At 60.7% G+C, this 247,470-nt stretch overlaps 3 protein-coding genes across 4 annotated transcripts; 2 read left to right on the top strand and 1 right to left on the bottom strand.

Moving 5' to 3' along the window:
• The first annotated feature begins 13,049 nt into the window (after positions 1-13,049).
• CFAP46 (cilia and flagella associated protein 46) lies at positions 13,050-68,614 on the top strand. The gene is made up of 59 exons (XM_053668593.1): positions 13,050-13,110; positions 13,373-13,497; positions 13,655-13,786; positions 14,289-14,353; positions 17,927-18,091; positions 18,415-18,538; positions 18,930-19,024; positions 19,467-19,577; positions 21,426-21,525; positions 22,429-22,527; positions 23,450-23,640; positions 25,685-25,913; positions 25,996-26,116; positions 27,042-27,165; positions 27,726-27,856; positions 28,469-28,596; positions 28,801-28,934; positions 29,995-30,207; positions 31,296-31,461; positions 32,190-32,339; positions 32,596-32,703; positions 33,152-33,318; positions 36,386-36,517; positions 36,820-36,982; positions 38,502-38,586; positions 39,555-39,693; positions 39,994-40,177; positions 41,625-41,784; positions 42,685-42,890; positions 43,607-43,782; positions 44,469-44,667; positions 46,291-46,439; positions 46,924-47,022; positions 47,661-47,793; positions 48,561-48,707; positions 50,207-50,407; positions 50,489-50,595; positions 51,385-51,561; positions 51,969-52,110; positions 56,426-56,608; positions 57,237-57,425; positions 58,096-58,236; positions 58,324-58,503; positions 58,632-58,802; positions 59,280-59,377; positions 59,706-59,782; positions 60,515-60,645; positions 60,897-61,018; positions 61,537-61,619; positions 62,723-62,884; positions 65,014-65,084; positions 65,173-65,233; positions 65,307-65,342; positions 65,535-65,637; positions 66,156-66,268; positions 67,081-67,162; positions 67,596-67,732; positions 67,806-67,886; positions 68,348-68,614. The coding sequence occupies exons 1-59, from the start codon at positions 13,062-13,064 to the stop codon at positions 68,467-68,469; spliced, it is 7,869 nt and encodes a 2,622-aa protein (XP_053524568.1). The 5' UTR covers positions 13,050-13,061; the 3' UTR covers positions 68,470-68,614.
• Positions 68,615-81,240: 12,626 nt separating this feature from the next.
• Positions 81,241-82,359, top strand: NKX6-2 (NK6 homeobox 2). The gene is made up of 3 exons (XM_037159075.2): positions 81,241-81,646; positions 81,724-81,896; positions 82,105-82,359. Exons 1-3 carry the CDS (start codon positions 81,241-81,243, stop codon positions 82,357-82,359), a joined length of 834 nt encoding a protein of 277 aa, XP_037014970.2.
• Positions 82,360-83,818: 1,459 nt separating this feature from the next.
• INPP5A (inositol polyphosphate-5-phosphatase A) lies at positions 83,819-229,684 on the bottom strand. Of its 2 annotated transcripts, none has more exons than XM_037159100.2 (16): positions 229,357-229,684; positions 188,436-188,477; positions 173,471-173,571; positions 170,092-170,179; positions 139,477-139,540; positions 128,963-129,066; positions 124,038-124,090; positions 122,412-122,531; positions 113,876-113,960; positions 103,572-103,667; positions 103,377-103,451; positions 97,463-97,536; positions 87,792-87,903; positions 85,961-86,029; positions 85,271-85,307; positions 83,819-85,132 (listed from the first exon to the last, which is right to left on the bottom strand). In XM_037159100.2, exons 1-16 carry the CDS (start codon positions 229,429-229,431, stop codon positions 85,083-85,085), a joined length of 1,245 nt encoding a protein of 414 aa, XP_037014995.2. In that variant the 5' UTR covers positions 229,432-229,684; the 3' UTR covers positions 83,819-85,082. The 2 variants fall into 2 exon arrangements, with proteins under 2 accessions (XP_037014995.2, XP_037014996.2); XM_037159101.2 differs by having other exon boundaries at positions 85,221-85,307; positions 229,357-229,683.
• Between the last annotated feature and the right edge of the window lie 17,786 nt (positions 229,685-247,470).

Here is a 247,470-nt window from a genome sequence, read left to right as displayed (position 1 = left end):
CAGGGGCAGTTCAGTGGAGTCTGTGGGGCCTCGCTGCCCCGTCTCCCGGGGCCCCAGCCACGCAGGCCCTCGAGGGTCTGTGGCAGCCCCCACCCCCACCACTGTCCCTACACATCCAGTTCACTAGCTCTGTCCTTCTGGGACTAAGGCCAAGTCAAGACAGAACGCCCTCATGCATCCATGACTCACGGCCGCCGGTGGGTGGGGTGCCCTAATCCGCCCATCAGGACAGTGCTGAGTCAGTCCTGTGGGGCCGACAGGTGCTGAGGGTCCAGGGCGAGTGAGGGCCGAGAGCTGGAACCACCCACACGGACGATGGGCCCACCTCCAGGGCCTGCACCCAACAGCCCCCTGCCCACACTGCCCCTCGGGCATCGCCAGCTCCCCTTCCCGCTGCCCCCCCCCACCCCCTGCAGCCGGTCTCTCAGGAGGCTGAGCCGCTGCCCTGCAGGGGTCAGAGTTCAGGGGTAGGAAAGCCCGGCTCCGACCTTTGGCCCATTCGCCTGCCACAGGACAGGCACTAACCACAGGTGACCTGGGAACACGCCGCTGCCTGCCAACTGCAGCCGTGGCTGCCAAACAGCTGTCGGCAAATGTTGCCAGCACGGTCCCAGCATCAGGGAACAGGAAGCAGAGGCACCACAGACAATGGGACAAATGTGACATGTGACGGAGGACGGCGTGAGGACAGTCCTGTGAGGTCACGCAGGCAGCAGGCAGAACGGACGGTCAGGTTTGCGTGTGAAGGGAGCGATTAGGGGACTTCGGGGCAATTTGTTGGTGGTGCATAAGCATGTAATAAACTGAAAGTGCCACACGGGGGCGCTGTGGGTCCCTGCTGTCCTCTGTGCCGGGCCCCAGGGAGTCCAGCCTGGAGCTCTGGGTGGGTCAGGGGTGCGCCTACCACCCACGGCAGACGGTGGGGGCGGCCCCAGAGCAGAGCACCCACTGGGCTGGCTCTGCCTGTGAAGGGGGTGCTGTGTGGCCCACGGGGGCCGGCAGAGGCTGACCAGGGGGTGCCTGGTCGGGCCCCTCAGCCAGCAGGAAAGCACTGCTGAGCAGAGACCCCGAGAGGCTGGCGGCTGCAAGCCAGGGGGACCCACGGGAGGGGTACATGTGCGATGGGGTTCGGGCGAGAACGGTGCTCCCGGACGGGGCACCCCTGGAGGGAGGTGCCTGGAGGGGAGCTCCTGGGGGTGCCTGGCTCTGCCCGGGGCTCTGGTCAGGCCCCCTGAATCAATGTCCAAAAGAGAAATGACATCTGTGCTTCTGACACATGAGGCCAGCGGGCCTTCGTGGGGACTGTGTGCTCTGGGCCGCACCCGCAGCCCTGACCGGCTCGCCCAGGAGCAGCGTGGCAGCGTCCTTCCTCATGAGGGCTTCCTGTGCCAAAGCCGCTTCCGTTTGCTGATGCCGTTTCTCGCCGAGAAATCCAGAAGAGAAAGAAGTCGGTGGTGAGCGTCTGACACGCACACAGGGCTGTGGCCACAGGCCTCCTGCTCGGTGCGGTGCCGGGGGTGTGCAGCAGCCACCGGGCCCAGCGGCCGGAGGCGGGGCCAGCGGATTTGCACCAGCTTTGGGGACCCTCACTCTTTCGCTGGCCCGGGAGGTCCCGGCACAGCCTCGTGTTCCCACCAACGACAATTTCGATCAGTGCACATTTGTGTTCAGCTGCTCACAGAGCTTCTGAAGCCGTCTCCCTGCTGTGCACGCGGTCAGCGTCCACAGGTCCAGGACCACTGGGCAGGGGCCAGGCTGTGGCCCCCCTGTGCCAGGACGGAGGGTCATGGAGCTGCCCAGGCGCATCTGGGAGCCCTGGGCATCGCTCTCCTGACCACACGGACACGGCGGGTCATGCGTCTGCCGGGAGCCCAGTGAGCGGTCAGTGAGGGTGCGGGCGGTGGGCCCAGGGCTGACCTCCCAGCGCTTCCTGAGGTCAGGTGGGTGGACGCTCCCCCTTCAGGATTTCACTCTCTGACATCCTGCTGCACATTTTCTCTTAAGGTCCATGTCACGCTACCTCAGTGACACGAATGCTGACAATTCCACTGAGATTCCTGCTCCAGGGACACAGCAGCCTCACCACACTCCTGGCTTTGGGCCACTGGTGTGCGCGGATGCCTCGGAGGAGGCGAGGGACAAGGTCCACTGTGGCGGGAGGGAGCCACTAAGCTCAAGCTGAAGAGCCCACCCTCAGGGTGACCCTGAGGGTCTGCACCCCATCCTCTGCCATCCAGCACCTCTGTCCCAGGGCCCTTGTCACTGTGGGAACCTGGGAGGGCCGCAGGGACCCGCAGTCCCACCTGCCCAGGACCCCACAGCACTCGGCACACCTGGGACTCTGGCTGCCAGGCCACCACCCACCACCTCTCTGGCTCCTCCCCACGCCCCCCGAGACGGCTCCTGTGGACCAGAGCTCCCTCAGGGACACTCGGTCTAAGGGTCGGTGTGGAAACTGGGGTGACCATAGCCTTGGCTGAGAGGGGCTCCACCTAGCGCTGCAGGCCCAGGCCCCCCAATATCACCGACTCCACAGAGCCCTGTCCTATGGTGGGCCCGGTCTGTGGGGACTGGGGGACCCACACTTCTGGTCACTGTGACAGGCGGGGGCCCCGGGGCCCCTGTCCCGCCCCCACAATGTCTGGGTTCAATGTTTCCGGCATAATTCACTTGGTCGTGTCTCCACAACTCGTTTGGAATCTGAACCTGAGGAGTTCAAATTTTTCTTGGGTAAAGAAAATGCTCCTTCTTAGTTCAATTTTGGAATTTTTCTCCCAACTTTCCCAATTTTGGGGTTGGCTGTACAGATTAAATCCTGCAATGTAACATCTCTTTAAACTAAATATAACTCTAAAGGGAAAGTTTATTATAAAAGATTTTCCTAAAATACTCTGAAACTGCATTTACTTGAGACTAAGTTGATTAAAAATTTATTAGCTTTTATTTGAAACTCATATTTTATCTCTTAGCTGGGGTGAAAGAGTCTCCCTCCTCATCTACATGTATTTTAAACATTAATGTATTTCTTCAAATAATGTTTTCTCTACAAAACAAAAAGTTTAGTCCTTTAAAAATTTATGTCCTAACGAACTTTAAAATGCTCCTTCAACCTCAGGGCTCCTTGGAGGGACATGTTAGTTTCCTTCCCATGGAGCGGCTGCCGCAACGGCCACAGGAACGGCTGCTCCGTGGCTCCCACACGGGTCCTGGCATTTGAGTGGAGAAAACACCCTGGGCTGGGCAGGCCAGGGCAGGGGTCCCCAGGGCTCGCCACGGCCTCGCCTCCCCACCCCGGTGCCACCCACAGCCTGGGATTCGCTGCGGACCATTCCCTCCACTCTTCCTTGGCCGTCTCGCTCCGAGGTGTTTTTCTGGAACAGAAGAGGCTTCACTGGTTCCGTGACATGTGATGCTCCTTGTTGAGATCCCAGCTACACAGACAACCACCAGGGAAGCAAAAATCTTTTCCCAAATCCAGCCGCTCAGCACTCCTGCCTCTTTGCACAGCTCCAGCTGGAGAGGAAGTCACTTCCGAGAACTGGCATAATACACACGTGGCATTTTAACAAAGGTACGCAATTAATGTTACTGGAAATCTACCTGAGAAGAGTCAGAGGAACCGTGATGGGGCCATCAAGAACGGCTTCCCTCCCGTGAGGCGCCGCCTCCACCCCTGACAGCAGCCCCGGTGGCTCCACAGGACCCCAGAGCCACATGACCTCAGTGGCCGCAGGTGCACTTGGCATCGGAGGCTTTGAAAGCTCTGCAGACTGAGGCCGGCCTGGCCTGAGGGTCCCTCCAAGCATGTGCTCGGGAGGAAACCGGTGCTGTGCTGGGAGCAGAGCGCCACAGGGTGGGAACTGCTGCCCTCCCTGTCCGCCTGTAGGGGTGCGAGGACTCGGCTGCCTGACCTCTGGGCAAACCTGGGGTCCAGCTGCCTGTCCCTGAGCCCTGGGGCTGTTGGAGGTGAGGAGGTGAGGGGCAGCCAGGAAGGATGGTGCCAAGAGGGAGGATCAAGTCTGAGGCCCCCAGGCCACCAGGAGCCCCCATTCCCCATCGGTCAGGCTGACAGGGTGCTGTGACCACGGGCCTCCTGCTCCCTGCAGTGCCGCTGGTGTGCCTCGTGGTCCTCTGGCGGACCTGTCCCCTCCGGCCTCCGAGAGCCAGGGCAGGTCAGAGGAGCCAGCAGGGGCCCCGGGTGGGGATGGGGCCCCTTAATCTCACCCGGCTGTTCGGGACAGGCTGCACCAGGCCGGCCTCCCTCCTCCCTTGCCCACCCGCTTACAGCCCTAGGATCAGACCTCAAAGGCCCCCCGACAGCTGACCGGCCTGCAGACCGGTGCTCAAAGGCGGCCCTGGGCCAGCTTCCTGGGAGAGGGCCCAGCGCGGCCCGCGGATGCGTCTGCAGCTCTGAGCGCCTTCAAATGGCCGAAGAACCACTGGGCTTTTCATCCGTGTGCCAAAAATAAAACGGCGTGGACTTCGTACAGCGCGATCCACAAAGAGAAGGCGCCCTGCGGGGCTTCGCCGGACAGCACGCCCGAGGCTGCTGTGAGAAAGGGCGGATTTTTAACGAGCTCAGGGTTGCAGAGACTGGAGGGCTCGCCGCGCCGGCTCTCGGGTCCCCGGGTCCCCGCGCTGCCCCAACGCGGCCCCCACCCTGGGCTCCCAGCGGAAACCACGGCTGTCGCCCTCTGGCGGCCTTTTGGAGCATCGCCGGACCTGCCTGCGCCAGAGCCGGGGCTGCGGGCGTGGGGGTGGGGGTGGGGGGCTGCTCTCGGTGCCCAGCCCTCCCAGACGCCCAAGGGCCGGGGTGGGACACCGGGCTGACCCGGGGCAGCAGGAAGCTCGCGGTTCTGCAGCAAGGCGGGGAGGTGGAAAACCAGAACGGCGGGAGTCCCTCGCCTCCGCCCCCTCGTGCCCCTCCGGGCGCAGGCCTCTGCTCTCGGGACGCGGGGATCTCGGGCGCAGGCCCGTGGCCAGGGGTCGGCCCGGTTTGCAGCCGCCGGGTCAGAGGCAGGGGGAGGCCGGTGTGGCCGCGGGAACAGGCCTCGGGGGCTCGGGCGGTGGCCCGTGTTTTGTCGGAAGATAAGAGGCAAACCCGGACTGCTCGTTCCTCCGCACTTTCTGGAGCTTTTCTTAGGAAGCTAATAACTCACCGGGGCCCTGGGTCACCGGGTGGGGGAGGGGGCTCGCGTGCAGTGGGTCCGCGGGGGCGGGGCCCAGCCCGGACCCCTGCCCTGCTCCGCTGGAAAGGCAGCAACTGGGCGGCTTCCACCTGTCAGTTGCTTGTTCAGAAACACGTGTGTTTTGTTGTTTAAAAGACTATTTATTTTTAGAGAGAGGGTAAGGGAAGGAGAAGGGAGGGAGAAAGAGGGGGAGAGAAACATCAGTGTGTGGTTGCCTTTTGCATGCCCCCTACTGAGGACCTGGCCCGCAACCGCGACACAAGCGGTGACTGGGAATCGAACTGCTGACTTTTCAGTCCACAGGCCAGCGCTCAACCACTGAGCCTCACAGCCAGAACTCCCCTCCGAGGACACGCAGGTTCATTTCCTTTCATGGCCCTCGATAACCTTCCGAAGACTTCCTGTGGTCAGTGGCAGAGCGCTCGGTGTCCTCGTGCCCAGGAAGTGGGAAGACCCCTCCGGTGTGCAGGGCGTCTCCGACCCAGCGCGGGGGGCACCTTCCGGCCCTGCGCGGCCTGCTGTTGCTCCCGAAGGGGACACCCGAGTGCTGCGGTGCAGGGTGAAGGAGGTTCCAGCCTGTGACGAACACAGGTCACACCAGGAGGGGGCGCCCTTTGTGACACCTGAAACCAGACCAGCACTCGGCACGGCTTGAGCACTGCCGGTGACCCAGGCCGTTGGGCAAGAACTTTGGGCCGGCCGCCCCCTGTCCCTCCCGCAGCGGTGGGGGCCTCACCTGGGGGCCCTCTGGAGACAGCCCGGTCCCCCAGGGCCCCAGCAGGAGGAGCCAGGTGTCCGGGCGCCGGCAGGCGCCTCCTTCGCAGCCTGCACTTGACAAAGGAAAGTGCCCAGGGAGGTTTCCAGGTCACCGAGGGGGCGGTCGGGCCGTTTCAACTGCATCGCAGAAACTTTTTATAGAAGGACAGAGGTGGATTCTTCTCTTCTTGCTCCACGGTTCCTGCCACCCAAGGTCATCAGGTCTGTCTTCAAAAATCTGAGAAAAAGGCTCCGTATTATTCGGTGAATCACACATTTATACCTTTCTGAGCCGCGTTCTTTTCGGAAGCCGGCGGGTGGGGTGTCTGTGATCTGCGCTCCGAGCTTTCATCACGGGAAAGGCCGCCGCGCCGTCCTCCGGGCACCGGGAGCGGAGCTGGCCGTGAGCTCCGCCAAGCACCCGGCACACGCTGCCCCCCCGGGAAAGGCCGCCTGTGGGGCCGGGGCCCACCCGGGACCCTTCCCGGACGGGGAGGGGCAGCCGGAGGGGTGTCTGGCACAGCACCCCAGATTCGCGCGCCCCAGTCGCAGGGTGAGATCAGGGTTTGGGGCCCCTGCGGTGGACGTGTTCTCGGCTGACCATCAGCAGTGACCTGTATGGTGAGTCGTTTCATGTGTCATACCCTGCGGGTGCCGCGACACTCCACCCCAAAGGCCCGAACCCCGGCGACCGGCCTGCCCAAGGGAGGTGGGGAGCAGAGGGCGCACGGCGGAGGCTCCGCTTTCCTGCTGGGCCGCGACTGGGCGCTGCGGCTCCGCTGCAGGGCGAGGGCGCCCTCCGCTGGCCGCCCGTGGTGCCTGCACCCGGGGCCCCCAGACCGCCTCTCGGCACCGACCGGCCTCACTGCCTCCCCCCAACGACCTTGTCAGATTTCTGGTGTTTCCCTGGGTGATACCGTGATTTGTAATAAGAAATACATTTGTGGTCTTTTAGGCTAACAAGGCGACTTTGGAAAGCCCCTGGGGATGGGGCTTGTGTCGGGACCCCCCTGACATGGGGGTTGGGACGTGCAGTTCCCCACCCCCAGGCCCCCAGGGAGGGAGGGGGCTGGAGGTTGAATCGGTCACCATGGCCAAGGAGTTCATCCATCTTGCCTGTGGAACGAAGCCTCCACAAAACCCGAAGGGGACGGGGCTGGCAGAGGTGGTGAGCTCGTGGAGGTCTGGGGGGTGGCACTCCGGACAGGACGTGGAAGCCCCGCCCCTTCCCTAGACCCTCCCTTCAACCCACTGGCCTGGGTGTCCTGTGGTGACCTGGTGATCTAGTGAGGTGATCATCCCTCTGAGTTCTGTGATCCGCTCCTAGTGGAACCCGAGGAGGGCATCACAGGGCCAGGTGACAGACAGCTTGGACTTGTGACTGGAGTCTGAGGTGGGTCAGGGGGCGGTCTTGGGGGGGGACTGAGCCCTGACCCTGTGGGGCCTGACCCCGCCTCCAGGTGGAGCTGAGTAGGACGGCAGGGCAGGCGGCTGGTGCTGGAGACTTGCTTGTGGCAGGGCCCCCAACACACACGTCAGACCCTTGTGCTGTGTCCCTTTTACTAAAGTCTCGGATGGAGCTTGAGTGGAGATGCAGCTGCTCTACCTCCTCCGGGCAGGGGTTCCGTGGGGGACAGTGGATTGGTGCCCCTCAAAAGGAAGGTTCACACCCCAGCTCCTGGTCCCTGTGGGGGCAACTTTATTTGGAAATGAGGTCTCTGCAGGTGTAAGGGTCTTGGGATGAGGTCACCCCAGATTCGGGGGCCGTCCCCCCAGTCGCTGGAGTCCTGATGAGACAGAGAAGGGGGAGGCTTGGAATGGACACACAGGGCAGAGATGGGCAGGGACTGGGGCGATGTGGCCACCAGGAGCAGGAAGAGCCAGGAAGGAGCCAGCCCCTCACCCCCGACGCCCTGGAGGGGCTCTGACCTGCAGCTGGGGCTTCTGCCTCCAGGACTGAGAGGCATTAGGAAACCAATGCCTGGGGTCCCCAGTCCCGTCACCTCTTCCACCGAGGATGTGGCTTTGGGGACGCTGCCAGCAGCAGTCTGGGGGGAGCCTCGCCCTGCGGGGGTGTCGGCTCCCTGGGAGTCACAGCCAGGCTGCTGCCCCCCCGGAGGACGGGGACACTGACACAGGGAAGGTGCCAGGTGAGGCCGGGGGCGGTGGACGGGCAGAGGCAGAGGAGGGACCCGGGGACGAGCCGAGGTGTAGCTCTGCTGGGAAGAGGAGAGGAGACCCCGGAAGGGATCGGGCTCAGGGGCCGCTCAGGAGAGTTACTGGGGCACAACGGACGGACGTTCGCAGGACAAACGCGGGAGCTCCTCCGGGTTTCTCCCTTGGTCAGTCTGCATTCGTCAACATCTTTACCTGGTTGCCACTGGGGGCGGGAGGTTATTTCAGTTTTAATCTCAGTAACTCAGACGAGGGCTGTTACTCTTGTCCCCATTTCCCCCCTTGGGGGGAAGATCGGGAGCTTCTTGCCGAAAGAAAAATTAAGTGGCAAGCTGAATAAATAATGAAACAGCAAACGACTACTGCTTAATTTTTCATGGTGCCCTGCACGCGTCCGCAGGTGAGAGGGGGCTCCTTGCGCCGTGCTAGCCAACAAGGCCACCAGGGGGCGCGCGGTGGTGGGCGGCGTCTTCCCGACCACTGGGGCGTCGTTTGAAACAGGGGAGGCTGCAGTTCATCTCCTGTCCCTGTTCATTGAAGGGAGACGTGCGCGCCCAGGACGACACCTCCCAAGACTTGGGGTCTGGGCTCCGCCCCCGGAAGACGCTGGTCAGTTCAGCTGCCATCTGTTTCGATTGCCACTTCCAGGACGGTGGCATGGGCGTCCCTCCCAGAGGAGACCCGGGCACATGCAGAGGTTTGTCACACGCACTCACACACATGCTCACACCCCTACATGCATGCTGTCACACATGCTCACGCTTACACTCACACAGCGTACGCTCACATTCGCACACTCACACTCACAGGGTGGAGGGAGGCCCCCCACACCAGCACAGGCCGCTCTCTCCCCGGGGCTCCCAGGGCACAGAAATGCCGGCACTCCACCTGCCTCCTGCACCCTCTGCCCCCGGTCCGGCCCCTGCCTGTGGGAGCAGCGGCCCGCCGACCTCAGTCGGAACCACCCCCCATTCAGGACACCTGCTGGCCTCGTGAGTGGTGGCAGCTCCCTCCTGCTACCACAGCATCACGACCCCAGGTCCCCTCGCCCCTGTCCACCCAGTCGGCTTGGTGGCTGCAGACAGGTGTCCTGGCCTGCTGCCACCCACAGACCCGGAGGCCTGAGCGAGCCAATCTGGACTCACGCACACCCTCCTTTCCAAAGGACAGCCCCCGGTACCTCGTGCCTGGGCCCAGGGCCTCGGGGCTGACGTGTAGTGGTGGCTTCAGCTCGGCTGCAGGAGAGCCCCCGTCCTGGCAGCGTGAGGTGGGGGCACATTCTCTCTGAAGGACTCTGGGAGCCAAGTCTGGGAGCAAGGCTGGTGGCCTGTCCTGGCTGAGTGTGTGCATGGCCCAGTCCTCAGAGGCCCCGTTCTGCCCCCTCCCCTGCTTTCCTGCTCGGCTGCCCTGTCGGGTGGGGTGTATGGCCATCCCCCCAGGCAGACCCGGGCACTGAGGCCCCTGGGCACTGGGCTGGCGCAGCCCCAAGGTCAGCACCTGCTGCCAGAGGGGGCTCGGCTTTGTTGTGGGCCTGCCCCAGCTGCAGGCTGAGACCAGGGTCCGACTCCAGTTTACCGGGAAGCTGTCTCGGGGAGCACTGTGGGGTAGAAGGACGGGAGACAGGAGGGGACGCAGGGGCTGCCTGGAGCTCTGTGCTGTTGGGACCCAGGCCAGGTGGAGAGCTGGGGGCAGAGCCCCCGTCCCGGCCCCCAGCAGCCTCCTCGAGGGGCAGTGGGGGCAGCCACGCAGCCTGGTGAGCAGAGAGGGGGTTCGAGCGGCCCAGAAGGTCATGGGGAGCCTCAGGCCCCAGAGGCGGGGAGGCCGGATGCTGAGAGTGGTTGCACATCCAAAACGCTCCCTCCCTCGTGGAAGCGGCAGCTCCCTCTCCAGGTGTTGCGTGGCCTCCAGGGCTGAGGGGACGCTCGGGCTGGAGCCGGTGCTACTCAGTAATGGGGCTCCGCGCACTGAGCCTTGCAGGACCCCAGGCCCAGCCTCTGAAAAGCAGAGTGCCACCAGGGCCACCAGGGTCCCTGCTCCAAGCTGGCCAGCTGTGCAGTGGGACCGAAGGGCCAGGCTGCTGGTCGGACGCACCTGACTTGTTTAGGCAGCGACACTCTCACGGCCCCAGGGCTGCTCCCCGCTCACTTTCCAGGTCCAGACCCTTGTGAACGGTCACCGAATGGCACACAAGTGGCCGCCTCTTCTGGGACTGCGCCCCCCGCCCCAGTCTCTGTGGGGGACTGGCTCCAGCCCCTGAGGACACCCAAATCCAGAGGCTCAAGTATTCGGTGCTGGCTTTGCATGTGGCCTGAGCACACCCTCCCGCCTACGAAGAATCACGTGCAATCTCGAGATGACCCCTAATGCAGTGTGAATAGTTGTTACACTGTGTTGTTTAGGGATCAACTCCGGAATTTTTAAAAAAATGTATTTTCACTCCTCAGTTGAATTCGTGATCATGGAACCCTCAGATCTGGAGGCAGGTGGCGCTGCAGAGCCTCACCACGGAGGAGCTCACTGGGCACAGAGACAGCATCACCGCTCTCAGGCTCAGGCTGGCTGACCCCGGTTACGGGGACCAGGCTGGATCTGGGGGCTCAGGGCTCTGGCCCAGGGCATTGGCTGGGTTGACTGTCTAGTCCCTTCTCAACCCCCATGGCCTCCTGGTGCAGGTCGGCGCTGCAGCCTGGACGCCCCAGGACGCCCACCCCTGGCACAGCTGCCCCACCTCATCCACCATCCAGGGCAGAGGCTCCAGAACAGCCCGGGCGTCACAGCATTGCCCCAAAAAGAACAGGGCCCAGGGGTCCTGGAGGGTGGATGAGGCCCCTGGGCAGGGCTCTGGAGACCAGGAGCCCGGGGGGTGCCCTGTCCCCACATTGGGGCTCACCGGCAGGACTTACACCCTGCAGGGCCTTGTGGGTGTGCAGGGCACCCACCGAAGGCCGAGCGCAGCCAGGAAATCAGGGAACAGAAGGCGCCCACCCCTCTGGGACTGGGTGGGTTGCCCCAGGACCGAGAGCACCTGGAGGGCAGGCCAGCACTGAGCAGAGCGGAGTCGGCACTTGGGTGCCAGGCCGGCAGGGTCCCGGCCGACAGCCCAGTTTGGTTGCCAACTTGGACGGGCCGACTGTGACAGTTTCTATTTCTAGCCAATCTGTGCAGCCCATCAGAGCCGGCTGCTCTCGGGTTTAACAGCCAGCTGCCTGCGGAGTCGCTGCTGAGAGACTAACAGGAAGTGCGTTTGCTGGTGGCGGGAGGGCAGTGGCCTGCTGAACAGGTGGCTAAAAATACCAGTTGGTGCCTCAGGGGGGCAGAGCAGCAGGTTATCAGGAGGCTGCTTCCTCCCCAAACGCACGGAAGGGCAGTCTCTGCAGACCAGCCTACCTCTCCATAGTCAGGGCCCTCCGTGTCAGAGCCCCGCCAGCAGAGGCAGAGGTCTGGGCACCGAATTACCCTAAAGCCGCCCCCCTGGGGCACCACCCGCGAGCACTGCCACACAGCCTGGGCTCCCCACTCAGCAGTGGGTCTGCCACAGCCCCCCCGACCTGGGCAGGTCCCTGACTTACCACGGACGGACAAACTCAGGCTCGGTGGTTCCTGGCCTGTATCTGCTCAGCGAGGAGCTAATGATGGAGCAGCCCGAACCTTGGGCTTCACCACAGCCTGCACCCGCCCCCACCTGCTGCGACCCATGGGCCCCATGCCCTGCCTGTGGGATGGAGGGAGTCAGCCTGGCCTCCTGGGCCAGCAGCAAGTGACCAGCCCTGGCCTTAAGCCCTTGCTGCGGGCGCCTGCTCTGTTCTGTGCCCTGCAGCCAGCGGGCCCAGCCGGGCCCCAGCCCTGCTGGCCAGGCCTCCCTTCCTCTCTGTCCCTTTGTCTTTCGCTTCTCACAGCTCACAACGCATTTCTCTGTACACGTCTGCTCCTGAGCCATCCCGGGGAGGGTGCATCGGGGCTGGCCACAGGCTCTCAAAATCGCATCAGTGTCCTGCATGCAAGGTCAGTGCATCCCCTGAGAGGTCAGTCTCGCCTCAGTCCCCCGCCCACAGTTCCTGGATCCCACCTTGACGTCCTGCCTGACCAGGGCCCCAGGAGCTTCTTCTGGGGGACCCCAGCAGGGCAGAGTGCAGGTGGGAGGAGCACTGAGCCTGTGCGCAGGCGGACTCTGGGCTCCAGGGAGTGTGCACCGTGTTCCTCCCCAGGGGTTTCCAGGGGCTCCTCCTCCACGCGGCTCCAGGCTGTTCTCCCCCCAAAAGCACGTGACTGCCCGTCTCCCCCACCCCGCCCACTTCTCCCCCCAAATCAGAGTCAAACCTTTGTTTCTTCCCACACGGACAGATGACGGGTGCCGGCTAGAGCATCGGGCCGCGGTTCCCTTATTGGGAGATTGTCACCCTGATCGCAGCGGCGCCCAGTCCCGGAGGCGCGCTCCGCCAGCGGGGTGTCTCCCGCAGGTCTGCGGGGTGGCAGCGGAGGTCAGCCCTCGGCCCCCAGCCAGCCAGCGTTTTTAGGGGTTGCCATCAGTCTTTCTTTTACAGTCTCTGAGCTTTGTGTCATGCGTACCCATTCCCAGACCAACAATTTTTCCGGTTACCTGCCTTTTCTTGGAATTTCTTGGTCTCCTTTGGTCCTTTCTTGGTCTGTTTAACCTGTTGATTCCTGTAGAGCTATCCCGGTGTAAGAGTGAGGCCGATGCCAGGTCAGCGCTTCGTTCCCTCACCCGTCAGAGCCGCCGGCTGTCCCCTGCTAAGGCTGTGGGGAACCCGGCCACCTTCGCGGATTTGCAGGAACCACCGGGGCTGGGCGGGCTACGGGGACTTCGCTTTCGGACTAGTGTGGCTTCGCTGCCGATCCGTAGTGCCAGTCCGCGTCCTCTGTCGCTAGGCAACCGCCGCGGAGCCGGTGAGACGAGCGGCTAAGCGGCTCCGTTGCTGCACCATGGACCCGGTCATCACGCAGGAGCTGACCCGCGCCGAGAGCCAGCAGGGTGCGCAGGCCCGGGGCGCCGAGACCAAGCCCGACCCCCAGCCTGTTGGGCTGGGGCGGCGGCCGGAGGCGGGCGGCTGCCCTTCCCTCCCCCGGGGCGGGGGGCTTGGCGGGAGCGTGAGTCGCCAGACGCGACCCCGTGGTGCGGCAGCGGGAGGGCGCAGCCCTGGGGCCGCTAGCCTGACCCGGGCTCCTGTGGGACGGTCTGCACGGTCCCCCGCTGCTCGGTGTTCACCGGCCATCCTCACCCGCTGTCCCGACAGATGTCGCCGCCCTAAAGAGGGCTTACGAGCTGATCAAGTCCGCTAACCTGGCCAAGTCCGAGTTCGACCCCAGCGAGAGCTTCAGCCCTGACCTGTTCGTTCTGTGCGCGGAGCAGGCCCTGAAGGTCGTGGCCCCAGGGCCCCTGGGCTGGGGGTCTGCCGGAAGCAGCAGGGGCGGGGGCGGGGAGGTGCCCCGAGAGACACTGCCGGGCCCCCCCCCCCTCCTCCGCACGTCCCCAGGGCACCGTGTGTTTACAGCGACCTGGCGGTGGTCTCCCGCAGATGGGGCAGCCGGAGGTGAGCGAGGACTGCATCCAGATGTACTTCAAGGTGAAGGGGCCCGTCACCCAGTTCCTGGGCCGAGCGCACCTGTGCAGGGCCCAGTTGTGTGCCCCCAAGTCCACGGACAATCTGGTGAGAGTGGGGCCCCTGAGCCACCTCCTGTGGTTTTGTCCCACTTCCTGTGGACCCCAGGCTTCCCCTTGCACCTACCCACCCAAGGGAAGGCGTCTGGCCACCTGTGCTTACCCCTGAGGCTGCCTCCATGCTCCTCAAAATTCCAATGGTCCATATTTTGTCCTCCTTCCAAAACTGTGTCTGGCTGCATAAATCTTAGATTTTTATCGAGAGTTCTGTTTCCTGTTGGTTTCCTACCTGAGTCCTCGAGTCCTACTTGCAGCCCCTTGGACTTTTGACCTGTGCCTCCTGGCGTCACGGCCGTGGCCTCACCAGCCGCCCCTGGGCCAGAGGGGAGCGTGCAGGGTGGAAGCCAGGGCTGCCTCTCGTCCGGCTCCTGCTGCGCACAGGGCTGCCGGGACGGCTCTGGCGGGCCCGGTGCTCACGGCGTAACCAGGAGCCACGACTGCTGACTGCTGCGTCAGCGGCAGCCTGGGTTTCCTCGTGCTTTATGTTTCAGGAGGAGTTTGAAAACTGTGTGACTCAGTACATGAAGGCCATCAGCTTCGCCAGAGGAGAACCCAGGTGGGCCTGTGTGGGAAGGTTGGGCCGGAGCCCACTGCCCGGTTCTCCGCTCGGACCATGGGGGTCGCTCCTGCTCTGTTTCTAATGCGCTTCAGTGTCACTCGCATCTCTAAGGTAGAGCTGGGCCGCAGAGACCGTCCCCATTGTTGTGCCCTCTGCTCTGACCAGTGGTTTCTGGGACCTGCAGGTGACCTTTGCCAGCTTTCTCCTTGGGCCTCTTGTCATCGGTTCCCTGGCCTCTTGGGGGCTCAGCGTCTCGGTTTCCTTCCTGTGCTGCCCCCACTGGCCGGTCCTTCACCTGGACCGAGGCCTCCTGTTTGTGGAGGTGATGGGGCTGAGACTCCAGCACAGTTTTCTGCCCAATTGACATTTGTTTCATCAAAACAAACATTCCTGGGACTTCCACCAAGATGGAGGCATAGGTGGAAGCACCTTGCTTCCGTGCACAACCAAATCTAAGAACAACTATTTTTAACAACAATAAACACAACCAAACCACACAGAAAATTGACAATACGGAGTCCAAAAAAAACCCCGAAATCCTCAGCTAAACTGGTAAGAGGGGCGAAGCCAGCAGCAGAGTGGGTTGACCCAAAAAGATCCCTGACCTGGTGGTGCGCAAGCAGCCGAAGGTGTGAATCGCGGGCTAGCTACGGGAGCACACAGGGAAGAGGTGCGCGGGCTGTCTGCGGTAGGTCGCGCATCTGCGTGCAGATAAACCAGTGAAGAGGCGAGCGTTGAGACCGCAGGGCGTGGGGCAGCAGGCTCGCACAATTCCAATCGGATAAACAGGCCCGGGCGAGTGGTGGGACTGGACGGACAGGGCTAGCGGAGAGGACCGCCATTGCTCCCTCTCTGACCCTGCCCCCACGCACAGCATCACAAACCAGCGACCTGGGTGGCCCCGCCCTGGTAAACAACTAAGGCTTAGCTCCTCTTACTTACCAGCGGGAACAGACCAAAAATGGCTCAAGAACAACTCAGAGCCCCAGAGCCAATAAATCTAAGTGATGAAGAAATAGCCAAACTTTCAGATGCACAGTTCAAAACACTGGTGATCAGGATGCTCACAGAACTGGTTGATTTTAGTCACAAATTAGAGAAACATATGAAGGCCAAACTAATTGAAATGAATGGTAATGGAAAGGAGACTGGGACTCAAATCAAGGGAGTAGACCAGAAGGAAGGGAAAAATGACCAAACAGAAAAGAATGAAGAAACAAGAATTCAAAAAAAATGAGGAGAGGCTTAGGAACCTCCAGGACATCTTTAAATGCCCCAACATCCAAATTATAGGGGTACCAGAAGGGGAAGAGGAACACCCACGAGTGGAAAACTTATTTGAACAAATAATAAAGGAGAATTTTCCCAATCTGGCAAAGGAAATAGACTTCCAGGAAATCCAGGAAGCTCAGAGAGTCCCAAAGAAGTTGGACCCAAGAAGGAATACACCAAGGCACATCATCATTATATTAGCCAAGATTAAAATGAAGGAGAGAATCCTAGAAGCAGCAAGAGCTAAGGGGACAGTCACCTACAAAGGAGTTCCCATCAGACTGTCAGCGGATTTCTCAAAACAGACCTTACAGGCAAGAAGGGGCTGGAAAGAGGTATTCCAAGTCATGAAAACCAAAGACCTATAATCAAGATTGCTCTATCCAGCAAAGTTTTCATTTAGAATGGAAGGACAGATAAAGTGCTTCTCAGAAAAGACCAAATTGAAGGAGTTCATCATCACCAAGCCCTTATTATATGAAATGTTAAATGGACTTACCTAAGAAAAAGAAGATTAAAAAGTTGAACAGTGAAAGGACAGCAAACTCACAGTTATCAACAACCACACCTAAAACAAAAGCAAATTAAGAGGACAGCTGGATCAGGAGTGAACCATAGAAATGAAGATCAGGTGGAGGATTAGCAACAGGGGAGTGGGAGAAGGAGAAGGGAGGAGAAGGTACAGAAAATAAGTAGCATAGACAGTAGATAGAAAATAGGGGGGAGGGTAAGAATAGTGGGGGAAATACAGAATCTAAAGAATTTGAGACACGTGTTCATGAACTAAAGGGGGAAATGGTGGGGGAGGGGTATGTAGGGTGGAGGGGAATGGAGGGGGGAATAGAACAAATGTAATGGCATAATCAATAAAAAAGTTAAAAAAAAACATTCCTGAAACGGTTAAGCCCACACACAGCCTCTTTAGACAGGATGCTGCAGTTAGAGGCGATTTCAGCGTAAACCCTGGGTTCGCTCGCACGCCATCCCACTGGCTGCCATTCGTGGCCTTCTTCAGCTGGCCCTGTACCGGGTCCAGGGGTGCAGCCCCTGGCCCTCCCTCAGCGGGGTCCTGCCGACAGGGAACCATGCCCAGCAGCCATGAAGCGGGGGCTGTGGGTGTCGTCATGGGGGGTCCTGGTCACTGCTGCACACCAGGGTGTGGGGGCACCTGCACAATGCCGGGTGGGGGGCCAGGAGCCTTGGGCGCTGTCAGGACCACCTTTAAAACAGACCCGGGTACAGCCAGGTGGAGGAGGAGCGAGCCTCTTGGTGAACCTGCAAAGGGACCAGCAGCCCTGTCTTACTCCTGTGCCCTGGGCCCTTCCCCTCCCTGGGTGACGGCGGTGGGCATTGCTCATCCATCTGAGGTCGGCAGAGAAGGCCGCCAGGCCCCCAGGCCCCTGCAAGGCAGAGCCCGCCCGAGGGGCCTGCAGCTGGAGAGTGAATCCACCCCTGGGATTCCGACCTGGCCTCCCTGCAGCCACAGGAAGAAGCCTGGCTTCCTAGGGGTGCCCTGACCTCCGCCACTTTGCATTTCCTGTTTTAAAATTTTTGAAAATTGTTACTCTATTACAGTTGTCCCAATCCCCCCCCCCCCCCCCCGTTGTTCTTCTTGGCCCAGCTCACCCCTGCTCCCACAGTCAATCCCCACACCGTTGTCCACGCCCATTGGTCAATCATGCATGTTCTTTGACTAGTCCCTTCCCCTTCTTTCCCCCAGTACCCACTTCCCTGTCCCCTCTGGTCGCAGTCAGTCCGTTCCCTGTGTCCTCGCCTCTGCTTCTGTTTTGTGCATTTCCTGTGCAAACACAGAGTCTGCTCCTGAAGGGTCTGCTCTCCCTCCTCCACCTGCCCAAGCCTCTTTCCACACTGCCCATCTGGGTGAGTCCTGCTCACTTTTCAGGTCTTGGCAGGATTCCACCTCCTCCAGGAAGCCTTTTTTGGTTCCCCCTGCTTTCGGCTCTTCTTGTCTATCCCTTGGGAGCCAAAAGAGGCCTTGCTCTGTGGTGTGTTTTCACGGGCAGCCGGTCACTGTGTGGAGCAAATGAATGAGAGAGGAGACCTCTGGTCTGGCACCGAGAGTCCATGGCTGGGTGTCCGTCGCTGGGGCTCAGCAGGAGGCACGGCCCTGTGCGAGCAGCCACCCCTGGGAGGCCCGTGCTCCTCTGCTTGCGCAGTGTGGGCCCTGCGTCTCAGAGGGGCTGCTGCCCTCTGGCGTGGACGAGGCCTCCCTGGGGAGGGCGGGGGCCAGGCTGTGCTGCTGGCCTCGTGGCAGATGCCTGCTCCCTGGTGCCGCAGGTACTACTTCCTGGTCTACAACGCGTCCGTCCTCTACTGGCAGATGGCCAGGCCCTTCCTCAAGCCCGGGTATCACCACCACCTGATCCCCAGCCTCTCCCAAATCGTGAGCGCGTTGACGCAGACCCAGGATGAGGACCAGGACTGGCAGGTGGAGCTGATGATGTGAGTGGAGGTGGCCTGCCTGCCCCTGTGCTGCCTGGTCCCCCCCCACCCCGTGCCCTCCCCAAGGGGGCAGTCACCCACAGAACAGGCACAGCCAGAGGATGGTTTTGGGCGAGTTGTCAGCAGGTGGAACGTGACCTTCCCAAGTGCCCCCAGTGACCATGAGCAGTGCCTCCTCGTGTCCCTGCTGAGCCCACCCGTGCGCCTGGGGTCAGGGGTCTGTGGACCAGGAGACCAGGAGAAGTGCAGCTGCTTCTGAGACACTCAGACACGGGAAGGGGCACCGCCCACCAGGGCGTCCGTCTCCGCTTTGTGCTGCCCAGGGAGCTTCTGGAGTGCTACCTGCAGGCTGGGAGAAGGGAGGAGGCCGCCGCGTTCTGTGCCACCGCCGTGCCCTTCATAAAGACTCACGCGCCGCACCGGTACCGGCAGGTGTTCGCTGTGATGGTAGGTCCGGCGGGAACCCTGGGGACCGGGAAGTGGCTTTGCTCTCTGTCGTTCGGAAAACTGTAGAACAGCAGCTGCAGGCTCACCTGCCGAGAGTCTAAGCTGCAGCTGCAGTCGCAGACGGTGCGACTGCACCGACTCAGAAACAGTGGGGCGTTGGTAAAGAGGAAGCTGTTACCGCAACAGCCTGTACGGAGACCCGTGACGATTCGTCACGTTCCGTGTACAGGAAAGCGAGCCAACACTAAGCAGGGTTAGGGAAAAGCGTCTCGTCAACCACAGAACTGACGTCGGGGAAGGAGCGCTAGCAGAGCGGTCGCTGCGCACGGGTCTGGACACCGCCCAGTCGTCCCTTCAGACCCGAGCCGCTGTCCTGCCCCCCTCGCCACAGGTGCGGCACGGCCTGGTGGGCGAGCTGCAGCTGAAGGAGGAGAGAAAGTCTTCCATCAGCCTGTCCGTCACCTTCTACATCAACCTGCTCCAAGGGCGAGTGCCTGCGGGGAGCGCGGGCTCCCCGGCGCCCCACTCTGTCCACAAGGGGTGGGGCTGCAGGACCCCCAGCGCCAGGCTCCTGCCCCAGGCGGGGTGTGAGAGTTGGCAGGGAAATGGAGGGAAACTAGAGGAGCTTGTGGGTGGAGCCCCGCTGGAGTGGGCGGGAGGGAGGTTGGGAGGAGACCTGCCCAGGTGTGCAAGGGGGCCTGGGTCCTGGGCAGCCAGGGGGCAGGGCCAGGCACCCCGCCCGGTGGGTCCTGGAAGCCCGGCCCAGGCACGGGGGAGCCGCCCAGGGGAGCCGAGGAGCAGGAGGGTTAGGCTGGCTCGTTCTGGGCCTCTGTCCAGTGGGAAACAGCTTCATGAGCGTAGAGTTTTTAAGGATGATTTGAAGGACACTGACAGCAGTTTGCTTATTTCGTGTTTGCATTAATTCTAGAAAACTGGATAAAAATGATTTACCTGAAGATGCCAACAAAATTCTGAAGGGGGCCTACAAACAACTGGGCCATTACAACCAGCAGCGCTTCCCTTCGATCGTGGAGGAGAAGTGAGTATCTGCATTCGCCCAGCTTCACAGCTGCGTGGGGGCCGGGGGGCTGCACGGGGGGGGGTCTGTGTGGGACAGCAGGAAGCTGGTCAGTCCGGAAGAAAGGGAAAAGCCGGGAAAGCACCAGGACTCCCCCTGCATGCCATGTGGAAGCTCAGGGTTTCCTCCAGCCCCTCCCATCCCAAGGTGGGGCCGGGAGGGGAGCCCCGTGGACACACAGCTTCTGAAAACCACAGTCAGCTCTGGCAGAAGCAGCTTATTTTTCGGACTGTAAGATGCACCCCCCCCAATTTGGGAGGAATAATGGTTGTTAATGCTGCCATGGGGTTCTGTGTACATTTACATCGATGAAATGTTGTATTATTTATGTTATTAAATATTTTACCACTCTTTTTTTTGCTTTTTTTCTCCTCTAAAAAAGGTGTGTTTTATGGTCTGAAAAATGCAGGACTTCCAAGTTCCCACAGGATCTCCCACCTGTGGGCCACCTGCGCCGCATCCGCGGGTGGAGGACAAACTCGCCCCCCCCCCCCCCCCCCCCCGCCACAGCTCAGTTCTGTCCTGGTGTCTGACCCCCGAGCTCAGAGTGAGGGGAGACCCTGGTTGACTTCCTGGGGGCAGGAGGTGAAGCCAGAGGCCGCCACCTGAGTGTCCCCTCTCACGGGGGTCACCCCTGCTTCCCAGCCCCGCGCCGGTCCCTTCTCCAGTGTTTACCTGCAGGAGCAGGCGGGGCACTGACGCGTGGTCACTGGCTGCTGTGACCGCTGTGCTCTCTGCCTGGCGTCTCTGGCCGTCTGGGGTGCGGCACTCGGCCCGCCAGGGCCTCTGGGCGTCCACTCTGGCACCGGGCCTCTCGGCTCCCGGTGATGGTCGGTTCCTCCGCACTCCTAACGTGTGGAGCTGTTTGGCCCTTTGCCTGTAGCAACGGTTCTGGATATTTTTGTAGATTGTCATTTGATCATTAATTTGGGGTGTCGTGGGCTGAACTGTGTTTTCCCAAAAGATGGGGTCGGGTCCCAGCGCTCACTGCCCCTGTGGAAATGGCTCCTTTGCGGGTGTGACTGAGGGCAGGGGAGGCCAGACCGCTGTGGGCCGGGCCCTGGTCCGGGGACTTCTGCTTTCACAGGAGGGACACAGGGACTCACCCCGGGAAGGAGGCCACACGAGGAGAGAGGGGCGCGAGGGGCGCTGGCCACACCTGGAGCTGAGGCCCCTGTTTCCTCCCTGCAGCTTCGGGGGGGCGGGCCCTGCGACCCCTGGACCTCAGCCTCCTGGCCTGTAGAACCGAGAGGTTAACTACTCGTGGTTTCAGGCCGCCCAGCTCATGGGAGCAGCTCTGGAAGCCCGGTGGGGCCACGTTGTCTGCCACCGTGGGGCAGGGCGGCACCGCCCGAGTGGCTTCGACCCTCGGTGTCGGTGGCCTGGCCGGGTCTGTGGGCTCGAGGGGGCAGGTGCAGCTCCAGGCTGCAGTGGCTCTGGCCCAGCAGGCCTTGCCACGTGACAGCTCGCTCATCCCAGCCAGTGCAGGGATGGTGGCCAGCGCAGGCGAGGCCACAGTGTTCTGTTCTGTCCTAAAAAAGTTTTCTGATTGATTTGAGAGAGAGACGAAGGGAGAGAGACAGACATCGGCTCGCTGTCCTCTGTGCACTCGCTGATGCACGTGCACTGACCAGGGATTGAACCCACAGCCTCGGCTGCTGGGTCGGTGCTCTAACGTGCTGAGCCACCCAGCCAGGGCTCCCCATTCTGTTCCCACTTCCTGTCAGGGCAAGTGCGCGTCTGGCCACGCCCACGCTGGCGTTTCCCAGGGCCCCTGCCCACACGGCGCTACTTTGCTTTTGTTTTCAGAATCCATTTGCTCTTTGAACTGGCTCATCTTTCTCTGACCTTGAAATGTGAGGACGTCTCCTCCAGCTGCCTCTCGGACTTGAAGAGCATGGACAGCAAAGTGAGTGCCCAGGACCGTGGGTGCCTGGCAGCTGCCCGCTGCAGTCGGACGTGAAGGGGAGGGACGGGAGGAGCGTGGAACCCCCGGGAGGCATGTCTTCTCCACGTGCCTCTTCCAGGCCCACGCTCCTCCCTTCTCCCGTGGTCAGAGCACCCGCCCCACCCTGTCCCCGGGCGTTTAAACCCTGTTGTTTACTGCGCTCGACCTTGAGGGCTGCAGCGAACACAGCTCTTGTGGGATGTGGGGTTTTCCCCCAAGTTCACGGAGATGACGGCACAGCGCTCGGCAGTTCTCACTCAGATTTGTGAGCACTTGTCACAGCGCCACCCTCCACAGGCAGCTCGAGTTCCCGGGGGCGGGGGGCGGGCGTCAGGGCCGCGTGCCGTCCGTCCGTGTGGAGGGTGTGGACCCCCTGGTACCGTCTCTGAGGGCGGCTTCAGCCCCTTGGAGTGAGGAGCCCTGCCCTTTGAGTGAGGATGGGGAGAAGATGGACATACAAGCCCGATGCCAAGAGGCTGTTTCGAACCTCCTCTCTGAGTGACGCCTGTGCCCAGAGGACAGGAGACCTGTGAATCCTCGGGACACCCGGCGGCCTGAGACAAGGCAGACGGTCCGAGCTGAAGGCTCGCTGACGGACCCACACGGACCTCAGAAGAGTCCTGAGAAATCCACCGTCCGTGACGCGAGCCGTATTTTCCTCTTCGTTAAGGAGATAAAAACGTCTTTTCGGTTTTCTCAGACCTGCATGCTTTGGAAACGTGTTGGGTTTTTAAATACATTTTTCTGCCGTGACTGGTATTTGCTGGGTTTCTGCCTGCAGTGCTGGGTCGTCATTTAAAATGGTCTTTGGCTGTAGCGACGTGCACAGTGGCTCCGAGATAGTCTCCGTGTCTGGTTCCGCAGGACCCTGGGAACCTCATTGAGATCGAGTGCCTGGAGTGCGAGTTAGAGGCGCTGCGGCTGGAGAGTAAAATGAAAACCTACACTCGAGCGGCTGTGGAGGTAAAGCCTGAGCAGGACTCAGACGCCGGCCGCGTGCGGCGCCCTGTGGGCTGGGAGAGCCGGGCCTGGGCCGTGACTTCTGGGCCGGGGCTTGGCGGGCTCCCTGCTGGCTCCCGTGTGCCGGGCGTGAGCGCGGCCTCCCTGGCCGGACGGGCAGGGTCCCGGGCGGCACCCCAGCCATGAGTCTCCACAGCTCTGCTCACGGTCTCCTGTGGCTCCCGGGGCCTCTGGGCCTGGTGGCTGGGGGGCTGGGCAGGGACTGTCTCCCACCGGGCCCTCCTGAGGTCCGTGTGGAGCTGCCGCCCCACCTGTCACACACAGGGACAACACGTGCCCTTGGGGAAGGTCATCGCGTCCCCATCCTGACCCCTGCCCAGGAAGGCAAAGGTCGCCCCTCCCTAGCGTGGGGCCATCAGCCTCTCTGGGCCTAGAAACTGGAGGGCTCCAGGGATGTGGCACTGTCACTGTGAGGGGTGGGGGCTTGGCTGTTTGGCTCCTGAGCTTTGAAGATGTGCCCGGGCAGCCAGGGGGCACGGGGTCCGGATCCCATGTGGGCCTGGCGCCTCTGGCTCAGGAGCAGCGTGAGTGGGGCCCTGAGGGCCCCGGGGAAGGGTGGAGTGGGGAGGCCTGTCCCCCAGGTCCTAAAATGCCACAGCCAGTCCTGTGTGCCGGGCAGGCTGTGGTCTTTGGGTAACACAGGCAAAGGGCGGGAGCCTCAGTAAACGTATGAGACCAGGAGGCCCACAGACCGGAGGGAGGCCCAGGAATGTGGGCGGAAGCGTCTCTGAGGCCAGCAGCGCTTCTGGGGCCGGGCACTCTGCCCAGGGGTGCGGCCTGCGGGCGTCCGGGGCTCCCGCTCCACCGCCAGCAGGCAACTGCACTCGCCTCCCACGCTCCTACCCGGCCACCGCCTCCCGAGCAGGCCCAGCGGAACGTGATACAGAGACTGGACGTCGCGCTGCAGCGAGCCACCGGCCTGGCCGACCCTGCAGTGCTGCACGTGGTGTGCACCACCCAGTGGAACCTGTGTCTCCCGCTCCTGCAGCACAACCTGCGGCACCACCTGCGGAAGCCGCTGACCAGGATGGCGGAAATCCTGGAGAAGGTGGACAGGTGGCTCGGGCATCTGTGTCCTGGGCTGTCTGCTCAGGGAGGGACGCGTGGGCGGGGAGAGCAGAAGCCTTCGCACCAGGGATGGGGTGAGATCCGCTGGTTCCCCCGAAAGTGCCTGGAGCAGGACGGCGAGCTGCCTTCGGTGGGGGCGAGACCGTCAGTTTGCCCTGCCCAGGGCCAGGCTGCCCTCACCGCCTGCTCACGCCGACCGAGGGCCAGCCTCGGCCCGTGAGTCCTCAGGGACACGCAAATGACCAGAATCAGCTCAGACCTCGAAAGCCGGTGCCAGGACAGCATCCTCTGTGCCCCACGAGCCCCAAAGGAGGAACCTGCTATGGTCCAGTGTGGCCCGGGGTTGGCTGTGAGCCAGCGTGCACTCACCTGGGGTCTGGAACACTCACCGGTCAGGGTGGGCGCGGGGATGCCCAGGCAGCATGACGCCCAGGACCACGTGCCTCTGCCCTGGGGTCGCGTCATTCACAACATGGGTTGAAGGCCAGTCCCGGGCCGAGCCCCGTAGTGCAGGGGGGTTTGTGTCTGTACCTGCACCTCTGTCTGCAGCTGTGTCTGCACCTGCATCTGCACCTGCCTCTGCACCGCACCTGCGTCAGCAACTCCACTCTCTCCACACCTGTACGCACTGACAGCTACACTCACACTTAGGTACACCTACACCTACAGTCTGCTCCTGCGTCCAGAGCTTGTCACATGTCAGTAGGCCAGCTGAGCTCAGTGCTAAGAAGACCCTCGTAGCAGGAGGTGGGGGGGGACCCCGGGGGATGCAGCCTGTGGTGGGTGGTCCCCGTCAGCCTCTGAGCTACTGCGAGACATCAGAGACCAGACAGTTTGGGCGCCGGGTGCGGGGCGCCTGTCCCAGACTCAGGGCTGTGCGACCTCCCGAGGGAGGGGTGGGTCTCCGAGAGCCGGGACAGAGGAGGGGCTCAGGTGTCCAGCGATGGCTCTGTTCCCACTGGGAACAGCCAACGGGCAAAGGTGAGAGGCCACAGAGCAGAGGGGCAGGAGCTGAGTGTCTCTGGGCCGGAAGGAGGGAGCTGGGGAGGGCGAGTGTGGGCTGAGGGTGTCGGCCCCGAGCCCCTCCCTAACATCCGGGCTGGAGAGGCTGGAGCTGCCCTGTGGGAGGCAGCCGGCTGTGCAGCGGGGGCCCTGCAGGGAGAGCCTGGGGGCCGCTCGGGCTTCCAGGAGGGAGGAAGCCGAGGAGAAGCAGGCAGGGCCTCGGCGGGAGGACGTGGGTCCCTGCTGACTGAGCAGGGGCTCCGTCAGGAGGGGTCCGGGGCTGGGGGCCAACCGGACCTGTCGGAGCATTTGTCCGAGAGCAGGGACAGGGTGGGGACAGCCCAGGAAGCACCATGCTGCCGGGGCCCTAGGCAGCGGTGCCCACGACGGTGTCTCTGGGTGTCTGTTTTGTCCCCGGCACGGGGTGCTGCGGGACGACCCCTGCAGACAGGGTGACAGCCCTGTGGGGGGAGCAGGTGTGTGGGCTCCACTTTCAGAGAGAAATGAGCGAGAGGGAGGCTGGGAAACGGGCACTGGGGCCAGAGAACGGCAGCCATGGAGGGCCGCCCGCGAGGGTGGCTGCCAGCAGCAGGGCGCCAGGATTTGGGCCCAGGCTGCAGGGAGGGGTCTTGGGGGGAGCTACATGGGGAAGCTGCAGCCGAGGCCACAGAGGAAGGAGCAAACACCAGGGAGACAGGCCCTCGGTGCAGTGGTCGTGGGGGCCGGGGGTGGGGGCGGAGACAGCGGGGAGCTGCAGGAGAGCGTTGCGGTACGGGCAGGGGGTGGGGTGACGGCACCAGCAGTCGGCGGGGAGGGCCCTGGCGATGCGCGCACCCTCGCGGCAGCTCTCCCGGCAGGGACCCCGGGTTTTCCGCACTGCTGCTTCTCGGTCGGTGGGGCTGTGGGGACCCCTGCCCTGTCCCCTGTGTGAGTCCTCAAGGCGGGGCCGTGTGGGGGGCCAGGGCCACTGAGGGTCTCCAGGGCAGCCCGGAAGCGCTGCCCCCTGACGCTTGCCGTGCCCCGCCCCCAGCCTCGCGGTCTTGCTCCGCTGCCAAGTGCACATGGAGCTGGCCCACATCGAGGAGGACGAGGACCGGCTGGAGCCCGCCATGGAGCACCTGGTGAAGGCCATGCGGCTGGACAGCCAGGGCCTGTACCAGGAGAGGCTGCGGATGGCCTTCAACCGGCTGCGTCTCTGCTCCACACTGTACCAGAACCCCGAGCATGCCGAGGACAAGGCCACCATGGCCATTGAGCAGGTGCCGCCTTGGAGGCCCGGGAGTCCCCGGCGCCTCTTCAGAGCCTGCGAATACTGGGCCCACACCCCCCTTCCTCCCACAGGCCAAGAAAGCCATGGCCAAAGACAGTGTCCGGAAGAAGCGGGCCCTCCTGGTGAACGCGGGCCTGGCACTGGCCCCCGACGCCTTCCAGATTGTGCTGGACAGTGAGAATGAGGCCAAGGGTGGGTGCTGCCTCCTTCCCCAGCATCGAGTCCCCTGCAGCTGTGGGGTGGAGCCCCGGCCTGCCCTTGGTGGGGACCGTGCTGGGCCCCTGGGAAGGTCAGACCCCAGCTGCCCTTGACCTCTGCCCAGCATACTTATCCTGTGGTCTGTGGCCCTGGAAGCTGGCTCTCTGCCCATTGTCCTGGCAGCTACCTTGAGGTGTCCTGAGGGCAGCTGGCACACGGGCTCCCAGCTCGGTCTGGGGGCCGGGGTCCTTTGTGTCTGAGGCTGAGGGGCCCCTCCCCCTGGTGGGGGAGGCGAAGGACGGGATGGGGTCACATCCAACAGTGGGAGGGACGGCTCTGGGGTGTGACGCCTCGCGCTGCCTGCGTGTCCCCTGCCGCTGCAGCTGCCCTAGGCAGCCACAGTGGGACATGCCTGGGTGCCCCTCGCAGGGTGTGCTGCTGGGAGCCCAGGGAGGTGGCGGCAGAGCCTGCCAGGTGGGGCGTCACCAGGTCTGGTGGCAGCACGGCCCAGGCCCACGGCATCCCCAGGGCCGCTGGAGCACTCAGAGTTCGCTCTTCTGTGCCGGGGAAGCAGCTCCAACACCAGCTGATCAATGTCCAGCCTCTCCAAGGGGCAGCAGAGGCTGCCTTGAGGGCCAGCGAACCGAGGGGCTTTGGTGGGTGGAGATGGGGCGGTGCCACCATGGGACTGAGTGGCGGGTGGCCAGGCTGACCCTGCACTACGCCGTGCCCGGGGGCCTGGCAGTGTCCCACCCACAGCCACAGCCCCTCTCCGCCCGGGCTCTGGGTGGCCGTGGCCTGGTGGTGGGGGGGCTGCACCCGATGACACCGGCCACCCCTGGACGAAGGGAGGTGCGGTCCCTCCGCATCGCAGGCCTGTCGCATGACCTTGGCCTCGTTTGCTTCCCTTTGCCCTCAGTCTCCACCGGGAAGAGCAGGAGCCGGTTTGCTCCGCTTTTCGCCAGGGCCCGGCACCACACCGTCAGCGTGGAGAAAGCCACCGGGCATTTGCGGCGTTTGGGGAGCGAGAATGAAAAGGAGAGGTGAGCAGGCACCTGGAGAGGCCCCCAGGTCCACACCTGCGTGGGGGGGGCCAGACAGTGACCTCCTCCAGCAGCGAAACTGCCCCCGCCCTGGCCCCCCCGTGGGGTCCTGGAGGCCGGCAGCGGGGGGCGCACGGCTCGGGGTAGGGACCTGGAAGGCAGCCCCCCCCACTGCCCCTGCAACCGGAGGCCCTGCCTGGGGGTGGGGGGCTGGGTGGGGTCAGGACAGTGGCTGGAGCTGCTTGTTGTGGACTCGGGGAGCCCTGTCCCAGGGCAAGGATGTGGTTGGGTGCTTCTCGGTTGTCACAGTGACGGGGACCAGAGAACCGCCCCTGTCCTCTCACCCCGACCCTGGGGGCAGCCTCCTCCTGTGAGGGCTGCCCTGCTGCGGCCAGGCCCTGGCGGCCAGTGAGCGTTGGTCATCTCGCAGCTGCTGTTCGAGACCCTGAGCAGCAGACCCGCCGGGGCCTGTTCCTCATGGGCCGCCGTTCGAGTGGGTCCTGGCTCTGCTGGCCGAGTCCAAGTTCACGGGCTCCCTGGTCTGGGTCTTTGGGGAGCAGAGTGCAGATCTGGGCCGAGCTCGCCAAAGTCGCCCGGAAGCAGGGCGTGTGGGACGTGTGCCGGGCGGCCTGCCGCTTCTGCCTCCTGTACGACAGCGTGAAGGGGAAGAGGCTGTCTCGGCTGAGGAGAGGTCAGTGCAGTGGCCGCCGGGCGCTGGGGGGCTGCCGTCCGGTCCGGGAGGGTGGGGGGCTGTCCGTGTGGGTCTGGCGGGCCTTCGAGGACACGGCGTTTCACAGATGCCGGCAGCCGACTGCCGAGGCTGCTCTCGGTGGCCGACGGTGACCACAGGGGCACCCCTGGCCAGCACCCCCCGCATCTGGCACCCTGCGCCGCCGTCTTGTTTGGCCTTCCCAGGCCCCTGGGGATCGCCAGGGGGCTGAGAAGAGGGAAGGGACCTGTTTTGAGTGAGAGCACTGAGGAGCCTGCGGGCAGAGGGCAGAGGGCAGAGGGCAGAGGCCGAGGTGCAGGCGTGGCTCTCAGGAGGGGGCAGGGGCTGGCTGCGCAGGTCAGCACCCGGTCTGGGGACAGGCCAGGGTGCAGGCCCCCAGGGGAGCCCTGACCTGTGAGCAGCAGGGACGCAGGGGCTTGCGAGAGGCACGCACAGGCCCCAGATCACACCGTTAGGAATGTCCGGTGGGACGGGACCCCGGCTGCCCTGGGGCTGGGGCAGGGCTCTGGCAGGTGGGGGGCTGCAGCCCTGCCCCGCAGTCTGTGCCCCGGTCTGAAGCGCCGCCGTCCCCAGGGAGGAGGAGGCGGGGCGGAGACAGCCTGGGCCACGACTCCAGGGCCCAGTCCCTGGCCACGCTGCGGAGGCCGGGGTCGCCCACCCTGCTGCAGAAGTTCGCGGAGGTGGGCTTCATCAACGCCGAGGTGCGTCCGGGTACAGGTGGGCTCGCGGGCATGGGTCCCCTCGAGCTGCCCTCAGTCCTCCGTGGTGGCCGCGGGCGCCCGGGAGGTTTTCTGGGGGGAAAGGAGAAGTCAAAATGCGATGTGTGCCGACAGAAAATTTCCTCAGAAGTAGTTTCTGAACTGTGCCTTGGCTGGCCCCCGTGACCTCCGGGCCGGCCTTGGCAGGCCACCGTCCACTTGCTGCGGTCAGAAGGCGTGGAGCTCAACAACTGCCCCACCCCCCCTGAGGACCTGAGCCAGCACGCGGCCGGCTACATGTTGGAGTCCCCCCAGGACAACTCCGAGTGGGTCACGTACAGGTAGGCGGTCGGCCTGGCCGGCTCTACGTGTCCGTGGGGCGCGGGCTGCTGGGCGGGGCTGGTGTGTCACGTGAGGCTTGTTCACCCCGACCGCCCTGGTCACCGGGAAACGAGAGGTGCTAGGGGCCCTGTCGGCAGTGGGAAGGCAGGAAGGGGCAGCTCTTCAGTTCGCTCAGGTGAGTGGTGGACACGCCGGGACGGCTCCCTGGGCGGGTGGTGAGGCGTCTCCTCGGATTGTCCAGGAGACCAGCCCACGTGCGGTGCCCGGAGCCCGACACCGTGGGGCGGGCACTGTGTCCAGTGTGAGGGTCCGAGTCCTTCCTTGATCTGACACTCAGCACTTTGGAGAGTGAGGGACTGAATGTCCGCATTGTCCCGTCCCGGGGGCTGAGCACACTGGTGCTGTTCTGCCCACCCGACAGACTGGGGCCCACTTTTCCTCGTGTCCCTTTCTCTCGGTCAGCGGACTCTCCCAAGCCCAGGCCCTGGGGTGCCGCCTCGCCGTGCAGGGTGTAGCGTGGGGGCGCCCCCCGCCAGGGGCTGGGGGAGGAGAGCGGGCGCCCGTTCCGAATAAACAGTTTGCCGTGGTGCTGGGAGGGCGCCCGTCCCTGGTGGCCCCGTGTGACCCCTGGCCTGGCCGCGTACGGCCCTCGAGGGGCTTGAGTTTGTGAAATGAAGCAGAGGAAGACGTGCTGGAGAGACCGCGTGGAGCCGCCGCGCCGGGGCGCTGCCGGGCACTTTGCAGGAACGCTCTTCTGCGCCCCGTCCCCGGGCAGACAGCTGTCACTCATGTCGGGGCAGAGTGGGACCTGGTGGCCCTCAGCGGAGTGACCTGTGTGGGTGGGGTGGCCCAGAGGGGACAGGCAGCCAGGCTGGCCTTTGGTCAGGGCTGTGTCCTCAGACCCGGAGGCCTGGGAGGTTTGCTGACCAGGGACAGAGCGAGAGGGTCTCATTGTCACGTGTGGCAGAGGGGCGTGCCCTGGGCAGACCTCAGGCTTGCACGGGTGCCTTGGGCTGGGAGAGGCCTGGAGTGCAGGGAGAGCCGGCTGTGCCCCTGCAGGACCTGGGTGGAGAGCCTGTCCCAGCAGGCCATGGGCAGCTGGCTGCGCTCGGCGGAGATCGGGCAGGAGATGCGGGAGGCCTGGGTCGTGCAGAACGCGGTCGTCTACGTCCTGAACCACAACCACCACCTCATCACAGCTGGGCGGCAGAAGGAGCTGGTGGACACCTTGTACCGCCTCCTGAGCATCGTCCAGGCCACCGGCCACAACGGGTGGGTCCTGGCGCAGGGGCTGTGGGATCGGGCTGGGTCGAAGGATGTCACCCTTCTGTGGTGTCACCCTTCCAGGGAGGGGCGGGCTGCCGACAGCTGGTGCCTGGAGGGGACGGGCCGAGGACAAGCCTGGGGGACACGCGGAGGGTGCTGTCTTGATCCCAGGGTCCCTTTACTAGCTGTGCACCCTGAGCCAGGCACCCACCCTCCCTGAGGCGGTGCGTGGGAGCAGACAGAGTGGAGGCGGCGGGGCTTGTGGATCCCTGAGTCACTGAGGGAGACGGGGGACGGGGGCGACCCCCTCGCTGGGGTGTGGGGCAGGCGCCAAAAGTCGGTCCCCATGCTTTCTTGTCCAGTGGGACCTGGTGAGGGGCCAGTGCCCCCACCACTAACACTGGAAATTCGGCAGCTTCAACTTGGTCACAGTTTTATCTAAGCGAGATGGAACTTCAAAACTCTCCTAGTGTTTTCTCTGTTTTGGCTTTTAGTCTGGGGACTAACATCTAAATATTTGCACTGGGTATGCCAAAGCAGAAGTTCGAGAATGATTCGGAATGTAGCAACGTATGACGGGGTAGTTTTTAAAGTCGGGGGTAGTGGAGAGGGCGCTGTCCCCTCTGCCGTCGGCGCCTGGAGGGGCCGCGGGGACCTGGGCCCTGCTCGCAGCTGCCGTCCTGCCGGATTCTGCTGCAGACAGCGGTCAGCCGAGTCCCTGAGTCTCAGCATCTGGGGGGCGCTGGTGACCATTGTAAACACCCTGACCTTGCTGGCGAAAAACACGAGCTTCTGGTACAAGTGCCTTCGTCTGGTAACGGACGGAAATTCTCAGGCCACGGCCCAGGGCCTGCTGGACGCACTGGCCAAGTGAGCAGGTGGGCCTTCCTGTCCAGCCCACGTGGCTTCACCCTCTCAGTGTGAAGCCCCCTGGGACGGGGACCGAGCGTCACCTCAGCAGGCTCATCACGGCCAGTGTCCTCCCCCGACGCCTGGGAATGGTGCCCGAAGCCGGTGCTGAGGGCCGGGCGGCGACCCTTCCACTGGGTCCCGGAGGACCCCCGGGCCTCACCCGCCGACGCCCTGTGTTCCAGCGACCCTGTCATGCTGGTGACACTCTGCAACACTCTGGCTCGCGGCCTCATCATCAGCTGGATCCCAACGCAGACGCCTGAGAAATCGAAGAAGCCCGTGCGGTCCAACGCATTCCACAGCCCCCTGGACTCCGAAGCCGCCTCCGAAGTCAGAACCGCGGTGGAGGTACGGCCCGGTGGCCTGCGCGGGCGGCTTCTCCGCACAGTCGTGCTCGCAGTGCAGGGATGGCAGCGGCGGGGGTGAGACGGGCCGCTGGTCCAGCCGCCGGGAGTGGACGCTGGTGGTAGGGGGACGTGCATCCTTCTGAGAGCCAGGGTGGGGTGTCGGGGAGCGAGCGTCCACAGGGCGAGGGGGGGCAGCGCCACGCCGGCTCCCGGACCCGTTCTCACGCCGATGGTGTGCGCCGTGGGGGCTGTGAGCCCACGGGAGTAGCTTCCCAGGGGATGTGGACGTCACTGTGGCCTTCTGTGACCAGGGGGCAGATCCACGGTCTTGGCAGGGCCTGGGGAGCGTTTGGTGACCCACCGCCCGAGTGTAGTTCGGAAGAGGCTCAGTGAACGTGGAAGAAAGCAAGTCCCTTGATGGCTGGGGGGGGGCCGGCCAGGACCTGCAGCCAACCTGCGTGTGAGGAGGGCGGGCAGCGCCCTAGGAGAGGAAGCACGGGGGTGGGGGGCGTCCTGCCACCGCCCGGGTCTGGCGTGTGCAGGGCTGAGGGTGCGGGAGGGCGGGCCGCACGCCTCCCTCTCGGCCATCGCTGCACCCAGGACCGGCCCAGGCTGGCGCGTGGCTCAGCCGCCGCTGTGTCTGGGCGGGAGCCTGGCCACTCGTGGTCAGTGACTCGGGCCTCTCCATTCAGAAGTTTGGTTTTCAGGACAAGCACACCTCCGTTCCAGGTCTGTGAGTTTGCCCTGAACCTGACCAGCGGGGCGGTGCCTGAGGACACGGTGCCCACGGAGGCCCGGCAGCAGCTCATCGCCACCTGGGTGAAGGCCAAGCAGCTGCTGCAGCAGCAGATCGGGCCCCGGCTGGGCGTGGACGAGCAGGTGCGACCGGCGGGTCTCGGCTCCGGCCATCCCCGCCCCGCTGGCGCCCGCCCTCCGCCGGCAGCCAGGTCAGCCCAGTCGTCTGGCTGCTGTGCCCGCTGCGGCTCCGTGGCACGAGGTCCCCAGGAGACAGAGTTTTACACCGAGAGCCCCTGCTACCGGCACCGCACACGCCTTTTACAGGAGTCAAGTCCCCATGTCCCAGCCCCGCCAAGGCCCTGGGGCTCATGGATACTCTCTGCTCCCCGCCCCCCAGAGCACCAACGAGGACATCAGCTCTGTGACCAAAGTCCTGGTCGCTCTGGAGATGTACTCCTGCAACGGGCTGGGCCTCATGGACTTCACGGTGCCGCCCCTGGCCCAGGTGGGTGCTCGTCCTGCTTTGCACCCTGGGGGCAGAACCCTGCAGCCTGAGGCCGCTTGGTCCAGCCCGGCTGTGCAGAGGCAGGTCAGGGCGGAGGGTGCAGCCTCCTCACTGCACCGGCCATCCCCTCGCTGTGGTTCCGTACAGCAGCTCCCCCCCCTCAGTGGCCTTGCTCAGGGCATGATGTCCCTGGGGGCACGGAGGCAGTGTGGGCCTGGGCACCCGTCACCCAGCAGCTGACCCTGAGCTGGAGCCTGGGCCTAGGTTTGCGACTGGTGACGTGGTCACTCAGCCTTCCTGGCTAACCCCGGGGAGGGCCTTTCCCAGCCAGGTCTGTCTGGGGTGACGTAACTCCCAGGCCCATGGCCACCAGCGGACAGCGCCTGTGCTGCGGGCCAGGGGAGGGGGCTGGACACCTGCACTGAGTGTCCGCCTCCGCCCTGCGCAGCTGGTGAAGATGGCCTCGGCGTGCAGCTGGGCGGAGCCCCTGGTGGAGCTGCAGACCCTGGCCCGCCTGAGCCACTTCGCCTACGTGGCCCACGACCACGAGACCACCATGGCGTGCTCGAAGAAGGCCGTGCAGATGGGCGTCCAGTGCCTGAGGCAGTTCAGCCCGTGAGTCGGCTCCCTGGCTCCTGACCTCTGCGTCCGGTGACATGGCCGCCGCCCCGTCTCCCCCAAGATCAGGAGGGCCTTGGAGAACGCTTGTGGTCACGCATTTGCGTGCAGGGCACACACCGTGACTGGGGGGCCCGTGCAGAGGTTACGGGGAGGGAGCACCAGCTCCTGGGCAGGCCCCCACTCAGTCTGTGCATCCCCAGCAGCCCCGTCCAGGTGCCGGGCAGCCTCTGCCGCGGGCTCCGTCAGCCGGGCCACGATGCCCCTGGGCCCCCGGAGAGCCGGGCTCAGCAGGGTCCTGAGGCTGCTGGAACCTCAGGAGCAGCGAGTGTTGCCCTCCCCAACAGCTGCGCTAACCCTGATTCTGAGAAGGCGGCAAGTGCCCTACATACATTAGAACGTAATTAAAGGGAGGTTTGATTACGTCCTCTCCCGCCTGCTCTTGGCCTGAGGGCTGCAGAGGCTGCCGCTGCCCCAGGTTCCGGGACGGCCCAGGGGGGCCTCGGGTCCTTTGTTTTTCTGACAGTTTGCTCAGGCTCACAGGCTCCGTCCAGCTGATCGGTAAACTGTGCCCACTCTTTCCTCTGTTTTCAAAAGCCGGGCCTTTAAAAACCTGTTGCGAATATAAATATTTCTGCGGTAGACATTGTTTTCCTTGAGGTTCTCTTCAGCTAACTTCCTGAACCTATTTTCTTTTTTAAAAGATTTTGTTTATTTACTTTTAGAAAGAGAGGGAGGCAGGGAGAAGGAGGGAGAGAAACATCCATGTGTGGCTGCCTCTCTCGCTCCCCCTACTGGGGACCTGGCCTGCAACCCAGGCATGTGCCCTGACTGGGAATCGAACCAGCGGCCCTTTGGTTCACAGGACAGCACTCGATCCCCTGAGCCACACCGGCCAGGGCCTGAACCTATTTCCTGGAAGTCCACCTCAGCGACTCATGTGGCCGGGGCCTCGGACGTGCTTGGGGCACAGGCAGGTGCCCTCGAGGGGCTGTTCACACATCATCTCATTTATTCCTCCGAACGGCTGTCTCCACACGGCAGCCGGGAAACTGAGGCAGCGGCCGAGTCACCCAGCTGGTGGGTGGCTGAGCCAGGGTGGGAGCCAGCCCATGTCAGGAGAAACCTGTCTGGCAGACCCTGACGCGACACAGTGTCCTCGAGACTGCGGCCCCGAATGCAGAGCGGCTTGTGTTAAAGGACAAATCATCGTGTGGGTGGGAGTTTCAACAACGAAGCGAAAACCCTAATAAAGGGCTGAGTGGGGATTCCAGGACCAAAAAGTTTGACGTCTCCGTCATGGAAATGACTCTGAGTGGATGCATGAGGAGCAGACAGCCAGGGCGCTGGGGGACAGCAGGGGGACGGGCTGGAGAGGGGGGCAGACGCGCGCGGACGCGGAGATGCAGCAGCTGAGATGTTTTCCAGCTGGATCCAGAGCAACCTGAGACCCAGCATTTTCAAGGAAGGGGCGGCAGGAGCAACTCCGAGAAAACCCGGCCGGTCTCCCTTGTAGCGGGATGGCCGAGGCCACACCTGGAGGGGGGCGGGAGAGGGACCAGGACACATTCCACGCAGGATGACAGCGGCAGGGTTTCGGACCTGCCCACGGCGACAAGAGGAACCTCGTCAGTCTAGACCCTCTGCCCACTGAGCAAGGCCTGCAAAAACCACAGCAAAATCAAGACGTCTTCCGATTCGCTGGTGCTGAGAGGATCCCACTTTAACAGACCGCAGGATGGGGGACACCGAGGGAGGTGACGCTGGCACGCCAGGCTCTGGCCGAGAGGAGAGCGTAACCCGGCTTGCCCGTTGCACGCCTGTGCTGAGGAGGGCGTCAGCCTGTTCGCAACAAGAACCATGCGCTCTCGCCAGAGCAAACACAGAGGGAGGCGTGTGACGCCAAGGGTGGGGAGGAGACGCGGGGAAGCCCGTCCTTGGTTCTCTTGTGGCCTGAGGGTCGAAGTGAACCGAGCGGGGGCAGCCAGCCGGTGATCCCTGCCTCGGCCCCTCGGGCAACGCTAGGAAGACTGCGGCAAGAAGGCGCACTCCATCTGCAGGCCAGGAGGTTGGACGGGACCCTGGAAAGTGCCTCAGGAGGGAGACCAGGGGCTCGCCGGGAGGCAGGAAGGCGAGGGGCGGAGCCTCGTGGATCCCTGTGTCAAGGTGGAGGTCAAAATGCAGTGTGTCCCGCGGGACACGAAACCAGGACCTGGCAGACGCTGCAGCCTTTTTCATTTTCAGGAGACTCTTTCGATACAAAGACTCAAGCAGAAGGCCAAAGGCGGGAGCGGTCGTCCCTGCAAACACTCCGCCGGTGTGGCGCTGGCCCCCGCACGGAGGTGTCCGGTCGGGGACACGGCCTCTCATGGGGACAGAGGGTGGAGTCAGCAAGAACACAAACATCCCGACCGTCTGCCCCTTGACAGCGGCGTGGTCAGGGATCAGGAAGCGCAAGCCAAGCACTTGTGCAGCTGGAGCTGTGGGCTCCGGCTCCTCTCTCAGGAAGCCACCACCTACGGGTGGGGACTATCTGCTCTCCTCTCCTCGGCGCCGGTGGGGGACGGCCCAGCACTGGGCCCGGGCGGGTGCCCGGTTCCCCGGGGGCCTGTGCTGCTGGACGAGTCCGTCTCGGAGGATGTCGGGAGACGCTGGGGGCGCTCGCCCTGCCCTACCCTTCGTCTCCCCCGAAAGGAGTCTTAGGCTCCAAGGGACCCACGACACTTGCAACCAGGGGCACAGAGGCCCCTCGCCCTAGGCTGCACCCCCACACCCGTCTGCCTGCAAGGCCCCTTTTCTCTGAGTGCCCAGCGAGCCAGAGCGGCCTGCCTGGGCTCTCTGCTGTTGCTGCTTCTGCCTTGGGCCTTCCTTTGTCCACTGTCCTCTGCTTTAATAGCTGTCCTCTCAACAAAAGTAAAATAAAGTAAAAGATGCCAGATGCTGCTGCCTGGTGGTTCTGCGGGGGGCTTTCAGGAGGCCTCTCCGGGCGCCCTGGGCTCGCTCACCTTTCTGCACAACAGCCCCGGCCCACCCGGGCTGTGCGCTGAGGGTGCTCTGCCCGCAGGGTCCAGCAGCAGCTGGCCGCAGAAGCGCTGAGTGCGGCCGCCTGCGTCCAGGGCCGGAGCATCGTGGAGAACCTGAAGGGGCGGAAGCAGCTGCGCCTGGTGGCTGCCAAGGCCTTCACGGAGAGTGTGAGGTCAGTCTGTGTGGCGTGTGTCTGGGGCCCTGTTGTGTGTGGGGACTCGGTGGCCCCAGTGCCCCAGAACGCAGAGCCTGCCTCGTGGTAGGGCCTGTCTCGGAGGCCGGCCCCTCCGGGGCCCGTGATGAGGGTGGGGCCCTGGCGGGTGTCCCTGGTGCAGGGCCCACTGCAGGGACGACCAGGAGCACGTCCCGTGGAGCACGGCCCTGCTGGGCCCGGTCCTCACCCGCCCTCTGAGGGCCCAGGAGGCGAGGCTGCCCCAGTGTCTGCAGCGTGGAGGTCGGGTGGGCCCTTTCCAGGTTTGGGGGCATCGCGCAGAGCAGCTCCCTGGTGATGCTGGCCGCCCGGCACTACTGGAACAGCCAGCTCCCGCTGCTGTCCTCCGCGGCCAGCAGGAAGAAGGCCAAGAGCGCCATTCAGAGGATCGTCGCCATCATCAACCAGGTGGAGGCCAAAAAGCAGGTGCGGCAGGGCTGGCTTCCTGGGCCCCACGGACAGACTGACCCCTGGGAACCGTGCAGATGGGGGTGGGGCCGGGACCGGGGGCCAGCAGGGCGGGGCGGCTCCTGGCTGAGCTCGGTGCTCTGACCTCCCCTCCCCCACCCTTCTCTTCTGCCCCCCCCCCCCAAGAGAGCCCTGCCCCTGCTTTGAAGCTCCCGAAGGAGAGCAGGGGGAAGGTAGGGGGGCAGGACTGTGGGATCAGCTCAGGGAAATGCACAGAAGCTGCTGAGCGAGGCCCCCACTGGGCTGGGCTGCTCTCACCTAGCTGACACCCTCCCCGCCCCACCCTGTCCCCAACCCTCACCCTCACTCACTGAGCACAGTGCCCCCAAGTCCCCTCCCCGTCGGAGCCTGGGTCCGCATCGCCCTCCTCCCCAGGGCTGGAGGATGGCGTTCCAGGATGCGCAGACCCCATGGGACCTGCTGTGGGGGCCTCGGGGCCCCTGCCCGGGGATGGAGCCGCTGGGCTCCGAGGTCAACCTCGGCGGGGACCCGCGGCCGTCCCCACTGCGCTTCCCCTTGTCCGTTCCCAGCAGCGGTGCCAGGGCCGCCCTTTTCCGCCTCCCGCCAGCACCTGCTTTTCCATCTCTGAGGCCGGAGCCGATCCAGAGGCTGGAAGTGGGGACTGGCTGGGGTTTCATTTTCCGTTTATTCAAAGACCAACGTGGTCGAGCGCCTTCCAAGGGCTCGCGTCTGCGTGGTCTCCCGCTCGTGAGCGACAGCGGCGGCGGGACCGGTGCCCGGTCGCCCTCACTGCCTCCGTGCAGGCGCGTCAGAGGGTTGCCGAGATTCTGTTTCTTGCCAGGTCAGCTCAGGCGACCTCTGTGTGTTGGGGATTTTTCCATTTCTCTAAGCCATCGAATTTGTTGGCGCACGGTTGGTGGTGGGCTCCTCTCAGGACCCTGTTTGCCTCCCTGGCCCGGGCAGGAAAGTTCCCACCTTCTTTCTGGCTTTTGTTGTCTGGTCTTTTCTTTTCCTCCTGGTCATCTAGCTAAAAATGTGTCCGTTTTGTTTATCTTTTTCAAAGAGCCAGCTTTTGGTTTCACTGATTTTCTCCGTATTTTTCCCTCTCTTCTCTACCTTCATTGTGCCCTTCGTTCTGCTGTCTGGGGTTGGTTCCTGCTTCTCCTCGTTCCCGCAGGTGGTAGGAGGTGGTGGAGCCGCCCCCAGGGGAAGCCCCCCTCCCCGGGCACGGCCTTCGCTGCATCCCTGCGCTTCTCCTGCTGTGCTTGACCTTGGGGATGCAAAGTGGTGGACGTCCCTCGGTGCTGCTGCCACCTAGGACGCTGTGGACAGGGGGTGGCCCGGCCCTGTGCTCTCGCGGCGCTGACCGCCACTGGATGGCCTTTTCTCACGGGGGGAATGGGACTCAGTGTGTCGGAGATGTTACGGCGATTGGACTCGGAGCCAAGTGCAACACAGATGGTGGGAGAAAGCACGGCAGTGTTCAGGGCCGTGTCTCGCCTTCTCTCTGCTGCAGGACGTGGGGAGCGTGCTGCTCCTGCACCAGTGGCCGACGGCGGACTTCCAGGGCGGAGGTGCCTCGGAAGGCTCTTTCCCCCCAGGTGTGCAGACAGGGAGCAGAGTGACGTGTGTGGGGTGGGGGTGGGGCTCTGTGCTTGCAGCCCTTGCCAGCCTGTGCCAGCCCAGAGCCATCGCGGCAGAAAGCCCAGGGACAGCCGCTCAGCCTCCAGGGTGTGGTGGGCACTGTGAGTGCCTTTCGGGGGCCTGGTGAGGACTTGGTTCCTGTGCACAGGGAACCAAGGCCCGAGGGTCCCCTTGTCCATTTGGGTCCTCCCCAGCCTCCCGACTGCCCTAAAACTGGCCTCCAGGTTTTTCTGGTGGTGAGTCATATTCTTCTTCCGTAAGAAGGTAGAGACACGCTGGTAAAAAATCCTGATCTTAGAACAATTTTAGAATTCATGTTTAAAGTACAAAAATGATTATCTACTAGAAATTCACCATGCTGTTGATGTAAGAGCTCTGTGTGTGTGCTCGGGGTGTGAGCGCTGGGGTCGGAGCCACGGTCCCCGCAGGACGGCAGTCTCATTTAGAGACCAAACCCGATTCAGAGGGAGCAGCACCCGACCAGATGCAGGCAGACACCGGGTGAGCCCTGAACGCCAGTGGCTCCCTCAGCGGCGCAGCTGCAGAGAGAGGGGCAGGCGGCCTCGAGCGTCTGGCCACGCAGGAGCTGCGGTGGACAGCCAGCCCCGTGGGCCCTGTGGGACAGAGCTGCAGACCACCCACGCGGCTCCGTGTGCTGGAAAACAATCACGCAGGTTAAACGGTGTCGTAGTTTTAACACTCAGATTCCAGGGGAAAAGCAGAAAGTGGAGTAGAGCTTAGCGGAGCTTATGTGGGAAGGTTAATAACCTGGACACTCACGAGACCCAGGTGACACAGTTCAGAGCCACGAAAGTGAGAATGGCGGGAAAACGCCCCTCTGACCCGGCGGTGAGGCGTGGCCAGAGCCCGCCCTGGGCTCGTGTGTCTGGGGGCCCCACCCCCACCCCAAGCCCTGTCCCCGCAGGGGCCGAGGACGACCTGTCTCTGCGCGCCGCGCTCTACGGCGTGCTGTTCCACTGCCACGCGGACCAGGGCGACTGGGAGGGCGGCCTGAAGGTGCTGGAGGAGGCCGTGCAGGTGCTGCCGCGGACGGCACACCGCCTGTGAGTGCGCCGAGCCCCTGGGGCCGCCCCCGCCCCCGCGTCTTTTCTGGTGATGTCCCCGTGAAGGATCCCACACACGTGGCCTGGGGGGTTACAGCACAACACAAACATCAGTTAAGAAATAAGATGTGAAATTCGGCCACAGCACAAAGTCCCACGTAAGTCAGGTTCCAACAAGTCCAGGTTTTGTTGTGTCTTTGTAAGTAGGAAAATGGACAAATACTTCAGTTCTGGGCGAATCACACAAATTTGAATTTTGTCATCAGCTCGAGAAGTAAGTTGCCTTTTGCTTTTCTGTAGCTTGATTTTCAAGCATATGGTCCTTGTGAAGGCCAAGCTTGGCCTGAACTTCACGATGGAGATGCAGAAGTTCAAGGACGAGAGTGAAGACTACTTGGCCCACATGTGGCACCGCCTGGCCTTGAACTCGAAGAACGTCTATGGAGAGCTGACCTGCTACCAGAACGCAATCCAAGCCTTGCAGGTGCGCCCCAGCCGCCCCAGAGGTGACCGCGCAGGGTCAAGCGTTGCTTCACTCCCTGGTCGAGGGCAGCGGACGGTGCTCTTCTCAGCTGGAGGGGCGGGCATGTGCGTGTCGGAGCCTGCGCCCGGGCCCTGCAGGGGTGGGCGGGGGTGCCGAGGCCCCGGGGGCATGGAAGACGAGGGATGCCCTGCCGCCTCTGGGTTCAGGGATCTGAGGATGATGTCCCCCCAGGAAGCTGACAGAGGTGCCTCTGGGTGCACTTGGGGGAGGGAGGCGGGGCTGCAGGGCAAGGGTGGGTGCCCTGAGTGACGCAAGAGCAGGTGGGACTTGCCTCAGGACAAAGAAGGTGGCCCAAAGACAGGCCGTTTGCGGGTGTCCGGAAGGTTCTCTGCTCAGCAGAGCGAGCGCGCCTCCGGGATCAGATGCCAAGTGCGGAGCCGGGGCCCCCACTGGCGGTCAGGACACTGTGTGTCCCGCAGGGCCTCTGCCGTTTATGTGTGGTTCACGCCTCGGGCTCGGTTCAGAGGCCAGAGTCCAAGTCCTCCCATGGGGATGGCCTTGCTGGGTTCTCCGGGACCAGGCGGTGTGGATCAGCCTCCACCAGAGAGAGCTGCGGGGTCCCCGCTGGAGGAGGCAGCCATCGGGGTTGTCTGCAGAGGCCCTCAGTCCCTGCAGACCCCCAGTCTCTGTCTTCTGGGGTCCTTCCCTCTCACAGGCACAGCACGTGCCATAGTGAAGCCTCAGGGTTGAACAGCCGACCACCAGCACCCTTGGCCCCGCCCCAGCTGCAGGCCCCGCCCACCCACCCTGCCCCAGCTGCGGGCCCCGCCCCTCCCAGCTGCAGGCCCCGCCCCAGCTGCCCCCTCTCTGCCTTCCATCTCCCCAGCTTCAGCCCAGCATTTCCTAGTCACGCCCCTGCCCCTCCTCCCCACCCCACTCTCGTGAGCTATGGGGTGAAGTCTGGGGTGGGACCAGGGAAGGGCTGGCCACTCCATCCCGGGACGGCTGGGCTGGACCAGGCCTGTCCTGGCCCTGTGGCTGCTCGCCACACAGAGCCTCTGGGCAGGGCCTTGCAGGCCCACTTGTCCCTGTGCTGGGGACCAGAGCAGAGAGGGTGACGACAGACAGAGCCGATGGAGGGCAGTGAGGCCTTGTGGGGCCTGGGAGGGCAGGGCCGGGCTGGCAGGCCTGCCCAGGGAGCAGGAGGCCTGCAGAGGCTGTGCCCAGCACCAGTCTTGCTGCAGCCGGCCGGGTGGCAGGTGGCCGGTGGTGGCGACGTGCGGAGGAGTCACGACAAGCCCGGTGAAGGGGGCTCCCTGGGGCGAGTGCAGGCGAGAGCGTGCGCTCTGGGAAGTGAAGCAGTGGACCCGCCGGGCGCTGCCGACCTCGGGGCGCTGGGCAGGACGCGCCGCAGCAGCCTCTCCCCCTCCTGCTGTTCCGTCCCAAGAAGCCTGAGAGTGAGTGGCAGAAGGTGGACTACATCATGGAGTTCGGCGAGTGGCTGTATTACCGGCAGTTCTCCATCGAAGACGTGGCCTTCCACCTGAACTGGGCCATCGACATCGTGCTGGCGTTGACGCCTGCCAGGGAGGCCCCGGAGCCGGCAGGTGAGCCGTGGCTGGGAGGGGTTCTGGGCACAGTGCCCCTCAGCGGCCTGCCCTGGTTCGGGGAGTGGTCTCAGTGGCGGGAAGTGGCTCTCACAGGCACGGACGCTGTGTGCAGGCCGCAGAAGGGCTTGGTTTGGGCTTAGGCGGGGCCTGGTTGAGCGGGTGCTGGTTGTGGGGGGCCTGGGTGGCCCCACTGTTGCCATGGTTTGGGGGACTTTAAAGACCACAGGTGCTTAGCTCGGCTGGTCAGGGGAGGCAGAGGTCCTGACCAGCCTGTTGGAGGAAACCAGCCAGGCTTCTGTGGGCTGGGGGTGGAGGGGGTCTCTACATCCGCCAGGAGGCCACTGGGCAGAAGGAGGGGGAACAGGTGGCTCTGGCCTGGTCAGCCGCCCTCTCCCTGCCTCTGGCCTGGAGCCCCTACCAGCAGCGGGGCTCAGGGCCGTCCTAGGACCCCAGGGCCTTGGGCAGGTGACGAGTGGGTACTGGGCCCCACAAGCCACCTGCAAACGGGCAGGTGTGAGGGCCAGTGATCCAGATGCACAGATGCTGCTCCCTGCCGAGTGGCCGAGAAGATGTGTGGCCACTGCGGGGCTCCTGTCCTGGGTCCTGACTCCAGTAAGAGGCAGGGACAGCCCCCCCAGGGTCCTTGCTGTGGCCGCAGACAGGCCGTGTGATGGGGCCCCAGCCCGGCTCCAGCATGGAGGCCGCCTCGACCAGGCCTGTGGGTGTGGGCGCCCCAGGAGGGGTACCCCCTGTCTGCGTGCACTGGAGCCGTGGGATGCGCCCCCCTTAGACGCATGTCCAGCCCCCATCTGGGCAACATGGGGAGGGGGTCCCCTCGCCCCCATCCCCAACAGTGGCCCCAGAGCCACAGACACCAGAGCTCCCCCCCCCCTGCAGGGGAGCTCTCCCCCACGCAGGCCGACCCGGAGCGGCCGGGGTCTGCCGACATGGGGACGGTCTCCTTGGAGAAGCTGTGCAGCGTGAGGCAGCTGGAGGCTCTGGCCCGAGCACACGTCCTGCTGGCCCTGACCGCGTCCCCCAGCGCCGCCAGCTACCAGGACTACTGCCTCCTGGCCTGCGCGGCCTTCCGGCGCATCTGGCAGGTGGGGCTGGGCGGGGCTCCAACCTCCCGGGTCCAGACTGTGGCTCCCTTCAGTCGCTTCCCAAGACCCTCTAGAGACGCGAGACTCGCGTGGCGTCTGCAGGGCAGCCGTGCATCCCTGTCCGAGCTGCCCTGTCAGCGCTGCTGCCTCCGGGCGACCCCTCCTCTCTGAGACCCTCCTGCCAGGGTCTCCCTCAGTCCTGTGTGCAGTGTGGACAGTAGTGGAAGCCAGTGTCCTTCTGCCCACCAGCAGCCCTGCTTCTGGGCTTCCAGAATATTCTCCCCCCATCCCCTGTCTGGCTCCCTCTGCCCCTTCCCACCACCTCCTCACAGCCCCTTCCTGGCAGCCCCTGGTGGCCTGTTGTTCCGGGCACCTCCGGGGCAGTGGCCCCAGGCCCCCCAGCAGCAGGAAGAGTGGGAAGGACCCACCAGGACTCTGGAAGGCCCTTCAGGACACTTCCTCCCTGTAAAGCCCTCCTTGAGGGTCACCCTCACCCTGTGTCCCTGCCGGGCCCCAGTCTGAGTGTCCCACCCCTGGGACGCTGCTGCCACTGTGGCCTGGTGGGCTCTCGGGTGTGGCCACAGCAGATGAATGGACACAGGGTTGCTGCTCGGAGCTGTAGGGTCGCTGGCCCGCCCCTGGGCTCCAAGTGTCTGGGAGGATGGTGGGGACTTGCATCTGTTCCTGACACTGCAGGCATTCATTTCCTGTCCCAGGTTTCTCTAACGACGGCAGGAAAATCCATTTCAGAAAGTAAACTTCCAGCAGCAGCTAGTTCCCAATTGTTGTTGCCTAAAAAAGAGAAGGAGAAGGTCAAGGACAAGGACAAGGAGAAGGTCAAGGACAAGGAAAAGGTCAAGGACAAGGACAGGGAGAAGGGCAAAGACCTGAAGCAGGTAATGCATCCTTCCCAGAGGTGCAGGCGGGACAGTGGAGGGGGAGGGCCCAGACGGGCCACAGGGTGCGGCCCCCACCCAGCACCCCGAGGCCTGGGGCCTGATGGACTTGCCTGTGACTCAGTTTCCTCTTCTGTAAAACGGGGGGTGTGATTTCTCCTCCCTCCTGCTCTCCCTCTCACACCCGGTGCTGGGGAGTGAGGGCGGATGGGGAGATGCCCGGAGGTTGTCAAATGCCAGAGCAAGTCACAGGTCAAAGGCCCTGGAAGGTACTCCGCAGGCACATCTGGGTCCTGGGGATGTGGGGGCAGGAGGGGCAGCCCCAGCCTCGCCACCACGAGGGGACAGCCGCACACCGACCTCTCACTGAGCTCCAGCAAGTCCTCCACACCGCGCTCCTGCGGCAGTCTGCCTGCGGTCCCGGCTGCGCAGCCCCGGGAGCTGGGCTTTCGCCTGCGCTCAGACGCCTGGAGCGCGCTGCTCCGGGCTGTGCGGGTGGCCAGAGGCCCTCCGGGACTCCGGTGCAGGGGCAGAAAGCACAGTGTGCGGGACATCTCCCGGCAGCTCCGTCCCAGCAAGTTCCGGATGTGGCGTCGGGTGTGGCTCTGGGACAGCAGGCTCAGGGCCTGGGGCGCAGGGGTCACAGGCGCAGCCTCCCCGGGGCCTCGACCTCCAGTTCCAGCTCGCTGCCTGCTCCCTCCAACCCCAAACTCTGCGCTCCCGCCCCACAGCCCCAAACCCTGGTCCTCAGCAGAGAGCCGGGGGAAATCCCAGCGAGCGTGGAGGCCTGGGCTTCCTACTTCTGCCCAGAAGAGGTGACAGCCGTGTTCAAACAGGACAGGAGCGACTTCACCGTCAATGCCTCCAGCATCCAGAGGCCGGTGAGTCAGCTGAGGGTGCCCACTGGCCCCGGCGTGGGCGGCAGGCCGCCAGCCGCGCTCCCCGAGTCCTGGCTGCTCCGCGGCAGCTGCGTTTGGTCCCCCGGGCAGTGCCCTCTCTACTGCCTTTGGGGAGGACTCGTCCTCGGGGTTTGCGGGAATTTCCGGGTCGGCCTTCTGGGCCTGGATCCCATTCACCCGGGAAGGTTCCAGATCCCGGTGCCGTTGGTGGAATAGTTAGAGCTGCTCACCGTTTCTGTTCTCGGACCGGTCCCGGCTGCTTGTGTTTTTCTCGGGCGTTTCCATCTAATACAAATTTTAAAAATTTTGGCACAATGTTCTTAACGCCCTCGTGAATTTTCAGTGTGCGTGTGGGGTCTGCAGAGACGCCTGCCTTTCCTGAGCAGCCCCCGCAGGAGCCCCCAGCCGTTAGTCCCTCCAGGCCACCCCGCCCGAGGGCAGCCAGACACGCAGCTCTGCGGCCTCCCCCCAGACAGAGCCAGAAGCACCCCCAGCCTCTCAAGCCTCTTTCATGGGCCACGGCCAGAGGCAGGTGCGCCCCAGCAGGGGTCCCTCCCAGGTCCGGCCCAGGTCCCTCCCCCTGCCTCATCTACTCTTCCGTGCTTTTCAGCAGATTTTTAAAACAGTTCATCCAACTTTTCTAATTTTCCACTGAAGAGTAATTTTTTTTAAAAAGTCAAGACTGTTGTAAGAAATACTAGTTGCATGTGTCCACAAATAAATTCTACTTTAATTTTTATTTTATTTTTTAAATATTTATTTATTTATCTTTAGAGGGGAAGGGAAGGAGAGAGGGAAACATCAATGTATGGTTGCCTCTAGTGCGTCCCTTGCTGGGAACTGGCCTACAGGGAACTGGCTTGCAACCCAGGCATGTGCCCTGACTGGGAATTGAACCACGATCCTCTGGTTCGCAGACCTGCGCTCAATCCACTGAGCTACACCAGCCAGGGCTTAATTTTTATTTTTAAAAATTATTTTATTGTTGCTCAATTACAGTTGTCTGCATTTTCCTCCCACCACTGCCCCCCACCCCAGCCAAACCCACCTCCCTCCCTTGCTTCCACCCCTCCCCTTGGTTTTACCCCTGTGTCCTTTATAGTTGTCCCTGAATTTATTTTTATTTTTTAAAGATTTTATTATTTATATTTAGACAGAGAGAAAAGGAGGGAAAGAGAGGGAGAGAAACATCAATGTGTGGTTGCTTCTCACGTGTCCCCTACTGGGGACTTGGCCTGCAACCCAGGCATGTGCCCTGACTGGGAATTGAACCGTCGACCCTTTGGTTCACAGGCCTGCACTCAATCCACTGAGCCACACCAGCCAGGGCAAATTCTGCTTTTAACAGACTGGTAGTTTTTAGTGGAAAAATAAAACAAAAGCATTCTGTTGCATAAATTTGTAAATGGATTGTGTCTTCCAAGAATCTGTGACTGGGCCGGAGCCCTGGGGGTGAGTGGTGACTGCCCAAGACAGAGGGGCCGTCACTCACTCGGTCCCAGATGCGGGGGGGCGGGTGGGGGGACAGAGCTCTCTGGGGAAGGCCCCCCCGCCGGGGGCTGGTGGCCCACCGCCCCACCCTCCTGCTCACCCTGTGCTGTGCAGACCTACACGCTGTACTACCTGGACCAGCTGGTGGCGGCCCTGCGGAAGCTGTCCCTGCCCGAGCTCGCGGTGCCGGTGCTGCAGCTGGGCGCCCTGATTTCCGCCTGCGTGGTGGACAGCGGGACCCTCAGAGACCTCTACCACCTCCGGTTGGTGCGCCGTCCTTACCCCCGGGAAGACCCGTTCCTGGGGGGCTCGTGTGGCTCTTCTTTGGGCTTCGAACCCTTGCGTGGTGACGGGCGGCTGCCCTGTGACTCCGTGGGGGGTCACGTCACCAAGGTGCGTACAGGAATGCAGCCTCGCCTGCCAGCTGTGCTTCGATGAGTTTTTTTTAAAAAATCATTTTTCACAAGAATTAAATGGTGGGGATGGTGGCCAGGGCGTGGCCCTGGGAGTTGAGGATCGTCAGCTCCATGAATGGACGTGACTGGCTTTTTCCGCCTGAAATTTGGTGGAGCTGCCTGGTGTTTTTTCCCAGTGATGTCGCTTAGCTGGAAAGGTCATGGAAAAGGTCACCCAGTCACACCTTTATTTGCTCACCATCATTTACCCAGCGCCCTGGGTGCAGTGCGGCCTGATGGCCTGGGGGGCCCCGAGTGACAGTCTGTGCCCCTTGTCACCCCTCTTCCGCAGGCTCGCCCTGGTCTGTTCTGATCTGAAGTTGAGAGACGCCGCTGCTTTCCACGAGGACCTGGTGGGCCAGGCGTACATCACGGAGGGGGAGCAGGCCAGGTGTGCGCGGCGCCGGGGCGGGCTTCCTGCTGCCGGAGCCGGTGGGACTAGGTGCAGCGGTCGGTCGGGGCTCAGAGCGAAGGAAGAGCCGTGTGGCTCTGCTCTGGGCCGCGTCCCCTCCCAGCCCCCGGCCCCCTTGCTCAGCACACCGGGCAGTGGGATGTTGGGAGGGTCCTGGGATCCAGTGCTCAGGGAGCCAGGGGCTGGGGGGGCTGTGCTGGGGGTGCAGTTCATCGTTTTACTGACCCGCCTGTGAGTGGCATGTCCCGGGTGGGGGCTGTGCTGGGCAGGGCTCTCCAAGGACTGAGAACTTCGAGCAGCAACCTGGCAGGCGGCTGAGGGGAGGCGGCCTGAGGGGGAGCCTGGGGCTGGCTCCGTGGGTGGACCTGCGTCTGGACCAGCCCAGCCCAGGTGGGAGTGGCAGGTGCGCAGGGGGGGTGTGGCCTGCAGTCCTGGGGGGCGGGGGAGAGCATGAGAGAGCCTGAGGCATGGACGTGGAGACCCCCCACGTCCTGGGGTCTTTCTAATCTTTGCAAACACATGAGTGTATAGAGGCCTCTCATCGTTATTTTACTTTCCAGGTATTTCTTGGCCACTGTATTTCTTCTTTAGCATGTTGCTTATTTTAATAACATTAGCTACAGGAAAGAAATTGCCCTGAGAAAGGAGAAAAGCAGGGAGCCGCTGCAAGAAGAAAGTTTGGGGGCCCTGGACGAGCCCTGGAGCACCGGGCTGCCCTCGGAAACAAGGCCGCTCACAGCGCAGGACCAGGTGCCACGCTCTGCAGAGCCCCAGCTTCCCGCCCGGCGGGTGGGGACAGGGCTGCGGCCACCACCGGGGGCCCAGGACTTGTCTCCACTATGCACACCAAAAACCCTCCTCGGTGTCCTGGGAACCTTGGGAGCAGATCACGTGTGTCCCCTCGTGGGCTCCGGAAGTCCCCGGGGAAGGCGAGGCTGGGGACCACCCCAGAAGGGAGCAGCAGGGCCCGAACAGCGGTTCGGAGAAGACAGGCTGGCTGGTGCCGAGAGGGGCGGGGCCCCACAGCCAGAGTGCACCGTCCATCTGGCCACTGCCCCTCGCTCCCCTGAACTTGGCGGGCACCCCTTCTGGGGGCTCCCCGGAGTGGAAGCACCCTCCCTGGCCACTGCGCTCCAATGTCAGCACCTGTCCGTGTGGGGGGGCCCACTCGCATCCCATTTTGGGCCCCTAGTCAGCACTCGGAGACCGGAGGCACAGGGCCAGCCTGGCCCTGGCAGGACAGCTCCGGGTGTGACCGGCACCCAGGGCCGAGGGGGTTTCTCGTGGTCTGGCTGACTCGCAGGAGCTCAGCGACTTGTCCCACGCCAGCCAGAGTGCTGCCTGTTCGGGGGACAGCTGCGGAGCACAGGTGGGAGGGAGGAGGGTGGCCCAGACCGGCTCCAGCGCAGCTGGTGGCCGCCTGGTCGGGTGAGGAGAGACAGGTGCCCAGGAGGAAAGTGGGGTGTGGGCATCGGCACAGACGCACCCTCACAGGCGGCGCGGCTCGCACGCTGCAGATTTTGTGGATGAACGCAGAGACCGGGAGAGGCCTGGACGGCACGTCCCTTCCACAGCTGTGGACCCTCAAGGCCGAAGTTCTGCTGGAGATGGACCTGTGGCAGCCGGCGCGGCTGCTCCTGTCCGAGGCCCGCCGGGCCTTCCAGGTAGGACGCCGCCGGCCGTGCTGCCCGGGGACGGGCCCGTCTGTCCTGGGCCGAGTCTGGAACCTCCCAGGTCCAGGACCCGTGCTCGACTCTCCTGCGGAGACGCTGTGTTCCCTGTGGGGGGCCCGCCTGCTTTGTCCCCTGCCTTGGACTCACCCACCAACTCTGCCCGCGGCCCTTCCCACAGCTGCCGTGGGCTGCTTCCCCCGGGACAGGCCCCTGCTCTGTTTCCTCAGTGGGGTGGGGGCCACGAGGTCCTGGAGACACCCCAGGCAGGTGATGCGCCAGGCCCCCACCCCAGTGAACTGGCCCTCACTGCCCTGGGTTGTCCTTGTGGGTGTCCATGGCCTCTCTGGGGTCTCGCTCCCTCCCCATCTGGGCTGCTCCCCCTCCTGGGCTCCGGCCCCACGACAGTGGCTGCCCCGGGGCAGGGAGTGGGACCCACGAGTGCGTCCCTCCGCCAGCATCAGCTGCTCTCCATGCTGCCGATGGGTGGCCTGTCCCCGTCCAGTGTTCAGAAGTGAGGTGTTCTGAAGCCCCCCAGATGGAGCAAAGCCCCTGATAAGGGTGCAGAACCTCAGCGGGGCCACGAAAGCCCCGGGAGGTTCACATCTCTATCTCTGGCAGCGGGGACGCTGTGCGCAGGTGTCTCCCCGCTGCTCTGTCTCAGCCTCCTCCCCTCGGCCACCCCACGTGTGGGAGTCTGGGGCACGCAGACCGCAGACCGGTGGCTGATTGGCTGGCCCCCTGCGGGGACTGGCCCTGCCTCCCCCCACTCCTGAGAGGTGCACCTGTCCCCATAACACATCCCCGCAGAGGCCGCCGTCGCCTGTCCGTCAGAGGCACTGACTGCTCTCTGCTCAGGGGTCCAGCCCCGCGCCCACCTTCGCTCTCCCCACCCTGGCCACCGTCTGCCTCACCCACACCCAGGCTCCCTTGTGCTGGTCCCTGGGGGCCCTGGCTCTTGGCTGAGAGGCACGAGCTCCCCGGGCCTCCCTGCTTCACCCTCTGCAGGCTGCCCTCCTCGGGCCCAGCCAGCCTGGACTTGTGCCGGCCTCACAGCCCTGCGGCCTCCTGCCCGGCTTAGCTCTCGGCCGGCAAGGCCCACCCAAGGCCCCTCTGAGCAGTTTGCGTAGCAAACGGAAGATGGGGTGGCCCTGGAACAGCACCTGGACTGGGGCTCCCGGCCTGGGGCTGTGGCCTCAGGGGCTGTGTCCTGGGAGGACAGAGGGTGCTGGGGCCTCTGCCAAACGCAGGGCTTCCCAGGGCTCTGAGCACCGTCCAGGACCCTGCAAGCAGCTTTTAACACACACAGGCCCCACGTCCACCCCACGCCCGAGGGCCAGTGCAGAGGTGCCCTCAGGGCTTGGAGGAGCCGGGCAGGTGGGCTCGGTGGGGAGGGGCCTGCTGCCTGCAGCTGCCGCCCGCCTGTCTGTCCCGCGCACTCGCCCCCACCCCCATCCTGTCTCCACATACGTCTGTCTGTCTGTCTCTCTCAGGAGCTGGATGATTGTTGTGCAGAAGCCAAGTGCCTGCACCTTCTGGCGCAGTTGGCCAACAAGGAGAGAAACTACGGCCAAGCCAAGAAGATGGCTCTGCACGCCCAGCGCCTGGGCGGCGGCGAGGAGTTCTGGTACCGCTCCACCCTGACCCTGGCTGACGCGCTCCTGTCCACGGAAGAGAAGGGCCGCGAAGTGGCGGTGAGGGGAGGCCGGGCGCCGGGCTCGGCGGGTGGCCCCCGGCTGGGGTCCGGGGCTCACACTGGCCTGCGCTGCCCCCAGGTCTGCCAGCTCTTCCAGGGGCTCATCGAGACGTTCAGGGAGCTGCAGAAGGAAAGACCTAACCGGGCACCCATCCTGGAGTTCATGAACATGGACCTGGAAGCCAGGTAGTCTTCTAAGAGAGACCGTCAAAGCCGTGCCTTCTCTCCCCCACCCGCTCATGCCGAATTTCAGCCTGTGAAGTTCAGAGGGTCTCCCCGCAGGGGCCTGCACAGCCACACCTTCCCTGGTGCCCCGCCCGTGCCTTCGACCTCTGAGGGGCAGAGCATCTGTCATGGCTACTTGGGGAGGCAGCTTCCGGCAGTGGGAGGGGCGTCCTTTTGGGCCCTGGGCCCCTGGGGACAGCGTGTGTTCCTTTCCAGCGGGCGGCGGGACTTCTCAGAGGAGCGGAGAGGGCGGGCTGCAGGGACACTGAGGGGCCAGAGTGCACACCTGAGGACAGGCGGGCGTCTGTCCTCAGGTGGGCACACGGGGTTTAAAAGGCTGGTGGCCTGGTCCGGTTCCTAATCTCCCACCGGGCACGGCTGGTGTCCCTCCTAGGTTGAGGGCCAGGTGCCACCAGGCCAGGGGACGCCTGTCCACTGCGCAGCCCAGCGGGGCCACGTGCTCGGCTGTCTCCCCCACCCCTGCTGTGACTGGTTTTGGAGCTGCGCCTCTGTCCACACGTCTGTCCACGGCAGACAGTGCCAGGGCTCCTCCACCTGCCTGGGCCGGGGGCGGAGGTTCTGGGGACAGAACACTGGGTAGCAGCCCTCTCCCTCCCAGGGCTGCGAGCGCTTCAGGGTCTCGGCTCCTTTCCGAGCCACTTCCTGTGGTCCATGCTCCAGAAATCAGTCCCTCCGGGTCTGGCCCTGTGTTCCGCAGGGGGACCTAGAGCGGAGCCCCTCCCCCTGCAGGTGCCTGCGCCTCCGGGTCCAGGCCGCCCGGGGGTCGGCCGGCAGGGAGCCCTCGGAGCTCCCGTCTCTGCTGTGCGAGCTGGACGACCGCTTGTTGGAGGTCGAGGAGAAGTGTGCCAGCTGCGGCTACAGAGAGAGCTGCGTGGATGTGATGTTGGAGCGGGCGCAGATAAAGAGGCGAGTGGCCTGGGCGGGTGCCCTCCGGGGCTTCTGGAGACCTGACTGCGCGCTCCGCGACTCCCGCTGTCCTCGCTGAGCCCCGGAACTCGGGCCCGTCGCCTGTCCTGGAAGGCCATCCACACGGCCACGTTCCTCCGTCATGCTGTCATCGGCCCCAACCCCGGGGGACACCAGCACTGGGCATCCCCTTGATGTCAGCTCGGCACAGGTGTCCCTGTGGCTGCCCTGCCCCCTCCGTGTCCCCACTGCTTGGTCTCTGCAAACCGAGAGGCATCTCGCCGCCCCCAGCAGCCACCCCGGACACAGCGCTCCTGCCACCCAGTGTTCGTGTGTGGGCCACACACACGTCCGGCCACATCTCACACGTGCAGACACGTGTCACATATCTCCTCTGTCTCCTGCAGGCTGTGGGCCCAGAGCGAGCCGGACGAGGAGCAGCGGGCGGCACGCCAGCTGGAGGCCTACAGCCTGGCCCAGGAGGCCGTGGCGGACGCGGAGCAGCTGCTGCACGGGGCCCGGAGCCTCCTGCCCCTGTCCGAGGTGGGGGTGGGCCTGAGGTGGGGGTGGGCCCGAGGCGCAGCCCCAAGGGGTTGACCGAGGTGTGCGCCCCCCGCAGCCGGACAGCCCTGAACTGGCCACACTCCCTGCAGCCGCTGGGGGCCGTGGGGCCGTGGGGACCCAGGGAGGCTGGCCACTGCCTGAGTGGGGGGGTGCAGCTGGGGATCTGGGGAGAGCGGGCGGCAGGACTTCTCAGACAGAGGAGCGGAGAGGGTGGGCTGCAGGGACACTGAGGGGCCGGAGTGCCCACCTGAGGACAGGCGGGCGTCTGTGGGAGGACGGCCCTGAGGCCCAGCAGGCGTCGCTGCAGGGGGCCCAGCAGAAGCAGTGCCAGCCGGAACAGCCGTGCACTCCAGGAAGGCAGACACGGGGTGGGGGGGGGCGCCAGTGCTGCGGGCCCACCCGGAAAGTCCTCTGAGGAAGATCTGAAGGGACGGACTGACTGTTCCTAGACCACTGCCCCCAAACCACTGTCCCCGACCAAAGCTCGGAAGCTCAGAGGGACACAGGAGCCTTGGTACCCGACAGAACAGGGTGTGTAATGCCCGGAAGCCAATCAAAAGTTTCCAGTCTTTACAGTTTCTGTCTGTAGGAGTTTGCTGGTCTTGGAGTTTAAAAGGCAGGGAAATGTCACCCAGCATAAGGAGGGTGATCTGTCCATCAAAACCAATCCAGCACTAAAGGGCAACTCAGGGATGTTCAAACAGTTGTTACGACTGTTTTCTATCTGTTCAGGCAACAGCGTGGGGGGGGGCTGTTTTTAAAGACCCACGTCCAGCTTCTGGAGACAAAACTGCAGTGTCTGAGCTGGACACGTGACGGCTGGGTCAGCAGCAGATTAGAGGTCACAGAAGAAAAGATCAGAAATAGTAAAGATGGCGGTAGAAACACTCAAAAATTAAACAGGAAAGAGAATAATTTTTAAATGTACAGAACCTGAGCAAGCCGTGGGGCCAAAGTAAGTGCATAGTTGCTCAGGTGGGAAGTACAATAATGAACAAATGACTGTCCGAGAATGAACTCTGCCTTGGGGGAGGGGGGTGTCTCAGCTGTGAGCCCACCTCTCCCCACCCTGGGTCAGCGAGGGAGGGTCCTGACCGCCGAGCTGCCGGGAGTAAGTCAGCGGAAGGCGGGGCTCCGGAGGCTCCCGAGGGACCTGGAACCCAGCAGCCCCGTCCCTGAAAGAAGCTGAGTTTGGAGCTGCAGGTCTTTCCTCAAAGAAAGGGCCCCGTCCCGATGGCTTTGCTGGTGGGCCTGCTGCTCGGAGAAAGAGGGAGGCTGCCAGGCCGGTCGGGGGGACCCGAACGCCGCACGCAGCTCTCGGCACCCGGCTGTGCCACGGGCCCCGCGGGCAGACGCAGACTCCGAACCGTGGCGCGTCAGCAGACGGAGTCTAATAGCTCGTGTGACGTGTAGGGCAGCCGTGTCGGGTCACCCCCGGAAGAGTTTGACATTCAAATGGCGCTCCGTTTGGTTCCCCACATTTAAACAAATTTATACGTCATCTCAGCCGGTCAGAAAAAGCAGTCGATAAACTGCAACACCTACTCCTGGTTTTAAAAAGACTTAGCAAACTATTTTTAAGTATATTTTGTGGATTATGCTATTACAGTTTTCCCGATATTTTCTCTCCCCCGCCCTGCACCCCACCTCCCACCAGCAGTCCCCCCCCAGCTCAGGTCCATGGGTCGTGCATGTAAGTTCTTTGGCTTCTCCACTTCCCATACTATTTTTAACCCCCTGTCTATTTTGTGCCTTCCAATTATGCTTCTTATTCCCCATGCCTTTTCCCCCTCCCCACTGATAACCCTCCATATGATCACAGTTCTGTGATTCTGTTCCTGTTCTAGTGGTTTGCTTAGTTTTTGTTTTTGCTTTTGTTTAAGTCCAGTTGTTGATAGTTGTGAGTTTGTTGTCATTTTACTCTTCATAGTTCTTGATCTTCTGTCCCTTAAATAGTCCCTTTAACATGTCACATAATAAGGGCTGACTCTTAGCAAACTATGACCAGAAGGAAACTTCCTTGCTCCAATCAAAGGCGTCCGAGACAAGACCGGCGTTGACGCCGCCCGGCCCAGCGGTGGGCGGGGGTGCTCCCTGGGCCCGGGCCTCGGCAGGGCGAGTCCTCCTCGCACCGCCTGTACTCAGCAGTGCGGCAGCGTGCACTCCGGCCAACTCAGCCAGGCTGGAGAGGAAGTCAAAGGACCCAGTTTGGAAAGGAAGATGCGGCAACCTCTTCTCTAGCAGATAACGTGGCCTCGAATGTGGACGATCCGCCCTGGTTGCGGTGGCTCAGTGGGCTGAGCGCCAGCCTGCGAGGCAAGGGGTTGCCGGTTCAATTCCCAGGCAGGGTGCACGGTTGCGGGCTGGGGCCTCAGCGGGGGCAGGCAGGAGGTGGTCCGTTGATGTCTCTCTCCCACTCTTCCTCCCTCCTCCTCCCTCTGAAAGTAGATAAACTCAGAAAAAGAAAGAACATCCTGCGCCTTCTACAAAAGAGCGCGCTGAAGCTACTGGTACTAACAAGGGACCTTAGTAAGCTCACAGGTGTTAACTTTATGCACCTGTGCACCACGAACGACCAGACATTGAGTATTTAAAAACAATATCACTTATGGCAGCATAAAAATGAGACCTGACAAAAGCGTGAAAACTTGTACCCTGAGAACCACAAAATAACTGTGCTTATCATGTGGTTTTTAGAGGGGGGGGAGGGAGGAGGAGAGGGAGCGGAACACGAGCGTGCGAGAGACCTGGACGGGCTGCCTCTTTATGTGCCCCCACCTGGGACTGAACCCGGAGCCCAGGCATGTGCCCTGACCAGGATTCAAACCGGCGAGCTTTTACTTTGCGGGATGACCCCCAGCCCACTGAGCCACACTGGTCAGGGCACACAGGACGTTGCTGAGAAAAACTAAAGAGACCTGAGTAAACAGAAGGCTGTGTCAAGTTCACGGGTCACATGGCTTGATAGTATCAAGATGTCACTCCTCCCTTAATTGCCCGAGATCCTTCCCAAAATGACCGTCGCCTTTTCCCCAGAAGCCCGCACGGCCACTGTGGAACGTGCGTGGAATTGCTGGCACCTGACAGTGGCCAACGCAACTTTGAGAAGGGAAGACCAGGCCCAACACTACCCAATTTTAGGATTTATTATAAAACCAGGGACCGCAAGGGTGTGATTCTGGCGTAAAATCAGACACACAGACCAATGGGACTCAGCAGAGCCCCCAGAGCCAGACCCCCACAGAGCCAGAAAGCACCTTTGACAAAGACGTGAGGCCGGTCAGCGAGGAAAGCCTGGTCTCGAACCGGCGGCGCTGGGGCAGCTGGGTGTCGGACACCTAACCCGGAGCTCGCGCCCCACACCACCTGAGCCGTGGACTTGAAGTGAATCGTGGATGTACAGGTAAAACTACTAAACTTCTGGGGGAAAACACCTCTGCAACTTTAGGTTCAGCAAAGATTAACCCACGGCACCGACAGCAAATCGGGGAAGAATAAATCGATGCACTGGGCTTCTGCTCTTTGAAACAGGACTAGGAAGATGAAGACAAGTCGCAGACGGGGAGGAACCATTTGCAAATCGTGTCTCCGACAGAGGTCTCACATACACAAATCGTGAAAACCTCGCAAGAAACAGCTGAATAAAAAATGGGCATGTTTGAACTTTCTCTAAAAAAAAGCAAACAAAAACGTGGATGGTAAACAATTGTGTGAAAAGACAACAGGCTTGTTGGTGAATCAGAGAAACGCAAATTCTAAGTGTGACAGAACCTCCACTTCCTGCGTGGATGGAGGACCGGGAAGCCACGCGGCCTGCACAGCAGTGGCTGGGAAATGCGCTGCTTCTCCGAAAACCAAGTGGCCCGCTGCACCGCCAGCCACCCCTGCCCCGGAATTTGCCCCCAAGAGGGGAACACATGCATCCCCACGCAGACGTCCAGTCGTAACGAGTGGACCGGAGCCGGGTGGACGCGCAGCCTGGCCCGTCTGCTTGGCGGTTGGAGGAACACGCAGCCCTGTGACAGCTGAGCCAGACGGACTGGACGCAGGGGGTCCGCGTCACGTGCGCCCATTTCCAGAACCTCCTGGAAGCGCAGACTCAAGGAGGCCCTTCCGGAGATGGTGGGAGGGAGAGTGAGGGCATGGCTGCCGTTTTCTGTGGGGCTGTGGCTGCAAGGTGTCCCCTACAAGAGACACAGTGAGGTGTCAGGGGCGCCCCATCCAAGCGATTCCGAGGGGCTCGGAGCCTCGGCAGAAGCTCCTGGGGTTCTGACCGAGTCCCCACATGTGCCCGGCGCAGGGTGTGAACACGCCTCTGATGCGGAAGCTGGCTCGCCTCAAGCTGACCCTGGTAGAGGTGGCCCTGGACACGCTGCAGCTGGCGCGGGAGCAACCGCTGGAGCGGCAGCTGGGGCAGGGCTCCCTGGACAAGCTGCTGGCCGACTTCCTGCACAGCTCCACTGACTACACCTCCACAGGCCTGGTAACCGCCCCTGCGTGGCCTGGGCACGGCTGGGGGGGCTCTGCCGGGGGGGGGCGGCACTTGGGGGGCCAGGTTCACATGCATGCCCCCCGAGATCTCTGCCCCTGGAACCCCCACTGCCCCCCACTGAAGCTGACTGGCTGATGAAACCAGGTCCCGTCGGGACGGCTGCTGAGCCCTCTCAGCTCTCCCTTCGGTCTCGCGACTGCTCTGACGACCATGTCCACGTGTGAAAGAGCCCACGATGCGAATTGCATTTTGTTTAAAAAATAAGTTGAGTTTGCAGAACGCTCGTTCCAAAGGACACATTCTGCCATTTTAGACATTTTTAGTGCCCTGCATCAGGAATCAAGTTGACCGGACAGAACTGTGGATCAGACAGCCCTGACTCCGGGCTGTGGCTCAGGCACATCACTGAGCCCTTGGCTGAGGTCGTGCAAGCAAACGTCAGTGGCCCTCCCGTAGCCTAAACCCTGGAGACTGCTCCCAAGCTGGAGGGGCGCGTCTCAGGAGGGCCTCCTGTCCCCATTCCCAGGGTCTTGAGGGGTGGATGGGGGCACTAGAGGAAGAGGCAGGGCCTGCTGCGTCTTGGGGGCAGGGCGAGCCCCTGACGCTGTTTGCATTGCAGCAGTGGCCCACCCTGCGGCGCACCCTGGCCCACGTGGTGCTGGCCCAGCTGGGGAGCCTGCAGCCGCTGAGTGCTGGCTGCGTGGAGATCCGTGCGCGGCTGCTGGGCCTAGCGGGGAAGGCCCTGCACCTGCTGGCCCTGCGGACGGACCCGGTGCCCCCCACCTCCTACTGGCAGGAGGGCCTCCTGGTAGGTGCCCTGGCTGCTCACCAAGCCGCTGCCTGTGTTTCGGCAACGACGACAAAGCCTTCCTCCCGCACCTGGTCTCAGAACCAGCCTGCAAGTTGGCCTCAGTCTGTCCCCAGTTAGGGAGAATGGTGTGGCCGCAGCAGGGGAGAAAGGGCAAGAAGTAGTCTTGCCAGGTCTCTGGGGACAGAGGCCAGATGCAGAGAGGGGACTGCTGCAGGTCCAGGTGGATGGAGGCCCCTGCTGTGGCACCAACATGGCCCTCCCGAGAGGGGCTGTCCGGGAAACGTGTGCTCAATCCCAGGTGGCCGGGCCCAGCTCTTTCCCAGCCCTGCTTCCTCTTGCCCCTCCCTGCCATGACTCCACAGACCAGGGCTCCCGCCTCAGCCCCTAGTCCCCAGAGTAGGCGGGCGCATGGCTCACTGGCTTAGGCTGCCCAACACTGCAGAGCGCTGGTGGGGGTGGGGGTGTTGAGTCTGCAGGGCTGAAGTGAGCACAGCGCTCCGCGGAGGGACGCCTTAGCTCGAGCCGTACCCCCAGCTACTCCCCTCCGGCTGCACTTGCAGGCCACGTCCTCCTGCTACAGGCTCCTGCACAGACGCCCGACCCGCAGGCAATGCTGGGCGGGGCGCTCTTCGCCCCAAGTGCCGCTGACAGGAGGTGTGTCCCCTAGGTGGGCAAAGAGTCGAGCAGCCTCAGGTGTGTGCAGATCTTCCGGGAGAATGGGGACGGGCGGCGGCAGCGCGGCAGCAGCCACCGGGCCCTCAGGAAGGCCCCAGGAGAGCAGGAGCGCCGGCAAGGCTCCGATCTGAAGGTACCGCTGCGCCCTTCCGCCCCGCCAACCGTGCGCGCCCGCTCCGCCCTGGAGCCAGCCTGAGCCCGCGCTTGCGCCCGCCCGCAGAGGAGGAAGGCGCTGGCCCGACGGTACCTGGCCCAGGCGTCGGAGGTGCTGCTGCAGAGCCTGCAGGTCGCCCTGGGCAACGGGCTCCTGGATGTGGCGTCAGACGCCAGCCTGCAGACAGTGGAGTGTGTTGGCGTGCTGGACCCAGAGGCCGCCTGCCAGTTCCTGGCGCTGTCCCAGGTGCGGCTCCGTACTCGGGCGTCCGCGGAGGGGGGCGCCCTCGAAGAAGGAGGAGCATCCTCCAGGGCCCCCGTGAGCCCCAGCCCCACTCAACCATGCCCCGGGGACCCCTCTCGCACCTGTTCCAGAGCTGCTCCGCCTCGGAGACGATGCGGAGCGTGCTACTCGCTGCCATGGCCGACACCGGCAGCTCGCAGCCCGCGGCCCTGCTGCAGCTCCAGCGCAGGCTGAAGCTCCAGGAGCACACCTCCGCCCGCCTGCTCGCCGGCGTGGAGCAGCGGCTGGCCGCCGTATCCAAGGTGAGCGGCTGGGGAGCCCTCCAAACTCGCCCAGCGCCGCAACCTCGCAGCTCGTCTGATGAGAGAGCAGAAGCCGTGCATCCGAGCAGTCGGCTCACGCGCGTCGGCGGGCACGCAGGGAGGGCGGTGGCGGGGCGCCCTGAGTTCCTCAGATCGGTCCGTGCCCTGGGCTGTGGGGTCGACCCCCAGCCTCTGGAGGCCACGCGCCTAGGGAGAGGGGCAGGCCGGTGTGTGCGCACAAGGCTGTGCGTGGAGGCGGAGCCGCGGGCGGCAGGCAGTGCGGCTGTCGGTCCTGAGCAGGTGCGCGCCGGGCCGCAAACTCCCCGCCCCGGGACTCTGCGTGCTCTGCTGCCCCCATGTGGCGGCCTCGAGTTCTGCAGGCTGCACCCTGAGGCCCCAGCGGCCGGCCCGCGCCTGTTCAATCCCTGCGACCCGCCCCTCACCCTCCGAGCCCACGGATCCCCGTTTGTCATCCAGGCTTGGCAGAATCTCCAGGTCACGGAACAACACTTTAACCTGTTGAGTGAGGTTCCTCCCGCTTTTCGGATCCTCTTTCTGCACCACTCCCCTGACAGGTGAGTCCTGCCCGTCAGTGCGCCTGCTCCCCCCACAGCAGGCCGGCGGCGGCCAAGTGCCTCCTCCTGTCCGTGGGGCCCGGGGCGTCTGCCCGGAAGGTCGCCAGACCTGTGGGGCAGGCCCGTCAGCTTGTCCGCAGAGGAGGCAGCTGGTGGGGACCCCCGGACATTTAGCTGTGCTGGGTGGTGTGCGCACAGACCTGGTTTAACTACAGCTTGACCTGGCCACAGCGCGGTGGGGTGGGGGCTCCTGTTGGGGGTGTACGTGGGTCACAGCATCTGTATCTTTGGGGCCACCCTGGGGCCCCACCCTGCACCCCATCCGCAGGACCCAGCTGTACGGCGCTTCCTACGAGATACCCAGGCCCATCCCCGGGGCCAAAGGGAAGGCGTTCCAAGTGGGGGGTGAGTTCCTGCAGCAGGTCTTCCTGGATGCAGGGCACGCCCCTGACCTAGAGACACAAGTCCACCCCCGAAGTCTGGTTTGGGACGGCTCAGAGCAGGCCAGCCCCAGCACCCAGCATGGTGGCAGCCAGTCTGAGCTCCAGCCACAGCCACGCTGGCCCACGGTCACCACGGCTCCTCGAGAGCCGTCACACTGGTGGCGGGACCCGCTGTCCTTCTTCAGTGGACACCCCGCTTCCCCCTCGTGCCCAGGCCCCTAATTCTGCCTGCGCCTTGCTCAGCACCTGCCGGAGGCTCCGGGACCCCAGAACTACTGTCTCCTCAGGACCTTCAGCTGTTTGCACCTGAAACTCATCCCCAGGGACCTTGGGTTCTGTCCTCGGCCAGGACCGGAGCCTTGGGGCAGCCCCCCGCCCCTGGTCCCAGAGGACTGGCCCCTTGCAGCGTCTGCAGCCTCGGCCCATTTCAAATGCCGAGTTTCTGTTTTCTCTTCTTTTCCCAGCCATCCAGGACCCCTGCCCTCCCGGCCCACCCTCCCGCCTGATGGGGCTGGTCCCCCCACCCTGGGCCTGGCCAGGCTCCCAGGCTGTCCGCAGGGTTGGCCTCCCGGGGGGCAAGCCTGGTGGGGAAGCCCTGTGCCCGCAGTCTGCTAGTGAATCCCGAGGCTTCACGCACCAGGGTATGTCCGTGAGGCCATCAACCAGGAGACAGTGGTGTTGTCCGACTCTACAGGCTTCTACAAGGCAGCCCGAGTGGCCGTGAGCCCTGACACCTTCTCTGGCCTGCTGGCCAGCGCCCAGCAGTTCTGGGAGCAGACCCAGGCGGAAGTGGGCCGTGAGGCCATGGCCCTTAAACCCGGCCTGGTGAGGCTTCAGGCCCGCAGCCCTGCTGTCGGGAAGGCAGGGCGGGGAAAGCCGGGTGAGGGGCGCCGGCCCACAGGACCCCAGGCCCTGCTGGACTCCCAGGCCGGCCTCCCTGCTAGACCAGGCAGGCGGGTGTGCTGCCCAGCTGGGCCCTGGACACCGGCTGTTTCCAGGAGGAGCCTTTCCCTGCGGGGTCTCCACATGGTGGGGTCCCTGGCACCCTCTGATCGCGGGCTGTCTGGGTTGGACAGGAAGCAGGCGGTGTGCACCCCGAGATGCAGGGGAGCCTTCTCCCAAGACTCGGCGACGTGCTGGCGGCCACCGAGGAGTACCTGCGCCCGCTGCTCCCACTGCTCCGAGGCTCCGAGGCCAGGTCCCTGTGCTGGGCTGTTTCTCCCGTTTAGGGGCCAGAGCTCTGCACGCCCCAGGGAGCCCAGTGACGGGTGGGGGAGGGAGGGAGGCCCTGGCCCGAGCGGGAGTGCACACAGCCTGTTGGTGCGCATGCACCTGCGAACGCCAGCCTGCGTCTGCCATTGGGAAGTCCTGCTTCTGCCTACAGTCTTTCTGAACCCCCACCTCTCAGGCCCCTCTGGTAGTCTGTGGGGGTGGAGGGCAGCAGGGGGAAAGGCTGGCCCTTTGATGTATTTCTGGGAGCCAAGCAGGCAGAGGGGTTGGGCCTGGGACTTCCTGGACTGGCCCGTTGGTCAGTGAGGGACCTGAGCCCGTTGGCTGGCGCCGTGCCAGAGGCTGGTCTCCGAATGGGAGCAGAGAGGCAGGTCTGCAGCGCTCACTGTGCTAATGGGCAACGGTCCAAAGCGATGGGCTTGAGGTTGCTGGTTTGTGTGATGTTTGTGTATTTTTAATATCTGCTTGTGTGCCTTTGACATTCAGAATACAGATTCCCGTGGCCACTATGGATCTGGGGAAACCAAAGGGCAAAGACAAGGATCGGAAGCTGTCCCTGTCGCCCCAGGGTGAGTGACCGCTACGGGGAGGCAGCTGGGCCGGAGCCATGAGAGCGCCCTGGTCCCTGATGGAGCAGGAGCTGAGCTGGGACTCGCCCGGACCCCTGACCCCTGATTGCCGAGGGGCACCAGGAACAGGCTCTGGGGACTGCGGGCCGAGCTTCTCTGGGGTGCCGAGTGCCACTGGTGCCTGGGAAGGTCCCAGAAGGGGGTGTCCCCGCCACTTCCAGTCACAGCCCGCATGCAGAGGTCAGCTCCTGGACAGCCCAGTGACTGGTGGCCGTCACAGACGGGAAGCGGCATGAGGCGTGGGCTAATCCCTCCTGGGGCCTGACTTCACAAACGGCTCTTTTTAAAGGCTTTTCAATTATCCGCTGTTCTCCCTGGCAAAAGCTTGGTGAGTGGAGGGAAACGCCCAGTCGCTCTGTCAGAGAACTTTGGCTCCTGAAAGTGCTGGGCAGTGCCCTCCTCGACTGAGTGCTCAGAGCCGAGGCCCTGGGTGCCCACAGGGGCCCGTGCACCAGGCAGAGGGTGGTGGCCCAAGAAGACAAGTCACGCTTCCCACGCCTGTGCGGAGGCCAGGGTGTGACTTCCCGAGGTCACCTTTGTATGGAGGTTCTGCCCTGAAAGGTCCTGGGACCCAGATGGGCGCAGCTGTGCTCGGGGCCCGGAGGGCTGAGGTCGCCTGGTCCATGCTGTGCAGTGTGTGCTGGGAGGAGCGGGTGTCCCCTAACGGGAAGCAGGGGTCCCCGCTGGGCCCTCCGAGGACACCTGGTCACCTGGAGAAGCCCTTCCTCTGAAAGATCCTCTCAGGGCCGTCCCCAGGGCCTGTGACCCCTCCGAGGCCCCTGGGGAGGAGGGGCTTGTGCAGGGAAGGCGGCTCCCAGGTCAGACGGAGCCGAGTCACTCCAGGGCCTGCCTCAGGGAGGGGCCGCCCACGCCGGGGCTGCCTCAGAGCCACCCAGGACCCCGGTCCCGGGACGGGGCCTGTTGACACCTCCACACCAGGGTCTTGGGCACGTCCTGGGGCCAGACAGCCGATGGCGGCCGGGTGGGCCGTGCCGCAGCGGGTATCCGGCCCTGGCCCGCAGCTGCCGCTCCCCCGCCCGCAGCCCTGCCCGAGGCCGCCGACACCGTGGTCCTCCTGGTGGACAGGCCCCTCCTGGAGCTGCCCCTGGAGGGCCTGTCGGCCTTCAGGGAAGGCTCGGTCTCCGCCCTGTCGCGGGACTTCTCCCTCCAGATGCTGTGCAACCGTCTGCGCCGGGACGAGGCAGGTGAGAGGCTGACTGCGCGTCGTGGGATGGGACTGCCTGTGTCTGTGGTACGAGACCGGGGCCCGAGGTCGAAAGCAGTGACGAGGAAGGTGCAGGCGGAGGGGGGTGTGTGTCCAGGGCTCCGCCGGGAATGTTCTGGCCTCACAAACCTGTGTGGCCAGGCCCGGGTGGCCCCCCAGCTGGGGCTGGGTGTGCGGGCGAGCGGCCCGTGGGGGTTGGGTCCACGCCGGGCATGGCGCCCACACGAACACTGCACCTGGTACGTGCTGAGTCAAAGTGAATTTACCCTTCCGCCCAAAACGGAAAAACCCAGGCAAGATACGTGAAATAGTAGTTTTCAGGGGTTGAGGACCAGGCGGCGGGGACCACGGTCCCTGGGGGAGGGGCCAGGCAAAGCCTCACGATCCCCCCGGCGAGGGCCTGCGGGCCCACAGGGGCAAGGTCTGCAGGGGGTTCCTGCATCTTCAGCTGGGAGCTGGGCAGTACAGGGTGTGAGGAACCCCCCACAGCCAAGGACAGAGCCGTCCAGGGCAGTGGACGCAGGCCCGGTTGCACATTCAGGGTTCCAGCGGGAGGGGGAGCGTTAGAACCCACGAGTCTCAGGTGCGGCGGCTGGAGGCACATCCCGTAATAGAGAGACTGGGCTGCAGGCGACCTGCCTGTCCCCGGGTGGCTGAGCCTTGTCCCAAAGAACACTCGGAGCACACACGGGAATGACAGCCTCAGCTCCCAACAGGGAGAAATTCAAAACAGCCGACAGTCCACGCACAGCGACCAGCACAAGAAAAAGTGGAGAACCGTGACCCCCGAGTGGCCCCAGCGAGCAGCCCGGGTGGGGCAGCGGCCAGTTCCCCACTTTCGGTGAAGCTCACCCCACGGACCCGGGAGACGAAAGGGACCCAAACATGAGAAAGAGAGAGAACTGCCCTGGGGACCGGGCAGGCGGTCGGGGACACGTTGGCGGAATGAAGACTTCCTCAGAGACGGGACCGTCCGCCCGGAGGCCCGGCTGCGAGGCTGTTCCTCAGGCAGAAAAACTGGCGCGAGGGAACCACGAGGGAGGGCAGGCAGACGTTCACAACGGTCCTTTCTAGAAATCTCCTTAGAAGACTCGCAGTTTGGGGCAAAAAAAATAGCAGTGTGTTGTGGGGTTTACGGTGCGTGGACGGAACCGGCCGGCGGCGTGATCGGTCGGGGGGGGGGGCGCGGGGTCGGGAGTCACCGGGCTGCGCGCCCTGGTGCCGCACCCTGAGGGCGGGGACTGAGACCTCCAAGGAGGAACAGACGCCGCAGCAGGTGACGCGAGTCGAGTCGTGGAAAGGACTCGTCAATCCAACAAAGGCGGGAACAGAGGGCGAGGGGACAAAGGTCGGACGGACAGACGCAGAGGGAGCGGCAGCTTCCAACCAAGTTCCGTCGGCCGGGGGACCCCCAGTCGCGGGCAGAGACCCGCTGTGTGGGCGCCGTACGGAGACCCGTTTAAACCAGGGGACAGTGATGGGGTTTGGTCACGGGCGGAAAAGACAGGCCACACATCCGGTCCCCTGCAGGGCTGCCTCTGTGCGTGTCCCCAGCAAAGGGTCTCCCCCTTGAAACATCCATGTTGGAAAAGGACTCGGCTGGCAGCGCTGTCAGCAAGCGTCGATTAGGGAGTTAGAGCAGAGTGTCCCAGAGCACTCGGGGACGGGCTACCGTAAGTGCCTGAGCCCTCACAGAAGAGACACGGAGGCAAAAGTGGCTGAAAGAACAGTTGGGATGAGGTGGCGAACCGCACCTCAGTGCCTCCAACGCGAGGGACAGACGGCAGCTCGTGGGGCCCTGCAGCCGGGGACAGCGAGGGGCCGCCCAGCGCAGGGCAGGCAGGTCGCTGGACGGGCCCGGGGCCCAGGCCCCACCCGGCTGGGAGCCTTGACATGTGAGATGCTCCTGTCGTTTGGACGTCAGAGAACTGAGAGCGAACGGCCCTCCCCATCCTGGCTCCTCGCTGAGGTGCAGCCCACGGGAGGTCAGAGCAACCCTCTCAGACGGCGCGGCGAGCGGCGGGTGCCCCTCTGCGGACAGCTGCCACGGCGCCCTGTGCCGGCCCTCTTCCTCCACGGTGGCACCTCTTCTTTCTTTGTCTCCAACAGACAGCACAGGGACAAAGGACGCGAAAGGCAAAGAGTTCAAGAAGCGAGGCCCTGCGAAGAGGGGCCAGAAGGTGGGTGGGCGAGGCCCCAGCAGCCGAGGGCCGAGGGCCTGGGACCACGGGAGGCGGGCCCCCGACCGTTCGTCGTCTGCCGCCGCAGGGCACCGCGCCCCGGGCCATCCCCTCCAGCTGCATCACCGTGGACTCAGACAATTTCAAGTGTATCCTTTGTGGGCCCCGCCCGCCGCCCCCGACCCAGGCCGGACGTGCTGGTTCTCCTTAACCCCGGCCCAGTCACCGTGGACCCCCACGAGGAGGCCCAGGGCCCAGGTGAGTGGGCCAGCTCGGGCGCCGACTCCTGCAGGAAGTCCCGTGACGGTGGGGCCTCCCAGGGCGCGGGCGCCGCCCACCCCCACCGGCCTCTCTGCGCTCCCGGTGTCCGGCTCCGTGGCCCATCAGTCTCCCCGAGGCGGGGGGAGACCCCGCCACCACACGTGCGTCCTCATTCCGTTCCCCTTGCAGAGACGCTGACTCCTGTCTCCGTGACCCGGGAGATTCTGGAGAAGTTCAAAGACACCTTCACCGCACGCTGGTCGGGGCACCTGGGCAAAAAGCCCTTCCCCAGGTGCGCCTGGGCCCGGGGGGCCACGCGTGGCAGGGACGGCGGGTGTCCCCCGCGAGGGGGCTGCTGCCCTCAGTCTCCTCCGGCCTCCCTCCCCACCTGCCCCTCCCGCCTGAACCCCCGTTCTGCCTGGTGACCCCGGCCTGTGTCCCCCACACACCGGCCTCCGAGGTGCCCGGGTCAGGGTGTCCTCGTCCTCGTCCGCCATTCACAGAGGAGGCCCCGGGCGCCCGGGCCGGCACTGCCCAGGGTCCTGCGGCCAGACCAGCGGGCCTGCCCTGTGCTGCCCTTGGGGCCTGGGCCTGCCGGGGTCGGGTGTCCGTTTAGCACGTCCCAGAGACAGAGCCTAGCGGGCAGGGTCCCTTCCAGGGAGAGCGGACGGGGGCAGGGACCACGTAGGGGTGTTCTCTCTGAGGGCGTGTCCTGAGCGTGCGTCACCCTGAGGACATCAGGGCCCACTCGGTCCTCCACCTGTCCTCCCGCACCTGCCTGCCCCGCCCACCGAGCCCCCTCCCTACCAGCCAGGCCCAGTGGGAGCAGGCCCTGGGCAGCTGTGCGGGCTTCTTCTTCTACGGGATGGAGCGCTTCCTGTCGCACCTGTCGGTGGAGCGGCTGGCTGCCATGAACCTACACGGTGAGCGGGGCCTCTCGGTGGCCGGCAACCTTGTGGTCATCAGAGCAGGGATCTCCCTCAGGAGTCGGCCGCCAGACGCGGGTGCGGCAGGGCCAAGGGACAGCCTCTCACCCCCCGCCACCTCCCAGATGCCCCGGTGCAGACTCCAGGCCCCGTGGACCAGCCAGGGCTGCGGTTGGGGCGTCCCCCACTCGGCCGGCAGAGGCCAGGGAGGCGGGGTTGTGTACACAGGGTGATGGCCACCACCCCTCCCCACTGGTCCCTTCATCCGAATTTCTGGGCATAGAGGAGGCCCTGCCCCCACCAGGACACCATGCAGGTGGCTGGCAGCATCTGCGGGGGCCCCAAGGGTGCCCTCCTCTGTGAAGTGGGACGGCCAGCAAAGCCCAGGAACGGTGCCAGGTCATAGGCGCCGCGGGGCAGCGGCGCGGCCGGGTTTCCGCTGTGCCCCCCAAGGCCCCTCTGCGGACAGCTGGCGGGGGTGCCAAAGTCCAGCTGGCCAAGCCCCCGTGGGGAGTGGGGTGCCCTGCACGCCCACGATGACTTGCATCCTGGGCACTGGCCCCTGTGTCCGTGGTCGCTGGGGGCCAAGGAGACGCCCAGGCTGCTGTGGCGTGCTGGGAGCAAGACTCCTCACGGGGCGGCCATGCTGTGGCCCCGTTGCACGGGGCAGCTGTCCGGGGTGTGGGGCTCAGGGCAGGACGGATGTCCCCGAGTGCCTGTGCAGCTGGCGGGTCCCAGGAAAGGGTCTGCAGATAAAGCCCGAGCTGCAGACAGACTGGGCTGCGTCTCTGGCCCACTGTGTCCCACAGACTGCCAGCTGATGGTCCTGCTGGACCTGAGCCGGTCCCATGAGAGCCTGCGGCGGACCATGGAGTCCTCGGAGCACAAGAGGTGCCCAGCAGCCCACGCTGGGCTGTGGGGGCGGGGGGTAGGAGCGATGGGCGGGCCCCCTGGGCAGTGGCGGCAGAGCCCCTGCTGACAGTGGGCAGGGCCCGAGGAGGGGCTGGGCCTCCACGACCTGCCCCCACCCACCCTGCAGCCCGCACATCCCCCCCGTGGCCTCGCCGCCCAGGGCATGACCGGGAGTGGGGCCGGCAGCAGGGTGGGGGCAGGGCACGCACCCCCCGGGCCTCGGTGGGTGGCTCTGACGGTGGAGCAGGGACCCCCTTGTGGTGGGGAGGGCCCTGAAGTGCCCTTGCTGGGGAAGCTCCTGACGTCCAGGGCGATGATTTAAGGGCTCTCAGTCCAGCCGCCGTCCCAGCCCCGGTGCCACCTGGGCTGAGCGCGGCGTGGGCTCTGTCCCACGGAGCCCCGTCCCCGGCAGCGCCCGGGAAACGTCCGTGGAAGCGCCCATCGAGGCCGCCGTCCTGCTGAGCCTGGCGGGGGTCCGAAGCGTCCTGGCCAACCAGTGGTGGACGCCCCTGCAGGACAACGCGCTGCGGGCCCGAATCCTGTGGGAGAGTGAGTGACACCCTGGGGCCCCCTGACGCCCACTGGGGGTCCCTGCCCATCTGAGGTGGAGCTTCCCCCCCAGATCTGCTGACTGTCGGTAAGCCGGTTGGGAAAGCGGTCCGTCTCCTCCAGACGATGGAAGCGGAGGAAGTGGTCGGCTACGGTAAGGAGAGGCCGTCCCCGTCCCTGTGCAGGAGGACGAGCCGCAGGGGGAGGGGCGGTGAGTGAATGAGTGAGTGAACCTGTGGGGGAACGTGAGCGAACCGGCTGCACCAGGTTCCCGGGTCCTGGGGACCAAAACAGCGGACGGGGGGACGCGGGAACCTCCGGCTTTGCTGGGGAAGAGCAGCCAGCAGGTGGCAGTTCTGGGGCAGAGGAGGGCACCTGCGCCCCACTGTGGTGCAGTGTGGGCACTGTCACATGAAGGGACCAGAATGGGGTGGCAGCTGGCTGGCAACGGGAGGAGGCCCTGAGCTCACGGAAGCCCCCGGCTTCCGCGTCCCCAGCTGTGAGGGACCACAGCAGCGTCCACCCGGGGGCACCCTCCTCCTGCCCACCCAGGCAGGCAGCCGTGGCTGGGGCCCCAGCCGTGCAGCCGGCTGAGCCTGCCGTCCCCTCCCTCAGATGAGGCTCTGCAGACCTCCAAGGACAGGGTGCCGCCCCGCCGAGCGCCGGGTGGCCCCGACTGGCTGTCCGTCAGCCTCAACCTGGTGCTGTACGGGCTGCCGCACCAGGCCATCGTGTGACCCTGGCTGTTCGCCCCTGGGGCGCCCTTCTCCGGGGGCCTCCCGCTGAGCGGGCTGCCCCCGCCTCCCCCCATCACCGTAGACCCTCTCGGGGGGGCTGCCTGCTCTGCAGCCCCCCTGCACGTGGGACCATCAGGGAAGGGGCCAGGCGGACGGGTGGTGTGAGGGCCACACCAGGGGCGGACCCCTGCTGCCTGGACCTCGGGTGCACCTTCCCCCTGGGCCGGCTGAGGGGTGGTCTCTACCTCCCACAAGCCCCTGGAGGGGGTGAGCTGAGTCCCAGACGGGAAGCCCTGCTGGGCTCCTTTGCGTCCTGTGTGAGCCCTTCAATAAACGATGTGTCCCAGCCTCTGACCTCTGCGTGTGGTTTCTGGGGCCAAGATGCTCAGGAGGCGTGGCCTGGGCACAGCTCTGGGGCCTGGGAGCCGTGACACTGGCGCCTGCTCCCACCTCCCAGCTCAGGGGCAGGGCCGGGCCGTGAGGGACGATTCCCAGCCTCCCCCAGGGCCCCCCACTGGGTGGGTGGGGGCTTGGCTCACACTTGGGCCAAGGAGGGGACAGGCCAGCCACGAGATGTAAGTGCTGCTGCTTTCGCCGGTGGCGGGAGGCTGGCTGTAGTGCTGGTCCCTGAGGGCTGGTAGGGTGTCCTGGTGGGGCTGTGTCTTCAGATGGGGCTGGAGATGAGAAGCCCAGGGTGGCAGAACCCGGGGGGGGGGCATGCACGGCAGGTGACATGGGCGCCTGGCTCCGTGGCTTTGTCCACCTGCCTTCCCCAGCTTCGGGAGGAGGTGATGGGTGGAATGGTGACTAGAGGAAGGCCAGGCCCATGTCCACCCTCCACCCCCCTGCTGGCCCTTGACCTTGGCACATTGGTCCCACGCTGGGGACCCGCTCTCCGCGGGGCCTGGCAGGACTCGATGGGGTGCCCACTCTCTCCAAACGTCTCCGGTCTGGACTGGCCGCCCTGGGTCTCCAGCCCTGTGGCAGGTCCCATGGGCCCTGAAAGGGCGTGTGCAGGGGAGGAGCTGGGGGTGTGGGCTGGGCCGAGCGGGAGGAGCCAGCAAGTGGGAGGGGGCGGGGCCTCATAGCCCCTGAATCAGGGACGCAAGATTGACGTCACTGGGGGCCCCGCTGAGGCCACCTGTCCTGCCTGCTGACTGCTGTCCTGTTCTCTACGGTGGGGTTGTCACCAATGACTGAGTGCCAAGCACTTGGGGGGACGCCATGTCCCTGCCTGCCTCACCGGGAGACACCTTGGCCTCTTAGCACCTGGCAGCCACCCAAGGGCCAGATGATGCCAAGCCAAGGGGCCGCTGGCACCTCCCGCCTGTGGGCTGGGGGACCTGGGAGCTGAGTGGATGGGTGGCGGCACCAGGACCAGGGACCCCCCGCCCCGGCCCGGCACGCTCTGCCGAACGAGAGACAGCTGCCGAACCTGCTCAGGTAGCTGAACCGGAAACCGCCGGTGTGGACATCAAAGAAGGCCCCTGGGCATGTGGCTGGGGCGAGGCCGGCTGGGAGCCCCCTGGAGGCTGCAGTGGGCATGCGACCAGGCTGGGGCACGTCGGGCATGGACCCCGGGGGAGTGCACACCTGTGTTCACACAATCGCCTGCATGAGTGTGCGTGGCAGCTTCATCCTGTCACAGCAAAAACCAGAGACCACCCGCACGAGTCACATCCCCCTGTCCTGGACGAGGGGACCAGTGCTGACCCCTGCGGACTCGAGGGCGCCATGCCCGGTGGAGAGGCAGTGTGGCCGGCCGAGTGCCGTGTGGCCCACGGCTCCCATGTGCGCCGAGGGCCAGCCCGCAGACGCCGTGGGCAGAGGGCAGGGGCTGAGAACAGGAGCGAGGGAGCCTTGGGGTGACCGGCCAGTTCTGAGTGCTGGCTGCGGCAGCAACACGGGTCTCTAAGGAGATCACACAGCAGGGAGCTGCCTGCACACACATGCCCACACACACGCGCACACTGCCTGTACCCCGGGGGGCCAACGGGGCACACTGTGTGGCCGCTGGGCCCGTGTGCCGCCGGCTGTCCCCCGGAGGCCGCCCCGGCTCCCTGCACTGCTTGCATGTTCCTCTGAGTCTGTGATCAACTCGGTTAAAAGCTTTTAAAGCTCATCTTTGATAACATCGAAAAGCAGAGATGCCCGTTACTGTTGGATTCTTTTTTTCCTTTTTCCAAACACATACTCTTCCCATTTTTTTTTTTTTTAAGTTAACTAATGACCAGGAATAAATCTAGAGCAGAGCGGCGCTGGAAATGCGTGCGGGCTTCCCGGGCGCGGTGCTGGCAGGCGCCCAGACCTGGGGGAAGAGCTTCGGGAGATATTTCACCGGCGCTCTCGGCTCCTGCCCCGCGCCTGCTCGCTCGCACATGAGTCCCGGTGGCGCTAAAATAACTTTCTGAATTATGTCCCAGCAACATAACAAATCACATTATCAATTAACTCCTACAACAGAAGTGGCTTTCTGTAATAGATCCAAGCGTGGAAAATTACGTGGGTGAAATTTATGTAACCCTAAAAACTAAGGAGAAGAAAGATCACTTCGGATTTATTGGTCCTAACAGGGACGGCTTTGGTTCGCACGGCGGGGGCCCTCGGAGGCAGGGAGACGCTGTCTTCGCGTAGGGACTCATCCCAGGAAGGACAGAGGCTGGTGTGGGAGGGAGGACTGTCCCTCTGGTCCCCACTGAGCTCTGTGACCTTGAGCTTCATCCCCTCTGACCCGGGACTGCCCCTTGCTGGGGCCTGACCTCACCCACTCCTGGACCCTCAGGCCCAGGCCCAGGAGACGTCCTGTTCACGGGGGTGCAGCCCGACCTGTGAGGTCTTGCTCGCCAATCACCTTTGTAAAAGTTTGACTTGTTTTCTTAATTGTCTTGAAAACAGTGATTTCCGTATTTGAAAAATAAAGAGTGTTTTTAACAATATGTTTCATTTGTAGAAAATCTGGAAAATAACGGGCTGGTGTGGCTCACTAGACTGAACACTGGCTCGCCAGTGGGAAGGTCGCGGTTGATTCCGAGTCAGGGCTCAGGCCTGGGTTGGGGCTGTGTCTCTGGTTGGGGCGCATGAGAGGCAACCCCACAGTGATGCTTCTCTCCCTCCCTTCCCCTCTCTCTAAAAATAAAGAAATAACATCTTTAAGGAAAAAAAAAGTTGGGAAAACAAAGCCCTTTCGGCCAACGGCAACAGTTGGCGTTGGACCGGTCTCTCCTCCTCCCGCCTTCCGACGCGCGAGCTCCACCGGCGTCTGAACAAGTCCCGGTGTCTCCACTTACCTCGCTAGAAATTTCCCATTTCAGGACTTTGAAGCCAGAAGCCTCGTGTGAAGGATCCCTCTGCCCCAGCAGGCGGCCCGCACACACCGAGCCCCCCCACCCCCGCACACGGGCTGTGGGAGCTGCGGGGGCCCCCCTGCCTGGCAAGCCGACTGATGTCCCTGATCACCTGCATGGCCACCCCCGCCGCCTGTCCACCTGGGCCTGGGCACCTGGGCCTCCCTTGTGTCCTGGCTTACTTCACAGTCACAGCTTAAACAGGCTCCAGATTGATTTGGATTCAGAAATTAGGTGGGTTAATAAACTAAACCGTTCACATCCCCTTGTATATAAATTTCTATTAAGTTCCCTTATCTAACACTGGTCTCTAATAGTTTAACTTCTGCATTAAATAATTAAATCTCTATTTTCAGTTGCTGTGAGCAATTGTTTTCCTTAATGATCTTTCTGGAGGAGCCAGTAATTTTATATCTTGTAAAAGTGATTTACTGGCATCATTATCCCATATCCCTGAAATATGGCCGGGCGGCTCAGCAAAAGGCCGTCTGCATTCGATTAATGCTCCTCGAGTTGGACTCGGAGGGGCTCCGCACGCCCGGCCGGCCTCTCATTTTATCGTGACGATGATGAAGATGGAAACCACCTGCTTAATTGTCCCATTTCCAACAGGGAAATCAATTTGCAACACGTCTCCACCCTTAGAAAAAGGACAAGATGGGGAGGCGGCGAGAGGCTCCCGGGAGGGGCAGGCGGCGTTGCGAAGCGGGGTGCGCACAGCCCCCGGCTCCGCCCACACGCCCCGTCCTTTCCCTGCCCGCTGGTCAGCCCGCCCCCTCCAAGCACAGGGCAGCCCTGGGGTCCTAAGGGGCCTCTGGTGGCTCCTGCATCGAGGGTTTGGGGGGGCGACCCGCAGGGACCAGCCCACTCAGGCTCTTGCTCCCCCTGTGGCAGGTCCCCAAGGTCGGCCTGGCTCACTGGACTCACAGGGACATCAGCCGTTTAGCTAATTCGACTGGGAAAGTGAGGGGTCCTGGGGGGTCTTCACTCAGCCCCTCACTTTCGTCAGGGCAACTCAGGACGCGCCCTGCCTGCCACTCCGTCACGCGGTGGGCATCGTGGGCCAGGGCGATCTAAGTGTTTAACGTTTTGTCACAGCTCATTGAGACCAGAGGGAGGTAACAGATTGACACTGACCTGTTGGTCATTGGCCTGGAGGGAGCTGATGGGCCAAATCGCAGGGGGCTCTTCCCTCTTCCCCTTACGGATGTTAATTCTGTGTGACAGGAGGCGAGAGGGGGCGATAAGATAATGCGGTGGGGGCAGCTGTCCTCTGCTGGGCACCCAGGGATCGGGGTGTCCTCCCCAGACTTCCGGGCACCCCCTGAGACCGGGCTGGGGTCTGGGGGCATTGGAAGGATCCAGGACCATTCTGCCTGTGACCTCACCCAGGAAACACCCCCTTTGAAATGAAGGTCAGGGCCCCCCGAAGGTGAGCTGTGCTGAACCCCCCATCCCCTGAGCTGGCTGCGTGCCCTGAGGTGGCGGCTGGGGGCGTCCCGAGTGCATTCCTGTGGCATCTTCGTCGGCTCCTGGGCCGGGTGTCCCGGTGGCCACATGCATCCCCTGCCTGTGTGCTTCTTATTCGTGACCTGCCCCGTTCTTCCCTTTCCGTCACTAATTCTAGTTCTCTGTGTAACAGGAACACGGGCTTTTTCTGCCACAGGCATCGAAAGCTTGCTCCCGCCTTCCAGGCCCTGCCAGCTCTCATTCACAGTGGGCTCCCTCACCGTGAGACTCGTTCAGGCTTTTTCCTGGCAGCCACGTGACTGTTTTTGCGTCTCGTGCTGGAGCTGGGAGGCCCCACCCGCCCCGCTCGGAGCTGCCGCCGCAGGCATTCCCCTTCTGCGGTCGGTTTAGACGGAGCCCCCGCAGAAGTCCTTCTGTGCCCACAGTCGGGTGGGAGGGACCAGGTGTGTGGATGGGGTGGGGGTTGCCGAGGACTCTGCTGGACAGGCCCCAGCCAGCCAGGGGTCTGCTGGTCTGGGGAGCCCTTCCAGGAGGGCTGCTGTGGCTGCGTGGACCCGGGCTCTGCAGGGGCTCCAGGCAGAGGCTGGGGACATGGGACACGGGACACTAGAGACTGGGCAGAGCCCCATGCAGGCAGAGCGAGGCCCCCCGTGCGAGGTGACCGGGCAGGGGGTCAGGTCCGCATTTCCCAGGGATACGCTCAGAATCCCTCGAGTGAGAGACCCCCAGGTACAGGCTGAGTGAAGGGCTGGCTGGGGCGGGCGGCCGAGTGCGAGGCAGTGTCTGTCACCTGTGTCCTCGCCCCCGAGGGAGTGCTCCGGACCCTCTGTGACGGGGTGGGCCTGGATGCCCCGTAGACAGAAGCTGCCGCACCCTGCGGTGATGTGGGAGTCCGGGCCTCAGGGATGGAGTGCCGCTGATGGGGGCAGGTGGGAACGTCGGGGTCTCTGGTCCTGGCACCAGCCTCCCGACCGGGAAGGGGTCCAAGCAGGGTTTGCTGATGAGCCACAGGTTCGGGATTGGACGTTGTGGTTCCAACCTGGCCTCTGTGGCAGGACCTGGACGCTCTGGGTGGGAGCCCAGCACGCTCCTTGCAGCCAGGCCAAGTGCGTCGTGGTGCGGGGCAATGGGCAGCTGAGAAGGTGAGACCGCCCCCATGCCCACCCGCAGAGGCAGGGCCCTGGGGGTCGGTCACCTGCTGCCCCCACCCCCACTCCTCTGGGGCAGACACAGGTGGACCTGAGCTCTGGCCGTGGGCACGGGGGCCTGGGGCACCCGTCTTTCAGCCCCGCCCCCTGCAGTCCTGTCCCAGCAGCTGGAGCTCGCTGCCTCCACAGCCAGAGCCAATGGCCCGTCCGCAGCTTCCTGGGAAGTGGGGGCCTGTGCCCCTCCATCCCCCTTCCTTCAAGGACCTCCCTCCAGGGTCCTGTCCCCCCATCTTCTCCCCCTCAGCCTCCTGTGGTCAGTCAAGCCCCGCTGCAAGCTCGGAGCACCCCCCCCATGACCCTGCAAGCTCAGAACGCACCTGTGGGCCCAGACCCTGCAGGGTGGGGACCCCAGTCCTGTGGGGGCTGGGAGAGGGGGCTGCGACCGCCCAGGGTGAGATCTGGAGCCAGGCCCGTGCCCATCCCCATCCTCCGGGTGGGACCTCCCCCGGGAGGACCTGGAATCTGGTGCCGGACAGTGGGGAGTGCGGTCTGGAGCAGGTGGGATGTCCTGGCGCCCCCTCCCCACCTCTGGAGTGCCTCCCCACGTGCTGTGGCCCTGAGTCTTGTCCGTCTGACTTCAGAGACTTCTGTGTTTTCGAGAAGCCTCACGGGGAGGGGGAGGGGGTGCCCAGGGTAGGGCGCGCCACCCCAGTGAGCACTGGGCATTCTCTGCGGGCCCCACGGGCAGGTCAGAATCGCCTCACATCCTCCCGACCTCTGCTTTCCTGGGACGTGGGCCCCTCCCCAGTCAACTCAACAAAGGACTCAGCTGTCACACTCAGTCACCAATGTGCACGGTGGCCTCACTCCTCCTCCCACTGCCCCAACCCCAGGGAAGCCCCCTCCCGACCAGGCCTGGGAACAGGGGCACCTCTAAGTCAGCAAGCTCGGGCCAGGCACTGGGCGGGTGGCCCCTTCCCGCGCCGTATGGCTGGCTGGGTGCCTAGGCGTCGTTAGGGAGGGGCACCCAGGATCCGGGGAGGCCGCCCACCCGGTGGCACAGCTGGACCTTCAGCCGCTGGGAGGCCTCCGCACAGGACAGAGACCGGCCTGGGTGGTGGCCAGGAGTCCTTCCGGAAGCGCCCACGTGGCCAGTGCCGCTCCGGTCCACCCGCAGCAGCGCAGGGCCGGCGCCCTAACACAAATCTCTTACTGGGCGTCCATTAGCATACTTGGCAGGCGGTCAGGCGCCCCCCAGAGAGCAGCCCCTCAAGAGAGCTCGTTACCGCCACCGCGCACCTGGTGCCTGCCAGGCCCCGGGGAGTTAGCTCCCAGCGGTGATTTACGGCGCCTCCCTTTGTCCTTCCCTGAAGGAGACGAGCTTCTCCGGACCTCAGACCAGGCTTCTGAGGAGAGAGCCCCCCCTGGGATGGTTGCCCCGAGGGCCTTGGCCTTGGTGGTGCCCAATGCCTCCTCCCGAGAGGCCCCCCTGATTTAGGTAACTGCCAGGTTCCCCTTGCCTGGCCATGTTTACTCAGGGTGGGGGCGACTTCAGCAGGAACCATGTCAGATGGGGGCGCTGTCCCTGCTTGCTGGGTGTATAGGGCTGAGCCTTGTCCAGCCTGGCGTGGGTGTGGCCGCTGGTGGGCACAGGTCTCCTCTGAGTGGAGGGCAGGCAGGCCTGGAGCAGGGTGGGGGTGGGGCCGCAGCCTGGCCGACCAGGCGGGAGGAGCCCTGCCCCAGCTCGGAGCTGCCTCTGCCGAGGAGTCCCTCCCTCCAGCATTCCTTTGTTCACTCGTTCCGGCTCCTCCCAGCCTGGGCCCCGCAGGCGTTGCAGAGGGAGGTGGCAGCCCGGGCGGCAGAGCTAGGCGCCCTCGGGAGGGAAAGTGGGTGTGGGGCAGCCAGGTGCGCCCAGGAGGGTGGACACCCCACCCTTTCCCAGGCACCGACCAGCAGCCCAGGAAGGCGACTGAGGTGCGTTCCCCCAACGTGTGCAGCATCTCACAGCAGCCACCCTGGCCTTGGGCACAGCTGTCCCCAACCAGAGAATGACCTGGTGACTTGCTGGTGGCTGGAGAGATGCGAGGGGCCTGTGGGTACCCTTCAAAGCCACCTGGTCTGGGAGCCAGCGTGCAGGCACCCGAGAGGAAGGGCCTCTGGCCACCTCTGTCAGGCCTGTGTGTCACTCTGTGTCAGCCGGCTCCCTGAGAGGAGAGGTGCTGCCGGCCAAGGGGACTCAGGTGGGGGACAAGAACTCTGTCCACTTTTCTGTGGATGTGCATTTATGAAAATAAACGCCTTTAAAAGGAATAAAGGAGCTGGAGAGTGGAGGGTCCGGCAAAGTGGGAGGTGTCTGCTGTCCAGGGGGTCAGTGGGGGAGGGGCTGGGGGGAGGGGCCGGGGCAAGGGGCCCCCCAGCCTTGGAGGGGTGGCTGGTGGGCTCCAGAGCGCCCCCTCTGCGCCGTCTTTTCCCTTAGCGCACCTTCGGGCCTCCCAGGGCCTGGACCAAATTTTCCTGGGGAAGGTGCCTGGCTCACAAGGTCCCTTTTGGGACTCAGGGCATCTGGAGGTCCCTCAGCACAGCCTGCTCCCTGGGGGGGGCACAGACCCCCTGCGCCCACCCTGATGCCAGGCCCCGAAAGCCCCGTGAACCAGGGCGGGGGTGCGTGTTCGTTCCCTCCCTCGCAGCACCCATTCAGTCCCCCGAGGCACGGAGCCGGGCGGGCATGCCCTGGGACAGTCGGCAGGGGCCCTGGCAGGGCGGCGGTGGGGGCTAGGTTTCGGGGACCCCTGGCAGGCGGAGAGCGAGGTCCAGGAAGAAGGTGCATCCAGGGGCCTGGGGCAGGCTGGGGTGGTGGTGGGGGGAGGCTTGGCCGCGTCCCCGCCCCGGGGCCTCAGCAGGATGCACCCTGGTCGTCAGGGGCAATAGACGGAGATGGAGCTCCGAGGCAGTCAGGAGAGGGGGCAGTGCCTGGGCCCCCTCTGCCCAACTATGCCGGCCCCTCCCACCCCAGGGGTCCCGGCTCACTGCCTTTCACACAGTGCCCCTCCCTCCTCGGCAAGGCTGGGGGCTGCGGCTTATTGGCAGGCGCACTCAGGCGCTGGGCGGGGCGTGAGGCGCCGGTGCCAGCCGCCTTTCCTGCAGCCTCCGCTCCGGGCCGGGAGCGATCTGCCCCAGGCGCCACCCTCAGCCAGCCCCAAACCAGCTTTTCGCCTTGGTTCTCTGAGACCCTAGGGCAGCAGGCACAGTCCACCCCGCTCCACCCGGGTCTGGGCCACAGGATTACACGGAGTCACCTCAGTGGCCAACCGACCCCTGAATCCAACCCAGAGAACGGCTCACACTCGGGTGGGGGAAGCCCGGGCCCTGGGCGGGGAGGGCTGCCCTGAGGCCTCAGCCCAGGGAGGGGGCGGCTGGGAGTCATAGAGACGAATCTCCACTCCCCTCCCGCCACGTAAGACCTTTGGGGACTCGGTGGCTTCCCGACGGTCAACCCACGCTCCTTTCCCAGGGACCTCCGCCTGTCCTGACCTCCCGCCTCCAGGCCCCACACTGACTCTCCCAGGGCTTGGACACCTGCTGCCCTGGCCGGTCCTCCCCAGGAACATGGTCCCCGACCCCCTCCACCCTGTAAGAGTCACGGTTCCGGCCCGTCCTGCGAGCGCCGGAGCGAGTTCCATCTTCCCTGTTCCCGCGCGGTGAGCGGAGGCTGGAGCTGGCTGCACACTCACGTGGCTCCCCCAGGGGTGCACGGCACCGCATGGCACCTAGTAGGTGCCCAATAAATAAACATTGAACGAATTAAGTCTCTGACAAACAGCAGTTGTCTCCATTTCCAGACGGAGCTGTTTGCGACGAAATGCGCCGCCGGCCCTCCTCGTTTGCCGGACCTTTACGCCAAGACCAGGAGAGGGCATTCTCGGACCTCTCCGCAGCTCAGGGGAGCCCCGCCCGCGGCAGAGCGAGCCTGGAGGCGCGCCTTCCCGCACCCGGCCGCCGGACTATCCCCGGAGGAGGGGGCGGCGCCTGGGGCGCAGGAGGAGGAGTGAGGTGGGAGCCGGGGTGGTGGGGCTGGGCGCGCGGGCAGCGAAGCGGCCAGATACGGCGGGCGGGGAAGACGAAGTTAATAAGCCTTTACGTCCGGATCGGGGCCCGGAAGCGGGTGCCCTGGGCGTCGGCATTCGGGAGTGTGGGGCAGGTGTGGGCGCGGGCTCGGGCACCCGGGCGTGCAGAGAAGGACAGGGCGCGCACCAAGACACCTAGGGCCGGAAGGGCGTGGAAAAGAGACTTCCCTCACCCCAGCACTCCGGGCGCCCCACCTCGCCCAGAGCCTCCCAAACCGTACCCCGGCACCCCCATCCCGCACGTCTGGCACAGGTTCCCTGTTGAGCCACGCACGCCGTGGCCAGTGGGGAAGGCAGTCCCACTCGCCACTCCAAGAGTTCCAGGCGCAACCAGGGAGAGTCCGGCCACGCAGATAGGCCTGGGGCCGTTGGGGCGCAGGGCAGCGAGTCAGGGTCTCTCTCCTCAGCGGTAAAAAGGGGCTGGGAGGCTCCCGCGCCGGGGTGCGAGGAGCCAAAGCGCGGCGCCCGGAGTTAGGCGTCACTCCTATCGTCCGGGATCGCTGCAACACTTCGGGAAGGTTGCCGCCTCTGTCATCCCGTCCAGGCGCGCTCCTCCTGGCCTGCCCCAAAGAGCGAGCCCGGGTGGGCTGGGTCGCGCGGAGGAGGGGTCCGGCCCCCGGACCCGCCTCTCTGGCCTATCGGACCCGTCCCTGAGCCTTTCCATCTCGACCTCACTGGAGCGCGAAACCAGCCACCCTTGTCGTCGCCTCCCGGGAGCCCAGAGGGGCCTAAACTCTGCGGGGAGGGTCCTCCCTGCGGCCGGGGTCCGGGGGCGCACACACGCTGTTGTTTCCTCCGAGAAAGTGGGGCGCGAGGGAGGTCGGGGCGGGTCTCAGGGCCTGGTGGGCCCCGCGCCGTTCGCAGCGCGAGAACCCGGGAACGGTGCTCTGGGTGTCCGGGGCTTGGCTCCGCTGGCGCCGGTCCTTCGCGGGGGCAGCCAGGCCCGGATCCCCAAGTGCGGCGCTGGATGAGGAGGCCAGGAGAGAGACCCCTTCACCCCTGCGCGGGGCTGCACGCACCCGAAGCCCGGCCGGCAGTTGCGCGCACGTGAGGTGGGGGCCACCATCCCACGCCCGCTCAGCACGCGGCCAGCGACTTTCCGAGCCCCGGTCCGGTGTAGGGACTCAGGCCCCACCGCCAACTGAACACAACACAACGAAAATGGACCCCCGAGGGTCGAGGTGCGAGCGGACGCTAGGTCCTTGCGCAGAGCCGCGGGGGTCGCCTTCGTGCGCGCCACCGAGATCGGGGAGGGAACAGGAAAGTCCTTGCGGACGGACCGCACCGCTCCGAGGGCCCGCCTGGCACGGCCCCTCCCTGCCGCCGCGAAAGGGCTGTCGGTTCTCGGACGTCCGGGTCACAGCTTCAAACGGGCAGCGGACAATATTAATATCCTCCACTTATTAATTAATACGTGACACCACCCAAAAGGACGAAAACGCCACCGCCCAGCATTTATTTACTCAGCGCCTCTCCACCGGCGCTCGGAACCCACTGCGGTCTCATTTGAACCTACACCAGCTCCGGGGAGGGGGCTTTTTGTGCCCAGAGGACACCGTGGGCCCCACCTGCCTAAAGGCCGCGACTCTGCGCTGCACTTCGGGCGAATTCACGGGGGAGGCCCTGGATGCAGCCCACAGGCCGTGGGCTTCACGGTGCTGAGGCTGCGAGGCTCCCCGTTCCCCTGGCTCACGCCGCGCGCACGGGGGAACGGCCCTGGGCTCGCCCGCGGGGCCCGGGAGGAAGCTCTGTACTCAGGTTGCCTCCCCCAAACCGGGCTGCAGCTCAGGCCCGAAACGCCCGCTGGAGATGCCGGGACCGTCCCAGCGCTCCGACCTGGCAGAGGACTGGCCTACGGGCTGGGAACGGACGGAGAGCCGCCCGGCAGCGTGTGCGCACGTGGCCCCGGGACTGGCCTCGCCACAGCGCCAGCCGTTTGCCAGCGCAGACAGAGCAGATTCGCGAGGGCCACGTCTGGCCACTCGGGCCCGGTACTCTAAGCTCCGGTTTCCTCCATCGCCCGTTTGCGTCCCCGGAAATGTTGGCTGCTCTCCCCTGACTTGAGAGGGGATGCCCGGGGAACCGCGGGGCGGGGCGCAGGCCGTGTCACCGACGGCTCCTGTTCTCCGGGGGCGCTTCGCCTAATGGGGCGCATGGGAACTGAGAAGTGGATCCTCAAATCTGCATTCTTTCGGGCGATAAAATATGCTCTCGTATTTTTTCCTGATTTCCCATTAAAACCTGTGCCTAACTAAACTCCCATCCAACCGGATTTATTTCGTCCCGGGGGAGATAAATCGGGCAAATTTACAGCCCGGAAGGCACCTGCCGCGCTAATGGGCCCTTCATAGAGTGCGCGGCCGGCGGGGGCGCGCGGCGGGCGGGGCGCTGGCCAATGGCCGGGCCGCGGGCGCCCGCAGCCAATCAGCACGCGCGCCGCGCTGGGGTCCCGCGGTTATCAGCGCCTCCGGCCCGCGCGGCGCCGCTCCGACCAGCCCCGGAGCCACCGCCCGTGCCCGTGGTCCCCCGCCGCCGCTTGCCCCGACCCGAGCCCCGAGCCCCGAGCCCGCCCTCCGGGGCCGTCGGCGCCCATCCGCGCCCCGCGCTCCGTGAAGCGGCGCCCGCCTGGGCCACGCGCGAACTTCCCGGGCCGGATGGGCTCCCGGGCCGGCGGCGGCGGCGCCCATGGACGCTAACCGCCCGGGCGCGTTCGTGCTGAGCAGCGCGCCGCTGGCCGCGCTGCACAACATGGCCGAGATGAAGACGCCGCTGTTCCCGTACGCTCTGCAGGGCCCAGCCGGCTTCAAGGCGCCCGCGCTGGGCGGCCTGGGCACGCAGCTGCCGCTCGGCACCCCGCACGGCATCAGCGACATCCTGGGACGGCCCGTGGGCGCGGCGGGCGGCGGCCTCCTGGGAGGCCTGCCCCGTCTCAACGGGCTCGCCTCGTCGGCCGGCGTCTACTTCGGGCCCGCGGCCGCCGTGGCGCGCGGCTACCCCAAGCCTCTTGCCGAGCTGCCCGGGCGCGCTCCCATCTTCTGGCCCGGCGTGGTGCAGGGCTCGCCCTGGAGGGACCCGCGCCTGGCCGGCCCGGGTGAGTGTCGCGCGCGGGATTCGACGCGGGGCGCGGGGTGGGGGGCGGCGGCCGCTCTTACTCGCTCTCCTGTGCAGCCCAGGCCGGCGGGGTCCTGGACAAGGACGGCAAGAAGAAGCACTCGCGGCCGACCTTCTCCGGCCAGCAGATCTTCGCACTGGAGAAGACTTTCGAGCAGACCAAGTACCTGGCGGGCCCGGAGCGCGCGCGCCTCGCCTACTCCCTGGGCATGACCGAGAGCCAAGTCAAGGTGAGGATGCGCGGCCTCGCGCAGGTCCGGCGGCACCGGGTAGACCCTCCCGCCCGCGTCCTGCGAACGGTCGGCGAGCGGCCGGCAGCCTCGGCTCAGCCCGGGAGGCGCCGCTGCCCTGCGGACCGGGTGGGGGCCGAGGTGCTGGCCGCAGGCAGCGGGCCAGGCAACTTGGGAAGCGCCGCCTGATACCCTCCTGCGCCCACAGGTGTGGTTCCAAAACCGCCGGACCAAGTGGCGCAAGCGACACGCGGCGGAGATGGCGTCGGCCAAGAAGAAGCAGGACTCGGACACCGAGAAGCTGAAGGTGGGTGCGTCGGACGCGGAGGACGACGACGAGTACAACCGACCCCTGGACCCCAACTCGGACGACGAGAAGATCACGCGGCTGCTCAAGAAGCACAAACCCTCGAACTTGGCGCTGGTCAGCCCTTGCGGCGCTGGCGCGGGGGACGCCTTGTGAGGCCGGAGGGCCAGGGTGGGGCGTGGCCGGCGCCCCCCAGCCGGAGTTGTAAATATATTTTTACAGAATAAGTTATAAAGCGGCCGGCTCGGGCTCGGCGGAATCACTTTGTATCATCAATAAATTATTTAACACGTCCCGTCGGAGCCGCGGCTCCCGGCTGCACCGCGTGTTTCTTCCCGTCCCCTCTCCGGGCCGCCAGGGTCCTGCGAGGGTCGTGCGCGGCGGAGCCAGTCTGGTCCCCGCGCCCCCGAGCGGAGGTTGAGGCCGATCGGGCGGCCGGAGCTGGGGGACACACAAGGACCGGCGCTGGAGAGGGCAGCCCCGGCCCCGCGAACCCTCGGCGAGAAGGAGCGGCGCGGGCCTACGCGGGAAGAGCGCGAGGAGCTGGATGGAGCGGGGCGCGTGGCGCCGGCAGGTGAGACTCGGGCGGTGGGGAAGCCACCCCCTCCCGGGGCTGTGGGCTCGCGCCGCGCCGGCTCAGACGAGTGAAGTCTGGGGCGGACTGAAACAGGTTTGGGGGGCCGGCCCCGCTCCTTCCAGGCCCCGGGTCCGGCGGGCGCGGTCAGCTCGCTCGATTGTATAAAGTGCCCTCGCTCCGTTGCTGGATATTTACAAGTTCGCGCGGAGCGCACAACGGGTGGAGTAAGTGGGGTTTAAATTCCTCGGCGTCCGTGGCCCCTCAGCTCACGCTGGAGAAAGCGCCATTCAATCCAAACTGGGGCCGAGAAGCGAAACCCGAGGCTGCCCTCGGAGACCCGGCAGCCCCGTCAGCGGCCTGGGGCCTCCTGCGCCGGGAGCCGTGTGAGCTCTGCCCGGCCGGCGCCGCGCGCTCGGTGCATCAGCGGACCGGCAACCCGCCCTCGCCCGAGACGTCCCCGCTTGGGCCGACCATCCCCGCGGTCGGAGGGCGGGTCCCAGTACCGCCAGCTCGATTCTGTCGGGTTAGCAGACCAGCATCTGCTGGGCTCTGTGGCCACGGCTCTTTTTGTTGCATCCCAATGAGCACAAGCTATTAATTCTAAAAATTAAGTATAAATGATTGTAGTACTCCATGGTTTATTTTGGATGCCAAAGAGAAACCTAAACAGCTGAAGTGTTTGTTGCCACCAACAGCAGAACCACCGTTTCTAAGGAACGAGTGGTGGGTTTTGTTTCTCTTTGAGCAGCACAGAAATTTATTCCTGCAAGTGAGTGTCCCCTCAGCTCAAGTGAAGATCGAGGGGTTTTCCAGTCCTGGGTTTGAGGGCAACCCTGCATTTACGTGACCTCATTAAAAATGCCCAGGGGGACCCAGCCCCTCACTGCCACAGTGAAAAGACCCGAGGCTGTGTTTCCGCTCTCAACTCACAGCATCTCCGGTGAGACGGCATCTCGGCGTCTGGTGGCGGGACTCCAGCGGCAGAGGAGGGCGCTTCGAAGGGGGCGCGCGCAGAAGGGAGACAGAGCCAGGCAGAGCTGTGTTCACCATGATCAATTTTATTGCTTAGGAACCGGGGCGGTCATTTCTAAAGGCCTCCACAGTGACCAGCTTCTGAAACCCTGCTGGACGGAACTGCCGCGAGGCCGAGGACCGCACAGGGACCGCAGCCCCGCCCCCGCCCGCTGCCCCGAGCAGACCGGGCAGGCGCCAGCACCGCTCCGCTGGTAGTGACTGACCTACACGCAGGCGCCTGCCCGCGGCCGCCGCCGGCCGGGGGCCTTAGTGTTCTGTAGCAGAGGTGCGGGCGCGCTGCTCCCCCGAGGGCCCCCGAGGCTCGCGGGGCTGGCGCGGCGCTGGGGGAGGGTGGGCCGCCCTGTCCCACAAGGGGCGTTTGGGGCCAAGCCCGGGACAGCTCTGTTCTCTTCACGGTTTTAGATGCAGTTCATGTTAAAAGCGGTTTCTACTGGAAGCGGACTAGGCTATTTTCATTCCCCCATGACATTATTGTTTCATGTGTAATACTTGGCACCATAGAGCAGTAACAAAAGACAGACAAAATGGTTTACAAAATTCTTAAAAGGAATACACCGAGCCGGCTACAGACTTCACATTCGGGTCTCACTGTCACAGAAGAAGGCCGGGGAGCAGCGGCTGTGAGTGAAGCCGGCGTGCGCGCCCACCACTGGCGGTTCGGCCAGGCCACCCGCCTGCGCCGCAGGTGCGCTCGCGCTCCCAGCGCCAACCCCCAGGCTCCGACTCTCCTCGTGGCTGACGGGTGCTCTGGAGCATTCATACTGGAAAGTATATTCAGCACAAGTCTGGTAAGATTTATAAATTACTTTAAAAAGTATATATTTATATGTACTCATATATAAAACGGGAAGCAGCTGCAGTGTGATTCAGAACCATGTACACGCAGCAGAGGGAATGCACGGGGCCGCGGCTGGACAGGGGCCTCGCCGCCCGTGTCCACGCAGAGCCCGCCTCCAGCTGGCAGCAGGCGCTGACGCGGTGGGTCCCCACGCTGACGACTGTTATAAACCAAAAACCGTGAAGTCTAAAATACAGAATCTCTGCTGTCTATTAGAGTTTTGGCAACAGGACTGTGACTTATTAAAAAACCCAATATTTCTACTTAATGTCACATGTACAGACAAGACAGTGAGGTATGTGAGCCCCGGGACGGCCGGAGGCTGAAGCGAAGTGCGGGCCGCCGGCTGGCGGGTGGCGCTCGGGCAAGTTACTGATGCAGCTGCTGAGTGTGGACTTCAGTGGACGTGACCTCCATCTGCTCCTCACGCTACAGGCAGGGCTCTCGGAGGGTCCGCTCCTGTGGCTGGCATCGCCGCCCTGCCACAGAGTCAGTGGTTTGTTAAAAGGACAGACACACCGGGCAAAGCTCAGAAAAGGTGAACTCAAGGGAAGGAGCCATATTTACCACACGTCACTGCACGACACAACACTTGTGCACGTGTGCGTGAGCTTTACCTGCCCCGGGCGCCACGCGGAAGGCCAGGAACACGGGCTGCAGCAGGACGAGAGGGGGCGTCAGCACCCTGGTGGCTGCCGGCTGCCCCCTTGCCCCCAAACCCTGTCTCATCGCAACAGAGCCTGCTGACCGAACCAAAGCCAAGCCGGGCCACCAGGGGCTCCCGGCAAGTGAGGTGTTCTTTCCGGACGACGACTGATGTCTAAAGGGGCCAAAGGCCACGGACCACGCCCCAGACAATGGGGGTAGGACGGAGCTCCGCCTGGCCGCCCCCGTAGGAGCTGCGTTCGGAGCCTCAAAATGGGAAAGAGTGGAGGCCTCCAACTGGTCTGGGGGGCGCCGCCTGTGGCCAGCACGCCCCTCAGTGAGGATGGCTTGGGCTCTGGTGCAGGGACAGGCCCCTGTGCAAACGAGTCCCTGAAGCACTGACCTATGACCCTCATTCTCCACCCGCACGCTGAGACCGGCTCAGCATAAGGACAATAAAACACCTCAAATGCACCCTTGGGCTACCGTGGCTAGCTAGCTGTTTCTGCCCCTTCTCTACCTACCTACCTGTGGGCCCCCTACCGACCCGCCCACCCACCCTCTGGTGTTTCACTAGAAGTAAGTAAAAGCAGACAGCTCAGCCTACTCCGAGCAGTGGCAGAGAAGCAGGCGCCCGCCCTCGGGCCCGCCCCAGCCGTCACCTTGTGGTCTCCCATGCAGACACTGGGCCCGATGTGATCGTAGGTGACAACCTTCTCCTCGCTCTCCGACTGGGAAAAGCAAACAGAGGGGCCGGTGTGGGAGGAGGGACGGTGGCAGTTGCTGCGAGCACACGCTTCCCCCGCACCACTGGGCCCACGAGGGAGTCGCAGGGCAGGTGGGTGGAAGCTTCCGGCAGGCGTGGCGGCACCTGGGTCTCCAGGCCTGGGTGGCGAGGAGGCTTGGCGCCCCAAGCCCACTGCGGTTGGCGTGACCCCCACAGTCACAAACCGCGGTGCCTACCGCACCTGCCGCCCACTAGGCCTGGCAGACACCTTATTGTGGGTGAGCCAAAGGGCTTGTTCCTGGCCATCTGACTGGCCGGGACTTCCTGTCCACAGCGGAAGCACCCAGAACTATGAAGTTGAGGCTGAATTACCTTTAATGCAGCAGGAAGCTGCGGGTTTTACTGTGTGGAGTGCTCACCACCCAGAGGAGGTGAGAGCCAACTCAGCCTCCGCAGTGGCCTCGTGAGCACCCTGCACGGCTGCACCGCCGCCCACCAAAGGGGCCATTCATCACGGGCGGCGTGGCAATTCACAAAGGCAGCGTAAAATTGTGGGTTCCGACTGCATAACCCTGAGGCACGCGAACAATGACCGCGGGAGCAGCACACCCCGCTGAGCATCCGTCACCGGCCCCCAGGCAGCAGGGCCGCGCCAGCACCTTCGCGTTTCAGGCAGGAAGCAGACGGAACACGATGGCGAGGAAGCGGAGCGTGGCATGATGGATGAGCCCGAGGAGACAGCCTGCAGCATCTGTGGCCTGTAACGCCCGCCGCCCTCGTCCCCCAGGGGAGGGCCTGCCGGGACCTTCGCCCAGGGAGGGACGCCATCTCAGCTTGGCCCCCACTGCATCTGTGGCATCAAACCTCACCCCCAAACCGGGGAAGAGCGAGTGAATGTAAGGTAGGCTGAACCACTGCCTTTCGCCACGCGGCCTTGGGCCCTGGCCCGGGTGTGGCAGGGTTGTGGGGCCAAGTGCTGGGTCTGTGTCAGTGCAGAATGCACCTCTCTTGGTCTTTCCCAGGTAGGTGACACCTCTGGTCCCTGGAGGTGCCTGTGCTCAGCGCTGGCAGGGGTGGGGCTGAGCCAGGCCCTGTGCACGGCTGCAGAGGGCTGCCCAATCCCCACCCACCCCCAGCAGAGCGAGCCCAGTGGACCCCGAGAGCCCCGGCCTACAGCCCAGTTTCTGTGGGGCGCACTTGGCGGGGTTCATGGGACATGTGGGTGGCGGGTGGGTGACGGGGGCAGGGTGTGGGCTGTGTGCTCAGGGCAGCAGGTAGGGGCTCTGCCCTCCTGCCGCAGCCCCTCTTGCCCCGGAGCACAGACAGGGCCTGTTGGTGTGGCCTTGGGCACCTGGGGGTGGACTGGAACCCAGAGCAGAGGGAGCTGAGGTCTGGGGGTGGCCTGGGACGGGGGGAGGGGCTGTGCGCCTGCCCCCTCAACCTCTGCCCGGGGCACGCTGAGCATCAGGCTGCCGCCCTGGGTGAGTCGATGCGTCGTCTTAGGGTTTTTTCACTGTTGTATTACTGGGGTTGACAAAACCAATTCAGAACCAACTGATTCTTTTGAAAACATTCTTTTTGTGTTAAAATGTGGGAATTGAAAAACTGTGGCAAATCAAGAGGCTCCAGGAAACCTGAAAACTCCCAGTCCCAGTTCTCTCGGGACCCAGACGCCCAGCTCTGCCCCAGGCCCTGCAGGCCAGCCACCGGCTCCCCAGTGACCACAGGCCCGTCACAGGACGGGCCAGGGCTGGCCTGCTACTCACCCTCAAAATCAGCTCCTTGGCGGATGGGGACATGAGCACACGGTCGCACCAGGCGGGGCACCGGGTATTCATGTACTGCTTGCCTTGACTGGAGTCCTCGCTGTACGGGTAGCTGGGGAGACAGGACACGGGCAGGTCAGCACACGGCTCCGGCCCCTCCTCCGAGTCTCGCCGATGGCTGTAGGGATTCTCTCTGAAGCCTCTCGTGACTGCTGGCACTCTCAGAAAGAATACCTGTACAGAAGTTTCTAGAATATAAAGTCAAACTCACAGTTCCTTTAAAGGAATGACAGTAAAAGATTTTGGCTCTAGCTGGCATAGCTCAATGGATTGAGTGCAGGCTGCGAACCAAAGTGTCGCTGGTTCCATTCCCAGTCAGGGCACAGGCCTGGGTTGCAGGCCAAGTCCCCACTTGGGGGCACATGAGAGGCAACCACACATTGATGTTTCTCTCCTTCCCTTCCTCTCTCTCTAAATATAAGTAAAAATAAAATCTAAAAAAAAAGAAAATATTTTATTTATTTTTAGAGAGAGGGGAAGGGAAGGAGGAAAAGGGGGAGAGAAACATCAATGTGTGGTTGCCTCTCATGCACCTACTACTGGGAAATCTGTCCCGAAACCCAGGCATGTGCCCTGACTGGGAATTGAACAGGCGACCCTCTGGTTTGCAGGCCCGTGCTCAATCCACTGAGCCACACCAGCCAGGGCACTTTGCTTTATTTTTGGATGTGGTCTGAAGTACAATAAAACCAGTGCAGGAAAACACGGCATCAGGCCCTCACATGCCCGGTCACACAGACGTGCCCAGCGGGAGCCTGTGGGAAGCTGGGGCCCAGCTCGGCCACATACCTGGGTCCCCACAACCTGCTCCCACCTCAGTCCTCCTCTCGGGAAGCGTCCAGGCATGCAGGCCACGGCTGTGGGGTCACCAGTGTGGTGGGCACTGTTCCTGCCCTGGCCACACAGGCTCCCCTCCACTGACCTGCTCGGCCACCCCTCAGGAATGGAGGCCCCACAGCCAACCAGCGGACCCGGGAGATGCACACGGGGGCAAGGAATGGGAGGGGGTGCCGCCCGCCCCCAGGAGGGGCCGGTGGCTGCTGGCCGAGCAAGGTCCCATCGTCCTCAGACACTGGCTGCCTGTCCATAGTGTCCTGCAGCTGCCTGTCCAAGGCCTCTTGCGTTCCCCCCGAGGGAGGAGCTCACGGGACAGCGCTGCCTCTGGGCTCTGCTCCGCCCAGCGGGCCTTCCGGGTGCATGTGAAACTGCCCACCCCATGCGGGCGTTGGGATGGGGCTGCAGGGAAAGCGCAGCGGACGGGCCTGGCGGAGCAGCTCTGCTGTGTGGGGTGCGCCCCCACTTGTGGTGCAGCTTGTATGGTCTTCGCCAGACAACTTTTCCTTGTGAGAGCCCAAAGGGTTATTTGTAGGTTGATTCTGAAATATTATATGGTATTTGCTGTACAAGGCACCCTATTCTCTGTTGGATTTTCCTGTTTCAGGAAAAGGCTACACCTAGTCTAGTTACATGACTGGGGACCTAAAGCAGCAAGCGCATTGCCAGCTGTCCCACAAGTTACCTCTCGGGACGCATGGCGGTGGGCGCCTGGCCCGGGACACACTGTCCAGTCCGGGTGCCTGCCGTGGGGCCCACCCAGGCCTTCCCCGTTCCAAAGGACAATGTATTAAGTCACTAAGCAACCCCCACTGCTGGGGCAAAGGTCAGGGGTGCGGCTCAGAAGGTCCTGCAGGCTGTGAGGGAGTGGGGGGGCCTCTGCCACAAAGTGGCTGCAGGACAAATTTACCCAGAGGGGGACCCATGGCACCTGGTCGTCTCGAGGACGCCCCACTGCCGCCCTCCCGCTAGGAGCCCAGCACCATCGGGGGGCCTCTGTGACGGATGTTGTGACTCGGGGGCTCCCTGCCACCTCCGGAGCACCATGTCACTTCGGGTGGCGCTGTGTGGGGTACCTAGCCACGCGGTTCCCTGGCCTGGGTGTGCCCTGTCCCAGGGGCAGGTGTGGAAGGAGCTGGCTGCACAGCACACTGGGAGATGTGGTTGGGACGGAGCGAGACAGTGACCTGCTCCAGAAGCTGCCGTCTCTGCTCAGTGGTCTGGTGACGTCATCTAGATGACAGGACCCACCCCTCGCACAAAGCACCTGCGGTCAGGCCCTGTGCAAGGCTGCACCACGAGGCTGGCCCTGAGGGGGATGCACCCAGTGCAGGTACGCCCAGGGGCGGCCGGTTTGCACCTCACACCAAAGGCGTTAAGCAGCTCTGCCAGCAATGACCCCAGGAGCACCACGGGGACACCGCACAGGGCCTCGCGCCACAGCCTGCCTTTCGCTGCCCAGGACGGCCCAGCAGCAGGCCCGGAGCTGACATTGATTAACACGGTGCTGGCTGTGCATGCAGACTTATCTGAAAGCAAACCCCATGCAGGGTGGGGACGAGGGGCAGCGAGGGAGAGTTGCCGCAATGAATGGCCGAGCGATAAAGCTAACAATCGACCACCTGTCCTCAACGCCCCGCCACCCCCCACCTTTCTGCACCTCAGGATGTGGGCAGTAGCCCCTTCGCTGGGGGCCCAGCCCTGCCAACAAGGCCCAGGTCCCCACGTGAGCGGGCTGGGCTGGCCAGGGTGCCACTGGGACTCTGAGGCTGACAACACAAAAAGCCCAGCTGTGCTGGCCAGGTGGGGGTGGGGGGCCCTTCTGGACCAGCCCCCCAGGAGCAGAGAGGAAAGGGGGTGCTTGCTGCTGGGCTCCTCAGGGAGGGTGACGACAGGGCCCTCGGACCTCCCTGGGTGAGGCAGCAGCCGTCCCCAAGCCACAGCCCTGCACAGGGACAGCGGACGCCCAGCACAGAGGTTCTCCTAACACCGCCAAGGAGGCCTCCAGACCTGGCATTTCTGAAATTCCAGAAAAGCAACAGAACTAGAACGAAGAAAAAAACTGGAGCAGAGCTGCGGGCACATGGAAACTGCAAAATGCAGCAGTGTTGTGTCCCCAAGGGAGAGTCCAGGTCAGGGAGGGGTGGGCGGGCCCCGCGCCTGCGCAGAGCACACCTGCACACGGGGTCCCGGCGTCACCTGCTTCTCCTACATCTGGGTCTCTGGCCCCTCACTCCTCTGCGCTTGGTCCTGAGCGTCTGTGTGGGCCGTGTTCAACCAGGGCTCGGGGACCAGATGAACAGACGGGCTCCCTCCTGAGCACTGGGCCAGGCGAACAGCAGGGCTCGTTCTTCCTGCACGGAGTTTACACTCAGACATGTGTTGTCGATATGCATCTGCACTGCTCACACTTTGTGTCCTGGCCCACGGAAAGTCAGGGCAGAGCTCCTGGTCCTCATCCTGCAGACGACCGTGTCTGCTGAGACGGATGGCCCTGCCCAGCCAGCCCAGAGAGGTGCTTGTCCCCGTGGGCTTGTCTCCCTGGGATGTCCAGCTGCGTCTTCTTCAGAAGCCACAGCCTGGCCTGGTCCTGCACCAGTGTGTCTGCTGCGCAGCGGACAGCCTTTGCAGAGCGGCTGCGAGCCCACCCAGCTCTCTCTGAGCACAGGACACCCTCCCAGGGTGCGGGCGGGCACAACTGGGACCTGGGCACCTGTTGTCCCTTCAGGCAGCTCTAGGCTCAAGCATGACCACCCCAGGAACAGCCCTCGGCATGGTAGCGCTCACCCACCTGCCTCACAAGATGAGCAGCCCCAGGCCCTCCTGCCACTGCCCGGAGGTCAAGGGCCGTGACCCAGTACTGCCAGCCAGCCTGGTAGGCAGCAACCTGTGCACGAAGGAGCCAAGCAGCGCCTGCGTGTACGTGGCTCGCTCAAGGGTGTGTAAGCGCACTTGTTGTGGGGCACCGGCAGCACCTCTCCGGCAGTCCCCAGCTCTTGGCTGGCTTTTGGTGCGGTGTGTAGATGGCTGGGGTCCCCGGGCCCTTACAGGGCCCGGAGGCGACACCCCCTCACAGTCACACCTAGACACTGTGTCACCTGTGCGCGCACAGAGCTGGCTCCTCCTCAGAATACCCTGGACCAGCAGCACCGCGGCTGCATCCTCAGCCCTCACGCCCCTGACACGAGGTTTCAGGATTCTGAGGGCAGAGGCGGACTGAGGCCACGGACTGGCCCTCCTGTGGGACACGCCCCTCACAGGCCACCCGGAGTGGCCACTGGGGTCGAGCGGTAGTAGATACAAGATCCCTTCTGTCCTCTGTTAAGCTGAACTTTATGAAAATTCTTTTGAATGTGAAACCATTCCATTCTTTTCTGCAAATTATTTTTTATCAGCAAATGTTTTTTTCATAAAAATGTTAACAGGTAATGGTTTATTATTGTCATTTAAGAGTAAATTAATACTTTAAAATCACAGTAACTCTCAGTAGGTAGAGGCCTCGGAGGAGAGCTCTCTGGGGCCCCTTACTGTGACAGTGTGAGGATTCTGGGACCACAGGGCGTTTGTCCCCAAAGCCCACACCAGCCCCTGGTGGTGGGACACGGGGTTTCTCCCTACACATGGGAAGAGTCGGCCCCTTCTCTAGCGAAGGGCTTGCACGGCCACTTGGCCATGTTGAAAGTGAGCCCAGGCCTAGCAACAGGGCAGCTGGACAGGACGCTGGAGGCCGTGGGCCAAGGTGGGACTGTCGGCCTCTACTGCTGCCGCGGCCCAGTGACATCAGGAAGGGGTGCTGCCCCGCGGCGGGGCCACCCCTTGGGGTTGTGCATTCTTCCGCTTCAGGGAAGGGAGGCCCTGGAGGGGCCCCTGGGGTGCAGGCAGGCTGTTGCCCGTCAGCAGGGGCAGGAGGCTTGGCCCCCGGGGAGCACCCCCCAGGGCTGGCCCCCTCAGGCTGTGCAGGTGGCGAGAATTCCCAGGGCTGCTGGCAGCTTCACCGCCTGCCCTGTCTCCTTCAGTCTATCTGAGGCCGACGACAGCAAAACTCTCGGAGTTAAACAGCAAACCGTGATCCCCAGGCTCGGATGCGTAAGAAGACAGAGGCTTCACCCTGCCGGCTGCGGCTGCCCACGCTGGGTTCTCCCGGGGAGGCCCGGCTCCTGCCATCGGCTCTGAGCACCCCAAACCTGGGCTCAGAGGCGGGAGCTGAGTGGATGCTGGCCTCCCATCCCTCTGCAGGACGCAGGCACAGTGTGAGGATGCATCTGTTCGGCAGCATTCACCTCAAACGACTAACGTTACGGCAACCTCTGCGCCAGCTCCAGGGGCACTTTCAGCAGCAGCCAGAGAGCACAGGCCGATACCGTGTCTGCCCACTGAGCGCTCCAAGCCCAGCAAGTTCTCGGCAGGAGGAGCCCCTGGGCACCGTGCAGCCCGGGAGGCCTCGTGGGGCTGGGCCCTGGTGGGGCTGCCAGAGTCTCCGGCAGAGGGACAGGCAGGGTGGCCCTGGGCCTGTCCAGCGACATCCCTGCTGCAACGCTGCCTCTGGACCCCCAGCTGGCCTCTGGTGTGGCCGTCCCTGAAGAAGGGGCTAAAAGTGGCTGGGCCCAGCACCGAGGATTAGGACGCTGATGGCTCTACACACACCAGAAACACTAAGCCTCTCCTAGCAGAGCAAGAGGAGGCACTGGGTTAGCGTCTGCCAGCAACGCCGCTCTGTGCACCCAAGGTGGACAGTGACCGATGGCCTTGCTGGAGAAAACCCAGGTCACTCTCATCACGAGACCCATTGCTAACGAAATGTCTCTGGGGACTGTCACGGGCCGGTGACTGACCAAGTGTCCGGCCACGGGGAGCTCAGCAGGTTGGGGTGCTCCCACCCTCTGCATGTCTGGGAGTGATATGCCCCATGTGGGAACCCCACCGCCCTCTGTGGGAGGCCCTCACACAGAGACCAGGACAGCTCGGCCAGGTTGCCACGCGTTCACATGTGAAGGACAAGGATGAAGACTGCAGATGGGCTCTGCAGACAGGAGCCTCGGCCGAGGGGCAGACGCCCATGGGCCCCCAGCCCTGGGCACCCTGGGGATGAGAAACCCAGTGAGACAGGTCTCTGTCTGGCAGGCTGGCCTCAGACCCTGGGGCTCCCTGCATGGGGACCTGGGGTGGGGGATGGGGTTCTGACTCCATTCCCGTGGGTGCCCTGGTGTGGGGCAGGATGGAACCTCTAAGGGAGGCAGGGTGCCAGTTTTCCCAGGTGCCTCCTGGACCAAGTGCTTCTTTGCTCCCACGACTCACTCTCGGCCACCTCTTCCCACAAGGGACCAGGACAGCCCGGGGCAGTGTCCCTGAGCTCCCTCAGGTAGAGTCCTTGGGGCCTGTGAACCCTCTACTCTAAGACAGGGTCCCCAGCCGCTCCCATCAGCCACAGACAGATCCATGCTGGAAGCTGTGCACCAGTGACACCCACACAACACACATACCCAGGCACCACACACTCACACCCATCCAGACCCAGACCCAGGCACATCCATACAACACACACCAATCAACATAGACACTCACGCCCACTTAATGCAACCCACGCACCTACACATAAACTACATACACACCCAAACCCACAAACCTACACAACACCCACCTATGAACACCCCCACATACCCATGAAGACACTGACATGTGCACACACATGTGCACACACCTTACACATGCACATACCCCCATGTACATACCATGTGCATGCACACAGCTGCACACACAGGTACACCTCATGCATACACCCCCACAACTGTGTGATGCGCACACACACACACTCAGATACATATGATGAGGTCTGTCAGGAAGAAGTCCAGCCAGTGTTACTTTAACAAGAACGGTTTGCATGATGTCGATAGAACCTGGCAGCCAAGGAGTGTGGACTGGAACGCACATACGTGAACAAGGACGACTTCACTGCATTAGTCGGTGGGGGCGGCAGACGCCGTTGAGTAAGCGTGTGGACTGTGTGGCCATCATATTCAAAACGACTGAGTGAGCAGAGCGATGAACCTGCGTCAGATTTTGCGTTGTGCTTGAACCTTCCTCCACGGAAACTGTTCGGATGATGCAGAGGCTGCAGCCGTGGGCAGCTGCTGATGGGCAGCTTCGTCACTTCAACACGTACCTGCTCGTGCATCGCGTCTCATGCAGAGTTTTTTGTGAAACATCAGATCACCCAGGTGACTCAGTCCCCCTACAGCCCAGATTTGGTGCCTTTTGACCACTGGCTTTTCCCGAAATTAAAATCATCTTTGATGAAAGGGAAGAGATTTTGGACCATCAATGAGATTCATAAAATACAACAGAGCAGCTGGTGGCGACTGGGAGAACTGCGTGAGGTCCCAAGGTGCCTCCTCTGAAGGGGACAGGCGTCAGTGTCCTGTGTACAGTGTACCTTGTCTCTTGAATAAACGTCTCTGTTTTCCATAGTACATGGTTGGATACCTTCTGGACAGACCTCGTGTATATACACAGGCCTATGTGCACGCACAATCCAACTGCCCACACACACACACACACACACACACACACACACACCCCTACACATGTAACAATGATCACATGTACCGACTTTGCATACACACAGGCACACCCATATCATGTACATACACTCAAACCCATGTCTATACATCCACACAAACATGTCCATGCACACACTCCACACACACATTCGATCCTTGGACTGAATACAAACACACAACTGATCATGACTACTCACATCCTGCACTCACACTGCACCCATGCATACACACACAACCTATGATACTCACATATGTACACAATGCACATGCAGCTACAGTGCATACATGAGTACGTCCATGCACACAATCCTTTGTACACATCCTCCACATACAACATACATACCCATGCAGGGCACACTTATCTGTGTGCACAGATTCCTGCACACCCACACGCACACCCCACTGGAGACCACCGATGTCATGGCAGAGTCGGACAGCACACCTGGGCAGGTACTGACCCCACAACTGCCACCCTGCCACTGCCCTGCTGCCCCAGCTGTGCTCCTGCTCTATTTGGCTGTCACAGACACAGCCTTAAAAACACAATAGGACCAGAGGGAGGGAGGACTTCAGGTGTGGCCAAGCAGTGGGACAGGGGGTCGGCGAGCGGGGGTGTGTGTGTGGGAGGAGAGGCCTCAGGACCTGCAGTGGCTCCGAACCAGAGCGCAAGCTCTGACTGTGTTGAGAGGTCGGCTGTAGTCCTTCCTGGGAGCAGGGCCCCAACTCCGGAGCTGCCGGCTTGACAGCACAAGCTAGGAAGGCCTCTCCCTTTCCTCTCCCCACATGTCCACCTCTGCAGCCTTTAACCGGATTTCCAAATTTCAGGGGGTCTACCTGAAGACTAATTCAGCTGGTCAGCCAGAACCTGCAGGCCACCCCCAGCCCTTAAACTCTCCTATGAGGGCTGCGTGCCCCCTGCTTTAAGGCACTCATGCATGGCCAAGTCCCTTTTGTCACAAGTGGGAGACATTCACAGGTTCTGGGAAGAGGGTGGGCACATTTCTGGGGGCAGTTCTCCTGCCCAGGAACCAATAAGACCGTGTGGAAATTCTGCTCAGCAGGTCTGTTCTGGGACCTCACTGAGGGCAGAGGGGTCATTGCACAAAGCCACCCAGGCCTCCTGTCCTGAGGGCTGGGCAGGGACACCCAGAAATCAACACCTAGGAAGCACCAAAGAGGCTCCCACTTGCCACCAAAGCAACCCCTCCCACGTTCCAGGGACACGGGACCCCAAATGAACGGGGAATCTGAGGGGCCATGAGGTCACAGCGCCTGCCCAGGGAAGCCCGGGGTCCAGCGGCCGTGCATCCTGCTCAGGACCTCCTGTACCTCTGTCCTTGGGCGGGGGGCTGTGGAGGCTGCAGGATTTGGGAGAAATGTGAGGGGCACAGGCGTCCACAGGGCCCAGCTCTGGCCCGCAGGACCTCCTGGGCCTCCTCTACCCTCCGCCGGCTCAGCAAAGCCCTGGGGAGGGATCCATGGGTCTGTTCCCAGAGGAAGAGACATTCGGGGTATCTGGAGGGGGACACCTGGACAACCCCCCAAGAATGAGGCCAGCAGATTCCAAACATACCTGAAGTGCTCAGTGCCCACTGGCACACCCTAAAAGCAGCCCAAGCTCAGCCAGGGCCCCGGACAGTGGTGACTGTGGACCGGCTCACGCCACGGGCGCACCAGCCCGGAGGCCCGAGGGCAGAGTGAAGCTGTCCTGCTTCCCTGGCTCCCTGACACCCACACTATCAGTCTGTGTGCCGACCCTGAGCTCTGAGCACCTTCCCTGCCAGCCAGAGCCTGCACCCTGAGGTCAGAGTGGCACAGGCCCAGGGCCTGGTGGCTTCCTGTCTGTCGTTTCTCTCTGTTGCATGGAGGCCCTGGGTGTGTGGACAGTCAGAGGAAATAGACAGGAGGCTAATGCTGCAGACGTCTGGATTCTAAAAGCGTCGGAGAGAAACACAGCAGAGGCAGGCATGCCCAGGCCCACACAGACCCAGCTGAGGAAGGCCCATAGCACCAGCTGCCTCTGCCGGCTCTAGGACGCATACCCAGCAGGCCATGTTTTGTGTGCTGGAAGACTATCTTGCATAAAGAAAGCGTCCCTCATTGCTCCCGGCTGGTTGCTTTTTTGGGCTGCGGAAGGGCTGCAGGCTGGTTTGCACAGGTGCACTGGCCACCCTGAGGGGAGGATAGTTACCTGTTCACCCGGGAGGCAGGGCCCCTTACCTGGGAGGGAACGAGATGTCCAGTTCATACAGCCTGTCCTTGAAGACAGACAGCTCTTTGTCAAATTCTAGGAGCTGGAGAGAGAAACAGAAGAAAATCAAGTCACTGGTGTGTCTGGGAGCACCATGCAGCCCCGGGGCATGGCGGTCGGAACAGTAGGGGCCTGCAACTTCCAGGACCACGTCCGGCAGTTGGGTGGTGGGCCCCTCCCTCTGAGACCTGCCCAGTAGTGTCCCGAGGGGCCCAGGGAGTGCCCCACAGTCCCTGCTGCTGAGACCACACTTGGGCTCCAGTGTGGCTGCTGCTGGCGCTGGGACCCACATACCCATGGCTGAGCAGACACCCCCCTGTGCAGAAGCCACGCAGCGCAGGGGGCAGGGCCGGCACTGTCCCAAGGAGGGGGTACGACTCCCGCTGCGCTCCAACCAAGCCAGAGGTGACAGTGTCTACCTCATATGGGGAGCTGGTGAAAAATGCCCGAAGTCCGCACGCCCCACAGGGCACGCTGTGCCCAGGAGGGAAGGGGCGCCACATGGCCTCTGGCCACACTGGGCGCTGATGAGCCGGCACCACACATGCCCTCGGGACGTGTTCATTAATCAAGCCCCCTCGCAGCTGGGTGGGCGCGGCCTCACACGGGGGCTCCCCTCAAAGCTGCCTCATCCATCACCCCCGAAGCGTGCGATTGCAGCGCCGTGTGCAGCGATCACCCGTGTGCCTGGCTGCTACCTGAGGTGGCGGGCGGCCCCGCCCACCGCCCACCAGTCCCCGGGGGCTCATGCTTGGGGAGGCCGGCCGGGAGCTCCTCCTGCACAAAGGGGGCATTTCCAACACAGCCACTGGACTTCAGTTTCGAGCCCCTCCCTGCAGAGACCCCTGTCACTGAGAGCCCCCTGCACTCCCTGGAGAGGCTTAGAGCCCGGGGGTGGGGCCTGGACCCCACGGGGACACGAGAGTCCACACCTGCCTGCGAGGCACGCTGGCATAAGCCTCACCAGCTCAGTGTTACCAAGTCCGGCGGCCAGGAGACTGAGGCCCCCAGGGAAGGGTGCAGGACTGGAATGCAGCCTTGGGGCAAAAGTGGATACAGGAGAGGGGAGGGTGGGGTGCAGACTGGCTTCCCTGAAACACTCACTCCACCTCTGGGGAGGACACTGGGAAGCTCCCGAGTCAGCTCCTCAGTGGGCTCATGGTGAGGGGGTACCCTGGGGACCGAAATGCACCTTCAAGGGGGAGGTGAGGGCCAGCTCAGAATGTGTGTGTCTGTGTTTATAAACATGTGTTTACATGCACGCGGGTGCCAGAGACCCAGCTCATGCGTGCGTGCACACACTCCAGCAAGCACAGCGCTGCCCGGAAGCTTGTCGGGAAGCGGGGAAGCCCTAGGAGAGGCCACTGGCGAGGCCCTGAGGGCGAGGCGGTTTCCTGTTCCCAGCTCTGCTGGACACAGCCTGCAGCCCGCCAGCCCCATCGTCCAGCCTGGGTGGCAGCACTCACTCAGCGACGGGGCCACTTGAATCTCACACCCTTGCGCTCGCCAAGGGTGTCAAGTAAGAAACATGGCAGATACGTATCCGGTTTGGAATGAGCTGGACTCTTCCAAACTGCTCTGTCACCACAGGGCCCTGCCTGTCCTGCTCTGCAGAAAGGCCACCCCCACCTGCCCGTGCCGCACGACACGGAACTGCTCTGAAACCTCATCCTTCTGGTTCCGTGTGGATGTGCTCAGACTCCACTGTGTCAGGGGCTGTGCCAGACACGCTGCCCAAGGACGTGGGCAGCACCAGATGGCTCTTCGCCCTCCAGGACTTCCCGGTGGGGGCGGCAGGGGTCCTATGCTGTTTATAACCCCAGACCCCAATCTGGGCCATCAGACCCCAAGCCTGGCTGCCTTGGCAGGTGGGCATGGGCTGGCGTGACCTGCTGTCCTGCTGACAGGCTGGTGGGACCCTTCGCTAGGGGACCAGCATGGAGACGGTGCTCAAGTGCCACAGCCTGCTCACACCCCATGTCCACACAACATGACGGTCTGGGGGCCCTGCTGCTGGCACCAAAGACTGACACGAGGCGTTTCCGATCAGAAGTTATGCTGCGTGTCTGTGGAAGTGATCATTTGTATCTCTGAGATTTTTCACAAACATGATAACCAATTCCGCTTGTATCTTAAACATTCTTCTTGATTACAAAGTGAAAAACAGCGCAGGGCGTGTGTGGACAATGATAAAGCAGCCGGCGGTCACACGTCTCTGTCGGGAGCTCTCCCTGCCGCCCAGATTCCACCGTGGCTGCAGAGACGCCGCGCTGATAAAGGAAAGAGCCAGAAAATCGATGCACCTGGAGCCGCAGCAGCTGCTGAACACGCAGCAGACACTGCCGTCCAGCAAGCCGGGCCTGCGGAAGGCCCGGCCGGCCGGGACGGCCCAGCGAAATTTAATCTCTCCAAATCCTCGCCAGGGCGCTCCATCCTGCAGCCTGACAGCACATGTGTAATTAATTATACAGTTTCGATGGGAATATCGACTAAACAAAGCCATAAATCATAGAAAAAGTCAATAGGCATGGACACATTCAATCATGTCCCGGCCAATGATTACTACTCTTAAAATACAATAATTATTTTCAGGAGCCAGCTTGAATTAAATTTCTGTCAGGCGGGAACAAGACTGGTGGTTGATGAAGGATGCGATGGATTTTGGGGCTGCGTCCGGCGAGGGCGCATCCATCCTGCGGACGGTCCCTTGTCCCAGGGGCCACGCTGCCCGTGCCTCACCTCGGAGGGGTCAGGCTCTCTGATGGCTCATCACACCATTTATCTCGTCCCCTGATGGGGGTCGGAGTGACCCCGTTTCCTGCGTGTGGCTGATGTGGGGCTGACCCCTCGACGTGCCGAGTGGCTGGGCAGGAGGCACGCACACCCGTGTGGTCCCTGAGGCCCCGGAGCTGCGGTTCCTGTAGGCGCAGCCGCAGGGTCTGCTCTCGAAGCCACAGCTCACAGCCCTTGAGGGCCAGGCCCCACCGAGTGTCCCCTGCCAGGTGAGGCTCCTGCTGCGACACAAAGGGCCCCATGGGAAGCCACCCCAACTCCACTGCACATTTGCATCTGGAGTCAAATCCAGAAGCTCTCTGAATGTTCAAACTAACTTTCCTCCACCTGAGAAAACAGTTTCTTGTGACTTCCAACAGCAGCGTTGGCTACGTCCACTGGCCGCTGCGGGGTCTCTGTCTGGTGCTGAGAGAGGAAACCGTTACCTGGCCTCCACACGTGACCTCACTCCTGACCACTGGCCAGCTGGGCCCAGCTTCTGCCTTGGCTGACGGAGCCTCCTCTCACCAATCTCCTTCCTTCCAGAACACTCTGACCCCTCAGCTGCCCCAGTGCTACCCCCCGGGTTCACTGTCCTCCTAGGGAACCTCTGCTCTCTTCCCCCACCCTTGGCAGTCTCAGGACTCCTGGCTCTGGGGGGCCATCTCTGGGCTGGGGGCCCGCAAGCCCGCCCCACCTGGCCTTGTCCAGCTCAGAGTCCCGCTGCCCAGGGACGGGGCAGCGCAGCGAGTCTCTGGGCACCTCCCCTCCACACAGCACACCTGTCCACGTCCTGTCCCCTCCCTGCTTCTTGAGCTCTCGCCTCTGCCAGTGCCCCAGCCCTGCTGAGGTCCCTGGGACAGTACCCAGGACAGTGCCCTTGGTGGTGCAGACCACGGCCCAGCACGGTCCCTGCCCCATGGAGCCTCCCGTCGGGTGGAACGCAGCTGAGCTGAAAGTATCTGTGTGCCGAGTGCGGGCACCTTACCAGGGCCTGAGGCTCCTTGAGGAGGTGACAGACACACTGGCCAGCACTGAGGTGCAGGAGGGCGGAGACAAGGCCTGCGGGGGTGCTTGAGGGTGCCAGGCTGCACCCTCGACAAGGCCCTGGCTGGGCGCCAGGCTGGGGGGGCTGAGGTGCTGAGGGGCTGGGACAAATTCAGAAGCTGCCTGGCCTGAGAGGTGAGGAAGCTGCTTGACACTGCTGTGACCTCCAGGAGGGGATTCGAGGATCTGGGGGAGGGCGGCCATGGGCTGAGGCAGCGCCGGGGCTTCTGAAAGAGGAACACGAGCCTTACAGGGTTTGCTGGGAGGTCAAAGAGCCACTGTCACCCAGCACGTGGAGGTGCTGGCCCTCTTACGACCACCTGTCATGCTCAGACCTGCGGAAGCCTCCTGTACCCCAGGGAAACTGAGGCTGAGTGCAGAGCCCTGAGGGCCGAGCATGGCTTGGTGTGTGAGTGCACAAGGGGCCTGAGGCGGACACAAGACAAAGAGACAGGGCACTGTCCAGAGCTGGAAACCCAAGACCCAGGGGTGACAAGGCAGCCGGGGCACCCAGAGTGCAGAGCTGAGCAGGAAGGGGGCCAGGGGTGGGTCCATGAGGGGCATGGTCCCAGTGGGGTGCTGCCCGAGGTACGGCCTAATGTTAAGTACCTCCCTGTACTCTGAGGCAAAGAGGCCCTTGCAAGTGCTGCTGATGGTCTTGGTGGGACAGGCCAGACTGCAGCAGTGGAGGACAGGGGGCTGAGAACAGGGACAGCACAGCCCGAGGAGGCTGAGAAGTGACGACAGGGTGAGGCAGGTGGCTTCAGAGGGAAACGCCAGCACGGCTGGCCCAGCGGTCCTGGGGGCAGCTGGGATGGGGATGCACCCACGGGGTGCCGACCTGCCCTTGGGGCAGCTCCCACACAGCTGGGCCCCCGCAGCACCGCTGCCCCAGGGGGCGGCTGGCCTGCACTAGCTTGAAAGGTCCCAAGCGCACACTTTCAGGAATCTGGGAACTGGCGGCACTTCAGCTCAGAAGCAGCCCCAGTGAGGCATCTTCGCCAGGGAGACATGCACAGGCCACGTGTCCCTGCTCACTCCCAGGTGCACGGCTATAGGGAACTCTTTCAAGTAGCGTGGAAATGTAGCTCAGCACTCACGTGGAAAACCAGTGGGGTGTGAGTTGGCACACATGACCACGCCCGTGGACAGGTTTTCCTGTGCGGAGTCAGGCCTGCATTGTACCTAGACTGCTATAAGACTTGCTTTTGCTAAAACTCCCTCACCCTGAGTTGAGGCAGAAAGTGCTTACTGCAACTTCCTAGAATCTCAGCTAAACCTCCGAAGTATGGAGTGTGACCTGTTCAACCACTTTTCCCCTCGGTCTGCAACATCCTTCTCTTTGAAGTAATTAGCAGCATTCTTTCCTTTCTTATCTGTAAAAGGCAGTCCCCTGCAGTGAACCTGTGCATAGTAAATGAGGACTAGCCTGCATGTAATGTACCCAGAGAAGCAATAAAAGCCTGTGCAGGCAGGGACTGGCTCACTGGCCCTCTTGCCCTCTCTCTCTGTCAGAGAGTGGCCATGCTGTCCCCTTTTCTCCACAGGACTCCTGTAGTCCATGTGTATTTGTTCACGAGCAGCCACAACACACACGGATCCTGCCGGCCAGGACCCGCCACACACAGAAGAGGCAGACACCTGCCACTGGCCCAGGCCTTGCCTCAGCACAGGCAGACACAGCAGTGGTGCTGTGGGGACTGGCTCCCCCTGGAGGGGTCTGAGCCACTCATGGGCATGTGCATGTGCACACACACACACACAAGTGTGGTAACGGGCTGCCTTGTCCACGTGCATGTGTGGTTTCTCCCTGCTCTGAACAAAGCTCAGGCTGTGGGCCCTGAGACTGGAGGCCTGTGCCTGCCTCTCACAGGTGACAGTCCCAAAGGCCCACAGCTGAGGGGGTCACAGCAGAACTGGCCCAGCAGAGAAGTGATAGGAGGGTGAGGGTCCAGGAGCCACCTTAGGCTGTGACAGCACCAGGAAGCATGGTCCTGGTGACCCCCGAGGACACGGGAGGTGCCAGGCCAGGGAAAGGGTCGTGAGTCCGACCGAGGAACTCACCGCGGTGCCATTGTCCTCACGGAAAACCTCCTGGTTGAAGTAGTCGAACAGTTTCTTTTCCAGCTGCAGCATCACCTGCCAAGGATGGGCCATTAGCCCAGGATGGGTGGAGCCTGCGTGGCACAGGCAGTCCCCACACTTCCCCAGCTCAGGGTGACTGCTGTGTGTCACCCGCCCAAAGTGACAGGCTCTTACCTTCCGGTCATTGTCCGACTCACGGAATATCAGCTTCACGACTTCGTTGGTGTCGGCGGCTCGGACCGTCTGCATCGTGGCCTTTGTGCAGAGAGTCTGGGGAGGACACGGGTGGCGGGGACTCAGTCCCAAGACAGGGTCCTTCCGCCCACCTGGTGGCCAAGTCACTGCAGAGCAAGCAGCTCTGCCAGCCTCTGTCTCATCCTCACCCATTTTGCAGTTCTATTTCAAGAGCCCCCAGAGTGGGCGGGCCTCCAGGACACTGTGGGGCCATGAACTGACCAGCAGCCCCCGAAAGGCAGGCCTGTGCTGCCCCGCTTCCTGGGCCAGGGCTGCAGGCCGCAGCACCTGTGTGCCCCTGCTACCCGCCCCGCCCCCTTGGGCTCTGGCCCAGGAAGAGCCGAGCAGGCTTTCCTGAGCATGGCCCGAGTGGAGGAACAGAGGGACAGTGAAGTCACAAGCAGCCATGGCAACTGGAGGCACACGACCATGACATCAGCCTCAGAGAGTCCTGGACGCTGGACAGGGCCTGGACTGGGACACCGGGGTGGGGAGTTCCCTGAGGAAGGGACAGCGGCTGGGCAGCTTGGGGAGAGGGGAGGGCGGGCAGTGTCGCCCTCCTGTGCTACCTGCAGATTAGCTAAAAATTAAATTAAATCTGGGCTACTTAGAAAATTCTTCTCCCCTGTGTGTGTGCACACGTGGGCGCACAGACCACAGTGCCCCTCACACACGTGTGGCTCTGAGGGGCACAAACACTGGTGGACATGGAGGGATACTTGGGACACATGTAACAGGGGAAGTGACCCTGTGTTGTGGACAGGGCAGGGCTCTGAAGGGGCTGACACCCCATGTTCACACGTGGACACAATGGGGAGCATCCAGAAATGTCAGAGACAGCAGGTGGGTAGCCGGGGCTCAGGCTGCTACTGAGCTGTGGCTGCACGTGGACTGTACCTCAGTAAAGCTGCTTTTAAAAAGGGCAAGATAATGCTTATTTTAAAAAAGCCACCACAATGAAACAGCTGATGTTCACTGTGTACAAACACGTCCCTTGGGAGGGTCCAGGCGAGGTGGGGTCCCGGGTGGAGCAGCCTTCCCCTGGGAGATGGGAGGCCTTTGGCCCCCAGAGCACTCTGGGACAGGCCATTGACATTCCAAACGCAGTCGGCTAAGCGGGTCAAGCCCCCCAGAATGGCTTTTGGACTCATGTGTCACAAATCAGTCTGGCGGCCTTCAAACAGCGGGATTAGAACAAGCCTGGCACAACCCGGAGCAGAGTGGGGGCGCCCCCCCCCTTCCGGGCCCAGCCCTGTCCCCAAGGAGGTGCCTCTCCATCCAGATGCTAATGGGCTTAAGTGGCTTAAGCGCTTCCATGAAAGGGGCAGGGCCGGGGCAGCAGACAGCCATTGTAGCTGCTGCAGGCCGATTTCAGAAAGGCAGGGGTCTCCTCCCAAAGGCATCTGCTGGAAGCATTGGAAAAACTGCCTTATCTGCCCCCCCACGCAGGCTCCCAAAGGATGAACATCTGATCTCCCACACCCTCCAGGCTCCTTCGTCGCTGGGGTGGAGACCGATCAGACCGCCCGCCAGAAGCTCCCCCCGCCGTTGTTGGCGTGTCCACTCATGCGGAGACGCGCAGGCGGCCTTTCCGGCTCACCATGGACAGAAGGGATTTTCCTCTTTTGAAAGGAGAAAAAGTACCCAAAGGCTGTTCTTAAAGGGCCGTCTATGACTTATTTCATTATTAGCAGCCACACACGGGGCACAGGCAGGGCCACCAGCGCCTGTCCCACAGCCACTTGGAGCGCTGCTTTCTCTGGGCATCGAAGGGACGGTGTGAGGCTGTCCACCTGCTGCATGAATGACAAGGCTCCGTGCCGCAGGGCCCGTGCTGCCGGCGGGGCTGCGGCCAGGGCTCTCTGCAGCCACGCACATTGGCAGCCTGTTGATTCGCACAAGGCCACAGCACCAGGGGCACCATGTGCAGTGGGCCCCACTCACCCCAGGAACTCAGTAGGGCCCATCCCCCCCACTCGGCTGTCACAAACACTCCCACAAACCCTCTGCTCCAGGACGGGATGGGGACGTGGGCGGATGGAGCTCGGCTTGAGAGCAGCCCCCGTGCACCTGTGTTACTGGCCCCAGACGTATGCTCCTCTGCACCCACTCCACTTTCCAGGCCTTTCCACACAGAGCCTGGCGTGGGGGCCGCAGGGGCTCCAGAGCTTAGGACACGGTGCCCCCTTTAGAGAGTGCGTGTGCAGACCCAGTGCTGTGAGGTTTGCCCTGTGCTCACAAAAATCATGAAAACAAACATGTAATCACGGCCATGAAACTTTCTACCAGGACCGGCAGCCAGGTAAGGCAGCTTCGAACACGGAGCAAAAGGCACAGGGCTTGGCAGAGTCTTCCCATTTTATTTTTTATTTAAAAACATTTTAAAAAGTGTTTATTGATTTTAGAGAGGTGGAGAGGGGAAGGGGAGAGAGAAGCATAGGTTGGCCGTCTCCTCTGCTGACCCTGACTGGGGACTGAGCCTGCAGGCACCTGCCCTGGCTGGGAGTCCAACCAGCGACCTTTTGGTGCACGGGCGGTGCCCAACCCCTGAGCCTGGGCAGGGCCAGTGTCCTCATCCAGTCACCGAGCTTCTCAGTGGTGAACAGCTGTGACGATGTGGTCCCTATGCCCATCTCCAGGGGGGCAGCTCAGCCTGCAGTTCTCAGGAGCCACTGAACTCTGGGTCCAGTTCTAACTGTGGCTCCAGAGGTCACCCAACTGACAAGTGGCCCGTGCCAGGGCCAGGAGAGGAACTAGTGGGGAGATGGCAGCCGTGCGCAGACCTCCGGGCAGGAGGCCGGCCTCGGCCAAGGCCTGAGGGGCAGCATGTGAGCTGGGGAACTTGCGTGGAGCCAGGAGCGCCGTGGTGTGCACAGGGGCGGGGCGGGCAGGACATGGCTGCCCAGGGCAGCTCCAGTGACCAGGGCGGCATGTTCCCCTTGGCTCAGGCCAAGGGGGAGAACAAGAACACATTTCTTTTACCGTTTTCCTCTGCCCAAGAAAACAGAGAGCAGGATGTATATGCTGCAAAAGCATATTGTGAATTAAAAACCCTGTTTGGCTGAACATGAACGGCTCATCTTGCTTTTGTCCACAAAGCCCCGTGTGGAGGAAGGACACACCTCTAGGTCTCGCACTCCCCTGGAGTCAGGAAGCTGTGGCCTGCGAGCCTGCATGGGTCCCCAGGCCCCCTCAGCCCTGGCACAGGTTCTTGAGGCCACCAAGGGTGAGGCACAGAGAGGAGTCAGGATCCAGGGGGCGGGGTTGGGGGCAGGATGGGCCACCAGGTACCGGAGTGTGCCCACTGTCCCCCGTGCTCCTGGCCAGGGCAGTGGCGCCCCATCCTCCCTGGCACTGGCGCTGACTGTGGAGGACGACTGGGGTGGGCAGGACGGGCCCACCGCTGTGTGCTGCTGGGGGGCAGCTGGGTCTCTGGGTACTGAGCCTGTGTGGGAAGGGTCCTTTCTGTCAAGTCCCTGGTTACCCTGCTGGCGAACAAGCTCACCTCAGGGTCACCCCGGAGCCACAGGTGCCAGGACGCTCAGCAGACAGGCCACGCGTCCTGCCTCTGGCAGCATCCTGTGGAGGGAGCCTGTGGCGGGAGGCCTGGCCCTGCACAGTGTGACGAGTGGGCAAAGCCACTGCCTGAGATCTGAAGGTCCTGGAGGGCGCTGTTCTTGCTGGGGCCCAGAGCCCACTGGGGGGGGACCCCCACAGCCCACCAATGTGGGCTCCCACCCTTGGCCCCGGGCTGCTGGCACACCTGAGCAGCCAAATCTGCAACCAGGGGGCAGGGGTCCCAGATGCATGGCTTGGACCTCGTGGGCCCCCGCGCGTGGCCGTGTCTGGTCTGGAACGGCGTGTTCAGGGGTGCTGAGCTGGGCCGCTGTCACTGTCCTGGCCGCAAAGAGAGGGGGTGAGGTTTAACCCTGACTTTGGTCGGCAGGCTATTTCAGGCACTGGGAGTGCCCCTCTGTGCGGCGGCCAGGAGCCCCGACACTGGCTGTGCGCCTGCCCTCTGCTTCCCGAGCTCCACGTGCAAGACCGGCCGCTGCCGAGGGCAGCGCTCTCACGTGTTCTCCAGGAGCTAGACCACCCCCAGAGACCAGTCTCGTCTCCTCTTCAAACTGAGGCCTGAAGGAAGTGACCTGTGACACCCGGCTCTGCCTGGACGTGCCAACCGCACACTGTGGGCCAGCCCAAGTCCCGGCCCTGGGCACTGGCCTTTCCTGGAGGGTGCTGAGCCCAGAGCTCCCGGCGAGTCTGCAGGCTGCATCGGGCAGGCGGGTGGGCTCAGGGCACACTTCCCCACCCTTCACGCCCATCCCTCCCACACGGTCCTGCTCGAGCTTTCATCCCTCTGACAGCGTCACGCTGGAGAACATGCAGGCCCTCTGATGGCATGAAATCGGACACAAAGGCGAGGGGACAAAGGCGGGTGAGTGGCCCAGCGGCCTGGTGCTAATTTCAGTCACAAAGAGATGTTCGCAGGGCCTGACTTGGGAAAAGCTGAAAGGAGAAGCGTGTAAAAGAGATAAGTCTCAAAAACAAAGTCTTGCCCAGACTGGTGTGGCTCCATGGGCTGGGCATCAGTCATCCCACAAACCGCAAGGTCACTGGTTTGATCACGGGTCCACCGGGGAGGGAGCCCTGCAGACTGTGGGGACAGCACTTCTCTGGAACACCGGCCCGGTGTTCCAGTCCCTCACCAGTGCCCCCCGCCAGTTTTGGTCACATTCCAGCTGTACACACGTCCTCGAATAGAAAGGGCCCCACGGAAGGCTCCAGCTGACACCGCGGACGGGAGGGACTGTAGTCTGTGCGCAGGGCCTCCCTGGGTCGAGACCACGGACGACCGCCGCCCTCCGAGTGTGGAGTTCTCAAACGGCCTGGGAGACAGCGCTGCCTTCAGGGCAGAAGCAGGGTCTTGTGCGCTTGAGCACGTCTCCCAGGGCTGCTGAGCGTCAGCGTGCATGTGTGTCCTGCCGTGTGCTATGCACGGTTGGGTCAGGGGGCATGCTGTGGCGCGAGGCCCACGCGTGTCGGTCCCAGCCAGGCTGCCTACCTCCTCCCCGGATCCAGGACTAAAAGCTGCGTCTCAGATGGGCCGGGACCTGTAATGGCAGCCCGCAGAGGTTCTCAGTGGGAACGCTGGCACTGCGGGGCGGGCTCAGCGTGGAAGTGGACAGACACCCTCGTCCCCTGGATCCCTGTCTGAGCTCCAGGGACACAAAGACAAGCATTAGCAGCCATGGCGACTATTTCCTTGGGAACTGATGTCCCCAGACCTCATTTCAGGTCCTGAGCAGGAGGCAGGTGCGCCATCGTCACACCGCTCAGCCGAAGGCCCCGAGACAGAAGTCAGGAAGCAGTGGCCCTGGCGCCGCTGAGCCGAGGGTCTAAGGGATCCCCTGAGAATCGGGTGAGTTCTCTGACTTCCCTTTCTGCGGTGGACACAGGCTGTGCCCAAAAAAGTCAGTGCCCATCAAACAAATGGGCACTTGCAGTGAGCCCGGTGGCCTGGGGCAAGCCCCCGCCCCCCAGGACACCTCTGCCCACACAGGCAGGGGACGGTGTGACTCAATGGCCTGTCCGTGGTGGGACCCTAGGAGAACTCTGGCCCAGGTGCGGCCGTCTCCCCACCACACACAGGCAGACGCTCAGGCACACGCACACGCACCACAGCTTCCGAGAAGCAGGGGCAGGGAAGCAGGAGACCGGGTCCTGTGGGGCTCATCCTGTCCTCCTCAGGATGACCTTCCAGGACATGCCCAGGGTGGTCTCCACCCAGCCTCCGGGGCGCTGACGCGGCTGGGAGGTGGGCAGAGGAGGCCCTGGAGCGGCGCCATCCTGAGAGCCCTGCCAGTAGTGGTGGCACCTCCCCCCTCCGGTTCCACATTGTCCACTGTCCGTCCAGAACAACAACGCATCATAAAGGCCCTTTCATCCCCCCACAGCCGGCGACGCCCGCACCGGCACCCAGTGCAGAGCCAGCGAGCTCTTGCTTCAGGAAGCAGCGCGGCTTCCTCAGACTGGTGTCCTGCGGGTGCTGGGAAGGCGGGCGTTCTGCCCACAGACAGGTGGGACCTGCTCTGGCTTGGCCTCTTGAGAACAACCCCAGACTTCTGCAGACATACCTGGGCCGAGAGCTGGTGGGGAGGGTGTGTGCAAGGAGGCACAGACCTGTGCCGGCAGCCGTGGATGGTGGCCTGGGGAGCTGCTGCCAGGCCTGGCAGAGACCTGGCCGAGCCCTACCCTCCGGATGGGGCTGCGCTGACCCTGGCAAAACACCTAGAACACGGCACTGCAGACCCCTGAGCACAGAACTGCCTATGACGAAGAAAACCTAGTTCCTAGAACAGTGGTTGGGGGGGCAGGGAGGGGCACCCACACTTTGTCTTTTTTCCTTCCTTTTCAGTAATTATGGGGATAATTATTCTGACATCAATCTGCTGGGTGGGAGTGTTGGCGAATGTTTATAAAGCAAACTTTCTGGAAGAAAATCCTCTAAGAGAAACCCAGGAGAGTCACCACAGTTAAGGATAGAATCATGCCTCATTTTTGCTTAATTGTCACAGACCCTATATCAAAACTGATTAAAGAGAGGTCTCTTTACAATAGTAATTAAAAAAATAAATGATGTAAACTAGTAATTCTATTGTTTTAAACCAAGACTCTTAAAAAACCAGGCCGACAAACTGCTGAGGACGGTGTGGCTGGCGTGGCCCCCCCAGGCCCCGCCCACAGCTCCCTGAGCCCGTGGGTGGCGGCCGCGGCTGAGCCGGCTCCTCCCAGGCCCACTTCGCACAGGCCCACCGGGCACCTGACCACATGTGTACCTGTCCGTGACTGGCAGCTGGTTCCTGAAAACGGCTGCCCGCCTCCAAAAACACATCTGTCACTGTCACTGTCGGGCGGTGATGGACAGCAGGTGGGCGCCGGGCCGGGCCGCTTGGAGATGGGAGTGCCTGGCACTGCTGTCACTCTCTGTCACTGCGGCCAGCTGAGCGCCCCAGCTGCCAGTTGCCACGGCGCAGGCATGAAACATGCCTTCTGAGCGGCCCCGCCAGCAGGGCTGATGGAAGCCACGGTATTAATGAGTCCCCTGACGCGAGGCCCCTCAGGTGGCACACGATGTTCGTGTTTAATCTGTGTATGTTTTAATTACGGCTCAGGCGGTGCCAAATGGGATCACGGCACCGTCCTCGCAGCTCTGCGCCAATAGCACGCTTGCATTCATTTGCATCTGAAATGCGACGCGGTGGTCCCCCCAGGGACAGTCTTCCCTGGGCACACAGCGCCTCTCTCCCTGGCAGGCGCAGACAAGACCGGGGCGACCCCGTCACCTGCCCTCACCACAAATTACAGCAGGTGTCCTCCTCGGGCCACCAGAGCTCTAGGGTCGGCCTGCCCCCCTCCCGGGGCCTCTGCTGCTCCAGCCGCAGGGGGACAATCACTGCCTTTGACTCCCTGCTGCCCACTTCCAGCTCACTGGCCTCTCTTGCTCCTGCGAGGGACGGCTGAATTGCCCTCGGTCTTTGCCGGCGGCCACAGCCAGTGGCTGGGCCAGGGAAGCTGACCTTGCCGCTCCTGCTGGGGTCAGCCAGGAAACCAAGCCAAGCTGTGCCTTCTGGTTGAGCCAAAATGTCACCTTGTTCTTCCTCAGAAGGAGGCCTCCTCCCCACTCTCAACACCAGCACTGGCCAGGACGAGCATGGGTGCCGGTCGCAGTGTCCCGGTCACCCAAACACAACCTGGGTGACCTGCTGAGCTGAGAGCATACGCTTCCTCAGGAACCACGAGTGGAGGACGCGAGGCCTTCTCCGGTCCCCGGGACCCTCACTGTGAGCACCAATGTGGGTGTCCAAGGAAAGTGTCCCAAGAGAGGTCACCACTGCAGGCCTTCTGCCTGCCCACCCAGCAGAAGAGGGGACAGTGCCAGGGCAGGTCCAGGCTGGTGGAGGTGTGGAGGGGCCGAGCACCCCCAGCGGGGCGGACAGAGGTGCGCTGCCCACAGCCCAGTGCCTGCCCAGGGCTGCCCCCCATCCACATGTCCATGTGAGACCCCGCAGAAGCACACGGCGTGCGGACCCCGGTGCCGCGTGGAGCTCAAGCCCTGGCATCCCACCTGCCCTGCTTCTGGGCCCAAGGACCTGCCTCTCCGACATGCTCCTGCCCTTGTCACATGCTCAGCAGACACGTCACTTGGAAGGAGATGGAAAGTGAAGAGTGTCTGGGGCCCAACTGAGCACGTGGTCCTGGGGTGGGGGTCTGAGCCCACTGCTACCAAGGCCGGGTCCCTGCCTGTGGCTGCACTTCCTGGGTGAGAGGGCGCTGGGTGCCCATGTTAGGGGCCAGCCAGGAGACCGATTCTGTTAGTGGGTGGTGGCCCCACAGGAGCGCCCCCCGAGAGCGCATGGCCTCCCACCATCACACCAGGCACCCCCAACTGAGAAGAGGAAACCCTGACTTTTCAGGCAAGTGCCCTGACGGCACCAGGCCCCTCCGACGATGCACCTCGCCCCCACCCCTCTGGCGCCACAGCCTGCAGCGGTGTCCCCTTGGTCCACAGGGCTGCCCTCTCTCGAGACATTGGTTCTGTCAGGATGGAAAGGCCACCGGGAGACTCCCGGCCTCCCCGACACACGGCCTACAGGGTGGCACGGCCTACTGGGTCCTCCTTTGTCACCTGGGGAGGTGGCCCTGCTGCCGAGCAGAGGATGGTCCCCAGCACGGCAGCCGCCCTAGTCCCACGGACTCGCCAGCGACGGCCCGGCAGTACAGCCCCAAGTCCTGGCAGAGGTGGCCCGGCTCGAGCGCACCGGCCTCTGTGGCAGCTCTGGGGCCTGCTGGCGTCAGACCCAGGGTGGTTTCGACATGGCACGACAGGAGCTGCCCCCGATTCCCTACAGGGCACAGGGCCCGAGGGACTTCGATGGGGTCCCTGATATCTGACTGATCAGCTCTTCACTTTCAAAATGAGGAAAGGAAGCTCAGCAGCCCCAAAGGAGGGGTCCCGTGGCTCCCAGTGGAACCCACCGGTCTGCCGAGGACACTCCCTGTGGGCTGGAGCCCCTGCCCTGCGCCCAGCTGCGGCCCTTTGATGTCAGCAGCGTGCGCTCTGGTGGTTGGTGAACACGCACACGCGGATGTGTGAGGATGGCTTGGTGCGGTGCCACCAGCTTAATTCGGTCACAAAGGAGGATTTCAACACACCGTTCTTCATCTCTGTCCACCGAGAGGGACAAGGGCCGTCACGGCCCACTTGCCTGCGGGGCCCGTTTTCTACTGAGGGTGAAGGGTTAGTGTGTGGCGGCGTTGGTGGAGAGGCTGCTATGGGATGACAGTGACTCAGAGGGACAACCACGTTTTCACGTTGCTGTTGCCCCGGGGCCACCACTCACACACCCCTCAGCCATGCTCCCAGCGTGGGGCCGAGCCCGTGGGGAGCCTGCCTGGCATGTGGCTGCTGGCCTTCCTGCCTCCTGACGTGGGCTCCACGTGGAGGCTCCCCTCAGCTGCTGCTGGAGAGCTGGCATCAGAGCCGCACCCCAAAGAGCCCCCATCCCGCCGTCCCTGCAGTGGATGCCACCATGGAGAAGCTGGCCACCAGCCCCGCTTCCCGGCCAAGGATGGGACACTCCCAGGTCACATAGCTGGGACATAGCAGGGCTGCGCTGAGCTGAGCCTTCCAACCTCCGTGTCATGTGTTGGCCGCCAGGCTGATGGTTCCCACCTGCACACACCTCACTGAGGACGGTTCCCTTCCTCAGTGAGGACACCCCTGCAGGGGCCATGGGGATCCCACCTGGTCCCCTGTGTGTGCCCAGGAGACACATGGCTCAGAGTCCCCAGCACTGGAGTGATGGTCTGTCAAAGGAAACAGCCCAACCACTGTGCAGATATGTGAGGGAAGGAAGAGCAGAGGCTTGGCTGTGGGGGGGCTGGCCCGGAGCTGCTTCCATTCTGCTCTCAGCCGCTGATGATTTGGACGGTCAGAGGAGTAGCTGAGGTCAGGGACGGTCATGGGGCGCCTGCAGACCCCGAGGGGCCCCATGCATCTGGCCCCAAGGGCAGCCACCTTGCTGACAAGAAGACGTTTCTCTACTGGGACTTTTTGCCACAAACATGACCGGTGGGAATGATGACACGGGACATGCCCCTACAGGACAACACGGTTCTGCTGCCTTCCCAAACCGCTACATATGTGTGGGCTACAGGCAGGCCAGGAGCTGGGGGCCTACCTCCACCACGGACTTGGAGTCCAGTCGGAAGTTGAAGTCGCCAAAGACAAAGTAGGACACTTTCTCGAATCGCTGGTCGACGATCCTGGGAAGAGAAAGGAGACAGGTTGCACGGTGCTCTCGCGCCGACCAGCTGCCGCAGCCAGGCATCGGTGCCCGGGATCCACCACTCCATTTCCTACCATCTCCTGTGGCAGCTGACACCCCCCCCCCCACCGTTAGCACAGAGACCATGGCCTTATGTGTCCACCCGCAGTGCGGGGCTCTCTCCAGCACACGTGTGTTGCCAACACCCCGAATGAAGGCCTGCACTGGGCACCCAGGCTTCGGGGAGCAGAAGGGAGCTGGTGCCGTGGCAGGTACAAGGGCCTGCAAGGGCAGAACCAGCTCAACGTGGTCCCGTCCCGTGTCCAGCAAGACCTGGTGCCAGTTCACCCCACTCATGTGGATGATGCTGTGAGTCACTCACAAACTTCTAACGGTTTCCTGGGGAACGCCGCCAGTCCCAGCCCCCCTGCACGGCTGGTAGGTGTGGCTGCACGGCACCGGGCAAGATAGGCTGTGAGTCACCAGCTCAGCCTTTTCTAACTTGATCCATCAACTTGAGAAACAAGGGTGAGTGACAGGAGGGATGGGTCTGAGCCTCCTGCAGGGTCTGGCTCCCAGGTGCTCTCAAGCGGCCTGCAGCTGACCACCCAGCTGCACGTGACCGAGAAGGTGAACTTGCCTGGTTCTATGCGACATATCTGATCTGATGGGAAAACGCCATTTTTGTTTTCACTGGTGTGACTGCAGGAGGTTGACTGTCCTCTTATACACCTGCCAGAATCTGCCTTTTCTCTGCTCTTACTTATTCAGAGCCTGTTTTTCATTTCTTGCCTTTTTCATTTTGAATTCCAGGACTTTCCCTGTAATTTGTGAGGTTAAACGTCTGACTTCTGCTGGTCTTGCACTGTTTATGCAGAAGCTTTAGTCTTCCTGCAGTGAAACAGACCAGCTCTCCACGAGGCTTTCCCAGCTGGGGTCTCCAGCAGCTCCCTCCGGCGGTCTTCACGGCAGCTCGCTGTACCGGCTCACCTGCCTGGAGTCCCTGCAGAAAGCGGGGTCCCAGTGCGATTGCGCAGGGATCGGGGAGCTGCACCAGCCAGGAAACGTTCAGTGCTCCTCCCCGAGTTCACAAAGCACGAAGTTCCCCAAATGACTTGGGTCTTTTTGAGACTCCCTGTTCTTTTCTACGGACCCTTTACCTATCCTGCCTTTATAGGGAAACCGTTCTTGTCACGACTCCCTTAAAAATCCCCTCAGCTGCTCTCCTCCTTCCGTTGCATAATAACTGCTCTACCGTCCACCCGAATCCCATGAGAAGCTTGGTTGTCCCTTTCGATGAGAGTTGGAAATAACAGGCAATGATCCCACTCACTCAAAGAGAAGGAACACACTTCCTCAGATCCCTGCCAGTGGTGCAGGTGACCAGCAGTTTCACTGGCTTGTTTTGAAGCTCAACCTTCCTGGGAAGAAGACGCTGCTCAGGAATGAAGGCCTCAGCAGTGCGGGCAGCGCCCTGCCGCCCTCAGCCCCAGGGACCGGCGTTGTGTCCAGGCCAGCCACAAGTCCCACCTCGCCTGCCGCCTGCTCCACTGTCACAGGTGAGGGGACAGAGGCAGCGTCTCAGCGTCTGCCCACAGGAACCCAGCTATCACAGCCGTCCGGAAGAAATCAACTTTGTTTCTGGTCTCCAACATCTTTAGAAGAAAACGCCCATCAGAGAACCTGCGAGGCTCCTACAAAGGTCAGGAGGCGGGTCCCCCACCAGGAGACGCCATGGGCCTGCAGGCCCCACCTTGAGGACGTTGGAGGTCCGGATCCTGGTGCACCCTCACAACCGGCAGTGAGGGGGCAGTGATGGCTCTGCCCCCTAAGAAAGCCCTGTTCCTGCGGGCTTGAGGCCTGCCCGCCACAGTCCCGACGCCCATGACACTGGGCGCTGGCTGTCCAGACCACAAGAAGCCAGGGACACACTCATTGGGCTTCAGTCACATTATTCTTCCCGAGGAACCAAAATGGGTACCATCCCAGCTCGTCATGCTGACTGATTTCTGACTGCTGGCTGAGCCCACAGAGAAGCCTGCCATCCCTCGCCCTGGCATCTGTCCACAGTAGTGTCCCAGGAGCCTGGCGTCCCCAGGATACACAAGAATCTCCAGCAAGAGGCTCTGAGGAATTCGTGGTACTTGAGTGGGACAGCTAAGCATCTCCTACAGCCCAGCAGAGGAACGCAAGGCCCTGGCGGCCACTGGGAGGCTGCAGGGTCAGAGGTGCGGAGCAAGGAGGTCACAGCCCGGCCTGGAGCGAGGCCTGCAGGACGACACAGCCCGAGGCGCATTGACGGGACACCAGGGCGGCCTCCTGCCTGTGATGCGCTGCTGCTCTGGGGCCTGTGCTGGAGCTGCACCGGCTGCTGAACTGGAGAAACAGCTGCCTCAAGGGAGGCCGGCCTGCTGGTGGAGGCGGGTCAGACGCCTCGGGGAGCAGGGGGGCAGCCGACGGCCTTCGAACTAGGAAGCTGCTCCTGTTTGGCTCACTGGGGGGCAGAACCCACTCTGAGGTCAATTCCTTTCACAAAAGCTAACAAATTTCAAGTTTAATATCTGGTTCAATAAACTTTAAAAACTTCTAGGTGTTTGGAGAGAACATGCCACCCTCCCCCGCCCACAGGGCCTCGTGGCGGTGGGTGGAGGGGCAGGCCAGCGTGTCTAGAATCGTGTCACTCTGTCATCAAAGACCTAAACTTGATCATCGTCCCAGGGCTCCGCTCTCCTTGGGGTGGTGGCTCAGACCATCAATAACGAGCGGGTCTGGGAAGCGGTGCGCTGGCGGCGGGCGGGGGGGCTGCCGCCAGCCAGGCAATTGCCTGAGTGCCGGGCCCGCACCTCACTTTTAATTTCAACAGAGTGCCATTTGGACCCGGAGAAAAAAAGCGTTGTTTTAAAATTAATTACCTTGTCAGGAGCTATTATGATTAAAAAGTAGGCCCACATCAATATCATGTGCCTAATTCAAAAAAGGAATTACAAGAACAGCCATAAAAATCAATTTTTGGGGCCTTGAAAACAGAGTGTCTTTCTACTTTGACAGGTGATTTCATCATGAGACAAACCGCAGTGACACTGCCTGCGTCACCAAGGCCCTCCCAGCGAGCCGGAGGCTGGCCGGTGCCCCGCGCTACACAGCAAGGCCCTCGGGTAAACGGGGACAGTGACCCCGGGGCCCCAGCGTAACCGCTCCACCGCCACAGCATTTCTGACCTGTCGCCTCGAGTGCGGAGCTGACGTCCCGGCAGACTTGCCACCGCTGGGTCTCTTACCAGGAAGCAGCTGAGGTTTGGAAGCAGCGCGGCCGTGGGATGACCCCTCCTGTGAGGTGGACCCACTGGGGCTGTTCCTTTTCTTTCTTTCCGCTCTTGCGTTCTAACTTCGGGACGTTGTGGCGTTTCCGGATAATTGGGACTCGAAGAACACTGGGTTTGTTTCTCAGATCTGGTAGAGACCACATTCACTGTCTAGCAGTTTTCATCAGCAAAGACATGAACCGTATGAACCAGTGAAACGAGGTAGAATGTTTCAGAGTTCCTTAGAAGCTTCCCCTAAGCCTGAGGTCTCAGTGAACCCACTGTAAATGAACTGAGCGCTCCGCCGCACCGTCCTGGGAAGCATGGGCTGGTGTCATGCCACCTGGCGCTGCGTGTAGGGCCCAGTGGACAGTCCTGTGCTGATGCCAGCCGTCACGTGGGTGCCTGTGGAGCACGGTCTTTCCTGAGGCAGGGACGCGGCCAGCGCATCGTGTGCAGAGGCACAAAGGACAGACCTGCCGACAGAACCTGAGCCGGCATCAGCATCAGTCCGAGACGCCCAAATGTCCCTGGGCTGGTCTCAGGGGCCTCTGTGGCCAGCCCGCTGACTGGCCATCAGCGTGCACTCGAGGCCGACCCTCCGAGGCCCCAGCGCACACTTCCTGCAGCCGGGCGGGCCAAGCAGCGCCCACCGTGCCTGCCGTGGATTCCCCAGTCACGGGCGACACCTGGACTCTCAGAATTCTCAGCGTTTTGGGCACATCCGCAGCCCCAGACCAGCAGTGCCGAGTGAGGTGGGTCAGGCGGGGTTCTCACTGCTGGGGTCTTGGTTGCCAAAACCCACTCTTTGCCCCAGGCGTCCCACGGTCCTGCTCATGTTCCCCAAAGGTCACCTCCTGTCCTGGCTGCTCCAGGCCTGGGGCTCCCTGGGTCTGGGGCTCCCCGGGTCCATGCTGGGGACACCTGTCAGCAGGTGGTGAACAGCAGATGGGTCACGGGGCGGGGCCCTGATCTGACACAGCAGCGGCCTCGGAACAAGAGACACCAGAGGCTCCCGGTGGGCCTGGAGGCCATGGCTCGAAGGTGGCTGCCTGCAGGTCCTCCAGGGCCACACAGCCACGGCCACAGAGCCGTGAGAAAGGACTGTGTGCTGTTCCGGCCACCAGGTGTGGCAGCTGAGCAGACGGTTAGGCTGCTCCCAGCTTTTCACTGCGATGGTCTCCAGCCCGTGAGGCTGCTCCCTCAAGTGCGGGAGCTGTGGCCTCAGGCCCCCACCATCATGTCAGCACTCCTTGGTCACTAAGTCACTGACAGCCCTCTCACACTATGCCCCTGTGACAACCGTCCCCATGAGAACCGTCTCGGGCAGAGGGGCAGCAGCAGACCACCTGGTGCACCTCGTCAGCAGCCTCACATTCATCCGCTCCTTAAACAGCGTGACAGTGTCAAATGCGCTTTTCCACTGAGAACCACGCCTCACACCCCGCTCGGCTGCCACCCCAGCCTGCAGCCGGCCCAGAAAGTGAGCCCCTGACCCTTCAGCCCCAGCAAACATAGGAGCCGACACCCCACCACACAGGTTCTGGGGAAACGCTGACCACCCTGTTCCCAGCCAGGTGGGGCCGTGCATGCCAGGCTGTAGGACACGGGTGGCTCAGTCACAGTGCTGGGCAGCAGGCAGAGCCGGCAGCCAGAAGCACCACACCCGACACCATCTGGGATGGCAGAACCCTGCGGACGGACGGCCCAAAGCAGGGCCCGCAGAGAGCGGCACTGCAGCAGGGGATGCCGCACGGAGCGGGCGCTCGGTGTGATGCTGGCGAGCACGGGTCGGTGCTGACGACGAAGCCAGCAGACAGAGGACAGGCGTGTGTCCACGCAGGCCAGCAGGCCGGAAGAGTGGTCTGTGCTGCATCCAGACAGTGAGGAAGGGCAGGACAAAGGTCCAGGGTGGGGACCACAGGGTGTTGTGGCGTCTACAACTCATTTCTCAGCAAAGGGCCCACGAGGCAGACACAAAGAGACGCGACTGGACAGAGCCGAGTGGAGGGGCTGTGGCTGCCACCAGCCTCCTACACTGTCCTGGACGCGTGGACCAGCTCCCCATAAATAAAGGACACAGCTCGCCCACCATCGCCCTCTGACACACGAGGAACGCTGAGTGCATCTGCTGGAGCTGCAACTGGACTTCACGGGTCCCCCCAGGGGCGTGACCCTGCCTAACACCCTGAGACATGGGGGCGAGGGGTGGGCGGGGGCCTGTTGACCTGGACCCCACACCCTCCTGAGCTGGGCTCCAAACAAACGTGAAGATGAATGCCTGGCCTCCCGGGCCGAGGCCCCCGAGGGGACGGCCTGGGAAGTCGGGCGTTGGAGAGAGTGTCCAGCACCCGGTCTGTGGACCTGGCCTCTGCCCGGGACCAACCGCCTTTCTTCTGCTCGCTGACGGCCACCAAGTTCTGGGAACGGGCTACAGACACACATTCAGGTCGGGGGTCTTTGAGCAGGCTGACAGCTGACTGATGACCGGCCGGGGATGACAAAGGGGGCCGTGGGCGGCCTGTGGGCGGCCGGCATCACATCGCCGCTCCCTGGGAAACTAATTGCTCTGAATTGTCCGCTGCACCATTATTTTTCTGGCCATCATCTCCTCTCAATGCCCAAAATGAGCATGAAACAACTCTTTTGACTGGACATAAAAGTTAAATGTCCCAATGTTGATCAAATTAACTTCAGCGCTGTGACAATGGACTGTATTTGTGAGAAAATAATGGGGGGACAAAGGGGTGCTTTGTGCCGAGATTTCACAGCTGTGATGTAAAAACGTCTCTGTTGAACTAGGCCAGGCCCCTCTCAAAGGGGGGGACAGAAGAGCCCTGTCACTGTGGAAAGAAGTCTCATTTCACGGACCTCGGCCCCGGGAGGCGTCGGGAAGTCGCGGCCTCGGGAAGGGTGTGGAGAGCCGAGGCCGCTGCTGCCAGTGTAATGCCCTGGGCGCTCCCGAGAGCCGGACCCGCATCCAGAGCACAGCCGCAGGTCCCTGCCATCGGAGAGGAGGGTCCCACAGGGACCCCACCACCCCGGAGCCTGCTCACCTGAGCCTCAGCCTGATGCTGGGGGTTTGTTTTTTTTTAAGTTTCATAACCAGATTAAAAGGAAAAAATTCAAAAATTAAGTTGCACAAAGACCAACGATTATTTGTAATAAAACCCCCGGAGGGGCCCAAGGCTGTTTTTGTAACACTGAAAACCTGCCTCCCTGAGTCTCCGGCAGGAAGCTGTCCCCAAGGCCCAGGCTGGGGAGAGGGCGCTCTGGGCCCACCTGCGCAGGAGGCCGCGGGCCCAGGCCTTGGGGGGCACACACCTGGCACTGCTGGGCGATTAAACACTTCCGCAGAGTTTACAGGCTTCAGAGGAAAAGTCTGTCTCTCCATTTTTCAAACAAGCTTTTTGCTTCAGAGCAATGTTAGGTCTCCAGGAAAGTCACAAACGCAGCCTTGGGCGCCTCTCAGTGTCAGCACTGGGTTCCACCAGCTGCCCTGGGGGGTCCTCAGGCTGACAGGCCACCTCCCCTGGGTCTGATGCCACCAGCTGGCGGAAACCCGGACCCACAGAGCTTCCTGGGGAGACGGAGCAGGCAAGGCAGGCCGTCCCCGTGTCTACCGCCTACAGACAATGCGCCCCGAGGTTCCCAGAGTGCCTGGGGCGCTGTTGGTGGCAGCGTCCATTCAAAGGGCCGGCCAGGCATTGTCCTGCACTCGGCAGAACAGAATGCAGCCTGCTGGTGGCTGCCAAAAGGTCCGCGGCCCCGATGAAAGGGCGGCCCAGCGTTCACACACCCACAGAGCCGCTCTTTGTGCTGCATGCAGCCGGATCTGCGGCTGACCGAGCCCCCACAGAGGCGGTGCGTGGGAATGCAGAGCCACGGGGAGGCCCGGGACCCGAAGGCTGCAGTCCCTGAGTCTGCAGAGGAACGGCAGTCCGGGGGCCTTGACACACTGGAGTGCCACACCCACTGACAGTCTGACCGTGGTCCCCAGACCAGCCTGCTCAGGGCCCGCACTCGGCTCTGGCTCTGTGGGAGGTCCCGGGAGAGTCGTGCGGCCTTCCGGAAGACCGCACACAGCCGTGCCCTAAGCAGGTCCTTGTCCTGGTCATGGGCCGGCCAGCCAAGAGATGGCGGCTCTGCCCACAGCACCCCAGCCTGGCAGCTCCCAGGGAGGCCAGCCCTGGCTGATGCAAGGGTTGCCCACCCCAGGAAGGTGCCCCAAGGGCTGCCTCCCTGAGCCTGGTGTCAGCGCGCATCGCCACCTCCTGATGGAGACACCAGGCTCCACGGCAGTGCGGTCAGGTCGCTGCCCACAGAGCGAGCCTGCTCAGGGCTGCACTTGTGTTTTCAAGTTCCCAGGACGTCGGCACAGACACAGTAACACTGGAGCCTGTCTGCTGGAGGCCCCAGAGCCTGCTGGGTGAGAATGAGCAACAGAGGACGAGGTGCCCTGCACAGGGACATGGGAGCCCCATCACAGGTGGTCACGGGGCAGCACACTGGGACCAAACAGCAGGATGTCTTCCTCTGGCCAGGGCTCCAGCTGTCTAGGCAGGCAGAGAGCTCAGGTCCACTCTGCCCCTCCATCGCTTTGGGTCAGCACCTCTGAGCCCAGCCCAGCCCACACCCAGGAGGCTCCACTAGGGCCTGAGGGCCAGGCCCTGGGTGGGCAGGACACCCAGACCCTGCATCTCCCACTCCTGTCACCTCTGGGTGGTCCTGGCAGGTGGCAGCAGGGACCTGGGTGCTGGGACAGGGTGCAGGCTCTCACTCAGGGCTCCCTGGGTGAAGCAGCATCACAGCCACATGCCCAGCTGATGGCAGCACCGCACACAAGTCCTGGCCCATCCCACGGGTGCAGACCCCACCCCCTAGCCCCGTGGAGGGCACCTCCTGCTGAGAGGGATCCAGCAGGAAGGAGCCTGCAGGGACAGGCCTGTGGACCACAGGGGGGGCCTGGGGCCAGGCAGTAGGGGTCCCAGACGCAGTGCCAGAAAGGGGCTGGCTGGTGTGGCACGGGCCGAGGAGCATGACAGCCACAGGCCTCAGCACATGAATGTAAGCTGGGGTCCCCGTGCAGGGGTGGGGGCAGACTGGGTCCTGGGGAAGCCACCTTGTCCCCCTGGGACGCTCACCTACCTGTCGAGCACGTAGCCCAGGGCCTTGTGCCGGATGCCTGCGTACACGGAGGGGCTCGTCTCCCAAGCAACCAGGTTGGAAGCATCATGGAAAAGGTGGATGTTCACCAAGTCAAAGGCACTGCAGACAGAGGGAGACTCGGTGACAAAGGGCCAGAGCTTCAGGTCCCTGGGTGCGGCTCCTCCAACACTGTCCCTGCCCGAGGTCCTGGGCCGGGCCCCAGGGCTGGCTGGGGGGCAGAGCCAACCGTGCCCTAGGCCCCTGCCCTCCTCAGTGGCTCCCAGAGCAGGACATGCCCGCCCAGGTGGCAGGCGAGGCCTGAAGTACTTGCTTCAAACCGTGCAAGTGTAGATGGCGGAGCTTTTCTCCAGCTGCCAGTGAGCCCCGGGGAGTCGGGGAAGAGAGAGTGAAGGGGTGAGGAGAAGGAAGGGAGGGAAGAAGGGCAGGGAGGGGAGGGGCGGGGAGAGGCCTCGGCTCCCTCGGCCAGCAGCTGCCCGCAGTGCTCACTGCTGGGTCCCATGACTGGGGATCACTAAGTGGTTCATCTCACTGCCACTGAGAAGCCCCCAGCCCCAGCCCAGGGAAGCCCTGTGCCTCTGCTGCTACAGGGCTGTGGTGAGGAGAGGGTGCAGGCAGCCCCCAGCCCTGCCGTGTGCACCCCACAGTCACCTGCAGAGCTGAGGCCACCAGACCCGAAACCCAGTGAGACAGGACTGACCATGGAGATGCAGGAGGACCCCTCCCAGGCTCCTGGCGTCCACCTGCCCACCCCTCCCTGACCCGTGGCCTGTGTGACCTACAGTGAAGGGTGAAGTGCTGGCCTGCCCTCCCCAGATAAGGTCACAGGGATGGCGGTTCTGCCTGAGGTTCCCTTCCTCTCTGGGCCCCCTGCTCCAGGGACCCCTGACCTTAGCAGCCCCAGGGAGGGGCCCGTGTGCAAACAGCTGGGGGCTGAGGGCCTGCTGCTCCACCTGACCTCTGCCAGCTGAGGTAACTGGCCAAGTCTGGCATCCTGATGGGCACTCCAGGTTCAGGTGGGGGTGCTGGCTGCGGAGCCAGCTGCCGACCCCAGCTATGCCTTGCCCCATGTCCCCCCACACCAGTGGAGTGCGCACCCTCAGCCTGCTTGGCCTGCACAAGCCCGTCAGTAATGGGGACATGCGTCCTGTAGGCGCTGGGCACGGACCGTGGCCCTTGGGCCTGGTGCCTCGGACAGCGCACGTTAGGGTGAGCGGTGCTGCTGTGGCAGGGACGCAGGATGGGGCTCTGAGGGTTCCTAAAGTGCCACTGAGAGTGGCTGCCCACTGGAAGGCCTGGCCGGGGTCACTGGGTGAGGGTCTACTGCTGCCGTGCCCCAGGCCCCAAAGGACACAGTGCTGGGCTGCCTTCCCGCGGTAGAGTGCGGAGCTGCCAAAAGGAGCCACTCCAATGCCACACCCACGGGGGGCAGCTGGGCTTTCAGGGACTCAGGGACAGGGAGGTAAGAGTCTGTGTCCCGCAGAGTCACCGGCAGCACAAAGGGCCGCAGGGCAGGGGCTCTGGAGGGGCAGCCACGGCCCCTGGGGTGGCGACACACAGGACTGGTGCCCGGCACAGCAGGGACAAGCCGTCAGCAGAGACACCTACCAGTCCGCGACGCACCATCTCGTCCGGACGAAGCCCTTGCGTGACCACTTGCACTGAAAAACAAACAGGCCACGCAGGTGAGGGGGGGAGGAGGAGCTTCTGCCTTCCACGCAAGAGTGGAGGCCTCTCCTCAGAGGACACGTGGTCTTCCAGCTCCGAGGGGCTGAGATGCCCCTGCCCACAGCGCAGGGCAGGGCCCAGCACAAACATGCATGGTTTCCACCATTGCTGCAGCCCCTTCCCCAGATGGGAGAGAAGCTACGAGAAAGCTGAGACTGGAGACCCGGGCTCCAAGGAGGGCACCCTGGTTGAGCCATGGGACGTCTGAACCGCGTTGCACAGGGACGTCCCAGGCAGCAGGTGCGTGGCCGGCATGAAGGCCCCGAGAGCTGTCCACATGCGGCACCTCGGGAGCATGGGGCATGGACCTGCCACAGGAGAGCCATTCCACGCGAGCGGGCAGCGAGCCACAGGACCACGGTGCTGACTGCTGCTCCCTCATCCCCACCTCCTCAGGGGGCCTTTGCTGGAGGAGCTGCGACAACAGCCACTGGCTCCCCAGGGCCACCGAGCCCTGAAAAATGTTGCCTTTCTATCTTAATTAGTGTTTGTTTAAATAGCAACACCGAACAGGGTCGCTTCACAGCCTAAGCAGTCGGAGGAGTGGGGCTCCTGCCCAGCGTCCCTGCAAAGCCCCAGGAGACACGGGAGGCCTTGCTGAGGCCCAGCCCACAAACTCGGTGTCGGCAAACATGTGCAAGCTGGATGCCACGTCCTATTCCCTCGGTCCCCTGCAAGAGTCCCTGGCCAGCTGCATGATACCCTGGCCAGCTGATGCAGTGTCCACAAGGCCTGGGAGTCCTGCCCCCCACCACGTGCCTGACGGGGTCATATCCAGGGGTCAACAGGTGGCGTTCCCGATGCTCACGAGTGTATTGAACCCTCCCGTCAGCCACAGGCTGGGTGCCACCAGTGCCCATTTTACTGACCAGAAAACTGAGGCGTGGAGGCTAAGAACTGTGCAAGGGGTGGGAGGAGCCAGATTCACGGGCTCAGGTGGCTGGTGCTCTCAGACTGGACATGGATGGGGACAGACCCACCCTCACCTGGTAAAGCCCACATCTTCTTGTGTCACAGGAGGAAGCAGGGACATTTGTCCAGAACAGAAGAGCCCCTTTGCTCCATAGGGAGAAGGCCTGGAAGTGCACCTGCTGTCGGCTGGCCCCTCCTGGACAGGCAGCACCTTCTCCCCGCCCCGGGCAGCAGAGGATGCCCCTCCCCGGGGGCCCTGCGAGGCTCTCCCCAGATGCAGGCTCCCAACCCCCCAGGAAAGGCCCTGCAGCCCAGCGGCCCCAGGGGGCTGCTCCCCCTCCTTCCTGGCCTCGCCCCCACACCCCACTCCCTCCTCCTCGGACGCTGGACCTAACTGTGGAATGCGGGGACACCTCAAGGACATAACTTCCGAGCTCCGTCACTTCTGGGAAGGAGAGCCAGCCCTGAAGCCCCTGCTCATTAGCACGACCCCTCCCTTCAGCACACCAGCCCCCAGAGGGTTCTGGAGGGTTCCTTTACTCCTCAGCCTCAGAAACAAAGACTTCCAGGACTCCTGTGGCTCCTTCCTGCTGCCCCCTCCTTCACCACCTGACCAGCTCCCCTTTGCGCTCCCCCAGCTCAGGGACAGGGCACTCTTGGACCACAGCTCCCAGAGGGAGCTATAGGTGCCTGTAGGCGCTCGATGTGCAGAGCTTGCCCCCTGGGATGGAGCACAAGTGGGCGGGGCGGGGCCCCCTTCCAGTCTCTGTGCTGAGCTTTCTGGCCATCGGCCACCTGCTGAAGCTCCACTGGGGGCTCCGGGACGTGGTGGATGTGGACGGCAGTGGCTGGGGTGGCTGCCCGGCCACCTCTCGGAGAGGCGGTCAGCACACCCTGAGAGCCACGTCATGCCTGGGCAGGGAGCGGGGGCGGTCGAGTCGCCCTCCTCACAACATTAAGTCTCTGCTCGGATCCCCTGTTAATAGGGTGCCTTTAGGCAGCAGATGGATGGGAACACCGGCGGTTTCATCTACTAAAAGACGGCATAAATCACCCGAGAAAGGGAGGCTGAGGGAAGGTTATCACCACACAGCCTTCCCCGTGAAGGGCCCGCTCTGGAGCATTAGTGGAATTAATTCATCTTTCATAAGAGCCGGCGCAGTGCTGTGATCTATGGCAACAACCGATTTCTCACCACGGGCAGAGGACAGACGCCTTGGCCTGATCGACTCCGCGAACCTGCTCTCCAACAACGGCCTCGCGGTGTCTGGAGTGCTGCTCAGAGGCTGCGGCCGCAAGCCATGCGAGCCGGAGCCGCCATAAATCAGCGGGGCCTCTGTTGGTTTTAGATGCAGGGCTGTAATGATTTGGAATCGCCTCCACCATGGTAATTACATTGAGATTACCCTTAAGTGATGGTAATAAAAGAAAGGGAAATCCGTCTTAAACTAATTCCCTCCCCAAAATGTGTTCAAGTAAAGCTGGACACACAGAAGAGGGACAGCAGGTGGCGGCCGCGTCACAGGGCCTCCGACACCGGCCTCCGACACCGGCCCCGGACCGGGGCACGGGGGCCTGACCAGGACGGGCGTCTTCCACGGAGACACCCGGAACCTAGGAAGGCTGCGCACCTGGAACAGCACGTCCCTGACAGAACCTGGGAGGCTCCGGTGACCTTCGTGAGAGGTCCCTTCAGTGCCTCCTGGGGCGGGGGAGAAGGAGGACAGAGAAGAAAGGCGGGTGGCGCCCTTCTGCTGTGCGCCCGGAAAAGCACCTGCCAGGGGGAAGCAAGCGCCCGGGGCTTATTCCGGGCACCCACGCGTGGGATGGAGGGTGGGGCTGGGGAGAGAGGAGGGCTGGTCAGGAAGGGCACCTGACGGAGCCCAGCCCCAAGGCCTCTCAGTCTGGAGTCGGGATCCCTGTGAGTCATTCCCCACTTTCCCTCAGCACGTGCAACAGTTCGACACTTTAAAGTGGCAGTGAAAGGAGAAAGTTGCAAAGACACCACACTGCCTGGGGGAGGCGGCCGCCAGGCCTCCAGATGCGGGCCCTGTGTCCAGCACTGCCCGCTGCTGCCAGGAGATCGCTCCACCCAGCCCTGCTGCCGGGACCTGGGCGTCATACCGGCCTCCCGGCCACTCCCGACAGCCCTGCCTTCCCTCCCAGGCGCCCGTCGCCATCGCTGCCACCTCTGGGGGACTTCAGCTGCCCTGGTGTGGGGGGGGTGAGCCCCACCTTGAGCTAGGGATGGACCCCAGGATGAGAAGGAAGAGCCAGGATGACCCAGACCCCCAGCCCAGCCTCGAGTGGCCAGTGGTGCATGACCAAGAAAGAGGGGCCCTAGGGGCTTCTCAGCCAGTGGGTATCGATCGGGTCATCGCCCGAGAAGGGTCGGGACCCTGGACGGTGCCAAGGGCATCGAGGGACGGTGCGAGCCTCTTCCTTGGCCAGCTCAGGGCTGTGCCCCCACTGCCCTGGTTCTCCTTCTGCTGGGAAGAGGCTGGGACCCCCTGTGCTGCTGCAGTCCTGTCCCCAGCACCCTCTAGCTCCCACTGTTCACCCAGGCCTCTGGCACCCTCAGGCGAGGGCCCCAGCCAAGGGGGCTCCAGTGCGGACTTCACATAAGGAAGGGTGGGCCTAGACTGGGACAGGGGCTGGGAGCTCAGCCATGACTGGACTCTGAAACTGACTTTGTGTCTCTTGACGTGCCCCAGGGAAGCGCAGTTGGGTCATCCAGACTGGACGCCGCCACGGCGGACGTTCAGGAAGGAGCCCCAGGAGACACGAGTCGGCTCTCACCGTGGGAGGCTGAGCCCTGAGGCCCCCAGACCTTTCTAGGCATGTCCTTCCTCTAGCTTCACACGAGCAGGGGCAGTGGGGGGACCAGGGCAGCGGGTGCAGGAGGCTGGCCCTCTGACACAGCACCCTTGGCTCGGGACAGTGGACGAGGAAGCCATGTCCTGGCGTGACGAGAGGGCCCATCCTTCCTGGGGGCGGCCACAACCTGTCCTCCAGGCTCAGGTCACAAAACTAGTTCATGAAGCTGTGGCCTTGCTGAAGGTCGGCTCCCAGCGCAGGAGGGCGTCTGTTGGGTGGTCCGCAGGCAGTCCTCACCCAGAAGGGGCTGGGAGCCATCCTTCTTGGGGCGGAGCAGGCCCCTCTGTCACAAGGTGGGGGGGGGCGGAGGCGCAGGCCTTCCATCTCAGCCCCAAGGGCTTCCGTCACAGAATCACACCCAACCACAGCTGAATGGACAGTAAAGGACAGGGTGACCAACTCCAGACCCATAGGTGGCCAGAGGGATGAGGTGACACCAGAAGTGCTGGCTCTGAGGCTGCTGACCCCCCAGACCCCAAAGCCCAGTGTGTGATGCAGCGGCTACACAGAAGTGACAGGCCTGGAAAGCGCTCCTGACCGCGTCCGATCTGTGTGCAGCTGCCGCCACCTGGGGCCCGTGGACGGTGTCAGGCTCCGGGCTCCCGGCTATGCCTCTCGCTGGCCACACCCAGCACTCTGAGACAGGAGCATGCCCCGCGTGTCCCTGTGCTGCGCAGGTCACTAGCCAGACTGACCCGCTCACACTCCAGGCCCCAAGTGAACTGGTGGTAATTTGCCTGTATCTTTGGGGATGGTTCCCACACCAGGAAAGAGCGACCGGAAAACCTGGCGGTCGCTCTACCCACAAACACCGTGCGCTCTCTCTGCGCTCAGCTGAGACAGCCCAGAGGGGCCCACGCGTGTCCTTCCCAGCAGGGCTGTGCAGTGCGGCAGCAGCAGGCAGGAGTCCACCCCCGAATGTGAGCACTGCGTGCCCTGAAGTTCCCTTCCGACGTGACCACCCTGCAAAGGGAATGCCCCGGGAGACCGTGGCTCGCGGGACCCCCAGGACGCACCTCGGGGAAATAGTCCTGTGGAAACTTCTCCTTCTCCAGCATGGGCGTGCTCTCCAGCGTGTCCGAGTAGATCTCTTTGCCAGTGACTTTTTTGTATTTCTTAGCTGTAAAAGAGCAGAACGGTGTGAATAGCTGGGCACCATCCAACCAGCCCCACGCCGCAGGGCCCTGTGTCGCACCCGTGCAGCCCGTGGGGAGCGAGGTAGCCCCCAGGGGACCTGATGAGGGGCGCCGACCTGGCAGGCCGGCTGCTCCCGGCGATGCTCGTGGCTCGTAAATCGAGATCCACCACCCAGAATCTGACACTCCACTTCATTATCCGCTAACAGCTCCCAGCCTGCAGATTTACAGGGGCTAATTGGCATCCTCCGTTAAAACCGTGAATATGTTTAACGGGGCCGTGGAATCACCGTTCGCTCACACCTTAATACAAATTTATTTAATAACATCGATTTCCTCCCCGCATCCAGCCGACATCACTCATGTCCAAGGACGCTGGGTTTTTATGAGATGGGGAGGGGGGAGCACCGTGAGCCGAGCTCCTGGCCGCCTGCCCAGCACCTCCTCACCTCCCTGGACAAGGTGCCCTGCTGGGCCGCCCCTGCCCCCCAGGCCCTGGGCCCACCCCCTGCAGAGAGGGTCTGCCCGGCGCCTTCACAGCTCAGTCTGCAGTGGTTTCTTTCCTGGGACAGTCTCTCCCAGCCACGGCAGGGTCTGGGCAAGGAACGCATGAGTCTGGGGACCTGGGTCACTGGGGCGCTGCTGCGTCAAGATCCTGGCTGCACAGGGGCTGCTGCGCCCGCCGCAGGGAGATCCCTGGTTGCTAGCCCATGTCACATGGTCCCCTGCTCCTGGGCCAGGAATGCCTGGCACGAGGTGGCGTCCCTGGGCTCTGAGGATATTCTCGGAGACCCACAGAGGACAAGTGGTGCTACCCCAGTTCCTGAGGGCCCTGCTCTGTGCCCCTCAAGCAGCACCTGCCCTTCCTGGTGCACACCCGCCCGTGGGCCTGCAGATGGGGCAGTCAGCAGGAAGGAGACGGGGTGCAGTGTCTTGGGCAGTGTTGGGTGGAGAGAGCGAGCCCCAGGCAAAAGCGCAGCACTAGGGGAGGGGAGTGCAGGGGTGAAGCGGAGTCAGGTGTCACCTGTACGAGACAGATGCTCAGTGGCTCAGGGAACATGGGCACCGCAGGTGGGACAGAGGGCACTGCTTGCCAAGCATGGGGCTGTGCCTGCCACGGTGCTGCTCTCTGACCCATCTCCCAAACCACAGGTGTGCCCTCGGTGTGTCTGGTTTTGATGCTGGTCCCCTGAGAACCCCCAGCTCATCACTGTCCCCTCCGAATGCCTATCAGGGAAGACAGACCGGTTAGCCAGGAGGCTGGTGCAGGGGCAGGTGGGCACAGCAGACAAGTGGCCCATCCATAACACCCGTTTGCACAGGCAATGGCGCAGAAGTGTGTTTAATCACAGGAGCCCTTCCAGGAACCACCATCCATCTCGGTACATGGACAGCACTTATCAAACACCAGCCCCTCGCAGCGGCCTCACGCTTTGGAGGTGGAAGGGAGACCTGCCCGGGTGACTGGACACAAGGTTGGGGGAAGACACCCTGGGGAGGTTTGGCATCTCCCTGGCAACATGTGGTTCTCACATGCCCTGGGCCCCCCACTGTGCCTCCCCCAGTCTGTTCCACGGCTTTGACCCCCAGGAGCACAGAGGACAGAAACGGGGACCCAGACATGTGATATGGAGATGGACACGGAGCAGAGCCACACATGGGACAGGAATGGATGTGGACAAGGGCATGGGACACAAACACAGGACATGGTCTGGACTCCTGGGAAATTGGGCTGGGGACAGCCCCACCCATGGCGCAGAGGACACAGAGTTCCTGTGTGTGCCCAGGGGCGGGGCTGGGGCAGCAGGGATGGGGGCGGCCAGGAGAAGGGCACAGCAGCCAGGATGGACAAGGGAGTCCAGCTTGTCTGGAGAGCTGAGGGCTGCCCGGGTCCATGAGGCAAATTTGCAGGTGAGGGGTGTCCCTGCTCCTCCCAGATGGTCACCTGCACAGTGTCCTGGACGAGACGGTGGCCAAGGGTTCTGGGACCTCGTGGGCCCCTGGTGGCACCACTTTCCTGGCACTATGAGCATGTGCGGGCTCCCCCCACACCCCCGGGGAGGGCCCATCTACACCTTGCTCTCTCCTCGAGGGCCCTGCAGCTCACAGCCGGGGTGCGGGTCGCCCACACCTGAGGATGAGGGAGCATTCCTTCTGAGAGGCTGTTCAGGCACAGGGTTCCTTCTGGCAGAGACTGAGTGGTCACAGTGTCCACTAGCTCATGAGCGCTGTTCCTAGGCAGTGCAGTGTGTGTGGGTCTGCAGTGTTTTATGTAAACGCACGGTTGTGGGGGCTGCTGCACGAGGTGCTGGAGCTTGAGCTGGAAGCTTGTTAGCATTGAGGAAGGAGAAAGACTGGGAGGTGCGAGGTGGGCAAGGAGGCCTTCATTCTTTGTTTGAAAACATACTTTATTTTTAGAGAGTCCCATGATTACTAAAGACTGAGCAGGAGTAGAGCTCCCACACCCCTGCCCCCACTGCTTCTGTTACCAACGTCTTGCATGCATGGGGGACATGCCATCCCTCTCTCAGGTCCACACTTGACACAGGGTGTCGTGTGTCCTACGTGGGTTTCACACGTGCACAATGCCATGTGTCCACCACCGTCACAGCCCAGAGTGGCTTTACTGCCGGAAGAAGCCCCTGTGCTCCCCCGTCACCCTCCCATGACCAGCCCCTGCAGCCGCCACCCTTTTACTGCCATTTGTTTGATCTTTCTGGAGATGTCATGATGTTGGTGACTTGCTGGACACAGCTTTTTCCAGCTGGTTTCATTCACTCAGTGATGCAGTTGACCCTCGAACACCATAGGGATTAGGGACACTGAACCCCATGCAGTCGATAAGTTGTCCTTGGTACCCATGGGGGACTGGCTCCAGCCACCCTCCCCCCAGCCCCGTGTGCCAAGATGCTAGGGTGCTCAAGTCCCTCATGTAAAACAAGGAGAATCAATGCCTGCAGTCGGCCCTCTGCACCCACGAACTCCCAAGCGGATCCAAAATAACAGTCCAGGTCTTCCCTGAAAAAAATCCACATAAGCAGAGCCATGCAGGTCAAACCCATGTTGGTCAAGGGTCAAGTGTATACACTGAGCTCCCCCATGTCTTTTTGTGGCTTCATAGCTCACCCCGTTTCATTGCTGAACAGCACCACGCTGAATGGAGGGGCTGCTGGTTATGCACCCATTCGCTGTGGAGGAGATATTCTGGTTGCTTCCGGTTTCTGGTAATAATGAATAACAACGCTACAAATATTTCTGCACGGGTTTTTGTGTGGACATAAGGTTATCAACTCATTTAAATAATAACAAGGAATGTGACTGCTGGGCCCCATGGTTTAGTTTCGTAAGAAAGGGCCAAACTGTCCCCAAGGTGGCGGCACCACCTCGTCCCCAGCACGATGCATTCCCACCGTCCCACACGCCCGCCCGCTCCGGCAGGTGTGTCGGGCCTCGCACTGCTTCAGTTTGCATTTCCTGGATGACACGCCTCGTTCAGCATTCTTCACGTGTTCTTTTGTCATCTGTGTATCTTCTTAGGTGAGATGTCTGTTTAAATTTTTGGCTCATTATTTATTAATTAGGCTGTTTTCTTAGAGAGGTTTAGGAGTGCTTTGTTTATTTTGAACAGCAGCCCGTGGCCAGCTGTGTCTTTTGCAGACACTGTCGCAGTCCGTGGCTCATCTCTGCACTCCCTTCAGTGTCTGTGGCAGAGCAGGAGTTCCCGTCCTGGTGGAGTCCACTTCCCGATGTTTTGTTTCACGCAGCTCGCTTTTGCTGTTGTGTCTAAAACTCGTCCGCAGACCCAGGCCACCTACGTTCTCTCCCCTCACCTTGTCGGAGTTTCACAGTCTGCTTTACATTTGGGTCTATGACTCAGTGTGAGTCAACCTGTGCATGGTGCAAGGTCCGAGTCTACATTCGTTTTTTTGCACGTGGCTGTCCCACTGTCCCAGGGCCATTCGTTACGGAGACTGTCTCTGCTCCACTGTGCTGTCTCTGCTCCCTTGTCTGAGGTCACTGGGGGCTGTATCTATGGGAACCCCTTCTGGGCTCTCTGCTCTGCTCCACTGGCCTGTCGGTCTCTCCCTCCACCATCATCACACACACTGGCCTGACGACCATGGCCTCATAGTCAGTCTGGAAGCCGGGCAGTGTCTCCTCCTGTAACACTGGGTTGGCTGTCCTTTGCCTCCGTATCAGATCTAGGATAGATTTGTTGATATCCACTAAATTACCTGCTGGGATTGCACTGAGCCTGCAGATCCTGCCGGGATGGACTGGCCTCTCGACCGCGTTGGGTCTTCCTGCCCTTGAGCAGGGCACACGTGTCCATTTGGTCAGACCTTTGATCTCACGCACCGGAGTTTCGCAGTTCTCCTCAGGCAGCTCTCGCACACATTTTGGGACTCTCATTCCTCAGCCCGTCTCTCCTGTGTGTGCTGGTGTGGACGGCGCTGCGTCTTTATCTCCAGTCCCGCTTGCTTGTTGATGGTGCACAGGAACGCGGCTGACCCTGTGTCTGACCTCGGCTTGCAGCCTTGCTGCCAGTTCTGTGGGTGGTTCCATAGGGTTTTCTGCAGAGAAAACCATGGCACCTCAGACTGAGATAATTGTGTTGCTCCCTCCCCCAACTGTGAGCCTTTCGTCTCACTTCCTTGTCTCACCACACCATCCAGGACTCCAGGACAGTGCTGAAGATGTCTGGGAAGAGGGCTCAGCCGGCCTTGTTGCTGGTCTTCGGGGGAAAGCATCTAGGTCCTCACTATCGAGTCTCCTGTTAGCTGCAGGTTTCTGCAACCTTCTTCATCAAGTTGAGGAAGTTCTCTACTCCTCGTTTGCTGAGAGTTTTTATTATGCATGGGCGTTGAATTTTGTCAAATGCTTTTCTGCACCTGTTAATATGATCCCGTGACTTTTATCTGTTAGCCTGTTGATGTGATCGATTACATTAATTTGCTTTTGAATGTCAAACCAGCCTTGCACAGCAGGAACAAATCTCAGCTGGTCATGCTGCACAGTGCCTCTCACACAGGGCTGAAAGCCAGTTGCTAATTTATCTTTAGAACATCTACATTTCATCTTCCTGACAGGTATCCGCCTGTGGTTCTCCTTTTCCTGCAGTGTCATTGTATGGTTTCGGTATCAGAGTAATGTGGCCTCATAACATTAGTTTGGGAGTATTTCCTCTGCTTTTATTATTTGGAAGAAACTATAGAGAATGGGAATAATTTCTTCCTTAAATGTTTGGTTGAACTCACCAGTGAAATCATCTGGGCCTAGTGTTTTCTTTTTTAGAGGGTTATTACTTACTGATTCCATTTCTTTAATAATAAAGGCCTATTCAGATGATCTCGTCCTCTGTGTGAGTTCTGGTAGACTGTTTCTTTAAAGGAATCAGCCCACTCAAGCTATCAAATTCATAAGCACAGACATGTCCATAAGATGCCTCTATTACCCTTTAACGTCCACAGGGTCTGTAGTGATGGCTCCTTCCCATTTGTAATGTTAGCAATTCGTCTTCTTGTTTCCCTTGGTCAGCCTGGCCAGAGGTTATCAATTTTATTGATCTTTTCAAAGAACCAACTTCTGGTTTTGTTAATTCTCTTTATTGAGCTCTTGCTTTCAATTTCATTGATGTATGCTCCAGTTTTTATCATTTCTTTTCTTATGCTTATTTTGGATTTAATTTGTCCTCTTCTTGCTTCCGAAGGCAGAAGCTTAGATCACTGTCTGCCTACTTTTTCTAACGTGTGCATTTGCTGTTACAAACGCACCGCTTCACCCCACCCTAACATTTGTGGTAAGTTGTGTTTTCATTTTCATTTAGTTCAAAATATTTTCGAATTTTTCTAGAGACTTCTCCTCTGACCCATGTGTTATTTGGAAGTGAGCTGTTTAATATCCCAAGTACCTGAGGGTTTTCCACTTATCTATCACTGATCCCCCTGCAACTCCATTGTGGTCTAAAAGGACACTGTATGGTTTCCGTCCTTTCAAGTTCAGGGAGGTGTGTCTGTGGACCAGCATGTGGCCTGTCTTGGTGACTATTCCATGTGACTTGGTGACTATTCCATGTGACTTGGGATGAGTTCTGCTGCTGTGGAACGGACTGTCCCCAGAAATGTCGATCAGACCAGGTGGCTGATGGTGTGGCTGGGTTCAGCTGTGTCCTCACTGGAGGTCTGCCCGCTGGGCCCCCGTTCCTGCGGCAGGGCGTGCAAGCCTGCAGCTGCAACGGTGCCTCCATGACCTTCTCACTGCACTTCCGCCCGCTTCTGCCTCGTGTGCCTTGATGCTGCTGTCAGATGCACACACGAGAGGCGTCGTCATGTGTTCTGAGAGCCGACCCTCCACTGTCTCGGATGCCCCCTCTCTCCCCCAGGCAGCTCTCCTCACTCCGAGTCTGCTCTGTCTGAGTCCACAGAGCCAGCCCTGCCTCCTTTCCACTGGGCGTGGGCCAGGCGCCTGCTGCTCCCTCCCTCCTCTCATCTTCTTCCTGCTTCTGTGCGCATCCCAGTGGGTCTCCAGCGGGCGGTGCATGGGTGGCTTGTGGTCTTTTTTAACCACTCTGAGTCTGTCTTTTAATCGGTGAATTTAGGCCATTTACGTTTAAAGTAATTGTTGCTAGAGTTGAAGTCATACCTTCCACATTTATAACTCTTCTACTCATTGCCTTTGTCCTTTGTTTCTTGTGTCCCACTCTTTCTGCCTTCTCTGGTTAAACTGAGCACTTTACATGATTCGTTTTTTCTCTTCCATTACTATATCAGTTATACTTCATCAGAAACATTCCAATGGTTGCCAAAGAGTTTGCAATACACATTTACAACTAACCCAAGTCCATTTTCAAACAACTCCATACACCTTCACAAACAGCACGTGTTCTGTGCAACAAGTCACCCCAATTCCTCTCTTCCGTCTTGAGAACATCTGTGTCTTTCGTTCCATTCACCCCTCAACTACCATCCCCCAATACACTCTCGCTACGAATGCTCTGAACACCAGTCACCGTCAGGTCAGTGAGGGACAGAGAACAAAGCACGGGGCTCAGTCTTTGTCTGTCCTCGCTGACCCTCTCTGGGCAGCTGCTCACCGTGTCCCTCCCTCGTCCCCAGCAGTCCCGTTTCGCATGCCTCACAGGGCAGGACGACTGGAAATAGATGCCCTCAACTTCGGTTTGTCTGAGAAAGTCTTTCTTTCTCCCCGCCCTTTGAAGGACAATTTGCTTGTTTTATTTAAAATTCTGGGTTGTTCCCCCCAACCATGTAAATATTCCATACGTTGCCAGCACAGCTTCCGCAGGGAAGTCGAGAAGAACCCCTTGCTCTTTCCAGCCAGGTGCTCCAGCCCGCCCCTCGCCCTTCGTCTTCGGCTGTGGTTTGGATAGAATGTGATTGGGTATAGATTTCCTGGTATTTATCCTGTTTGGAGTTTTCTGAGCTCTCAGGATCTGTGGCTTCACGTCCATTATTACTTTTGGAAAATTCTTTGCCACTCAGGTATTTCTTCTGTTGCTTCCTGTTACACACACACGACACCTCCTGTAGCTGTCCCACGGTTCTTGGACCTTTGTTCTTTTTTTTCCTCTTTGTCTTTTCAGTTTGGAAAGTTCTTTTTTAAAAAAAAAAATGAAGATTTTATTTATTTATCTTTAGAGGAGAAGGAGAGAGGGAGAGAAACATCAATGTACAGTTGCCTCTCGTGCGTCCCTTGCTGGGAACTGGCCTGCATGGAATGGGCCTGCAACCCCGGTATGTGCCCTGACTGGGAATCGAACCTCGATCCTCTCGGTCACAGGCCTGTGCTCAATTCACTGAGCTATACCAGCCAGGGCTGGAAAGTTCTTAATGACATGCCATCCAGGTCACTGGACCTTCCCTCAGCAATGTGCAGAATGACAAGCCCATCTAAGGCTCTCTTCGCTTCTATCGCAGCGTTTCCGGTCTCAGTCTTCCCTTTTTATTCTTTCTTGGCATCTCTGCCTTCCCTCTCGTGTTACCCATCTGTTCTCGCACGTCCACTTTTCCATCAGACCCCTCGGTGAACCAACCAGTTATTTTTAGTTTCCATTCTGAAAGCTCCAAATCTCTGTGATATCCGAGTCTACGCATACTTCTCTTTTCGGGTGCATTTTTACGTTTTTGAATGCCTTGTAGGTTTTTGTTGAAAGCAGCATGTAAATAATCGGGCAGGAGAAACTGAGGTAGACAGGCCTTTCGTGGAGGGGTTTACGCTGACCTGGGAGGAGCCGCGCCGTGTTTCCTGCACGCTCAGAGGCTAAAGCAGCCTCAAGGGTCCTGCTCCTGTGCCCTGGCCGTCGTGGGGCCCCTGAGACGCTGCAGTCTACACAGGGTCTGAGCCTGCAGAACCCGCCGCCCTGAGCCCCGGATGGGAGCTGCGGTGCTGCGGTGTGGGTGGGGGACTGCTCTGTGTCCCATGAGAGGGGCTCAGTCTCACAGTCGGCGTGTGTCCCCACGTGTGCTTGTCAGCACCCCCCCCAACACACACATTTCAAAGTATTGGCTTCCTCTTCCCTGCCAGAGGCTTGGGGGAGTTTTTCTCTGATCTCCGCCCTGAGAATGTGGTGGGGCTCCTGGAGAAACCCACAGAGGTGTGCGGGCCCCAGGCTGGGGCCCTAGGCGTCTCCTACACTCTGCTCCGGCCTCCCGTGTCAGCTCTGGGCAGCTGCAGCAAGGGTCTCTGTCTGGTGAGGGCTGTGTGTGGGCCTGTGCCCGTCTCTGTGACATGGTGTGCCCTGTGACCTCACCTCACCAGGGGCTCTGAGAAGAGCTGTCTCGCTTTTCCTTGTTGTGAAGGCAGGGGTGATGGCTTCCAAGCTCTTCATGTGTTAAACCTGACACTAGAAGTCACATTTATCTCCTTTCATCTGCACCTTTCAGGGTCCTGAAATTTCTACCTAGGTGCTTTTTGAAATGCATGAGCTACAGAGTAGGGGGCAGGCAGCATCCCCTGCTTGAGATGTTGGCTGCACCCTGCACCCTGTGTCCTGCATCTGCACCCTCACCCCACACCCAGAGCCCCACACCAGCACCCCAGTTCTGCACTGGCCCGCACCTGAACCCCAGACCTGGCACCTAAATCTGCCCCTACAACTGCATCCCATACCTGACACCCCACTCCATGCCCTTGCACCCACACTCCACACCTGCACCCGCACCCCGCCCTGCTGGGACACTGAGTGCTTTCGGACTGACACTCTCCTCACACGCCTCAGTTCTCCGAGCACATTTACTGCCTGTCACTGCCACAGGTCTTGTCACGGACACGTGGAGGCCCCTGGTAAGCCGTGCTAGAGTCACGTGTCCTCCGACACACAGTTGCACGCATACTGCAGGCCAGCAGTCCCTTCCCGACCGACCTGATTCAGTAGTAGAATTGTAGGCGGACAGTCACGCAAAGAAAGGACAAGTTCGACGGATCTGTGCAAGCGTAGCAGCAGCACCACCCCCTCTGCCGCCGGCCCCGGCGACGTCCTCGCCGCTCCTGTGTGGGAACGTGCCGCACCGGGGTCCCTGTCTATCAAAATCACGGTCAGAGCACCTGTGGCCTGTCTCTCGCCACGTCTGATGGTAGGAAAGTCAGATGCTCACGTGAAGAAACCTCAGGTGACAGGGCCAGTGACAAGCGCCCACCGGCAGGAACCCTGCTCTCGGCCGGGACGGCACCGCCTGCGTCCGCGGTCTGTCAGAGGCCGTCCGCCCCCAAAGCGAGCAAAGATGACGGGCCTGAGGGCGCGGACACAACCAGCGGCTCCCACGGCTGAACTGGCGTTTCAGGTGAGCAGGTTCTCCGACGGCCGGGGGCTCGGAGAGTCTGCCCGCGCCCGAAGGCGCGATGCCGAGGGGCAGATAAAAGCACCACTGTGCCCAACGGAACGGGGTGACACTGCAGTGTCGGGGCTGGGGTGAGCCGCCTCGAGTGCCCCAGACACCGTGACGAGGACCGTGACATCAGAGACAGCTCCGGGCGAATCTTCCCGACACAGACTTGTGGGCTCGCCCAGCAAACACAGGGCAGCGCCTGCACTTGGCCACAAACACGGGCTCGAGCTCACAGCTTTGGAATGGGCCGCCCTCTTGTTCTGTTGTCATTCTCCACTCGATGGGGACCGCAGGGGTGGCGGTGGCATGAGGTGGATGGGCTGTGGGGAGGCAGGCCAGCTGTCTCAATTTCTGTGTAGCTGGAAAGCCAGGTTTCCACGCGGGGCCCCTGGTTAGTAACTGCCAATAAGTGACCCAAACCCAGCCCACGCCAGCCGCTCGCAGGGATGCGGGGCAGAAGGGACCAGAAGAAGCCAGGCCCACGGGCAGGGGCAAACGTCGTGAGGCAGGAACCCAGAAGGATTCTGGGCAACTGATGGCACGGAGTCTTACCTTTGAAGTCAAACTGGTAGATGTTTTTTAAGGATTCATGAAGAAAATAAAAGCTTCCTAGAGCCTGCGGAGCAAAAAGAGAGACCAGGTGAGAGAGTGGCACGTGGACGTCTCTGCCGCGGTCCTGAGCCGTGAACAAGTGCTCTCCAAACGGGAGCCAGGGGTGCACTCGCTGTCACTCAGCCACGGACACGGGTGACCCCCTGCCTCTGAATGCCAGGACGTGCCGCCTGCAGCCAGCTGCCAGGGGCACATCCTCCCACCGAGGGGCAGCTCCCTTCTGCTCTGAGGGCCAGAGGCCCAGCGGGCAGGGCTCAGCCCGGCGGAAGTGCTTGGACACTGCTCCGTCATGGCACACGCTGTCCCTGCCCTGCCTGAGGCTCCACACGCTGTCCTCCCTCTGCACTGCCTCGTTGCGCACACACGGAAGGGTGAGCCCCAGGGCCAGAGCCCTGCTCTCTCCGCTCAGGAAAAGGCAAAGCTACAGGGGCTGGGCTGGGGGCAGGGCTGGCCGCCAAGGGAGGGTGGCATGAAATGTCTGTCACTACAAGTTACTGGTTGTTTATCTGAAATTCACGCTTGACTCCATGTTTTTTAATCCGTGTAGGTGTGTACGTGTGCCTGCACACAAGTGTGCATGTGTGTACATGTGTGTGGTGCATGTGTGTAGGTGTGTGCACATGGTATGTGTACAGGGTGTGTGTGTGTAACGGCCCTGGACTGAGCCCCGCTGGGGCACGACCTTGGCTCTGCGGCGCAGCACTGGGCGGGGAAGCTGCAGTGGTGCGGCTGAGCAGCACACCTTCCATCCTGACCAGAACCCACACACTTCCCATGCACACACACTGTACACATGTGCACACACGTGAGTGTCTGACGAAGGTGGGATAGTGCCAACGCCACAGCTCAGCTTGCTGGACCTGCCCACCTGCTCTGGACTGAGATGTGAGCTGCTCGGGCCAGCCGAGGCGCGGCCTTTTCGGAGGGCAGGGGCCCCGCAGAGGTGCAGCTCAGCCAGTGAGTGGGTGCCACAGCCCACAAGCACCTCTGCCTCTCACAGGGGTGCAGGGACACCTGACCCTGGGCCGTGACCCCGTCCATCCTCAGGCCTTTGCGGGCCTGGCCCGAAGCCACACACCAAGGCGGGAGCTGCCTTCGGGGTCTATTTTTTTCAACACATAAATATTGTTACAGTATTTCTCTCCTCCCAGCATTACTGAGAGAGCTGGCATACAACAGTGTATAAATTTAAGATGGAGGACGTAATGATCTGGGATTTGTATGTACCGCAAAGTAGTCAAGTGAACACTCACCATCCACGTAGTCACAACTGTGCTTTCCGGCAACAAGGACTTTGAAACGCAGCGCAGCACTCTTAGCAGCAGTCAGCATGCTGCACACCTCGTCTGGGGGCCCATTTCACAACACCATAGGGCCCTACATAACCAGGGCGCAGATGGGAGGAGAGCCGGTGCCTTGGGACACATGGGGGACACACGGGGCACGCCCGGGCACGGCCTCTCTCTGACACTGCGCAGCTGCAGCCCTGCCACGTAAGCCAGACAGCAGGGCATGGGCAGCCCAGGGGCCAGGAACGGTGGACAGGCTGCACCTGAAACACTCGGAGCCGCCCCCGCCCTCAGCTTTCACAGGAAAGCTTAGTTTGTTTTGGGCAGAATGCACTCAGCAGTCTTGGTAAACAGGTGTTGCAAACACTGAAACTGTGACCTCGCCGAGCACGATACAGCTAATCTAAAATTATGAAGTTTACAAGTAAGTGGAAAATACATTGCCAATGCAAGCATAGAAACTGATTCACATAGTCAGAAAATCCATAATTAGCTCTAATGAATATTTAAAGTCAAAGTTCAGCTAACTTTCCCAATGTCGAACCTACTCTATCAATACGGTTCAGGGCCCTCATCTATCACAGCTGTGACGATGTCTGCACAGAACGGCACCCGGGCCGGCTCTCCGGGCCCTCTGGCCACAGCACCTGTCAACAGTGTGTTTGACGAGTCTGAGAATATTGACTCCTTGCCTGTTTTGCTAAAAACAATTAAAGCACTTTTTACATATTTATAAACCTCACTGTCAAGAGTGCTTATGAATTCTCCATTAGCACAGTGCGGTCCCGTTACTGCGGCATTTCTGCCAGAAACGCAGACACCGGCAGGAGCTCTCCACCTCCTGCAGCGGGACAGCCTTGTTGGCAGCGGGAGGTCAGCGGTTACCCACAGAGCTGAGTTCTCCGAGGGGGCTGGGCAAGGACCAGAAGCAGAGCGGAGTGGCCGCACAGGAGGTGCCAGCTCCACACGAACACCAAACACGGTACGGGACTGTCTCTGAGACAGTCCTGAGGTCCCCACCCTCCTGGGCGGCAGCAGGAGTCAGTGCCCACAGAGATGGGGCCCGCTCCTCAGGCAGCTCAGCAGGTGAGCCAGGAGCCTGGAACGTGGGGCCTCAGCTGTAGCCCACTCCTGCGCTAGGTGGCCGCATACCACCCGGTTTGCTTTCAGAATGGAGCCTGGATAGCGGCAGCCCTCTCTGCGAACATGGCCAGCTCAGAAGAGCACAGCGCAGAGCGACCCTGCTCACCGGGCAGGCAGCAACGTGCGGTGGCAAAAGGCCGGCTGCCGGGGTTCCCACCTCCCTGACGAGGCCCCCCGCACAGAGGCATGGGGCCGGGAAGGAATGCAGCTCCTCGTCAGAAACGCCTTCATTACTCTTTATTTGCAAACAGATCAAATGCCCAGTGATTGATCATTTCCGCAATTGGATCGGCAGCCAAAGTACACACCATTAACCCACCGGCCCGCAGCCGGCAGCTCGCTTTTTCACAGGGCAGAGAATTGCTAACACGCAAATTAAGCCGACTGCGCAGTAAGGGCACATGGGAACATTTTTCTTCTCCAGATACCACGGAAGCAGAAAGCATACAAGTGCTTCTCACGGATGAGCCCCAGGTCGGAACGACTGCTCTCACCCATGCCGACGACATCCTTGGGGACGTGTCTTGGCTGCGCCTTTCCAGGAGGGCCATGGTGACGGCCAGGTCTGAGACCCCGCGGCCTGCACAGGACCGCAGGAGGGGCTTTCCTCCTGAAATTGCAGAAGCAGACCGCCTCTGTCCCTCCCAGGGGACCCAGCAGCCAGCTGCTGCCCCGCTCCTGGGACCGGAGAGGGTGGGAAGTCCGTCACCAGGACGGTGGGCTGCATGTGCCACGTGCAGCACAGAACTGGGTGACTCTCAGCTGCTCTGAGATGGCACCACAGGATGTTGTTTCCATGTTAAAGGGTTTTCAATTCATTAGTAAACAAATAAGTGGGTCGATGAACAAGAAAAAAAGCTTTGCAAGTTATTGTTGGTAACTACCCTTTGAGTCTGTGACAAACCACAAACACTGGTTGATCTCACTTAGAATCGACCGTGTGGAATGAGTCAGGGCTGGGAAGGCCTCCTGAGTTGGACAGCATGAGGCTCTGGCACACAGTGCTCCGAGGACAGGGGCCCCCAGTGAGGGACGAGCCCGTGCGCAGGAACACGTGGCCGTGTAGGGGATGGGAGAATCAGCTGTGCCGCGTGCAGCTGCGTCTGCTCCTGTGCTTGGGACTGGCCGTACATATGTCCACTCTCTGAGAAGAACGGTGAGCCCATCAGAGGCTAACCTGGCGCTGCGCCCGAGGCTGTGCATGTGCCAGCAACTGGCCATCTCCCTGTGACACGGGAGAAGTGCTAACACGCTTGGCTCGTGTGACCTAAGGGCACTGAGGACTCGAGCACAGGGAGATGCAGTGCACCTGGTGAACCGCCAGCCTGCACTTTCACAGCCAGTTCACACCAGGGAAGTGCTCACACACACACACACACGTGTGCACACACAGAGCTCACTTTCGGGGAAGCAAGGACCCCCCGGAGATGTGCGCAAAAGCGCAGCATTTCTGGAAACGCTGGCAACTACGAACAACCCAGATCCTCAAGACTGTGAAGACGGGTGAACAAAATGTGAAATGGCCCTATGGTGGAACTGCAGGCACAGACGGTGAACAAGCTGTCCCCGGACCACAGACAGGCTTGCAGATAGTGCTGAGGAGAAGGAGCAGTCCTCAGACTCCTGTCATGCTGCCAAGGCCAAGTACAGTCCTAAGGAGCTAGAACAAAACAGGAACTCGACACGAAGATCATACACTAAAAGGAGTAAGATGATGAATGCAAGGAAGAAGGGCTCTCTGGGCACCAGGGTGCTGACCGGGCAGTAGGCCCACGCAGGGGCACATGGCAGGGGTGAGGCACGGCTCCTGAAGCCCAGAGACTGCACGGGGACTTCGGGGGGTCGCATGACCTGTGCCGCACCGCACTCCACAGACACCGAGCTCTCTCCCCAGAGGGGCCGCCAGCCTCCAAGGCGATGATCAAAGCCAAAGGCCACCCCCGCAGAGCCCAGGCCTGTCAACGCCCCGAATCTGCTCTCCTCCGCGGGCATCCCCAGGTTGCTGTGACAACCCACCCTCACACCAGCTGTAGGGGACCGGCTTGTCTTAGTCTGGCAAATGTGACTCAGCCCTGTATGCAAAACCTACAGAAGTGAAGTGGTGGGCAGAGCCAGACCTTCAAACTGAGTTTTCCGTAAGAATCATGCCTAGAAAATGTACACGAACTGTTATGGCTTGCTCTTGCTAAAACTCCATCATCCTAGTCTAAAAGAACAAGTGTGTTTGTCTACCTTCAAAATAATGTCCAAAGCTCGTGTAAATTTGCCCAAAGACAGAACTAATCAGCTCATCACTAGTCCCCTCTGCATGTTATTTTCATTTCCTTGATTATACCTAAAATATAGACAATAATATTCTATGTGATAGATGATAAATTTTTCTCTAATATAAAACCCGAAGAAAGCAATAAAAGCCTGTCTAGGCAAGGGTCAAGACATGCTCCCCTTGAGGGAGTGGCCGAGCCGTCCCCTTTTTCTCCACGGGACCGTTGTCACCTGTGCATTCATTCTCATCGGTGGCCACAACAGGCGGACCCTGCTGGCTAGAGTCCGCCACAACCAGAAGCTTGGAGCGGTGCCCGACGTGCCGCCTCCTTGCCACGGCCGGCTGCCACTCCCAGCCTTGCCAATTGGATGGGTGTGAAATTACACATCATCGTTGTTCTGAGTTTTCATTACATTAGTTGAGCACCTGTTTTTAAGAGTATTGGCAGTTCAGGCCCTGGCTGGCTGGAGCATCGTCCTCTAGATCAAAAGGTTACGGGTGGATTCCCGGTCAGGCCGTGTAGCCGGGGTGCAGGTCCAATCCCCTGCCATGGTGGGCACGAGAAGGCAACCAGTCAACGTTTCTGTCTCTCTCTCCACTCGTCTCTCTGGAAGCCATGGGGAAAATGTCTTCAGGTGAAGATTGAAAAAAAAGAGTTTGGCAGTTTCAGTTTCTCCTGTAAATTTCTCGTTCAGATCTTTTTTTTCTACTTTCTATTGATCCTTTCCTCATTTCTTTCATTTTTAAATTTTCATTATAGTCTGGAATTATTTCTCTACTACTTGCACTACAAAGAATGTCTCCCACTTTTTGCCTTATCTCACCAATCTTTTTGGCACCTTTCATTAAATAAAATTTTTAGTTTTTTTTAAGATTTTATTTATTTATTTTTAGAGAGAGGGGAAGGGAGGGAGAAGGGAGGGAGAAAGAGAGGAAGAAAAATGTCAATATGTGGTTGATTCTCACATGGCCTCCACCAGGGACCTGGCCTGCAACCCAGGCATGTATCCTGACTGGGTATTGAACTGGCGACCCTCTGGCTCTCAGCCTGCACTCAATCCACTGAGCTACACCAACCAGCGCAAAAAGGTTTTAATTTTAAAGAACCCAAACTAATGGGTGCTTTATGGGTTATATCTTTACATCTAACTTGAAAACAGACCCCTAACCTGACTCCATGATGGACTCTCTATGTTCCCATGCAAAAGTCACGGGTTGTAGGTCTTCACAGTAACGGGCTTACCTGTTGTTTTATCCCACACGGAACGCCACAGGCCAGTCTCATCGTCGTCTCCCCTCACGCACCGCACTTCTGTCTAGTCCGGGCTCTGTTCTTTGAGCTCCCGATTTGTCTCCACTGTCCCATTTCCAAGAACACTTCTTCCTGCTCTGGCTCCACAGGAAGTCTTGGTCTTCAGCAGTGAAAGTGCCCTGTGTTGTCTCTCTTCGTAACTGCTTTTGCTAGTTGGGGCCTTTGTATTTCCACACAGACCTTATACCCAGAACATCCTGCTGGGCTGGGGCGAGCTGACATCTTTACGATATTCAGTCTTCCTTGCCATGAACATATCCTCAGCCATATACTGAGGTCTTACTAATGTCTTACAATGCCTCATGATTTTCTCCATAAAGGTCTTGAAGACCTCTGCTAGATTTATTTTTAAGGTACTTTTTAGTTTCTGTTGCTACTAGAAAATACAATTGTCAAACCGCCATTGGTTTAGAACCATTTGTTCCTTGTCGGTAAAGATGCTGATGATCTTCACACATTAACCTCACACTCAGCAGCTTTGCTCCGCCTACACTGGGCTCTGAATGACAGGCTCTCCACAGTTCGCGGGACTCTGGCTTCGGTCGTTTCTTCTGGTCCACAATTCTTGCACCACTTCTTTTCTTTTTTCCCATCTTGTTGCACAGCCAGATGGCCTGGCTCCGTGCTGAACCGAAAACGCTGGCCTGTGCCGAGAAGAGACCGTGCGCCCGGTGCGGGGTCGGGGGGAGTGCCTGAACTTGGCACATGCCGATGAACTGAAAGTCGGTGAGTGAGGAAAGGAGGGTCAAGGTGTCCCCCGGGGCTTGGAGAGAGGAGCTGGGGGAGGGCACTGCTGTTTCCTGAGACAGAGGGGACTAATGGACACGTAAGATTCGGAGGGAAGCAGGGAAGCTGGGGCAGACCCCTTGCCTGAGGTGCCTGCTGGACACCCACATGGGGACGTCACACAGCTACTTGGATCCATGCACCTGAAGGTCACCATCACGCCTGAGCAAGAAGGGCCCTTTTTAACCTCTGAAGCTGTGCAAATGTACAGAGATGCCTCCTTCTCGTGCCTGAGCCTGGGGCACCAGAGGGGAGAGGCTGGGCGGTGAGGCCCATCAGAACAGCACAACAGAGGGCCGAGCTGGCCAGGTCGCAGGGACAGGTGGTCACAGGCCTTTCTGGTTTCAGTGGGCTGACGTAGTGAGGTGCTTTAGAGACGTAACAGCACGAGGCCAGCCTTGTGTGTCTGGCCTTGACCTCCCTGACCACGGTGCGTGTCACGTGCACTCTGGGCGCTGCTCGCCAGCACCGTGTGCGGGAGCTCCGCCTTGTTTCAGGACCTGTCTCCCTCCTCGCCACCCTGGTGAGGCAGCTCTATGCCACGTCTCCAGTGACGTTCCAGTTGCAAATCCAAAGGACACTTTTCATGACGTTCGGCTTCTCGGCAGCACGAGGACCCTGCCCTTCCCCCTCCCAGTTTCTGGATGCCACGCTGCCTCCCTAGAATCTCCTCCGTGGGACAATGACACGCTGGATCTGCTCGGGGTCCCTGAGGAATAATCTTCTTCCACATCCGTTTGTGGTGGACCCTTCCTCCTGTCCTCCAGGTGACGGCTCCACACACAGAGCGCCAGCCCCTGAAGGACACCTCACAGCTCTGGGGGTGGTGGCCCCCATGCGGACATATCTCTCACAAGGAGTCCTGTCCCCTGCCCCCAACTCCAGACATCCCTGCCTTTCATCCTGTTCCCCTTGCAAACTGTCACTCTCCCTGAACACTTCCTACTGCGTCACCACCACGTCCCTCCCCAGACCCCCGTGGAGTCCCAAGTGCCACCTGTCTCTGACCTTCCACTTCTCTGCATCCCCACTGCCTGGCCAGTGGACTCCTTCATGGACCCCTGCTTCCTCCACCACTACTGCCCCTCAGTCTCTTGCCCACCAGATACCAAGGCGACATTTTTAAAAACAGAAATCTAACCCTCCAGTGACCTCCTGCCAGGCCTCCTCCCCAGGTCCCTTGGGCCCAACCCAGCCCACACAGCTCCAGCCACACTGGCCCTGACTCCAGAAAAAGCAAAGTTCTACCATCATTAGGGTATTCCCCTGCTTTGCCTTCCCCACTTGCAGCTTTTCCTCCGCTGACCCCTCTGCCACTGTAGGTCTCCATGAAAATATTGCCTCCTCCCAGCAGCCCTCCCAGATTGCTCTGTGCAGAGCCTCACCAGCCCCACACAGCCCCATCCTTTGGCAGTGCTGCCCACTCTAGCTACAAGCTTCCCTCTTTCCTGTCACCTGGCTTCTCTACTGGGAGGGAGGGAAGCCCCTTGAAGAAGGTCTGGTCACCCCGAGCCTCTGGCACAATGTTTGGGACATGGCAGTTTATTGGGTCCTGGTTCAATGACAGAGATGTGGGACACCTACAGGAAAGACTAGCTAAGTGGCTCAGGACGTCGCTCAGGGTTCAAAGGACAACCTAACACATTGCCTCCTTCCAAGAAGCTAAACATGACTGCAAAAAACTAACTCACTTTTTACCACAAGAAGGAACAACTATTTCACAAGAGTAAGTAAGCCCTGAGACCCCTGGTTTTAATAAAATTTAATAGATTGAGTAATAAATCAAAGCTAAGTTACAATAACATTCATTAGGTTATAAATAATAACAAATGAAACAAAGCTTTTGTTTTGATCCATGCAGTGCTTCACTGATCTTCCCCGCGTAATGAACTCACAGGCGGCCGCGCCAAGTGGACATGGTGCGCACCGTTGTCTCACCCAGCCTCACCCACCAGGAAGCGGAGGGAGAGGGCGCGTTGAGCGTGTAGCTGTCTCGAGGGCGCCCCACCTCTCCGAGCCTCTTCATAACCATTGAAAATGAGCACCGACTTCCTCACAAAGTACTGACTTTCCAATGTCAGCCTCTGGGCCAAACACGAAACGCCAGCACAGCAGGGCCCCCTGTCTGACCCTCGCCGCCAGGCCCCGCCCCCGGCTGGCTGCCTGCTGGAGAGATGCACGTGTAATTTCATTCCGTGCCCCATCCAACGGCTGACATCCGAAGTTAATTAAATTGGCTGTCCATTGTGTTCATCTACTTACAAAGTTAATGATATTCTGCTCCTGAATTAAAGAGCATTTCATAAGCGCGCGCCATGGGAGCTGGCATGCGTGCACCGGGTGCTGAACCCTGTCACGGCCCTGGTTGTAGTGTCCCCAATTAGGCAGCCCAGCGGAGGGCTGGGCAGAGCACAGCCATTGTGACAGGGAGGGTACACACTCTGAGCAACAGCCACTTAATGTCACGCGGCCCACAATAAATCCAGCAGATGAATGTGCCTGTTAACATTTCATACCGCCGCAGCGAAGGCCAGCAGCGGGGGAGTGAGGCAGCCAGAAATGGGCCCCACCGACAAGCTGCTGGGAAGGGTGCCTGCGGGTGCTGACGGCCACCCCATAGGGGACACTCACATCGCCCCTTGTCTGGGGCTGAGGTCACCAACTGGCTCAGGCACAGCCCCACTGAGACCTCACTCAGTTGTTCACAAATAATTCTCAGCACCTGCTCAGGGCCGCGCTGGCAGGCACCCAGGATTGTCTTGGGTAAATGGCCCAAGACTGACATGGTGTGATGCATGGGGCAGTGACATAAAAGGTCAGCTTCTGAACATGGGCAATACCCACAGGACACCTCGACCAACAGATGTGAACACAGGAGGCACGCAGGGCCACTGGAGACTCTTCTGGGCCAGAGAGCAGTGGGTGCTGCCATTGTGCAGGACATGGGGTGGGGGAAGGAAGCGTCCAGCTTTGGACTCACTGAGGTTGAGATGACCGTAAACCTCTGCAGGGAGATGCTGAAGGCAGATGGACATCTGGGTCTGGGGCCCAGGGTAGAATCTGGGTACAGATGTAACTGGGGTGCATGGGGTTTCATTCCAATTATGCCGAGCTCTCTGAGAGCTGACTAGAGCCAGAGAAAGGGTACCACCAAGGACTGGGCCCAGGACCACCGGTGTGGAGGGGCCGGGGGCCAGAAGGCAAAGGGCTAACAGAGAGGTGCCAGGGCAGTCAGTGGGGACACAGGGTGGTCAGCGGGGGCATGGGGAGGTCAGTGGGGTCACAGGGAGGTCGGTGAGGTCATGGGGAGGTTGGTGGGGGCACAAGAAGGTCAGTGGGGTCACAGGACAGTCAGTGGGGACATGAGGAGGTCAGTGCGGACACAAGGGGTCAGGGAGGACAAAGGGTGGTCAGTGAGATCACGGGGTACATCAAGGGCATGGGGACAGGTGACCTTGGAGTCTTCAACACTGAGGCCAGTGGTGATGGGAGCAGCCATGTCTAAACCCCTGCCCCTTGGAGACCTGCCTAGATGCAAGGACAAAGGTGCCAGAGAGAGGGTGGCAGGTGCCACCTGCAAAGAGTGAAAAGCAGGGTCAGGAAGCACCAGGCCCCTAGCTGGTCTGCCTCTCCTCCTGGGCCAAATGGGCTGACAGGGAGGCAGTGCCCAGGCACAGCCGTCCAGGGGGAACAGTGTGGAGACAGAGCTGGTCACCTGGGTCGGGACCTCTGGTGCACCTGATCCCCAGCTAGTGCTCAGCACACTGTCCTGGACCTTCCTTTCCGGCAGGAAGATCCTGCTGACTCTCACCTGGTTCAGCAGACTTACGAGCCAATGCCTGACAACGGGGAGAGGAGTCCCTGTTCCACTCGGGGAGGGAGCGAGCATGTCAGACTCGCCCCGTGTGCCCAGTGCCCACCCAGGCGACCAGAAGTGACGCAGGCCCAGCCTTCCTTTGGAACCACCCAGACCATTTTCAGTTTGCATCACCCAGGGGTTTGTCTCTCAAAATGAAATGCATTTGCAATATGAGTGCTCTCTTTAATAATACAGACTTTGCAAGAAGAACGTTTTAGTAATGAGCAAAGAAATCTATGAGCCTTAAAATAACAACTAGTTTGAATTATGAAATGTATTAAGTCATATTTTCCATGTCTAAATGATTACAAAAGTAAATCAATAAACTTTTATGCCAATTAAATTATGTGGAGAGTTTATATCATAATTAAAACAGCTCTGACTTTCATCTTTTGTCTTCCAAAAATCATTAGCTCTTCAATTATGATTTCATTCCTCCAAACGCCCCTGAGTAGCATGCCGTGTGCATTATGGACAGAGAGGTAATTAAAGCAGGATGCGCTTTTAAGAGATGGCAGCGCTGAGCACGGGCTGTCTACAAAACGCCTCCTGCCATTGGGAAAGCGCGGGGTGCATGAAATGCTACCAGAAAGACTTAATTGATTTTTAAATTTCAATTACGCTGGGAGGCTGCCATCAACTTCAGTTGCAAGCAGCGGAGCTCAGCCCCTCCCACAGGTGTGCTCAGACAGCAGTGCCCTTCCCCAACGGCCCGCTCCCACAGTCCCACTGTCCTCACTGCAACTGCTCCGGGCACAAAGCCTTGCGCACAGTCCCATGACCCCACTGGGAAGTGTATCATCTCTTCCAAAATAACTTCTGACCCGCCCCCTGCTTTCTTCTCAGTCTCCAATCACAGAGTGTCAGCCGGCACCCCGCCATCTCTCTTCCCACTGTCCTGTTTCTCGTTTCCTCTGTGCCCTGGCCCAGCGGCAGCACTGAACTGACATCAGCCCTGCGGTGTCTAGCCAGGTGATCTGGGCAAACGCATCCTCCCGCAGAGCCCCGGCTCCCCATGTGTACGGGGCCCCGTCATCCAATTCTTTCTGCGGGAAGGTCTGCCACAGGAGATGCACACGGAGCCAATGCCTGTTGAAGAAGCTGCCCAGAGCTCAGCTCTCTCCCTGGGCCCTGAATCAGGGGGCTGTCAAGTCCCAGCCTCCAAAACCCCATCCTCCGGCTTTAAAACCCAATGCCCCCTTGATCAGCATCTGAGGGGGCAGGTGGGGGCACCTTGTGTCAGTGGGGACATAGGGAGGTCAGTGGAGTCACAGGAAAGTCAGTGGGGACATGAGGAGGTCAGTGGGGACATGGAGACTCCACACCCTCCCTGACCATCACCCTACACCCCTGCTTTTCTGAGAGTGACCAGTTCACAGAGTCAAGCTCAAACCCTGAATCTGCCCCCCAGTCTGAGGACCTCAGCTAAGTTAATGACCACTCTGTGCCTCAGTTTCTCCATCTGCAACTCAGGAAGATACAGTGCCTGCTCTGTAGGACTGTTCTGCCCCCTCAGCAGTGCAGGGCGGGGTGTGTGAGAAGCACCCAGGATGGTGCTGTGACGGTCCAGTGTTGACAAGCTCCAGGCGGTGATGCTCTGCACTCTCTCCTCCACCCTGGCACCCTCCTCACACGAGAAGGACAGATACCAGAGCCCCAGGCACGGCAGAAGGAGGCTCCACGCTTGCCCACCTCTGAGCACCCCGAGAGGGTGGCTGCTGCCCCGAGAGCTGGGCCCCGCCACTAGCGCCCGTACAGCCGTGCAGCCCCAGCCAGAAGGGGGCAGGTCCAGGAGGAAGCTCCACGGCGCCAGAGCTCGGGCACCTTGGTCCCCACCTCGCTTCTGCGGCCAAATTACGGAGAGCCCTTCTGGGAACAGCACCTCCCTCTCATGGTCTTGACATAAGTCAGAGCCACTGACAAGGCCACGGAGGAGTGACACCCATCAGCCACTCACTTTGACCTGCTGCCTGACCGCGTGGAAGAAAAGAAGACAGACCAGCGTTTCTGCAGGACTGAGGAGCAGGGGAGGCAGGGGGTCAAGAGGTGCTTCATAAGGGGAGGGTAATGCCGGCATGTGTGTTTGTTGGTGGTGCCAGGGACCCAGGAGTCCTGCCTCCTGCTGTCACAGAGTATGCTGGTGGGAATGGCCAGCCAGGACACAGCGGGAGGGGCTGAGTCTCAGGTAGATGCTGGCAGGAGGAGGACGGGGCTGGACACAGCAAGGGGACATGGGGAACCAGGCCAGATTGGAAGGACTTCAGGAGGCAGGAAGGCACTTGGGGAAGAGGTATGCAGTCCCGAGGACCAGCGGAGCCCGGGCTTTGGGAGGGGGAGGTGGGGCTAAGGGCTGGAAGGAGACAGGCAGAGCCACTTGGCAAGACTAGAGTGATGGCCAGGGCAACTCCGACAGGGACCAAGGACACAAGTGATGGGGCTGGGCAGGCGGCAGGGCCCAGATTCAGGAGGCAACCCTTCCATGTAAGGGCTTGTCACGTCCCTGCGGGACTCAGTGTGAGGCAGCTCTAAGCCAGTCTCTGCCAGGCAGCATGCCATGCTGGGGGCCACAGCTGGTGAAGGACAGGGCAGGGAGGAGAGCAGGGGTCCACGTGAAACACTGAGTTGCCCACATTCAAAAAACTGCGTGACTGCCGTGGAGAGAGTGTGCAAATTTCCCCGCAGGCGAGTATCTCCAAAGCCTGGAGAGGCAGGCCCACTCCCCAGCAGGGGGAGCCCCCCTGAGGCCAGGCCCCTCTGCCACTCTCATGCCCACGTGGCGCCCACGTGTGACCGAGGGAACGGAGCTCATGGGTCTGTGAGCACATGAGGGGAGCTGGCCTACGGCCCCCATGGGAGAGGCTGGGCCAGGCCCAGCAGGAGTGTCCCCAGGTGTCCTCCTGGGACAGTGATTTCTGGTTCATGAAACGAGTGACCGAGGCTCCACGCTCTGCAGCTCACGGCCAGTCTCAGGTCCCCAGCTTTTTGAAGGACTGTCCCGGCAGACAGCAGGTGCCCAGTGAACCGAGCTGCACGTCAGAGCACAGCGGCTCTTCCAGGAGGAGGCCACGGACACAGCAAACCCAGAAGAGCTGCCATTGGGGACGGGGGTGACCGAGCTGCTCCGGGAGTGAGTGACAGGGACAAGCAGCTCCGAGTCACACGGAGGAGAAAGGGCAGGCCCTCTACCTCACACTCCTGTGCAGGCCTGTGTCTCACCTGGAGAGAAGCTGCTGCGCTTCCCCGTCTCCCTGACCACACTGTAATGGAATCTCCAGCCTGCTGTTTGGAGTAAAGCCATTGCGGACAGGGATCAAGAATTTCGTCATCCCCGTGGAGCCGTAAACCCGGTCGCCCACGTTGTTACCACGCAGCCTCTAAAGAGGGGAGCGGCCAAGAGACCCGAGGTGTCCGACAGGGGCTGGAAGCAGCCAGCCCACGGCGTCCCTGGCTGGCGTCTCCAGCAGACACAGGGCGTAGCTTTGAAGGAGGGTCACAAGGAAGCTCAACAATGAGCTGAAGAGCAGCAGAAGGCCATTATTTCCAGGGCAAAATGAGGCTCTCGCGTCATTTTGTTGAAAAAAGGAGTCAGCGGCATTTCAACCTGGGACCTGCTGCTGGAAGGTTTCTAAAGCAAGTAGAAACCTTCTTGCAGCAACGCCATCTGAGGCGTTGCTGCAGATGCAGGCCCCTCCCCTCACGAGAACGTAGGGCCTGAGCCCCACCTCTGCCCGCTCTCAGCGCACGACCGACAGCCCCAGGGGCCTGTGGACACGCGGACGCTAGGAGGACTGAGTAATTATGTTTGATGTTGCCTAGAAATAAGAAAAAATAACAAATACTTACAAAAGTTACACCTGAAAAATCTCCACTCGAACTTACGTTCAATGTACTTAGCAAAAGGTCGAGGCACGGAGTCTGCTGGATAAATAAATGTCGGTGAGGCGGCTGGACCACTGGAGAATTGGTGCATGGCAGCGAATGAGCAACCGGCAAATGCCACCCAAACCCCATTATTTCCCCTTTTCCAGGAGCCCGAGATTCATGTCCCCGCATGCCGCCAGTTCATTACCGAGAAAGATCATCCCTCTCCCCGCTCGAGCCGGCCCGCCGCGGCCCCTGGAGGACCCTTTAATGTTTAATTCCCCATCATCCGCTCCGCTGAACAGCTTAATCTCTGCTTGTATGATCAATACTATATCAGTGTAAATTAAAATGACAATTTTAAAGTAATTAAGCCTGTTAATGCTCGATTCAAATGTCATTATTTGCACAAGGGATTGAGGAGAAATTACATCGTGTCCGGGTGACAGGAAGACGTCTGAGCCCTGTTTGGCTGCACCGGGCTTCGGCAAAGCGGATTAACTTCTGCCTCCCCGCCCGGGGCCCTATCCAATTTCTGAAGAGGATAACGCAATTTGATAAATTTAATTCCAGCTACAAACTCAATTATTGTGATAATAGATGAAAACTGGGAGGGGATTCTAAACAGGCCCACATTTTAAAAAATACACTTAGCTCTGAATGAGATACAACAGTTATGGTTTGATTAGATTTGTCCTCTCTCTTTTGAAAACCCTTTAAATAATTACGACAGCTGGAAGAACAGCCAACATCGATTAAATAGCTGAGCCCTAACCTGAGGGGCTGCCACGAAGCTGGCTCTGGGCACAGTGGAGACGTCTGCTGTGCTGAGCCGGCCCAGCCACGTTTGCCGGACAAGACGACCCTGTCGTCGTCGAGGACTGGCCTCACCAGCAGATACACAGAACCCAGCCGGCTATGGACGGCACCTTGGTCGAGTCCAGGGCCGGCCACTCTCCCCGCGGCCTGGAAAGCCATGTCCAGCCCTGTTACTCTTCTTCCCTCCTGAGTGGTGGACTGGGGTGGGGGCAATAAAAGAAAATTAACCCTCTCCGCGACCACAGGGCACCAAGTACACAGTGCAGGTCAGACTGTCCTCTACACAGGTGTCTCTCCACCCGAGTCACCCACAGTTGGGGTGGGGGCCGCTGATGAGGCCGCAGAGCCCCCGTGGGACTGTCTAAGGAGCAGCCGCCATCCCTGGGCCTCATCCATCAGATGAGCAATAAAAATTGACAGCCCACCATTAATTTCAAGATGAAGAGCGAAGTGTAACAACTTCCCTTTGAAAGATGTTGGGGGGTTTTCTCCGACAGTCATGGGCACTTGCACTTGGCAGGTGGCCCGGGGCAGGGAGCCACCTTGAAGGGCAGGGCCTCTGGCGGATGCACATTTTACTGGTTACTGGGGAGATCCGCCAGGGTCTGTGGGCCGCAGTTGTCCGAACCTCAGTTTTCAGAAGTGGACGAGGGCCCGTGGCTGGCGCTCTGTGCTGCGTCACTTGCAGGCTGAAGGGGCCTCATCTGGTACCTGCTGTTCAAGTGTGACGACTCCCTGTCCTCGGGGCCTGCACGTGGCAGCCTGTTTCCTCCCGGCCGCTCTCTGTTTGGCATTGTAGACACAAGTGCCTGCATATAAACTATGTCCCACATTTCCCAGATGAGCGACTAAACAGGAAGGGGTTTTTAACGAGGCATTAAAAGTCCATCACAACGTGGAGGGTAGCAGGAAGAGCACGTGAGGGCCTGGCTGCGGATGGTGTGCCCGGGCGCCCTCCTCTTTCACCAGGAAATCGCCTGCATGTGAGGGAGACCCCAAATCTCAATGCTGCCTCTGTCACAGTTAAAAACCTGGTCTTCTCCTGAAAGGTGACAGACACAAAATGGAGGGGAAATGTGGAAGAGGTGACTGCGGGAAGGGTGTGTCCAAGTGTCACCTCAAGCTGTGACGTGTTTGAGATGACAGCACACGGGTCCACGACGTCAGCCTTTTCTGAAAACTTGTCACATAAGCGTAAATGCGGTCTCCAAACTCCGCTGCCATTCCCTCCCATTGGCTCTGCCTGGGGGACTGGCCCTGAGCCACCACCACTGAGGGGGACTATCGCCACGGCCACCACCCACTGTGGTCACTGTTGGCCTCCCGCAGCCCAGTGACAGAGGGAGCCAGGAGCCGGGCTGGAAGCCCTGCATGGCCAGCACCACCTCAGCCCTGTGAGCCGGGGCCTCCCTGTCAGGCCACCAGCACGACTGCTCAGCACGGCGGAGCAGGGAGCGGCCCAGTTGTACATAAAACCAAAAGGGCGTTGCCTGCACAAGCCCAGTGACCCCTGCACTCCCGCTGCATCAGGACCCACAGCCCCAGGAGCTGCGGGGAAGAGACAGAGCCTCTGAATGACGGGACGGGCACAGCGCATCCCAGCGGCACCACACGCAACCCTCTGCACGTGCGGACAGCAGGGACTAACTGATGGGTGGCCGGAGATGGGCCCGTGGAGCCAACCACTGGACACTGGCTCAAGGGGCCCAGTGGGCAGGACATGGTTCTGTGTAAGCCACTGGTGCAGCTGGCCAGGCCACACACCTTCCTCTCCTGGGAGGTGCACCGCCCTCCTTGCTCGGGTGTCTGAGAAGAGGAGCAGCTCCACCCCCACCCTGACCCGAGACAAGAAATGCAGGGGTCGGCCACGTGGAAGGCCTGCGAGGACATCATGTGCCGAGAATAAATAACCAATAACCCCCTGGGGAGGCGTCTCACAGAGGCTGCAGACTTCTGGGACAACACGCAGGACACAGCAGCCACAGCTCAGCCCCTGTCCATGCCCTCCAGACACTCCTGTGAGCACCTCCGGAAGACTGGTTCCTATGGCTGGGCCCGAGGTCATGGTCACCCAGCTGAACGCCAGGCCCACACCGACCCTTGGAGTCTGCAGTCAGTCCTGGCTGGGCTTCTGAGAAAGTCTCTGCTGCAAAAGGCTCTCTGCTCTCCCTCCGGAGCACTGGGCGGACCTCCGGGGAGGCAAGCAGAGCCGGGACAGGCTGGGACCCCGGACGGAAACTGTTACAGAAGGGAACCCTGGTGAGCGGGCAGCTCAGAGACAAATCCTGGGAGTGAAATGTCACTCAAGGCCAGATAAATAGAACAACAAGCTGAGCTGCGAATCAGCCATGACTATTTTTTTTATGTTCACTGCTTCAGTGATTTTCTGTCAAAAAATGCTAACAAGCATTAAAGTCCTTAAGAGCTTCACAATTTTTCAGTTTGTTCACCAATACATCCTGCAGTGTACTTGTTTCCTGGCCGTGGTGACATGCCACTCCATCACGTCTGCCTGCCTGACAGATCAGCTGGCTACCGAGCTCTTCCACCTGCTGTCGCCAGCGCCCGTCGTGGACTTCCCCGGGAGCAGACACTGGGACCAGGAAGGGCCCCGAGGGCTGCAGCAGAGCACCCAGCCCCCCACCTCCCACCGGGGCAGGGACGCCCGCTCACGGCAGGCTGCTTCCCGCCTGGGCTCTGCGGCGAGGGCCTGTGGGAGCAGAGAGGAAGCAAGGACCAGGCGACCACACCATCACCGAGGGACCACACCCTTGGAGAGGCTGACGCAGGTAGCAGTGTGAGCAGATGGGCTCAGGGACTGCAGGTGGGGACTCAGCAGGGCACATGTGACTGCCTCCTGTCACGCGAGGTGTGCTGCCCCTCACATGCCTGGCCCAGGCAGGAGTCCAGACTCTGGAGGTGAGGGGTGTTCTGGCCACGTATGACGCCGGGCCCACCCACCTATGCCCCTAAGTGGGGACCTGGGTGTGGGGACCTGCCTCAGCAATGGCCAGGCAGGACTGCTGGCTGAGAGGGTGGGCTCCCGGCATGCCAGCCAGACTGCACGGCCAGACCAGGACGCAGGCGCAGGCTGTCCACTGCTGGGCCCAGGGACATGGGCAGGTTGTCGCACCTGCCTGGGCCCAGGAGCTCACAGGTAAGAAAGGTCACAGATGCAGAACAAGATGATGACGACATGTAAGGTGTGGACGGAGCAGAGGAGGAAGGGCCCCAGAGCATCAGAAGTCTGCCTTTCTAGACTCTTCAGAACAGACAGTAATGGGTGGAAAGGGCCATGACCCCTGTGACGGGGAAGGCCCCACTCTGGGCACAGACTCATGTGCGAACTGACCAGCCAACTCGAAACCAAAGACAGCACCCGCCTGCCCAAGTGCAGGCAGAACACAGGCCAATGTTGCCAAAGCCGCTTCTGCTGAGTTGGAATAACGTTACGCTCGAAAACCCATACAGCCTTATGTAATCTAAGAATGTCTTTTCACTTCCATATTGGTAATGCCTGCAGAGTGTGTATGTGAGCTCCCAAATGACTCAGGCTCTGCAGTGACTTCTCGTGCAACATGAAGCTTCCTGAGCTGTAAGGCACACAGAGCGATTTGTAGAGCCTTTTTTTTTTTACGTGGCGTCAGATTGTAACAGAAACGTTTTCCGCTTCAATGAAATCACTTACACTTGGACTGCTTACCTGGGTGCTGATGAGATTTTTCAGTGTTACTGCAGCCCAGAAGACATTCACGACACTGCCCGGATGAAAAGTGCACAGCCGAGTGGGCCTGGCAGCTACTGTGCCGCCATCACCACGCCCGCACGCAAGCAGCACTCTCACCCCAAAGCTGCCCCCTGTCCTGCAGTCCCAGTAGAATCCCCGCCTCTGGCCCCTGGCCCAGGAACCACCAATCTGCTGTCATTCCAGGTTAGCTCCTGCTTTCTGGAATGTGACGTGAATGACGTTACACAGAATGCACTCTCTCTGGGTCTGGCTCCTCCCACAAGCACCTTCTGCAGGCCCAGTGCCGCTCTAGTGCGGCTGCAGTGCCAGCACCTCCTACTGCCGGGTGGCTCTGCAGATGGCCCCGCCGAGGCTCGTCTGCTGGTGGCCTTTGGGCTGTGGGCTTTTGTGCCCCAGCTCTTGGGTGGACAGGGGCTTGCCTTTCTCTTAGGTCGATGCCCAGGAGAGGAACAGCCGGCTCACACAGTCGGTTTGCTTTCTGCTTTAAAAAGCCACCAGTGTTTCCCGAGCGGCGAAATCCAACGCTTCCTCTGCAGCGACGTCCAAGAGGAACGTCCGAGAGGGCGTGCGGTCTCCACATGCACCACGGGGCACGGCCAGCCATCTGCATCCTGCCCAGGGGTGGGAATGCTGCAGTCCTTGACACAGCATGCTCTGCACACACCCTCCCCAGGGGCTGGTCGTGTGGCGTGTCATCCCATGCTCATGTGCCGTCGCCGCCTTATTTGGTGCAGTGTCTGTTCAGATCTTCGGGAAGATGCGATTGTCCAGTCCATGCTGGCTGCTGGAGTCCGGGACAAAGTCCTTTGTCAGGTGTGAGTGCAAACACTTTCTCCTGGGCTGCAGACTGACCCCTTTTGTATCTTGGAAGCACAAATGTGTTTCACTTTGGCAAAGTGGGATGGATATATTTTTTTCTTTTGTAAGAACAAGGTCAGTGACAAGATTTCCTCCCTGTATCCCCGGAGAAGCTGTACAGTTTTCACTCTTCTGCTAGTGCGGCAATCTGCTTCAAGTCCACTTTTCGGGAGTCTCGGCCTCAGGGCGCGTCTTCCTGCTTGGAGGTCACCTAACTGTGGCCACGCCACCTGTCAGACTCTTCTCCCAAGCTGCCCGACGCCTCTGCCAGAACCACGGCTGGCCTGTGTCCAGGCTCCTCGTTCTGGCCCCTGGCCTGTCTGTCTGGTTTCACGCCAGTACTGCACGGTCCTGGTCACTGCAGACCTGCAATGACCCTTCGTCAGGGGGGCGAGTCCTCCACCTGCGATCGTCTTCAGTGTCATCTGCATGAACCTGCATCCTTCACATTGTCAGGTAAACTTCAGAACCAGCCTTCCAACTGCTACAAAAACAGTCTGCTCAGGTTTTGGTTGACATTGCACTGAGTCTTTACAATAGTTTGCGGGGGGAACGATAGCCCAGGCCTTTCCAGTTCTGGACTCTACTAAAGAAACTCTTTATGTGGTCATATGTCCTTAAAGTCAGGCCTCGTGACCTGAGGCGCTCTCTCAGCACCTCCTCGTCCTGGCAGAGCAGTGGCATCGGCCCGAGACAGGCCCAGGGCAGGGTGCCCGCCTGTCTGCGTGAGAGCGCGCACACCACCTGGGTTCCTGCAGCCAAAGGGACACACCTGTCGCTCTCTCCACACCCTCGAAGCCCCTCCCCCCACCCAGAAGAGCAGCGGCCGAGGGAGCCTGGGAGCCTTCTGCAGCGGCCCCTTGGCCAGCCCTCTCCGCATCTTCAGTGAGGAAGCGCACAGCACTTCCGGAACCTCTCTGCGGTCTGTCGGCTTCCGTGTGCACTGGGGCTGGGAGGCGTCCTTCCCAGACCCGTGCTCTTGTCTGAAACACTGCTTCTCGAGGTGGGAATGGAGCCCAAAGCAAAGAGGCACACCCAGTGCTCCAGTCAGAAACGCGACCACAGGACTGGACGAGCATGGGGCCCAGTGCTCAGACACAGGCTCTCTGCAGACAGCGCTCGCGTCGGCCCCAGAAGTGTGGTCACGTGTCCAGGAAGATGGGGTCCCCCCCAACCCTGCAGTAGGGTGACGTTCCCAACAGGGCCATCATGCCTATGTGGTCTGCCACTCCCTGTCCTCTTGCTCTTACCCCGGGGAGGAGCAGCTCCCTCCTCTGCAGCTCAGTCAGTCCCTCCTGGACAAACCAGCTGAACCCAGGGGCTCTGGACTCTGTCAAGGGACCAGGGGCAGCCCACCGAGGCCCCCGCCAGAGGCCCTCCTTCCCTCTGGCCAGGACCCCAGCCCCCCCCATCCTGTCCTGCCCTGGTGGGTCAGGACCCCAGGCTCTCATGGAGGCCCTGAAGCAGCTTCACTGTCTTGGGTCCAAGTCAGAGGGATTGCAGAGAAGCCTCCACCTGCTCCGACCTGTGCCTTCACCCAGTGGGGGGACCACGAACAGCGGGCGTCAAAGGCCCGTGACAGGCGTTGGGGGCAGCGCTGCGCCAGGGGCTGGCGAATGGAGCACCACATGCCTCACTTCGCCGTCGCTCACGGCACCCACGGCGGAAGGGACACACGGGCGGCATCCTGGCTCACGAACAGGCCACCAGCAAGCGAGCGGTGGCCCTCTGACATGAGGAACAGGCAGCACAGCAAGGGGCAGTGAGGACACATGCCCCCGCAGAGTCCTGGGCACACGCCCCCACTCCATCCCACCCAGGGCTGGCCCAGGGTGCCTGTGCACCGGTGATAGGAAGTGGTCACAAGAAGCCCTGACCCTGCGGGGCAGAGGGACATATGTGCTTCAATCCTGCATCCCCCAGGCACATCTCCACTGCCCACAGCCAGTCGCAGACACGGCCACCGCACCATTTCCTCTGTCCTTCCCAAGCTGTCTCTGGCACCTGCCGTGCAGCAGTGGGAACAAGCCCCAGACTTTCAGGGGCTTCCTGAAGGGTAAGCTCCCTAGAAGTACAAGGTTCAGTGTCTCCTCATGCCCACAAAGAACCACGTCATCCAAGACCCAAGCCACCCACACTACTGGGCCTGGCCATGGGCAGCTCGTGGAGCCTGGGGTCACGGCCTCGCTGGTAAAGGGGCTTGGAGGGGTCTGGGAGGGCTGCCTCCCACCACCCAACCTGCAGCCACAACACAGCCGATGGCACTGGGGACGCCGCAAGCGGATACAATTAACCTTGTGCCCACTGTCCTCCCCATTTGATGGCCCAATGTCAGCTCATCTGTTAGAGGAAAATAAAAAAGTCAGGCCTCAATGTATAAAAAATTATGATGGAAGCGCTAAATAAGGCGGAGGCTGTGAGCTTATTGAGTCAAAAATCAATCAATCAATGAGTGAGTGGATTAGGAGCGCCTCGTGAGCCCCAAAGAAATAATGTGCCCAAACACAGGGGTTTAACGGTGGAGGCCCGAAGCCCAACACTTTTAGGAAGTAAATAATGAAAAATCAATTCACAGGAAAAACAGATCAAGCACCTGCACCATGACGTGCGGACACATTTATTGCTGAATCCCGTTCCTCGCTGACCCGAAAACTTCGGAAGGTGTTTATTTACTTTCAGCACCTTCCCAAGATCAATATTTTTAATTTGGATCCGAGTTATTATTTTTCACATCACAGCAGCGGGGAGCAGAGCAAAGTGGCTCATATTTTAGTGCTAAAAAGATCGATATGACAGCTTCACCTTCACTGCAGCTCGCCGCTGCCCGGCGCACATCACCATGTCCCGCGGGGCCATGGGCGCCGCCGAGGGGGGCAAAGCCTTACCCCGCTAGCCGACTGTGATTTAGCTGCGCACGGGGCTCGGTGCCCTCGGAAAACCAATCTGGCTCCTCTCACTTCATCAGGCCTGTCTGGACCGCGGGCAGGGTGCGGGCAGGAGACAGGCCACGGGGGCGGCTGCTGGAGCAGATTAGTTCCTGCATCAGAAATGCATTTGCCTTCCTCCCCTCCTTGGATCAAAGAACATCGGTAAACCCCATTAATACTCCATATATCCCCCCTAAAATCTGGTTCAGAAAAGCAGAGACAGGGACGAGCAGTCATGGAGAGAGAACGGAGAGGCAGGGAGGGTGTCTCCCTGGAAGGAGCACTGCCTACAGGCTGCACTCCCATGGTGGGCTCAAGGGGGCAGGACGACTGGCCACCCCGTGGTCCCCTGCAGCAGACGCTCACTCTTAGAGGGAAGCCCGGCCCCCTGGGAAGCAGACTGCCAGGGCCAAGGTGGGGACCCTCCTCATGGCAATGCAAAAGGCAAAACGGGGTGCACAGAGGGCCTGGGTCACTAGGGACAGCAGCCAAGGCACCCTGGGCCCAGGAGACACCGGCCTGGGCAGGGGAGATGAGGGACCATGGCTCCCCGGGGGAGGACCGACCCTGGGGGCATGAGCCCAGGGAGTGGCAGGGTCTGACAACTGGGAGCACCAACCCCCACTCTGCTGGGAATGTGACCTTTCGGAACTGAGGTGCTTGCAAAGTGAGACTCTGGGCCAAGGCAGGGGCAGTGCCCTCCCAATCAGACAGCCTGCCTCTCCTCCCTGCGTCCAGCTCGCCTTGGGGAGCAGGCAGGTTGGCCGTGCTCCCAGGAAGGCTAGACGCCTGCAGGCCTGTGTCCGTGGGCTTCAGGGGCAGCGGAACCTCTGTGCCTGCAACATCAGAGACACAAGAGGCCATCTGAGGCCTCCTAGGGAATTCGTTTCCCAGGAGGCGGGCCCTGGCAGAATCTGGGTGGGAGGCATTTTCCAAGGTGCCTGATGCCAGGTGGATGCCAGCAGGCATGGGGTTCTGGGAGAGTATTTTGAAGCCTCTGGGGGTGCCGAGGTAACCCAGGCAGTCTCAGGAGCCCTGATGCCCTAGGGAGCTCAGTGTCCCCTCCGGAGCCTCCTCCCTGGCTCTGCCTAACTCGCCTGGCCAGGCCACGTGGCAGTCCTGAGTGCCCCTAGGCAGGGTCCCCGAACTCCTCCTTGCACTCTGGGCCAGCACCCACAGGGGATAAGGGACGTGAGCTGCTGGTCCTGGGAAGCTGGTACCATCTGAGAAGTTCCATTCCGCCTTGGAGCCCATCCTTGTAACCAAGACGGTCTCTGTCCAGCAATTTTGCACAAATAGTCTCCCCAGTAGCCCTGGAGTCCTGTTGCATGCCTGACCGTCAACACAGTTCCCCAGGGACTTGGTCACCAAGTCCAGTGATTTACAGGGGTGGGGATGCTGTCCTCCCCGGAAGGCAGGACATACACACAAAGAGGAACAGCCCTTCAGTATAAGGGGCCAGAGTCTTGGCAGGAGGTGGGGGCCAGGTGTGGGCAGGGGGGTGGGGCAGACTTACAGATAGAAAGTAGGGGAACAAGGAAGGAAGAAGCAGGGGACTCAGGACACAGGGTTTGTTGGAGGTGGCAGCCACCTCCTCTCAGACAGTGGGGGTCTCAGCCCAGGAAAGACAAATGAGCAACCACAGTGCCTCTGCTCCTCAGTGGTACTGACCTCCGGTGCCTTGGTAGCGTCCACAACGACAACCAGTCCTGTCCCTAGAGCAGGAGCTCCTGGCACGTGGTGCCCCACCATGCGGTGCCCAGGAAGGACAGTGGGGCCTCAGGGGTCCCCAGCAACAGTGGGGCACAGCCCTGCTCAGACTCCAGCGCAGCAGACACTAGCCCCCCTAAAATTTACCACATGGGACAGACCAGAGTTTTAGCACCTGCTGGTGGTAAGGCTAGAACCTCTGGTTCCCATGGGGTGGGTACAGACACATGGGGGTTAGGGAGGGTCAAGTGCATTTCACTCTGGGTTGTGGAGCAGGTGCGGTCACTCCCTGGGGGAAAGGCCATGCTCCCTGCTGCATGGTTCACCCAGGGCACCAGCACAGCCCCTACAGGACCAGCTTGCTCTTCTCTGGACCCCTGAGGACCCCTCCCCCACTGAAGGCCCAGGCAGGGGGCGGGGCCTGGGAGGCAGACCATGCCACAGGGTCACTGCCTCCTGGCTCCTCTCATGTCCCCTAGTGCACCCACTCATCTTCCCAGTCTCCACCTGTGGGGGCCCCAGACACAGCCCCCCCGCAGCCCAATCCATGGTCTCAAACACATCTGCATGCCGACAAACTCAAATTCTGTCTCCAGGATGGCATTCTCCACTGAGCTGGTACAGGGGCACCGTGGTCCCTGGACCCTCACAGGAGGGCCCGGGGCACCTGCGTCTGGTCCACTCTGAGGACCGCTCCCTCACTGACTTGGACTTGGGCACTGTGCTCCCAGCACGTGCTGGCAAGATCCCAGGCTTGGGCAGAGCAGGGGCACATGGAGCTGCTGCTCCAAGGCCTCACCCAGGAGGGAGGACAAACCAGAGTCCCTGCCGAGGGGAAAGGACGGGCACTTAGGGGCCCTGGGTCCACCCCGTGATGGTCATTTAAACCAACTCCCAAGGACAGGACGGGGCCCTGGCCTTTCAGGGCCAGTGTCACCACACCAGACCGGCAGTTCCTGGGACGGAACAGGTGTCTAGCCCTCAGGTTCCAGGGGAAAGTACCATCAGGTAATAGGCAGCAGAGGCCTGGGGCAGGGATGCTACCTGTCTTCTCAGCCCCAAGTGGACCAGACAAGCCTCCTGCTTCCGTAAATGGCCACTAAGCACGGTTCTTAGGAGCAAACAAAATTTAACGTAATCACTTTGAAATCTACCAACTGCTGGCTGAGCACCTCCTATACCAAAAGCTCAGGACAGAAACGCTGCTCTAACGCCATCTGCTGGTGAAGGTGGATATCTGCTGCCTCCTGCCTCTCTGGGGTCCTTCCCTGCTTGTAAGTCCCTTTTATGGCCTCCATCCCCTGCCCAGCCCCCACCCCATCCCCCACCCCCATCCCCAAGGCCCAAGCACTTCCAGGCATAGGCCTCCTTCAGACCCAAGGCACCCTCCAGGCCCAAAGCCCCTCCAGGACTAATTCCCTCCAAGCCAGAGCCCCTGCAGGCTGCACAACCCCTCAGGCCTGAAGCCCACCCTCTGGCCCAGAGCCCCCCGCCCAAGATCCTGAGTTGCAGCAAATCTCCCATCACATCCATGCACCAGGTGCAGCGTCAGGTTCAACATCTTTCTGGGAACAGGCCACTATTTTCTGATCCCTATTAATACCCGTGACAGCATTTATGTACAAGATAAATTCATTTCAATTTCCTTTTTCAATTAATGGCCTATTATTTGAACCACACTCAGCTAAAAATATCACCCCAATACCATTAATCTTGTAAAAATTAAATTTTCCTCTCTCTGACAGCCCAAGGCCACCAGGCTGGGGGAGGAGGGTGGCTTCCCGGCTGGCCAGTACTGCTCAGCCCTGCCCTGGACCCAGGGGAGCAGGGCCCCTGCCGCAGGGTGTTCAGAGTCAGTCCCGGCAGAGCCGGTCCCACGCATGACACACTGAGGGGTGACAGACAGGCATGCGGGGGACGGCATCACAGACAGGCGCAGGGTCTACCAGAACTTCATCGAGAACCATCACCTCTTGGTCGGGAGGTAGATGACAAACACACTCCCCTCCCTGTGCCAGCCACGGCTGCCCCACGGCTGGCCCCTTGTCACCCTCTGCACGCAGTTGTCCCTACTGTCCCACTGGACGCCACCCTGGAGAGGAAGCCACGCCATAGGCACCACTGGACTAGAGGGGTGTGAGCGATGCTCCACGTCCTTAGAGGATGGGCAAGCCTTCCTCCCCTCTCCTAGAGCTGTCCCGTCCTATGGACAGCAGGACGCACAGCCTCAGGGGCCTCGTGCCTCTGCGGGGCCCACCTGCCCAGGGTGGTCCCACACGCTGTCCATCTCAGGCCCCGGCTGCAGAGCCGGCCGTGTCCCCAGCTAAGGTACCGCTGCTATGTCTACGAGGAAGACACAGTTAGAAGCCAGTTCTAATTAGGTGCACCGTGGTTCCAGTGGCCTGACGTCTGAAAACCCCTGCACTGAAGAACAGACCAGGGGTCATGTTGTCACCAAGTACGCTGCTTCAACGCACAACCGGCAGCAAGACCCTGAAGGGGCACAGCCCGCCTGCTAACCGAGAGCCCCAGAGGGACCCTCCTTCATAAAACCCACATCACAGAAATTGTCCTGTGGCAGATGGGTCCATCAGACAGCTGTCCCACCATGTGAAAGCCTCAAATTCTGGGTGTTTAAAATTACTTCCAATTTTTGCTATTGGATCATTTTTGAGGACCACCCTGATACACAACTGTTGGCAAGAACAGTTATTTCCTCAGTGAAATGGATGAGTTATGGAAATGCTAACTTTTCAGGTTTTTATTCTCCATTGCAAATGGAGAAATGACGTTTTAAGATAAATCTCAAGGGACCAGGGGAACCAAACAGAGCTGTTGGCCCTGGTGCGCCTCCAGTGCTCAGCTGTCTCTCTGCTCCGCCGACCAGACACTCTGGCTGGAGGAGGTGCAGTCACCATCAGCGCCCACTTCGAGACACAGGCAGACCCTGGAGAATGAGCACGCAGGGTTGGGGAACACCACCGCAGGTGGCAGTGTGCGGGGGAGGCTCCAGGCACTGGCTCCCATGAGGCTACGGTTTCCAGGCACAGGCACTGGGGTCCCTCCCTCCCTATTTCTGAGGCCTCTGAGCACTTGAAGAGCCTTGCCATCGTCCTCTGATGTGTGGATGGAGGTGGCGCCTGTGTCGTAAGCGGCGCTGGACTCTCAGCACAACTCAGCTCAGGGGCCAGTCCTGGACTTTGCCCAAGGGCCCCTTGGTCTCAGTCTGAGCCCCAGATATGCCGTCCTGCTCCCCTGGGCACGGTGGCTCAGGCTTAGGGGACTCAGGTGATGAGGATCTTCCCCAGGAGCCAGTTCACTGAACTCTCCATCATTCTCTTCTTGTGTTGATTTCCACTGTGGCTTCACCATTTCCTCCCTCCAGTTGTTTCGGGCTAATTTGCTCTGCACTGAAAATTTTCCAGCTTGAGCAGTTAGTGCCAAAAATTCTTCTCCAAGGTGTATCTCATATATTTTGAAGGATTTTAGTTTATTTTTTATGTAATTGTAGATATTTTTCATTTCCCTTGACTTTCTCTTTGACTTAGGTCCTTTACAAATTATTCCCAAGTGTTTGGAAGTTTTCATTATCCTCTTTGTTCACTTCTAACTTAACTCCTCTGTGGTCAGAGAACACAATGTGGATGATTTCAGTCTCTCGGGCACATTGAGGGTTATTAATGGCCCAGCTCCCAGTGTGTCCTGGTGAATGGTCCATGTGGACACAAAGGCCTATCCCGTCCAGGCATGGGAACGGCTTGTGTTGCAGCAGCCAGGTGGAAAGGCCTGGGCACAAGCCCCAGACATGGCCTCACACCCCGACCACAGGCTGCCCGGCTCCCACGCAGAAAAGCCCCACGGCAAGCCTCGTCCTGGCAAAGTCTTCTCAAAACTCTCCAGTCTTCAAGTGACAGACATTTCTGTGGGGCGGCGGGAGCTGACGGTCACACGCCCCCAGTCTGCGCCCTCTTGTCCTCGCCCTTGCTGGTGCTGTGCCCTACTCTGCAGCTGCACACGCTGGTCTTCTCACTGGGGTCCCACAGGTCATGAGGTCACAGTGGTCATGATGTCTTTCTGGCCACGTGCAGTGTCGATCACCAAGAGTGCCAACTCCACAGACCAAGGTCCGTGTGTCCTTTCAACTCTCAGCTTGCACAGGGGTGAGTCCTCCTGCTGGGTGCACACACGCTTGAGCAGCTGGCCCACTACCCCCACGAAATGCCCCGCACCCCTGGAGATGCTCCTCGACCTGAAGTCCACTTTGGCATTAATACAGCCTCTCCTGCTTCTGTTTACCGGGTGTCTACAAAGCATATTGTTTTTATCCTCGTGTCTTAAAACACACACGTCTTCCATGTAACGGAGGCTGTGAAGACCCGAGGACAGTTTCCAGGAGGACGAGGGGACCGATGACTGCCGTGGGACTCGGTGATGTTAATGGCAGAGGCGAGACAGTGGGCAGAGACTGAAGCCTTGAGAGTGATGGTGGAAGGGCAGCCTCTGCACAGTCGGCTGGCGGCGGTCTGATCAAGGTGTGCCGTGGCACACAAAGGTCATTCTGCTCGAAGCTTGCTATGACTGGCTCTATGGTCCCCATGCTTTTATCAAAGGAGGAGAGGATTCGTGCATTATCTCTCCACGCGTTTGTCCATCTCCTCCTCCCGCCCTCGGGGACCCCAGGCACACGTCCATCCCAGATGCCCATTGCCGGGCAGTGCCAGCCTGCGACCCTGCAGCCTCGTTTCCCTCCGCGTGTTTTATGGGAAGTCTCTCTTGCTACACCTTCCAGTGCACTGTCCTCTCTTGTGCAGTCCCCGCCCTGCTGTCAGCCCCAGCCAGTGTTTTCCTCCCGCCGCTGCAGTTTCCACCTGAGCAGTCCTGCTTGGAGCGGGCAGGCAGTTGGGTTATAGCAGGGGAAGTGTGCCCAGGGGAGGGTTTACTTAAAGGAAGCAGCCAGGAGGGAGAAGGTAAAAAGCAGAGGAAAAAGGCAGGGGCTGTGCCCTGACCTCGGGAGCGCCTGCGGGGCTGGAGAAGCCGGTACGGTGGGCCTGCAGCCTCGGCGTGTCTGAGCAGCTCGGAGGAAAGGCCAGCAGGGAGTGTAGTGGAGGCGCTGCCAAGGAGACCCGAGGGACGTGGGACACTGCAGGTGCAGCTGAAGGTGGAGACATGACTCTGGAGACAGTGAGTGTCTCAGCAATGGAAGGGCATCACCTAAGTAGCACTAAAGCCCCAAATTTCAAGACCAGAAACTGACAGAAGCCTCTTGAACCCAAAGGACACAGCTGATGTCTCAGCCTGAAGACACGGGCATCCCTGCCCCTGCTGCTCCATGCACAGGGTGCCCCTCCCACACCCGACCCACGGCACCCACACCCACGGCGGCCAGCACACAGCGCCTGCTCCAGGCTGGGCTCCCGGGCACAGGGCAAGCTGAGGAACGAGACACACTTGCCGACACCGCCTCACGGAACAGGCCCATAAACAGGTACCTATGCGTGCGGCATGACGGCACAATGGCGAGGCGGCACGTGCCGTGGGAGGGGAGAGCAGAGGAAGCTAAGCTCTCGCAGGGGCTCCAGGACTCTCTACAGTCGGGGCGCTTGGGACGTTTGTCCTCCAGACCAGCGACCAGCTACCTGCAATCTGGCCAATGTCCGCTCCTCCAAGAAGCCTCCCCCGCACCTGTGCACCTGCGACTGTGTGCCTCGCTGGCGCTGCTTTCTAGGTGTCCCCTGCCCAGACCAAGGACTCTCGGAGAGGAGGGACGAGACTCTCCCAGCCCCATGGAAGTCTCTGTCTCTCTCCCCTGGGGCCAGCCCCCTGGGATGCATCCCACAGCTGTGTGGAGGGAGACCCCCGCACTGAGGCACCAAGAGCCTGGCTGGGCCCAGAGCGAGCCTGCGATGCCGGCTACCGGTTCTCCTCGGCACCAGGAGACGGCAATTTGGCAGCACTCCCTCGGGGCACAGGCACTCACCGTGAAGTGCTCCTGGGACCTGTAGTTCTCGTCCAAGTAGACACGCGCCCGGTTATACTCCTTCATCGCGTCACTCGACAGCAGCTCTCTGGAAGGAAAGAGTCCTTCAGTCACAGGTCACACAGACACCTCACCCGGATGACGGCCTGGACAGCACATGTGACATCGCTCTGGAAACACTACCAAACAGGGTGGAAAGGGGGGGCAAGGCAGAGCGAAGGGGAAGAAAGCGGGGAGGAAGGAGGCAGAGAGGGAGGGGTGGCAGGAGCTAAGACCCAGGAAAGCCTAGTGAAGGTGCCCCCCGCCATTATCTCTGTAAACGAGGCTGGCACAGGAGCCGCCCAGCAACCTGGAGGCCCCCACGTGCACCAGAGCCGGGCCAGGAAGCGAGGGGCCTGCTGGCTCACTGGTCTGCCCCCCACCCCCTGCTCCATGACAGCTGGGGGCGTGGAGGAGGAAAAGGTGCCATGTGACAGGCAGCGTGCGGGGCAGGGGCCGGGAGAGGACCAGCCCGCAAACACCCAGTGCATCCTCAGGCCCTGACTCCAGGCAAGAGCAATCCCCCAAAGTCTCGCAAAGAGAAATGAGCCTCGGACACAGAGGGCACAGAACACTCCTGCCCACGTCACCTCGGAAAGCACTGGCCTGTGAAGAAGCAGCAAAATAGGGCCCACGAGCCTCAGAAAAGGTACCGACAGAAGGAGACCTACAAAGACATGGGCGGCGGGACTTACTGAAAAGCCCCAAGGTGGCTGCTGCGGAAGCAGTCATGGACTTGCAGGAAACCGAGAGCATGAGGGCAGACACAAGTAGGAAAACCAGCAGAGAAACTTCCAGGGCTGGGAAATGCAGTTTCAGAAGTAATGTCACTGGCGGGACCTAAGAGTAGACTGAGACCTATGGAAGGAAAGATCCTGGAGTGGAAAACCCAGCACCAGACACCGTCCAAACAGTGGGAGATGACCAGAGATCGAGAGCAGAGGGTCCGTGTGCCCACAAACAGGTCTGAGGACCAAGGGAGGGCAGGACAAAAGAAACGACATTTAAAGAAATAACGAACACACTTTCCCCAAGTTTGATTCAAACTAAACCTACAGCTTGAAAAATGTTCCAAGAGCCCGAAGCCGCATGAACACGGAGAAGATCAGACTCAGCGTGACAGTCAAGGGGCCGTGAAGCAGGGTCCCAGAGCAGGGTTCCAGAGTAGGGAGAAGACAGGGTTCCAGAGCACGGTTCCAGAGCAGCCACAAGGACAGGGTTCCAGAGCAGGGAGAAGACGTGTGGGGACAGAGGCGGGTGTGAGGCTCTGCTTGCTCAGACCAGTGCAGGGCAGGGACCAGGCCAGCAGCCTCACAGGGCTGAACGAGCACCAAGAGGCAGGGGTTCTGTCCGCAACAAAATCATCGTCCAGACAGGGAGACGAAGGCTTTCTCTCAGAAAACGGAAGTGGAGAGAACCCATGGGGTCTCGAGCTACAGTGGCGGAGAGGTGCCAGGCCGAGGAAAGCGGTACCAGGTGCAGACCTGGAGCCCCACGGGGCACAGGTGGACCAGGGAACGTGAGCCGAGCTGGCTGTTCAAAGCAAGGCCACGCCAGTGCGTTCTGTGTGCACACCTCTGCCCACAGGGCAGGCCAGGCCAGGCCAGGAGAACAGGATTGAGGGACGAAGGTGCCGCCGTGACTGGGTCGCTGGAGCCCATGGACGAGCGGATGCCTGCGGTGCCCCTGCACCTCCTCTGCTGTGAAAGGCCCCAGTCCCCTGGTGGCCGTCTTCCTTGTTGACACACGGAAGACTGCGTACACGGAGTACTGACTTTCAGTGCTGTGTTGTGATTCGGTAAAGTGTGCTGCAGCTATCTTTCCCCACACGTGACCAAAGTTTTACTTTGTTTAGAGAGCCTTCTGATGGATAAAGTTATAAACTGGAACATGGTGAAACGTCTCTTTCATAAGCCATAGCCTCGTCTGCACCTTTTTAAAGGACTCCCCGCCCACCCCGGCGCCGCGGAGCTCCTCTGCTGCGTTTCGAGCTCACAGCCCCTGCGCTCCGCCCTTGGGAGCAGGCAGAGAGCCATCGTGGGAAGCAGGATGCAACTCCGTGCTTCCTGGCAGGTGACACGGTGACTTGCTCCCGCACCAGCCAGGGGGAGTGCATGGGCTGCACTCCCTGGGGTCAAGGCCACTGCTGCCTTGGCTCCCCACTTCCCCAGGAGGCTCCATGCAGGTGGGGGAAGCCTGGGTTGTCACGGTTCCTGCAGCCTGACCCTCTGTTCATCCACAGTCACTTTGGTGTGAGTCTGCCAGGTGTTAAGAAAACATTTGGAATGATTGGAATTCCCTAAAATTATAGTTTAGGGAAAACTTGGCAGTTTTTAAAAATCTGCCCTTTAACAAATGTCCCCGCAATTCAACAACTGGAAACATGGATGGATGCTCAGACCCCAACAGGAGGCCTGAGGCTGGTGCGGTGGCTGGAGGCACCGCGGCTGAACAGCAGGCCGAGAGGGCACAAGTCTCCAGATCCAGACCCTCCGAAGCCTGGCACCTGCCCCCGCGCCCCCCACATGGAGGCCTGGGGTGACCAGCCCCAGAATTCAGGAAGCATTCCTTCCCCACACTCTACTGGAGGAAGCAGGCGCCGTGCCCGGAGTCTGGGGATGGGGGTCAGGCAGGCAATGCCACACTGCAGGGGCACGGGGGTGGCCACAGTGCTGCATGAAGGAGGGAGGGCGCCTGGGCCCGAGGCAGAACGGCAGAGAGGAAGGTGCTCTGGCCGCCACCAGCACCAGCGGCCAGACGGGGACAAGCCTTTCAGCGCAGGAACCCACGGACTGAGAGCCTGTCCCCCCAACTTGCTTCTGCCCACGGCCCATGTGCCCACTTGCAGGTCCGTGCCAAGCCCTGGAGCTCCTGCTTCCTTTCGGAGCCATGGGGCTCGGGCGTGGGCACAGCAGCCTCTGGCTCCTCCGCCCCAGACAAGAGTTCCCCTTCCGGAAGACGCAGGACTCTGTCCCTCTCTCGCTGTGACAAACACATCTGCAAGCTGCTAGATGAAACCAGTCCTGTCTATCCCTCTGTCCATCCTCAGCAGCAGCAGCTGGAAGCCATCAGACCACAGGAGGTGTGACCTCTGGTACACACAGGTGGGACGCCCCACCTGGGACCCAGGGCTGAAGTCTCTAAGCCCAAGGCATCACTGTCTCTCTGCTGTCCCCTTCCCAGGAGGCACTGTCACCTGCAGTGTCCCCAGGAGGCAGTTGCCCATGGGGGCCACACCCTTTCTCTTCGGGATGCTGCAGCGCACCACAGGCTTCACCGGGTGAGGCTGCACCCACGTTCCCATGGAAAGCAGGGGCATGGCATGTACCCCTGGACTTACTTGACAAACTTGTCCACGTGTGACATGGAGGCCTCGTAGTTCTTCCCCCCGAACTCCTGGCAGTGCAGGGCCATGAAGTGCGGCTTGTGCGTGTGGATGACCTGGGGAGGAAGCACAGGACGGGGCCGGTGAGACCTCGAGTCCCCTCGGAGCCCTCATCCTTCCCCAGACACTCAGCGATCCCGAGGCAGCAGGAGACGGCAAGTCCGGGCCCGACTGGTGGTCACGGGGTCGGGGCCTCCGCAGGCCCAGAGCCTCTAGACGGAAGACCCGTGTCGGCTGCTGCGCCCTGAGGTGGAGCCACTCCTGGCTGCCCACGGGACCCGACAGAGGGTCCCAGGCAGACCTCAGAGTCGCCCTCAAAACCAGAGAGATGATTCGTCACCTTTGCCCCACCTCTGACAGCTGCCGAACAACCCGGAGCTCGTGGCCCTAGTGTCCTGTGACTTTGCCCTGTATCCTGCGACACGCTGCCAGGGACCTTGGGCTTGGAGTATCAGCACCCCGCTCTCCAGGACAGCGTCGCTCACGGGGCAAGAGCCAGCCTTCCTCGGCCGCTGCTCTCAGCATCTAGTGTTCAGCTCTGCTGACACTGGGTGGAGACTTGCCACGCTGTGCCACTACTGGGGGCTGCACAGGCACCGTCACACCCATGTGGAAGGGGGATGGAAGGGCAGAAGGCCCACGTCTATGATGGGAGTTCTGACAATGCTGGGTCACAGCACGAACCCATGTCTGACCCCCTGTGGCAAGCACATGGGGCGGCCAGAATGACCTCCACGAGGGCTCATTCTGCAGCTGGGTGACCCACAGGTCACGTGAGTAGGTGTTGACCAGCACGTGCTCACAGAGGGGAAAGTGCATCACCGATGGGGCCACTACTGGGGTGATCCGGTAGCTATACCATGAGAGATGCTGACGGGTTTGCCCAGCCCTGGGATGCAGTCAGGAGAAGGGCTCCCGTGAGCTGGGAGGGACTGGGGCCAGTCCCAGCCTCCACGGGGCCAGAAGGCTGAGGGTGGCAGTAGAGACGCACTGGGCCCTGGGGCTCCTGGCGGCCGAGTGGTGCTGTTCTCCAAGTCACTGGCCAACCTCTGTCCAGCCCACTGCACTTGTCTGCACCTGCCGGCGGCACGCACTTGGCTCTGTCCTTCTCCTGCAACCTCCTGGGCGCTCCTGACACACAGTTGGCATTGGGTGGCTCTGAGGAACTTTCCAAAACTCTGTAAACTCACCTTCCCTCTTAGCACACACACAGTCCCAGAGGCGGCCCCTGCACAAGAAGACCAATACCTAGTACCCAATGGCAGCCCCAGGGACCTGGCCTGGACCACTGCTTCCTGCTGCTGCCAGTGCCCTGCAGTCAGTACAGCTGCATCCCACTGGCCCTGGGCCGATGGGCTGCCTGGGAACAAGGGCTATGCCATCCTAGATGGAACGCAACTGTGTATGCTCTGTGAAGGCTGTGCCGCAAAGGTATCAGTGGGGCACGTGACCTGCAGTGCGGTCAGGAAGCTCCGGGGCGGCAGCCTCCCGTCTCAAAGGCAGACCGTGGGGCTGGTCCAGCACCAGGAGAGTGATCAGACCCTGCCTTGTTGTCAGTGGCGACAGGGAAACACGATCTACAACACAGGGTGTGTTCTTTCAAAAGGGGGACTTCTGCCCTGACCGGTGTGGCTCAGTGGGTTGGGCGTCATCCCACAAACAGAAAGGTCACTAGTCCATTCCTGGTCAGGGCACATGCCTGGGTTGCAGGCCAGGTCTCCAGTTGGGGGACGTAAGAGAGGCAACCAGTCAGTGTTTCTCTCTTACATTCATGTTTCACTCCCTCTTTTTCTCCTTCCCTTCCCCTTTTCTCTCTAAAAATAAATAAAATCTTTAAAAAAACTAACAATAAAAAGAAGGAAAATTCAGACCAGGAAATGTGTTTAGGCCACATGGGGAAGCCAGTTACTCCTGCCTGGACCTTCACTCTTCTCCTAAAGCTGGGTGAGGACAGAAGTTCCCTCGAGCTTTTCCCGTGCCCCACTGGACCCACGCGTGGACTGCATCCCAACCTGAATGCCACCCCCGGCGCCCAGGCTGCGGGACACAGGGATCCAGACCCGGGCCACACTGAGACGGCCCATGGTGCCCAGCGCCCCACTGACAGGACAGCCAAGGGCAGAGGAGGCAGAATCCTGAGAGCACGGCCTGGAAAAGGGCGCTGAGGGTGGTCAGGAGGGAGGAGGCACGCAAGGAACTGGGAGACAAACCCCAGGAGCCCGGTGGGAGGTGCCTCGGACATGAGCAGACTGGGCCCATGGCTGGGGGCCTGGGGAGGGTTAAGGAGCCTGAGGCCCAGCTGCTGAGCATCAGGAGAGTGCAGGCTAGGGGCCACCACCCTTCATCCTGTGTGGGGACCAGGGTCAGTTCCCTGGGGTCTCAGAGCAAGCACCAGCCTTGGGGACAGTAGGCGGGCACAGGTAGGGGAGGCAGCATATCCAGCCACACTCAGAGGGGCCACGCCCCGCTGGGAAGTGCCACTGTCTCCAAAGACGGAAACCGGCTGGCGCGGTGACCAGCCAGAGGGGGCCTGGGACTGGACCTTTGCCGGTCACCTCTGCTAGACTAAAAAGAGCAGAGCCCGAGCCACCAACAGGAGAGATTACAAAGCCCCCGCAGACGGCCCCAAACTGTGCGAGCACTGCAGACGCGCAGGTGCACAGCCCTGGCTCTGGGAGACGAGCGGGAGGCCTGAGGCTCCGGGGCCTGGGGTCAGGAAGCCCAGGGCCTGGAACCACGGGAGAGCCCTGGTTCCACAGCACGTCTCCGAGGAAGAGGCTGCGGAGCGTGGGCAAAACTCCGCTCTGGGGAAGGAAGGAGACAAGGAGGAGGGAGGGGCGGCCCTGGGCTGTGGGGATGGAGGAGAAAAGATGGAAAGCGGGAGACGGGCCTGCTGAGACAGACACTTGCGAGCCCCTCACGTACCTGGACTTGGCTGGACGAACAGAAGAGGGCGCTATTACCCTAGGAACCCCAAGAAATACTCTAACACCATTACGGTGAACAAAAGAAAGTTCAACAAGTCCCTACAAAGCTGTTGCAAAAAGAAAAAAGTTTGTATCTACACATACAAACTGTTGCAAAAAGTCAGAAAAAAGTTTGTATCTACACATACAAACTGAGGAAAAGGCCCCACCCAGAAAAAGTCACAAAGCAGAATGGAATTACAAGCCTAGATAGCAAACAGAATTAAAGTAAAGGCACTCAGACAAGCCTTTGAGAATATGAAAAACAAAACTAAAGTAGAAATAAGGGGGGCGGCGTGGGATGGATGGTGAGTGCTGGTTAACCCAGGGGCAGGACGCTAGAGACAGACTCAACCATCCCGGAGAAAGCGTAAGTCACAGCGCACTCACAGGGCGTCTGCTGGCGGGGAGAGTCACGCAGGCCCTGATGCCAGGGAAACAGACAAGGCAGCACAAGTGGCAACGAGCAAGTGGGAGAGACAGGAGAGCAGAAGGGGGCACAGAGCACCCGCCTCCTCACAGTCCCGGGGAGAAACACAACAGGGGCCCGGAGCCAGTATCTGAAACGACAGCCCAAGGACACAGTGAGAGGGCTCACGGGGCACCTGGGAGATGCCACCCAGCACACAGTCAGACTGCACACAGTCAGACCAAGAGGCTCTAGAGAGAAGGAGACAATCCTCAAGATCTCCAGGGAAAAGGGCGGTTAACACTAAAACTTTAAAAAGTAGACAGACTGGCACCAGACTTGTTAAAACCAAGGTAGCAATGGAAGAACCTTTTTAAAAAGTCCAATGAAATAAAGTGTAAACTGAGCATTATCTATTTTGCCAAGTGCCCTTCAAAATACCAAAGCCACAGGAAGCATCTCCAGCACACACAGACCTGGGGAATTCTTCATCTGTCTGCCCCGTGTGAGAAACCTATGAGGTAGCCTGGGCGAATGTCTTCCATGAACACCGAGATCAATATTTTCAGATTTGCAGCCTCGGCATCTCCATGGCAACGGCTCCACTCTGCCGGCGTGGACATGGCAGCCACAGAGGAAGCCACAGGAGTGAGCGAGGCCACGCATCAGGCTACGGGCAGGGTGCAGCTTGGGCTGGGGGTAGTTTGCTGACCCCTAATACTGCCCACTGGGGTTTTCAGTGGACACAGGCATACATATGCCACGTGGAAACCTATTTGGGTTCAAGGTTTCTACTTTGTACCTGATGTGGTATAGTGCCAATCTGAAGCAGAGGGTAAAGCATTCAGACCCATAAACCTTAACCTAGAGCAACCATTTAAAAATATTTAAATGGTTTCAGTCACACAGGTGCACGTGGCTGAAACAAGAAGCACACGCACATACAGGCACACAGCATATAGCCCCACGCACACACAGCCAGCTGAACACAGAGCACGGCCCACACCTCTGATGTGAAGCAGAGGCACAACTGCAGAGCATCGCTGTCCTGGGAGGCCAGAGAGGCCCTGCGCTGGGCCACCAACTTCAAGAGATGGGCACCAGGAGGACTCTCTTCCAACTACACGGAAGCAGGATCCCACCGCAGGAAGTGGACCACACCAGGGAGCGAGGGCCATCCGCCTCCTCTTCCACATGGGGCTCTGGACAGTGAGACGGAGGGACAGGCAGTGCTGCAGGGCCCGCCAGTGGCCGCCTGGTAGGGAGGAGGGAAGGAAGGCAGTGCCGGCACCAGGAAGCCTGTGGGCGGGTGGGCGCACCACTCACCCTCTGGACCGCGATGGCTTCCCAGGTGCGGACGTACCACAGGCTCGCCCCACCACACACTTCACACACGCGAGGTCTGCTGTGTGCCAGCTGTGCCTTCCTGAAACTGAGGAGGTAGACCGCCTCCACCGACATGGAGGAACAGGTGATCCACCCTCCTGCTCAGAGAGACTGGAAGCAGCAAATCTCTGAAATAGTGGTTTTCAAACCTCCGACATCAGGCAGGACAGGGCAGCAGCAGCTGAGAGAGGGGCGGGCCAGCTGCTGGTGGCCGGGAGGCGGTTCCCGGCAGGTCCCCAGCAAGGTAGGAGTGACAGTTGTGCTGTTCACATGGGATCACACTTTGTAGGCTGGCAGAGAGGCAGGAGACGGGGCTGGGCAGCAGAGGACTGGCCCCTTCGATGCACAGACTACAGAGACGCTGACTGCACACACAGTGACACGTGGGACTGGCAGCCTCAGACGCAGCAGCGACGCAGGGACGGGTGGTTTTCTTACAGAGACTGAGAGGGGTCTATGCCAGCAAATGATGGCCGCCTCAAGAGGTTGGCGTGGGGGCGGGAGGTGTGGGTGGTGGCCAAACTGACACTGGCCCTGAGGCAAGAACTGTTAGACGGGGAAATGGCTGTGGGGCTCACTGTGCTCTCCTCCCCGTTTGCCATTTGTCACAACAGAAGTTTGCTGCACTCGGTCCTTGTTTACCTCGGGAGCAAAACCAAGGACCCACAGGACCCCTCGGTGTCTGGCCATGCAGAGCAGGGCCATCAGGCCCATCGGAGCTCAAGCCGTGCCCGACACGGCTGGGCGCCACCCTGTGCACACGCCTGTGGGGGCACGTGCGAGGTTCCACTCATCCTGGACCTGCCCTGGCTCCTCACAGAGAGGCGCTCGGGAAGGACCTCCTTTGGTCTCTTCTGAACGCCCCTCTGCCTCCAGCTCTCGGAGGGCAGGTGTCCCGATCAGGAGGTGAGCCCCTGGCACAGGGGCATCTGCAATCACAGTGCACCAAGGCACTGAGACTTCGCTTTCAAAGAGGGTTGACTGCTGCACAAAATGAGAAGCTTGCAGACCCGCTGATTAGAAGAGGGTCATTGCAGTGACATGCTGAGGGGAATCTTGGCTGACAGTGAAGGATACTCTTTGCAGTGAGCGAAGCTGTGGGGTATCCCTGATGGCGCCGTAAGCCACCCGGGCTGGGCTCCTGGGGCTGGCATCCAGAACAGCCCTCCACTGGGCACTCCTACCGACCATGGCCCAGGAACAGCATGTCCACGGTGGTCAGCGAGAAGGCCCCACTCAGCCTGCCCCCTAGGTAGTGTGCGGGGCAAACCTGACCCCACTGTGCAAACACCCCCTGAGGCCCACGTCCAAGTCCTGACATGACGTCCCAGATCAGGGGTCGGGGTGGTGCTCAGCGACAGTGCCAGGACTCCCTGACGAGGCACGAGGACCCCAGCAGGAAAGTTATCAGCAATTGTCCAGTGTCCGGCACTTGCCACCGTGGGCTTTGGCAGAAGCCATTCAGCTGTAAGGCCACAGAATTGGACGTTAATATTGCCACACCGCGCAGCTGGCTCCCAGTCCCTGACCCCTGCCGGCTCCCACAGGCTGGTCTAGGGCCCCTGCAGTCCTCAGGGCAGTGCAGGAAGCCCACCGCTTGCACTCCTGCTCTGTCGCTTCCGGGTGGGGCCTGCACGCCCGGTGCCCAGGGCTCTCTGGGCATCCCCTTCCCGACAATCCTGCCTGGAACGGTCACTGTGCATGGGCTGGACACAGGAAGCCCCAGACCAGTGCTGGTATGAGTCCACGCCAGCACACGTACCAGGAGATGGGCCGTGGTTCAGCCGGGACAGAGCTGCTGGCCTTCCGGGCCTGGGAAGGGGCTCTGGAACCCACAAGGTCCCGGATAAAGATCCCCGCAGGCCTTGCAGCACAGGCATCTTGAGGATGACACAGGACAGGGGTCCCGTCTTGGCTGGGACACGCATCTCGGTAAAGCAGGAACTGAACACGGGCCCCGGGCCGTGCCCGCCCACCACAGCTCTGGCTCCGCTGCCGCTGTCCTGCCTGACAGTGATGCCAGTGCTACTTCACTTGGGACCACAGGCAAGTCACTGCCCGAAGCTGCACATCTGCTTGACCAAAATTCTACCAAAAGGCAGCTGCTTCTGACTTTAGGGGAAAAAATAGGCAACTGATAAAAATACATGTGTTCTTTCATAGGGAGGCTAAAGAAAAATATTCTGGAAAAGAGTGAATTACAAATTTTGGCAGGAAATAGCTCAGGGAATTAAAAAAATCCACAGCAACCAGCCAAACAAAAACCAGTGTCCCCCTTCCTGGCATGGCACAGGTGGCTGGCCGAGCAAGGGGCAGTTCCCCGGCCCCTCGGCCCCTCGCTGGCCAGGAGTCAGCGCTAAAAATAGAAACAGCCAGGCCTTGTTAGGCTCTCCCCAGGGAGGAGTGTCCAAGTGACCTAAAAAGGAATCACACCCTCCAAACAGCCCAGTGGGAGCCCGAGAGCCAAGACAGGAGGTGGAAAGGGACCTCGGGTTTCCGGTGGGAAAAGGTGACTGCCTCCCGAGAGCGCCGTGGAGACACCCTGCTCGGAGGTCACCTGCCCACCCTTGGCCGGGCTGGTCAGGGCTCACTCAGCGCACCCGGGCTGCCCCCACCTCTTCCCAGGGCTGCACTGTGTGACCACAGCTCCCAGTGGCCCTAAGCAGACACCCTCCCAGAGTCCATGCCTGCACACGGCTGCCGGTCAGGGCGGCGGTGGCCAGTGGCTCTCCTCGCTGCATTCACAAGGGACGCTGCGCATCTCTGCGACCTCCCCAGGGGTCACGTGGCCGCCTGCCAGTGAGAGGGTCTCCCTGCCCACATGCTTGGGATGTGTGTCCTGGTGGCCCCTCTGAAGTGGGGCTGGGGCTTTCTTGGTGCGCACTGGCTGGGCTGGTGGGCTGACTGCAGAAGCCGAGCGGCAGGCCTGTTCACACGGGTCTGGAGAGGCAGGAACGTGGACACAGGCACACTTCACCAGACTGCGGCTCTGGGACGTTAAAGCTCCACGAGAGCTGATGGGTCTTAACCCGAAAGCACTCAGCCCTCTGAGTTGGGAACAGGAGCACGTGGGGCTCCGGCTGTATCTCAGGCGCTCGCCTGGTCTTATACTGACCGCAGGGGTCAGCGGTGGCCACAGTCTCAGGGTCACAGTGCAAGATGCCACAGAACCACCTCTGGGAACCTCCTCCCTGGAGCCGGCCCAAGCAGCCTTCCATCCAGCTCTGTGTCCGTGGGGCCATTTCAAGCTTGCAGGGAACTGTGACCATTCAGGGGCCAGAAAAACTGGCTGCTCACTGTCTCATTGCGGCGATGTCCCCACGGCCCCGACCTTCCGTTGCACTCCCTGCCCCTCCCAGCACCCAGCGACCTCTCTTCCCCATCATGGCCCCTCATACCTGCCCCAGTACCCCCACCCCAAAGGGCCTGCACTGGCCCCTAGGGTACCCCAGTCACACCCACTCAGGCACCAGCAGACATTCTGTCTCTTTGCCTGTGCCCTGGGCCCGAGAATCCCACGTGAGCCCCAAAGAGCCCTGGACCTTGGCCATCCTGGGGCTGTGACCCTGAGTGCTCCTCCCCTCTAGGGTCCTGGGGTCTCACCCTGCCTGCTGGTCCAACTGAAGTCCTCCTCCTTGCCCGAATGTCCAGCTCGGGCCTCCCCACTGCCCCAAGCAGAGGGCCTGCCCTCTGTCACAGCAGGAGCCGCCTCCCCATCTTGCAGTTGCTGCCTCTTTGCTGCCTTCCTCCACCCCGCCCGGCTGAGGAGGAGCCCCAGCCCGGCCGGCACTGCTGACCCCCCTGCCCTCCCCTCCACCGACAGGCACGCAGTCCAGTCTGCTCAGCAGCTCCCCACAGACACCTCCTGTGAGCCCTGTCCCCAGCTCCGTGTCCCTTGCTTGGTCGCTAGGATGGCCTTAGGAACTGTGGGCTCGGTCTTGTGACAGACCACTTAGCTGTGTGGGCTGGGCACCTCTTGTAACCTCTTCACACTTCAATTTCCCCATCTGTAGGATGGGGTGCTGCGTGTGGCCACACCACGGGCTGCTCCGATGGGTGGGAAGGGCCGGGTGCAGCAGGCAGCGGCCCTCCCTGCACAGCAGCAAGAACCACGGCGGAAGAGACAGGACAGAAAACACAAACACACGATCACCTGGACTCCTGCAGCCAAGCGTTCCCACGCACGGGGACTTAACGTGACTGCCTGCAGTATCACAATGAACGCAACAAACCTTTAAAAGTCCAATCATCGGGTGCGGGACAGTAAGCTACACTGCACCCTGAAGGCCCAAGGGGACCTGGCCCTGTTGGGGCTGCTGGGGGGAGAGGAGGCAGAAGGCTGCAGCCGGCCAGGGGAGGGCAGAGGCACCGACAGGCAGGGTGGGGGGTGGGAGAGATAGAGACAGAGAGTCTGAGGCATGGGGACCGGCTGGAGGAGGTTGGCTGTGCTGGGAGCAGAGGGCAGAGCCACTCCATGTGCAGGGCCCAGAAGGTATCCAGGTGGGGCAGCAGCTGGGGCCGTGTGGCATGGAGCATGGGGACACGGGGACCAGAGAAGAGTGGCGATGGATGCATGGCAGCCCGTGCCCCACAGCTGCACGCACGGAGGGCGGGGTCTCAGGAGCAGTAGCTTGGCGCTGCAAACTCCGGGGCCTGCTGCTCGCCTTCTCCCCACGCTCCGGCAGCAGCAGGCCCTCCTGCCCCCGTGGCCTGGGTGCCCCATGTGGCGGGTAGGCGGACTCCGACGGCACACAGGCCTGAGTCTGGCGCCTCTCACGGGGGCTCGCAAATAAGGCAGCTGCAAACGTCGGTTTCAGGTCCCTGTGTCAATAGACATTTGCACTTTCAGTGGGTAAACATGTGGGGTGGGGGGGGCAGCTTCACAAGCGAGGCACCATTCTGCTTCCCCACGGGCAGGCGTGAGGCCCCATCAGAGTGAGCGTTCTCGGGGCTTCCCTCTTTGGTCCGGTCCGCCCTCGGCTGCCCCAGCTGACAGACACGTGCCGACACCAGCCTGTGCCCCGACCCGGCATTTCCCTGAAGGTAGTGATGTCGCCGAGTACCTTTCCCTGTGCTTGTTTCCCGCTGTCTTCTTTGGTAACAGGTCTGTTCGAATCTTTCACGCATTTTTAACTTGGGTTCTTTGCTTTCTTAGTATTGGCCTTTGAGAGTGAACACTGCAGATGTGCACGCGTGATCTGCACATACGGCCACCCCCACCTGGGACAAGTCTTTTCACTTGTTTTTTTTAAATTAATTAATTAATTTTTAGAGAGAGGGGAAGGGAGGGAGAGAAACATCAATGTGTGGTTGCCTCTCACATGCCCCAGAGTGAGGAGCTGGCCCACAACCCAGGCATGTGCCCTGACTGGGAATCGAACCAGTGACTCTTTGGTTCCTAGCCCATGCTGAATCCACTGAGCTACACCAGCCAGGGCAAGTCTTTTCACTTGTTAACAGTGTCTCACAGAGAGAAGTTCCTGATTTTAAGTTCTAATTTACCATCAATATTTTGCTTCTGTGAGTTGTGCTTTTGGTGTTATATCTAAGAAATCTTTGCCTAATGTAAGGTCACAGAGATTTTTGTTTTAGATTTCCTCCTAAACCTTTTGTAATTTTAACATTTAGGTCTACAACCTATTTTAATGTTTGTATATGCTCCAAAGTGTAGAAAAACCCTTTTTTTGCAATGCAGACATCTAGTTATTCTGGCGCCAATGGTTGAAAACACTGTGCGTTCTCCAATGAACTGCCTCTCCCCTCTGTCACTTGGCCATCTGTGTGGGGGTCCCTTTCTGCTCCATGATCCACAGCTCTGTCCCTCTGCCAAAAGGACAGTGTCTTGAATGCAGTCGATTTACACTAAGTGTTGAAATCAGACCGTGTGAGTCTTCTCAAAGCTGTCCTGTGTGTCCCTGTCCTGGTGCTGCCCCCATAAACGCTGGAAGCACCTGCAGTCATCCCCCCAGACGCCCTGCGGAGATGCTGGTAGGAACTGCGTCAGGTCGCAGGAGGGTCGGTGGTCCGAGAGGGAACACAGCGCGTCTCCCCCCGCAGGCACCCGGTGTCTCTTCTCTTATTTCTCTCATCAGTGTTTCCCAGTTTTCGGTGTACAGATATTCACGTATTCCAGCAGATTTATATTCAACTATGTCAGTGCTTTTAGAGATGTTATTTTGTAAGTTTCAACTGTTCATAGCTAGCACAAAAGAGATGTTTCCAAAGTGACCTCAGATGTTGCAAACTACGTCAATTCACTGGTGTTCATCTTAGAAAGGGGTGGACTCCCGGGCCCTTCTAGGAAACAGTCGAGTCCTCTGCTCTTCAGAGCCCCTCTGGAGTGAGATGGCTCTGCTCTTCGAGTCTGGTCCAGGGACTGGCGATGGCCCCTTCTGACGCGGGCTGTTCATACACGCTGTGTGTCTGCCACCTGTTTACTGGCATGTAACACAGATGCGCTTACACAGACGTCTGTCAGAGTCTCTGCGCCTCCTGCGCAGAGGACCTCGGCCTCCCCGTGGGCGCCGCATGTCGCAGGTGAGGGAGGAAGTGGCACACGGGGCTCACTGTTCTTGAAGAGGTTCATGGAGCTGTCGTTTCTCTGGTCCTGGACAGCGTTCTGTGGGAACCTTGGGCAAGATCTGAACTGAACAAAGAGATGGCCATTTACATCTTTGGTGCTTTGTTTTTCCAAAAACATGCTCCTTTCACAGAGGCTTTCAAACACAAAGTTGTTCATGGTATTTACCTTGTCCTCACTGTAACGTTGCCCCACACCACATACCTGGAATTGGCCACATTTGTCTCCTGCCCCCAGACCCCAACACAGGAGAGAGAATGACACCCGAAGTGAGCAGACGGAAGGGGCCGTCACGGCGGAGACCTGTGAGGACGGGCAGGGAACGGGCACAGCTCTCTGCAGCCACGGCTGCTCCTCTCTGCCAGCCTACAAAGTGTGATCCCATGTGAACAGCACAACTGTCACTCCTACCTTGCTGGGGACCTGCTGGGAACCACCTTCCGGACACCGGCAGCTGGCCCGCCCCTCTCTCAGCTGCTGCTGCCCCGTCCTGCCTGATGTCTGAGGTTTGAAAACCGTGCTTTCAGGTGTTTTCCGCTTTCAATTTCTTTAAGCAGGAGGTTTTTCCACATCAGTGGAGACAGATTTGCTCAACACAGTCCTTTTTAAATTGTCACAAAAAATTGTGACTTTTAAATGGGCAAAAAAAATGTCAGGGACCTGTTTAGCTCACCTATTGGGGTGTCTCCAGTGTGACAATTCTGTGAATTCTAAAAGCTGATGGTGACGCAAATGCCCCTGACCACAGGGACACAGAGTGTCCAGGGAGGGCAGTAATTATGGGTCAGCTTTGAGTCTGTTCTGTAAACTCCGTCTAGCACTGCTAACAAGAGACTCTGTTTGAGACACTTAGAACACCCTCCAGGTCCTCCCATTGACAATTAATAAATATTTATTATCACAATAAACAATCTTCGATACTTGCTCACTTTGTATTTGTATGCAAGCCAACATCATATCAATTTTTAAACTGACCAGTAGCATTACTATAAGTTTGAACAATCTAAGGTTCATTGATAGAAAAACTTATTTAATTTCGATGATGACCTATTCATATGATAAAATACTCCAAAGCCATTAAAATGGATAGTACATATTAATTTACCTAGAAATACTCCCTGGTTCATCCCCTAAAAAGCGCAAGCTGTAAAAATACATTTATTCATGAGCAGCTGAGGAAGGTTGCCAAACGCCAGCCACACAGACGGTTAGACACGAGGGTGTGGCCATCAGAGCAGAGGTGGGTGGGAGTGGGGACATTTATTTATGTGCTCCTGCATTGTGCAATTTCCTGAGTGCCACTTGACAAGGAACCGCTGAGTATGACGGTGCGGCCGACGCGCTCCTACGTGTTCAGGACACGGCTCCCAGCAAGACAGGTGCCTGCCCCTGAGAGCTCACCTGCAAGTCACCGTCTCAGAAACAGAGAGGGTTAAACCGAGCGGCCTTGCCTGCGGTTTGGAAAACCACGGTCAGACCTGCCCAACAGAGGCAGGAAGGCTGCTCCCGCCCAGAGCTGCAGGTCTCCGCACAGGCTCCGCAAGAGCCCTCCTGACACCCACGGACCTGCGACCCAGCCCCCAGGTGGCCCACTTACTCCCCAGGCCACCCCTGGGCCACGCTGAGGGGTGTGTAAACACCTCTCTGTGGTGCCAGGACATGCCAAAGGCAGGGGTGTCTGGCCCCACAGCACCTGGCACCTCCCGAGCAGCAGTCGCTGCCCCTCCTTACAAGGGCACAGGCCTATCCTGGAGCCCCGCCCTCATGGCCACATCTTGCCCCAATCACCCCCAAGGCCCTGTCAGATACCACCCCATTGGGGTCAGGCTTCAGCAGGAATCTGGGGGCACACGCATGCAGCCCATGGCAGAGTGGCGCCGGTACCTGCACGGGGCACAGTCACCGTGGGACAGCCACGATGCCCCACAGCTCCTGGGACTGCCTTCCAGGGCCCTCCCCCTAGGACAGCCCCCCACGACCAAACAGGCTTCCCGCAGGGTCCCTTGGGGTCAGCACTGCCAGGAGCCCTCCCAGCCTGGAGCGAGGCTGGAAGCCTGCTCACCCTTCCTAAATGTGCCGTCACAACCTCAGACTCTGCTGCACAGGGACCTCCCGAGGCTCGCCTGTGAGAATTACACAGAAAAACAAAGGACCAACAGCTGCAGCTTAACGTGACAGACTTTATCACCAAAACTGACAGACCCAGGGAGCCAAGAGCAGGACCGAAGGGCTCAGGCCGCCCGGGGAATCCCCCTGTGGCCGGGACCCTGTGCGGCCCCAACCAGAGCGGGCCTGCCCGCCCCACCACAGCTCCCGACGGAGCTGTCACAGGCCGAAGCCTACCCGCCTGGCCTCGGCCAGGCTCCCTAACGCCAGGTGTCCACCCAGGAAAAACAGAGTATGAGGAAGGAAGGGCCCGGGACCCCCCAGGCAACGGGACAGCCAGTCCCCCTCTGAGACCCTCCTTTGGGTGTCCTCTCATCTGCCCCATCCCCAAAGGCATTCCTTCCTGACGCCCCTGTCCCTCATCTCTTCCCCAGGGATCCGCCTTCTGTCCCCCGACACCCAGCATGGCCCCTGGCAGACAGTGCACGTCAGTGGTGAGGGAAGGACGCTGCCTCCACACACCATTGGGGAACACACCTAGATGGATGGCAAGGGACGGCAAGTCCTGCCCCGAGCCTTTCCCCCTGTGCCCCCAGTGTCCCCTCCAGAAGGGGAGCAGGACACTTGTTGCCCTGCCCCTGGGCCCTGGGCACTGGTGGGGATACAGATGCATCAGCACTGCTGGCCCCACAATGCCCGGCACTTACTACAGGAGCCACTGGGCCGCTCTCACCAGCCACGCATGGGCCGCCCTAACCCAGAGCCTGGCATGGGACAGCCCTCTGGGCCATGGCCACACTCACCTGCCTGCCACCCCAGATGATGGCCTTCCCACCCAGAGGGGCCTCTAGAATACCCCACATGGGATCTGGCACACACACAGGGCACATACTCCACCTAGAACCTCGTGGCCACCTTGCTCGTTGTCCTTCCTGTTGTGGAAGGGCCTGCGCTATCCTGGGCTGTACAAATTGTCTGTGTCCCCAGGACCAGAGCACCTGTCTGCCACATCACAGAAGCCCCCCAGCCTCCAGAGTACAGCTCCCCGAAGACAGGGCCTCAGCCAACAGCTGCTCAGCAGAGGGAGCTGGAAGTGGGCCTGGTCCTGACAACACCTCCCCAGGAGACAGCCACCTGCACTTTCTACCCAGATCCCACAGGGGCCCCTCTGCATGGTCTTGTCGCACTGCAGCCCTAGGACCTCCCCCCCGCAAAAGGTACCCTAATATCCCCACAAGCTTTCAGCAGCCTCCCCCTCCAATAATGAGGAGACCCCACCCAGCCCTGAATCCCGGCCAGAAGGAGGGGTGGGAGAGGGGCCTCTGCAGAGGAACGGGGCAGTGAGGCCGAAATGGTGACGCCTGCCCTCATGGGTGCAGGACAGCCAGGCAGACACACGCGCCTTCCGTGGAAACACGGTGCTCATTGCGTGGGCAGTCAGTCGGGCGGAGCCGCTGTGGCAGCGCTTCTCACCTGATAGAACTCCCGGAGCCAGTTCTTCTGCAGGTGCTCTGGCTGCAACGAGAAGAAAAAGGAAGGACGGTCAGACCTCTGACACCACCCCGAACAGAAGCTGCTGTGATGAGAACCTGCTTGCTGGTCTCAAGGTGGGGGCGGGCATCTCTGCAGGGGCGGGGAACCTGCTCCGCATGGGGGACCTGCTCTGCACATGAGGAGGGCACTGCCACCTCCATCGTCACCCTCTCAGGTGAGCGGAGAAGACAGTGCCACAAACAGCGACCAGTTAAAACTGGACAGGGGGTTTGAACAGAATGACCAACAAGCACATGGAAAGATGCCAAACACATCAGCCATCAGAAGTGCAGCCCCAAACCACAGGTGCTGCAGCCCCCGCCCTGACCCCTCAGGGCACAGGAACTGGAGACAGGACCTCAGAGCCCGCTGCTGGGAACCACCGGCAGGGCCTCAAAACGCTGAGCACGGAGTCACCATGCGGCGCAGCAACCCCACTCCTAGGCCCACACCCAACCAGGGGTGAAGCCTGTGCCCACAGCACTCCCCGTGTTAGTCACGGCAGCCAGCACGGCCTCAGACAGAAGAGAATGTCACTCAGCCAAGAGAGGATGAAGCACCGACCACTGTGGCATGGAGGCGCCGCACAGACATGACGTGAGGGAGGGAAAGAAGCACCAAGGGCCAATCGTATGTGGCTCTGCTTTGTGGGACATGTGGGACAGACGAGTCCACAGGGACAGCGGCAAGGTTGCTAGACTTGGCTGTGGTGGCGGCTGCCCCATCCTGTGGACACACTGAAACCACTGCCCTGGGTGCCCCACCCCGGCCAATCCCGCCATCTCGACCCCAAACCAGGGCACCAGACTACAGGGACAGGACCTGGCTGCGGCTCACCTGGGAGTGGACATCAGCCATGCACGGCACTGTGCTACATTCTCACTGTATTACACTAGGGGGGGTACATGGCTCGAACCCAGTAACACGAAGGGTCCCACAGGCTCAACCCGACTGAGGCAAGGAATGCTGGGTGCTGCACAGCTCAGCATCACTGCTTATGTCGCGACTCCACTCCCGCCGAAGGGCCACACCGGGTGACGGAATCGCGGTCGAGAACAGGGTCTGCAGAGCCGCACGCTGGCAGTCCCAGTGTGACTCTTCACACTCCGCATGTGCGCTCTTCCTGCCTGGCATGGGACCCCCCTCTAACTCCCCTAACGCTTTCCCGAAGACGCAGGAAAATCCTAACTTCTCGAAATCACAATTGAATCACAGTCTGCGATCCTCATATTTGCCTCAAATCTCATCCCACCAAAGGTCAGCCATTCAACAACAAAGCACCACGTCCTCAGTGAGGCAAACCGGGGCACGTGTCCTCCAGTCCCTGTTCCGGACCAGCCGGCACCTAGAGAACCACGGGGAGCGTGCCTGGCCGTCCCTCGGGACACTGTCAGGAAAAAGGGCAAAGGCCACAGTAGGAACAACTGAAAGCACCAAAAGGCTTTGTGAGGTATTGCTCCAAATTTCTAGAAGACAGGCCCTTAAACAATCAGGCACCAACAAACCTGTGTGCATGCACATGTGTGCACACGTACATGTGTGCACATGCACTTAGGCATATTCTCCTGCCAAGACCAAACCCGTAACAACCGCCAGCGTGCGCATATCCCACGTCCCATAAAATCAGCCCTGCCCACCACAGCACCCAGCGTCGAGGCCCTGCCCCCGAAGGCGGCAGTGTTAAGATCCCCCTCGGTCTCGCCGGCCACACTACGAGTGCACGGCTCCGTGTCCTCGTGGCTGTGTGGCGGCTCTGTCTGGGAGCAGCTCTGGGCAAGGCCTGGAGGCCACGCGGATGCCAGCCTCCTCGGAGCTCTGGCCCATGTTTGGTTAACACGGAGTTATTTTTAAAGCCACTAAAATAAGAATAAGAGATAAACACACACACTAGATCTTAGAGAAACACTCTCACTTTAGCCCAAAGTGGAGGCTGTGCTGGGCTCTGCCCTAAAGTAATGTTTTATCATTTTCTTCAGGGAGAAGTAAAATTCTGAGTCAAAATTTTGGATTTTCATTAAGAAGGAAGAACATTACAGAAGAAATAAATACAAGTAAAAAACAACAATGAAGTTCTTCAGCAAGAGTCTCAGCCATTCATGATAAAATGTAATGGATGTAATGGATGTAATGGGCCGGGAACTGCCAGGACATCCTGCAGCAGCCGGGGCCCTGCTTCCTCTGTGCTCCACCTGAGGGTGCCCTCCCCCCGTGGGGGCGGGGCCTTGGGGACTGAGACATCACTCCGAGACCAGGTAACACACTGCATGACAAAGGTGAAGTCACTCTACAGATGTAACTGATTGCCAGTCAGTTCACCGCCAGTTGATCAAAAGGGCAGCGTCCTGGGTGGATCTGCCCTTGTCAGGCACCAGGTGACTCATCCAGAAGAGGATCCAGGAGCTGGAGTCTGGGGACAGGACACTTTCCGGCCAGCCCTGCCGGGGGAGCTGCTCCAGCTCCAAAGCCCCCGAGAGACGCCTCTACCCACAGCCAGAGGGCACACGGAGAGACGCGCCCCCAGCCGGTCTCCGGAGCACAGCGCAGCCCGTGGAACCTGAATAGAGGGCTCAGCCAGGCTGTGCCCAGCATCCTGGGTCTGTGCCAGCTGGGCACACGGCAGGGAGAACGAGCCCCTGTGTGGGTGCCCAGTGCCGTGCACCAGCAGCTGCTCGGACACTCTCGCCCCGCTCCAACCTCCTTCTGACACAAGGTGCACGTTTACGGTCTCATTTGTCATTTTGCCCTAACAGTCGGCCCGCTGTCTGCGACAGGCCATTACGCTGGGAGACCCTGGTCCCTCCCAGCACCAGGAGAGCTGCCGTGTGGTCAGTCCATCGTCTGCTCATCCCTCCTGCCTCAAGTAATTAGCCTCATCAGATAACGACTTCATTTATGTATTCAAACAAACAATCTTTACAATTTCTTAATTTGTTGTTTTTATGGGCTTTTTTCGTTTTCTTTTTTTTTTTAATTCAATAGAATTTGGGTTTGTATTTATCCTTTCTATGTTCCTTCAGTTTATGGCATAGTTCTGCAATTTAGCTTTTTTAGTGAAATGTTTCCTTTCTTTTATCACATCTTGTTTAACAACAACAACTTCAAATACTGCTACATCTGTTATTAGGAATATCACCCACCGCACAGAGGTCTGCGCCTCCCCCAAGCAGGGGGGTCCCTTTCTCGTGGAGAAACTCAGCCATGCCCACTGTGGCCGGGACCACCGGGACTCTGGCAGAGATGCCCCAACTCCCACCACTGTCTGAGTGCGTTGCAAAGGCCACAGGGGGAGAGGCCGGAAAGAGAAGCCGACAGAGGCAGAGCCGGTGCCCAGGAGGAGGGCTGACTGCCCGCATCTCCACACGGCAGGACAGAGCGTCCAGGAAACCCAGGGACTTGACGGTAACACCTGACAAAACAATAAGAGGATTTAGGGAAGAAATCCACTTACAACAGCAACATGAAGAAAGAGGGAAATCAGGATTAAATGGTAAAATGTGAGAAGCCGCCATTCCTGGCAGAGATGGAAAGCAGCCCCGAGTCCACGACAAGCTCTGGTTCTCAGGAGGGTGACTCAGCACCATAACGCTGCCCGCTCTCTCCACGTTGGCCCAGAAATGACAGCGTCCCCCACCCGTGCGTGACCTGCCCCACCCAGCCACAGCCAGATAGGCTGATGCTAAAGGTCACATGGAAAAATACACTATGACTCAAAATCCAAACACCATTTTTAAAAAGAATGATACTTTCAAGTACAATTAAAAAAAGAAAGAAAGAAAAAAGAAGAAACGTCTGCATGGCAAAACGAGAAGCAAAATCAAAAGACGAATGTCAAACCGATGGATAATGCTTGTAACATAAATAACACAGTTATTCTTCCTAATATGTGACGAACTCTTAAAAGTCAAGGAAAAACAACAAAAAACCTCATAGGAAAATGGGGAAAGACCAGAACAGAGGAGTCACAAGGAGGGTCTCCCCACGGGTTGCTGCGTGAAAAAAAGTCACCTTCTCTCCAGGTCTGAGCGGGCAGCAGTCCCCCCGCGGTGGAGGCAGGGCACACCCCAAGTCGCCCAGGTATTGTTAAAATGATGTCTAACCCAAAATAAACAGGAAGAAACCAGCAAAGACCTCTGAAGTGGGACAGCCCACTGTGTGAGTGGTCTGGACTCTGCACAATGTCAAGATCAGAAAGACCACAGGTGGCAGTAGGGCGGGGGGGACTGGTGCAGAATGACAGACTAAAGAACTGTGACCCCCAGATCAGCATGTGAGCCCTGAGCACGTGCTGGTAGAAAGGAGTAATAAATGCCGTTGAGGCTGCTGGAGACAACAGGGGCGACGTGACGGTGGAGTGTACATAGATGCCTTTGTACCTGTGACAAATGGCCGGAGAAGACCCGTGTGCTCAGACAGGATGACACCCATTTGTGGGCGTGCCTCTGATGTCTCTGAGCATCATGACATTGGCAACTCACTTTCTACCTGTCTCCCCCACCCCACCTGCTCTCCTCCGTAGCCCCTCTGGACCCCGGGAGGTGGGCCTGTGCAGTGGGCATTGGCCAGCCCCCAATTGCCTGGGGCCCAGGGCAGATCCTAGCGGGACATGAGTGGGCAGAGGGTGCAGCCCGGGTGTGCAGCCCGTGACCCTCAGCGGAGAACTCAGCTCTCACTGAATAGCTGCCTCCACCCTCCTCTCGCCAAGCTCCAGGAATCGTCTCCACCCGACCCCTTAGCAGTTGCCTACAGGTAACAGTCTGGCCAGTGGGAGGACCCACTGGTCTTGGTGGCTCATCCTGCCCACAGCAGTCAACACTCTATGAGTGGCCGCCTCTCCCAGCATCCCGTGGAACGAACCCCACGTGCTGCCTGGGCACCCCAGCTTCTCCACCGCTGTGTGGGGTGCCAGGTCTAGCAGCCCCTTGCTCAGCGGACCCTACGCCACCGCCCTCGGCCCAACACCACCTGCTCGCAGCCTACAACACACAGAGAAGGAACCTGGCTCCGAGAGCGACAAGGCCGGGGGTCCAACCCCAAGTCTCCCCGCAGGGTCCTAGGAAAGGACCCGGCTCCTTCAGCCAGGGTCCCCATCAGGGTCCCACAGGGCAGATCCAGGCCACATGAGAAGGCAGCCAACTCTGGGACGTTCTCTTATCCACAGCAGGCCTTCACCGTTGGGACAACCACTTGTCACTGAATCCAAAATGCCACTATGTCATGTCAGCCACCCCAGGAGTTTCCACACCCTGAAGGCTCTTTGCAGGCACAGACATTAAAAATGTGAAAAATGTGCGTCTCCGGATCCCTGACATACGGTGAACATGGAGGCTGAACCTGTGAGCTGCGCTACCGGGATTCTGAGGGGCATGGTGAGAACAGCCCGCTGCCCACAGCCAACATGTCCCTGCGCTGCCTGCAGGCACCCAGCTGTGGGGCTCATGAGTAAGCACACCCTCCGCCCCACACAGCACACATACCAGTCTGCCAGGCCAGTCAGGCCAGGGGAGGGCAGGAGAGCTCCCTCTAACCACGTGCTTCTCTGGCCTGCGCTCTCACAGCTGGGAGACGACAGTATGTGAAGAAAGGGACCCCATCTCTGTTACCTGTGTAGGCAGGGAACATGGCAGACACTCAGAGCCATCCCACTGGACAACAGGTGTGTGGCTGAAACCCATAGATCCGTCTGGAAGGAGTAGGTTCCTAAGGAAGCCAACAGCCAGCCGTTCGACTTTTCACAGGGGAAGGAAGGTGCTAGAAGCTGCGAGCAGTTGTGCAGAAGGGGGCCCCCGTCCAGGGCCGGGGGACTTCCTAGTGGGCAAAGGCGCTGGAAAGCCCACTCCATCAGAGCTGCCTTGTGGGCACTGCTTCCCCCTGGAGCCTCAGTGTTAGGGGACCAGGAGCCCCCATTCTGCCCCCCACCTTCTGAGACCCTTTGTGCCCAGGCCCTGCAGGAGAGGGCGGGGCCCCGTGGAGCTGGGCATCGCTGGCAGCACAGGATCACTCTTAGAAGGCGGGACGACTGCGTGGCACCAGGAACCACACTGCGGCCTGGGCTGCGGGCAGACTGGACTCAGAGCCGCCCCCAGTCCTGGCGGCAGCATCCCGACCCACAAGGTTACCGATGCCGAGACACTGGACCCACGTACCAGGAAAAGTGACCACCAGGACTGTGCAGGACACGCCCTACTTCCCCAATAGCTCCTTAGCCCTTTCGAACCCAGGCCACCTAACGCAAGTGCACCCTGGGCCCCGTGCAGGAGCCCCCAGTCCATGCTGTGCGATGCGCAGGAAATCCTGGCCCCGCCACCCACTTATCCCTGCGGAAAACCGTTTCCTCTCGTGTGAAGGGAAATCTTGTCTGTGTAGTCAGAAATATACAGAGGCTAAAAATAATCCTGGAGAAGGAAGTGACGGTCAGCCCTCCATGGAAGGACAAGTGTGAGCACAGGGCAGGGGGCAGCGGCAGCCTGGCAGGCAGGGCCGCCTGCAGGGCGGCAGAGAGGCCGCCACAGGGAGCTCCAAGTCCATCTCTACCTGGGCCTTCATCCCTCTAGCCATGCTGGGCACAGCAAGAGAATGAGAAAGAAAAGAGCGAGATCTTTCCACAAAGTGCAGCTAGAAACACCCTCCTCGCTCATCCAAGAAGGACAAGCCCGCTTACGTCTCCGAGATATGCCAAGACTTCTCTCAAAGATGCATCCTCTGAGAACCCTAATTCACTGGGCAAAAGGGCGTGCTGAACTTAAACCAAACAAACCTTTTCCCGAAAGGGTGTCCCAGAACATAATATAGTCAAAATAATTTATCATCACACAATCTCAAATTCTAAGAAATGAAGCAAGTTTAACTCGAAACTAAGCCTCTAAAAACTGATACTGCCCACTCACTGGGCACTTTCTGCGTAGGCCAGCCCTCGGGCTCAGCCCAAACCGGGAGCCTGTGCCCCAGCAGAAGCGTGTCCAGCTGGAATCCTGTACCAGATGTGGCACAGAGTGGGGACACAGGTGGGGTCACAGCAGAGTTTTACATGTCACACGGACACCTGCCCACCCCCAACAGAGCGGCCTGTCCCCTGGGCACTTTCCCCCTGGGAGTGCCCCCAACACCGGCTGCGTTCTCCCTGGTGATGACTCTGGGCCAGAGCCCAAGACCAGCTGTGGCAGGACCCCTGAGGGAGGGACAGCAGGCGGAGGACAGAGGCCTGCTCACCAGCCCCTCACCGCTCAGAGAGGCTCCTGCCCGGTCCAGGCGCTGCTGCACTCACACTGGCTCTCTGTCCCCCTCGTCGAGCGGGTCCGTGGAAGAGGAGACTGAGCAGAGACCCCCTGAGAGCCCACCACGTGGCTTGTGCTCCAACAGCCTGCACCCGGTCTGAGGACGCGGACCTGGCCTTGAACCGCGAACATGCCCAGACTGGAGCAGGTGGCAGGGAGGAGGCCAGGGCATGGCGGTCCATGAAAGCCCCCGGATGATGGAAGTTAAACTCCAAGTCCAAAATAAACACCAGCAGGAGAGTGCAGGCACAGAGAGGAGATTGGGTGGTGGGCCCCGGCTTTCCTCGGACCAAAGCTGGGGCCCTGCTGCTTTTGGTGCACAGCGCCCGCCTCGGTCCCATTTCTAACAGGCTTCATTTCAGAAGTGAGTCTGCTCACATCAGACACTTTGGGATATTCAGCAAGCAGAGAGCAAAGCACAAAACTACAGCTGCCTACAACGTGACCACCCTAGTGTCCTCTGGAACCCCACCACTACCCCATCGACTGCACAGTCGCCGGCCACCAGCCCCTCTCACCATCTACCGCAGCTTCCAAAGCCCCACGTGACAAGTCACAGTGGCAGGGCACACCGCTGACTGCATCTCAAGAATGATGCCCCAGTGGGGTTCCTGGGAATCGGAGAGCGGCTGGCCATGGAGCTGCTGCCACCATGCCCTATGTCCCCATGAAGAGGTGGCCACCAGCAGCTGTCAGTGGTCCTAGGAGCCCCATGCCCATTGCCCTGGGTGGAGGGTGCTCCCTTCTGCCAGAGATGAAACCCAAACATGTAACTTGGGGTGGGACATGGAGGCAGAGAGGAGAGAGGGGAGAGGCCGAACAGAGACTCTGTGTCTTCTGGGAGGTCCACCCTCTGCATGGAGAACACAGGCCCAGCCACAGACGTGGCAAGGCCAGGCCAGGCCCGGCCCAAATGCACTTTCCTCTGCCCTTTTCTTAAATGACACACCGGACTCCTTAAGTGACAGGTTCCTCCGTACTGCTACAGCATCACTTGTCCACAAACTCGGACTCTGGGTTTCAGGGACCTGTGGCCAGTTTCTGCTGTGACTCCGGGGGAATGAAGCAGTCTGGGGCTCTGAGGAGGTGAGCTGGCTCCGCTGTGAGCACCCCAGACCCTGCAGAGCCTCCTCCTCCTGCCACCGCTCAGGTGGAAAGGGGTCCACGAAGAAAGGGCCAAACTCAAGCTGGGTCTTGGGGGAGGAAGACCAGCGATGGAAGGAGCTTATGCCCAGGAAGGAGAAAAAGTGCGTAAGTGCGCAGTTTGGAGCAGCACGGGTGTCTGTAGAGCATGAGTGCAGCCAAGGCCCGTGAAAAAGTGACAGGAGAGAACACACTCTGGCAGGTCTAAGCCAAGTGTCCAAGCAAAGGAGCGGCCACCCCAAGCACACAACAGAACAGAGTCAGAGGCAGAGACTCGGCAAACGTGCAGGCAGCAGACAGTAAAGAAAACTAACCAGCCCGAAGGCTGGCTCTTAAACAGTAAGACCAACAAACCCCCAGGTAGAGGGGGTCAAGAAAAAAAGGGCTCACGCGCCCAGTACCGGGAGTCCAAGGTCATCAGTGCAGGTGCGGAAGGCCAGCGGGGGCGCCTATGAGCAACAGCAACAGATGTGGCCGCTCGAGAGAAACGGGCCAAGTCCTGAAGTAAAATGGCACACGAGACATAAACTTCTGTCTGTCGGAGAAACCGGATTTGCCTCGCAGCCTCCCCACAGAACACCGATGGTCTCGCTGGGGAACCCCACAACCACTGAAGGCAGAAGCACCACCAATCTCATCTGGCTTTTTCAAAATAGAGGAGAGAATAGTTCCTGCTGGTTTTATGAAGCCAGCATAACCTAATGCAGGCCCCGACAAAGACATTCAGAGGCGTGGCAAAGAAAGGGAACGACAGACACTGTGTCTCACAAACACACGGTGTGGCTCTGCGGGCTGGGCACCGTCCTGCAGACCAGAAGGTGGCCAGTGAGATTCCCGGTCAGGGCACAGGCCTGGCTTGCAGCTTCAGTCCCTGCTGGGGGGCCAATGTTTCTCTCCCCCTCTGCCTCCCTGACCCCTGCTCTAAATGTCAATAAGTAAAATGTTTAATTTTTTTTTTCAAAAAAGAAATCATAACTGCAAGCTTGTGGTCACTGAAACCTCTGCTGAGAAGGGGCAGGAGACACGGGAGGGGCAGCTCATAGTGCGGGGCGTGGGGTGCACGGGCCCCTGCGGCCTGTTGCACATGGGGGGCCGGGGGGGGGGGGCGCGCACAACCATGGGCCTGTCTCAGGAGTAAACACTTCCCCAGAGAGAAAAGACGCGCAGGGCCAGTGAGCACCTGCAGTCGTCGGGGAGACGCACGTGAGAGCCCCACGAGATGCCACGCCCACTCCTCAGGGTGACAGAAGTGACAAAGACCAGAGGAGCAGATGTCAGTGAGAACAAGGGGCAGCCAAACGCTGCGCCAAGACACAGTGTGACGGAAAATGGCACAGTCCCTGCAGGACAGTTCTGGCAGTTTCTGAGGAGACTACACATACCACCCACGACTTACCCCGCCCCCCAGGTGGAATCACCTGGGAGAGACGAAAGCAGGTTCACAGAAAGACCTGCACGGCAGCGCTCATGGAGTGGGCCGCACCTGAGACGAGCCCGGGTGTGTGTCCGTGGAGGACAGCCAGGTGTCCGGTACAGTCAGAAACCACACACTCGACAACCAAAAGGAGGAGCTCAGGCGACAGCACGGACCAACCACAAAACTGTCCACTGGACACTGAGCCTCCGGCCGGACCTGGTGGTCTGACCCCGGGACTGGGGGGAGGGGGGACCACAGCTTGGCTCCCTGAGGGCAGGAGGCTGACGGGCGCAGGGTCAGGCCACCTTCCACAGTGACGGTCCCCTCGCACAGTCCAATGGTGGTCTGAGAGCAACCTGCGCAGCTGTCAGGCTCAGCGAATGCGTGCTCACCCCGCACGTTTCGCTGCATGTAAACTTTACACCAGAGGGAACCTAAACCAACTCTAGCTGACTGGGCTCCCACTGAGGTGTTTGGAGGGGAGCCCACTGCTGCCTACAACTCACTCTGAAGTGCACAGACACGAGAATCGCTGGGGACCGGCAGGGGTCACTGCGTGATAAAACACGGGTGGCGGGACGCTTGTGGCAGTTGAGGGGTGGGTGTACAGATGACATCGACATGCGATGTCCCATTCCTTTGTAGTGCCTGTGGGAGGGAATGTGGGGACAGAGATGACAAGGCTGGTGCAGACGGTCTGACCGCCACGCGGGAGACACTGACGGGCGCTCTTCGGGGTCTTGAACGGAGCCCATGCAAGCCGTCTGCTCTTCAGCCAAGAGGACCAGCCCCAGAACCTTTGTGGCGCCCAGCAGCAGGACAGTGCCACATGGTGCAGGGTTTTTCTAGGCAGGGGACCCTGCACAGCCTGTCACCCTGGGCAGCCGTGGGGCTGAGACCGACAGTCAGAAGTCACAGAAATAGGGCCACAGATGTGAAGCAGTCAAGGTCAAGCCTCACTTCTGCACAATCTGAGTCTCTGAAGATGTTTAAGAAATCTTAGAATTCGAGTCCAGCCTAACTTGAGTCTAAAAGTCGGGCCCTGTCTCTTGAGTGTAAAAATCTAAAAGTAAACACTGAGCGATCTTCCTTTCACTAGAATCAGGTGGAGGCGCCCTGCGCAGGGCTGAGGGCCACACCCCCACCCCACTGGGTGGTCCCCAGGGGCAGGAGAGGGACAGGCGTGAAGGTGGGGATCTCTAGAGACCCCAGCTGCAGGCCGGGCTGACTCACCAGACGGCCCCCAGACCCCCAGGCTCTCCAGCTGGGCAGCACAGGCTGCTGTGAGGCCCAGGAGCAACGCTTGTCCATTCCAGAGGGTCTGGCTGCAGAGTGGGAGGCACAGACAGCACTTCCCTGGAGACGGAACGTGCCCACCCTGCCTCTGGGCATACCGCCAGCCCGAGCTCACTTCATCTTCAGCTCCAGGAGGCTGGGCACCCTCGGCTCATCTCCCATGGGGCCCAGGGCTGCACCCCTGTGCTCTAGCCAGGCTTGGTAGAGAAGACAGATCCTCTGTGGCCCTCAGCCAACTTCTCAAGGTCAAGGGCTGCTGCCCTCCCCTCTGCCCTCACACTCCCTCTCTCGGTTCCCCCTCCTCCCACAGGGAGCCAGTGCTCCTGGGCACCTGCTAAACATCCCCTGTCCCTCTGGTCCTCACCCTTCACGTCTGGAGCCCAGGACTTCCCAGTGGGCCCTTCGATCAGCAGTCAGCTGAAAACCCCAGGGCTGCTGGTGTGAGCTCAGAGAGATGGACCCAACACAGGTCTGCACACGGACCTCATCTGATGTGTCTACGGCCGAGAAGAATGCCAACTCTCCACTCCAATTCTCCCTACACACCCCCACTGGTCACCGAGAAGAGGGCAGGCGAGTCAGGAGCCCAACAGAGCAGGGAGCAAGGTGGTGGTGTGGCCGGGGCAAAGTGGAGAGGAAGGGGGGCAGGGCAGGCAGTAGTGCTCAGGGCAGCCCAGGCCCTGTCCCTGGTCCCCAAATCTTCCTCCTGGGGCCCTAACATGACATGTGGGAAGACGAATGAGGCGACTGTGCACCTGGACTGCCCTCAGGTCAGAGAGGGTGCCCAGCCTCCATGTGCCCTCCCTCCAGGGCCACCACTATCTGATTCCCACGGCATTCCCACTGGGGATTACAGAAGTCACCCCACGTGCCGGACAGCTCCACCACACACCCCCCACGTCCCCCACAACCAGGAGCGCCAGAGCAGGCTGGAGCCCCCATGGCCAGACACCCAGCATCAGGTTCAGAGTCAGGACCCAGGGAGACGATGGAGCAGGGTATACAGAGCCACACCTGTCAACAGGTGCCACACACTTGAGACGTCTGCCCACAGCTGCCAGGCCCTTCCCCCTTGGTGCCGGGGAAACACAAACTGCCCACAGTGCGGTCCTGGTGCAAACAGGAGCGCACAGCGCTAAGGGACCAGTGCTTTGGCTCCGTTCTGGGACAGGACTTCCCAGAGGCCAGCAGAGGACAAGCAGCAAGTAGTCACCAAGTGCTGGCTGACGTGTCCCTCACACAAACTGCGGGGGCTTGTAAGGCTATTGTTTGCACAACAAAAACCACTCGAGTGAAGCCCACTCCACAGCCACGTGACAGGGACGAGCTGTAGCCGCAGAGCGCTGGTCACCGCAGGCTCACACTCCACGGTGTCGAAAGAACACACCGAGAGTGAGGGCTTCTTTTATGGATATTAAAGTTTGGTAACATCTTTTATAGGGGCATAATAATCTCCCTAGGGTTAAACAACTCTTTTCTAAATATTTTAATTTTAGAATCCTGGTTTGCATCTTAGTATAAATTCAATATTGAGCCTAATCTCAAAACAAATTTTGAGAGAGACCAACTTGCTGACATTTAACAAATGAGCCCATGACTAAAGCCACCAGCAATCTCCGCGTCGGGGCTGCTCTGCCCCACTTCTCAAAGTGAACCCTAAAGCAGTAGCCACTAGGTTCGTTGAGGCTGCTTTCTCCAGCTGGGCTGGAGGATGCGTGGGAACAAACGTCCTGGAGCCAGAGCGAGGGGCTCCCGGACGGAAGGGAGCGCTGCCCCTCATCCGGACAGGTGCTCGGGGAGCCACGCCCAGCCCTGCCCACGGACTCCGGCCTTCCGGAGACAGCCCGCCATCCTGGCCACAGCACCTAGGGCACTGGCCATGCCCGCTTTTGCCCACCTGACATCTCTGCCGAGGCTCTGAGGCCCCTACTGCAGTCCTCCTCCCACAGATGTCACTCTGCAGCTACACACGAGCAGGCTGGGCCCTGACGCAGCCCCTCGGACAAACACACTCCCTTACCACTCACATGTGGGTCTCACGCATGTAGGGCCCCACGTGCTCCCCCATCATACCCGTCGCTGGTCTCAAGGCAGGTGTGTCACAGCCCCAGATGAACCTGCAACCCGAGAAGGTTGCTGACCTTGCATGGCTATGTAAATTCACCACGTGAGACAGAGCCAGGCACTCAACACCACCCACCTGGGGGGCACTGGCTTTGTACTTTGAACTTGTCTTCGGGCACGGTGGCTCCACTGGAGTCCCCTTCCAAGCTCCCCTTCTCAGTTTCCCGAGCCCCTGAGCACCCACGCGCCTTGGCATGGGCTCTCTAGCTGCAGGTCTTGGCCCTTGAGTGCGCTCCCACCCACATGGTCGGATGTGACCAGCACTTCTGGGAAATTGGCAGAAGAGAGCAGACCCCGGCAATGCCCAGCCCAGCGGTGCACACAGGTCTCTCTCAGAACTCAGGCCTGGCAGCAGCAGGACAGCTGCCCCGTGTCCTCTGGGCACAGGACCCTGCTCTCAGAAAGTGGAAGCTCCAACCGGCACAGGCAAGACGCGAAACATCTGCTTAACACAGAAGGGAAACGCCTAATACTTAAAGTGATGCAGACAGGCTCGTGTGCCACGGTCAGCTGGAACACTCTAACACGTGCAGCTTAGGCCCCAGGCAGGCAGAGTGCCAGGTGGGAGGTGAACAGAGGGGCAGGCAGGAGGGTGATGTCCCAGCCTGGACCCACTGCAGCCACCAGGGCATTGGGCGGTCACCACAGCCAGGAGCCAAGGCAAGGGTTCTTGTTCCCTTTCCATCCAGGGCCAGGACCCCAACTCCTGGGGATTCGGTCCTAGAACCCAGGGCGATGCCCAGCACCAACCCACTGCCTCACACTGGGCCCGCCCCTCACCCTGCAAAGATAGCCAGAATTCGAGAGGCCCGGAGCTGCCCAGTGACGCCAAGAAAGTACGCTGAACCAGCACAGGAGAGGTGCTGGTCCTGGGAGGTGGGGGGACTGGAGCAAGGCACCCCACCTCGGCCCTACAGCCTGCCCCTGGCTGGTCTTCAGGGCTGTGCACGCAGCCCGGCCTCCGCCGGCGCAGTCAGAGTCAGGAAGAAACCCGGCTGCAGGGGGAGAAGGGCCGGGCAGTGGCTCAGGAGCCACCACGGTGAGGCAGCAGCTGGGTGTGGGGAGACCTGTGGTGGGCAGCCTGGAGAAACCCATTCCCCGAAGTGCCACGCGTGTTGGAAGAGCAGACAGCAGCCACGTTAGTTATGTCGGCAGACGGGCCCTTTAGCCAAGAGTGTGAGAAGCAAGCTATTGTACAAGTAAGAAGGAAACCAGGCAGGCAACATCTCGGGGTCCCCAACACCCCTAACTACCCAGAACTCTGGCCACTCAACTGCACAGAAGCCCTAGGCCCCGGTGCAGGAGCAGGGCTGGCGAGAAAGGCGGCCCGAGGGTGGTGTCCAGGCCAGCTGTCCGGGTTCATACTTGACTCCTCCTCATCAGCATAAACACTGCTCACAGCATTTCAAATAAACGATTTCTGTGGGGAACAGCCTCGAGGGGAACGCACTCAGATGCCTGTGGTCTGCTGGGGGAAGTGGGACGGCACCGGTCTTCCCCCCTTTTCACTCGTTTCCAAACGATTGTGGATGTGGTTAGAATTTCCCAAGTCAGCCTCACAGAACAAAACCCTTTCAGTAAAATTTAAAACTGTCTGTAACCAGAGAGAACTGATGACAATCCAAGAGAAAAAGATGCAGAACGTTTCTGAACTTCACACCGTCTCCCGTGGCCAGAATCAACCAGATGTTCTCAGATGGCCAGCAATTCAATGATTCCAACTCAGAGTCCAACAATTACAAAAAGAGAATACGAATAAGAACATATCATTGCGATCTTGATTTATTGCCTCACTTCTTACAAATATATCCAGCAAATGTACATAACATTGCAACCCTCATGATTTTTTCACACACACAAAAAAATCAATAATTTGCTTGAAATGGAAAACTCAATGCTTTAATTAGGGAGAGTTCACGGTTTTGTTGACCTCGTGGAGCTGCTACCAGAGCTGAACTGTGCAGTGTGCGAGGGCTCGGCGAGCGGCACGCACACCACCCGGGGCCACCTCTGGCAGAGGTGGAGCCAGGCGGGCACCAGGGAAGACGTCGCAAGTGTCGGTCCACATGGGAAGGTTTTCTCTGGATGTTGTACTTGAGCACTAAGTTATCACATGGCGAGTCAGAAAAATGGGAGGACAAACCACACTGTTTTTTCTCAATAACCTTTGTACTTAGAGAAAATTAAATAACACATTTCAAATAACCAGGTACCAAAGCAATGAAGTCGGAAGGTTGTTTGGACCAGAGGGACAGCAGGCAGGGCTGCGGCACAGAAAGGGGACAGTTTCAATGGAAACAAACATTCTGAAAATGAGGTCACTCAGAGACTGGCAGGAATGTAAGCGGCTGTAAGGCAAAGACTCTCAGACTTGATGTAATTTGGTAAGTTTCTGGTCCACTTAGAATTGTCTGGCATAGGGACTGAGACGGGGACCCAGCAGTCCTCACTGTGCTCTGTCCAGACACACAAAGAGCCTGTTGTCTCCAGCCAAGACGCCCCCCATCACGTGCTGAACTCTCACGTGGTTTCCATCTCCTAGGTTCTAGCGTGTCTCACTGACCTCTCTTTGTCCCCAGTGTCACTGAGATGCCACTGACATTGAACCTTGTCTGTGCTCAAGGTGCACAACCTGATGATCTGATAAGTGCATCTCCAGTCTCGGCCGCGTAACAACACGGGGTCCAGGCCAGACCACACGTGCCACGGTGGTCCATCAGATGACCATGATGCTGAAAGGTTCCTGCCACCCAGTGACCCCACGGCCATGACTGCGTGGCCCCAGCACAGAGCAGCCCTCATGTATGTGTGATGACGCTGCCCGCTGTACAAAGTGCAGCCCCTGCAACCATGCACAGGGCGTGGCGCTGGGCCCTGATGATGAACAGCCGGGTCACGGGTCGGCACGCTCACCACCATGATTTTAGAGTGCACCCTTTTACTCAGAACGACATTTGCTACACCAGCAGCGGCGGCATGTCGAGTGTCTTTCTGGCATCATTTTCTCTCCTGCCCGGTTTAACCTCGGCTGCTCTATAAACTTCCTGTGCTCTAAGCATTGTTATCAAGACTGCAGTCGCACAGTCACGTCCCGGCTTCACATCACGCACCCCTCGCCCCAACTCACCCAGAGCGCCATCCTGTCCTGCGGACTCCATTCCTGCTACGTGCCTTGCACACGTGGAAACAAGACTGAGGGGACATGGCGACTAAGTGCAGGTCCCTGGACAGGGCCCTGGGACAGAGACGAGACATGGGTGGAAAACCTTGTCCCTGACCACGCCTGGGGTTTAGTCCGCAGGGCGGTACCGACATTAACTCCTTAGCCCTGACCCTCGCACCAGGGTCGGTGCCACGTGCGGGGGTGGGGGAGCCCAGGGGCTGCAGGCTGTCAGCAACCTGGTTGCCAATCTACAATTTTCCCAAACTGAGTTTTATAAAAGTTGCCCAGGAAAAAGGTGGGATTTTTCATTCTGGTTTTTGAGGGGCATGCCCTTCACCCCGGCCCCATGTGTTTCCTTCCTGCTTTTGCAGAGTACGATGCAAGGATCTGACGGGGTATCCAACCTCCACCCCAGGGGGCCTGTTATAGGCATGGGGAATGGCAGGGGGAGGGAGGAGAAAGTGGGAGCCCCGGGTGACAAGCCAAGCCACCAGCCCACCCAGCAGCCTCCCCCTCCAAACCTTCCACTGTGTAGAGGATCCAATGCTACTGAAGCCACTGTCAGTAACAGATCCCGGTACTTGCAGCCCACAGCACCCTCACTGGTGCCATGTGTCCTGGGAAACTGGTTAGGTGCAAAGACTGGCCAAAGTTCTGGTCCCCGGTTTGTAAATCTTCAGCTAGTCGTTACACTATAATGATTTTTTATGATTATTCCCAACCAAAACAGGTGTTTACACCTAGAGACAAAACTGTTCATCACTCTGTACACACCTCCTGTTTTGGTGGCTGCAGGCCATCAGGACAGTGCCTGTCCTCACATTGAAAAGGCAATGGTCCCTGGGACTAGTTCCATTGACAGCCAAGCTGAACCCTTCTTCTTGTGTCTCAGGTCTCACTGTAAAAATGAGTAATGTTCACACTCAATCTGGCCAGTGAGTGCATGAGTGCGTGAGTGAAGAAATGAACCGGTTTTGAAAGATGCAGTAGGTGAAACACGTTTCTCATTTAGAGGCTCCTCATGTCACCCTAACTATGCCACACACTCACGTGTGACTCAAGCCATGGAGGACTTAGACGCCATGAAAGAATATGCCTTTGAGAAACTTCAAACCCAAACTGACAAGCACACACTCAGATATCTTAGTAAAGTGACAAGGCAGAAATATGAGTGACAATCTGGGCAATTTGGACAGCAAACTGCCTGAACTAGAAATAAATACCATGTATTGAGCACCTACCCCCCCAAAAGTTACTAGTTCTGCATGAGCCACCCCTGCCTTCATCACCAGTTCTCGCTTGGCCTCTCCCTGGACTCAGATGGTCCTCACACAGACCTTATTCCCAAGTGCACATCCGTGTATCTGATCCTCACAATGGGGTCTCTTCTGTTTACACAGGCAACAGTGTAACTGCCTACAAGGTGCATTAATCTCATTACTAACTTCTTTCAGGTGCCCAGTAGGTTCTCTTGAGTTTTTCAGATTCATAACTGTACTTATGACTCACAAGTATGTAAATGTGTAACTATGTAATGTGATTTGTAAATGTTAAAGATAGCTTTATCTCTTCATTCTAACATTCTAATAGTTTACTCTGCTTCTCTTGTTTAATTACGAGGCAAAGGAGCTAGAGCTCCTGGAACTACATTAGACAGCCCTGGTTATATCGAGTGTCTATCTGTCCGAACCCTGATTCTAATGGAAATGCTTCATTTCCACATTTTAAAGTCACATTGAGGGAAAATCTACCGGTCTCGACTTGATGAAGAGGCAGCAGTCGTCGAGGAGGTGCTGAGTCTCGTTGAATGTGCCCCTGGCACCTGTGGATGGGCTACACGGGGGGTTTTTCCCACGAAGCAGCTGCTGCCTGTGAGCACACTGAACCACCTCACCTGCCGTTCCCACCCAGGACCATGTCTTGGGTCTAACACAGACACAGGCCTCCCCGGGGTGGCTCTGCCCACCAGCCCCGGTGTCCCTGAATGTCCTCGGTCTCTCTTGAGCTGGGATAGCAAACACGGAAGCAGGTGGGTGTTCTCCACAGCTGGGCAGTGCCCACTGTTGAAAAGCTGCACCTGGAGCTTTTCAGGAGCAGGGGCTTTAGGTCCGTCAAACTTTCCTCTCTAATAACGGGCTGATTCAGCTTTTCTTGTCTCTTCTAGGGTCAGTGTAACCATGTACAGTCTGCTGGAAAATTACCCATTTCGTTAATTTTTTCAAAATTATCTGAACATAGTTGAACAAATTAGTGTCTTTAAACTAAATTTTGATAGGTTTCCTTGGAGAACTGAGGAGAGCAATGCAGGTGGCCAGGTGACAGTCACAGCCAGAGATCACTCTCAGCGACCAGCGCTGCAGGTGTGCCTGAGGCCCCACCAGGTTCCTGACACAGATCCCTGACCTGCTACTGGCCCGGGTGATGAGGGGAGCAACTGGCCTTTCCTCAGGCCCCACGGAAGCCGTCCCCACGACAGAAGCCGTATCCAGGCTCTGACCCGGGACGGAGGGAACGGCCATGTGGTGGCGGACGGGGGGCTGGAGTGCCGTCCCGACCTCACGCACCAGCACCCGAATCCGGCCTTCCAAGAAGTCTGCGTTCAGACCAGCTGTAACTCAGAGACCTGGCGGACTGTCTGCATCGGAGGGTGGGCTGCCACATGCTGATGGGCGAGGGGATGAAAAGTCCTCTAGGGAAGTCTTTGGCTTATTTCTTAAGTTTTTTTAGGTTTGGAGTTAAAAATAAGTTTTCAAATATGTACCACTTAAAACATTCTCTATAACATGCAGTGACCTTTCAAACTCCGCGCAGCACAGAGGTTGTAAAGCAACGCTGTGGAAACGACTTGCTGGTGTCTGTCTGCTGCGGGCACAGGAACACCTGGCACAGGGGTTCGCTGGGCAGAGAGGGGCGCTGGCAGGGGGGCACCGTGGCTGAGCCAGCCCCCGACTCTGGGTCAACACAGCCGTTCTGCCTCCGTGAGGTGGCTCATCCAAGCGTCCTGAGCCAGCACAGCTCCGAGCCCGGGTGCTGCCCCTCTAGCAGCGTGGGGCCGGCACGCAGCAGACACGCAGCAGACACGCAGCAGACACTGGGTGTGTGAACATACACACCCCGAATGCAGCAGCTCAAAGACAAGAACACGGAGACCCCTGGAACCACGGCCAGGAGCTGCGCAGAGGACAGTGCTGGGCACCCAGACATCACACATCCCGTCTTCTGGCCTCCCAGGCCACTACTGACTTTTCATCAGAGGTTTCCAGCCACTTATGAAGAAGTCCCGCCATACACGTCCTACTCCAGACCCAGACGCTTGGAGCTGACTCTCCACTGCAGCAGCGCCGCCCTCGTTCCACCGACGACGTGCACGAGGACTGAACAGGAAACGGACGAAGGACCGCCCGAGACAGGCCCTGGCCTGACAGCGGCCACCACAGAAAACCCCATGTCACATGTCCACAGACCGGGGCCAAAGCTTCTCAAACACATTCCAGACACTTCACTACACACAGTGGCAGGGCTGGGAGCCAGGGCTTCCTGGGTCAGGCAGGGGCCCCTGGGACAAACCACCATCCCGGTTCATCTGCCACCTCTAGGACAAATGGACGTCTCCCTGGGCAGGACAGCCCCACTGCCAGAGGCCTCCCCATCCACACGGAGAAGGTGGCAACAAGAAGTCAGCAAGCAGGAGAGGGGGCCGGGCAGCAGGTGCCAGGGAAGGTCTGGCAGAGCTCAAAGGCGGTGCCCTGGTGGCTGCCAGCTCCCAGCCTGGTTCCCAGAACCTGACAACCCGCCACTCACTGGGATCCTAGCTGATAAAGCAAAGGTGAGCTCCCTCCCTCGCTGCTCTACCTGGGCACCTGGGCACAGTGGGATGCGGCCACCTTCCAGAGGACGCCCCTCCTTGACAACTGCCCTGGACCGAAGAGAGCTGCACGCCAGGTACTAAATTCTCCCACTCAGCCCAGCCAACCAGCACAGCCACACGACCGGGGACAGTCAAAGCTGCTGTCTGTCCTTCTTCTCCCTGCTGGGTGTAGGCGTTCTGTGGGGTGCCCCCCAACCCCCTTTTTCAGGAGCAGTCCTGAGAAGCAGGTCCTCCAGATTTTAGTCGTTCAGCACCACACCTGCAGTTATAGCCTCTCACACTTGGTGTTTCCTGCTGCCTGCAGCTTTCCTGCCCTGCACCCCTTTGCATGCACTGAGACCCCAAGTCCAAGCATCTCTGATAAACTCGGGAACCGGAATGTGCTCCTACCCAATGGCCTTGATTTAAATAGGGGCGATGCAGGACCGCCACCCCACCCCCACCCCCGGGGCCGTCCCAGGCTGGCTCCCGCCAGGCCATCTCTCCAGGGCCACAGGCTGTGCAGGGCCCAGCGGAGTGCAGGGCACGGAGACCTGGGAACCAGGTGCTGCCGCTTCGGGGCCCGATGGCCTCACAGTGCAGATCCGAACAAAACGTCAAGTTGTTTCCCAGGCCTGTCAACTCCCAAATTCATTAAACCATCACCCATTACCCATCCATGCTTTACCCCCCAGTGGGGGGCAACAAGTGTTTTAGAAAGAGTGTACATAAATCAGGACAAGAATCTGCTGGCCCTTTGCACCCCCTCTTGCGGCCTGGTGTCCTAGCAGCACCACGCCCTCCAGACCTGGCTACAGCGCCAGCCTCCAGCACAAGGACACCTCCGTCCCAGCAGGGCCACCTTCCAGAGGCCCTTCCCCACACCGGGCCGTGCACAGGGGCAGGCGCCTCCCCCTCTTGACCACCTGGAGGAGCTGCCCTCAGACCCAGACACCGGGAGCCACACCTGTCCTGCGGGCCAGACACCGTCACCCTGACCCCACCCTCCATGCCCTCAGCCCCCTGCCTGGTGGGGGGTGCTCTCCCCAGGTCATCACCTGACAGCACCTCCCGGCAGCCCCCCAGCATGGCACAGGGGCCACTTGCTGTGAGTCTGGAGTCAGTCCTGTGTTTACCACGTCCCCCATTGTCCACTCAGGAGACTGGGGCTGCCGGAACCCCCACCTGAAGGGCCCAGCTTGGTGTGGCCAGCATGACACACCCACAACACAGATACAACCTCAGTACTGCATGTCATTCAAGTCTGACGACTGCTCCCTTAAAGCTTTCCCGAAGGTTCTCTGCTCTCAGTGAGCAGAGGGCAGTACCTGTGTGAGGACAAGGTGAGCTCGGGCTGAGCAGGGAAGCCGGCAGGGGACCTGGGAGTGCCAGACTCCTGCTAGGGGCCACTGCGCGGGAGCCCCAGGAACGCCACTCCCCTGTGGATGCACCACCAGCCAGGCCATGGAGGGGCTCACAAGCCGAGGACTGGGTGGCAGAGAGCAGAGCAGAGGGTTGAGTGGGCCACCAGGTGTCACAACCCGGCTCTCTGCCGCCACCTTCCTCTGCTCAGACTCCTGTAGAGAGACGCACACAGAAGCGCTCTGCTGAGTGTGGCCGACCGCTGTCCCCACCCGCACGCACAGCACCACCCCCATTCTGCCACTGCTCAGCCTGAGAAAGACTGTGGCCGTCGCCTGCCTGAGGTTGTCCTTTAAAAGACAGAGAACAAGATGGGGTGACACGGCCATCTTCTAGGGCCTTCGCACGTCCCAGGTGAATTCCAAAACGTGTTCCCAGGGTCTGGGCTTATGGTTTGTCTGCGAGCCTCCTGGTGCCAGAGAAGTGTGAGGCAGGCGCACACGTGCGTAGATCCTGTTCTGCAGGGGACACATGGGGCCACATGAGATGCAGACACGAGGCCACACACTGCCCCTGGGAGGAGAGCTGTGAAGGGCAGCACAAGCGGCCAGAGGCCACAGGCTGTGTCTTAGTGAGCACCAGGGGAAGGGGACACATCTGACCCCTCAGATGGCCACGGAGGCCCCAAAAGCCCTGGTGGCCCAGGGTCCCAGGCATGGCAACTAGCCTGCCAATGGCTGCCCCGTGAGGACAGCCCCCGGACACAGCCCCAGCTCAGGCTGTGCCACTGAACTGGATTTGGGGTGAGGAAGAGTCATAGTCGGCTGGTGAGGCAGGAGTCCAGGGTGTGGCGCAGCAGATGCTGTCTGGACCAACAGCTCAGGTGTGGGACGGCCCCCTGGGAAAACCGCCCCAGCCACTGCTCTGTCTGCCCGCCCTCCCACTCCAGGGGCCTGCCCAAGGCTGTCCTCCCTTCAGAAGGGACTGAGGGGCAGGAGCTGGGGTCAGGGTAGGGAGGGTTACACAGGGAGAGGAGGGGCACACTGGCCACCACTGTGAGGTCATGCTCAGGGGACAGAGGGGATGGGGGGACTAGTGAAGGGACTGTCCACTGGCTGAGTGGGGCTTCCACAGGAAATGGTGCATTCTGCTGACTGAACTTAGAAACTGAGTCACAAGATGTTCAATTCTGCAATTTATTCTCTTTTTTAAAAAAAGGGAGGGGAAAGTGAGTATGGCCAGGGAAGCAGGGCCAGGAGAAACTCAAGATCCTATAGACAGAAAAACTGGATGCCCGACCCTGTGACATCAGTGGTCCTGATGAGAAGGTAGCACAGAGGCCCCGAGGTGCTCCAGGTCCCAACACTGTGTGGGCCTGGCCACCAGGAGCATGACAGCTGCTCCACGGCTGACCGCAGGTATCACAGCCGGTTCACAGACGTGAGAGCTGGCCTCACCTGCAAGTGTAAGTTCATCCATTCCTGCCACTTCCTGATATCACATTGCACATCCAGCTCAAAAGCTAAAGCTTCCACCCTCAAAGTCCCAGGCAAAGCCAGCCCTGCGCCGCTGGCCAACTCTCTGGCAAGTCTGGGAGCGCTGCCCAGGTGTCGAGCACACATGTGGACTCGAGGGCCCCAGCCCTGAGGCCTGGCCCACAGGCAGGCGTGCTGACAGCTGGGCACAGTGCAGGAAGAGTGGCCTGCAGTGGGGACAGCAGGGGCAGCCTTGTGGTGCCTCAGAGGAGATGGCGTGCTGGCCATCGGGCCGACTGTTTGGAATGTCCTCTGTCCCTCTGGGACACCATCATACCCTCCTTGCCAGTAGGTTTCACTGCCCTTCTCCTGCAGGGTGGGGAGTCTATGAGCCTCCTCCAAGCTCTGCATCTGGCTCTAAGATGGGCACAGGACCCCCAACAGTTTGACTGAGGCTTCCACAGCACCCAGGCCAGTTCGAGTCCCCCAGGTCCCCTTGCTCTGGCTAGGCTGGGGTGAGTCCGGTGGGCCATCTGGAAGAGGTCTCCTGGCGTGCAAGTAGGCCACAGAGGGCACGGCATAGGGCTGCCTCACCCTGCAGCAGCCTCTGGGAGGAGCCGGAAATAGAGGAAGAGTGGGGTCCCAAGGAGTGGCCACGGCTGCTGTTGGAGTACCCCCTGCTCCTCGAGACACTGAGTGGCAAACCCTGCAGACCTCTGCACTGCAACCCAGGAACCAGTAACCTGCCTCTTCCCCTCCTTGGGGCAAAGGCTGGGCACAAAGTCCAAACCCCGCCTCTGAGCGCCGGTCCCCACACAGTGTCCGACCCAGGAGCAGCGATCCCTGTGAGGCACCAGCCCTACCCGGTTGTTCCTGGGCCGCAGAGGAGACCCATCCCTCTCCGCCCCCTGGAACCGCACCCCCCTTCCAGATCCACACTGTGCTCTAGTCCCTCATTACCCGAAACGCAATCCACAGACCGTGACTTCACATGCTTTACAAGCCGACGTGTCTGTTAACACTGAAGAGTGATAGATGGCAAGTAGGCACTTGGTATCACAATGCCTATTTACACACAAACATGTTAAATCTACACACCTACATACACACAGACACGTGCACACATTCAATTGGTCTCCTTCTCAGCTGCTATAAAAATTCCAGCAAGTGCCATTTTTAAAAACCTCAAGGACATATGAACACACTGTGTTCCTTCACAAACCAATTCCAGACAACGGGCTGGCGAGGAGGCAGCGAGCCCCAGTCACCAACTGCGCCCAGCACCAGGACGGAGGGCGGCAGAGAACAGCTCATCAGACAGAAGTCACGCACGTGAGAGTTTCACGCTCTGATTCTCTTTTCTTATGTTTCGGCCTCAAATATTGTTTTCAGACTGCCAATATAAGGTGTTGGCAAAGAATATTTCAAGCAAAAGTATTACTGTTGCGTTTAGTAACTGGAATTTAAAACTGGGCACTTCAAAGACCTACAACTGGAAGCTTGGGGGCGGAGGTGCAGACAGCCCGACGATGGGGCCAGACTCAGCCGCTCCTTCCCGGGCCCCCGAGCCTCACTCTTGGCCCTTCGTAGCAGCCGCCTGTCTTTAACACTCCCTTTTCTGGTTAAACTAGCCAGAGTTGTTCTGTCTGCTGCAATCGGGCCCTGCAGCTGTCAAAGCGCTAGGATACGGCTCTAAATTGATCCTGCCACTATCTTCCTCAACCAATGGAAAGCTCACGGGGGCAGGGAGCCCGCTCAGCTCTCCCTGGGATCATGGGCCACCCCCCCCCCCGGGGCAACACCACAGTGCGCACCTCGTGTACACAGGGCAGAGCTCGGTCTTTGAGAGGCAGAGAAAACCCCCGTGGCACCAGTGGGCACCCCAAGTCCTGGACACGGACGCTGGGCTCGCCACACCAGCCGACATGCGGCTCTTCCGAAACTTGTCCGAGGTGTGCACCTGCACCCAGCATGCCCTCCGGAGAGGTCCAGGCCTGCAGCGGTCAGAGGACAAGCCCACCACTCTGGCTGAGCTCCAGGCACAGCCGGCACCGTGTCACTGCAGCTTTCAGCTCAGTGAGAAGGCTGCCCTGGGTCACCCCTGGAATTCAAGCTGGGAGCCATGACCTTGACCTTCAGGGGCTCCTGAAACCTGTGCAGAGGGAGTGGAGGGGAGCACTGCCATAGTCCTGCAGGGAAAGAAAAATGTGGGGGACACTATTGGGTCAGTGCTAGCCACAAGACACACTGTTTTTGCCAAGTTCAAGTCCATGTCTTGCTCACTCTGGTTAAGAAAAGCACTTGAAAGACCTGCTCGTTGCTAGAAGCACTTTCCCTCTTTGGTGAGTCATGAAGGTAGAGGGTCAGGGCGAGCGGCAGGGGGCAACTGCAGACACCCGGGGAAAGGGCACCAGGGCTTGTGGCCACCTCTGGTCCTTCAGGGCTTTAGGCAAAGTGCCCTGAAGGTGGTAAGTGTCCACACTCCCTAAGAACCAGGGCCCACTGCAGGGTTGTGTCTGGGATCCGACAGGTGAACTAAGCTCGGCTGCGTACGGTGGTCTGGGGCCGACTGGGTGCCCTGTGAAGGAGACGACCGGGGTGGCCCTCGGGAGGTGGCTCAGTGGGGCGCTGTTACAGGGCCCTCCTTCCCACCTCCGTTCCTGAGGCCAGCCCACGTGTTAGCGGCTCTTTTGCAATCAGTCACAGGAGGTCAGGGAGGAAGTGGCTCTGGCCACCTGTGAAGTCTGGGGCAGGCACCACATGCTCCGGGTGCTGCTGGCCAGGCCCCTGCAGGTGCTCGGAGACGGCAGAGCGCTCAAAGGCGCATCTGGCTGGGAGCTGGCTCCCGCCGGCTTTGCATTTATTCCAGCAGTCGACAAATCTGTAGTGAGGGGACCTCAGCTGGTACCCAGTACAGACTGCCTGAAGCCTAAATGCACAGGGGAGGGGACCCAAAATCAGGGCCCCACGCCCTGCACCCACCTCAGTGACAGAGAAGGGCAGCCACATCAGCCTGCCACAGAAATGCAGGCTCCCCTGGGAAACGAGCAAGAACGGCTCAGTGCCAGCCAAAAAACCGAGCGGAAGGCAGGGAATACAGCTTTCTTGCCGGCAGTCGCAGTGCCAATGTACCTGCCAACAGCGCCTTCTGCCGGATGTCACTGCAGACGCAGCCACTGCGGAGACTCAGGACAGCAGAAAAAGCAGATGGGACCCAAGTCGGCCCTTGAAGAAGATTAACAAAACTGACAAACCCCTAGCTAGACTAAGTAAAAACAGAAGACTCACATTGCTAAAACTGGGAACAAAAGAGAGAGCATGACTCCCAACTTCAGAAACAAGAAGGGCTCTAAGAGAATCCCACGGATAGTGGTGGCCAACTGGAAATCCTAGATGAAAGACAAACTCCCAGAAAGACAGACTTTCAAGGCTGACTCAGAAGAAATAGGAGGTTTGAATAGGCTTACAGCAATAAAAAATGTTAGGAATAAATTCAACAAAAGAAGGGCAAGACTCATACTGAACGCTACAAACGTCATCGAAAGAGATGACAAAGGACCTAACGCTCACGAGGGGAAGATTTAACGTTAAGCCAACAGCCCTCCCAAAACCACCTGGAGACCAGTGCGGTCCCAGCTGTCCCTTCTGGGGAGAGCAACAAGCTGGCGCTAGAGTCCGTGTGGACGGGCGAGAGACCAGAGCAGCAGACAAACAAGCTTGGAAAAAGACAGCGAAGTTGGAGGACCCCCGCTTCCCGATTTCATGGGACAGACATATGGATCCGGGGACAGAACAGAGAGTGTGGCAGCCCCTACACACTTTCAGTGGGGCGCCACAGCCACTGGTGGGCAAAGAAGGGCCTTATCAACCACCAGTGCTGGGACAGCAAGGTGCCCGCACGCGGAAGAGTGAGGGAGCGCCCACCTCCCGCCAGGTACAAGGCTGCACTCCAAACAGAGGCCCAGACTGCACACACCTGCCTGATGGCCACCCACACCCTCACTCACCTTGTGAGTGAGGTGCAGTCGATGATGACCTCACGACCTGTCACGGACTAAGCCCACAGTCCCAGCAACGACGGCACCCTCACTGCATAGCGGGTGCTGCGGGGTGGCCAGGAAAGGCTCTCCCCTGAGCAGGGCTTGTTCCAGCAGGGCCCACTCGTCCCACAGCCTGCCTGGCCCCAGAACACTCACCTGCCACCTCCCCAGAGACGGATGCTCACGCTTCATCAGTCACTGGTGACGACAGCCCCGGCCGAGGAAAAACGGTGAGGACCACACAAGGTGGACCACATGGGACATCTGACTGCTTTTGGCAGGAAAACTGACCGAACCTCTGGTCGGGGACCTCCACGTGGGTTATCAGGGCTCATGAAAGGAAAAATGTGACAAAGCCGTGGGGTGCACACACCTGAGACACAGGTGAGGCATTCCCGTCAAGATTCTGTGCACAGACCTGTCTGACATGTGAACACAGCCCTGAGAAAGTAAACAACCCTAAAAACTCAGTGCGGGTGACCAAAAGGCAAAGCTATTCTACAAACCCTGCAACCACCTCCTTATCAAAATAACTCTGTCAATAAGTTAAGTAAATAGCCCTGGCTGGCATAGCTCAGTGGATTGAGCGTGGGCCTGCGAACCAGAGTATCTCGGTTCGATTCCCAGTCAGGGCACATGCCTGGGTTGCAGACCAGTTCCCAGCAGGGAACACATGAGAGGCAACCATACACTGATATTTCTCTTCCACTTTCTCCTTCCCTTCCCCTCTCTCGAAAAATTAAATTAAATTAAATTAAATTTTAAAAAAAAGAAAAACCTACTTAAAAAAAAAAGTAAAGGGCCTGTAAGGGCTGCACATTTCTAAAACAAGAAGCCGACGAAATCCGAGGAAAAAAGCCTCAAACGTGACGCTACAAGTACCCAGGGAAATGCAAATCCAGTGGTGACGGAGGCCACGTCACAGCCACCTGAGTGGCCCTGTCTTTCAGCCTGACGACACCAAGAGTGGTCGAGCTGCAGACCAGCAGGAGCAGCACACGCGTGTGCGGTGTGCACGTGTGGACACTCTAGGAGGTCTGCCAGAAGGTATCCGGCATGTACTGTGAAAAAGAGAGACATTATTATTAAAGACACACAAGAAACACTGTACACAGGACACTGACGCCTGTCCCCTTCAGAGGAGGCACCTTGGGACCTCACGCAGTTCTCCCAGTCGCCATCAGCTTCCTCGTCGTATTTTCCTGAATCTCATCAACAGTCTGAAATCTCTGCCCTTTCATCAAAGGTGATTTTAGTTTCGGGAAAAGCTAGAAGTAGCAGGGCGCCAAATCTGGGCTGTAGGGGGACTGAGTCACCTGGGTGATCTGATGTTTCACAAAAAACTCTGCATGAGACGCGATGCACGAGCAGGTACGTGTTGAAGTGACGAAGCTGCCCATCAGCAGCTGCCCACGGCTGCAGCCTCTGCATCATCCGAACAGTTTCCGTGGAGGAAGGTTCAAGCACAACGCAAAATCTGACGCAGGTTCATCGCTCTACTCACTCAGTCGTTTTGAATGTGACGGCTACACTCAATAGCGCGTGCCGCCCCCACCGACTAGTACAGTGAAGTCGTCCTTGTTCACACACGTGTGTTCCAGTCCATGCTCCTTGGCTGCCAGGTTCCACTGACATCGTGCAAACCATTCTCGTTACAGTAACAAAGGCTGGACTTTCTCTGGACAGATCTTATGTGAGATGCGCACACATTACATGTGGAACGTAAACACATATGTGTAGCCAGCCCTGTCTGCACACACCGGGCCAGCACCCGGGGGTTCGCCCACGTACCTGAGAAGGCCAGTGGAGGGCTCGGTGCTCAGCACTGTGACAGCAAGGAAAAGGAGGAAAAGAAGGCCCGCTCACTGCCCCTCGGCACTCTGTGAGGACGTTCCGCCACTTTCACTCATGGAGGCTGAAAGGCCAGGCAACCCTCCGGGAGCCTGGATGTTCCAGGCACGGGACAGAGGCAGGTGCCTGACCCAGGAGCATGCTGCTGAGGGGCCTATGCTTTCAGTGACTTCAGTACAGCGGACTTGTGGTCCATCTGTGACAAGGGCAGTCCAGCTTGGGGGTCCCTCTGCTCCATGCTCTGCACTCCAGGACACCAGACACTGTGACGGATGTCTGGGCACAGGGTGCTGCTTCCCATTTGGAAGGGAGCAAACCCAGCCCATGCACCTGGCCTGCAGCCCCACGGGACACTGGGGGCAGCACTGACTCTGAGTCAGGGCCACCGGCTTGGGATCCACACTTTCTCCATGAAGAGCAACAGCCTGCTGGAATGAAGTTAAACTCCATAGGGAAGTGAGTGTCTCTTCTCTCACGGAATAAAACTCAGCCCTTCACCCACAGGACAGATTCCTGATGCAACAGCAGAAAGCAGTGAAGCCAAACAAGGTCTGTCTGCACTGAAAGCCACCTGAGTGCCCTGCAGAGCACAGATGGGGCGTTTCAGGCCTTTGGGGGTCGCTCTACATGAGTTCCTCATTATAGAAAACCAAAATTAGCAAGGTTAGGGTCAGAGACACCAATTTTCTATTAGAAACCGGGATAAATTGTTAACTTCCTCCCCAAGTGACATTTTATTACATAAAACAATAGAGCTGGCCCTGGCCGGGTGGTTCAGTTGAGTGGAGTGTTGTCTTGTACACCAAAAGGTGCGGGTTCCATCCCCAGTCAGAGCACGAACAGGAGGCAAGGATGGACGTCACTTTCTCACGTTCTCCCCGCGCTGCCTCAGCTGCGATCACACAAACGGAGCTGGAAGTGCACGGGGTGGGGGTGGGTGCTTTCCTGTTTCTCATCTTTGTTCCCCAGGAGGCATCGGTCCGCAACAGACCCCACTCTCGGGCTGTTCCACATCCTAGCGGTAGGTACCACATCTCCACGGACACCAACCCCCTCTGGCTTCACTTCCCTGACTTGCTCTGAGCTCCTCAGCCTCCGGCTTGGCCCTGAGCCCCCCTTCTTCCCCTTCTGGGCTGACTCACTTATCAGTAGCTTAAAAAATACCGATAGAGCACAGACAGCTCCGCTGGCCCAAGTGGGCACGCAGGAGGGGGCTGACCGTGCACACTGCAGGCCCACATCCTGGGGGAGGACACAGTGGGGCCAGGGCAGGGGCACTCTGGACCTCACCACAGCTTCCCAAAGGCTGCAGAAGTGGGTCATTAGCTGCTGTCCCCTGTGCACAAAAGAGGGGTTCGAACACACAGCCTCTCAGTCCGCAGCTCCTACCGCTTGCTGCCCGTGCCAGCCCTGCAGCTCCCCAAGCAGGCCCGCTCCCTGCTTCCTGCCTCTGTTCCTGCCCCAGAGTGACCCCAATGGGCCCCTCTTTCTCACTTCCCCAGGTCAGCTCCCATGCTCCAGAGCCTTCACCCTGGCCCCGGCCACTTTCTCCAGGAGGTCATCTGTGGTCTCCACACCCCGAGCAGCTCTCGTGTCCTAAGTCACCCTCATGTCCATCTCCTCCTGCACTTAGCAGCTGGGGGCAGCTCAAGGCACAAGGCCTGGGCCAGGCTCTGGGGCCCCGCTTCTCGCACCCCCAACAAGTGCTTCTTGAAACACCCCTCCCTGGACTCCCAGGATGTCGCTCTCAGGCCCTGTCTAGTCCTAACCTCTCCTGGCTCAGCCTGAGGACCCTCCCTTCTCTGTCCCCTCATGCCCTGCAACCTCACCTGCTCTACAGGCTTCACCCTAGAGGCCCCTCCTCGGGTCCGATGGGGGAGGTGTGGCAAATGGGAGGCCGGATCAGGGAAGGCAGCACAGAAGGGTCTTCGGGGGCCTCTGCCCAGGGGCCCTCGGGAGGCTCCCAGTGCTTGGCTGCTCTGCCTGGCTCCTTTGACTGCCCAGTGCAGAGGATGCCCGCAGAGGCAGTGAGTGTGCTGGTGGCAACACTGTGCCTGGGGGCCCTGGGGTGCTCCCTGCTCCACCTCCAGCCCCTGGATGGGGCCCAGTTCCCAGGAGGCACTCACTAAATACAAGTTAACGGGAAGCCCAAGGCCGCTGGGACCAGCTATTTACAGTCCCTCAGAACCAGCTCTCCAGGACCCCTGGCGGCCCACATGCCGCAGACTCAGCTGAAGCCGTGCCTGGGCAGCATGACAGGGCCACTGAGACCCGAAAGCTGGGAAGGGAGGACCCTGGGCAGGCCTGCATGGACCCCACACCTTCTGCTCTAAGAATTTCCCCTCTAAAAACGTTGGGGGTCCCCCAGGCCATATATGGAAGGACGGAGCCCTGGAGTGCTCAGAAAGTTAGGTGACACCCTACCCAGTCCTGATGGCAGTCTTGGGCAGTCAGCCAATCAGCCACAGGGTGTACCTTTGCTTCCCCAGCTGGACAGTCTCCACTGCTCACCCAGATTCTGTTTGCAGCGTTAGTAACCAGGACCTCCCCAGCCCGACACAGAGCCCAGCCCCCCCACCTCCCGCCCCCCTCCACCTCCCACCTGGACTGCATAGAGCTGCCTGGATGCAGGGTGAGGGTAGACGGCGGCACAGCGAAAACAGGAAGTTGCAACAGATCTGAAAACCGTAACAATGATGAAGGAGAAAAGAAAAGCAAAACGTATGTCCCCACAAATTTAACTGTGAGTTGGACAGATGTCATTCTTAACAGAATGAGTCTGCCTGACAGTGAGTCCCAAAGCACCCAAGTCACACAGTGCAACGCACGCAGAGGGCCCTGCACTTGGGTGCCAGGCAGACCTCGGCTGGCCCAAGCGAAACCAGGGCCCACTGAGGCCCCCAAGCAAGCCTGGGACCCAGAACTGGTACAGAGTTCTGAGTGCACCCAGAGGGCATCTTTGCGCAAACTAGGACAAGGGGTCTGTCTGCCCCCTGACCCTTCCATGCCTGCCTCTTGGGCTCCCAAGGGCACTGCAGATGAGGCTTCAGGAGGGTTTGAAAGCACTGACCACTCAGCCCAGCTCTCAGTCAACACCCACAGGCTCACCCACGTGGCCAGAGTTCCCTGACCTGACTCCACATTCTCACCTCTTACAGAGCCAGCAGGGACCCACTAATGGTTCCCTGAGAGGCTAAGCAGGCAAGGTAGGGCGCTCGGAGTCGAGGTCCATGCTGGGGTGGGGGCAGCTGCCCCTACCCTCGTTCTCAAAACCCATCCTCCTTCATCGGCTCTGTGGACTCCCGGACTAACAGTGTGGCTAATGAGGCTGCTGGCCCAAAAGGACCCCGAAGCAGGCCCTTCCAGGCTCAAAGGGAAGGGCCGCACACCCCAAAGGTCTCCCCCGAAGGCCAACCACACGGGGGCCAGCAAGTCTGACAGGGATGGCAGGAGGCAGGCCAGAGGGCAGGGCCTCGGAGCCTGAATGCCCACCATCCCACAGTCAGAAGAGGTGAAACGTCCCTTCTGCACGGACAGAGGGCCCAGCAGCATCTCCTCCTGTTCTTCCAACGTGGTGCAGCAGGGAGCCTCAGAGCCGACACCTGCCCTGTCACCCTGCGACGTCGCTGCGCTCACTGGGTGATGAACCAGGAAGGCGACGAGCCCTCTGGCCCTGCAAGGCTGAAGCCCTCCTCCCCCGCAGGGCCAGGAACCCAGCTGCCCGTCCACAGAAGGTCTCCACCCTAGAGGGTCTTCGATGGCCAGGTGAGTACACCACAGAGCACCAGCCCCACAGGACCACCTGATGATTGCGGGGCCACTGGGAGTGGGTGGGGACAGCCCTCAGAACAGGCCATCACACCCAGAGGCTGGAAGCAGAGAATGCACCTGAGAGAAGCCTCTCTGCCCCAATCTGTGCTGCTGTCCACCCTGTCCAAGAGCAGTGGGAGAGGGCTGTGGACACACACATCCCCCTTCCAGGGAGCCCCACTTGCCACTGTACCGCCAGAGGGACCCACGTCTTTCCAAATTGCCCGGAGGACTGACCACCGCTGGCCCCACCCACACTCTCACAAAGGCATCTCTGGCCCTTGACATGCAGGGTCCAGAACCCAGCAGCCTCGCAGCGCTTTTGATTTCTGATGGCTGTGTCCACTCTGCCCTCACTTCCATCCACAGAGAACCCTAAATCCGCCCCTGCGCCGCAGGTCAGAGACCAGCACACCTGAATGGAATGTCATGTGATTAGATCCCTATCAACAAGGAAGGCCGGGGGGCCGAGCACCAAGCTGAAACCAGTTCAGGGTGGGGCAGGGGAGTGCTGCACGGCGCTGGTGACGAAGGCAGAGGGGTCCTTAGGACAGAACAGCTGGGCAGAGCACAGCAATGGCGCACGTCTGGCCCAGGCCTGCCTTTGCTTCAGGTACAGGGTGGGCACACAAGGCTGTCCCCTTGGCCATGCTCGGGGGACAACTGATGGACCAACCAGACAACCCAAGCACTGCTCAGCCCTGGACACAAGTGGGGACAAGGCTGCCACCACAAGAAGGCCCTGACCAGGGAGGGGAGGACAGAGACCTGCTGGGGAAGGTACCAGAGACACCTGCCTAGGCCTTCGCTCCCTCCTGTGCCCACTGGACACGTGCCAGGTGTCATTCCTGCCTTCCTGACAGGCACACGGGCTGCAGGGAGGCAAACCACGTGTCCACTGCTGCACGAGATAGAAGGCAGAGACGGTCCCGCATCCCCACCTTCGTGTGTCACTACATGCGCCCGGGCACTGGAGTGTGGCCTCACACAGGGCATTACAGGCCGACCTTCCTCCACCAAGACCTATTTCCTAAAATAAGTGCTGGTCATTCAGAGGCCCCTAGAGGTGGGGCCGGAAGGAGGGCCATCCGAGCACGGGCCAGTGAGCTGGGGTCACACTCCGCCAGGGGGAACAGCGCCCCAGACCTCCAGGACATAGGCCCAAACACCAGCTCTGACGGTCTCGGGCCAGAGCAAGATGAGCCAGGAAGGCCCAGTGGACGGGAAGTAACGGCAGGGTGCGGATGGAGGAGGGGCAGGCTCCACGTGGGCTTTGTGGTGAAAGGGCAGTGCCGACGGGGCAGAAACTCGGGACAGCCACCCCGACCACAAGGGCACTCTGCCTGCAGCCCACGTGGCACTTCCAATGCCTTGTCATGACTGTGATGGCACAGAATGACAGGCCCAAAGCCACAGTGACCCACCAGTAAGAGTCTGAGCCCAAAGCCATACTCCCGGAGATGAGAACTTTCTCTTATTCACTAAAGGAAAAACTGAAACCAGAGGCAATGTCTCCCCAAGCGTGGGTGGCACCAACGTGTTCCCCTGTCAGGGCACCTGTCAGCCTGGGAACCCCCGTTCTGTTGGCAACCCCAAGACCAGCCTGCGGGGAAGGGGACCTGTCCCTCCCAAACCTGCTCCAGGTCGCCTCCTCTTGACCACCATCCGGAGACCCGTGCCTGCTGCACGTCACCCTGGGCATGTGCACACCACCCCGCCACGCAGCTCGGCCCACGCAGGCAGCACCACTCCACCCGCAGGTCCTGCTCGTCTCCACCCTGCCACGCACGGGGCCCCGAGCCCCCCGAATGTCCCCTCCTCTGAGGGGCACTCTGCTCCAGTGCCACGTCCATCTCCCCAAACAATCCTTGAAAATTCGAACCTTAAATTTTAGACTGCAGTGCAGGCGTACTCTGGGTGGGCATCGCCGGGGGCCAAGCAGAGGCAGGACCCTGATGGAAGAGCCTGGGGGGTCGAGAGAGTCCCAACTGAGATGCCCTCCCCAGACAGAGGCCTCAGTGAGACCTGCGTGTGCAGCTGGCCTCCCCCAGATTGACGTGGGACCCTACAGACAGGGCGGAGGGTCTGGGTGTGCTGAGGGGGGAGGAACATGGGCTACCCCTGCTCCTCCAACTGCAGGCTGACGTGGACCCTCACGGGGTGGTACCTTGAGGTGTAGGTCTGTCCCCTGCAGCAGCCAGGGTCCCCTGTGCTGGTCCCCATCTGAGAAGAGCTGGCTGAGCCGCCACCATGTCCCCCTGCCTGTCTTTGTCAGGACGAGTGTGGGTGCTCAGAGCCCTCCCACTGACCAGCTCCAGGCCTCTGTGGAAGCTGAGAGGCTCAGCCCCTGCCCTGCCGAAGTGTCTGGAGTCTGGATCCTTCCCAGGTCCGCACACTCTGAAATCTCACAGGCTCCCCCAAAAGGAGGCAGCCCTGGAGGAGCCCACGACTGAACAGGGTGGGAACCCTGTAAGTCGGGCTGGGGTGGACCCTCATAGTAGAGGCTGACACCCCAGAGAAGGAAGCGCACTGCAGGGATCCCCCCCCCCCCACAGGGGCCTGGTGGGTGGAAACTAAGCCTCCAGCCTCTAGCCGGGCTCCTCATGCCACCACCTTGGGGGAGCAGGTCACGGCAGGAGAATCCCAAGTACCCTAATTGCCGGGAGCAGCAGCAGAAGGTAGCACTCAAAAGTCACCTCTACGTTCAACTAGGGAAATGCCACCTTCCCTCTTCCCCGGGCCCACGGTCCTTCTCCCTGAGCTTACTCCCCTATTCTGAAAGGCCCATGCACAGACACAGGGTGGGCTGGGCTGAGTCCCAGGACTGATGACAAACAGGTGACGGAGACGCCACTGAGACCCTCCACTGTCTTTCCCACCAGCCGCTGACCCTGGGCTGACCTCCCACCTTCTGGATCCCATTCCTGGACCAATCCCACCTCCTAACAGGAGACTCCCACCCACCCACCCAAGCAGAAGCCGAGATGGTCGATATTCAAAGAGCCATCACTCCTTGAGGAGCACTGCCACTGCCCTGCTGTCAGCCACCCACCCTGTCATGTCCCCTTCCCATCAGTGGGCTCTACAGGAACAGTCTGCTGGAGGCTGACCAGGTCCCATTCCTGTACTTCCAGCACAGGCCTCTCTCCCTAAAACCCAGCCATCACCCACAAGAGACGGACCCCAGAGGGCAGCACAGCCCTCCTCCCCTGCTCCGGGAAGAACACGCAGGCCCTGTGCTGACATGCACGCAATGGGCGTGTGCAAGGCCCTCCATGGGGATGTCCCACCAGAACACGGCTTGCCAGTCACCCAGGAGGAGAGGCGGGGGACACAGCCCCGTCCCCCAGGGCTGTCTGACAGGCTGACCTGCAGCGCTCACTGTACTGGATACATATAAGCAAAATATTTAATATTTTACCCCAAAGAAGTGCCTCCCCCACCAGTGCGCTAAACCCTCCCTCAGTGACTGGAGAGCCGATAAAAACAGGAAACCCCAGATCCGACACAGAGTGAGCTCTCGGAGACTGGCCGACAGCGACCCAGCACAGCCTGTGAGGGCCAGGACACTGGGCGGGAGGCCGGGCACGTGTGGCGCACACAGACCGGCACCACGGTGGCCTCCAATCTGAGCCACAGCACAGGCAGGCACGGCCCGGGGAGGGTGAGAGGTGGGCAGGGTGCAGGCGTGGCTTCCTGACGCGAGAGAGCTGCCCCGTAACCGTAGCAGATTTGGACCTCCGTGGAGGTGGGCGGGGCCCCATCCACAACCAGAGTCCCGCACTCGGACAAACAGACCAAACTCCCACAGAGAGAGTGTGCTGAGATCTCTGGTCAGAAGCAGAAATGCCACAGGCCACCCCCATGGGACCAGGGACCCAGGAGAGCAGCGAGGGAGCCCACGCAGAGGCCAGCCGGTCAGCACCCACTCCATCGGGCACAACACAGCCTGCTTCAGGGCTGTGTGGACAGCGGGAACTGCTGTGTCCCCAACTCTTGGAAGACTAGGCACCAGCCTGTGTGCTGGGCTTTCCCAGGTGCCAGCACTGCATGCTGGGCTCAGAGTCCAGGTCCCTCCCTGCTCCCCAGGTGTATCTGCTCCTTCCTCAGCAGCCCTCAGAGGCCTGAGTCTGACTGCTCCCCAGGAGGTCACCATGGCTAGAGAAGGTGGCATGGCTGGGAGGTAGGGGTGAGGATGAAGGCCAAACACAGGAGTCCGGGGAGCCAGGGAGGGGGTCTTTGGGGAGAAACAGGTACCCAGGAGTGTGCTGAGCCGGAGTGGGGCGGCCTCCGGGGCACAGTCGACGGTTCCTTGACAGGGCAAGGAGAAGCCACCGCACAGCTGCACGCCCCTCTAGGCCTGTGCCCGGGGACAGAAAACGCATGTCTGTGCAAACACCGGTGCGTGTGCTCACAGCAGCACTGTTCCTAGAGGCCAAGGGGGGGCCAGACAGATGCCCCTCAGGGGAGGGAGGCCACTGACACCTGTGTGTCCATGAGGGGACAGTGCTCAGCCCTGAGCAGGAGAGCAGCTCTGACACATGCCCAGGCTGAGAGCAGGCCGGTGGCAGAAGCCAGACACCAAAAGGCCTGCATGGCTCCCTTTATGTGGAGGGGGCACAACAGGCTAACGCCCAGCGACGGACCGGAGACTGGTAACTGCCCAGGGTGGGAGCCAGGGGAGGTGGGGAGCACAGCGGGTGACAGACAAGGCTTGCCAAGTTTCTTTCTCAGGTACAAAAATGTCCTAAAAGTGGCTGGTGATAGTTGCACAACTCTGAAGACACGCTAAACCACTGGTGTGGGCACTTACGTGCTGAAGTGTGTGGCGTGTGTGATGGCCACCCCAGTGAAGCCATCACCAGACAAAGTCCTTGAAGCAGAGGACCTAGTCACCAGAGGCTCTCAGGCACAAGGCCCTGGTGGCTCTGACCAGGCCCAGAGACGGAGTGCCAGGCAGAGCTGGGAGCAGAGCAGCAGGGGGGGGCTGGGGAGTCCAGGGTGAGGCTGGGACTAGGGCGAGGAGGGCAAAACGGATGGGACAGGGAAGACGGGGACAAGGGCCCCAGGGGCTGACCGCCCCGTTCGGCCCAGGGGCGCAGCTCATGGACGGACACCTGTTGCCTACAAGGCCCTAGGCGGCCTGCAGGCTCACTCGCGGCTCCAGAGAGCCCAGTTGCACAACAGGACTGCAACCCCAGGGCAGAGGGCTGCGTGGGGCTGCTCGAGCAAAAAGGGAAACCGGCCCAAGGCTGACACCAAGCTCTGAGTAAGGAGTGGACGGGGCCTTTCAGGCAACCGCCCAAGAGCGAGCTGTGCTCTCAGAGCCCTGCCGCCTGGCTAGGCCTCCTTCCCGAGAAGCAGCCTTACCATGTAAGGGCGGCCCAGCTCCAAAACCTCAGCCTGTAGGAGTTCCCCCATCAGCTCACTCCCAGCAGCCATGCACAGAACCTAGAGCTAGAAACCTCACTTGTCAAAACCCAGCCGTGCCATGCAGAACAATGAGGTGTGCAGTGCCCGCCACCCCTCCCAGGCAAGGGCAGTCCCCTGGGGCTACCGCATAGCCAAGGGCTCTCCGAGGGCAACCTGCCAGGCACCCTGGCCGGGGGGATGGCTGTGCAGGCTCCGGAAGGGCTACAGCTGGGACAGAGGTTCCCCACTGTGGGGGCCCAGGAGACCTGGCGAGTGCCCCCTGGTCACAGCTACATTCACGACCACACAACGCGCCGATCTCCTCTCCATCCCAGTCTGCTGAGCGAACAGGGGAGCTCTCCCCAAGTGTCTGAGGGGCGGTGATGGCATCGTTCTCCCAGCTCATGGAATAGTCTCAGCTCCAGCCTTTCTGTGTCAACCCACCAAGACAGTAAATGCTGGTAGCTGCAACCCACGCAGCAGCAACTCTTTGGGGCCCTCCATGATTTTTAAGACAGTAAGAGGCAAAAGTTGGAGGACCAATGCATCTATGGTATTTTCGACACCCTCAATTGTCATCATAGGCTGAGTTGCCACCAGAGGGGCCCTCCATGGGCAGTCGTGTGGCCCGGCCATTCTGGGGTACACGACAGAACCCGGAGTGGTGACAAGGTGAGGGTGGGACGTGGGGGCCAAGCCGCAGTTAAAGTCCTCATCCAGCGTGTGAACGCTGATCCCTCAGGGAGGGAGGAGGTAACAAGGGAGGTGCCAAAGCTCAAGGGCAGAAACCCCCCACCCCTTGTGCACACAGGAAAACAGTTCTTCCCAGCAGGGCCCTTCCTCCTGGATCCACCGGCCACAGCCCGGCCACAGCCGCAGCTGGGTCTCCCAGGAGCAGACCCTGTGGAGACAGGGCCCTCCCCAGGCCTCAGCACTGGGCTCAGTCCTGCAGGGACGGCGGTGCCAGCACATCACGTCCACCAACTAGGAACCCAGGTGCCAGAATCCCCTTTGCTGATGCCACTGCCCAGGCTGCCGCCCCCCACACCACACTGAGTCTCCATCAGGACGTGCCGGCTTCACGCCCATCCTGCCGCCCTGAGCCACACAGCAAGCCCCGGGCAGGTGCAGAGAGCACCTCTGTACCAGCCCTCACACCTGAGACATCCTGCAGAATTAACCTTGCCCTGTTTCCAAAACAAATGTCCCTTCCAGAGACAAACCTAATGCAAAGCTCCACACAGCCTTTGGAAAAATGAAAATCCAAAGACAACATGTGGCTAAACAGAAGTGAATTAAGCCACTACCTCAGTGTCAACAGAGAGGTGTGTGTGTGCACTGGGGACAACGGAGAAGCTGGCAGTCAGGAGCAGCGCAATGCTTTTCCCTGGGAGCCTCTGCCCACTGGGCCTCGTGGTCCGGACGCTCTGGAGGCCGTGGCGGCTAATGGTCTGAATCATCTGAGCAAACCCTGCTCCGCGGCATGTTACTGGAAAGCCGAGAATAGAATGCTAAATATACAGACGCACACCCATCCCGGGCACTTCTGAAGGGAACTCGCAGACAGGGAGTGAGATGGAGCTGCTGGGGGGCAGAGGGAAAGCGGCTCGTCTCCAGCAGGGAAGCGGATGCCGGGCTCCTGGAAGTTAAAATAAGACAAACACAAAAGCAGCACCTCCCTGGGACAAATCAAACCAAACCCGGAGGGACGGGCTTCACTCAGAGACACCTCGCCCCAGGCCACCGGGCAAAGAGCGCAGGCCTTACCTCCACCCCCGCACCCTTGTCCCAGGCACCAGTGTCCGGGCTCCACGCCCCCATGGCCGCCTGGGCCCCGGGGTGCCGACACCTCTGCCCTCAACAAGCAGCCCGGAGCTGCGTGCTGCTCTCCTGGGGCCGCAGTGGCAGCCTCGAAGGCAGGTGGGGAGGGTGGCAGGGCAGGGAACTGGGTCGGGCAGGCCTGCTCCTGGCTCCGCGCCCCCAGGGTGGCCCCACTCAGCAGCATCCCTTTCTGGTCATGGCCGGCTTCTCAGCATCCTTCTCCCTAAAGAAGCAGCCAGGCCCTCGGGGGGCTTTCCACAGGAGCCCCTCCATGGGAGCCAGGGTGACACTGAGTCACAGAAGCCCCGGGCGGCCCACTGGACCAGCGGGGGCAGAGGCCAGAAGTCAGGGGCTGGGCTTTGGGGACCCAAGTGCAGAGCTGAGGTCTGGGGTCAAGGTTCTGGGGTCAGGGCTGGCCCAGGGTCTGGGTCAGGACCCCCGAATGAGGACTGGGGTTGGGGGTTCCCGGCCGGGCCAGGGTTGGGGCTCAGCCTGAGCAGCGTGCGGGCTGGGGCCCGGCATCCAGGCAGAGCTCAGGGCTCCGGGGCGTGGGGTTCAGGCTCGCAGGGCACAGAGTGCTGGCGTTTTGAAGCCCGCAGCTCCGGGTGCAGGACTCGGGGCTCAGGGTGCAGGGCCCAGCGTCCCAGGACTCAGTGTCCGGGTCCGGGTCCCAGGCTCCCAGGGCTCGGGTCTCAGGCCGGGGTTCGGAGTCTAGATCCCCGGGCTCAGGTCCGGGTCCCAGCGTCCCGCGGTCCCGAGGTTCCGGGCCGGGGCTCAGTGTCCGGGGTCCCGAGCTCAGGGCCGGGTCCGGCGCCGCCGCGACACTTACGTCGTCGAAGAGTGAGCCCACGTTAGCCGTGACCAGCAGCACCGCGGTGCCCGGGGCGGCCGCCTTCCCCGCCATCGTGGCCTGGCCAGCCGGCCGGTGTCCGCGGGCCGCGCGTCAGCTGCGCCGGGGGGCGGCCCCGGGGCGCATCGCGGGCTCGGCGGGTCGGGCCGGGCCTGGCCGGGGTCCGGCCGCGCGCTCGCTCGCTCTGGCTGCTCCGCGGCCCGCGCCCGTCGCTCTCCGCCGGCGCCTCAGCGAGGTTCGAGCGCAGCCATTTGGAGCGCCGCCGCCAGGGTCCCGCAGCGCCGCCGCCGCCGCCGAGCTCTGAGGCGAGGCCCGCTCCGGGGTGAGGGCGGGGCGTACGCCGAGGGCGAGGTCTGGAAGGGGCGGGGTCTGTGGAGGGGCGGGGCTGTTGGGAAGACCCACGAGGGGAGGGGCCTACAAGGGGTGATCCTGAGTTCGCCTGAGTTGCGTCGGCTGGCGCTCCTGTCAGTCAGCGGCCGCTCCGCCCCATCCTGGCCCCCTCCCCCTTGCGCTTTCGCTGCGCGCTATTCCGCTCTCCGCACTGCCGTGACGTCACGGCCCCCGGCTGGGACAGTGTCTCTTAAAGGGGCCGCGCGTGGCTCCGCGTCTCGAATGGGCCCTGGGCCCTCCCTCCAGCGGTTTACTGTGTGCAGGGTGGACCCAGTTCTGCGGCGTCCCCGGAATCCCTTCCGGACCCTCAGAAGTGGAAGGAAGAAGAGGCCAGGCTGGGGCGGGGGTGGGGAAGGCAGTGGTAAAGGCCCAGCCTGGTTGTGGCTAACCCAGGTGGGGCTAGGAGGGCAGAGAGGCCAGATCAGGCCCCACATGGGCGCTGGCGAGGTGGGTGAGGCCTCGTGCCGGGGCGCCACCCCTAGAAACGAGTGGGCCCCACATTTGTAAAGCTAAATGTCCTGACAACTATACTTAAAAATGTAACAAATAACTGCCACAAGTAACGTTAGCGGTACACTTGACTCAACCGTGAGGTACAAGTACCAGTCATACTAAACATCTTAAGTGTGCTTTCCAAACTGAGACACTGAATCCGCATGGGATTCCATGGGGCATGATTCCAGGGCTCACAGCCACGTACGGGCGGCCACCCAGCTGGACAGGGTGGCTCCCAGCGCTATGCGGGCACAATTTAGGGATGGAGAGCGTCTCGGACAGAGCCCCTGGCACGGGGCTCCAGCCAGACCAGCCTCCAGCTCTGAAGTAAGTGGTCATGCCCCATGATGTCAGGAGACAGGAGTGCTGTTCTATGAAAACAGATGGGCAGACACCACCTACCTACCAGCGCTGGGGACACCCCTGGCTCTGTGGGCCACCTTCTCTCCGTGCCAATCCATCCAAAAGTCCTGCTTACAGCGGCACTCAGCATAAATACCAAACCTAGTTGATTTAGAGACCAGTGTCTGACCCTAAATGGGCCATGGACTAAATGGTGTCCCCCAAATTCATAGGCTGGGGTAAAGCCCTAACCCCCAGTGTGTTGTGAATGGAGACAGGACCTATAGGAGGCAATGAGGGTCAAATGAGGTCAGAAGGGCGGGGCCCTTTTCCAATAGCAGTGGTGTCCTTACGGGAGACCCCAGAGCACGCACTGGCTCCCCGCATCTCCCCACCTATGAACAGCAAACAAGGAGGAAGTCATGTGAACACACAACAAGAAGACACCATCTGCAAGCCAGAAGAGAGAGCCCTCACCTGCAACCAAACCCTGCAGAAGCTTGACCTTGGACTTCTGGCCTCCAGAACCCTGAGAGACACATTTCTGTTGTTTAGGCCACCCAGTCTGTGCTATTATGGCCACCAAGGTTGATACAGCATCTTTTGTTTTACTTTCTACAAAGTCGGCACATGCCAAAGGTACCCTGGGTAGAAACCAAAGGTGGGGGCATCGGGGAGGCCTGGAACCTGTTTCCGGAGTAGCAGCACTGCCGCCTTCCCTCCTCTCGGGCTGTGTTCTCCCTCACACCCTAGCACTCCCTGGCCAGAAACACGCACGCCTGCACACGCACACTTGCTTCCTGTGAGGCTACGCCCAAATTGGCAAAACTGAACAAGAGGAAGCAGAGCCCTGGGCCCCTGGTGTCCCTCGGATTTGGGGGGCATCCTCGCCAGCTCTGAGCCTCCGGGCTTCTCTACACAGGTGCCCTCATTACCCTCAGTTGTCATTTCACCTCTTCCCCTCTCTAAGTCACCAACAGCCATCCCCACCTGATGGACACCCCTGCCCTTCAGCAAGGAAGACTGTAGTCTGACCTCTCCCCGCTGCATTGGCAGGCCCACCGGCGTGGGATGGTCACCACGCCTCCTCTGTCCAGCCTGCACCTCCTGGGTCTGTCATCGGCTCACACGCAGGCGGCAATGTCTCGGAGCCTATAAAACCCCCCCTTTGCCTTGCACCCCTCTCTCGTCACTCCCCTTGCAGCAAACCATCTCCTAAAGTTGAATCAGTCTTTGCTCAGCGTGCCACCTCCAGGCCCTCTAACGCACTCCCCACCGGGGCCGCCCTCACTGCTGCCACTGGCCCTTGAGTCAGCGTCCAGTCCTCACTCTCAGTCGCCCCTGACCATCAGTATGATTGACACACCTGATGCCCTGCAGAAAGTGGGTCCTTCCCTGGAGTCCACAACACCTGCACCCTCGGTCCTCCCCTCACTGCCCATCCCCCTCAGCCTTCTGTGCTAGCTCCTCCTGGTGCCCTGCCCCCAGTCCTGCGTTTCTGGGTGGTCCTAGTCCCTCTTTCCCTGTGGGAATTTCCAGCTGGCCGACTTCACCAGGCCCACACCTGAGACTGCTTCCATGTGCCCAGCCAGCCACCGCCCCAGGAAGGGCATCTCAAACGCATCGGCAGGTTCCAGCTCCGCCCTCTTCCTCCACTACACCCACTTGCTGCCCGTGGGACCTGTGGCCAGCTCAGGGCCACGGGCCTCTCAAAATCCTTTCCTCTATCGGATCTCCCTGCCCATTGCACCCCATGAGCCTCCCTCACCTCCCCCATCTCACCGTGGGAGCCCGGGCAGTCTGAGAGCTGGGCCTCCACAGTCTGATGGAGCCCGCCATGGAGGAGCACTCAGTCAGCCTGTACCACGTGACTCAGAGGCCCACTGGAGCATCACCGTGTGAGGACAACCTTCGGAGAGATCTGGACGGCTGACATCACCCACGTGAAAAGCCACATCCACGCAATCGTGGCTGAGAAGGTGGCTTGCTTTTCCTGTAGGCCCTTCTTTACCTTTGGAACGTTGCTCCGTGTGGCGTGTTACCTTTCCCAAAATAATAGCAATAATAAGTTTTGCAAAGCCCTGCCGCACCCCCCCCCCAACCCTGGCATCCAGACCCAAGCATCAGTGTGAGAGGGCAGAGGAGAGGAGGTGAAGGCAGCCAGAGCTGGGACGTGGGTTCCTCGGAAGGGGCCAGCCAGCTCTGCCCCAGCCGGCTTAGCCAGACGCTCCCTGGGCTCCCAGCAGGGAGAAGGGCCCAAGTCTCCAGTTAAACAAGGACTTGCTGTGAGCCCTTTTTGGCCATGGAATATCACATCATTGCTTAGTTTAAGGCAGTAACCAATTTATTTCTGGATTCAGATATCAGAGAGTTGAGAGGTTTACAGCTGGGAATCCTCACCCCCAAGCATGCTTGGAAGTTCTTCAGCAGGTGGATAGATGGGTGGATGGACAGACAGACGGATGGCACTCTGTACTTGCGAAGTGTTTTTCAATCCTTGAACAATCAATTTTCAATGCTCCCGTCAGATGGGCCAACCGTACCCCATTGTGTCTAAAAGCAATGGGTTAAATGACTCATTCAAGTTACTTTTCTGCCTTGGGAAGCCTGGCTGCACCCAAAGTGAGAGGAACCCAGGGCTCTGTCCTTATGGTGACAGGCTGGACGCAGTGGCTATAGCCAGAGGTATGTTGCCATTGGGAAGTTGATGGGCGGCTCGTGACCTGACCTCAGACCCATCTGGGACAGGGAGGTTTCTTTCCCCTGAGTTCCCGGAAAGCTTTTCCTCATCAGTCAGCTCAGCAACAGCTACCACAGCAGGACCCGACCAGGTGAGAGGTGCTTCCCAGTCCTCACCACGGTCATGTGTTTTATAGGCAAGAAAACCAGGGCTTTGGGGTTAAAACACTGGCCAACTTTTCACAGCCAGGATCAGAACCGAGCCAGGACCCCGAGCCCAGCTGGTCCCCAGCAGCCCTGTGCCACTTGGACCTCCGTCCGTCCAGCCACTCACTTCCTCACCCGCTCATTCCGTGAGTATTTGTGGAGCGGCTTCCCTGTGCTGCGCTGTCCTGAGCACATGGGTGGGAGGTGAGTGTCCTCAGGAAGCCGAGGTTCCTGAAAGAGAACAGGCAAGAAACGCATGAGGGTCACTGATTGTGTGACACTGGGATGACTTCCTGGAAGTGTCCTTGTAGAAGTCACACACTTACCAGAGAACATTGGAAAAGCAGAGAGCAGTCTGCAGAGCAGGACCAGGAGGCGCAGCCACTCCCGAGGTCACTCCGCGCAGACCACTCTGTCGCTGTTTGATGGTGCGTCTGTCGGGTGTTGCTCACACCCCCGTCCCCACTCGGCCCTCTGATCACCTCCGTCCTGTGCTCTGACTCCTTTTCATAAACTCAGCATTATTATGTAAGTGTTTTCTTTTTTAAAGATTTTATTTTATTTACTTTCACAGAGAAGGGAAGGAACAGAGAAAGAGAGGGAGAAAAAGAATCACATGTGAGAGATAACATCAACAGGCTACTTCTCACACGCCCCCTACTGGGGACCTGACCCACAACCCAGGCATGTGCCCTGACTGGGAATCGAACCAGTGACCCTTATAGTTTGCAGACCAGCACTCAATCCACTGAGCCACACAAGCCAGGACTGTTGAGGGCTGTCCGCTACAACTGAAAACTCTCCCTAAGTGCTCCAGTGCCTGCGCAGATGTCACCTGACAGGTGCCCTCTGATCCGCTCCAGGGAAGAAACCTGGTGTTGTAGGTTCAGGTTGTTGCCAACTTTGCATGGTTAGGTCAGTGAATTCAGTCAAGGCATTTGACAAAAATTTAACATCCTTTTTATGACCAAAAAAACGCCCAAACCGTCCACAAACTAAAAGGGGACTTCCTAAATCTGATAAAGTGCACTACAAAAACGTTCTGGCTCACACCGCGCTTGGTGCTGACAGACGAAATGCCTGCTCACAAGGCTGGCACAGGACGGGGTGTCCTCTTCACCCCTCTGGTCGGCGCTGACCTGAAGCTCTCTCTGGGCCAAAAAGGAAGAAAAGGAAATAAAAGGCACACAGACGGGGAAGGAAGAAGCAAAACCACCTTTGGTTGCAGGCAACTTTACCATCTGCAGAGAAAACCCTAAGGAATCTACCCAAAATGCCACTAAATAAGAGAATTTAACAGGGTCAGGGAATCCAAGTCCATGCTCAAAAACTAATTGTATAGCTGTATGTCAGAAATGAATACTGGGCGAAAAACTAAGCCATCTCCGTTGGCTAGATCAGAGAAGTGGACGCGCGCAGGAATACACGCAACACAGACGTGAAGAGGCAAAACAGGGCGGACTGGAATTAGAGCTGAAGAAATGGAGAGGGACCCCACGTGGGCGCTCGGCCCGCAAGGCCCCCCACTCTGCTCTCGAGGGCCCTCAGAGCCCCCCTCCTTTGGGCTTGTCCTTAATCAGCTCCATGGACCTACCAGAGCCCGTAACTGTTGCCAACAGGTTTGAGGCCCCTGTCAGGCCAGGGCCTCGCAACCCGGACCCCTTGGCCACCGGCACTGCCAGTACCTCCATCCTGCCACCCGCTGGGCCCTGCAGGACATCAGAGTGATGGGGGGGGGGTTCCCTGGGCGAGGGCTTGGGTGCCGCTGCCACCAGCTCGTGGGAGCGTGCAAGGCCTGCTGTTCGGGGCGAGGCGGCGAGCTCCCCTGCTTTGGCGGGAGCAGGACAGGCTGGCAGCCTGTCACACACAATCAGGCAGAAGCCGATGCGCAGTCCTGGGATTCGGGCGAGCGGGGCTGTCCCCAGGAGGCCCGGCGGGGCGGCGCCCCTGCTCAGGGACACGTCCCAGCCAGGGACCAACGCTCCGTGTCCAAAGGGACAAGGGGGCCGTAGAGTCACTGAGCCCCAAATGATAACTAAGCCAGGACAGCCATACAAGGAAAAGCTGGCTCCGAGTTGGCAACGCGCTTTTCCAGTTGTCAAAGCTCCAGCGCCGTGCGAGCGAAGTCTGAGGGGAGAGGGAGGACGGGACGGGCCTCTTTCCCCTGATGCCCGAGTCTGATGCCCGAGTCTGATGCCGCGCCAGTGTGGGCTGTGACCCGCGGTGCCCGGTCGGCAATCAGCAGCCCACGGGCTTCAAGGATTCTCGACTCAGCTGCGGTTTCTGTTCTGCAGCTTTGTATCAGTGGGAATCAGCTTCACAAAGATTCATCTTCACGGTCCGCTGTTCAAGCCTTTAGGACTTCAAACATACCTTAGCATTATTTTAAAAGAAACAAACAATAAAAGCCCCCCAGTACCCAGGCCCCTGGTCCCCAGCAGTGTGTGACGCATGGGACTCTGGCTCCCGAGCCGGGCTGCGGTGGCTTTGGCAGGCGGCTGGTCCGGAAGGCGAAGCGACGTGGCCCACAGGGGGACCTGGTGGCCGTGAGTGGGGGGTGAGCAAGCAGTGGACCCAGAAGAGACGATCTCACTGGACTGAAATGGGTCAGTGAGAAGATACGATTCTACTACATTTTTACACGCTTCTGAGGAGGGGCCTGCTCAAAATGAAGTCTCGCCACTTACGTTACCTATTCCTCTCTATCAGAATCAGTTTCTCAGGGGCTGGTTTTGGGCGGCCGACCACAGTCCCAAGTCAACGGCGTCTGCTGGCGTGTGGCTTCCTCGGTTTCAGGGAAAGTGGTAGAAGCGGTGGTGAGTTGCAGTCACTGGACACCGATGGTCAGTGGCTTCGAGGGCTGCGAAGGACTCGGTGGCGCTGAGCCGACTTTCAGACTTGGCTTTGGCAGTTGAGGGTTGTTTTTTTCAGTTTCAGCCACAGCTCGGGGGAGGGGAAGCAAGCCCTGAGGTTAGATGCCTCCCTGAGACTTTCCACTCAGGAACTGCAAGGAGGGTGGCAGGAAGTCACCAGAGAGGAGCAGAAGGCACTGTGTCATAGGGTGGGAGAGGCACCGCCTGGCCGGCCGGGGCAGTGGTAGCCGTGCAGACTAGCCGCGCAGACGCAGGGAGCAGAGGTATGCTGGGCCCTCCCCCAAAAGTGGGGGTGTCCGTGTCAGCTGACAGTAAGTGCCAGGGAGTGGGGAGGGCGTGAGAGCCGCAGGGAGCTGGTGGCCCAGGTCCTCGGAGGTCAGTCACAAAGCAGCGGCAGCACTCGGTCTGGTGGCAGGGAGCAAGCGTCTCTCACATCACTCACGTCCACGAGAAGAACAATTTGACCTGGGGGAGGACTGGTCAACCCACCGGCTCAGCCAGGGTCGGCAGACCCAGAGGGTTCCAGATGACGACTCCCGGCCTGGGCAGTTCAAGCCGGTCAGGGAGTCCCTCCCTGCAGGACCCCCCGCTTTTCCCACCCTACTTGTCCCATCCTGTGTTACCGGGGCTCGGAGTCCACAATGGGCGTTGTGCACGGGACACAATACTTTGGAACCAGCTTTTCTGAGTTGAGAGAGAGGGAGAGGGAGAGGAGAGGAGAAAGGAAGACAGAAGACAGGAGGAAAGCGAGCAGGGGAAGGGAGGGAAGACAAACTGCAGGCTGCCGTGTGCTTGTCTGAGGACGACGATACAGTTGCTGCTCCGGCCCCACATGCCTGTGGCCCAACGCGATGCCAGCTTTGTCCCACGTACGGGTCGTCCTTTTAGGGTCAATGGAGACACTAGGCCTCACCTTTATTAGAGAGTGTTCTCCAGTACCCTTCTGTTTGAAATATTTGCTTACTTCTAGCTGGTAAACACCCTATCGAAACAGGTTCGCTCCTGCAAACGGGAGCGTCTGGGCGTCACTCTGACCCGCCCTTGGCTCGCAGCCTCAGGAACTCGTGCCCGCTAAGGAAAATCAGAGAAAACCAAAGGTTGCATTTTCTTCTTATACACATTTATGGGTTTCTGTCTCTTCAGTGAAACAGAAATATGCTCATCTTATTCAGAGTATTCCAATACTGTACGATACATTCTTTTTTTGCTAGTAAGTCTTTATTATCCTCTTAATTATAAAGTTAAAATATGTTAATATCAAAAACAAACCTTTTTATGAATGCAAGAATTCGTATGTATATCGGTGCAATAAATTTTTTAAATGTCACACAGCCTTCCTAAATTATTCTTGGGTCTCTCGGTCTTTTGTACGCTCATTAGGAATTCGACTGTCTACGATCTACCTCGAGTACAAGACTCGAGCTACTGCGGTTTGTAAACAGAAATGTTACCGATCGAAACATACATTTAATATTTGGAAACTGTTGCTCCTAGTTTTCTCTCTCTAATGACTTATTCGACACATTCTCTTGGATTTTTCAGGTGGTCAATCACATTAACAGGTTTCAGATGATGGTTTTAATGCTAATTAAAAGCTAAATTAGGATACACCTGAGAATGGAAAGTAATGACAGACTTTTTTCAAACCACAAATAGATTTCATTAAACTACTTTTGAAGTAGGAGTCAAGTAAAATATTTACCACATGACCTACCATAATTCTGTAAGTGAGGTAGCCTCAGGAATAAATCATTTCAAGCAATTATTTAAGGAACAAAGCCACCTGCCACCCCTGCATGTCCCCCTTTTTATTTTGCTTTGCTTGGGTCACCGGGTTGCCTCCCACTGACGCCAAGCTCAGCCAGTCGGCCCCAGGTGAGCGTAAACTGCCCCGTTTTTGGCAGCGGAGTTGCAGACGGCACACTCGCTCGCTCAGCAGCCGGCACCCTCGCCTTCCCACCCTGAAGCCAGTCTGGGGTCAACTGGTGGAGCAACTGTGCTCATTGAAAGATCCGATCTGGACTCAGAGCTTAGAGACGGTGGATTCCGCCTTTTCCAGCCGAAGTCCAGACCACTAACCAGACAGTGTCCCTTGCATTTCGAGGGACAAGAACCCACATCTGACCCCCTCATCCAGCACACGCTGGGCAAGGACACCGGAGAGGGAGCCACCCCAGCATGGCACTAGCCAGGTCGGGGGAGCAAAGAGCACCAGCAGCCGCCCCACTGCTGCACACTCGCACAATGTGGCCGAAGCCCAGGCCCCGGCCCCACACGGCCAGCGAGCTCCCCGGCAGGACTCGAGGGCCCAGAGCCCCACCCAAGCCGCAGGCGCAGATGGGGACTCCTGTGGCTGCTCCCTGCTCCCCAGGACACAGCGAGCCCTGGTCCTCCTACCTGGGTGACACCATGCACACAGGGCTCCGCTGTCCTGCTGACCCTGGGGAGAGAGGGGCAGGGCCACGAGACCCATCTGCCCTCACCCATCAGCCTGCACTGGGTCCCTCCCAGGGACCTGGCCTAGTGTGCCCACCTCCTTTCCCAGCTGGTTTCTGAGGACCAGCAGAGCCAGGCAGGACCATCCCCCATGCCCCCAGCCCCTGCCCTGCCCTGCCCCATGACTCCCTCCGGGGTCCTAGAGCCTCTGGGCACCTGCCTACTCAGGAGGCAGAAGGATTTACTCCTGCTTCTCCTCGAGACACGGGGCTCAGACTTGTTTGGGTCCCTTTCCTTGGGGCCCTTCCCCCTGCTCTGCGGGTTCTGCTGGGACTGAGCTTACCCTTCCAAAGGGCTAAGCAGGGTCTGAAGCCTTCACTCCCCAGGTGCAGGTTGGGGAGAAGGAGGCAGGTGGCAAACTGGCTACAGAGGGAAAGAAGAGGCCACCTGCAAAGACAGGAAAGAAGTCGGAGAGACAGACAGACAGACAGGCCAACAGAGCCCGAGAAAGCTGGGGTCTCTGAAACAGAGACGGACCAAGACACACGGGCCCTGGCGAGGTTGCCGGGCCCTGCCTGGAGCCCAGCCCCGGTTCCTGACTACGGGGCTGCCCCGAGCGTTGGCACCCAGCAGGAGAGGCTGTCGGGCCAGGCGCCCCAAAGGCCAGCCTTGCCCCACTGCTCTTGATGGGTGGCTCTCAACTCCCTGGACTCCTGGGCAACTCGGGAGCTGGGGTCGAAGCCCTCGACACCTCACCCGAGTGACAACATGACCTTGAAGTCTCTTGTGGTGACTGAACCGAGGGGTGGGGCAAGAAGGGTGGAGAGGGTGGTCACTGTCCAAGCAGGAGGCCCTCTACTCTCTCGGCTGGAAGCCAGGCCTGGTGTCCACTAAGGAGGACATGAGAGATCCATGAGGCCAGAAATACAACCTGTGTGAGAATGGACAGGAGCGGGGCGGGGAAGGAGGCCTGCTCAGGGGGAGCACACGGGTGCCGACCCAGGGAGGGGGCGGGGGGCGGGGTGGCTGTCGGCTCAGGTCCTTGGAGGTGTCCCCCGCCCCACGTGGCAGGGGGTGGCATCAGGGACTGCCTGCGAGGGCCGGGATCACACAGCCCAGGGCGGGAGGGGTGGGAAGGGAGGCCCGGCCCTTCTCTCCCTGGGCCCGGCCTCAGCCTCCGGGCTGGAGCAGCAGGGCAGGGGGGCAGGAGGGACGAGTGAGGAATGAGCATCACTCCACCCACAGGTGCCCTCGTGAGATGGAGGAGGATTACACTCCAAGAACTGGCTTCCGTACATTTGTTTTCCTGAAGATTCTCCCACCAGGAAGCCAACAGGCTGGGCTGTTGCCGTGGAATCGGCCCGGGAGCGAGCCTAGGGTTTGGGGTGCGGGTGGCCTGTCCCATGGGACTCAGCTCCCAGCAGCACCTAGCCCTGCGCATGTGGCAAGAAACCCGTCCCAAGGCCAGGCTGCTTCCACAGGGTCCCAGGTCCCAGTCAGCGGGGCCACGGCCTCCTCTCCATGAGTGGGTGTGGAGGGCTCATGGGGGGTGCCCCGGGGGCAGCCTGGCTCTCTGTGGATTGATGGGAAGACCTGCTTCCCTCCCCTTTGGGGTTCCGGAGCTGTGCTCCCCCCACGAAGAGGCCGGGTGTCTTCCGGGCCTTTCCACCAGGGCCGCAGTCTAGGCTAGGTGGGCTGAGTGTACGGGCTCCTGGCCTTTCGCTCCAGGGTGACTTTGAGCAAACCACTGTGCCCCTCAGCCTCAGTGGAGTGCAGGCCACAGTGGACCAGGCCCCCGGGACCGTTCTGAGGACCGCCAGGTCCTGGCGGGGCACCAGTGTGTGCTGGGTGCCATCCCAGGCCACGGTCAGGAGGCCTCAGCTCTGTCACGCCCGGCCCTCCCTGTGCACAGGGAAAAGAAAGGGACCTCGGGGAGGCAGCCCAGCCTTTACTTGACTTTCGGAACATTAGCTCTGCGTGCGAACCGCTACACTTGGGAGGACACGCTCTCCAGCACAGGGGCCCTCCTCCCTGTGTCTGGACAAGCACGCCAGAGGGCCCTGCTCCAGCCTGTTTTAAGCTCTGACTTAGAAAGGAAAAGCAGCCGTAAAGCGGAAGGTTTTAGGGACACAGCATTTCTTAGAGTAACAGAACAGAGAAGCCAGCCATCCAGTCGAGTAGCCAGAATCCTCCCCTGGCAGAGCTGGGCACCTGGGCCTCGGGCCGGCCGTGTAGGTGCCAAGTGTCAGTGAGTCATCCTGGGGGGCGCTGGGCATAGGCCAGGGCAGGCGTGTCCAGCAGGGCCACGCCACAGGCCGGGACCCAGAGAGGAGAGGACAGCTCTGACCGGCCCCGAGTCTGCCCGTCCTGCCCCCGAGCCTTGTCTGCCCCCACGACCGCCTCTAGGGCCCAGGCCAGGGTCCTCGCTGGGGCCAGACAACTGCCGACACTCCTCTGCCACCAAGTCACCGGCCAGGAGGTGTCTGGCTGGACCTGAGGAGCCAACAACTGTAGTGGGGACGGAGTGAAACCACCCTGCCATAGGGCGGAGCCTGCCCTGGCTCTCACAGCCCCCCACCCAGGCCGCTGCGCCTTGGCCCCCAGAGTCACAGGGTCACCCGGGGTTTTATGCCTGGACACTGAACAGAGTGCCTCAGACGCCACCCCTGATGCCAGCCCCACAGTGAGAGAGGCTCCTTCAGCTCATGCAACCAGCGGGGGAGGGTGTGCGCGGGGCCGAGGGCTACCTCCCATTTCCCAAGGGCCCCAGCAGGGGCCCACCCAAACCATCCCGCCTGACCGCGCCGCCAAAGGGATCGCTCAGTAGGCAGCACCCACAGGGCAGGCACCGTGGGGCCCTCAATGGCTCCTCCTCCAGCCGGCCACTCACTCCCCAGCCAGGGAGCTTCTTGCCTTGGGCACCGGGGCCCCCCATTTTTGGCCTGACTCTTGTCTGGTGGAGGAGTCAGAGCCCCACCCAGAGCCCCCACAGGGGTCTTAAAAGTCATCTGCTCCAGGGACCTGGAAGGCCCTCCTGGCCTGGGAAGGGACACAGAGCAGCGCCACCAGCATGCGACACCAGCAGCTCACTGCGTCATCCCAGCTCCCAGCCCCTCGATGGGTGCCCCCGCCACTCCCATCTGCCACGTCCTGTCTGCAGGTCTGGCGTCTCCAGGTACTGCAGGCCGGCCCTGCTGTCTTCAGTGTATGGGGTCAGCTGGAGCCCACACCACCGGCCTTCCCTGCGAGCGACACCAACTTGCCAAGGGGACCGAGGAGGCGGGACAGCCACCTCCCGTATGCACCGCTCTGAGACGTGGGGGCTCGGACCCAGGGCCAGCGTGAAGATGTCCAGGCGGAGCAGAGAGGGCTGGGGTGCAGCCCCTTCCAACCCACAAATTACATCTTCCCAGGAAAAAGCCTCCTTTGGCCACAAGCTCCAGGAGGCAGGTGTGGCCACTGTCACTTCTGAGTGGCGGCAGCTCCTGGGAAGGCCCCTCAGTGGGGATGGGGGCGGGCACATGAACCTTCATCTCGTCAACTCCTCTGAAATGGGGAAGAACAGGCCCCTGTGGTCGGGATGCAGCTGCAGCTCCACCGAGCGGTGGCCAGGCCCCCGGGACGGCCACCTGGGCTTGTGGACGGAGCCCATGGGCGCGGCCATGAGGATGCTGTGTCGCACTTCCCGATGCAGCCTCCTGGGTGCGGGACACCCAGGGCCTGGATAGCTCTGGGGCTTCCGACTCGAGGGCCACCTTGCTGCTGTCTGTACGTCACAGCAGCCCCCGCCCAGCCCAGGGACAGTCCTGGGGGAATGTTGTTTCCCCCGGGGCTGCCTGAGGGGCGGCTGACAGTGGGGGCAGGATGCGCTCTGCCGCTCTGGGCCTCACTCTTCCTTTTCAGGAAGGCCAGGTGTCCGGCACACCTTCCTCCGAGCCCAGAAGCTGGCAAACACGTTCTGGCACCAACCTATGGATAAAGCTTAAAGAGCAGAGCAGATCCACGTTGGTGGGTCAGGGCCGGGCCCCCCCCCGCCCGGAGGTGACCGAAGTGGGGGTGCACAGAGCAAGCAGGCCCCAGTCAGTCCCTTCCTGGGGCCTCAGAGCATGGCTTTGACTGGGGCCTGGCCCTCAAGAAGCTGCTTCTGGGGCCACCAGCTTCTCCCCTGAGCAGAGATGACCACCCTGAGGTCTCTGACGTCGTGTGACTGGCTCGCATTCACCAGGAGAGCTGCTGGCCTGGCCCCTGTTTCCCCCGGAAACATACCCAGGCACCCTGACGTAGCTCCAGCCCCCTCGGGCCCTTGGTTGTCCGTGGGTAACAAAAACGACCGGTGGGGACAGGGTGCAGGGCTGCCTTCCCGGTGTGTGGCTTGGGCAGTGGGCCGGACACCGCGCTCAGACGCGCCCCCTGCTTGTCTTGAAATTCTCAGTTGTATGTGAACGAGGGGCCATGTTTCCTTTCCACACTCCCGTCTGCTGGCCTTCCGGGGCGCTCTGGCATGGGGGGCCAGGAGCCCCCCGGGCCCCATGGGGAGCAGGAGCGGAAGCCAGACAGAGGGGTTTCAGCCCCTGGTCCCAAAGAGAGAGGGATCAGCTTCAGTGACGATGGCCAGGGTGCCCGCAGCCCCAGCAGCCCCACTGCCCTGGGGCTCAGAGAGGGGCGGCGGCCTGGAGCAGGGGCTCCATCCCAGGCTAATAATAACTTGGACACAGGCCCCAGCCGCGGGCTATTTTTAGAGTCCATAACCAGGCCCCACGTGACCTCGGCAGGGCCGAGCTGGAGGAGAAAGTTGCACAATGGATGGCTGACCTCCGGCAGCCTGGGCCCAGGGGCAGGGACAGAGCCTGCCTGCCTTGGGCCTCTGGCCGCCGACATCCCAGGACAGGGCCGGCCCTGGCCCTCCGCCTGCCCAGCCCCTCTGCTCCCTCCTGTCGGCCAGGCCCCGCCCCCAAGCGGAACATGGAAAATCTGATGTCAGAATTCCAGCGTCCACAAAGAATGTGGCCTGACCTTCACCTTCCCGAGCTGCCAAGGTCCAGAGGGGCGGCCCGGGTCTCCCCCTCCTTGAAGGCTTCCAGGCCCTCTGGGGGCCACCTCCCTTCTCCCCTCCCCAGCCCCTAGTGCAGCCCCCTCTCTGCACCCGAGGGTGCCCCCCAGGGATACCTAGGCTAGCCCTGCCCCTCAACCCAGGGGGTCTGAGTGGCCTCTAGCATTTCCATCAGTTCCTGAAAGGGTTTCTGGAGCAGGCCACAGGGGTGGGCACAGCAGGGGGTGGATCCCTGTCCCAGCTCTGGGCCCTGGGCTGCCTGGGCAGTGTGGGGGCCTCGACCCCCGCCCCCCCCCCCGCACTCCTCCAGGAGGCGGGGCAGACAGAGGGACCAGCAAGAGAGGTGTGCACAGGCGCGTGTGCTCATGGGATGCTGTGCCTACACGCGCATGCATGTGTGTATGGGCACACACGGATGTGCACACACATGTGACATGGCATGCAGTGACACACATACTCTGGCACGTGACCTTGGGAGTCAACTGCTGTGTCTTCAGCCTTTGCTCGAGTGGAAAGACCCTGAGAGACGGCCCTCTCCCTGCCGGGGGCCTTCTCGCCCAGGGGGAGGTTCGGATGGGCCTCCAGCCCCCAGCCTGAGTGTCCCCAGCTCTCTGTGTCCCTGGGGCTGATAGGGCAGGAGGAAGACAGCCCAGCCAGCCCCCCGAGGACAGGAATGGTCTGTGGGGACACTGGTGTCTGCAGTGGGGAGAGGCACCGGGTGTCCTCCGGAATCCAGGAGCCCCAGCAGTGGGCAGAGGCTGAGGTGCATGCTGGCAGCTGGGGGTGGGGGTAGACTTTGGGAGCAGGTGCAAGACCCCAGGATACTGCCGGAGAGGGCAGTTCTCACAAGCCCCGGCACCTTTTCCCCACAGTCCCCTGGGTCAGCCACAGCCCTGCAAACACAGGAAGCGGACGCAGGAGGGGGCACTGCCTGAAGGACCCTGCCTCCCTCGGCTGGGCCCTGCCAGTCCGTCCCCTCCAGCGTGTGCTTGTCCCGGGCCTGGGTCTGCACAGACGGTGGCCTCCCAGGATGGGGCTGGTCAGACAAACAGCTTGGCAGGTGTTTGCCCTGCGTCCATGGCCCCTGGGATGTCCCTTGCTTGTTTTGTGGTTTTGAGTGCCAGGATGCTGTTATATTTAAGAAAAAAGTGCTTCCTGAGATGGATAATAACAGTAAATTATACCTTGTTAATCCTGCATCTTCTTTTACTCTTACGACTGCATTTAATGAAGTGGGGAAAATAAAGTGATGGACAAAAGCCATCTCTGGCAGAGAAGGCATTATGCTCTTTTTCATTAACTTCAGAATCACTTAGAGAAAGGTTTCCATCTGAAATAACTGGCTGCCTGCCCCTCCTGCAGCCTTCCTCTTCGACTTCCCACAAAAAAACACGCTTGGAGGCAGAGAGAAACACGGAACCCACAACACCTGGGGAAGCTGGGCCCCGTTCTGCTGCCGGGACCGGCAGGAACGTCCACCAGCTGCCTGCTGGCAGGCGTGGCTGGAAAGTGCCCTCGGCCACGGCAGGGCCTGCAGCCCAGGATGGAGGGCGGCCACCTGCCCGCCCTCTCTCCACTTCCCGTGCAGGATGCCAGGCTATGTCCACTGGAAACCGAGTGGCCGTCCCGGCCGGGGGCTGCTTTTCAAGGTAGCAGCACTGTTCTGAAGACCCCCCCCCCCACCCCCCTGAGAGGCTCCATCCATTGTTGCTGGACCAGGAGCTCAGCAGTCTCGAGTCTGATGCTGAGGGGGCCTGAGCTGCAGGCGGGCTGAGTGGTGTCCAGAAACACGCCCCCCATACTCCTGGCCTGGCTCAGTCTCGGGGCCTGCAAGGCTGCCTCCAGCTCTCAGAGCCTTGCTGTGGCCCGGAAGGGGCTTCTGAGTGGGTCCGTGGTGGCCTCTGGCGGTTCCTGCACCTGCAGCTTCCCAGGGACCTTGGGCCTGGGCACCGCCCTGAGAGCTGGGTGTGACCTGGACCCAAGGACCTTGCCCTGCCCTCCAGGAACAGCCTGCATGGCCGGGGCTGAGACCGGCACTGGGCACCTGCCTGGGGAGCCTCACCTGTGCCCTATGGACAGTCAGGGACGCTGAGGCCCCAGGAGGCCAGCGCTGGGGAACGAGGCCCCCGCCTAGCCAGGCCCCGGGCCTCCCTGAGCCTCCTGGCATCACTTCAGCTCCCAGTGCGGCCGGCTCCACTCTCCCAGGGCCATCAGCGAGTGACCTGCAGACTGAGTTCCTGAGGCCCGAAGCTCCAGCCAGCATGTTGCCCTGGGGCAGGTCCGGCCCCTCATTTCCTGGGGTCCCAGGTGGACTCACCTGGGGAGAGCCTGAGCCCCAGGGTCCATGGGTGTCCAGGTGTGTGACTGTCATCCATGATGCGCAGGCCATAACCTCCCGGGAGGCCAGCACCTCTCTGGGCAGGTGTGTGGGGCGGGGAGGGGAGCAGGGCCAGGGCTGGTGGGCGTGGTGGAGGGTGACAGGCAGGTGGGCGTGGCTGCCCCACCCTTGGAGCAGCGGGAGGCCCGGGCTGGGCACAGGCCCACAGCTCCCCGTCCCCTCGTAGCAGGGCCTGCGGGTGGCCTCCAGCAGGACCCTCTGTGCACCCAGCAGGGCCCCCGTGCCTGGCCCGGGGGCAGGCGCGGGCAGCAGCGGTTCTGTAAACCCTCTTTCGGAGGCTTTCCCGGGCCCGGCGTCCCAGGCCACCCCCCGGAGCTCTTCTGTGTCCTCGCAGAAGATGTGAGTCACCTGCTCGCTGTCGGAACGTCCTGCCCTGGGACGTGTGCCCCACCCGGGGAAAGTGGTTCCCTGCTCTCCGCACCTCCCTGCACTTGGAACCACAGCCCTCTCCACGGCAGGGCAGGGCCAGCACCTCTAGTGACCACAGCAAGAGGGACCTCTTTGGAGGCTCGAGCCCCCCAGGGTCCGATTGCTGGGACAGTCCCCGCCCTGCTGTACGGCTGGCTCAGGCGCTCCTGTGGCCCGTCCGCACCATGGGACCCAGGTTTGGGTCCAGGGGCAGGGCGGGTTCTGTCTTCTGAAAGTGCCTGGAAAGACCCAAGCTCATTCCTGAGTGACGACAGCCATGTGGTGGCCGGGGCGGCCGGCTTCCCCTGGGTGGGACCCGATGGTGGTCTCTGGGGGCAGGCCCGGCCTGTGTCCCCGGCACCCAGCTTCCACTCTGGCCTCTGCGCTTGCTCCTGGCCTGGGCTCCCTCCTGCAGACCCACACTCCCCGGGGGCCCCAGCTACCCGGGGGCCCGGCAGGTTCAGGAGGAAGCAAGCATGGTGGGCCGGGTGGGACGGAGCCCTCCACAGGGGCTCTCGGCACCCACCAGCCTCCCGGCTTGACCCCCTGTTCAGCCTCCTAGATTTGTGGCCTCCGGGCAAGTTCACTCTGACAGTTGGGGGGCCAAGTCCTAGAAACATTGGAACATTCGATTTCTACCCAAGATTCAGAGAATATCCACCAAGAACGGGTTCCTTGTCCAGAAGGGCAGAGCTGGGCCTAGGCCGGCCCTTCCCAGAGGGTGGGTGCATGGGACCTGGGGCCCCACGCCCTCCATAAAATTCGGAAGCCCCAGGGCTATCATCGACGCCTTTTTGGCTTCCAACGGTGCAGGA

The sequence above is a fragment of the Artibeus jamaicensis genome, unplaced genomic scaffold (genome assembly GCF_021234435.1).
Source record: "Artibeus jamaicensis isolate MK-2021 breed Jamaican fruit bat unplaced genomic scaffold, CSHL_Jam_final contig_490, whole genome shotgun sequence".
In the NCBI taxonomy this organism is placed as follows: domain Eukaryota; kingdom Metazoa; phylum Chordata; class Mammalia; order Chiroptera; family Phyllostomidae; genus Artibeus; species Artibeus jamaicensis.
Note: the sequence above shows the minus strand (reverse complement) of the source record. Positions and strands in the feature narration are given on the sequence as shown.

Excerpts from the sequence above, each read along its gene's own strand:
- CFAP46 (XM_053668593.1), top strand. The coding sequence starts at position 13,062 with ATGGACCCGGTCATCACGCAGGAGCTGACCCGCGCCGAGAGCCAGCAG. Across the intron at positions 65,638-66,155 it reads GGCAAAAAGCCCTTCCCCAG|CCAGGCCCAGTGGGAGCAGG; the intron begins GTGCGCCTGGGC and ends CCTCCCTACCAG. Across the intron at positions 67,887-68,347 it reads GGAGGAAGTGGTCGGCTACG|ATGAGGCTCTGCAGACCTCC; the intron begins GTAAGGAGAGGC and ends CCCCTCCCTCAG.
- NKX6-2 (XM_037159075.2), top strand. The coding sequence starts at position 81,241 with ATGGACGCTAACCGCCCGGGCGCGTTCGTGCTGAGCAGCGCGCCGCTG. Across the intron at positions 81,647-81,723 it reads CCCGCGCCTGGCCGGCCCGG|CCCAGGCCGGCGGGGTCCTG; the intron begins GTGAGTGTCGCG and ends TCTCCTGTGCAG. Across the intron at positions 81,897-82,104 it reads TGACCGAGAGCCAAGTCAAG|GTGTGGTTCCAAAACCGCCG; the intron begins GTGAGGATGCGC and ends CTGCGCCCACAG.
- INPP5A (XM_037159100.2), bottom strand. The coding sequence starts at position 229,431 with ATGGCGGGGAAGGCGGCCGCCCCGGGCACCGCGGTGCTGCTGGTCACG. Across the intron at positions 188,478-229,356 it reads TGGGCTCACTCTTCGACGAC|CCAGAGCACCTGCAGAAGAA; the intron begins GTAAGTGTCGCG and ends TTCTCGTTGCAG. Across the intron at positions 87,904-97,462 it reads GACATCTCGTTCCCTCCCAG|CTACCCGTACAGCGAGGACT; the intron begins GTAAGGGGCCCT and ends CTGTCTCCCCAG.